The 287,088-nt window shown below is 41.3% G+C and overlaps 6 protein-coding genes and 2 long non-coding RNA genes across 18 annotated transcripts in view; 7 read left to right on the forward strand and 1 right to left on the reverse strand.

The window, feature by feature from the left end:
* The first annotated feature begins 2,689 nt into the window (after nt 1-2,689).
* On the forward strand, nt 2,690-8,212 carry LOC138112863 (uncharacterized). Its single transcript, XR_011151877.1, has 3 exons — nt 2,690-2,938; nt 3,220-3,314; nt 5,920-8,212. It is a non-coding gene; the product is annotated as an uncharacterized lncRNA (long non-coding RNA).
* A 131-nt stretch (nt 8,213-8,343) lies between these two features.
* Nucleotides 8,344-18,296, forward strand: DUSP5 (dual specificity phosphatase 5). The gene is made up of 4 exons (XM_069019996.1): nt 8,344-8,885; nt 13,069-13,211; nt 14,611-14,830; nt 16,657-18,296. Exons 1-4 carry the CDS (start codon nt 8,492-8,494, stop codon nt 17,055-17,057), a joined length of 1,158 nt encoding a protein of 385 aa, XP_068876097.1. The 5' UTR covers nt 8,344-8,491; the 3' UTR covers nt 17,058-18,296.
* A 1,303-nt stretch (nt 18,297-19,599) lies between these two features.
* LOC138112864 (uncharacterized) lies at nt 19,600-28,289 on the forward strand. The gene is made up of 3 exons (XR_011151878.1): nt 19,600-19,711; nt 19,782-20,061; nt 26,138-28,289. It is a non-coding gene; the product is annotated as an uncharacterized lncRNA (long non-coding RNA).
* A 3,488-nt stretch (nt 28,290-31,777) lies between these two features.
* Nucleotides 31,778-56,006, forward strand: SMC3 (structural maintenance of chromosomes 3). 2 transcript variants are annotated; one of them, XM_069019998.1, is made up of 29 exons: nt 31,778-31,917; nt 35,797-35,872; nt 37,461-37,499; nt 38,304-38,371; nt 38,742-38,813; nt 39,000-39,079; nt 39,639-39,717; nt 41,065-41,182; nt 41,738-41,913; nt 42,518-42,598; nt 42,860-43,024; nt 43,182-43,303; nt 43,656-43,869; nt 45,490-45,593; nt 45,809-45,908; nt 46,363-46,523; nt 47,812-47,953; nt 48,260-48,410; nt 49,426-49,578; nt 50,449-50,600; nt 50,813-50,971; nt 51,677-51,784; nt 52,192-52,300; nt 52,807-53,054; nt 53,176-53,388; nt 54,054-54,245; nt 54,407-54,584; nt 55,114-55,220; nt 55,531-56,006. In XM_069019998.1, exons 1-29 carry the CDS (start codon nt 31,903-31,905, stop codon nt 55,600-55,602), a joined length of 3,654 nt encoding a protein of 1,217 aa, XP_068876099.1. In that variant the 5' UTR covers nt 31,778-31,902; the 3' UTR covers nt 55,603-56,006. The 2 variants fall into 2 exon arrangements, with proteins under 2 accessions (XP_068876099.1, XP_068876100.1); XM_069019999.1 differs by lacking the exons at nt 31,778-31,917; nt 35,797-35,872; nt 37,461-37,499; nt 38,304-38,371; nt 38,742-38,813 and having other exon boundaries at nt 39,012-39,083.
* A 25,813-nt stretch (nt 56,007-81,819) lies between these two features.
* On the forward strand, nt 81,820-184,586 carry RBM20 (RNA binding motif protein 20). Of its 6 annotated transcripts, none has more exons than XM_069020000.1 (14): nt 81,820-82,185; nt 157,929-159,108; nt 160,745-160,806; nt 160,963-161,054; nt 161,396-161,487; nt 165,317-165,460; nt 166,367-166,498; nt 168,310-168,389; nt 169,203-169,887; nt 171,738-171,836; nt 173,260-173,929; nt 176,272-176,391; nt 177,040-177,161; nt 181,112-184,586. In XM_069020000.1, exons 1-14 carry the CDS (start codon nt 82,055-82,057, stop codon nt 181,220-181,222), a joined length of 3,720 nt encoding a protein of 1,239 aa, XP_068876101.1. In that variant the 5' UTR covers nt 81,820-82,054; the 3' UTR covers nt 181,223-184,586. The 6 variants fall into 6 exon arrangements, with proteins under 6 accessions (XP_068876101.1, XP_068876102.1, XP_068876103.1 ...); XM_069020001.1 differs by having other exon boundaries at nt 169,206-169,887; XM_069020004.1 differs by lacking the exon at nt 81,820-82,185 and adding an exon at nt 104,930-105,043.
* An 11,311-nt stretch (nt 184,587-195,897) lies between these two features.
* Nucleotides 195,898-214,587, forward strand: PDCD4 (programmed cell death 4). Of its 2 annotated transcripts, none has more exons than XM_069020006.1 (13): nt 195,898-196,035; nt 199,733-199,880; nt 201,052-201,148; nt 204,430-204,726; nt 205,270-205,364; nt 207,018-207,131; nt 207,401-207,622; nt 207,882-207,979; nt 209,484-209,598; nt 210,447-210,554; nt 211,612-211,722; nt 212,498-212,637; nt 213,830-214,587. In XM_069020006.1, exons 3-13 carry the CDS (start codon nt 201,109-201,111, stop codon nt 213,888-213,890), a joined length of 1,401 nt encoding a protein of 466 aa, XP_068876107.1. In that variant the 5' UTR covers nt 195,898-196,035; nt 199,733-199,880; nt 201,052-201,108; the 3' UTR covers nt 213,891-214,587. The 2 variants fall into 2 exon arrangements, with proteins under 2 accessions (XP_068876107.1, XP_068876109.1); XM_069020008.1 differs by lacking the exon at nt 195,898-196,035 and adding an exon at nt 198,528-198,807.
* On the reverse strand, nt 214,305-215,583 carry BBIP1 (BBSome interacting protein 1). The gene is made up of 2 exons (XM_069020009.1): nt 215,505-215,583; nt 214,305-215,423 (listed from the first exon to the last, which is right to left on the reverse strand). The coding sequence occupies exons 1-2, from the start codon at nt 215,548-215,550 to the stop codon at nt 215,248-215,250; spliced, it is 222 nt and encodes a 73-aa protein (XP_068876110.1). The 5' UTR covers nt 215,551-215,583; the 3' UTR covers nt 214,305-215,247.
* A 10,192-nt stretch (nt 215,584-225,775) lies between these two features.
* SHOC2 (SHOC2 leucine rich repeat scaffold protein) overlaps nt 225,776-287,088 on the forward strand; it is a 65,712-nt gene continuing 4,399 nt past the window's right edge. The window contains exons 1-10 of one of the 4 annotated variants that reach the window (XM_069020011.1): nt 225,776-227,574; nt 228,309-228,459; nt 251,550-252,484; nt 265,473-265,610; nt 277,702-277,832; nt 280,571-280,759; nt 282,057-282,179; nt 284,262-284,399; nt 284,889-285,006; nt 286,864-287,088. The exon at nt 286,864-287,088 is cut by the window's right edge and continues 4,399 nt beyond it. In XM_069020011.1, coding sequence (XP_068876112.1) covers nt 251,782-252,484; nt 265,473-265,610; nt 277,702-277,832; nt 280,571-280,759; nt 282,057-282,179; nt 284,262-284,399; nt 284,889-285,006; nt 286,864-287,072 — 1,749 coding nt within the window. In that variant the 5' untranslated portion in view covers nt 225,776-227,574; nt 228,309-228,459; nt 251,550-251,781 and the 3' untranslated portion in view covers nt 287,073-287,088. Of the gene's footprint in view, nt 227,575-227,802; nt 228,004-228,044; nt 228,190-228,308; nt 228,460-251,549; nt 252,485-265,472; nt 265,611-277,701; nt 277,833-280,570; nt 280,760-282,056; nt 282,180-284,261; nt 284,400-284,888; nt 285,007-286,863 lie in introns of those variants that run through there. The other 3 variants (XM_069020010.1, XM_069020013.1, XM_069020012.1) reach the window with 3 other exon arrangements.

Consider the following 287,088-nt stretch of genomic DNA (forward strand, 5'->3'; position numbering starts at 1 on the left):
AGCTCCATTGTTTGAACATCTTTCTGCTTTCCCTCTCTGCTCCTGGAGGTTTGTGCTCAGAGGTGTCACACTGTGTGTGCTTCTTGGTGGGACATGTATATGGGCTAATTGTCTTTCTGGCTAGCTAGAATGTACAGAGGGTGTTGCTCTGATCCATGGGGAATAGGTGTGGAAAAGAGAGTCCCTGTCACCATAAATTCATAGCTCAATGCAGTGCCAGGCACGGCCCCAGGAGCAGACTTGCAATATCATAAATGTGTTTTATTCCTGGAAAAGCTTTAGTTGTTCCTTACGAGTAGGCACTTCCTGGGGTTGTTAGGATAAAAAAAGGAGTGGCAACTTGAGCAGCCTGTTGTCTGTAGGCTCGAGTGGTACGCCAGGAACGCCACCTCTGCACAGTGAACAGTTTCTCTAGGACTGACCTCCCTTGGTGGAATGGTTTCTAAAAGAAAACTTGGGTTTGTGTATCTTTAAGCCCCTTGGGTTCAGGTGCCCAAGATCTTTCTAAATCAGTCCAAATATATATTTTTCCCCTTCCTGGTAGATAAAAGATGTGTTGTAAACAACTGAAACTGTCAGTGATTCAGCCAGGAAGATGTGACAGATGTCCCTATTCCCAAAGCAGCACTGCTGAGGTGGAGGCATGTCCCAGTGACCAGCCTTCCCAACTGGGAAACTGCCCCTCAAGCCACACTCCTGATACAGCACTGCTTCCCAGAGCACTGTCTCTTAAGGGGCTTCTGAGAGATCCCAGGGGTGCAGGAAAGGAAACATTCATGTCTGTGCCATGCTCCTGGAGGAGGAGGTTGGTGGGAAGAGAGATGAGCAACTGGCATGGAGGCTCACTTTGCCACCCACTCCTAAACTGGACTTCCAGTATCATTGCAAGCAACGCTGGACAAATGTTCTGGCAAGTGACAAATTGTTTCCCAGCTCAGCCCCATTCTCTTCCCACCTTTTTTTCCCTGTGAGTCAACTTCTGCCTACACAGATGCTTCCAGAGCAGCCTGAATGCCCTCTTCGTTGTGCTCTGATGGGATGGTGAGTTTGCACTGAGGCACATTTTCTTCCCCTGGATTTCTAGATTTTCCTGCATGTGGGCAGAGAGCAGCATGATGCTGAATGACTTAAGTCCCTGCTCACAGTTCATGAATAATAAAGACTTCCAAAGCTTGCAGCCCCAAAGCCACATTTTTGTGGGACCCCCAGCACACAGTCAGGCAGCAAACAGCTGCAGTGGTATGAAATGTGATGGTTTTGTGCTGATCTTCAGCCAGAGGTTGCACTCCACACCCCAGAGCTGGAGGAAAGGATGGTGATAGATGGTCCAACCCCTCCAGCATGGAGCCCCTTTACTGGCTCTGCTGGGACCTTTCTGCTGATATCTTGGCAAAGGAAAGCAAAGCTGAATCTGCTGGGTGCAGAAGGGATGGAGCAAGCAGCAGTTTACAGGGGGAGCATTTTTCTCATGCTTGGAAGGACTGGCTGTTACTTTCTTTATCAAGATTGTAAGATGGGACCCTCTGCTAGCTGTAGGCTATAAGGTAGCCCTAGAGATCCTTCACTCTGAGCAGTCTCTGTCAGAAGGGTCGTTTCCCAGGAGAAACTCGGGAAGGGCTTGGCTTTGAAGACTTTTATTCTCTTTAATAAACAAGAGACTCTTAATAAACCTGGAAATCCCCCTTTTAAATTTGATACACTGGCCTCTTCCAGACTCCCAAGTCTTCAGGGAGGAAGTAATAGCAAGTGGGATTAAATGGGCTTGAAGCTGAGGCACCAGAGAACTGAGGACCCCAGCCCTGCTTGCTGGGGTGCAGTTTGCACACCGATGGGCAAGGCAGTTTCTGGTACAAGAGTTCCTGTGCAAGAGGCCATTTGCTATAGCTGCAGAGGAAATCAACTGTGTCACCCCACAGGCTCTTTTCTGTCAGTAGGAAACTGTGGTGAAGGCTCATATTATAAGCAGCAGCATTGTATTGGCAAGGGTTTCCAATACAAAGTTGACTTAAAAGAAACCAAGGTGCTGCAGTGGTACAACTGTGTGTTTGATAACACCAGTACAAATCATTACTCATATCCTGCTGGTCTCAGATCATGTTCTTCCTACAGGACAGAGGTGAGAAAAAGCATGGCAGGTATCATCCATTATTTTTAACTCTCCTATTTTTAAATGAATGCCATTGTTGTTGGTATTTACTTCCATTTTACCTTACCTTAAATATAGCTCTGTATTTCAGGGGTTAGTGTATGGTACCCTCTTACTTTCCTTGTGAAATATAGGGGTGGAATGTAGCCCTACTGCACGAAACACTTTGGTGCAAAGAAAACTAAATTGAGCCCAAAGTGATGGGGGAGGTTTATTTCATAAAGATGCTCAAGTGGGCTCTGCCACCAAAAGGATACAAAGTCGAAGCCACATCCTGCTGGCTTAGCTAATCCATAAAAGAGCTTTCAGTGTTTTCCCTTGGAGTAACAGCTTTAAATTTTAATAAGCTGTAGTGTACTTTCACCGGATGTAATAAGCTGATGCAAAGTTTAAATGGGGTTAAGTAAGTAGGAACCTAGGAGAAAGGAACATAAAAGATGTAAACTATTTCCTCTCTTTTACAAGTTTATTTCGCTGGGTTTATTTGGGGAAAAATATATTTCATTCAAATTATTTTTTTTTTGTACTCTGGATGATTCAGTGTCAAGGGAGGGAGACAATACTTGAAGTAACCACAGAGCAACTTGAGCAGAGAGGACACTCAGTAAAAAGAAATAAATTTATCAAGTTATTAACTCGGGTTATTTTGCCATTTAATTTTAGGACGGTTACCAAGTCACAGGCATGTGTGCCTGAACGTGACCCACATAATCCTCTATAACAAGGATTTGTAGGAAGACTCCTTGAAAGGTCATCCAGCCCACCTGTAGCCCAAGGCAGGATCGATTGTGTGTAAGTTTTTGTGGACAGAGATTTGTTGAGCCTGTTCCTGGAGCCCTCAGCCGTGGAGAGCTGCACCCTGCAGCCGCAGGGAGCGACCGCAGCGCCGGCACTCCGTGCCGCCGAGCAGCTTCCCGGCTCCTCCAGCAGCTGTCCTGGCTTCGCTGTAAGCCCATTACCCGTGTTACTGCTGGGAAAGGGGAGCTCTGCTTTATCTGCTTCCCCTCCACAGCTCCAGGTGGCTGCAGCCTCCCCCAGCCCACCGGCTCCAGCCGCTTCCCCTTTCCCCACAGCTGCCTTCTAGACACCCAGAAACACCATCTAAGATGATATCCAGAGGGCATACCAAAGCCAAGATCTACTTTCTGCTTGTTTTCTGTTCGCAAAGGTGGGATAAAGAGCTTTTTTGGGCATGGGATGTGCAATGCCATGCTTGTGCTGGAGTAAGTCAGGTGGTTTGTAGTGTGCACCATGACCCACTGGTTGCCCTGCCCTGACTGCACCATGCCTGGGGACCCCTGAAAACAAGCAGGGGCTGTGAGGTGGGAATTTTTCTTGTTACTGGCAGTGCTATAGATAACAGGGGTGTGTGGGGTTTTACTGAATGTGTTTGTTTGCTTATATCTGTGTAGCCTACTGAAATGGCTCCAAAACATTCTCAGCTAAAAGCATGAGCTGTTCCATTTTGGGCTTAAAAAGTCATTTCTGTACCCAGGAGCTGTACTCATTCTCGGTGGAGTGGGCATAGTAACACACACTGTGCAGTGGATTATACTTATGTGATTATAGCCTCTAGGCAACCTGGTGCTTAAGAAATGAGTCAGTCAGAAAGACCAAGGCAGAGGGAATCAGATTCAATGATGAAAAGATTTGCTTCCAAAAGATCTGGACTGAAGTATACAGCATTTCTTCAAGATACGCTTGTCCTAATAGCCAATTAAACAGCATATGTAGGAATATTTTATGTTACTTGGTGTCTCACAACAGTCTAAAGAAGCAGTAACCACACACAAGGACTTGCAGTATGACAGGTTAGTTGGGTATAGAAAGGCAGGAATAGCTGCGAGACGTGAGTGAAAGCCCAGCCAGGCTGGCGATGGCTGTGTTAGTGCAGGGAGATCTGCCAATGCAGAATAGGAGCAGGTTCCTGGGAAATACATCCAGGAAAAGGGAAGAGACAGGATGAGAAGGCAAGAAATACATGCAGGGAAGCAGTGGCAGGGAAAGAACAAATGAGAACTGGCAAGTTGATAAAAGAACAAAAGGGCTTTGTCTCACATTAAAGGCAGCTAACTACACAAATCATTTTCCCATGTAAGCAATTACTGCAGCTACCCCAGGGACAGTACGTGGTTGTAAATGGGAAGATGGGTTCTTTACATTCATAACTGGGTCTGGCAAGTGCTCCATCAATATGGCTCATGATGCTCTGGGCCATATCAGGCAAGCAGAGAAATTAAAACTTGATTGTGCAGATAGATGGATTCCCTGTTTTAAAAATTATCTTCCATCTGTATGCAGGGTTAAGCCACCAGCTAGTGGAACAGAAAGAATAGAGGCTTCTAAAAAGTGGCAGGAGGTTTAGTTCATTCCTCTTTCACTCCTGACTGTAGCTGTTGACAGCAGCTTACAGCAGTCAGTGCAGTCACAGTCACGTAGGCATGAGTCAGGTAAAAAACAAACTAAGACTGAGATTCCCTTTCAGCCTGATTTTCAGAAATGCTGAGTGCAGGCAACTCCTGTCTGTGTCTGACAGTGCTTTTCACCCTGTAGAATCAGCTTTTGGCAACTGGTGTTCTGTTGAGACTGAGAGAAATTTGTAACGAGACGAATGATCATGATCTGATCTTAGATCCTAGACTTTATCTCATGAATGCCCTAGTCATGACACCAATGAGGTCTCAGCTTGACAATCTCCTATTGCCACTGCTCAGCTGACCTTAGCCCTGGGTATAAATTTAAGTGTCTTGCAGCTCTCCATTTACTGGCACAAACTTATCTCACTGCTTGTCCTGTAAGTGTTTTGACATCAGCCACTCCAAAATTAGAAACTGATGATACGGAAAACTTAATAACATTAAAGGAATGCCAACCCATCTTCTCTGCTGCCTTGTGCTATGCTTTGTTCATCTGAGGAATTTCTTGCATTTCACAGCCAACAGGAGGATTTTGGTTCAGGATTGTGCCCCAGCAGGGATATGATGAAGCTCAAGCCCCAGACTAGGACTTCATGGCACTTATTTACTCTCTGTAACATCTCCCTGACCTATCTCATGTATGATCCTTGGTCTGCTTTCTCCTCGGTCTCCTTTCCAGGAGCTCACTGGCTTTCTCTCACCTTTGGTCTCGCTGAGGTTTGGTCTTAACTCTTTGGAGTTGCAAGCACATTTTTAACACGCAGCACAGGGCGTCCCGGGTCTCAGCTGAGGCAAGTCAAGACCTAGAAACTTGGCTGAGCCTGTCTCTTTTGCATCCCAAGAAATGGTGTTCATTTATTGATGTAAGCCCTCTTTTAAAGCTTCTTTTGAGTTTTATTCTCTCCAAAAGGCAGTTTGGAGAGAATAAAACATCAGGATGTTTTATTCAGATATATAACAGATCCTTCAGGATGCTGTTCCCTGGGGTGGAGGTCCAGCCGCACCCCCCAGGAACTGGGGCCGCCTCTCCCCAGCTGCAGCGAGAAAGTTTCCCTTTGCAGCACTGAGAACGGGCAGAAACAAAGAGCCCGGAGGAGGTGGGGAGGGGAGAAGGGAAGAATGAGCTAGGTTAGGGGAAATACAGCCTAGAAGAAAAGGAAAGGACCAGCTGATCTGAAAGCCCCGATAAAAGCCCAAGACAAAGGCTGAAAGAGCCTGGGAGATTATCAGGGGGAAGCGGGAGGAGGAGCAGAGAGATGCAGCAGAACCTAAGTGGGAATGATGTAAAATGCTGCAGGGAGGAGGAGAGTTTCCTACCTAGAGTGGTTTAATTTACTCAGCCACTTCCATTTACAGAAATCGAGGTCCTTTCCCTCTTCTGACTGGGAGCATCTGACAAATGAAGGAGCTGCTCCAGCAGGAAAGAGTATCCATGTCCATCCCACAGCCCTGACAGCTTCAACTCCGATTGCTCATCTGTTTCCAAGTACAACTGAGACATTTTGCTGGTGGGCAGAGAAGTCAGGGACACTGCATCCAGCACCCTGCAGCAGAGGAAATATTAGTACTGCTGTTGTTATCCTTGTTATTTTCTCCTAATAAAAAGGTGGTCATGACTCACTCCATTAAGAAACAAAGGCAGAGCTGTAATCTACTGAAAGGCAGTTGTTTGGATGCTCAGCATTAGGTGTGTAAAAGGAGGAAGGTCAGCTGCGGGTCAGGTCTGATGATATACACCCTGCCACCAGCACAGGCCAAACTTCAGGTACTCTCCGGAGAACTTATTTTCTGGGCTGGGGTATTTTGCCCTGGCTTCAGAAGTATCACTTCAAGCAGGAGTGTGGAGGGGAAAAAAGCTCTCTTTCTCACCCCTCCACGTTTCAGTTGGGTTTCCTGAGAGGAAATGATACTGTGACTGCGCTGGCCCCCTCCTTCCTCCCAGGAGGGAGGAGCACGCCAGCATCTGCCCACAGCACCTCTTCCCCTCTCTATGCCCCACTGGGACCAATTTTCCAGCTGAGCTGTTACTGGGGTCTGAGTCCCAAGGGAACCAGGCTGCTTCTCAGAGAGGAAGCAGTGGCTCCTGAAGCTGGGGGCTGAGAGGCAGGAAAGGCAGGTTGTGTTCAGGTGGTGTGGAGGTTTCCTGTGTGAGCAGGACTAGGTCACAGCACCCCTGCCCATGCCAGATTTTCCATCTAGTCCATGTGAAGGTTTTTGGCACAGCTGTGGTGACCCAGTTCTGACAGGAACCGTGCTGGCACCTGGGTCTCACCCAGCCATGAGGCTCTGACAATGCCCAGCTGCGTCCCAGGGTGGATGCAGGGAAAGGGAAGGAGCCAGGCTGCCGTGATGGCAGTGGCCAGGTGAAGACAATACCCACGCTAAGATGCGCTGTGAACATCTGCCCCTACCCACAAGCTACTTCTATTTTTGTTCCACCTCATACCCTGGCTGACTCAGAGGAGGGGAGTGGGGGGGGTGTCAGGTTAGAAGGAGCCAGATGAGAGGGCTGTAGGGGGATTGAAAGAGGAAGAGGAGGAGGAGTTGCTTCTAAACCAGTAGTTGCCATTCTTTCAATCAGCTTGAACATTTTCTTTGCACAGTCTCTTTCATGCTTCTCTGTTTCAGCTGCAGGCAATTTGAGGCAGGGATGGCACTTCCTGCCTGCTGTTGAGGTGAGCATTCTTTCAGGGCACCATCAGAATAAATGACACCCTGCTCTTAGATAGCTCCACTGTCATCTGCCCAGGCTGTAATGAGCTTGGCTGAAGCTCATCCTTTTGCTTAACTTCTAGGAATTTCCACTCCTGTTTTTGGTCTCTTTACAAAACTATCTACAAGGAAAGGGCAAGTGCCAAATTTCCTAATTCCTGTGCGTCTTAGTGTCATGACTTCTGGACACAGGCACAGTCAGTGGTCTGTGGTCTAAGTTTTGCAAGTTCTTGAGACACAATCTTGCAGCCCCAAGGAAAGGGACATTAGACCCTCCCCTCAAAAATCCATACCAGCAATTTTTGTGTTGCAGGTGGCCCTCTCATCCTTGTCCCCATTGCTTCAGAGCATTCATTAATTTTGCAGAAATGGCACATCTTGCTTTGTCCCCGTCTGTTACTCCTTGTTTGCTCCTTAGCTGCCAGGCTGTAAACCTTGGGCCAAGTAACTGGATCCTCGGGGTTGTTCCCCAGGAACTGATCACTCACTTACCAAAGCTGCCTTGATGCAAACCATGGCCTAAGCAGGGGACCCAACTCTTTCCGAGGGGATCTAGGAGCGGACAGCTCCCATCCTGCGAGCAGCAGAGCTCTCGCGGGCAGGCCTGCCTGGGCTCAGGCTTTGCTGGGGGTGAGGATACAGAGTGAGGGGGGAATAAGGGGAACTGAAACTCCATTCACAACCTGATGCAAGAAGCCTGCCCCAACGCTGCCGTTCCTTTCTTCCTTCCTTCCTTCCTTCCTTCCTTCCTTCCTTCGCCTCTGCCCCCCCGGCACGCTTCCCTACTCTCCTGACAGTCTGAGGAGGGGGCGGGGGTGATGTCGGGATGAGCCTCAGCCGATGAGTGGAGAATTTTTGCAGCGTTTTTCAGCTTCCTCTGCCTCCGAGCCTGACCTACAGCCGCCAGGGAGGGAGGGGATCCCCGCCAGGGGGCGGTGCGCGGGGCGGGGGATGTCCATGTTTGGGAGGCGGGCGCGTCACTCCCCTTATATGGGCAGTGTCGTCACGGCCCGGCCTCCCATTCATATAAATACCCGGCGGCGCCGGCCGGGATTCCCTACCCGGGTTCGGTGCGGCCCCGCGGTGCCTCCGTTCGTCCCGTCCTATCCCATCCCGTCCCATCCCATCGCCGCCCGCTCCGCGCTAGCACCGGGTACCCTCCTGCCGCTTTCGTCGCTCCTGCCCCGGCTGCGGCGGGGCGCGACCCTCGGCCGGCATGAAAGTCACGTCCCTCGACTGCCGCCAGCTGCGGAAGCTGCTGCGGAAGGAGCCCTCCCGCTGCCTGGTGCTGGACTGCCGGCCCTACCTGTCCTACTCGGCTTCCTGCCTTCGTGGCTCGCTCAATGTCAACCTCAACTCGGTGGTGATGCGGCGGGCCCGCGGCGGGGCCGTGCCGCTCCACTTCGTGGTGCCCGACGCCGCGGCCCGAGCCCGGCTGCTGCTGGGCGGCGAGGGGACGGCGGGGGCCGCCCGCCTGGCGGCCGTGGTGGTGCTGGACCAGAGCACGGGCCACTGGCAGAAGCTGAAGAAGGACAGCACAGCCCAGATCGTCCTCAACGCCCTGCTCTCCAGCCTGCCGGAGGCTGGGGCCAGGGTCTGCTTCCTGAAAGGTGAGAAGGGTTGAGGGCACACGAGGGACGGGGGCTGGGGGGGAGCGGCGCGATCGACCCTCAAAGCTCCCCTGTTTGGTAGCGGCCCGAGGTGCTCCCGTTCCCTCTCCTTCGCCCTGCAGTGAACCTGATTATTGGTGGAGGGCAGGGAGGTAACACCGGGATTTTGTTTCTTTTCCACCTACTGGAAATAAATCCCGGATAGACTCTGCCGGCTGAGCCGAAATGCCTTTCCGCTCACCCCTGCCACGCGTTTGAGAGGCTGAGGGAAAAGCAGAGAATATCAGTAAAGAAAAGTTGCAGATTATCAAAGGGGGAGAGACATTGGCGCTGCGTGTGAAACAAAATCAGCCCCGCGGGTATGAGGGGAGATGAGGCCACCCCTACTCGCTTTCCAACCGGTGATACGGGGAGGCCCGCGTTGGGCACCCAAAACTCTGTGACCGATGCCCTCCCCTCCGCCGAGGGCGGAGAGGTTTCTCTCCATCGGGCACATCGACGCTGGCAGGGGAAACCTAGAGCCGAAACTCCGGGGCTCGTCGGGGGACAGAAATACCTCCTCCCCTCACGTGTATTACAGCCCTTCGATTGCGGTTCTTTGTTTTCGTGCCGTGTAACTCGGGCTAATAAAACGATAAATAGCATAGCGAGCATAGCAGCCCGCCCTTTCCCTGTCCTTCCGCCCCTGCGTCCCCCCCCCCCACTTCTCCTGGCAGCGCCTTTGTCCTTCTGCCCTCTCGGTGTTCTCAGCGCAGCCCCCACCTGCTCTGGGAGCGGGGCCGTGCCCGGGCGGGGCCGCTCCCGCCCGAAGCCCCGCACACGCGGCTGCCGCGGGGCTCCCGCAGTGGCACCACGCCGAGGCAGGAGTTTCTAAGCACCCCCCTTGCCATACCATGAGGCCGTAAACGGAGGGGCAAACCAAGCGATGTTTCTTGAATAAAGCCTGCCTCTGTGTTCTCATGGGCCAGGGTTGATTCACGTTTAATAAGCCTTTTATCACTAGTTTTTGTCCTGATGTACCTAGTCTGTGCCCCCTGTGATGACCTACCCGCTGGGGCAGAGGCATCAGCCGGGGTATTGCCCGGTACCGAGGTAGGGGGATGTTCCCCAGGTTGTTTGCCATCTCCCTGGCTCTGTCCAGCCACTATCAGCCTTTGCTGGGGTCTGACAGTCATCCCACAAGCACAAATTCTGCTACTGGAGAGCAGAGATGCTGGCACTGTGCCAGTCAAATCCTTAGGGACCATGCTAAACTAGAGATGAAGAAGTATCTCCAGGTCACAATGGGAAGTCTGTGGCAAACCAGGGGCTGAATTAAACTCTGCTGACTCTCAGACTGCTTGTTTGGCCACACGATCATCCATTCCTCCTCATGTGCCAGCCCCACACTTTGAAGTGGTGACTGTGGCTGTGGGTAGTTTATCCGGGGTGAGGGATTAGTGTAGGCTCTGCTTTGTACCTCTTATGAGTTGTGAAGTGTCTTATCATGAAAGCCTGTCGATTTGGGGCTAAAGACATTTCCTCTCTGTTTGTGAGAAAGTTTCCTCCTTTTCCTGCTGCAGTTTCCTTTTGCTTTGCTCCGGGCTGCAGGTTCAGGCCCATGACTCAGTGGGCAGCACTGATGATTCACTGGGGTCATGGACCCCCATGAAGCTGTTGTGGCCTGGGGGAAGATCCTTGGAACAGTGGGGATATAAATCACCCTGGAACACTGGATTCTGATCAGGAGAAAGGGTCCTTTGGAAGCCTCCACTACCAAATTTGCAAATAATAGGCTGTAAAACCACCAGGAAAAAATGACATTGAGGTTTCCCCTTATATTCCTGTTCTACCTAGGCATGGAGAGATGGGAGGTGGTGTTGGCTACTTAAGTGCTAAGGGGGTCTCGTTGCAACAAGATATGAGGAGGTCACCCCCACCCCACCAGGTCATCAAGATCCTGGGGATCTGGTCCCAGGGATGGCAGCTGGCACAGTCTTGCATGCCAGGCCCTGTTCCCTCCCTTGCTTTCTGGCTTGCAGGGTCACATCTTTTGTCTGTGTAGGTGCAGTTTCACTCTGGGTGAGCTCAGCACCAGCACGGTGAGAGTGGTTGTGTCTCAGGGAAAAAGAAAGATAAAATAACAGATCCTCCCTTGGTGCTGATAACGATTCTATTACTTATTGATTAAAACGGAAGTGCAGCTCAGCTCTCTGTGATGAGCAACCGAGTATTTGCAGAAATGACCTCAGGGAAGGTAGGTTGAGTGGGGAGGGGGAAGAGGGGAGATTGCTGGAGGACGGGATGAGCAGATGACTCACTGTAAGAATGGTCTGCAAATATCCTGATCCCCAAGGCTTGTAATTAACCATTCACCAGCTGCATGTGTTAGCTGCCCCAGGAGACATGCGTGTCTGTTCAAACACACACGCAGATTTGTCTCGGGCAGATTTCTGTGTTCATTCAAGAGTAAAAACAACAACAGGGGGTGTAAATGGGGATAATGGCTGTTTGTATAAACTGGACATATTTTTCCTATGCGATGGCAATGGCTGGGGTGTTGAGGGAAGGTAAGGTCAGCTATGCAAAACAAGAGGATTTAAAAGTTCACCCCATGAAGGGCAGTTGGAGATCAGGGAACTCTGTAGAGCTTCTTGTGTTTGTTGTTTTCTCACACTGTGAGTTGTTAGGGATATCATTTTTTCAACCCAGTTGTTGTGGATATCATTTTATCAAACACCTCCCACCACCACCATGGTCTCCATGGTCACTTGACTGCTTTGACCACTGCCTCATGCTGTGAGCTCTGGAATGAGCTGGCAGAATGTGGCTGGGGGCAGGAGGAAAGGTGCAGGTGCTGAGTGCCCGTTGACTGTAAAGTCACTCTCCTTCCTTCTGTCATGGAAAACAGACTTTCATCACATTCAGTGGGCTTTGGATCATGCTGGCCACTTGCAACATGAGGACTTCATGGCAGGAATGAGTAGGCGACAGTAGCACGTCATGAATTTGAGCACACATCTGCTCAAACATTGCAAACAGATGAGACACCAGCATTGTGGGGCTGAAATGTCAGAGGTGGCTGTACCAGGCAGCCCTGGCAGCGAGGCTGGTGGGGGTCCTGCAGCTGCTCTGGTCTTCAGCACTTCCCTTATTTCAAAATCCTTCCTTGCACCCGGGCACCCACACCGAAACAGCTTATCAGGGTGAAACAGTTGCAGGTGAACAAATCACAATGGGAGGCTTTGCTTTCCAAGACTTGTTTACTTGAGGGCCACACTCTGAAGGATTATTGAATGTAGCTGTTCATGAGCCATTCATTTCTGCTCTGAAAAAGCACAGGTGGCAGACATGTGGCACACCTCTGACGTTTCCAGGCTGCTTCTGCTACCTGACTGATTCAGGTTAATTTTGGAGATTATGTGCTTCCATGAAGAATTATTCCCAGCCTGGAAACAGGCAACAATTTAGCTGACGACAAACTTTGAGTAACAATGTAATAATAGGATTATTCCTTTTCATTAGCAGTGCACTGAATGAAACGAATGCAGTACTTAACCGTGCAGAATAGCTCATGTGGGGCTATTCAGTTGTCAAATGCTGTCACAGGATTTCATTAAGTTTTATAGCTGTTATTTAATAGATTGGTTTCAGTGGGACCATCTTCATTACTTCCCTGTCTCGTGCATGGTGGTGATTAATGAAATAGATGCAAGCATCCCGCTCTTGTGTTTATGTCAATTTAAAAATGCAAATAAAATATTTTGTGTGTTTTCATAGTGTATATATTAATGACAGGTTTAGAAAAGATGACTTTCGAGTACAGAAGTCTCCTCAAACACTGGAATTTGTGCTCATGTATAAAACCCGGAGGGAGAGAGTTTAGTCCCCGCCGAACTGGAGTTAATGGTTGCTAGACTCAACAGAATTACATTCGCTAACAGCTTTACTCTGGTTTCACTGGCTTTTGGCAAGTTAATAATTGTCAGTGGTATCCGAGGTTTTCCTTGGGTGCCCAAAGCCTTTTAAGCAAACCCATTTTCCCAGAGGAGCACTATCCTTCACTAGCCTTCTCCTGGAGCTCACCGCCGTGCACTGCTATCCCACTGCATTGCAAGTGCTGAAGCTTCATTCGTCCTTCACTTGAATTAAACCAGTCCTTGGGAGGGCAAATATATCTTTCTTTTTGTTGTTGTTTCCCTAGGGGGATATGAAACCTTTAACTCCCAATATCCTGAGTGCTGCGTGGATGGAAAACTCATTTCCCCAGAGAGGACGGAGTCAGAGAGAAACCTTGCCAGCCACTGTGAGAAGCAGAGTGCCAACCACAAACCCGCTTATGACCAGGTGTGTGTCATGGCTGCGGTGGGTGACCCTCCCCTTGGGACTTCTCCCTGCTGCCACCAGGCTCTGTTGGAGGCTGGCAGGGTGTCAGTGGCTGTGGTGCTGCTGTGGTCTGTCAATAAGTTGTCACAGTCCAGGCTGACAGCCTGTGTGCTGAATAAGTTGCCCTTGTGTGCTGCTGGTCAGTATCATCTCTGCCTGGCTTCAAAATTAGGCAACAGAAGGAGGCAAAACACCATATCTAGCCCCAAAACTGTAGTCATGAACTCTCTTATCACACACGCAGGCAGCATGAGCCATCAGCAGCTCAAACCTCCACAGGAGACTGAAAATGGGCAGAGGAGAGGCTGCCACGAGTGTAATTTTTCCAGCAGACAAAGGAGCACAGTTTCTCCATGTTTCCTCTGACATCCCAGGAGGAATTTGAGGCTGGCAAGGGGGCCAGTGCCTCTGAGAAGGGGCAATGGCTCAAGAGCCACCATTGGACAGGGGAAGTGGGGTTTCCACAGGGGAAGTCGTCATGATTATGTGTGCTCCGAGATGTCACCCTGAGGTCAGGATGCTTCCGCCAGGGCGTTTGTTTCCTGTTGCTCAGGGGAGTCCCCTCGTGATGCCTCTCTGCTCTCCTGGGAGCACCTCCCACACCAGGTGTCCTCCCACTGCCTTGGCTGGCTGCCAGCTGTCCCTGATGCATGGGAACCCACCATGTGGGCAGTTCAGGGGGAGTGGAAAGGTAGTTTCTTGCAGCTGGGGGGTGGCAGCAGCTCCTGTGCATCATGGAAAGTTACCTGCCAGCTCAGAAAGCCGTGTCAGATGGTGGCTTTTTTTTTGCCATCTCGTCATCCAGCCTTTGCTTGTGCTGAGGAAGGCGGAACTGAGACGACGTCTCGGGGTGGGTGACGCAGCAGGTGCTATGCTCCAGAGAGGTGTGGGGTGAAGGGGGATGGGGAGCCTAGATCCAGTTTTTTTGTTTTGTTTCACTTCTGGAGATGTGACCAGAGGAGCTAAGCCCTGGCTGAGCTAAAGCAGCCTCTTCCTCTGTCCTCATCTTCCTCCCTGCTGGATATGGCTCCCTGCTTTGCCCCTATTTTGGTAAAGCCTCAGTGGGAATGGGCACCACATATGAAAGCACTTTGGGTGCACTGCAAGGAGCAGCACTTTAAAGAAAGCCACAAACATCCTCCACATGAGTGTAGTAGGTCTGACTTTGTACCTTGCAGATGTGGACAAGAAAATTAAAACATTTTTCCTTTGTGGGCTTTGCCATGGCACTGATTCATTGGCCAGCAGCACTGGGGTCCAAAAAAGCCAGAGAGGGAGGGAGCAGGCACCCACACAGGTTGCTCTTGGGTTGCAGGACTTTTGAAAAAAGAATTACATGTTTCTGCTCCTTCTCTTCCAGGGTGGTCCAGTCGAAATCCTGCCTTTTCTCTACCTTGGTAGTGCCTATCATGCTTCCAAGTGCGAATTTCTCGCCAACCTACACATCACAGCCCTGCTAAATGTCTCCAGGAAAAGCTCAGAGTCCTTCAAAGACCAGTATTGCTACAAGTGGATCCCAGTGGAGGACAGTCACACAGCAGACATCAGCTCTCACTTCCAGGAAGCCATAGACTTCATTGGTAGGTACAAATGAACAAGTTTTCAGATCTTCATGTATTTTAAACTAATTTAAAATGTAAAATCAATTAAAAATTAATTTAATTAATTTTAAAATAAAATACACATCAAAGTCTACTGAATTTTGTGAAGGAAAAAAACCCAGTTCCTTGGGCCTGCATGCCAGACTAACAACCAGGTGAAGCAGTCATCTTATTGCCTTACTGTGCTGAGATATCCCAAAGGCAGGGTCTTAGAAATCCATTGTCCCCCCTTATGTCAGAGCTCTTTCCATTCCTCCTTTTGATCATACTGATATCTCAGCCTTTATCAAACACCCCAATGCAAAAAAATTGAGGCCTTTAGAAAACTTGTCCCATTCCCTTTCAAATCTTCCTGCGTTTGGCTGAGTGGGTGAGTGAACAAGAGCTGTGCCAGGGAGCACAAGAGAGAGGATCCTCCCTGAGAAGCACAAGATGGTTTGGTGGGGTGGAGAAGCCTGCACCTGGGTGGAGAGCACATTGAAATCGGTGCTGTTGCTCTCCAGGAATATTCAAGAGAGAAAGAATAAAACAAGGTTACAGACTCACTAGACTCATTGCTCAGCTGAGTTTGAGTCCTTCAACAGTGCAGGCAGAATTCCAAAAAACTGACTTGAGGGTGCTCTCTAAGTCCTTCTCCTTCCCAGTAAGGGACATCTCACACCTTTCAGGGAAATAATAATTTACAGCACCTTTCTGTCCTATCCTCAACCCCTTCTGATAGATGTCAAGTCACTTGGAAATTTCCCAGATTTTGAGGATGACTTTAATTTTCACTTTCTTTTAAAATTGGGTATGTGGTGTAGATTCTGGGGATGACTCAAACCCATGTCTTCCTTAACTTTGTGCAGTAGCTAAATATAACTGGTCGTGGTGGCACCAGTCCCCTGGCAGACAATTGAAGGCAGGCAAATGATAACTTCCTCAGCTCTGTGTGTTCCACTCACAGTTATCCATAAATTGGAGCTTGAACATGTTGCTCAAGGCAATAGAGCAGAGAAAGGTCTATTTTTTGAACAGCGTTTTTGTGTGGAAAGGGCTTATTTTAAGCACATTCTCTTTAATCTAATAACAATCATTGTGTTGTGTGAGTAACCACAGTGGCTCCTGTTGTGTAAAATGGGTGCTTTGCATAAGCCTTTTATATCCTGACTTAAGTCCAAGCATCCTTTAACCAGGCTGTAATTAGCAACTGCCTACCAGTGCTTGTGTGCTTTGTGGTGAGGCCCCACAGACTGGGCTCAGCCTCTCCACCCAAGGGTACCCACCAAGGGCTCACCTCCTGGTACTGCTGTTTGCTGCCAACTGGCCAAGCAGGGAGTTAGGATTTTGAAGAAAAATCCTCTTTTTCTAGCAAAGATGATGAGAGCCCCTGCAGTTCTTGAGTGACCAGGTAGTGGGAGGGCTGGCCAGGCTGAGCTTGAGACAACATTTTGAGACGCAGGTAGAGAAATGTAGGTACAGCAAACACAAGCATTGCCTGTATCACAATGTTCTGCAGTGTCAGTTGTTCCAAAACAGAAGTAGGCACAGAAAAAGAGAAAGGAAAAGACTTTCCTAAAAAATGCAAAAAAAACCAAATCAGGATCCACAGATTCTGAAACCAAGTGTCATCTTCAGCTCAGGTCCATCACAGGCTGGGTTTTGTCCTCTTTGTCTTTTGATCTCCATGTCACCCTTAGCACACAGCAGAAGAGCAAACCTCTCCTTGCCGGTAGACTGGCTGTGCCCTGCCCCAGCTCTGGGTGTGTCACAGTGTCCTCTCCATCCCAAAAAATAACTGATGTCTGTAATGGCTTTTCCCCCAGATTACGTCAGGCGAACAGGCGGCAAGATCCTGGTGCACTGTGAGGCGGGGATCTCGCGCTCCCCCACCATCTGCATGGCCTATCTCATGAAGACAAAGAAGCTGCGCCTGGATGAAGCCTTCGATTACATTAAGCAGCGCCGCAGCCTGATCTCGCCTAACTTTGGTTTCATGGGCCAGTTGCTACAATATGAGTCAGAGATCTTGTCTTCCACCCCCAGCCCCCCTGTCGCCTCATGCAAAAGAGAAGCTGCATCTTTCTTTGCGGAGGAACTGACTTTGGGCAAAAACTTTGAGGGCTCATGCTTTGCCTTTCCTACCTCAGTGTTGAGTTCTGTGCCCATCCACTCTCCTGTCCACCAGCTGAAGCTCAGCCCAATGACAGCATCTTCGTCCTGCTGAACACCGTGGGGGGCCCAGAGCTGGTGTGGTCCTGATCCAAACTGTGATCCCCAACAAGAACATTTCATGAATGTGCAATAGAGAAGCTTCATCCACTTACTCTGAGATGGAGTGGTTGTCATGGATCGTACTTCCCATATGCTGTGACTGTAAGATGCAAGTGGTCTAAGCATGGCAGGTTTTCTGAACTTTTATTGTCCTTTTTTAAAAAAAATACGAAGTGCTTTTTTAGGGTTTTAACCACACAATGTGCACCCACTACTGTATTTCCAGATTCCTGGAGAACCATGAGAAATCCATTTAGTATGTTCTCAGTTCCCATCTCCTTCCCATCTTATTTTTGAAAAGACCCTTATTTAAAGTTTCAAGCAATAAACAGCAACAGCAGGGAAGAAAGCATAACGAAAAGCACTACCTTTGCAACCACAGAGATGGTGGGAGTGAATATTTGTTCAAATCTTTCTCTGGCTTTCCTCCTCCCCTCTCCTGTGTCATGTTTCAGGGAGCAAAGGGCTGGAGTGGGGAGAGGGAATGCCTTTCCCAGAACACTGTTGCACAACCAGTTGAAAATCCCCTCTCCTGCTCCAGCCTCTGAAGTGTCAGGTATTGTCCACAGTGTAACTGGATACCAACCCCGACCAGTGGATCCATTCAGGTGTGGCATTTCCTGTACTTCTGTATTTGCCTTTGTACTGGATGGGCTTTTAAGTAAAGCAGGGACTTAACATCTATCAACTACCCTGCTGAGCTATTATCCTCCCATCTGTTATTTAAGAACAGCCCTAGAATACTTGAATGTCTCTGCAATCCTCATCGAATCCACTTCCCATCAGGTAAGCTGTAAAACACTGTAACTGCTGGACTTCACACCAAAAAAACCTGACAAGCTTTCAGCTCCAAGACAACTTTTCCTCCATCCCTTCCCAATTGTTCCCATTGTGTATCATGTGTGGTCAAGTGGTCTTTTTCAGTGTTATATGACTTGCTTAGAGTGTGTGGTCACCTCTAGTCAGCCTTTGTCCAGAAAAAATGGTTTGTCTTGCTCACATTGGCTTCTGTGTCCACAGAGAGTTCAGGATGAGTGTCTCTGTCTGTTGGCCTTTTTATTATTTTTAAATATGTAATATGTGTGGGAAATGGCAATAATTTCCAGGAGATCTCGTGAACGTGAAAGATAACTTGCAATGGTTTTTATGGAGTGTAAAAAATAATAAAGGAAAAAAATGCCAGGAAAATAAAGCTGTTTGTTGTACTTGGAGTGAGCCGCGAAAGTACTTTGGGAGATCTCAGTGGCAGGAGAGGTCATCTGAGAAAAACACCATGGTGTAAAAAGAAGGTAGAAGAGATGGGAAAGTATCACTGTGCTCTGTGCTAAAAAGCCACCAAGGTACATCACTACAGAGGGGAGAAGGTGAGGGGGAGGATTGTTTAAAACAGAATGACATGAGTCACGGTGGCGTCACTTCCCAGCAGCCAGGCAGGCACTTCTGTTTTGATTCATGCATGTTTTATATAAGATTTACCATCTTGCTGAAGATGAAAATCTGAACTAGGCATGGCCCCCACTTCCTTCCAACCCATGAAAAGGGATGTTACATGCCTTGGTCCTTGGAGTGACGCTTGTGGGTGACATGTGGCACCTCTGGGTGCCAGGAACCAACCAGATCATGTGGGTAACACTAATTTTTTCACTTCTTTAAATGAAAAAAATTAAATCAGAAGTACCAGCATGTCTGATGCCTTTCATTCCCCTTTTCATCTTGAAGTTTCTAGGCTTTTTCTAGCTCATCACCACAGCACATTTATAATCTGCAATTCCAAACTATCGAGTTGAAAAATTTATGGTAAATATCTGGGTTACACAGCATGTGTGCACATATGCATCCATTTGTAACTTCTTACCCCCAGGAAAGCAAATCTGACAGATGAGAAGGTCTTATTGGGGATGTGCATTGGATTTCTCCTCCAGTGTCAGAGGGATGTGTCAGCAGCCCTGCCTGGGTTCTGGGAAACCTGAACATGGGAACCAGCAGCCAGGGAGGTAAGGCAGATGATCTAGTAAGAGCAGATCAATTAATTTCCTGAAAGACCTGACTAGACCCCTTGGGGAACTCTTGAAAATGTGGAAAATGCTTTCTTCCTCTCAGCTCACACAAGCACCCAAGCAGAAAGGCTGTTGCGCTTAGTGAGAGTGGCTGTGTCCTGAATACTGACACCTACAACCTGGACAGAAACAGAGCAGCCAACAGTTGTCATTAAAACTGCACTAAACCCTTCTGGGTGGACAACCAGCTTTGTTTCTTAAGGATTGGAAAACTGAAACCCTCTGCAGAGCCAATGATGGAACATGGGAACCTGTAGAGCACAAGGCAGTGGGCTGAAGGGGTTAACAGAGGGACTGCTGACCTTGACAGATTTGACCAAGGCAGCTGGAAAAGATCACAGGTCAGGTGGAGGAGCCAGGTATTTAGCAGAGAGGGAAGGCAGCTGCAGTTGTGTTTGGAAGGGAGCTCTTATCCTGGGCTTTAAGCACGGTGTGTTGGTGGACAGACTTATTAGGGGGAGATGCTGGGCTGGGATTCAGCAAGGGTAGAAGGCCACAGCCCCGTGGGAGCCTGAAGAGGACTTGTCATGCCTGGACACAGGAGACCAAGGTTTATGCTCCTGCCCAGGGCAGGGGTCCCCTCTTCTTGTCTGGTCTTAATCCACCTCTCCTTCCAGCAGAAGGAAGTTCCAGAATCCAAGTCAGAGTGGGATGCAAATACTGCCTCTCAGCGGGTTGTGTTCTCATGCTGGTGCCTGCTCTGCTACTTCAGTGCTAGTGTGAGACCTCTGTCCCCAGCTTAGTCCCTTGGCCAGTTTGGCAGACCCCACCTCTTTGAGGGGACATTACAGCCATCTGACTGCAGGGTTTTGGGCTGAGAGTACGTGCCCTTCTCCCTTCCTGGCCGTGCTGCTCCCATGGGAGAGAAGGAGCTGAGGATCTGAGCACTAATATATGAAGGTGAGTGTGTCAAATCGGGATGGCACCTACCTGGGAAAAGGCAATGTGTTTGAACTCACATGTGCAGGGTAGGGCCCCTGGTTCTCTGCTCCCAGACAGCAGCACACAATAGGTGCCTCCATCCTTAGTGAAAGGAACAGTTCCAACAGTGTTTTGTGTACTGAGGAAATTCACCAGATGTGGTAGGATGGAATATTTAGGGGGCTTTTATAGCCCAAATGGGCTTGGGTTTGAGTGGCTCATTGCTAAGGATGGAAGTTCAGATCAGGTAGGTGTGTGGGGAATGTCAAAGCTGAAGGGTGGAGGCTGGTAGTGGTGGGAGCTGAACTAGCTGGTTTGATGGGCCTGTGTCCATCTACCAGCTAAGCTTCAGAGAGGAATAGGGACATCAAAAACAAAATTCTGATGGAAAGTAGAGATCCTTGTAGCTATAACAGCTAGGGGAAGGCTGTTATCAGGATGCTTTCAGACTTCAGAAGAGGCAAATGAGGGAAAGATGGCAGGAATGGTGTACTCTGAGACAAAGCTTCAATTAGCGCTTATCCATTATGATCCATCAAAGAAGATGGAGGAAATGTCAGTGAAAAGGGGATTTTGCAAGTTCTGTTGCCCATGGAAGTGCTAGTTCAGAGCTGTGCTGGGATGTGACATCTCTCCATTCACACTCCTGATGGTCCACCCTTGCATCCTGGACAGCTTGGTGCCACTCAGGACCTGTTTCAGATCCTGGGGTGGGATTGAACAGGGCTTGTGCCATGCAGCTTTTGGTCCCTCGCTTTTAGGCTTGCAAGGAGCAGTCATGTTGCAAGCATGAGTGCAGTTGCTCAGCCTCTGGCTCTGCTTTACACATGCTGCATTTCCTTTTTGTCTCCAAGAGAAACAAGTATTCAAGAATTCAAGACACTGCCACAAAAAATACATATCTCTACACCATTGCAAATCATTGCAAATCAGATTATGAAGAAATCTAGGGTGGAGTTGCATGAGTGGGTGCTGTCCTTAAGTGTCCCTAAGTGTCTTCTTAGTCCATATATTTGCTGGTGTGATTTGCAGTCTATTCTGGTTACAAAGCATAGGCTTTCTCCAGCTTCTTCTGCTTCCTGCCTAAAGAGCTTTCCAAAAGGTAGAAATTGCATCCTTACCACTAAAATCCAGGTAAAATCCATGACCTGCTCCATAGGTACTTGGTACTGAGGTGCCCATCCCCAGTCCCTGAGCAACACAAGGTAGGCAGCTCTTCTTAGCTTCTTGCCTTCTAGTGGGAGCATCTTTTTTTAGGAGACAAAGCATGAATGAAGAAGGTATTCTGCAGGCATTGTCATTTGTATGCTAAAAACAACACCTGCCTTGCAGGGAAGTAAAAGGCCCAAATGTGCCTATAGGATGGAAAAAAAAAAATGTGTGAGGCCCCAGGTATGGTGAATTTGACCCTCCATCTCCACTTTTCACAGCTTCACGTTAATTGGAGAGTAGACACACTGCCAGCTCACTCTCTGGGGAGAAAAAGGCAGGAACCAATTTGCAGAGCCACATAAATATGGAAGTAGGATTTTTTTTTACGTGGGAGGTGTTACCAGTACCACACATTACGGTTTCTTGGCTTTATCACATCGTAGGCTTTTACTGAGACATGAGTAAGTTTGCTAAATAAGGAATATGAAAATAGCTTGTGAAATAGGTTGAGTCATCAGAGAAAATCAAATGGAGTTCTGGCACCAGGGTTTCAGTTGTAAAGTCCTACTTTATTTTACCATTTCATTGGAAACTTTGGGGTAACTTTTGGGGTAACATGGGAAACTTTCAATCTTTTTATTTCAGCTTCAAAATTCAAAGTACTCTGACATCTAAGTAAGGCTTACCAAATCTGTTCATGTTTTCCATCAGCAGTGGTGATACACTCCTATGTGTCCTGCCTATGAACACTTGCAGGGAATATAAAGGTTACTGAGACAAATGGCTTCTGCAGTAACAGCTGAAATGCTCAGCACTTTTTCCAGCCTTGTCTAGCTATTGAAGAGGATTTATGGCCCCTAGATATCCCTTTCATGTACTAGCTTACCCCATTGAAGTCACTGGCTGTTATTTGTAGCTTCTGGGAATCCTAGCAGGACACCAAACAAACCCATAAAGGCAGTAACTCAAGATCAGGAGTGACCATGGTAGATAAAAAGAGAGAAAGAACCTTAAGGAGCCTCAGGGACAGCATTGCCTGAGGACTCCCATATTTCTGTCAGGGATTGTTCTCATATCCCAGAATATGACCTGTGCTGGGGAAATCATGGCTGGAAAGCATTTCTAGGACACAAGCTTGCATGGGATCCATGGGACCCATAAGACATGCCATGCATGAGGAGAAGTGGGAAAGACCTTTAGTACAAATCCTGCCTCAGCCCACGCTTGCTGCAGTCATGACTAGGACTTCAGAACAGGCACCACGTAAAGGTTTCTGATCTGCTGGGACTGTCAGAGGCTTGGAAATGAAAGGCAAACTGATAAAGGCCTCAATTCAAACTTCAAACCCCCTTGGCATAACCATTTCCCCAGATCTGGTTTTCTGAACTAATCATGTTAGTAAAGTTATACACTTGAGTAAATGTTAATTGGACCAGGTTTATGTCTCCCAAGTGAAATGACAATGTAGTTTTTATGGGCTTTTTTTTTTTTTTTTTGGGGTGGGGGGTTGTCTGTGTGTGAATAGTAGTTTATTTCTGTCACTGTGATACTCCATTTCTGAGATTCCTTTGTAAAGCAGATAGTGGGTGAGTCATCTCTCGTTATTAAATTGCCCATACATTGTGAGCTGCCTCTAGGCCCTGAACCAAGGCGTATCGCCTTGGTGGGGAGAAGGGCCCCGAACACAATGGGATTCAGATCAGGGTCTAGATGCATCTTTCCATTAAATCTTTATTTTAAGGAGCTATTTGTTCTAATTGGAACTAAAACTTGCTTCTGCATTGAAATGGCATTTGAAGTCTGCAAGACCCAACTGGAACAACGGGTATATCCTCTCTCCTCTAATGCCTCCAATCACATTAAGTCAGGTAAACTGGAAAATCAATTGACACGAATTCCAGCATGACCATTAACTTCCATCCGGCTGGGCCCCGAGCGGCTGGCCAGGGTGAAGCAGATTCCTAACAGGGATGGAGCAGAACTGTGTTCATCTCCTAGATATGCTTTCAGCCTGAGGTCTCCCTAGCAATGCCCACATTGCCCGGAGTAATTGCTGTGGCTAACAGAGAGCCCCGGGGTCAGGCAGTCTGGGCTCAATTGTGGGCTCTGCCTGTGGATTTCCAGGGCAAGTGATGCAGCTGCTCCTGCTGGCACAGGCACATTTGTCAAAAGCATAAAGGAAGTGAGCGAGACCTGGACTGACCAAGCTGACCAGATGGGTCCCTTGAGTATATAGAAAAGGACTACAGCAGCAAAACTGTGTTTTCCACAGGACAGCTCACTTCTCCAGAGGATATTTCTGCTCTGTTGTTAAAACAGAGCTTTGCTGATGTGGCTTTGCTCATGCAAGAAGCATTTTGGTGCTAGAGTGAACCTGAATTTCTCTCTAAATGTTTCTCACAGGCTTATCTATATGTCTCTGCATCCTGTCTTGCATCAGGGATAATGATATCAATCTCACTCTGAGAAAGGCATAAAGCTTTTATCATATGTTTGCAATGCACATTAGATCCATGACAAAGACTATCCTAAGCACAAAATCTTGTTACCATGATGTATTTGTTGTGCTGTGCTTGTGAGTCCATGTGTTCCTTATTAGAAGAGAGAGTTTGCTGTGGGGTTTTGGTTTGTTGGTTTTTTTTTTTTCTTTTTTTCCCCCCAGGCTATAATGTATTACTTAGTTAAAAACAAAACCAATTGTGGAGCACTTTCAGACAGCCAGCACAGCCACTCTGCCAGGGGATGGGAGCCCCGGGTGGGTGGCAAGAAATCTGTGTGCTACTGAGTGCTAAAGCATTGACATGGTTCAGTTTACTAAATCCAGCTGTGAAGAGCAGCTGGTTTTCTGGCAGTCAGCATGACAGACGCAGGCGGATATGCTCGAGAGAATTGATCGGGGCCACCAGTGGAGAGAAGGGGAGGGTAAGTTGTTTCCTGCGCTACTAAGTGTTAAAGTGGCTCCTGGCACTTCTGATTACTAAACCCACCTGAAAGGAGTTTTCTGGACTTGTCTGTGACATCTGATGGGGATAGGCTTCAGCCATGAAGAAGGGAGAAGCAGAAGACTTCTGCATCGCCAGCTACTACCATACTCAGTGCTGTGGCTTGTGGGATCCTGGGGAAAGGTTGTTGGGACACATAGGGAATGTCTGCAGACAGCAGGGGAGGCTGCCAAGAGGCTTCAGACAGTGTTCCCGTCTTGGTTTCTCTTCTCATTTTCTTCTCCATCCTCCCTCTGTGAGGCAGCTGGGGGTACAAGAAGAGGCAGCAGGCCAGGGCTAAGAGAGATAGTGTAGAATAAACAGCAAGACACTTCCTTGGAGGGCTGGAAAAGATAATAAAGATGCCTGTTATCTGGACCGAACCGTGATAAGTTGCACGGGTGAAGCCTGCCAGCTTGGGTGTGATAGGACAATGTCCTTCTGCCCCTGGGCTCCGGCTGGGAAGAGCCTGAGAAATGCTGAGCGCTAATGGGGAGTGAGGCCCAAGATAGTTCCTGGGGCAGTGGTTTTAGTTTCCATGACAAAACTGAAAGTTATCTTTGCTTTCCTTTGATCTTCAAAGCATGGGGGGAAATTTCACACTTAAAAGGGAGGCCACCAGGTGTCAGGTGAAGTTGCTGCAACTTGTTAAGTCAGTCAGATGCCATAAGGTCAGCGACTCGCCTACCTTAGTGTGAAAATGCCTTGGAGAAAGGAGTCTGCCTTCTCCTGAGGCTGGTTTTGGTGCTCTGGTTAAAAAATCGCATTTGTTTGTGGATCCCGAAGCTGCAGATGGATGGCTTAAAGAGGGAATAAAGCCCAGGCAGAGTGATTCTGATGTGATTCTTCAGTTTAGATATGTATCACTTAGTTGAATGGATGTGGTCAGCCTAAATAACTATTTTTGTTCTAATCTAATTACAAATTTACTGCAGCCACCTCCTGCTAGGGTGCTAATTAGGAGCAGAGGCAAGGGGAAAGGGTTTTTTCCAGAATTTCAGGATGCTCTGTGGAAGTCAGATATCCAGTCTGGTATCTCTGTCAAATGTAATTTGTTTGTACTGGCCACAAAGACTGAAAAAGCTGCCCCAAAATGAGGCAGTCTGGGTCACAGACCTACACAGGCTGTTTCTGCCCCTACCCCACAGTCTGGCTCATCACATGTGCTGAGTGCAGACATTCAGAGACTTCTCTGCATCCATCCCCCAATTTCTCCAAGGAGTCTCCACAGCCCTCAGTCCGTCTGTGTCCTGCCACTGCTGGGAACAGGTTGCAAAATATCCCTTTAGTCAATGATGTCATCAAACCAGCAACACCTCCAGGGCCAAGACAGTCACTACTGCTTCCCGTTGGTCCCTCACCCCCTCTTGTGTAACAGCAAGAATCAGTCTTCCTGCAGACACCTTCAGAGCAAGCAGCCAGTCCTGCACATGGGGGACATGTATTTATGTCTGTGGCTCTCTTACTGGACAGGATTGCATTTACTGCTCACTTGAACATGAGGAGATTCTTTGGAAGTAAAATTGCTTTTAATTCACCTCCTGATTTCCTAGTCTTGCACTGCTGTCTCAGCTGGCGATCTTTCACCTGGAGCTTGAGATTTAACAGATCTTCAGATTTCTATCTTTTTTTATGATTTATTTTGATGAGAACCAGTTGATCCTGTCCTCCATAGGCTGTCCCTGAGCCCTGCTGATGGATGGGCAGGTGCTGGCCTCAGGGATGTCATACAGCCCCTGAAAGAAGCCATCCACTTGCCCTGATGCCCACGAGCTGGTGCCAACCCAGGCTCTCTTCAGGGAAGCCCCTACTGAAGCCAAGAGATGCTGTGGGCTGCCACCCTCACTGCTAGGGCAGCTACTGGGTGCAACAGATCTGTGAGATCCAGGGTCCCTGATTTGCTTCTCCTTCATCCAAAACAGGTCTGTTACTGCAGGTATGGGTGCCCTCCGACACAGCTGACTCCATAAGCATCCCACTGCATGTCCCTTCCCTTCTCCAGAATTTAAAATAGAAAAAACAGAGAGCAATGCTTTCTTTCACAAAATTTCCAAATGCAACGAAGCTTTCTGTTGCATCGCAGCAAAGGAAAGCATCCCTGGTTCGCCCCTCGGGCAGGATGTGACCCTGGTGGCCCCGCGGCCGGAGCCGGCCTGGCCCACGCCACCTGCCGGCAGCGCTCCCCGCACGGCCGCGGGTGCGGCCCTCGCTCCGTGTGTGCACAACGCCTTCATTTATGAAATTGGTGAAGCGAGGGAAATTCATTCAACCCCATTTTATTCACAGAGAGGCTCGTCTGAAAGATGATGAGCACAACAACGGTCTCCCTTAGTAAACCTGCAGCAGCTTAATTCACAATAACACATGCTCTTTTCAAAAAAGAACCTTTCTCTGTTTTTCATGTTAATGTGATGTTTTACCCCACCACTCTCTTCTTGACAAACATGTTAGCTTTCTTAAAATGTTGTTGGATTAAAGCGTTTATGGATGAATACTTAACAGTCAACAATAATTATTCAACTTTACACGTTCAAAGGATCATAGTGATCAAGAGAAACTTTTTTTTATTGTTGAAAAGAGACTTACTGTTTTGAGTCATTTAGAGTGACTAGAATGCATCAGAAAAGGAAAAGCAAAAAAAACCCCTCTGGTGTTTCTCATGTATATTTTTCATATAGATGCCTCCCAGCCAATTCCCCTGTACAGCGCACCACCCTGGCACCCCTTGGCACACACTGCGGTAGGGGCAGGGAGCAGGAGACAAAAAAGTGCAAGAAAAGGGCCTGTGGGTGGTGGGAACAGGTACCCACCATGGAACAGAGATAACACTGGCTAATGCTGTGCAGCTGGCATCTGAACCTGTAATTACATCCACCTTTTATCAAACTGAGATTCTTTTAAGGCTCTTGCAGGCTTGGGGCTCCCTCATCTAAGTTTTGTGGCAAGCAGTTGCTCACTGTCGAAGTTACAGACATTTCTGAAGGTTCTGGTGAGGGGTCAGACTCTGCATTGCAAGGCACAGGTGACTACAGGGTTTGAGAGTAACAGAGCTCAGTAACTTTGTTCAAGACAAAAAGAAACTATTGGAAAGGAAGCCCACGTGTGGTTGGCTTGCATTTTTTTTCAGCATAAATGCTCCTTGTCCCTCAAAAGCCTGGTGGGTTGAGGGCATTGAGATGGATGCACATGCCAGGGTCTGTCAATACAGGACTGGTTTCTCTCACTTTGCCTGCTAGAATCTCCAATGAATCTAAATGTGAGAGAAAGATGCATTGTGGCCTTGCTGCCTTAGGATTCAGGCTTGGATGGTTTAGGAGGAGAGGTATTCTTGGCTGTCCAGCAGTTACGCTGTTTGACCTTGGGCAAGATACTTTTTCACTGCCTTTGTTTCCCAGCCTGGAAGTAGAACATTAGAATATCTGTAAGTTCAAAGTGCCACTGGACACTGGTTTCTGCAGGGTGTAATCAAAGTGTCAACCAAAATCCAAGTTCCCTGGTTTGCTCCTGTGATCCTGCTGCAACACCAGCATTAAGAAGAGCTGTCTCCAGAAGTTCTGCCTCCCCTAATGACTTCGAGCAATGAAGCACAAGGGATTGATGTTGCAGTGAACCTACTGATTTCTACAGTCATTTGAAAAAGGCAGTAAATACCTCGGTGATTGCAGCCATTCATGAATGAAAGCAGTCCATACACGTGTTAGTTCACAACTGAAAGTGGTAATAGAAGAGGTTAATAACAATTAAAGTGCTTTGTCCCTCCCCCGCAATAGGTTTAACATTTTTTTCTGAGAGCAATTCTACTATTTGAGAAGAGAGAAAAAAAATTCTGCAGAACTGAAATCCCATCTATATATTTCCATTAAGTTTCATGAAATAAATGCTTGACGTATTTTTATGCTGATGAAGCCTAGATGAATTAAAGCAGTGTTCCCACTTCCTCCCTTCTGATGCTAATGTCTAATTCTAGCATATTTATACAAAAACACTGCTTATAAAGCAGATCCATGGAAAAAATCTCTGCAGCACCTACTGAAGCAAGGTGAACTCCACGCATAGCAAGCACTGATTATATGTTTGCAGGTTCTGAAAGCTGAGTGCTGTTTTACGAGCTGCCAGCTTTCTGCACACTCCTACAGCGACAGCAGCTTGACAGAATAAAAATGACATGCATCACACTTGAGTTGGAAGCATATTTTCAGCATGTACTACAAAACCAAAAGAATAACAAAAAAGGTAATACCTTCCCCACCACTCCCCTCCCTCGAGTACAATCTCTAAAAGCTATGTGACAAAACCTGTGTGCAGGGGCCTTATTTGAGTATTTGAAACACTCTTTGAACCAGACAATCATTTGCCGCTTAATCCTTAATGAATACAGTTACTATTTTTGCAAGAACGTCACACTGGTGAGAGCGCTTGATGATGGAATATCAGTGGGATATGATTTTACTCTTATGAATAAATATAACCTGTATGTCTGTGCACATTTGTATGCACATGAGCCCTCTTCAAACTGCTGGAGTGAGTTGTATATCCAAAGTCCTCAAGAGAGAATGAATACCTGGGGATAAAAGAGATCCCAGGTCCTTGTTTGTGCCTGTTCATAACAGAGTGATGCACTTCTTGGTACACCTCAACAACAGGGAACCCTCTGGAGCACTAGATGTGCATTGTTTGGCTTGAGACAGGCTTTTCAAGAGGACTTGGTGCATTCAGGCACAACAATGTCAGTATAGCAGTCAAGAGATAGGGCAAATTTTCCTCAGCTGGTTTCTCTGAACCCCTTCTTTAGGGTACTAAGATTAATTCCTTCCTCTGGGAGTCTATGATTAAGTGAAAATAAGCTTCTGAACTACAAAGGAAATCTCTAAAACGTGACTCAAGGCATCCTGTACCTCTAAAAGCAGAAGACAAAGAGGAATGAACTTTAGAACCTGCCAATTTAAGAACATTTGCATATTACTGCCCTGAGAAACAGTGATGGTCCATCCATGACCACCTGAGTCTTTAGCAGGAGAAGACTTTTAGGGAGGAGATATCCTCGCTGTTTGTTGGGACAAAACCCTCATTGGCTTGTTTCAGCAGAGGTCGGACTGCACTGCCCCATGTGGAGTACCAACAGAGTCTCAAATGCATATGCAAAACATATTTCTGTTTTCTCCCATCTGAGTGTTTCAGGTGGTTTTGAAAATTCCAAGTTTATCTAGAATGTGTAAATCTGTGTAATCTAGGTTGTGTAAATGTGTACAATTAATTTACATGCAAACATTAACATAAAAATTGATGTAGGTTATTCTTTTAATCAGGTACAAGATTGTTTAATTGTGTTGTAAGGAAAAGTGGTGAAACTGACTTTTGTTTCTTTTCTTAAACTCTCTTCTCCCCCCTGCCAGGAGTCTCCTCAGATGGGCCAGGCATATGGGACCTGAACTACTGGTATCTCTAACTCACTTCACCCCAGAAAAAGTGAAGAATAAACTTAGTTTCACAAACTCATCCCAGAAAGATGCTGTGAGACTTATTTGAGGATTTAAAATTCCCTGAAATCCTAAGATGAAAGGGATTTTGAAAATGCAAATAGAGAAAATATTGTTCCCCTCAGTCCCATTGAACTGAGTTATTTAAAAGCCAAATAAGACAGACAGGAAATTTTTATTTTGAATTTGTTTGTGGAGCAACCATTAAACGCTTTAGTTTTTTAAGCCCTGTGTTTTCCGAAGAAACAATGGACCATTTCTTTATAGGTGCTGGTAAAATCTCTTACAATAGGCTCTTGAAGGGCTGTTAGTAAAACCATTTAATTACATGGCACTTAAGAATGTCTGGGACTGGGGAGATTTTCCCATTAGGGAAGAAAAGTAATTCATCCATCTATTATTCTAGGAGAGGTAGAAACTAGACCCTTCTGTTTAAATATATTTTTTTATTAGTGTTAAGAGGCTCAGTGGAGGAATTCTATTGCATGCCTCTAAGTGCTGGCTACAGCTGCAGTTTTGAAGGAGCACTCTTGAGGTAAAGAAATTCGGCCAAATTAAATTTAATAAAGAAATAGATTTTATTCCGCGACCGAAAGATCGGTGGCACAGAAAGCCACGACCGAGAAAAGCAGCTCCGAGCCCGGGGGTCGGAGCTGGGTGAACACGCACAGATCTGACCTCTATCGCACCAGACCTCCCAAGTTCACAACTGCTGCTTGGCTGGTCTCTTCTTATACAGTTTTTTGGGCAGAGTCCGAATTAATTCTATTCTTCTCGTAATTTTAGCATATTCATGAAGTTTTCTTGTCCCGGAGTTGGGCTGCACAAAGCCTTTCCTGGGTCTGATGAATTGTCCATCCTGGGTGATGAGTGGGCCATTTCTGGTGATGGAAGGGCCATCTCTGATGATGAATGGGCCATCTCCGGTTCCTGGAACAGTTATTTTTAGTTCCCGGAATGTCCTATTCCTTATGAGATGTAGATATCAGAAGGTGGTAATCAAGTCGTCATGGTGCAAATGTCCTGGTGATCCAACCCCAACTAGGTGGAATCCTCACTTATTGTGAGACAACTTCTTTTAGTGTTGTGAAATTTTTCTCTCAGCAAGGCTGGGAGGGATTTTGAAACTGTCTCTACATGGTCTGATTGCATTCTAATTTTATACATAATAGCACGAATTACATACTTTATTTATAACAACTGTCAAATTGAAAATTGCATTTTGTCTGAGGCGTCACGCCCCGACTGTTGTCACAACAACACCTGAAATTACCGTAACTGGAAGAAAGTACGTGAAAATTAATGTTTCTCTTCCACCATTTTGCTTATTTTTGTTTGACAGCTTCTCTGGGGAGTTGAATAGTGGCTCTGCGAGGTAAAGAACTCCAGCCAATCTGTTTTCCTGAGAATGTTTCACACCATCGCTGTTTGCCCAGCTCACCCCGGGCACCTATTTGGCTTCGCCCAGACTTTTCCCCTGCGGATGCGGAGCTCGGCTCCCAGCCCTACGCAGCCGGGCGGAGATGGCTGAGGGAGCGGGTGCGCTGGGGCAAGGAGCGCGCCAGCGCAGGTCCTAACGCTGCTGCTGCTTATTTTTTATTATGATTTTCATTTAAAAAAATTATTTTTAGATCCTCGAACAGAAGTCGGGACTTCAGACCGAGCCCTTATTTCGCCTCCCGCGCAAGTGGCCCCTCAGGGCGCCCCCGGCGGCGCCCCCTAGAGACGCGCGCCGCCGCTCGCCCCGCTCGCCTCAACTTGCCTTTGGCGCCCAATCCGCCCCTCGACGGGAGAAACCACTTGCCCCAACTCCCCGGGGGTACTCCGGCGGCCTGGAGGCAGGGTGGCCCGCCTTCCCTGCCACGCAGCGCACTCCAAAAGACCACCGAGACACTTTGAAAGATTGTAAAAAGGACATTTCCGAAGTCCCACGTAGTGTGCCTTCTTCGGCGGGACAGGAGCGCGTCCTCTGCTCCGCAGTTCTCCCTCCAAGTGGCGCTGAATGGTTCGTGCCAGGACGGGACGGGGAGGGTCCGCCGCCATTTTGTTTGCGTGAGGGTGAGCGGGGCCCTGTGCGGGAAGCGGGGGGCGGCTGAGGGGGTGGGAAGCGGCGGCGGAGACCCGCGGTCAAGCCGAGCGCTCGGGCCGGAAAGAGACGGCGAGGGCGGGCTGAACGACAGCGTGGCGGGCCTACCCCATCCTCGGCAAACATGTACATCAAGCAGGTGAGCCGGCGGGATTTGCGCCGACCGCAGTGTGCGGTGCGGCCTGGGCCTGGCCGGGGCGGTTGGTCCAGCCCTCCCCGCCCCGGTCCTGGGGGTTCTGCACCTTCATATCTGCCAGGCCCGCAGCAGGGGGTCCGCGGGCTTGCGGCGGGCTCGGCGGCCTTTTCTTCGATCTTTTCTATCCCGGGGGGCGGATCGAGGTCCAGGCTGGGGGAGGTGCCCCCGGCCCGGCCACGGTTCAGGTCTTTCCGCCGGCTGGGCTGGTGGTGCTTTCTCTGTCTCTCTGCTCCCCTTTCATTCATTGCAGGTGTGAAGTGGCGCTGGGGGTTCTCTTTCATGGACCCGAGACTTGTTCGCGGGGCCCCTTTGTACGCCAACCCCGGTGTCCTGGCTGCGGAAGGCTCGTACCCAAACAGAGGGCTCTGCTCAGCTGTCAGAGGCATCTTTCAGCTGTTCAAGTTGTGGGGTCTCTTCTTTGCTTTGGGGTGCTGTCTCAGGCCCCCGGGCATGAACCATTTCACCTGTTATACTTCACCCTTGCCAAAGGATCTATGGCTGGTGCTCAGTTAAAAAGATCCTGGTATGGACTTTTTTAAAACAGTTTTTGAGGTCATCATTATATTACATCTGTAGTATCCCTGCAGCCGCTTTAGCAGCAGATTTTTATTACTGCTTTTGTGCTGCTGTATATGTGTGTTCATACTAAGCCTGCCAGGATTCTGATTTCCTGGTAGACTCAAAATTGACCTGTTTCTGACACCCTGCAGGTGTCTTTCGTAAGAATACTTACTTAACTTTGAAAGTGCATGTTCTCCACAGATACCAGGTTTTCATCTACTGTTTGGCTGACTGGGCAGTGTTTCAAACGCCTTTTGATCGTGTTTTTGTAAATCACTCTTATCATCATAGGTGGGCACATTGCTTTAAAGACTTTGAGTAAGAGTTTCTGTTGTCCAGATTTGAATTCCCAAAAGCAAACAGCAGTGAAGATACATAGAGTAAGAAGTCCAAATTAACTCAGAACAGAGGAAACGTTTCATTTTGAGGAAAATAGAAAGAAGGAAGATTGGGTGGTCAATAACCAATACTGTTACAGGAGCTATAAAAGAAAGTGTAACAATGTGTGAACCTGAGAAAAAAAAATAATGAGAATGAATTTGATTCCACCAGTATCCCTTATTTTGTTGCTTTCCAGACGTTATTCCTGGAGTTTGAACATTAAAAATATGTAAGTCTTAATCTGAGTCTATACAAGGCAACGAAGAAGTCATGAGGTTTCAGAATATGTAGGATGGATGAAGTGATAAACCATCTAGAGAAAAACTTTGGGGAGAAGATGGTGGTGTTCAGAGTGTGCATGTATCACACTCCCGTGATGCCTGAGTAGAAGTTGTGCCCAGTGCCTGGTGGGAAAAGTTTATGCTTCTATAGCAGTATTCAAGAAATAATAATTGGTTGTTTTTATCATTTTATAGAGACTTTCAGGTTCTTATGAGACTCAAGTAAATTAATTATTCCTATCCAGATGTTCTTAAAATATTATGGGAAAAATGTAGTAAAGACCAACTTTTTTGCTCGTTCTTTTAATTTCTCCTCCCCCCCCCTTGAAATCTAGTGAGTTTGTTTCAAAACTTTTGGGTTTTTTAAAATATTTTTTATTTAATATGTAAAATCAAAGTGAATGAACATAGTTGCTGTGGCCTAGGGTGAGTGGCAAGGCCTGAGTAAGATATTCTGTTCCTGCTTTTCCTCTGAAAGCTGCTGGCACAGAGCTTGCTGCAAAAGTCTCCATCTGGTAGATGAGGCAGACTGGTTTTTTTAGGGAGGGTTGGGTGTTTGTATTCACAGCCACAGTGCCTGGGTCTCCAGTCCATACATTGACTTAAACCTGCTTTCTGTAGTTTGGTCCATTAGATTCTGAAATCCTTGATTGCTTCCAGTGTAGCTGATCTGAATACAGTGCAGGTGGTTAGAGAAAACTGTCTGGCCTGAGGAGAGGGAGCACAGACAAATTGCAGTTCAGAAAAGGTTTAGGTGGGCAAAGTATTGAAGGAAGCTGTATTGGAACACTATTCCAAAATAGCTTCTGCTTCAATCTGATGTTTGATGGTCAAGGACTAGCAATTTTCTGCCTACCTGTACTCTTAGCTTCAGATTCCAGTAATGAAATAATTTTGCAAAGAGAATTTGACGAGGGAGCTATAGTGCCTGGGAAGTCTTGAATTCTGACTAAAACTTAATTAATACCTTAAAGTTTTATTTCATTTTGATTTTTATAAACTCCAGTGTTTGAGTTGCTGTCTGACATGGCATTTTCATTCAGTATTAGTGAGATGGTTTTAATCAATTAGTATAAACAAGTGATAAGAGGAATTTTCCACGGTAATATTTAGTAGCAGGCTGTCATATAAGGGGAGAAAGACCGAGGATCAAACTTGACATGAATAAATAGGGGCATTTTCTTCTCTGAGTCAAAACACTGGGACTTTTTTTCCAGTACTTTTTGTGGGCAGGATTTTTCTCCCAACTGTTTGTGTAATGCTACCAGAATATTACAGAATATGAATGCAGTTCTGAAGGTAGTTATTTCTTGAGGTGCTGAGGTGTCCACTTAATAGAGGCTTTTGTAGTAGTGAGGAAAGGCTTGCTTAAATGTTTACAGTACCATTTCTGGACTTTTTCCTGAAGTTTTGTATGTGCTTCTTGAATAAAAAGTATTATGCTCATTTTCTGGAATATGGGCTACTTTAATAATTGAGGGTGTGAGAGAAGGAATGACATGTTCAGAGAAAGAGAAAATGGTGATGGGACCATAGACCTTACAAACAAAATATCTAAATAATTTCGTATCTTAAGCTTCAGCAGTAATAGTATTGAGAAGTATCTTGCAAGATGGTTTTGTGTTTTCTTAACAAGTGATTTTTAGTGTATTGTAGCTGTCACAGTGAAACACTGCCGCTGTTTTAACTGTATCCTGTTTCTCTTGGGGAAGAGCTGGGCAAAGAACACAACTATTAAATGGTAACTGTAGTCCTGTTTCAAGTGTTCTTGCTGTAAGATCTGCAAATGTCAAACCTTCAGGTGGCTGCTGCATTTCTGGTGTCGTACTGAGCAGAGCAAAGCTGCCGTGCTTTCAGCACAGCTTTGATGTATGAATTGTTGGTGTGGGAAGTTGGATCAGTTTTGTTGCTATGCAGAGCTGAAGTTTAAGGATATTGTAACTGTACGTTGTATATTACTAGGCCTGGCAAACCTCAAAATGCTGCTGAAATTAAATAGCTGAAATTTGATGTGCTGCTTCCAGACTATTTTGCTGCATAGCTCCTGAAGTTATTTGTGCACATTTTTATCTTGTTAGGCTGTGAATTGGTAGAACCAAGACAAGCTTGCCTTTTTATGTTTCCCTTTAGATTGTGCAGTAAAATGAGACTATTGCATGTGAAATAGGCAGTCTAGTACAGTTTTTGCAACCTGCAGTTGCACTGCTTGGAGAATTTGCTGTAAGTAGATTGCATTAGAAAAATTAAATATAAGTGCTTGTTATATTGAGTTTTCTTTCCTGTATATGATACTTTAGGCAAACACATATTTTTGTGTGGTTTGTTAAAAAAAAACCTCTTGGAACTCTCTTGTTTGCTATGCTTTGGCCTGCACAAATACCAGCATCTCTTGCTAGGGGAGAAATCTGCCCCTAAATCGATTCTTAGGTGAGGAGCAAGTTTCATGTAAGTTCTCATCTTGAGATGAAAAGCTGAATGTGTGCAGGAAGGGCAGGCAGATTAAACTAAAATTGATGTAAATATTTTGTCAAACCTTACAGTACAAATACTGTTCAAGAACAGAGAGAACTTTGATAAAATAACTTCCTTTTCTCACCAGGTAATCATTCAGGGGTTTCGAAGCTACAGGGACCAAACCATTGTGGACCCGTTCAGCTCCAAACACAATGTCATTGGTAAGTTCTGATACTTGCCTTTTAGCACTAGTTAAAATTGCACGTTTATTTCAGGTGATATTCATGTTAGTCTCCTTTATAGTTTTTAATAGTCGTCTTACATGTGATGGTTGTATTTTCTGTTTTGGAAACTTCTGTACAGCTCTCTGTAATGTACCACAGGGCGTGTTCCACTTCCAGCAAACAACTATTAACGTTGAGTTTTGCTGGGAGAAGAGCTGAATCTTCAGAAACAGAGTGAAGTTCATAAACTCCTTCCTAGGTGCGCATCTCTGTATCAGCCGGACCTCCTTTACAGGTTCTCCTTGCAGGAACAGCAGCACAGAATTTGTATGGGGTTCTTATTTTTTTTAATCTATGCAAGTGTCATAATTTTTATAAATAAGCATGCCAGCAATTATGAACTCGTGCAGAGAAAGAAGATCCTCTTTCTTCCAGTTTTAAAGGAATGAATTTCTGGACTGTAAACTGTCAAAAAGTGTAAGTTTTAAAGGGCAGTTTTATAAATAACACGTATTTTAATAGCACATTGTTGTCCACCATTCTCATACCTCTTCTGTTTCTGCCTATGGATGCCTGGCGCTCCCTTTTTGTTTGCGTTGATTTTAGTGATTGTCCAGCAGCTTTTGAGACTGCTGACCCAACAGCAAACAGTCAGTTTCGGACATGAAATCTTAGTAGCCAGGATTTAACTCTGGTACTAGGAATAAAAACATGCATATAACATGAATAGATGTCTTGCTAAGTAATGTTATTTCCTCAGGAGCTAAAACTTTATCCAGATATTAATGTTTTTAAAATACACTAAAAATTCTGTTTCATTTAGGGTTTTTTGCTTTTTTTAAAAAGAATTCATCGTAATCCCAAGTAGTTTTGGGGATGAGGTGAATCTGGATGGCATGTAGGCAGGCAGGGATGAAAAGCCTGGGGTGTTCATTGCTGCTGGAAGACAAGTGGGTTTGAAACTGATACAGCAGGTGCTGATGCTAAAGAGAAGACTCTGGGCCTTGCTGAAACACTTTGGAATAAACACTGAGATTATGTTGGTGTAGTACTGTGTTCTTACACCTTTATTTTTCTATATAGAAGTAGTACTTATTCCAGTCTTTAAAAAAAAAAAAACACTGCAGGATTAACAAGTGGAGTATTAAGAAGTTAATGTGCTGTGTGAAGTTCATACAGCCAACCTGAATGCACAGGCAAATGGTTTCCTCTGGGTAAATGTTCTGGGGCCAGGAGAATTTGGCTTAGGTCTACTGTTCTTATTAATCAGAATATCAGTATAAGAACCAAAAAGACGGCAATAAATATGATTGGATTAACTATTATTCTCATTGTGGAATAGTATTGGAGTCTGTGAATCAAGGTAATGTGTTTGAGTGGACAAAGGGCTACTGTCCTGTACTCAATGACCAAGTGATCCACCTACCAAGTGATCCACCTACCAATCTCATTCCCTTGAGATTTCATTTGGTTGCATTATATTTGGGTTCTGCTCTTGAATATTTTTATGTAGTGTTTAAGGTACATTGCACTGTTAACCTATGTCAACTATAACCTGTGTTATGCTTTGTGTTTTAATTTTCAGTGGGAAGAAATGGATCTGGAAAAAGCAACTTTTTTTATGGTAAGCATGGATTTCTTATTAGCCAAGGGATGCTGAAGATACCAGGTTTCTTTACTTGTTTGTGCTAGAATTTGGTTTAACAAATTATCCTCCTCAATAAGGAGTGGCATATTGGAAATTACTTGACAGTGATGAAAGGCATATCTCAATGCACTTGTTTAATACTTAGTCCAGGTTTTTCCCTAGAATTCATCTTCTCTTACTAAGGGCCTTCGAAGGCTTTCAGTTGGCAAAAGTATTTACAGGAGGAGAGTGATTCTAAAAGTTGCCCACCATGAAAGATGTTTATGATATTTGCAGTAGTTTTAGACGTCTTCTGTGGCTAAATTCTACTCCATAGCAGTTTAGCACAGCTTAATGTAAGGTTATGAGGGGGATTGTGTGGGGTGGGAGCACTAATGGAAGAGCAAAGATGCTAATTAAAGGTGTTAGTAGTCTTTGTGACAGTTGTGTTTATAAATTGTCGTGTGCTAAGTATTTTAGCAATATTTTTAGCCTAGCCTGTCTGCTGCATATATGTAGAGGAAAGCTCATGAATCCCTACTTGTTCAGCATTGTTAATGATTATGCAGTGAACCAGAAATGTGGCAACAATAACTTCTTCAGATAAATCCTGCTGTACAGCAGGTCGAGTGATAACGATCCAGCAGATTAAGGTTTTTAATGAAGAAATATTGTAAGATTTTAGCAACAGCATGACTGTATTATACAACAGTAAACCAGTGTGTTTTGAGTTAATGAAACTGCTGCATATCTCCCTGAAGGAAAGAATAAATCTTCTGTTTCTTTACTATTTCATTACAGCAATTCAGTTTGTCCTCAGTGATGAGTTTAGTCATCTTCGTCCGGAGCAGAGACTGGCTTTGCTGCATGTAAGTGAAGGTGTATAACAACAAAAACTAAAGAATAAGCTAATGCATTTGAATGGTACGACAAAAATGTTAAAATTGCTGGGCTGTGGATATTTTAAGCTGATTATTTTGAAACCATCTTTCTTTATTTCCATTGGCAAAAGGGAATTTATTACACAGTAATATATTATGTTGATAATGCACACCAGTGAATGTGTAGCCAAGATTTTCAGAAATAAAAATATGCATGCTGGATCTTATGTAGATGCTTTTGCATCTCAAGTCCGTGAAAAGAAGGGGGAAGTGGGGTCATCAGGGAAAAGAGGAGAAGAATGAATTCAGAATCTTTCCTAAGGTGGCAGTTGTCTAACCAAAACATCTCCTTTCTTAGGAAGGTACAGGTCCTCGTGTTATTTCGGCATTTGTGGAGATTATATTTGACAATTCCGACAACAGGTTACCGGTAAGTTCAGTGAACTGCTTTGGACATAGATTAGAATTTCAGACTCAAGTAATCTCAGTGTTATGGAAGACTTCAGTATGGTAACTGCTTTTGAATCATTTCTGGTAAAAAGTGCCATAAACATTCTGGGTTAGTTACAGCTGCTTGCAGTAGATATGTGTATTTACTGGCTTTTGTTTTCTTAAGATTGATAAAGAGGAAGTCTCACTTCGCAGAGTCATTGGAGCCAAGAAGGACCAATATTTCTTAGACAAGAAAATGGTGACGTAGGTACTTCTTTTTCTTATCTGAATGAGAATAGTAGTATTCCTGTAAAATTCTATAGGCAAACCCAACACTTGCATCATTAGCATGAAATAATTTATTTCTGTTGTGTAATACTGGGTGTCAGTAGTTTGACAGCTGGAACATCAGTCCTTGTGCAATAGGCAGCAGACTTTGAATTTGCAGTTTAATCCATCCATTGATGGGGTGTTTAACTGCTTGCATAGTATTTCTTTCAGGGCTTTTTAAAATAAAAGTTACCACACTCTAGGTGGTTTTATATCCTTCCTTGTGATATCTTTGCCTGTATTTCCCTCCTCTGTGTTTCAAGGTCCTTATTTCTTAATCTCTTTCCAATTCTATAGTATTTTAGATATTTTCTATTTTTATTCTCTCATTTCATTTTAGTATAGCCATTTTCAAATAAAGAAGCTTCTTCAAACAGAGCATGCGTTGAGCACGGTGGTTATATTATGTGATGTGTACTTGTGATGCTTTACTGCGTTTTTACAGCTGTCATTTTTATTATAAGTTTTTAATGGCTTCATAATAACATTTCAGGAAAAATGATGTCATGAATCTTCTTGAAAGTGCTGGATTTTCTCGCAGTAATCCCTACTATATTGTCAAACAAGGAAAGGTAAGTCTTTTTCACAAAGTAGAAGGAATCACTGTCAAGGGTATCATGTTTCCTGGATGCCAAACTTAGTTCAATTATTTCAGAAGTAAACCAAAACCTAAATCTACTGTAGTTGAAATAGTTCTTGTACGTAGCTGTTTCTTTGGCAGATGTTACTGTTTTAGTAGTTTATGTTGATTTTAAGAAAAAAAACTTTAACGTCCGTAAATGTTGATATTTAGTAAAGGGTTTGTGTCATGGTCATCTTTACAATGAGGTTTTTTTCCATATAGTTAAAATACAAAGCAGACTTGATTCCTGTGACTATTTCAGTGTAAATTCAAAGATTTCTGGGCCTACAGACAAGGCAGCAAAGTAATGGTAGAGAATTAGAGGTTAAAAATGCTGTCAGTGGACAATGAGTGGAAAATGCAGAAGTACCAAAAGTGCACATCAGGTAAAGGGGCTCATGGCATGGCCTGTCTTAACTGGTCTTGAAGACCCAAGCAGCTTACTAGAGCTTTCAAAGGACACGCACATCTGCAGACAAAGAACAGACTACTTGTAATGGCTCACAGGATGGATCAAGGAGATGCTGGTGTCACCTCCAAAAGGTTACTGGAAGGCATACTTAGAGAGGAATGCAGGACACTTGAGGAGTACTTGACGTCAGGAATGCTAACCCATAGCACAGTCTGCCAGATGTTTATCAGGACATATTTTCCTATAGTTGAATATGTGTATTTGAAAGAAACAGCTTGAGCTGGAAAGTCACTTGTAGTGAGGATTGGTGCACACTACTTAACAGCCAAAATACACATACTGGTTTGAATATAAGACAAATAAGAAACAGTTACCTTCTTACAAAAGCATGCAGCCACTGAAATTCTATTGAAGGGAAATGAGTCTTATGTTGGGTGTAATTGTATGACTGATTTGATGTCATATTAATGAGTGTTTCATGCTGTGAATTATTCTAAGATTTGTAATCCCTACATTTTAGTGTGGTTTTATGGAGGCACTTAAACTCTTTTGATTTAGTACCAGGACTTAAAAGCCCAAGCGTGAGTTTCTCTAAACATAATTTTGAGTGGTTTATGATTTCTTCAGTGTACATAATACTTGCATCCTGAGTTTTAGCAACAAATGGTAACATTTTAAAAGCAATAAATTTCATTACAAGCAGAATACTTGCTGTCCTAAATTAACTGTCTCAAAAAGAAAGCAGTGTGGTGTGTGCTGTGTGTCTGAATCTTCCTGCCAAAACCTCAGGCAAGCAGGCAGAGCAAAAAAGTGCAATCTTTGATCTGTTGTGGTTAGCCATACATCCAGAGCAGGTTATTGAAATCATAGATCTTGAATTTTCAGATCAACCAGATGGCCACAGCTCCTGACTCTCAAAGACTGAAATTACTGAGAGAAGTAGCTGGTACCAGAGTGTACGATGAACGTAAAGAGGAGAGTATTTCATTAATGAAAGAAACAGGTAAAATTTCTAAGAAATTATTGCTTTATGCCACAGTAAGTCAATTAAATCTAAAACTTCAGGCTTTTTCAGTAAAGCTAGATAGATGTTGTTCATGGTATGTTAAACCATGCAGAACTTGTCATATTTCCTCCTTGAATTTCCAATATCTCAAAAGGTTTAGTAAGTTACTTTCTGTGTGCTTTTAGTAATAAAACTTTTTTGCTAAGCTAATACAGATAAATTTACTGTTCAAAACATATGAGTGATGTCAGCTGGCAGTGATCCAAAAATCAGGATACCTACTGCTGTGCAAACACTAAAGTTCGTGTTGTACAGTCTATAATATTTTAAGTGTATGAGCCAAGAGAGTATTTGCTTGTGTTGCATTACATAACAAGTATCAACAGTTCTGCTGTTAGGATGTTTTTTTTGAGAACTTCTGGATATGGGGTGTATGAACATTTCATGTATGTTGACAAATAGTTAATCACTGGAGTAGATTCAGTGGCTGTAAAGATGAGAGATTATATTACAGCATTTAACTGAATTTCAATCTTATCATGTTTTCTAAAGAGGGCAAGAGAGAGAAGATCAACGAGTTGTTGAAATACATTGAAGAGCGACTGCATACTCTAGAAGAGGAGAAAGAAGAACTGGCACAGTACCAGAAATGGGATAAAATGAGGAGAGCATTAGAATACACCATTTATAATCAGGAACTTAATGAAACCCGAGCTAAGCTTGATGAGGTAAAGTATCTTGGCTAGTACAAAATGTGATGAGCTGTTGGTTTGTTTTTGCTACCATCCCCTTTTGTTCCTTGATGGAGTCCTGACAGCGTTAAGGAAACTTTCCTGTCCAGCCACCCAGGAGCCACTCTGGCAGTCACAACCACACCACCTGAGCTAGGACCGGAGCCCCTTCCCAGCACAGGTGCCTGCCTCCTTGACTCCCTGCACACCACACTCGCAGTCAGATCAGATTTCCCATAGCAGAGTCTCACATGTCTCGATCCTTAAAATAATTGCATCTTGATGCAGTAACTAAATAACAAAGGAACAGCTCAAGCTGGTGCCTCCAAGGAGGGACTCCAGCAAAGGAAAATGAGTTTTTATCCCATCACAGTAGAAGCCTGGGGCTTCCCATGCCCTTTGTTATGCAAAGGGCTGTTAGTTCTCTTCCTGTGGCTTCCACCACCCAGAACTCAATCTGCAGCAGTCCTCAGCTGTGCACCGAACTACCTGCACTGTATGTACTCCTCAGCATCACTGTTCTTCACTAAATAATTTCTTTCTGGAACTACTACTAAAACAGAATCTGGCTACTTAAGCTATTGGTGATATTTCCATACAGCTTTCTGCTAAACGAGAGACAAGTGGAGAAAAATCCAGGCAGCTGAGAGATGCACAGCAAGATGCTAGAGATAAAATGGAGGTAAAAATATTTTTAAGGGCTCTCCAGAGGTGTGTTTTGCTTTGTGGTTTTGGGGATTTTTTTGGAGGGAGGGAAAGGGTGAGGGCTGGTGGTGTCTAAAATTATATTAAATTCTGTTGCATGCGTTCATCCTGTTTGGAAGCTTGGGGTTTTTCACATATCTAGTGTATTGTGATCTACAGAATAATGATCTTGTGAGTTTTGATAAATAGTGAAATATTCCTTCAGTGTTTAAGATACTGCATACTTAAATTTGCATAGGAAATAGAACGGCAAGTTCGAGAACTGAAGACAAAGATTTCTGCAATGAAAGAAGAGAAAGAACAACTTAGTGCTGAAAGACAGGAGCAGATCAAACAGAGGACTAAATTAGAGCTGAAGGCTAAAGATCTACAGGATGAATTAGCTGGCAACAGTGAGCAAAGGGTATGTAACAGCAGTAAAGTGTTAAAATGTCACTGGCACAAGGAAGTTTTCTTGTACACTGAGGTTTTGGTTTTAGACTGGAGCCTGTCACTATTTTGTAAGGTTTGGTAGATTAGTTTAAATACTAGCTTTAAATGCTGCTTTGTTTGACTTTCAGAAAAGACTGCTAAAAGAGAGGCAAAAACTTCTTGAGAAAATCGAGGAGAAGCAGAAAGAACTGGCAGAAACAGAGCCAAAATTTAACAGCGTAAAAGAAAAAGAAGAGAGGGGAATTGCTAGGTCTGTGGCATTCTGTACAAATTTTATCAATACTATCCATCTGCAATTAACAAAAGCTTGTACATGTTGCTTCACAGTGGGGTAGCTACATGCACTTGGAGATGGTCTGTAAAAAGCCTGCTTTATTATTGGGATGGGAACAGTATTTGGCAAAATGATTTTCTAAGCTTAACCACTTCTTGTGGATGATTTTATTGTTTATAACATGATCCTTTTTGTTACTGATTTGGTGCTTAAATTTTAGAGCCTGGTTTGACACGTCTTGAAAATTCTAATTGTAATTATTAATGCTTGTTTTTAATAAATTCAAGATTTCTTTATAATACAGCATGTCTTTCCATTCTCAAAACAGACTTGCACAGGCTACACAAGAAAGAACAGATCTTTATGCAAAACAAGGTCGAGGGAGCCAGTTTACTTCCAAAGAGGAAAGGGATAAGTGGATAAAGAAAGAACTGAAGTCTTTAGATCAAGCCATCAATGACAAGAAGCGGCAAATTGCAGCTATACACAAGGATTTAGAGGATACAGAGGCAAACAAGGAGAAAAACTTGGAACAGTACAGTGTGAGTTTTCAGCTTATTCTCAGTCTTTTTGGGTGAAGGGTTAAATACTCAGTCTTGGACAGTCAGACTTCAATGCATATTTATAAGGATGATGTGGTCTGTTTCTGGTTGGATGTGGTCTTTGAAAAATGCTTACTGAAAATCTGCAGATAAGCTTTAAACTCCTTTATCATTGCACTAACTTCACTCTCTATGTTGGCTTTGCCTTCTGGTATTTTCCCCAATGTGTTTGGCCTGAGTTATCAGGAAGAGGCTTCTATCTGCCTTGCTCTTGTCTACATTGAACGTAGCCACGTCATAGATAAGTTCGTTACGTTCTTATAGAAGTCTGTGTTGATTGTTTCCACTTCTCTCATTTTCCCCAAGCAAGAGGATCTTTTTAACTATGCAGCAGGCACTGCACCCTTGTACCATGGTTGCAGCTGGTTAGAAGTTGCATCCCTAGGCATGTTAGAAGATTAATCTGTTACTGTATTACCTGCATAACTTAGATTTTAATTTCCATTCAGAAACAGCTCTTAGAGTGCAAATACAGCAAAATAATCCAAAGATAGCATTCCTGCTAGGAGCTCCAGCTGTGAAAACACTGCTTTTATATTGAGAGAGCATACAGTGCCAATGCTGATGGTGTTCTTGGTCTTTGTGTAATATACCTACTGAAATTGAGGGTCAGTCTGACACCAGGGAGGAGTGTAGTTGTACAAAGATTGTTCTGCTAAAACACTTCTTGATAGGGACCTACATTATCAAAGTCATGATTCTCTGAGTTGGTGAGTGAAGAAAACAGCATTTACCACTGGCTGACTGCAATTTTACTGGACTGCTCAGTGGTAATTCTATAAAATTGAAAGGGTTAAATTTGTTGTGGATTTTGATTCCTTTCTATAAACATGTCTTGGTTTCCTTTTCCTCCTCAAGGCAGGTTGATTTATGCTTAGGTGAAGAGTTGTATAGCTTTTTGTTGTTCAAAGAGAAGGCATCTTGGGTGAATGTGATTGAGAGCTTGCAAGGTTAGTTTGGAGTGAGCTGGCTGTGTTTTTAGAACACAGTTACTTCTCCTTGTACACATATAAATTTGTAAACACTATTGAGTGCTAGCCCTGAGCTGCTTTGAAAATGGCAGGTGTTAAGTGAGCAAAGGGAGGATGTCTGAGCATTGGCTTAAACAGCACACTGTTGACAGCAGCTGTCTTGAAAATCTAGTACTGCTGGAGAGCAGGCTGAGACTTTTGACTAATAGCAGGTTGACATGGTACACAAGATTAGTTGTACTTATCACAAATGTCATTTCAGAGCATGATTACACAGAAGTTATATGTATGTTAGTTACTGTTTTGATTCCAATTCTTGCTGTGACTTACAGGGATCCATTTCACTTTAATGCCCAGAGGCACAGCTGAACTCCGTGCCTGCCTTGCTATCTGTGTGGCACCTACACCTTGTTACTGCTTCTTTACAAAGCTGTCTTTTTTCTTAGTGCTTTTGCAGTTTGTTGTAAACTGGTTAAAATGTTTGTAGGACTTACCTGATTTTTCAGTAGTTCAGTATTGAATAAAATACAGATTTTTTTTTTTTAATATAGAGAGCTGTAGTTTCATACTGTTCTTTTCTTTGTGTTAGAAACTGGACCAGGATCTTAATGAAGTGAAGGCTCGTGTTGAAGAATTGGACAGAAAATACTATGAAGTGAAAAATAAAAAGGATGAACTACAGAGTGAAAGAAAGTTAGTAATTAATTGAAATATATCTCAATCTCACTTAATGTGAAGGACCCCAACTGTGTAGTTTTTAACATGGCATGTAGGTATGTTTTTTAAATATGGCCATGTATGAACTTCTGCACTTTGCCTTCCCATTAGATTAGCAGTCTTTAAGAAAATAATAATAAAACTTACAGATTGCATTCACACTTAAAAATTTTATTGGTTTTGTTCTGTAGTTATCTATGGAGAGAAGAGAATGCAGAACAACAAGCTCTTGCTGCAAAGAGGGAGGATCTAGAAAAGAAACAGCAGCTTCTCAGAGCAGCAACAGGAAAGGTAAGATAACCTTGCTCTTGAGAATCCCTTGTGGAATCTCATTCTTAAAGGACAAGTCAGTTTTATCTGAAAGATACGACAGTTATTTTTGAAATTATTGTCCTTCTGTCATAATTAAGTTCAAAAAATTATATTTTAAGCTGAATTTTTCAAATATTTATAGTTCTAGAGCTACTTGAAAGTGAATTTTGAAAGCTCAAGGTAGTTGATGTAAGGAGACTAGGAAGAAATGGAATGTTTTTAAAATTTCTTCTGATACCTTTTTGCTTAAAAAAGCCCCAAATAAAAAAAAATGAGATGTGATGGATTCTTATTTCGGTATCTTCTGTTAGTGCTGTAGGTTAACAGGAATTTGGCAAAAAAGAAGGTTACACCTGTTACAAAGTTAACGGTAAAATGAATATTATGCCCACACGTTTTAACTGCAATACAGTAATTAGTTGTATTTTAACAGGCCATTTTGAATGGTATAGACAGCATAAACAAAGTTTTGGAGCACTTCCGTCGAAAAGGCATAAACCAGCATGTTCTAAATGGCTATCATGGAATCGTGATGAATAACTTTGAATGTGAACCAGCTTTCTACACCTGTGTTGAAGTCACTGCAGGGAACAGGTAATTATGTGCTCTTTAATGCAGTGTCACAATTTAATTGTTGTTGCAAGCTGCTACTGAAATATTATTCTTTTGAACTTGATGTCTTGCCTTTTTTTGTCAAAGGGCCTTTTATATAGCATGATCAAACTGCTGTTCCTTTGTGAAGGAACTAAGAAGAATTCTGCCTATTTAGATATTAATCCTAGCTGCTCTTGACTTTGTCTAAAAAAATCTAAAACAAAACCAGAGAGAAAAAACAACAAAAGGGCCCCAGACCCACATTCCTGACACTTGCCAGGGGGATTGGTGGTGAGACTGAGATATATTGAATAAAATGGACAGCATCTTCTCGTGTGGAGAATTCTACAGTAAGCAAGGCTGATGTTTCAGTAACAGTAAGAATTATTTCACTTGCACTAGAAAATCTCATGGTTGAGAATGGTCTCTAAACTGTCAAAAACTACAGTTTAAAAGCTGTCTGAAAAGATGTTGAGTGTTAATGAGTCTGTGTAAAATGTTTTCTAGAAGAAGTAAGTGTCTGTTGGGTGATCCACCACTTGCTGCAACATCTAATTAAAATTGTCTTTTTGTGTGATCAGTCCCTGTTCCAACTCATGAGTAGTCATAGAAGTTCTTGTTTTAATGAAATGTAGGTAGTGGTGTAAGAGCTGGAAAGAGGACAGAGGTGACATGATCTTGCAAAGTGTCACATAGAAATATGTGACCACGACTGGAATGCAGTGTCACTTCTGCAACTTCTGTTTCAGTGTGAACAAGGGTGTCTCTTCCAAGCACTTTGCAGTTCTCTCTGAATCCTGTTGTGCCCCATAGTTTGGAAAAAGCTGTAACAAGCAAGCTGTAGTTCAACTTGCAAATTAAAAATTGCTTATTTCAGTCCCTGTGGTGCTAATCCTCATAGTGTGCAGGGAGGTGGGTGAATGTGGTCTCTGTCTCTCTGTGTGGTGTATAGAGGTAGCAGAGACAAATTCTGTAGGTCCATGCAGAGAGGGAGGGCTGAATGTTGTGTATGGAAATGCAGGCCAGAGGTGTGTACACAGTGTCACTGTACATGTATTGAGCTGCTCTTGGCTGGATGGTGGAATGTAAAGGTGTTGGCTGATCCCATTTTAGCAAAAGTGAAAAGAGAATCTCCGCTTGCTTTTTCTAAGGCATAGAATTGAAAACGCAATGCACCTTTATAGTGATGTGTTATTTAATGGTACTTGCACGAATACTGTCTGTATACAAATATGTTTGTCCTTTTAGCATAGTAAAGTTTAGCCTATTTGTTTGGCTTGTTAAATAGGTTGTTTTATCACATTGTGGATTCTGATGAGGTCAGTACAAAAATCCTAATGGAATTTAACAAAATGAACCTTCCTGGAGAAGTTACTTTCCTCCCTCTGAACAAGCTGGATGTTAGAGATACTGCTTATCCTGAGACTAATGTGAGTAAGAATTCCTTTCAAACCTACCTTTGCTTCATAACTACAAAGCCTCATGTTTTGAACTGTGTACATTGCTTATTGCCCACCACTTGCTTTTCTGGTGAATGTCTGCAGTTAAATATTACTTTTAGTGTATGCTTCTCAACATAAAAAAACTCTGTTAGAGAGAAGCACTTTCCTACGAGATATGTGCTCTTTATTAACTGCACTTTGCAAGTGAAAAGGCAATACTAATAAGTAGAGTTTTATTGTAACCTGATAATCAAGAATTACTTAAATTGCTGAATTGTAATTCTGTCACTTCAGGATGCTATTCCTATGATCAGCAAACTGAGATACAATCCAAGATTTGATAAAGCTTTCAAACATGTTTTTGGGAAGACTTTAATTTGTCGTAGCATGGAAGTGTCCACCCAGCTGGCCAGAGCTTTCACAATGGATTGTATCACTCTGGAAGGTAAATACTGCAATTTTATAAATTATTTATTGTAAAAATAGGATTCCTGGGGACATGGGGCTCATTAAACTTGGTCTGTTTAGTGTTGTCGAAATAAGATAATTAAAAATAATAGTATACTTGACTGAGATGTATGTACAAGGTTGCATTTGGTTAAGTACAGTGCTTAAAAATACAGAATTTCTTGACGAGCTGTGGAATTTTCTTAGGATCTAAATGTTAGTAGCTGTTTATCTCCATCCTGAGAATTACAAAGCAGATTAGGTTTGCATTCATCCAGTTTTTTTATCCAATTTAACAGGCGTTTGTTTTCCTGGAGTGTTCATGGTGTTTTCCCAAGGTCAAGCCAGTATTTAGGGTGTGAATGAATGGCCTTAATTCCTGATAAGGGCAAGGTGAATTCTTCTGTGCAACAGATTGTTTACATCTTATGTTCTCTGAAATAATCTATATCTCTTGTTAATTGCCTGTTTTTAAGAGGGCAGATTCCCTGCAGGCTTATTGTTGTCTTTTTGTGTCTTAAAGTCAATCTGAAAAAATTTCTAAGGGTCTCTGAGGAGGAAGTTATTAATTTTTCAGTATCAGCATACTCTATAAGCCACAGATGCTGCTAATTACTTCATCTCTTTATTTCCTCATAGGAAACTTGAGATTTTTTTTTCCAAACTGGTAGTGCTAGGCATTTGCATTTTTCCCTTAATATAAGTTTTTTTTTTTTTCCTTCACGCTGCATGGGTTTCAGAAGTTAATTAAAAACAAACACAAAAGTAAGCCCGTGCTTAAAGGAGATCATAGCAGTCTCTGTTCATCTTGAGGGAGGGAATGCACTTAAAATGAATACAGAGATAAACATTTCCCTAATTACTGTAAACATATGATTGCTGATACAGTCAGTGCTTTTGTAGGCTAGTTGAAATGTTCTAGTTAACCTGCTCAGTTGCGTTGTAGAAATTGTGCTGGACTTTTTGGCAAGCATGTAGTGTGCACTTTATATCTCATTCTGTTCTGCTCTTAGGTGATCAAGTCAGCCATCGAGGTGCTTTGACTGGAGGTTATTATGATACCAGGAAGTCTCGGCTTGAATTGCAAAAAGATGTTAGAAAAGCAGAAGAAGAACTTGGTGAACTCGAAGCAAAGCTCAATGAAAACTTACGCAGGAACATTGAAAATATCCTTTTGTTGTTCGTGGGGAAGGTTGTGTGGCAAAGCTTTTGTTTTGTGGTTACAGTAATAGATGAAAAACAGGAGACAGACTTGTTACATATTAGCTGTGGCATTTCTTTTGACTGTTTTGTGTGCAGCCTAGTTCTCTGTGTTACTGTATTTGATATTGATCTTTAAAACTTAAGAGATGAGGTTAAACCCTAGATTATGAGGCTTTCTATTCCTTTTAGAGTCTGTTGTAGTAACTGCCATAACCAGATATTCTTGTTATCTGTATTAATCTTCTCTGCTTCTTCTGACTCAGGCTGTATTTTTAGTACTTGGGTCCTGAATTGATGTGTTACATAGTCCACTTATGCTCTGGAGGGGAGATGGGGGAGCGCTGTGTTCTAATAAGCTCTGAGTTGCTTGACAGTTTGGTTTTTCCAATCTCTTTGCACAGTGTCCTTTTGAGATCCAGTATTGACAGTTCAGGAGTAAGGGAGATTTATACAGTTTTCTTCTGCATCACCGAGGTCGTTCTGTCCTACAACCTGGACTCCTTTGCTTTTTGACCTGCACCAGTGCATTAGAGACACTTTTGGGACAGCAGATAAGCAGAAACGTTCTTCTAAATGTCATGTAAAATAAGCAAGGAAAGCTTCATTTAGCTTAGTTCTTGATAAGTGACTTGATAAGTTGATAAGCTGCTCAAGTTACTTTTGGTGATGATCCTTGAATTTTCCTCTACAACTGATTACTATGGTTTGGTGGAATTTTGGTTTGTCTCTTATTTTGATGACAGATGAATATGTCAGATAGAAAAAATTGAAGGTACTAGTAGGTATAAAATTATTTTTAAAACAAGGACAGAATTTTCCTTAGCCCACAGTATGGATTAATAACGAGATTGATCAGCTAATGAACCAAATGCAGCAAATTGAAACACAGCAGAGAAAGTTCAAAGCCTCTCGAGACAGTATTTTGTCAGAGATGAAAATGCTGAAGGAGAAGAGGCAGCAGTCTGAAAAGACATTTATGCCTAAGGTTGGTATGGGGATATTGAAAGCTGTTACTGGGTTTATATTGTTTCATTAATGTTACTGATAAACTTGCATTCCTTTCTGGTTAATATTATAATACAAAATATGAAGAGATAACTAGAGATTTTTCACAAAAATATGTTAATATAAAGGTGAAATTCATATAAATCTGAGGATTGCTTTGAGGAGTGATTCTGTCTAATATCTGTTCCACAGCAACGTAGCTTGCAGAGCTTGGAGGCAAGTTTACATGCTATGGAGTCAACTAGAGAATCATTAAAAGCAGAATTGGGGACAGATTTGTTGTCTCAGCTCAGTCTTGAAGATCAGAAGCGCGTGGATGCTCTTAACGATGAAATCCGACAACTACAGCAAGTAAGGAAATGAAAATGTCTTGCCACTAAATGTAGTCCCTTTCTTATCAATAAACTTGTTTTTGTCCTTTTGTATGACAAGTCACTTAGGAATATAGTGTCATTAAAGTAGTTCTTCATTAGTAGTAGGTAGGTGTGTTTGAAGTTCTCTCATTTGCAAAGTGTATTTGCAAGTTTTCTCAAACACTGGGTGAATTTTGCCAGTTGATCATGTGAGAATTAAGGCTATTTGTGTTGGAATCATCATAATTTTCTTGTTCTTGCTATTGACTTTCCAACAATAAATACAAATAGGTATCATCTGAAGGGAGGATGCGCAGTATGGGAAAGGAAAACAATTCCTTTAAGCACGTGGTAGGGGAGACAAAACTAAGCTTTTGGTTGACACACGTTGCTGGAAAAATACTGCTTCTTAAATATACTCTCTAAAGCATTACTGGGTTTAAGAATTGGGTTCATATAGAAATAAAGATTAATAAACTCACTGATCTGTACAGTTGACTTTTACTCTAGACACCTTATTTGTTTTTTCTGTCTGTTAAAATTAGAGGAACAGTCTAGAGAACTGTGATATTTTAATACACAGAATTGTGTGAAGAGTAGGTTTTTATTGTTTTTGTGGTTGTACTAGTTTCTTTTTTTCGTAACAAGGAAAAAATGGTCCTAGTCAGGTAAGGCAACTAATATACTACTTTACTTTCTTCAGGAAAACAGGCAGCTTTTGAATGAGAGGATTAAATTAGAAGGCATTATCACAAGAGTTGAAACATATCTCAATGAGAATCTGAGAAAACGCTTAGACCAAGTGGAACAAGTAAGGATTTCCTCTTAAATGTACTTTTGCAGTCTGGTTTTGGTTTATTTCCAGGGCTAACACGTATTAAATCATTTTATAAATATTCATTTGTTACACTGCATTATCTGTGATGGGTTTGCTTCCATATGTATAAACTGGGATAAACAGTTAAATATTTCTTTGAATTTCAGTACAGTAAGTTTTTGACAAAAACTACTGTGAATACAAGCCTGTGTATAAATAGAACTACCATAATGACAGATTCGTTTGAAAGTCTTAACTATTCTCTGGAACTTTACTAAAATATTGAATGTTGTATGTATGTAATAGTTACATGTAGTTATGTGAAAGGATGGCTTGTTTGTCTGGCTTATACTTATGTTCCCATTCCTGCTGAAGCTTGGTGGCATTTATTTATCCCACAGGAACTGAATGAGCTTCGAGAAACAGAAGGTGGCACAGTTCTTACTGCCACAACATCAGAACTTGAGGCTATCAACAAACGAGTGAAGGATACACTGGCACGGTCAGATGGTTGGTAACATCATGTTTTGGAAAGAAAACTCTCCAGGGTTTTGAAAGTTCACACATACCATATTTGATTGAGAAATAGACCATATTGTAATTAACTTGTGTTGGTGGTAATGGGCTTCTGGCTTCAGGGCATAGTACTTGCAAGGCAACTGTCCTACAAGCAAGATCTTGTATAATTGTTCTGAATTTTGTCTAACCCATTTAAAACTCAGCTGCTGTCAAATAGACTATCACATCTGTATGGCTTGAAACTTCCTTTGCCTCTCTTCCAAGACTTGAACAATATGACTGTAGTACATTTGTTTGGGGGTTTTTTAAGCCATGTTCTCGAGGGGAAGAAAAGAGGGATTTTCAGCCTTTTGCCTGAAATTTAACCTCCTGTTCCTTAATATATCTTCTTTAGTCTATCTTTTTGTTTCATAAATACTTTCTTGGATCACTGCTGATCTTATGCAGGTGTGTAAGAGTTACAACTTTGGGTTTTGTACTCTTGCTCAATATTGCAGATCTGGATAACTCTATTGACAAAACAGAAGCAGGAATTAAGGAACTTCAGAAGAGCATGGAACGCTGGAAGAACATGGAAAAGGAGCATATGGATGCCATTAACCATGATACAAAAGAACTTGAAAAAATGACAAACAGGCAAGGCATGCTCCTCAAGAAGAAAGAGGAATGCATGAAGAAAATCCGAGAGTTGGGTTCACTTCCACAGGAGGCTTTTGAAAAGTATCAGACTTTAAGCTTAAAGCAGGTAAATAGTGTCCTTGGTTTCATGTTTCACAACCTGAGATGTTAGTGTCACCTGCATCTTGGGTGTCAAATGTGGCTAGAATTGCAAGTCACTTTGGTGTGTTAATATTTTCTGTTTTCAGTTATTCCGCAAGCTGGAGCAGTGCAATACTGAACTGAAGAAATACAGTCACGTTAATAAAAAAGCTTTAGATCAGTTTGTGAATTTCTCAGAGCAGAAGGAAAAATTGATAAAAAGACAAGAAGAACTGGACAGGGGTTACAAATCCATCATGGAGCTGATGAATGTCCTTGAGCTCAGGAAATATGAGGCTATTCAGCTGACTTTCAAACAGGTAACAAAATGGGAACAGTTGTAAAGACACTGGTGCTGAAATCAATCAAGCTGTCCCATGGTGTAGCAGCAATATGGGAAGAAGCAGATACTAAATAAATCTATACTGGGAGAAGGCAGTGTCATGTAACTTGAGGTTTGTGGGTTTTTTAAGTACTGAAAAATAAATAGGCTACCATTTTCAATATGTGCCCATCTCCAATACAACTCTAGCTTTGCTTTAAACCTTTTAAATACTTCCTGTCAATTGAGTTCCTATATACTATGTACAACCCTTTCTGGGAACTGTGGCAAAAAACTACACCAAATCCCTTCTTAGATTTAGTGAAAGTAATTCTAATGTTGACAAAGGATCTTCACTACGAAGTCTGTGAATTCTTCTCTAAAGGTTTTTTGCTTCACTGAAGGTCACTAAATAAATCTTGGTTTTGCTACAGTTCTACATTTTAGTTGTACCATTTTCTTGGAAAAAATTTTGAAAATTAGCATACTACAAAAATGGTTGGTTTAGCTCTTTTTTTAAGTCAAGCTTTGTACAGCATACATTTCTTCTGCTTAAGAATGTGGATCTCTGCTTTGAAGCAGATACTTCTTGTGCTCATGCAAAAGCAGCATTTGATTTCACTCTGTAAAAATGAGTTGGTTTATTGACTGTTTCTTTTTCAGGTGTCAAAAAATTTCAGTGAAGTATTCCAAAAGTTAGTACCTGGTGGCAAGGCCACATTAGTGATGAAGAAAGGAGATGTGGAGGGCAGTCAGTCCCAGGATGAAGGTGAAGGCAGCACTGAGAGCGAAAGGGGATCTGGATCTCAGAGCAGTGTTCCATCTGTAGATCAGTTCACTGGAGTTGGCATAAGGGTAAAGAAAACGACTTGTTTTTCAGTCCCCTGCATGTTTGTTTAGGTTGCCTTCGAACTATATTTTAAAAGGCAACAATTAGTTGATCCTGTTTGTTTAATAGCAAGTGGTGCTGTGGTTCAGTGTTACAGAATAATCTTGCTGTTGCATTGTTTTCTTAGGTATCATTCACAGGGAAGCAGGGTGAAATGAGAGAAATGCAGCAACTTTCAGGTGGACAGAAATCTTTAGTGGCCCTGGCCCTAATATTTGCCATCCAGAAATGTGATCCAGCTCCGTTTTACTTGTTTGATGAAATCGACCAAGCCTTGGATGCCCAGCATAGAAAAGCTGTCTCAGGTACTTGTCTACCTTTTATAATCTTCATTGTAGTTGAAGGTAATAGTTTGTATTCTCATCCCTGATGCTTAAGAATAAAGCTTTTAATCATAAAAGCACATTTTTGAGAAGCCCGGGGTGTGTTTGGGGAAGGTTTCATGAACTTGGTTTTAGGTAGAAGCTCCATTTTGTTAACTGCATCTAAAGGGTCTCCTTACTGCACTTAAGTGTGTTGAAAAACAGTCCTGTTTTGAAGTCTAATTTGATATTAAAAATTAATGGAAAAATGCTTATGCTGTTTTTATCATAGAAGTTTAATACCATAGTAGGTTTGCTGAGTGGCTGGACTTATTGGAGTCCATACTGCAATTAATGATAATACTTGTGTGTATTATCTGGGAAGTAAAACTGGTATAAATACTTTCTTGATTTGTGAGTTTTTTGCTTCATTGACCAAAACCTCATTTTGAATAAAGCAGAGTTTTCTATTCCTGTCTCTCACTTTATTGAGAAGATTACATTAATAAAGAATTTTTGTTTTCTTTTTTAGATATGATTATGGAATTAGCTGAACATGCTCAGTTTATTACAACAACTTTTAGGCCTGAACTGCTTGAGTCAGCTGACAAGTTCTATGGTGTAAAATTCAGAAACAAGGTAAATAGTATGATAGGCTTTTCGGTAAACACTGTAATTAAAATAAGTTGTGCATTTGAGACTTAGCAAGAGTTCAAAGTGAATCAGACTCACTTCAGCTGATCAGTTTCTAGTTATGTTGTGGTCTTCTATGAAAAGTTCTCTCCTTCTTGAAATAGAATTTAAATACCTGCAGATGTCCCATGTCTCATTCTTTAAAGGGAGTTATAAATTGGTCATAGACCTGTTGCTGAGTCCTGGAGCCTTTGGAAATGTCTGTCTTATTCTGTAGGAGGTACTGTAATAACTGAATACTTCTTTGTTCCACCAGGTCAGTCATATTGATGTGATCACAGCAGAAATGGCCAAAGACTTTGTAGAAGATGACACCACGCATGGTTAAAGGAACTTGTAATTACTGCTTATTTGGAAGATGTGTATAGTGCTATGTTTATGCCAGGGACCTGTACATTTAAAATATGAAGTATTTAGTCCTTGTTTAAAATAGTTTTTGAACACACATTTTAACCAAGACCCCAGAAGGCTTAGTTTCAAATGAGCTTGAGTATCCGTTTTGTCTCTGTTGCTGTATTTTATAAGATAATTGTTAATGTTACCTTTATACAATACCTGTAGTTTGGAAATTTTATTCTCTTCCTTCAAATCTTTTGTAAAGTGTTTGTTGCTGTTTTAAAGCTTTTCAGAAAGTGCTAGCTATTTCTTCCTAAGTATAGTTTTATCATTTATATTGCCTCACATGGTTTTTTTTAATGGCTTCAATTAAAATGGTTGGTTTTATGGCTGTAACTTGTATATATTAAGTTTTTGGGTTATATTGTCTTTCTGAAGAGGAATCCACTGAGGTGAAGTAAACACTGGGTCATATTAGAGTGGGGTATTTCAGAATATGAGATAAAGCAATTCTCCCAAACCACTCCTTTTTCCCCTTTTCTGCACATTGCCAGTCCCAGAAGAAAACTGCCCCAAATCTATGTTTGTCCAAATCCATAGTGTTCTGGTTATTGATCTGAAAAAAGGGTAAGTATCAGAGAATCCTGGAAAGTCTGACAAAACCCTAGAACTGTATCAAAACAAATCACAGCCCCTTCTTTTTCCTGCTCATTGTCCAGTGTAACAACTCGTCCATTACATCCCTTCAGCCTGAAAGACTTGAGCCAAGTGACAGTCACCAGTCAAAAAGTGAAATCTTTTCCTGCTGTCTAGAGTTTTGGCAAAGCGATACTGAATAATTTGATGTGTTCTCCTGGAACACTTAAGGATTTACCACAAACCATGGATTTCCTAGGTAGCAAAGTGGTTGTAAAAAGGGAATCCATTGGTGTTAAAATAGTACATTTATAAGTACATAATAACTTCAAGAATACCTTATGTGACTTTCATTAGTACAGTGATAAACAGTGAACGTGTGTATTGCATTTATTCTGTAGGGCACGTTCAGCAAAGCAGAAGAATAAAGCTCTCTGGTAGGTTTTGATCTGCAAGTGCCTTTGCTCCCCACTGCCAGCTTTAGGAAGTGCAGGAAAGGAGAGCATGAACTGATGTCTGGTCTCCTGAGCTCAGGAGTGCATATCCTGGCATCACAAAGCAGGGTGAGAGAAGAGCACTGAAGCTGATATGGAGCAACTTCCCCAGGTAGTGATAGATGTGGGAAATCACTACCTGCAGTAAGTCTTAAGCCAGGAGGAGGAGGATGTTGTGACATAAATCTTTCTATAGTTCCAGGGACTCACTAGCTGCATAGAAGACTTTTCTCAGTGAAGAGAGGACAGAGTACAAAACATGAAACAAAGTGTCCCAAATGCCCCCAAAATTTTTAGCATGGGAATAGACTATATTTGAGAACTCCGAATTTGAAATTTGTCATCTTCATACAGAGCTCTGAATATGCATTTAGGGTGGCTGCTGCAGGCCAGAGTGTTCCTGAATTGCTCACAGTTCACTGGTGAAGCCAGTGAGTTTGAAGTCCAGAGAAGGACCCAAAGAATGCAGCCACAAGTTCATACCTCAGGTTACTGATTTCATGCCGTTTGGTCCAGTGTGTGTAAGGACACGTGTTTGTAATCCATGACCACCAGATACATAACATATTGTGGTAGTAGCAGGCTCTGCTCTCAGCTAACTGATGAGGCCTTGCTAGTGCTAGGGTATCAGCATGACAGTTGTTAGTTTGAATTTTGGAAGAGAGAGGTAGTTCACAGGCCATGAAGCTACTTACTGTGCTCATCAAGAAGTGTCATACTATATCTAAGACTGATCATGAATTTTATCACATAATCTCATTAAAGTGGAAGTAGATTAAAGCAAAGGGTTTTGTTTTGGTGATGTTGGGTTTTTTTTACAATGCTCAGCATAGTGAAGCCTAAATACAGCTGAATAACTTGGAACAACTTAAGCTGTGTCAGGAAATCTCTGGGTTGAGTGTAGCATTAAGTTGGGTTACCAAGCACAGTAGGAAAATGGGTAACCAGCAATCTGGTGGAAACAACTGAGCACTACGTTGGTAACAGTGCAGAGGAAGAGTAGACAGGCTTTAGCTATCAGTTTCTCATCTGCTAAAGAACAAGGTTTAGAACTACTTGCACAAATTTTGGGAGATATATTAAGATTTTCAGAATCCCTTTTCAAGGTAAGTTGGGGGGGTGGTTCTTTGTTCAAATTGCTGCTAAACTTTATTCTGTCCTTGAAAAGGTGTTTTTAGAGAGGCTGCTTTCTAAGTTGACACTGTGTTTCTGTGAGGATATTACTTCCCATGTGCTCCTTCTTAATGCTGTGCTGCCTCTCTGTTGTATAGCCAGTGCGAAAAAACATAATAGCCCCAGTTGCTTCATCTGGTGTACTGAGTGTGTTACAATAACGTTGGTACACATGGGACTGGAATGGGAAAGGGTGAAGTAACAGAACCTCCTCGAGATGACAAAGTACAGCCTCTGCAGGGCTGTGAATTCCCTGCAGTGAGCTTGGGTTGCTAAGTTAGAAGCTACGGTTAAAGAGCGCCTCAAACAGGGATGAAGGTTATGTAGCAAAATCCATACCAGCCCACTGTATTGAAAAATGAATTGTATGGGAGAGAACTGCATGAAAGTAGGAAATGTAGAACCTCATTTGTTGCTGAATTTTTTTAAGGAAAGTCCTTATGCAAAGGTGAAAGTATGTTGTGAAAAAAATATCAATATATATAACCTAAAGGAAGTTGTTTTCCCCAGCCTGCTGTTAAAGGGCAGGAGTAGCAGAGAAGTTTTCCTTGCTGTTTGCTTCAGATTGCTACAGAATGGAGTGATTGAGTGTTTCCAAGATCTTGTGTTCTCTTTGTGATGGTTCATATCTGCACCATACAGCACCAGAATTTACAAGTTGCCTTTTTGGTCTATCAGTGCTTTAAATTCTTCTAGAGTTTTAAAAATAAGCTTTGTTGAGAGTTACTCTGTCCTTGAGTTTCTTCAGTGTCCTGTTTTTTCCACCTGAAATTTTTAAGGCAGAGTTCAGTGAAACTACACACTTGCTGTGGAATGTAGGACATCCCAGAAATTGTAGATACCCAGAGAGCCACTGGTTTCACCAATATCAGTGTTCAGTTGTTCTTAATTATCAATACGTGAAACTTAACAGCTGAGTCACTGATCACTCCTAATATCTTAGGATAGTTTTCATCTCTAGCAAACATTCTTCAAGTACTTTGTAAGATTAACAGCTATGAGTTTCATACTTTTAAGCTTATCTAAATGTTACAATATGTAGTTTGTAACTTTGAGCAGGAGATGGAGCCAAACTGGACTAAATGCGAAATCAAAGTTTGCTTTATTGTTAAAGTTGAGGGTTAAATCAAAGCTTTTCTGTGAGGTTTTTTGGAGTTCCAAAGACTCTTACAGTTGTTGTGAGGATCCTGAACAAATGGAGAAATACTAATTATATATAGTTTTACATGGATGTGAATGTAAGTAAATGAGAACAATTCACAGTTTTTGCTTAAAAAATTATAAAAGCCTTTAAGATTTTAATAGTTTGTTAAAATGTTCTCATCGGGTAGAACTTTGCCAATCTTGAAAAATGTATAAATAAATTTGTGTAAACATAAACATTGTACAAGTAAAGTAAAAATTGCAAAAAAGTATCACAAAGGTACATGATTCTGGTTCCTCTATGAGAAATTACTAATAATTCTTTCTAGTGAATGAGGTCCTTGTTCTCTTCGTGCAGATGAACTTGTGGGTGTGGAAGGGGATGGTTCCCAAGGCAGGGACGGTCAGAGGGGATTGGCTGCTCCTGTTAAAGTTCTTCCCTCACGTTGGAGGTATGAAGTGAGTTACCCTGACTGTTGAAGTCAGTAACTGCTGGGATCCTCTCAGCTGCTCCTATTTGAGTGCATTTTTCCATAGGCACACAAGAGCACTGCTCTGTGCTTGGAGCACCAGGTTCTGATGGATAAAAGTTCTTCATCTGGGGGGAAATAGATGCTGATTTTGCAGGCTGAGAGTCTTCAGACATTGATCTTTATTTCCAGCATCTGCTTTCATTCTTCCCTGGACACAATGGATGCTTTTTACTGTCTTCCTAGTAACCAATAAAAGCATTCCCAGTAACAAAATGAAAATCTTTTCACATTTGTGTTGAAGTTCACTTCACCAGTGATAGCATTTTAATTTACAGGAGGGTTATGAAAGAGGAAATTTGGTTTTATAAAAAATATGTAGCACTTCCTTCTAGAGCAATTGTAAATGTATTTGGGGATTATTTTAGTTGGAGGTATTTCTCACCTCAGTCCTAGCATTGCATCTCTCTTCTCCCTCTTACAGTCAGCTGAAGTGTAGAGGGAAGCCAGTCAGACTGAGATCCTTATTTCTAGTTACTCTGCTTTGTTTGTCCTTTAGCATCACTTTTACTCTTTCCTTCTCCATCTCTTTAGTTCCCCATCTTTTGGCTGCACCCACAAGAGAACAGTTCTTGGGTTTGGTCACCTTGATTGCCTCGAGTTCAGCTTTTTGATTTTAGTTTTCTGCCTATGTATTTTGTCTTGGTCAAACATTTCTTACATAATGCAGCAACAGTGATGGACAAAATCATTGTTCATTAGTCCTTGACATTATTTTCTATTTATTTATTAAGTATCTCAAGCTTCTGCTTGCTAATACAGATTAAAGCTTGTAATTTCTTACTGTAGTCATGGCTTGCATTTAGGATAGCTTAATTCTCCTGTGGGGAAATGTAATGATGAGAAATGACATGCATGTTCTCAGGTTCTGATGCCTGACAGTTCCCACCATCCTAGAAATGAGATATACATCGGATGGGATGAGCATTTAGACCTCACTTCTGCAGCTATGCCTGAGAGGATCTATTAGATGTTTGTTGGGTTACGGGATGTCAATGATATAGCATCTGCGTGTACTGGGCTTTAAATAGGAGGCATTCCAGACAGAGCATGTGTTTGAGTCAGAAGTACATCTAATTGCTGTTGATACCATTAAAAGTTGTAGGCAGACGCTGCTGGAGCTTTGAGCACAATGAAAATCTGCCTCTGTTTCTTCACAGGTTTTTCTGCTTACATTTTGAAGGATAAAAATGCATCTGTGACCTTCAGTGTTCAGATCACTCAAACAGCATCTGGACAGCTGGATGCAGGCCCTCACAGTGCAGAGGGAAACACCCCCTTGCTCAAACTGGGGGAAGTCAGTTTGTGAATGAATTTCTGGCCAGTTTTAGAATTCACACTTGTAAATATTGACTAGCTGGAATCTTTCAAGTACAGCTGTAATTTGCAGCACTGGTTACTTGAGAATAAATTGCATTTCCACTGGTTTGTAATTACCTTCAGTCTGACAGTACAGATTCCAAAAACTGTACTAGGATTACTCTATGTTCCTTCCATAACAGCTAAGAGTGATTTCTAAATTTTAGAATATATATTATAAAGCATGTAATATTAAAATGTATAAGTATATAATACATATAAAAATACCTAGAATATATAAAGGCATTAAGGAAATAGTCTTCTTAACTTTAGCCTACAGCTATATTCAAAATTTTCTGAATTGGGACTGAACAGCATAGGGTTTGCTTGCTTAGATGGTAAAAGCACTGTAAAAGAGGAGGCATTCACACACAGTTCTTGCAATGCACAGTGGTGGTATCTATGACCTACTTTAAAAAACACTTTCTATTTAAGAAGGCTCAAAAAGACATGTGCCAATGTCAGTTTTGGGTTTGAACATTTCTTTCCCAGTTGTGCTTGCCTACAATACTGTCACGTATATTTGCCGCTAGATAACAGCTTTGGGGGTATTTGATGAGTTACATGTTGATTATTTATCTTGAAAAGATACCAAGTAACTAATCATTGTTATGGCTACAGCCCCTTTCAAACAGTCTTTTGCCAAGCCTCTTTTTTGTGTGATAATTCTTTGACCACTTTTCAGTCAGTGCTCCAGGATTTTTGGTCGCCATTAATTTTGCATGAGCCATACCAGACACAGGCTGAGGATGAGGTTCAAGCTGATCTTCCTTGATTAGTGCCGGATCCTGGGCATTGTTGGATTTGTCCTCTGGTTCATTCAGAGAACAAATTTCCAACAGGAAAATACTCTGGAGGACCAGGCAGTACTTGTGAGCCCAAGTTGTAACTTACTCAGTCTCATTGCCTTCATGAATCCTCTCTTACCCACAAAGATATTTATGCTGAAGCTTGTAAGATGGCTCTGATGCTAAATAAAGATTCAGATGGGTACCTGGGTAGATGGGTGCACAACTTGGAAGTATGGCAACATTCAAATCCCTTGTTTAATAAGGGACACTCTAAAAGATGTGTTCACAACTGTACTTTCAGAATATATCTCAAAGCTTTTGAACACAATGGTCTGTGCATCTAGATGAAAGGTGTCTTGCAAATCTAGTAAAAGGTCTCTTGCAAATTTGAGGGTGAAAAAGAGAAGGGAGCCCATACAACTGTGCTCCTTCAAAAGACAGAGGGAAAATAAACCAGCTGGGGTTGTATCAGTGTGAGGTACCTGAATCCAGAATGACCCGTTTGGAGTTGTCTCCTGGGAAGACATCTCCATCTGCTACATAAAATATCAAGGGTCCGATCCATAAGAGAACCATTCCTAGGTTAGATGTCAAGGTTGATCTCATAAATACTCCGTCAGTATCCATTGTAAGTGTAAAGCAGAGACCACAAGCTGGATGGAGGAGGAGGATTTTGTTTTCATGAAGAAATATCTGGTGGATAGCTAGAGTAAGAGGGAAAACTGGAGAATATTGGCCTGCTTTCTGTCTTGTAGGTCCTCCTCCCTCTTCCTCAGGAGGCTGGGGTACTTTGTGGATGGAGAGCAGTTTTTCAGTGAATAAAATGTTCCCTGTCAGAATGGGATCAGCTAGTGACATTCAGCACAGCACACTTGTGCTTCATTGTCTAATTCCTCTGATGCAGCTTGGGCTTGTTTCTGGAATGTGCAGTGAGACAAGGGGAAAGCATGGGTAGATACAGCTGGTGTGATAAAAGGAGACAGCGAGGTTTTCACGATGTTGTTTTTATCTTGACTGTGTAACAGCTCAGGTGTGCATGGTGACTCTGAGGTAGTGGAGGGTGTGTTGTGCTGGTTCTCTGACACAGCACCAGCTTCTAGGAGACCAACCCAGAACCACAAACTTGGAGACTGGCAGTCAGATAGGGATACTTGAATTGTCAAACGCCTTTGCTTGTTGAACCTACTTGTACAGAGAGGAGTTCCTTCTCCTGTCTGATCCCTCCAAGGTCACGTGGCAGCAAAAGGAAAGGCTGCTCTGTGGGTTGCAGTTTCAGATTAGTGACAAGAATTTGCAGAGTTATCCATGCCATGCGCTCCTAAGGAACCCCTGAATGGAGCCCTAGGATCTATGTGTGGGTTTTCACACTGGCTGATTGTGGAGGTTGTATTAATAACTCTGTTGTGTAGTGCATAGATGTTGGCCTGTGTAGAAAGAGAGCTAAAGGGCTGGATGAAGGCCATGGTCAAGCTCTCTGGCACTTGCTTTGTGACATTCAGTAGCTCAATGGCTGCTGTTGTCTTTGTAGGGAAGCTTTGCTCACAAAATCACTTTGAGCACTCAACCTGTGCAACAAGCACCATTACTGATGCCACTCTATTTCATTTTTTCTGTGGATTTCTAGATGCCAGAAATTGAAAGGCAGCATCCAGGATTCTCTATTGCTCTTTCTGCAGAGAAACCAAAGTACATGGTCTGGAGAAAGCTCTGTTTGATTTGCATTCCATCTTCCCATAGCAGCATCACCAGCCTTGCCAGTTCCTATGAGGTACTCTGCTTGGTGACAAGAGAACTTTATTTAGCGGGACACCCTCTCAAATAGCTCCAATTGGGAAACTATTAAGAGCAAAATAAAAACATCATTATTGAAAGAAGCTTATTAGGTATAAAATACTTAGTATCGCATCCACAGATAACTGATGCATTGCATAAGTGCATTGGTTATAAATAAACTGTAATATCACATCAGTCCCTAACTTCTGCATGCCATTTTTCCATTAGGGCTTGGATGATCATTTTATGAACCAATTTCCTGAGATCTCAGCACCCTTCATGCTGTGTAGTTTCTCCTGGGTTCACCTTTCAGGAGCTATACCCAGTGACTGCAATATGGGTATGTGTATAATGGCTTGGCAGGTCTCCACAGTTGTGGAATTTACAACCATCACTGTGTGTGTAAAGCTTGGAACAGCTTTTTTTAAAAATTTATTTCTGGTGTATGATGAATTAGGCCATCTGTCTCCGATGTCTGCTGACCCTTCTCCCTCTCTCTCCTCTTGCCTGGTATGTTGGCACTGTCACACAGTCAGCCAAGGTCAAGGTCTGGAGGCTGGGTCTGTGACCTTCACTGCTGAGCCCTTGAGGGCTCAGTCCTCAGTTTCCCAGGGTAATTCTCCAGTATGTTATGCACCCACTGGCCTGAGATGCCATGCAAGGAGGAGGGATCCATTTACAGTCACACTAAGGATGCGATAATAGGAACTTCCTTCATGCACATAGCCAGTACTTGCAGAGTACTTTATTTAAGCCCAAAGTTAACACGAGGACTGAGACACTTCCTGTTTTGCTCCTAAAACAGCAGAGGATGCTTGACCAAATTAACTGAACATAGGTCTGAAAATGTTAAATGCAGATGCACTTAGACATTACTGAGACAGAGGCAAGCTTTGATGAAACAAAAATAGAAAGCCAAGTAAAATTGTCTTGGCTTATTCCATTGTACTCCTTTCCTAAATTAAAAATATATGACAGTGACATAAGTATCAGCAGCCAAACAGGTATGAAGGTCAACCCTTATAAACTGGGATAGCACTAGTAACTCTAGAACTTGATCCAAAGATTTCTGAGATTAATGAGAATTTTTCTATGGAGTTTATTGTGCTTTAGATTAAGTGTGTAGATAGGAAAGACTTTATGTAACAGTGACTACGTCTGCAAGCGCTTGGGGAATCTTTGGGAATCTTTACTGTACATAGCTAGATCTTTAGCATGACTGTAAGACTGGAAAGCTTATTTACTGCTGTTGGCAGCCATCACGGGGATATACAAGTGCCTGGGCAGCTCCTCAGGGAAGTGACTTTTGCAGTATTGCCAGTGCTGTTACAAAATGATGAGTCAAGTATTAAAAAAAGTGAGAGCGTATGGAAATTATGGGGCTTTGTTTTTAAATAGAAGGCTGTAGGTTCTTTTTGTTTGATGCTTCCCTTTTGGCCTTTAAATGTGCCTGCAAACCATATCTCAAAGCAGTTATGGGTACCCAGAAAGGCTAGGAACAACTCTTAATCAAAACCTGAAATTGCCATGCAGTGATATGACTAAAAGATGGTATAGAGCATCATGGATTTACATTAACACCTCTGGAAGAGGTGATACTGAGCTAGCAGAGGGATTGGTGGAATGAGATTTAATGAAGTTGATCAGCAGTGAGGAAGAGGAGGAAATTCCTACATGTAGAAAGTAGATGATGGAGCAGATGTAGCATGCCTGGGAAATAACTCTTGTGTTATTCTAGATCAGGATTACCTCAGACAAGGAAAAATTATGTGTAGTGCTACGCAAATTCTATGCACAATATCATTTAACCCAGCAACTCCAAAGGGTTGTTAATTTTCAGCTCTCTCTTTTTTTTTTTTTTTCACCTTGACTACGTTTTTGCACCTGTTTTGGATGGAGTGTTCAGAGGTTTGTCTTGTGGGTCCAAGCAGTCCTGTCTGGATGTGAAGCAGCTGAGGAGATTGATGGTGAAGGCTGATAACTGTAAATACAAGTAGCTGTTTCCACCCCTGGAGAAGAGTCCAGCCTCATCTAAAGACCAGAGCCTGCCCAGACTCAGCTGTGGTTGTCTATTAGCAGATGAGATTGCTGCTCTGAGATGAGGTCCTGCCCATGCTGCACCAAAAGGCTCGTCTTAGAGCAGTCACAGGTATGTGAGGCCACATAATTGCCTGCCTTGGCACATGAAGCTGGATGCTGTGCCACCCCCTCACACATGGCCCAGAATGTACATTCACAGGCCCTTGTAGGACCACACTATAGAGAATTAGTAGCTCTGCCATGAGGGAACCTTGGCCCTTCTGTAAGAAGCAGCACAGACGTAGCCTCAGTTTTTCCTGCTGGGATTTAGCTTAAAAAAAACCCTTAAGCCTCTCTCTGTGACTTTACTAGGAGTTATTATGGAGTGACCTGGAGGAAGAGAAAATGGATCCACTGCATGTAACCTTGGTGTGAGGAAAAGGGGGCTTGGTGGTGGAGTGACTAATAAAAAGTTTAATGTGTTTTCCTGGTGCTTTTTTTAGTGTTGAAGTGTTAATGAGCCTTTGAGGCAACTTTTGATCAGTTCTCAGTGTATACCACAGCATGAGGGATCACAGTTTCAAGAACAGAGATGGACTTACAAGTTGAAATGAAAATCAAACATTCCCTTCATTGTTGTTACAATAGTTCCTCTATACTAATAATCCCTCAAAGACCAAAGCAAAAAATGGTTTGCTCCTTGTAAGGAAGAAAAATTCAGAACCATAAAATTCAGATTACTTTGCAACTTCTGTCCCTCTGACTTTACCAACTGTCAGAAAATTAGATGACATCAAAGAATTACTGGAAAAGAGCTTATTTAATTTTGAAATTAATTGGAAATCGTCACATGTGGTTGTAATGCTAACAGCTGTTTTCATGTCACTTTACTGCAAAAGAGAGCAGCATTATGCCTGGATAAGGATATAGAAGATGAAGCCGTGAACTGTGATAGAGAGGTAAGTTGAACCTTCTGGCATGCACAGTCAGGTAATTCTGCTGTCTGTACTGCACCTGTTAAGTGTTTTGTTAAGTTTTGTTTTGTTTTGTTTGGGGGTTTTTAAAAGAGTTAAATGTTAAAATGAATTAAATTAATTCTTAAATTTAAATAAATAACTTTACTTCAAAACTGTTCAGATGAAATACACAAATAACAATCCTGTCCTAACAAAGACTTGTAAAAATACCTGGTTTTCCTGGTTGTTTTTATAAGATGATGAAAATACCTCTCTGGGGACTTCAACCCTTCTGTAATTTCTTACACATTGATCTGGGTCCTATGTTTTTAGGGAAGGAACCAAAGAGGGAAGGTAGTTGCAGTAAAAATCAGCTGCAGGTAAACATGGATGAGTTTTGCCACTGAAGTCTACTTCAGAGTAGTTTATTGGTCCTTTGCCCCATCTGATTTGTGTGGCTTACCACACAGCTATTGGCTGCCTTGAAAGATTTTTGGTAAGGGGACTGAGAAAGTATGGTCCTAATGAAGGAACATTTGATACACAGTGTACCTCTGGAGGATTGATTATCAGAGGCCTTGGGTGTACAATGAGACACAAGCCTGTGGGCCAAGTGCTCTCAACCCCTATCAGTATAATAACTCATAAAAAATGTGCCGTCTTACCCATTTAATTGTGGAATTTGCAGGGAAAGGAATAAAATCCAAAATAAAACTGCATAGGGTGTATTAATAACTGGTGTGAAAAGCAAAATTGTTTCCAAATTTTCATATCTACTCTGACCTAAAAGCCTAGCTCCTTAAAAAAACACATTTAAAGCCAAATAAAACTTATGGGGGCCAACAGTTACTACAAGAAGACTTTAACAGTATCCATGGTCCATAAATCATGTTCATTGGTGGGATCCCAATTGCAATTCCTGATATGGCTTTTCGGGGTTTGGGACTTGGGTGTTCTGTTTGTTTTAACCTTTCCACTAAAATTGATATCCTTATAACAGCACCACAAACTATGCCCTTATGAAAAATCTTATCACAGATGATTCAAAAAAGTTTTAAGGCTAGTTATTTGTTGCTCAATTAAAGGAGTCCCATTTATAGCAGCTTAAGTCCTGTCCTGTAGCCCTTGAGCTGGACTGGTGAGAGGAAAAGATCACTCACCCACTGCTTAGGTTGTCAGGAAATTAGTCTGTGTTGTGGGAAGGCAAATACAGATTGACAACAGCCTGGGAGAAGGCTTGCAGCAGCACAGTGTGTTTGTCATCAGTTTGTAGGTCTGCCCATCCCTTGCTGTTGAGCATAGGCTGTTGTTAGTACTACAGTTTCCACTGTAGTGGAATACTCGGTGAAGATGCTGATAAAAACAGCTTTCCTGAGTGTATTATGCAGTCTGTTATGCAGAATTAGAGCTGAAACAGCCCATCCAGTGGGAATGGGTTTGTTTTGTTATCCTTCCAGCAGGGGTTTATCTGTGTACTGGACATTACAATATTAAATGCCCAGCACAGAAATTTTGTGTGAAGATTATCAGACTTAAGTTTTCTCACTGTACTGCAGTCTGGGCTTCCTGTTGGCACAGGAGTTTCCACTGCCAAGGTTTTCAAACACTAATGCCTGGAATTATGAAAGGAGGAATAACAGAAGAGAATGTTTTCGCTGTTTCACTCCTTCCGCATGACAAGGACTATTAAAAACCTTTGCTCTTCTCTCACTTCCCTCAGGGAATTTCTTTTAAGTTTCCCAGCTGAAACAGAGCCATGGCATTTTCCACCTGAGCAAAACTGCTGTTTTCTTAAATGGCCATAAAGACATAAGCCTTGTATACCAAAAATTTATATTTTTAATGCTGCTTTTATTTTTTTTTCTTAAGATTTATGCATAAAATACATGTACACAGAAGAGTTGAGGTGTTTCAGATACTGAGTGTATTAGCTCCCTCCCCTGAGCTGAGTCAAGGATGGTTATCGGCAAATGAAGCTGAGGCATCTCCATAGCTGCTGCATCCTCGAAGTGGAGTTTGAGTTGCTTCTGTTGCTACCTCTCTTTTGCTGGGTAAAGCTCAGCACATTCAAGGTCAGTGTTTCTCATTCTCGCAATGCAGATGTGTGGTTGTGAGCGCTTGCATCTGATTACTGCTGAGACCTGTCCAGGGGTGCTACATGTCTAATCTTAAAATAGATCCACCAGATGTTTAGTATCTGAGTGCAGTGTGATTATTTAGTGAGGGTTATATTTAGGTTTTAAACAGTAATGCAATTGTGCTGTATTTTTAATTATGTGTTCATTTCAATGGGTGCAGCCAGTGCTGCAGTGGTGGAAGGCAGTGTTTTTTAATCCATGTGATGTGATGCGTCACCACCGCGTGCTTGGTGCCTTGATACTGGCCTGATCTTGTGAGGTGTTCATCACAGTCCAAAAATAAAACTTGCTCACAATGTGATGTATGGAATAGTCTTACAGGGGAAGGTAAGGGAGAGTTTTATTGCTTGTATCACTTGACATTGGGACTGAATGAAAACTGGAAAATATTATGCCACAGCAATAGCCTTTCAAAATGCCTCTGAGTTTGCAAGAAGCAATTACAAATCCATTATATAGCTCTCTTCATTCCATTAGCTTAGTTCCATAGAATTTCTTTCTTTTGGTGAATATCAGGTAATCCCAAAGGGTAAAAGGATTTTATTGGAAAAACTGTTGCTCACATTTCTATCTAATTCTGATGTTCTGTAAAAGAGTTACATTAAACAAATGATTGTTATAACAAATGAAATTCCATCACGTAACTACACAGACCCAGCATTTCACTGCAATCAGTTTGAGCTACAGCTACACCTCTTCAGTCTTCCTCGCCTAAGGCTGCAATGCTCCCACTGTAAAGCAATTGGTCACACCTCATTATTGAGGTTATTTGCAATAGTGTGTGAAGAACCAAGTAACAGATGTTTTGAAATGGCTAATCAATTTTTATAGATTTAATTAGGTTGATGCCTGCACATATTTCCAATGTGCTTTTTCACCAAAGCTAGGGAAAGGATCTTAATTACAAATTCAGTCAAGCCTCTGTGAGGCTCAGGCTTCAACATTAGAGCATAAATATTGCTTGCATGCTATTGTGATATTCTATTTTGGCCACTTATGCTGGAGATTCTTGTCTCTGAATTTCACTCTTAGAAAGTTACATTTGGACTTAGATGTATGACACTTGTTGTTTGGACTGACACACACAAATCCCCATATACCAGAATGAAAATTCAGCCCTAATCATCAAAGGGAAGTGAGGACTAAATGAATGTGTCATGCATATCCAATTTCTCCAGTGATCATACAGAGAAAATAAATCACAGTGGATGTCCTTCCATTTCTTCTTTGTTTCAAAATCTAGAAGGAGTTCTCTGTTAAAGTCACCCTGGGTTTCCCCAGGGAATACTAAAATAAATTAGTATTGTCTGATTAAATGTTTTAACCCGTATTTAAGCCCCTGGAAAATGATAGGCCTATTTTATCATGGCAGCAAGCCAGTTTTTTTTGGTGTGCTACTGGAATCGGAGGACAAAACTGGAGGATCCCATCTTAACTGAACTAATAACCAATTTCATCCATTTTTAATAAATTGTTTTTTTGGAACTGTACTTTTTGAGACAGATTTTTCATGCATCAGTCTCTCAGTGATGTCTAGTGTCCATCTATGCTAAGATCTCCTGTCATCTTCCCATTACACATCAGAAAAGACTGCAAAAGTATCCACAGAAAAGAGATAAAAATGGGGAAAGGCATTGCAGGGAGGTCTGTCTTGATTAAGTGGAAAATTTTAAATGGCACACATTGCAGATAGGTATCCGAGTCATGTTGATTTCAATGAGAATAGGATAACTTACAGTCCCTCATCTCTCTGAAATGTTCCCTTGCACCCTAAGGCAATTTAATTTGGAAAGAATTGTTGGAAGAAATATGATAGGTGTATAAAATGAGCAGTATAAAAAGCATGCTGCCACAGCAAGGGCAGTGCCCTGAGACTCAGAATCTGGTCAGAAGTTAATTGAAATCAATTGGAAAGACTTCTGTTGACTTAAATAAGCTCTGGATGAGCCCTTGTGAGAGCTACTTTCAACACCCAGGTCTACCACGAATTTTTTTAATGGCTTAAAGCAAGTCATTCAGAGCCATATCCAGAAAGGGGGCCAGATATTGTAATGGGATTGCTCCAAGTGAGGAGAGTGTGAAAGGTTCTCTGTGCAGCTTCACACTAGGGCTCTTTTCAGAAATGTGCTATGAGCTGCTAACGTAAAACAATTAATGATTTCTGTTTAACCTGTGGTGCTTACAGTCGTAGGATGCTGTCAAGACCATTAAAAAACATTAAAAAATGTAGGATTAGGCATTTATCATTAAAAAACCAGCATCTGTAGTGAGACTAGTTTGGGTAAAATGTCATGGGCCACCAATCCTTGTTTCCGAGCATAAACTCACCAGCAGGAATAATGAAGCTACTTCAAAGGAACAATATATTACTGTTATGCAGTTTATTCTATCATTTACATATTCTGTTATCCAGCCTTTATGGAGATGGAAAGGGGTCTGTTCTCACTGCCTGGGCAATGGCAGAGCTGTCTATAACTTATGTAACTGGGGCCATTCCCTTGAGGTGATGGAGGTTCCTGGTGAGTGCTGCACCCTTCAGATCTGCTGGGCTGGGTCTTTCTTGCTGCCCTAACCCCTCATAAACTCTAGCAGTGGTTTTGGTGCTGTCAAGAAGGGTCTGCAAGCACAGGAGCTGGGCAGCACTTTGTGGGATGATGGAGCCTTAGCCATCTGAAATGAGATCAGCTCAGATGGTCAGAGCATGGTGTTAATAACACCAAGGTTGTGGATTCAATCCCTGTATGAGCCATTCACTTAAGAGCTGGACTCTTAATACATTGTCCTCTAATCATGTCCTAGGAAAGGACAGAGAGTCTAGCTGGAGATATTAAACAAGCCCATCTGGAAGCAAACATTTCAGCCAAAGAACTGCTTCTGGTCCTTGTCCAAATTCCATTTTGTTCAAGCTTGACCCAAACCACAACTTTTATGTCACTGAAGGAATTTGTTTTACATTTACATGCTCAATCCAAAACAAAGAGAAAGAAAAACAATCACTGATCTTGTGAAAGCTTCACCAGAGTCAGACTTAGGGAGAGGTAACTTGCATATGAACTGAGTTCCTGCTGCTTTGACTTATATGTATTTATATTAGCTAAAGTAGTTTCAATACAAAAGGGAGAGATCAGTCCCAGAAACTCAGAAGACTGGAAATTAAAATAACTTTGGAAAGATGGGAATCTGCAGTTCAAATTCATCCTCTGAAAAGGCAGAGGAATTTGAACTGTCCTGAACATTTCCCTTTACTAAGAATTTCTTTTTAATTACCTAGAATTTTATTAAACTGGAACAGGTTTAATTTCCCATTTGGGTTCTGTCTTACCTTCCTCCTGCCTGTCCTTATCACTGGTCTTTTTTTTATCACAGGGTTCCTGAGAAGTTTTCTTGCTTCTTTCCAACATGTGACCTCACTTGTAATGTCTGTAACCACACTTACAGTTTTAGTGTCTCTTGAAACTGAGATGATAAGAACACAAGTGTGCCTGTGAGAAAAATCAAGATGACTGATATCATTCTTTCAGGAGTATTACCTTTCTCCTGGGCTGTGTTCAACGTGAGTTGATTGATAAAGTTTGCCTGAGGCTACATATTTTTTAGCAATTTATCAGCTTATTGGAAAAAACTGTGTGAAATGTCAAGTTCTCTATGAAAAAAACAAGTGGAAAGGGGAAAAAAGGAAGAGGGAAGTTATGATTTTAAAAGCTTCTTTTTCTTTTTTATAGCTTTTTGTCCTGAAGGTGCCCTGTTAAAGAAAAAAAAATTAATTGAATAGTCTATATATTGTAATTACAACATAATTGTTTTCTCTGTGAACTACTAAAGTTAAGGGAGCTTTCACAAATGTATTGTGTGTTCTTTGGTTCAAGGAGACCACTGTGAGGCTTCCCAGTTTCATAATTGAGCATTTCCAGAAATCAGAATTTATTTTATGTGTGATTTTAGGTAGACTTTAGGCTTTAGCCTTTTCCTGGCTGAAGCCTGTTTCTGTTTTTCCTTGTATCCCAAGTGTGAAATAATCAAAAGGCTTTGCTTTGGTCTGCTTGCAGACTGCATGGTAGTCCTTACATTCCAGATTGTATGTGTGTAATGTTTGGAAGATCAGTAATGATGTGCTATCACAGCCAAGGGCAGTCCAAGTAAAAGCTTTGTGGACTGTGACTGATGGGTGGAGTTTGTGTCACTTCTTTCACCCTGGGATTGCTAGCCACAGTCTCACCACACATCTTGTTTAACAGTGGAGGGAAAAGGGGCTGGGTTTAAGAGGGGACTAAAGCTTTGGACTTTTCAGACAGGATACTTTAAATGCAAAGTATTATGATATGACCATATTTATTTTATATTCTGTATGTGGAGACATGTCTTCTTCAAGACTCTTACTTAAACTGCCTATTAGTCAGTCAAAATATTTAATAACTTGGATTTAAACAAGCATCAGTTAAACTAAGATATCCTTAGGCTCTGGTTCAGGGTTTCCTGGATGGGGATGAATTTAAGGCACACTCCACGTGTGAAATCTTATTTTCTGTTCAGGGCCTGTGTTTGCAATGGCTTCTGTGTCTGGGAGAGTGATCCATTTCTTAGAGACACTATGACTTCCCTTCTCACTACATACAAAAACAAACATTCAAAATGTTTGTGTGATCTCTGCTTCTCTCTCCCTAAGAAAACAGCCTTTTCTTCTTCCCTACTTTGACTGTATCATCTTCAAGACCTTCTTTAGATGCACAGTCATGCCTTTTATTAATATAAATTGTTGGTCATCTTCAAGCCACCTGAACAGTCCTATAAGGACTGTGAAGACTTGCTATTAAAATGCTCTAGGGTATATTACCACGTCCTGCAGCCATAGGGAGGAGGAGAGAAGATCCAACAGGAGGAATTGTGCAGCAAGACTGATTTATTTTATTATTTTACATATTTTATAGACTTTTTTCATCATAGTCTAGTTGGACAAGGGATCAGCCACTCCTTGGGGTGATTGACTAAAATCCTAAAACATCCATTGTCAATATATTTTTCTATTATAGTATAAACAAGGCTTCTCAAGGTTGGAGGTGTTTCATTGTTTATGTAACTCTGCTACTATCTTCTGTGAGAGAGAAAAGTCTCTCATGGACTTAGAAAATAGCAAGAAAATTCTTGCTAGCAGCACATTTTTGTATCTACAACTTGCTGGACCTGCAAACTACATAGGTAATATCAACTTTTGCACTTCTTGCTTTCCAATGGATTTTTCAGTTTTTATTGCCATTCCAGAGTTTGCTTCCTCCAATAACCGTGGATAACAGGACACCTCCAAGCATCTAATCCTTCCTCTTGCCCCAAAGTTGGAGTATATTTAACTCATTCCTGACAGATGTTTTGTGCAATCTATTTTTAAAACTGCTAGGCTCAGGTGTTTCAAAATTGGACATATTCTCTCATTTGCTATTAGCAGGTTTAATCTGAACTTCTCTTGCCACTTTCCTCTATCTTCTTCACCATGGGTATCAAAACAAATTTATTCCATTCTCTTTAAAGTTATTTTCTGCTTTCAGTCTTCTCATTTCTAGACTGAACAATGCCCTTTCCATCATCCTTTTTTTTATGGCTCTTCTTTTGTAGGCTTTTGGTTAGTCCTATCCTTTCTTCTGAATTTCTCAATCTACTTCCTAGTGAAAGTACCACTGCTAGACTGGGTGTAGTGTTCTTATTGAGGCCTTATCGCCACCAACAAAAATAAGGGAATTACATCAGACAAAACTCCTATTTATATAGCTTAGGTTGATGGATGCCTTCCTTGCATGATATTGTTGACTCATGTTCAGCTGTGATCCTCTGTAATACTCCCCAAGTTCAGAACAACTGTTTTCTGTCTAGTCATTCCCCATCCTGTCCTTTCCCAGACAATATTTTCCCTTCCTAAGTACAGGACTTAACACCTGTCCTTCCTCGCTGAATCCTGTGTTTTTCACAGTTTCTCTGATCTCTCCAAATCATTCTGAAAACTCTTTCTCTGCTCTAATTTGCCTAGAGCACTTTACCCTACATGCACATTTCAGATGTGTGATCTGTTCTGTTACCCAGACCGCTGAATAACAATATAGGAAAAGGAATTAACCCTTCCAGATTTCCAAATTATACGCCTTTCTAGTTTGACAGCAGACTCCTCACACCAGCTGTGAGTGAAGGTTTCCAAGAAGCAATGCATTCATCTTGTAGTCTCATCTACAGTATGCTACTAGTCCTCTTTTAAGATTATTTTCTGAGATGGTGGAGCTTTTGCTGTCTTACCTGTGACCATGAGTTATTTCTCTTTAATTCATGTTTCTTTTTACCCCAATATTTGTCTTTGCTGTTTGTTTTCTATGCCCTTCCTCACAAGATGCCGATAAAGAAAGAGGTAAACTCACTACTAAAGTGGGAAGTAACAAATGAGAAGCCCTCCAGAGCTCAAGTCAAAATGTTTTTTATTCTTATTATTTCCCTATCCTAGGTGGCACAATTCAAGAAACTAATTTGACATCACAGTAATAACAGTTACATTTTTTCCTCCATGGTTACAATAACATTTTGGGGTTTTTTCCCTCCATAATTGTCTTTCAATACTGCTGTTTCATTTTTCAGTCCCTATGATAATTATTTACAAAATTTATTTTACAATCCTATAGACTGTATATTCTTTAGCTTCTCAATAGGGAAATTACTTTAAAAGTCCTTGTAGATTTTCTAGCGGGAAGGAGCAGGTGAAAGGTTAGCAGCTGTGGTAGTTCAGTGAAACAAGCAAGAGCTGTAGGTTCTAAACAGAAAGGTTAATTTTAGAAGATGAGCTCAACAGGTGAGAGATCATTTCAGGTAACTTCAGAGTCCTTTGCTTCTCTTCATTAAATGTCAGTGTGCGTTTCTCTGTTGACTGTTACCCCGAATATATAGGTTGCAGGAGCTGAGTTAGATTCCAGATCAGCAAGATCATGTTTTCCACTGGAAGTGTTCCAGATGATGATAAACATCATCAAATAACTTTGGGCTGACCATGAATGTTGATGAAAGCATACCTCAAACTTGAGGGACACATAGTCTCACCTACCTTGTCTAAATGCCACAAGAGTTGTTTGAAATCACTGTAGTGTCTATGCAGCAAATGCTACATGGATTTGGCACACTTTAGCAAGACTTCTTTTCTTTCGACTGTAGAGCTGGCCTTGCTGCACTAGACTGCCTCTGGGTTACATGGCTGCAGGTCAGAACGTCAGTGGATTCCCCACTCTTGTTCACTCAGGGCCCATGGTTCCCTCAAGAAGGTTGTCTCAATGTAATGGCTCAGCGCCACTGTCTGGCATGCAGAACATTCCTGGTTTGTCTCCGGAGATCTGCACTGCAAGTGCTGACATGTAACACCACAGCTGTGCAATTTGTCAGCAGACAAGGGGGAAGGAGCCCTGCCTCGCTCCATCAGGAGGCAGTGCAGCTCTGGCCTTGGCTCTGCCTGAGCTCTGCAGCCTCCCAGAGTCAGGGCACCTCGGCAGCTCACGCCAGCACACGGGGCTGGCGCAAGTGGCCTGTCAAAAATTCAGTCCTGCAGAACATCTTTCACAAATGAGAGGTCCCAGGAACGGATCTGTTTGCCAGAGACCAGATCACCATATCCTCACTATAACCAAACATCAGTTATAGGGGTGTAAATTGTGCAGTCTTCGGTGCTGTTCTACTTAAGCAGACTTTCAGAAATCACTTGTCTTCATATAAAATATAAAAAGACCTTACTTTGTAATCTAATTTATGCCCAGTTTGTCCTTGTGTGTCTTTAGTATTTATTGCTATCAAATGGTACTCAGCAGTTATGCAAAAATCAGCGGTTTACCATGGGTAAAGAAACCATTAAGTTTAGACTTTGCATCCAACTATGCATATATCCTTAGAACATGCATGCACATAAAGAACTAATATTTAAAGGCTTGACAAGTTAAGCTTTTTAAGGCCTAGATATTACTTCTAATATAGTATCTTTAAAATTAAAAAATTACTGAAGTAAAATCTGTACTAAATATATTAATTATGGGTATTCTTACTAATAGTGAAGATGTGGTAGTTATTACCTACCACTTTGATGATGAGAGGAAAAATTCCCCATGCATGCATTAGAAAGGAGTGGGGTAAACAAGTAAGTAATTATTGTTAATTCTCTTGTGCTTAGGGGGCCATGAAGGGGGAGAAACAGAAGTGAGGATGACTGGAAGCAGACCAGTTATGCCAAGATATGAATGGAAGTATGTAATAGTGAAGGCATGGAAAGATAAGTCAGGTTATTAACATGCATATTTCAGTTATCTGAAAAGCTGAAAGTAACAGCAAGGATTTTTTAAAAACTCTGTTTTTTCCTCAGAGTAGTTTAACATTCTTTTTTTTACTGTTCCCATTGTTTTCTTTAATTACATTCTGCTGTTCTTTAAGAAGTTGGCTAATATAGTAAAATGGTAAACATTTGCCATTTCTGCAGGTAAAAAAGAGCATGATACAAGTCATTAATATGACTTACATAAGCCAGTATTCTGGGATCAAAGTGTGTGTATGCCTCCTAGGTATGATCGGTTGCACATTCCAATGTTTTCTAAATTTATGTGAATTGAGGATTATATTGTCACTGGCTTGAGGTGCTGAGGGAGTGCACAGCTTCTCACAGTACCTGCAAAAAGACATCATTAGTTTATTCCACACTGTTCTGCATCAGGCTGAAAATTCTGCAGTGTTTGCCTTTCATTAGCTGGCTGTCCCAGCATATTTGAAAGTCTCAGCTATCCATGGTTGAGTGTCTCATAACTTATCTCCAAAGGTTATCCTTTTGCATCTTGATCTGCTTGACTCATGAAAGCACATGATCTGCACACTGCAGTCGTCAGTTCAGCTCCTGAGTTTTGTCATCTTTCAGAGGTCTGGAACCAGACTATATCTCTTGGTAAATCAATCATAAGTTTCATTTTCTGATTGTTCATGGGGCGATTATTTTGCTCTAACCTAATATGTTTAGACAACTTCTTCAGGTCATTCTGTTCTCCTATAAAACATCTGCTCTATAACCAAATAATTCTTAAGGACTAGGACGTCCCCTGTATTTTCCTCTCAAACTGCTAGAAAACTTTCTGGTGCTTTCAAATGTCAGAAAATTTATTTGTTTGCTTATAAAGCAACTTGCAGGCTTGAGCTAAATTTTACCTGGTCCTTTGTAAATGTACCCTGAGTATTTCTGAACACCACTGTTTTAATGACATGCAGTCATGAGCTGAGAGCCCACACAGGTGCAGGAAAATGCAAAGCCAGTGTAACTGCAAAAGAACCTACCAGTTGTAGCCACCTGTTGCCATTCACATCCAGAGAAAAGAAACTCACTGAAAAGAAAAAAGTCAAAAGTAGTGCTGACTGAAATATTTTTCAGGAGAAGCTGATAGAAGTAAATAGAGACTTACCCAGAAGGCAGATTTCCCACACCCAGGCACCAGAAATTTCTGCTTCAGCCTTCAGCTTCTCTATCCAAACAATTATCAGAGAGAACAAGAAAACACGTACAGCGAGCTCCAGAAACAGGGTTCAGTGTAACTTGGGAAAACCTAATATATTAATAACCATAAACTGACTAGACTTAAGTGTATTTAATTTTTTTTCCCCTGAATTTTCCTTCATTAATTTTGGAAGTCGAGTAAGAGAGTGCTTTCCTGCCTCTGTCCACAGTCTGTTGAGGAGTACGATGTTGCCATTCCTCCTAGATGAAGTCTTTTATTCCTGCAACTGGATACTTATGTTACTCCAGTCCTATTTCAGAGATGACATCTCATTCTATATGAAATCATGTTTGTATTTTAATGACTATTGCTGCTGCAGAACCATCACAACACTATCTAGATCACACTTTATAAATATGAATTAAAATACCTGTGCACAGTAGTAACAGTCAAAACCAGAGTTTATTCTCCATTATGTCTGGGTGCCTTGCTCACTTTGGGAATAAACCATGTTAGACATGCAGTGGTACCTAAACTGGTACTGCTCACTGCAGCTTAAGTGAGCAGGACATTTACACCAGGGCACAGCATATACGGCCAGGCCAACCCTGGCCCTGAGGTACTCACATTATCTAGATTTTCCATCTTTCATTTTTTTTCAACTGCTTCTTTTCCCTGATAATGAAGAGTTGATTATATACTAATTTTCAGAAGATTGCAATTCGGGCAATTAATTCTCCAAAGATTAAATTTCAGGTCACAGAATAACAGATTCAGGCACGAACCAATGAAAGGCCTTAGTCCGACTAATAGGCAGAGTGACATCTTTTATTCTTAGATATGTTTCCTTTCTACTGTGTGACTCTATGGTTAAATAAGCTCTTAAAGCAATGAAATCATTGCTGGTTTTGTTATTTGATGCTGAACTGTTTGGGGACACAGTATCCTGTGTGTGCCTGGCTCCATCACTTTTCTACTTTATGATCCCTTTCTTTTTTCTGGGTTCTGCCTGTGCCTTTCTTGATCTGCTCCTAAAAATGGAATATTCTGGGTGTGAGTTCATTTACACCAGAGAGCTGCTTCTGATTTATCCTTATGCAAGTTAGAACAGCAGTTGGATCAGGCTTTCAGTTTTAGCATGCAGACTGCTATAACTGGAAACCCCAAAAAGGCATTGTAAGAGGTGGGGATTGTTTAATTGTATTGCGGGATGCAGTAAGCATATTAATCTCAGCTGAAATTATTAGTCAGGAGTGTTTTTTGCATGAGGTCTCATTAACACCCATGGCGTAGATACTTAAAAAAAAATCAACAGTTTTAATCTAAAATCATAGATATTTAATACATAGGAAGTCACCAACAGGAAAGTCAGTGTTTTGCCAATATTATTAATAAAACCTCTATTAGCAGACAGTTACACAAATATAGGATACGTCTCTAGTCAAGGGAAAAAACCCTACAGCTCTGATTTCTCCATGTGCATAACTATGTTCCATATTAGGAGAATAGGAACTTGTATAGCTGTTAGCACTTGTTCAGTTCTACTGCCAAACCCAGACCCTAAAACTGTGTTGTTTGGACCAGCCACTGCTCTTTCTCTCTTGTGGCAGTGCTCCAGAAATACTGTAAGGCTTGGCCAGAAAACTGCTTATGTTGATTTCTTGAATGAGAGAGTCCCTGAACGTCTGTCAGTCTGTGCTTGCTCACACCCACCCGTTCATATCCCTGTGGGACAGCATCTGAGTGAGCCTGCGCTAGTGCTTTGTGGTAAGGCAGGGACCAGCTGGCGGTGAGGGGTCAGTGCTTCTACCACACCAGACCATGCCAAGCCAAACACTGGAATATGACAGAAAAAGAGAAAAAAAACCTTGACAAGAAACAGACATAGGGATGAGGATTGTTAAAATAAATGGAGAAAATATTTGCAGTTTTAGGACCCCATGCTGAGACTGAATGCCGAGTTGTACACTGGACGTATTAAGGGCAGAAACAGTAGTGTCTAGTAAAACACACTTGATCCATTATTACAAGTGATGTAATATGTCTGTGCGAAGTAACACGTTCTTGTGACTATCCACCTCCTAATCCAGGGCCATGCATTGGTGTCATAGCTGTGCTCCTGCTGCCCTCTGAGCCATGAGTCACCATCTTTCACTTCCTCAAATAATTACAGGCAGCAGTGGCTGTTGCTTAGTCTCAAGGGCTTTCACTGCTGCTCAGGAAATTCACACAAAGACACTTTTCTGTGGATAATCAGTGGACACCTGGGATTTGCTTTAAATCTTGGGCAGAGGTGGTCCCACATCTTAAACGTTTTTTCCCATGAGTTGCCTCACCTGTCTGCCAGACCTTACCTTTCCTTTGCTGGAAGATCAGCTATCGTGTAGCTACACGGTGCTGACCACCCCTTGGCCCTCACTGAACCAAAAAACACATAATTTTCAAAATTCTTTTCCTTGTGGGAAAGGATGCGAAGGTCCATTTTTTGTATTTCTCAGAATATAGTGTGTGTAAGTCAATGTGTCTAAACAAGTACTGATGGCTATTCATTTTTAGAAGATGCATTTGGTGTTACATTACCATTAAGTAACTGTGCAGCTGAAATCCAGCCCAATCCTCTACTCCCCTGCACCTGGTTGGTGCTCTCCATCTGCAAAGTGTAAAGTACGTGATTAATGCAACTAACAAAATTTTCCAGTCACCGGAGGTGGCATTTTGTTCCCATTTAGAAGGCTACATACTTGTAAATGACTATGTCAGGTGCAGGGGAGGAGAACCTGACCCCTTCAAAATTCGTCTTTCCCCTGAATTAGGATTAACTTTTCAAAGGAGCCAGGATGTTTCTGCTTTCCTCGGTACGTGCGTGCTGGGGGGGAGGGCGTGTGGCAAGCAGAGGTAGTGCAGGAGCAAGTACTGAAACGGTCTTTGACTTGTCCCCCTCTAATAAACAGCACGTTACAGAGGAAGCAAGACCTGGAAGAAACATTTTCAGTGTTATTTAATGCAAGAGCGCAACTTCTGCTCCATCGGTCATCCGAAATTTCCTCCCAAAACGTGTGCAGGTAAAACTTTTTTTGTCACATTGTATCACCAGGCAGCAATTCCACTCCTTAGTCCTGAGTTATTACACCAGCAGGTAAAGCCTTCCTGAGTAAGTCTTGATCACTGTTCGGAAGCAGGGAGCCCAGGATCCACATCTTTTATTAAAAGCCCATCTTGGTTGGGCCCAGACGGGGGGGTTGCTACAGAGATAACTTGTTATTCGAAGAGGTTTATTAATTGGCTGGGGTACACTCTCCTCTCCGGTTTTATATCAGCCGACAGAGCCTATTTGTGATACATGACTGATAACATTTCTTCAGAGGTGCTAGCAGCGAGGGATTAGAACAGTACACACACTTTTCCCCTTTGCCCTTGGCGTTTGAGGCTTGTAAACTGTTGCCGGAGTGTGAAGGAGCCAGTGCTGCTCGCTTTTTGCTGTAGAGCCCACTCTTTGCCAAGCGTGGCTCCCGGGACCATCCCGGGCAGGGCCAGGTGCGCCCGAGCCACCCCCGCCCCGGCTAGGACACGGGGCAGAGCCTCCGGGCTGCCGCGGGGCGTGGGTCCCTCCCGTCGGGCAGGTGCGGACGAAGGAGGGAAGGAACGGGGCCGGCGCCCAGGTGGGGCCGGGCCGGGGGCTCCATCCGCCCCTCCCTCCGGCCCCGCCAGCGTCTCTGGGGCTCCGCGCAGCGCCGGCCGCCCCCGCCGGTGGCCGCAGCCCTCCCGCAGGGCGGGCTCAGCCGCAGGGGGTTGCCTGTCCCGCCGTCGCCAGCCCGGCGGGGGGGCGGCGGGGGGAGCGAGGTTGTCTCCAGGGCTGGTCCTCTACCCCCTCCCTCCCTTCTCTCTGCCACCCTCCCTCCCGCCGCCGCGGTCGAAGGCTGCGCGGCCACCCGCGCCTCCCGCCGCAGGGGCCGCCCCGTATGGTCCCCGCCGCTGCCATGAGCCAGGCCCCGGCTCCCCGCGGCGCTGACCCGCCGGAGAGCGATGCCCGCAGCGGGGCCCCCAGCCGAGGGATGCCGCCGCCGCCCAGCCTCCCCCAGCTCCTCCACAAGTAAGAGCCGCCCCGCGTTCCGCTGCGCCGGGAGGGCGGGCGGGCGGGCAGGCGCGGGTCGTTCTCCCTCCCCGGTGGCGGTGCCCCCCTTCCCTCCCCCCGCGCCCAGACTGACAGCCGGGCGGGCGGAGGGTCGGCCCGGCACCGGCCCTGGCCCTGGTCGTGGCCGAGCGGTGCCCCGCGGGGCTGAGCTTCGCTTCGCCGTGCGGGTGGCGGCTGGCCCGTCCCCGCTGTTGGGGGCACGGACTCCCCTAAAGACCGGCAGTAGCCTCGCTTCCCTCAGAAGTTTTCGGCCCGAAAAGCCGCTCGTATCGGTTTCCCGAGGGTTCGCCCTGGCACCGCGTCTTCCGCGCCCGGGAGCTGGGCCGGGGAAGTTTCCTTCGCTTGCCCCGCGGCGGTGTGTGCCGCCTGCCCGGCCGCCGTTCCGCTGCTGCGGTCCCCCCGGCAGGCCTGGAGTGCGGGGCTTGCGGGGTGCCAGAAGAGATCGCATCTCTACAAAAATGTCACGGGAAAAATAACCTGTGCGGGCGTGGAAGGCTTATTAATGAGTGCAATGATGCGAATGGCATTGTGCTGTTTCGTTTTCCACCCAGAAAGAAGGGGAAAAGCACTTCAGCTACATAGATGCAGTGGTGCCAGTGATACTTCTCTGGCTAAATGAGAAGCTTGAAGACAAACCGAATGCTCTGTAGTTAATAGGTGAAGCATGAGTAAGGCCTAAGCTGATGATCTGTGCTGATTCAAGGTGGTTGTGCGCACTGTATCTCATTTTTCCCCAAGTCATAACGTATTAAAAGAGGTAAGGGCTTTTAATCTGCTAACAAATACCCGGCTGTGGAGCCATTAGAATTGCCTTCTATTACTTTAAGATCTGCTGCTTGAGTTGACGAGCAGGACACTGGGTGCTGCGCAGTGGTGAAGGTTGAGAACCGCTTTCGATATCATGTGCCAGACCGCCAAGTGGACTGAGCCCGTGTTCGGCCCTCAAGCAAAGCGCGAGTATGACAAAGCACTGAGGAGCTGTCACGGCCTTGCCGCTGGGCTTGAGCTGCTTTCCTGCAACAACCGCTTCAGCAAAGGCGCTGGCTTAAGCATCTCCATTATCACTTTCTTAATAAAACCCAACAATGTAACAAATGGAGGAAATGCTTTCAATTCTCTCACATTTGCAAAATACACACATGTATAGAAATACTTACGTGCAACGTATGCTTTAACATTTCAGTAAATTTAAAATATGAACATTATTATAAGTTGGGAATCACATCAGCTTTTATAAATATATAAATAATTGAACTTCCAAACTTTCTGCAGATTGTGGTCTGTAAATTTGATGCTTGATTTTCTTTTAATCTGTTTGCTTTTAAATCATGGTCTGTAACTTAATAGTGAAAACATTCAAGGTTCTTGTTACCTACATTTTTATTTCTGATTGGAAATACAGACTTGGAGGTTTGCACTGAAACTGAAACACTAGTGGTCTATTCCTAAGTCCACTGGGTTGTTGCAGTGGTACATATGAATTATTGTGCAACCACAGAGTAATTTACACTTACTCAAAATCAGTCTTAAACTACAGTCTCTAAAGATGACCCTATTTTTTCACAATTACCGAGACTTCATGTGGCTGTGTATTGCAAGTCAGATAGGTAGAGCTGTTGAAAATACTTCGTGATTGTATTTCTGATGTGGTGTGTGTTATGTATGAGGGCATCACATTCTTGCTAGTCATGCTTCCTAGCAAATTATAGGTAGGAAATCTTGAAATAGTTTCCTTTTGACCCTAACTTTATTGGAAAGGTTTGAGAGAGATGCCGTGTTCTGACTGTTCTTTGTCGTGGTAATGTGACGCAGGATGGCAAACATCAAACATCTCCATCTAAGGTCCTGCAACTTGATCCTACAATTTTGTAACCGTGTGGCGTAATTTGGTGTGCGCCTGTTTACCTGATGATTAATAAATGCAATGAATTGGAAATGCAGGCAAATTGTACTTTGTTTTTCTGATAATAACTTGGTATTTTATAGTCTAAATCATTCAGTGAATGATTGGAAGGGAGATGTTGGGGAATATCCAAAATTGCTCTTCCAAATTTATTTTAATATGCTAGAACAGGTATTACGACTGGTAAAATACAATGGAAAGGAAAGCAGTGATTCTTCTGCAAAATGAAGTCATGGTTTCATTATTAAGAAAGAAAACTTTGATCTCATTTTCTAAGCAATTTGTTTTTCTTGACTTTTTAAAAAATAATTGCCATCTTTTTGCTTTGCGAGCTGCAGTAAGCAAATGCGCAGTTGCAGAATGCTAATTCAGAGTCAAGTAGATCAGAATATTCTGCAGTGTGTAACGAAACCTCCCTGTTTCAAGTCTTTCATTATAATATAGTATAAAATATACATTTTTCATTATACCATTTAAACTTTGAAAGCTCTCTGGATTCCTTCTTTCTTCCTCCTCAGTAGTTTTGTTAGGAAGTTTTGCAGATGTTAGGTGAAGAGCAATGTAATTTAAAAAAATTTGCTTCCTACATGGGCAACTGATAAAGCTTCACCGTGAGTGAGCATTGAACAAGGATTAAAATTTAGTGAAACTGGAGATCTGAGATGTCTTTGGTAGCAGCTACATTGGCTGAATTCATGCAACACAGGTAGCAGGTACTACATTCTTTAAATGCCCCTCTGCTTTAACGTTTATAATGTAATTTTAATATAAAAGTATTACTAAACCTCTAGTTTGAAATTCCCTGCTGATAGTACCCAACTACAATAAGGTATAAATTGAAATGTGCTCTCTACATGTTATACTTTTTCCCCGAGTGACAACGTCAATTGAGTTGATAGTAAAGGTCCAATGAAAAGATTTACAGAGCAGTTAAAGCATTCTATCTATGCAGGTTGTTGTGATGTTTGATGGGAAAATACTTCTTATTTTCCAAAACTAAAAGCCTTACTGCAGTCAAAGCCCTCAAGCTGTAGAGCTGAGAATGAGAGATTGCTGGGAAAGGGAAACCTGAACTTACATGCCTCAGAGGATGACTTAGAAAAACATACCCTTGTGTATGCAATAAAGCAGAAGACTGAAAAGAAGAACAGTTGTAATGGTGTTGGCCAGTGTTCATAACTGGTTTTTGCTGCAGTTGTCTGGAAGGAGTGGAAATGCAGGGTAGGGTCTGTAGTGCCAGCAAGTGAAACATATTGGATATCTCTGAAAAGACCAATGTGAGCTTGTAACTGTTGGCTTGGGGCTTTTTCCCCCTCTTTTGGTAAGTCCGCTCTTATGAGAAAATTTTTGTGGTTTGAAGCTTTTGTTTATAATTTGCAATTGCATTGCAAAGTGTAATTTTTAGATGACAGGTCAGTATGTGACAAATTTTAGTACCTGCTGTTAGATTGGCTGGAGTGGCTAAGCAGCATGAGAGAGTGGAGACTCCTATTAATATTTCCAGGTGTGTGACTCATTGCAGTCTGACAGATCAACTAGCTGGAAATAACTGAGAGAAAGGACTGAGTGGTGACTGTGGGTTAGCTATAGAGATGTTGCATGAAGAGTGTTTTCTGTGAGAGTTCTTGCTGAAAACATGCCACAAGTATACTCTGCGGTTACAGGAAACCTCATTGTACTGAAATCCAACTCTTTGTATGCTTTCGTTTCTAATGATTTGTCATGGGTAATATCTGTCTAGTGGAAATGGAGCAGTTTTTAACTCCCTGTGTTGATATAAGAATATATGTTTGGTTTACGAATTGAATAAAAGTCACCTTAAAACAATGGGGAGAAAACCAAAGTTAATATTTTTTTTTTCTAAGGGGTTGTAGTCTGGAGATTTTGAGCTCCCCTGGAAGGAAGATGGAATTTCCAACATCTGCGCCCAAGTTGTCATCAGTTTGTGCCAGTTCTGGGCACAGAAAGGAGTAAGCAGGCTGGTGCTGAGTGCTTTATTTCCTATAGCAGCAAGGGGAAAACTTGTTGGGAAAAATTACCTCCAGTTTATCTTCTATTTTTAAGCTCTAACCCATTATGTTAAATGTGTGGGGTTTTTATTTGCTTCCTTGTCTGTTTTTTTTGTGTAGTGTGGGATTTTCTTTTTCCTTTTTCTTTCTTTTTTTCCCCCCTCCCCAACTCAAAGTCTCTCAAGAGAGATAAAATATGAAATGTACTCCCATTATATACATTAGTCATGGCAAATAGTTTGGCATATATGGCAAAGGCTAAGCTCATACTTAACAAGGGGACATTAGGAGAAACACTGGTTTTACTGTTTCTCTTCTTAATGTTACTGATACAGGCTTTCCATACTTATTTGCCTTTTAAAGTACATCTCCAAAATCTTTGGCTCTTCTCTACCTAATAGGGCTCTGAAAACTCACGGAGTTTGTGTTGAAACAACTCTAACAGCCCTGACTGGAGATGAAAACAAAACAGAGAGGGCTGTAGTTGTCTTAGCTGAGCAGCTTTACCAAAACAAGGGACAGTAGCTGCAAAAGCAGCATGGTGTGGGACTCGCCAGGGAATGTGGGAACTGAACCCACACTGTCAAGCTCTTCCTTGTGTTTCCCATTTATTGTCTCTGTATATTATGAAACACAGTGAGGGAAAATGCAGTTTTCCTGGAATTGTCTGGCTTCTTGCTGTGTAATTATTGGGACTCTTCTTACACCTCACCTGAGATTAAAATCAGAACTTAAAGTACCAAATATGTGTGTGCATGGAGGGGACAGGGACAAAAGGAAGGTGCTTCACTTTTAAGTTTAGTTGTTTTCCAAAAATAGCATCAGTGATTATAATTATCTCCAACTTATGTAACTAAAATTTTTTTTGTTTATTTATTTTAAAATTTATATTCTTTTTTGATGGAAAACAATGACCCCCCCTTTATACCAGCTGTGACCCAAAGCTTAAAGATGACTTAATCATATAGATGTTCTCTGTTTTAAACAAAAATGACTGAAAGTGTGGAGTTTGGGACTTGAGTTTGTTCTGTTTGGTTGATTTTTTTTCTTTAATCTCTGATTTAAAACCCAACAGCTCACTGGCAGAAAGGCATAATAAAAAGATTGAAGAGAGAGCACAGAGGTACAAAAGCAGAAATGGGTTAGAACAAAAGAATTTAGAAGGAATGCGTTGCATGCAAACATTTCCAAGTAACCTGACTTTTATTATCAGTTATGAATCAATTCTTAGTTGCCCAGAAATGTCAAATTTTAGTGGAGAGAGACATAACAGCAGTGATGCCAACTTTAGCAAAAGTTAAATAATGTGTAATTTATAAGAAGCAATATAGTAAGTGACTTCTGGAGTACAACACATGGCGATGGAGTCCCCTTTAGTAAAACCCAGTTGCTTGGATGTTGTATTTTATTGGAAATTTAATATACTGTTCCCATCAATGGGAAGACTGGAAAATATGTTCTTTTAGTTTTCCTCTCAATTCACCACTTGTCCTTTCAGAGCTGTGTGCACCTAACAGTATGAGTTGTGTGTAAGCTGCTGAGCTATTGCTATGCTGTGGTGATGGTGCTAAAATCTTTCTCATCTCATTTGGAGCAAAAGAAAATGGAGATGGGAAAAACCTCAGTAACCAGTTCTGATCCTTTCTGGAGGCTATCAAAATGGGAGGAACTAGATCTTCAAAGATACATTTTTACTTCATAGAGACTGTAGAAATTTATTTAGGAGGGAAAAAGTGGGTTGTTTGCATGAAATAATAATTTTAATCACTTTAAAATACTCCTTCAAACAGAATCTGCTTTCTCAGAAGAGGAAATTGTCTTGATTTTTCTTTTATTTAAATGAATTAATTTCATATGATTTGCAGCTAGACACTTTATCAAACTGACTTTATTCCCCTGAATATACTCCTGCCTTTTTTCTTCCTCTTCATCCTTTGTAACATTTTATAGTTGATTTAAGGATGTAATCGCTCTGTTAGCCTCTGCCCCTCTCTATGTCCAGCTGCTTTCTCTTTGTCACACTAATGACCCGTCATAGTGGAGCTGTCACTTGACACAGAGGGTGAAACCAGAAAATGTCTCCCTTTGGGCCTTAGAAACGTTTAATATCTGTCCTATTCTGACAGCTCAAGCCTAGCCTGTTTTACAAATGCCTCTTGCCTATTTAGAAGAAATGCTCAATAAAAGCATTGCGTATTCTGTTGCAGGAAGGGGGCAAAGGCTTGTTTTCTTAAAGGATCAGTATGTACGAGCACACAAGCAGTTACTTTGTAGCAGGCTAACTGCATTTCTGGGTGTGTGTATGTAAACTTGTGAAATGGGAGTTTAACTGATATTGAATATGCAGATGGTGGTACGATTATCTTGTGCATCTAAGGAACTACAAGGAGGATGCATTTGTTGTTAGTTTTCTTCATGTCTGTGTTGGAAGATGAGCTGAACAGGCAATGAGCAGGACCAGGATAGAGTTGTTCTTTGTGGCTGTTGCATGAATGATGCAGTTCAGATTCGTTCTTCCTCATCTCCGTTTAAAGATGTGTGGATGTCTCACCATCCTTTGCAGAATGCTCCAAAGATGCCATGAGCCCCGCCTGACTCTCAGGGTGACAGGAACCTGTAGCTATGCTGGTTGCGAGGTGTAGTCCATCTCCTGCTCAGTTTTAACTCTAAAGCCTGTGTTATGTGAAATCTTAGTGACTGCTTGGAGAGGGATTTCACTTCTGGATTACTTCTTCCAAAGAAAAGACAGGGACAAGATAAGAAAGGGTTTAATTCCCTTTCCCTTGAGTAATGTCTTCTGCTGGCCAGGATGAACAGAGAATTTTGGGCAAGTTATGAGAGAGCTCCCTGACAGATTTCTGATCACCTGGTCCCTTCTCTGACACCAGCTTTTGAGATAACAAAAGCATCTAGTGTTATCTAATCTTGACTTTCCTCAGCTTGCCATGAAACTTGTGATTTTCTTTCGAGTAGGATGCAGAGTTTTAGAATTCAAGCAATGTCAAATATCTTGAATTTGATAGTGTCAAAAGCTACGGTTTTATGTATCATGGCTTTGCTTTTTTCCTGGATGCACAGAGATGTGTGAGTTGATGGTGTCTGTGAGTTAGGGCCACTTCTTTGGAAATGTGCAGGAGATGCAGTGCATTTTTACTTATATTTTAATATTTGTCTTAAGAAACAGACTTTAAGTACCTCTTCAACAAGTGGCTTGATGGCTGACATTGCCTTTACTGAGATAACAAATACAGTCTGTTTCTGCAGGAAGAAATCTTATTTCTGTCTCTGCTGATTAATATGTTTTCCCCCTAAGGGAAGATGTGCTAAGTAATTTTGTTAGGTTGGTGACGCATACAGCTCCTTACACTGACCAACTTTTATTTTCTGTTTTTGGCCTCATTTTTTAAAAACTTATAAGATAAAATTGCAAAATACTTACTGAGAACAACGTGCCATATAATATTTTAATAATGTCTTTCTCACCCTTCTTTCTGATCTTCTTGGAAATAGAGTGAGAGCAGATTAACTTCTGGTACAGAGAAGGTTGCTCCAGTCCCTGCAGAGCTGGGCACAGCTATGGGTGTTTGCATGGTTTGGAGTTGGGATGCTATTCCAGAGATTGTCAGAGGTTTCCTCTGCTACTCCACATAAAATTCTGTCAGAGATTATGCACAATTCAGACTGAGGATGGCATTTGGAGAAAAGATGACTGTCATCTCCTGAAACCACAGAGAGAAATATTAGCGAACTAGGCTGAGATTTTTTTTTTCAGCCCTAGGCTCCTCTTATCTTTCAAAGTCTTTCATTAACACGTCTTAACATTCACACCCTTGCTATCCATGTACTCTGCAACATCCACTTGTGTCCCTCTCATGGCACATTCTTGTAAGGTCACCTACAGTTTTCCCCCATCCTGGCAACTCACAACCAAACATTGGCCTCTTTTTTTTACTGCTTCATTCAAGGTCACTGTTCTGTTGTGCACCAACACCTTCTCATGGTACAGACAGGGCTGACCCTTTCTTTGGCGTCTTCTGTTGACTCTCTGAGATGAACCAAGAGGTCTGCCTCAGGTTACTTTGCCATGCATTACACTTAGGAAAGTGTCATTATTGCATCTAGAGGTGAACACGTTTTTAAGAGCTACAGAAGAGTAGTGGTTGACAGGGATGGTGATATAGGCACCATCTCTGGGCAGCATGGGCAAACAGGTTCATAGGTAAAGTGTAAGAAAATAATCAAAGTTCTGTGGTGCTTGAATGCAAGTCAACTCTTATTTTCTGCACTTGAATATAGCTTCTCTTTCCCAGTTTCTGGTGAATTAAAAAGTGCTAAATAAATACTCCAAATTTTACAATGAAATTTAAGTTAATCACGTGTCATGTATCTTTGGTAGATCAGACTTCTAAAAGACGTGGGATCATTACTGTTTAATTGAGTCTTTGTAGGTTTTGTGCATTGCAGAGTACTAAAAAAGATTGAATTTCCTTCCAAATAAAAAAAAAGGAGTTAAATTGAAATTTGTAAGGGCTAGAAGTGACTTTGTCATTTTGTGTAGATGGTTAAAGTATATCTGTGCAGAGTAAAGCAACATGTCCTTCTATTGTAAATATGTAACATAATTTATAGCATAACATAAATAATGTTAGGTGGCCAAGAGTTTGCTTGTCAGTGGTAAATAGGACTTGAATTCCTCTTTGGATATAGGGTATATGCTATGATCTTGTAAAGCCTCATTCATACACATGAGGATTATTTATGTGTATAAGGCTTTAAAGGATCAGATCTTATCATCTAAATTTGCAAGGCTTCATGACCCTTTACTGCTTGTTTTTTGGGGTAATTGCTGACAGAAGAGACGTAATGTAGTAGAAGCCAAAGTAAACAATAGAAAGGTACCTTGTGTTCCAGCATTAAAACTTCCCTTTCAAAAAAGAGTATGGATCTGTGCAGGGAGGAGTATGGATCCACGCTCCCTTGTGGTGCTTAATAGCATATTAGTGGTCTGACATGTTTTCAAACCAGTACTCTGGAGTGTTGAAGCCTCACCAGCTGCAGGGATTTGTAGAGTTGGAGGTGGAGAGGCATCTACAAAGAGCCCATCAGCTCCTCTGCACAACGCTGCCCTTACAGGGGGCCATCACTGCTGCCTTCCCATTTGTGCTGAGCATTTGGGGGAAATAAGGCATGGCATGGTCTTATATCTATCATCTAAGCTGGCTACTTGCTTTGCTTTCTGTGTAAATTCTCAGGATTTTTTGTTTGTTATCTTTGCTGCCCTTTTAAATGGAATAACATGAAAATAACAGATACGATTTCCGAGACACTTCTATAAATTTTATAATGATCCCTTTTTATCCCCATCCATATGGCAAGAACAAAAAATATCAGCAAATAATATTATTTTCTGGATGGCTGGCAAAATTTATGGAGGGAATCTGCTCTTAAAATGCAAGAGAGCAGTTTGTAGTCTTTTCTGTACAACATACTGTCTCTTACTGTGTATTTTGGCAGCACTTGTAATCTCCTCCTGCTCTGTAAAAATATAAGACCCTTTTATACAAGGATACAAACACTCAGAAGGGAGCCTCTGCATGCATGTCTTATTGACCTTTTTAGTATGATAGGTTTTTTCCGTGCCCTTTTCTGAAGCATTAAAACCTACTGTTTTGCTTTGACATTTCTGTAATTTCAAACTGTATTATGTAGAAGTTGGTAGCAGTGTTCAAAGCCAAGGACTTGATTGGCAAGTTTTAGCTGTGAGTAAATTTTCACAGCTGATCCATAAATCCCCAACAGACCATTAGGAGCTTCAGAGCGGCTCTGGCAAACTCCCCTACAATAATTGTAGTTTTAAGTTTGTTATATTTAGTTTTCTCACCTCCTAACTGGATGCCAGAGGACCTCACTAGAAGTAAACCAACTCTGTATCTACTTTTTTCCTCCAAGCTAGCAGTTTGCACAAATAGCACAGCGTGGGAGGAAGGCTTGCTGGTTGGCTCCTGGTGGACAAAGCAGAGACTGACCAAGAGTGTGACTTGTGATGAATGGACTCCAGATTTGGAACCAGACATTTTAGTAATTCAAGGAGACTTGGAGTACATAACTTTTAGCCCTCCACCTCCAGCCCCTGTTCTTAAGAAATAACAAAACCACCAAGGGAGCAAGAAAAAAATGCATCTTCAAGCTTGAACATGACAGAGTTGTATATAACTGTGTGAGACAGAGAGGCAGCTCTTAATTTAAGTTCCCTGAGGTAACTGTACTTATTTATCTGTAGTGAAGCTGGCAGAGTGGCCTGCTTTTAGGAGTCAGCCCTACTCTTAAGAACAGAACTGCATGGGTGACAGCAGTGGGAGAAGCAGGCGTTGCTTTTTGGGTGCCAGAGTTTGGTGGTGGGGGTTTTGCTGGACCACCTGGAAGCCTGCCTTGGAGAACACATGCCCCTCACATGCAGGAAAGCCAGTGCTACAGGGACTGCATTGCATCTTCTATAAGTCCTGGAGAATGCTTCTTATACAGTACTGCCAGACAGCCTAATAAAGCCAGAGGAGAGGTTCCTATCGTTCCCCTGCATTTAGATCCTGCTGGCTGGGCTCTGAAGCAAACTCAGACTTGACTGCTCGTTTGAGCAAGCAATGCATACTTTGTATGCTTCCTTCTGAAATCGGAACTGCTTTGTCAAAGATGTACTCGCCCCTTGGTGGAGCCTGGTGTATCACCCTGCTGAAGGGACAAGAGGGCTGTGTACAAGGAAGGGGTGTGTTGGCATGGTAAACTCTTTCAAAGGGTATTCTTCCTTTTCTAGAAGATAGAAAAATAAATTGAATATCTCTGCCCTCTGCCACAGAAAACCAACCTGTCATACCTAGAACCCATGAATGATTTGTTTACACGGGAGGGTGAAAGAGAAGCTTTATATGAATGATTTAGGAAGGGAAATTAAGAAGAATTGGTCTTTGAATTTTTGATTTTTTTTTTTTATCTAGAGCAAGAAAAGCAGACATTTCATTTATATTTAAAACTCCTTCAAACAAAAATGCCTTCATGTTACAATTTTAATTTAGGAGGATCAGAATCTTTGTTGATTAAGGTCTTGTTAGGATAACGATAGAGTAAGCAACTATAAATAGTGATGCAGTGAGTGATGATCTCTTCCTACAAACTTTGTGTTGAACTTAAGCAGGAGAAAGTAAAAATATCAGCCGACAACCCTCTTACAAGGAGGCATGTCTAAAATAGAGGGATGTTCAGTAATACAAAAGGACTTCGTCATCTCTTCAGTCTTTAGTTTCAAGTGCTTTAACTTCATTTGATGCTAGAAGTTGAGTGGAGGTTGTCATTCCAATGGTGGAATAAGAGTGCTCTTGATACCTGGGCCTGTTTTCGTATCTGACACTTAAACTAGAAATGCTAGGAGTGTTAAGAGTTAATGAGCTCATTTCATGTGTATAAAAGAAATGCAGAGCATGCTTCTGCTGGGAGAAAAGACAGTGACCTTCATCTGAGTAGCATAATGGAAAAAAGTTTTCAAAACTATATGGAACTTCTAACATAAATTGGGATTGGGTTAGGTAGGATTGTGGGGAAAAACCCCAGTAATTAAAAATGCAAAACTGTGTTAAAACCAAAAAGTATCAGTTATATGGGTGTAAGCAAACGACACACATCTTCCTAGGCTCACCTGCCTAAGTGTTGTGCTCTGCTTTATTTCCTCAAGAGCTGAATGGATGGGAAGCAGGTCACTAAAAGGGATGGCATGGTTCTTCTGTGCTTTTGGACACAGAGTTTACTGACATAGTGTACTAAAGATCATAATGGCAGGGCATCCTCACCCAGGAAGTACGGACCAGCAGGATATTAATGCAAACTTCGACTGAGTTGCATTTCACTTCCCTGGAAAATAAAGTTTGCAAATGCTTATTCACAGAAGTAGCTGGAGTGAATAAATGACCAGTATTAATGCATGTGGAATTTTACAGGTAGAGCCTCAGATGAATCCATAAATAAATGCTAAACATAAGAGGGGGGATGATGCTAAAGTCTTACTGCTGATTGTTGCTCTAAAATACAAGCAAGGGAATGTAACTGTGGAAGAGAACGGGAGACATTAGCAGGCTTGTTTTCACTGCAGGATTTACTCGGACTCCTGCCTAGGTTTTAACCATTGTCATCTATCAAAAAAATGAGTTTTAGTTAAAAATGTGCTTTTGTGATACCGGAGGATTTGGGGGAGAATCTGACCTTCACTTGCATAGCTGACACTTTGGGAAGAGTATGACAGAAAAATAATCTGCAAGCTGGTTAGCCTTCATTTCCACCATTCCCTGAATGACAGAAAAGTTCTCAATGTGATGCTATTGAACAGGAAGAGTTTCAGTCCTGCCCTGCCGTGAAAATTTGCCAGCCTGTAACAACATTGGATGGGCAGGGACCTGCTGTGGGGAAGCTTTTGCTTGGATTAGGTTAATCAGAGATATGTCAGGAAGGTGAAGCGTGTGAGGGAGCATACCCAGAGGAAGAATCTTTTCTTATGTGGAGAAGTCTATGTACTTCTCCCAGCTTCTTTGGGAGAGCCTAGGCATTATCTCAGCATTAAGTCGAACAACATTTCTTCCCTCCTGCACCCACCCACCTTTCTGGTTGGTGTTGACATTTTTTTTCCCAACTCTTAATTAAAATGAAAGTGAAGTTAAGGTGCAAACTCTGTCATTTGCTTTTCTCTCCTCATGATAGAAAACTACAGCTTTAGTAATTGCTGTAGGTGACTGATGGGAAAACAAAGTGTCTATTCCTTTGTGGATGTTGTTTACCTGTGAAGTGGCCAGAGCAGCTGGGATGTTCTCTAACTTGTGTGTATGTCTTTGAAAGTGAAGTGATTTGAAGAAGCAAACCAGAACTTTTTCCTGTATGAAAGGGTGCCTAAGCTTATCTAGGGCCACAACAGGATATTAATAGAACATACTGCATTTCCTTCACATAAAAATACGAAGGGCACTTTGCAGAGAAAAAATCCTGCTGTCCCTTTCTGTCTTTGGGACCAGCTCATCACCCAGCTAAAATTAAAACATGAAGTCAGGCAGTTCTTGCTCTCTATTTTTAAACTGCTTCAGCATATGAATGTGAGTGTGAAATCTTTCTTTAGGCCTCTCTTAACTTAATTACCTACTTATTCAAAATATTCTCTTCTCAAATTGCTGAGCTATAATTATATTAATCTTTTCTGTAGACACACTTTAGCTAGTTGATGTTTGTTTACTTAGTTTTATGCTTAATTTTTAGTTCTGTTATTATTTACAGTGATGGAAACCTCATGGTAAGTGTTTAAAAATCTATTTTGGTATGTTAAAAAATTAGCAAGTAGATAAGGTTTTTGTGTATCTGTTTCATGTGTTCCTCTGGAAAATATCATGAGGAAGTGCACTTTAAAAAGTATTCAAATTAAGTGAAAACAAATGTCTTTTTATTCTTTCATTTCTTCACATCTTTTGCTTTGTGCAAGGTTATTCCTATTTTATTTTGGTTTCATGTCTTCTCTTTTGTTTGTGTGAAAGGGGCAATGTGATCCCAGAACAGGAGGTGCAGTGGAACTGCTTATCTACTGTAGATTTGTACCGTTTTAATGCTGATTTGGATATACTGAATTCTTCTTCTTGCATTTCAGTGAGTTTGAAAAAAATCCCTACATCTTCCTTTCAAACTGAGCTGCCTTTGCTTGCCTAGAGCTCTCCTGTTTTCCAGTGGCGTAGTCTCAGCCTGCAGAGGGTGTGCTTCCTCCTGCAAACCCTCCTCTCCCAGCTCCGCGCCCATAATCCCCGTCCATGAACACGGTGTCCAGAACCCAGCACTGCACCCAGAGGTACCAAGGGAAAAGGGTGTCTCTGTTCCCTGTGGCATTTGTCCCTTGACTTCTTTGTCTTTCAGCTGTTTGGAGCACAGGCTGTGTGACTTACTCCCAAATGACCCCTTTCACTGGGAAGGACACTCCTGAGAGAACACAGCGCTCCTTTGCGTACTCTGTTGTGACTGGCTCTTGATCCTAACCATAGTACAAATTGGAAATAGAGGCCCTTTCCTTCTCAGTGCTTTCCTGGTTCCTTTGCTTTTGTCAGTGGGGAGTAGCTGTGACACTGGAGATTTTGGGAAGAGTTTTCCCTGCAGTTTCTCATGTCTGATCAAGCAGTGATCAGGCTCCACTGTGCTGGGTCCTTTGTGTCCTGTCAGGTAGATGAAGCTGGGTGAGGTGGTCAGTTTTGAAAGGCATTACCTTCAACATCCACATACTCCTGCAGCATGCATATGGGAGTCTATTTGCAGTCCTACCCTTGACAGCTAAATGGGTAAGTGGCCTGCTGCAAACTGTCTTTAGGATGGCTGGTACCTGGGGATGGCAGTAAGTGTGGTTCCATGTGCCCAGGCAAATCCTACTTGCTGTTCTGACTTCTGGACTTTCACACATCTTCCGCTTACCAGAAACACCGGAGATTTCATAGATTTGGGTGTTGGATGACAGCTAATTTACATCACTGGTGAGAAATGTTGCTATTCACAGTGGTTAGTGTCATTATAGTTAGATAGCTAGACAGTGATGTTAAGTAACACAAACCTGGAGTCAGAGTCTTTTGGACATGTCTTCCCATGCCAATCTTGGTGCTTGGAACAGTTTGCCCATTAATTTGTTCCAAGCTTCCACCCCCTCCCTGCCCTCTCCAGAAAACCCTTGGCAAACCATCTCTTCTGTAAATCCTTCTGCCTTGGCTGGCTGCTGTCCCTCTCTTCATGCTCTCCTGTACTGTTGCCCATTTTTTACTTCAGATTGAAAATTTGTCAGCACAAAGATTTATGTGAGCATATTACATCCTGTAAAGAAATGTACAGACCCTTGTTCTTTGAGAAATGTAAAATTTAGTTTTCAGACTTAAATACAGATGTGATGTTCACCTGGACAATTTTTAAAAATTAGTTTAATTACGTTAATATATTGTCTTTTCTCCAATGGAGAATGCTGTCCAATGTTAGAAATGCCAGACTAACAGTACCTGCAGAACTTCTGCTTCTGTCATCTTTGTCTGCATGTTCTGCTGCTGTTTAGCTTTCAAAACTGATTAGTTTTGTATGTTTATTTTGTAAATTAATTTGTGAAACACATGCTTGACAAAAGCATCTTGGCAAAATCATTGGGTTTTAATGGTGTTCACATACTTCTGTGGTTGAAATGAAGCCTGAAAAATTTGTCCTCTGGAATGTTACATTATGTTTTGGCCACTAGAAATGAAGCACCAGACAACATTAAGCTATCAGAAGGATTTCCAGTCATGGGCAAGCAGCCATTTTTGTATATGTTGATCCACAGTAGGAGATCTGGACAGCTTTTGATTTACTAGTGCTCATCTGTTCAATATGAGCTGGCAATCAGGACAGCAGTTACCCTCAACATTGACTGAAGATTACTGAAAGGGAAAAGAGAATTTCATGCATGCAAGTCTAGTAGAATTGCTGATTGTTCTTCTATATAATCTTAAAAGTACATTTCTCAAGGTGGCAAAGAGAACTATTTTTGTAATGTCAATGCCTGTTTAAAAACATCTTACCAGCTTTATCTTATTTTAAAGCAGACACTTTAAATTCTCTAATGTCCTTTTCAATAGATGGGTTAAATAACTGGAGAATTAGAAACTATATCTGTTTTTTAGCAGCTTGAGCATTATCCATTTGTTTGAATGCTGCCGAGTTCACATGAACAGATTTATTAGCTGAGGTAAATGTGTGGTTTTTAAAAAGACAATAAAAATTCTTACATTTTCTTCATATTGGGGCTTTAAATAGTTGCAATAGTAGACTTTATTTGAAGAATTTGAAGCATCCTTCTTTTTATTTCTAAAAATGGAACATGAAGTTTATTTATCTAAGTGGATAGTAAAGCCAAAGAGCCAGGTCATAAAGCACTTTTCACTGAAATGAATAAAAGTAATGGCAAGATTCCTGTCACATGATCTGATAATGAAATGAGACAAAATAACTTTCTTGTGTAGCATATCATATGGGTAGAATAGAAAACTTCTATCTCAATGTTAGTAATAGAGATGTATGTAATGTATCAGCATTTTTTGTGTGTGTGTGGTTTTTGTGGTGTGTGTGTTTGTGCACTTATATACAGTTTTATTTAGGTAAGGAGCTCCTGTTTTAGAGACTATGTACAATTTTAGCTATTAATATTACTAACCTTTCCCAGTGTATAAATACTCCATTCTGGTCTCCCACACAGCTGCCATGTCATCCAAAAAGGCCTGTGCTCCTTTCACAAGGGAATTGTGTAAAATCAGTTTTAGAATAATCATGTGTATGATAAACTACATTGTCCAAAAGATGTCTTGTTTCTTACCACATTTCTGGGACCACCTGGGTCAAAGCATTGGTATGGTGGAAACTGACTTTATATTTTCAGGGTGCAATTTTTTTTTCTTCAGTTGAGATTTCAGATTATTGCATGACCTGTGACATGACCTAACTTTTACAGTAACTTCTAGAAACTACTCCTTCTATAGGTTTTACCCCATTTGTAATAAATTTGTGACAAGGTTAGCCTGACCTGATTGTTTGGAGAGCTAGAGATCATGGAAGAGTTGAGATTGTTGTAGCAATGTGACTTTGTGTGGAAAGTCTGTGTTTATATATATATATATACACACACACATACATAGATCTATTTTTTTGAACTGTGGATAATCATCCTGTTGCATATCTCCTTAGGGATACCGAAGCCTTGGAAGTAAAATGGGAATGGCTGCCTGGCTGCCTGGGAAAGCTAGTCCGGAGGTTTCATTTACTGAGCTCTCTGCAGGTTGCCCTATTAAGGGCTTGGCTTTGTCTTACTGGAAAAAATATCTTAAGAAGCATGGTGGGATGTATCAGTCCAGGGCTATTTGTAAAGGGGATCCACTGTGAAACTAAACTGCTGCACGTTGTTGACTGTTGTTGGCTTTCAGCTGTGGAACAGGTTTCATGGAAATGGATCTAGGGCGTGTTGTGTAGACTTTGCTTCGCATGTCAGAAGCGGTGCTAGTCCCTTGCTAGAAGGAGCAAGGCTGGCTTTTCTTGTAGTGAGAGCGAGCCCTGCAGCATGTGTATCCTAGGCCAGAAATAAGCTAGGATGCTGGACATTCTTCATGGGAAAAGTGGGTGACTATACAAAACACAGTGTTCGTCTGCTGAGTTGCTGTGTGGTGCATTCATAGGGCAGCATTTCTCTTCAGCAACTGACCATGAGCAGTTTTTTCTGCCCTGTCAGCACAGGAGTAGTGGATAGACCAGGAATAACCTATAGCCCCTGTGACTGCGGTGGCTCTGCCCACTGCCAGCCTGTGCCACCCACTCCCTGAGCTGTGACCCAGCTTTCTGTGGTGTTGTCGAATGTCATCACGCTTTTGAGTGTCTCTGCATACCTAATAGAGGGTGCTAACCAGGCACTGGGGAATGTTCAAATCACCTTGCTGGTCCTGGAAAGCTCTATCCCAGTGTGGTTTCTTTGAGCTAACTAATCCACTGTAAGGATGGATTTAGCAAGAAAACTTACCAGTGGAGATTTGCCTTGGTACATAATTGGTTAAGGATATAAGCTGAAAATCAAGTTTGTACTTAGGTATGGTTTTTATTAAGAACAATATCCTACTTAGGATTTCAGTAATATTTTACAAATCACTCTTCAGATGCTCTTTCTGGAGCTCAAACAGTTGCGTTATAAATGAAGAACGGATTCAGGAGGCTTCACAGTATTAGTGATTATACTGTAATGTTTTCCAGATGGTAGAACATGATGTAACCCATACTGCCCAGTTTGTTTCACTGCACTGGATACTGTTATACTCAGTAAGTAACCAAGAAACTCTAAGAAGCTCATCAGGCTGTTATGAACAATAGCTGGTTAATCCATATGTTCTTTATTACGTTATGAAAACTGCAGATTAACAAATCACTTGGTGAATGCAGGAAGATTGATTGCTACTCAGAGCTCTTCGAAAACTGGATATGCAACTCGGATTAGCTTAGCTCAAGCTACACATTGGTGAATGAATTCCTTTTTCCTCAGGGCTATGAAGGAGTTTACATCTGTTCAATTGCAAATTCCTCTAGCTGCACTGGGTAGTTTTGATTCCTCTTTGGAGAAATGGCAGGAATGTTGATTTGTTGGTGTTTACATTGATCTGGAATAAAATCACAGCATTAGCATCACTGGTTGTGTGGGCATGGTGGCTAAGGTCAAATTAATTGCAGCTTGCAGTTGCTCATAATTCTGCCAGTGTTCATGCAGTAATGTTGTTTACTAACTGGTGCTTTTATTAGGATGACAGACCATCATTTGAATGGAAAACTCATCAAATTTAAGTAGGCACTTTACTCAGGATTTTCTCAGCATTAATTGAAGGCGCCAGGGATACTGTGCTGGGACAGGTGCAGTATTGCTGCAAAGAGGGAGGATTTGAGGAGTACATGGGCAAGGAAAACTCCCTATGTATCCTAACATCCAGCTGTGTAGGGTTTCTCACTTGAACCCACATACAAGAAGTGTTCAAGGGAGATTAGGGCTGGGGTAGGAGGTTTCAGTCTGCTGGCAGTTATCCCATAGAGTGGGTTTTGTAGGCACTTCTTTAGGCTATCCTACCCTTTGGTTAAATCCAGAAAAATGGGATGGAGAGAAGAAGAGCAAAAGAGATATAAATACTTGTTTTTTACTAGCTTCTGGAAATGAGAAAATTTCCTGAGGTGGGTTTAGCATCTTGTGGTTGTCTCATTGTCTATGAACCAGCTGTCCATAGGTTGCCATTGGCAGGTTCAGATCACTGGGTTAGTTGATCTGATCTGTCACAGCACTTTCTACCCTGTCTGTAGGCTTTAAGGCAAGCAGGGTTGGAACAGGAGCTGACACACACTGGAAAGCAGAGCAGATTCCAACAGTTGTTTTTTTAACGGTTGTGTGTTGCTGTTTTACCCAGTGACTTCCTCATCTGGTTTTTATCATGCATGGCATTGATTAACTGGTAGCTGTTTTTATTTTTCCTTTATCATGTCTTTGGGGAATTCCACAGTTCAGTGTCAAAACAGCCCCTTTTAGGGTAGGAGGGAAAGAGGAGAGGTTTGCATGATGCACATGTCTCATTTTACAGTTTCCTGATGATCTTCAGTTTGGCTGTTTGTAAGGAGCATTTGTTGTTTGTAGTCACTCAACCAGGCTTGTTTATTGACTCAAGATGTCTTTGCTCACTGCCGTGTTGCTGGTGATTAATGTGCTTTGCCACTCTGATTGCTACGGCTTGTCCTCTGAAACAAAATTAATGACAGTGGCTTTTGGAAATTGAAGAGTAGCAGAGACCTAATTACATTCTTCATTAACTATTCCTCCAAGCCCAGGGGAAGAGCTGTGTTGCTCAGTTTCTTGTAACCTCTTTTCCTCTTTTTGCAAAGAGTTTGTGGAGAATGGGCTCGCCAGTCTGATTCCCAGGCTGAGGGAAGGGACAGCGGAGGGGAAAATGTCCTGAAAAGAGAATGTTTTCATGTCGTTCTCCCACAGACCTTCTCCCTTTCCTCCTGTGCTCCTCAGCAACTTTTCTTCAGGTTTTCTCCCACACAACATCTTTTTAGTCTTCCTGATGTCCTGCCATGTCCGGATCTGCTGTATTCCTAGTTTCTTCTCCTTTACCAAGCCTTCTTTGATTTTAGATTTTTTTTTTTTTTTTTTTTTTTTTTTTTTGGTATTGTAATTGGCTGCTTCTTCCTCAACAGCTGAACCTTGTGTATAAAGCACAAAGTAGAAATATCCATTGCTTCTTCCCATTTGTAAGAAATGCTATAGAGGATCACAGCAGACTGGACACATGGAAGGGTTTTTGCTCAGAAGTCTAGCCCACTGACTTAAGGTTTAAGATGGTAGGAATAGAAATTCAACATTTGTTTGACTGAGAGAGGCCAGAGATTTTCAGACTTGATAGAAAGCAAAATCTTTATGTTCTGGAAATGTAACATTTATCTAAAGCCTGAAAATACTTTATTAGCAGCAGCTTTCTAGCACTACACTGTCTCTTGATGAAGGAGGGAGCAAATGTAAAAGACTTTACCTTCCTGAGGAGTAGGGAACCTTATGCGATTCTAGGAAGCCTTTCCTGTATTTTAAAGAGGCTATAAACTGAGTGGGGATCCTGTCTGGGAGGATTTTTGGCGTGCAGAGCGCTGCTGTAAGCCTAGATTTTGTGTTGGCTCAGCGCACAGACTGCAGGGCTCGCAGCCGTAAGCGCAAAAGGTCAGGATTGCATTTAGCCCATAACTATCAACTCTGTGATACACTATTAGTCATAGAAACTTGAGAAATTTGTTAGATACCCTGACTTTGATTTGGATATCTCAGGACAGTTTTTTAAATCCCATTGCAGTTTAAAGTGGTACTACCAGTAGGAAAGTCAGTTGATCAAAAGACAGTGTTTTTAAAAGATTTTACTTCTCTTCTGCTTTTTTGTGAATTTACCGTTATCTTCTAATTTTAAAAGAAAAAAGCTATCTGTCAGTGTAAAAACTGTCTGTCTAGAAGTAAATTCTTTAGGCATAATATGGTTAAAATACATTCAGACGTCTATTTAGTTGCAGCAGTAGTACAGGATAATTTTAGCACAAATGGGTTAAAAAATTATTCAGATACAAGTGAGGTATTTTTATGATGCAAATGTTCCTTTAACATTCTTAACTACATTTTTCTTCCCACCTCAGCTCTCAATTTCTAATTAATCTCCATTAGGCAATTTTTGTTAATCAGTAGTGCAGTACCGTATTTTGTTATTTTGTCATTGTTTCTTAGGAGCTGTGTTTATCTAAATATGCCATGTCAAACTGTAATTTTATAGGAAAGCTACAGAGCAAACCATAAACTATTTCTCCTGCATAAATCACCTTAGTCATTAAACATCAGATTGTGTATATTAACCTTGCCCTTTTTAAAGTGGGAAGCTTTTCTGAAGCAGTCACATGGTCTTTTGTTCTACTTCCCGAAAAAAAAATTTGCAGAAATCATACAAGAGGCTATCAAACTGTATTGTTTATTTTTTCCGATTGATAATAGGTAAGATCAAACCAGTAACCATCCAGAAGTCTTGTCCTATTTTGAGTAGGTTAGTGGGAAGTGGTGTGGAGCTGCCATGTGGATGGGCCAAGCAAAATGGAAAATCACTTAAGTTTATCCATCGGTCAACAATAACATGCTGTGGCACATTAGACAATTTTACTGTAATTAAATATTTTCTATTTAGATAGATTTAACAAAATGTCTCATGTTTGTTCATACTGTAGCTCATTGTTGCTTACTCTATCAGTGTATTTCTTCCCTGCAAGTCAGCTGCAGAAATGTCCCATTTTTGTGCTTGTTCTCTGGATATGTTGAGCACAGAAGTTGAAATCATTAGCTCAAGAAGCTGTTACTTTATGAGTAAATTTTGTTTCCCGTTCTTGGATATATATGTAGTACAGAAGGAGAACACATGTTTTTAGTTGTATCCCATCAAGAAGATTGCATGTCACTGAAAAAACCCTCTTCCAAAAGCAGGAGTTAATTTTTCTGGCAAAAGAAATTCCTGTGGCGTTAGAATCTCAGATTGGAGATGGGCAGGTCAAATTCTTTATCACTTCTAAACTAAACATATATAATATTTAGCTTAGAATTTAGTTTAATTTCTATAATGAAAGCTATTTAGGCATGTCTGAATCTCTGTAGTGGTATTTTGAATTGGTTTTTTGGAGCACATACAGGAAAAACCTTGAAATATTTTTTTACATTAAATGACTTTTTTTTTTAGTTTAGGCTTGGAAATAACTCATTAATTTAATTTAGTTCAAATTTGTGAATACAAATCTTTTAAATAAGGAAGTGCACATTCAAGAACAAATGGGATTGAATAATGTTAATTTCATCTGGTTTAGTAGGTGGTTTTGTTCTGTTGTATATGCTAATACTTTGTCAAATGTGATTAGTTAAATACTACTGTATAATACCTGGGCTTTCAATTACTATTTACACATGATTTCCCCCCTTGATTTAATGAAATTTTTGTTCTCTCTGCAACTTTTCAATGCCTTAGAATTCCATTATACCTGAAGATTTTGAAAGGCAAATATTAATTATTTTCTAAAGCTTTCTGATCTTGAATTTAAAACACATTATGAAATTTATATTCTTTTATAGTCTTAGAAAAAAACCTGTCAGTACTCAGTTTATAGAATAGATGGTTTTAGAATAGATGATTTTAAAATAAAAGCAAAGATTTTCCTTAAAAAAGGAAGAAAAAAGTTTCTTACACAAGAGAGTCTTCTACTGGAAATGTTTTTGTTCTGTTGGTTTGCAAGGAAATCTGCATGTCTCAGCTAAAAAGCATCCCACCACCTTTTTATTAATCAAACTGCATATCTCAGAATCCGGTTTGTTTACTTTTATTATGAAATTGTGAAAATCTGAAGTGGAGGAAGTGTGGATCCAAAATCTGCCTATTCGAAATAGAGAAAATTAATTTATTTGTAATTGGGAACACCTAGTGGAACCTGACAGATAATCTTGTTCAATGCATTTACTTGGACCTTAATCTACAAACTCTAGTTTACATTAACTTACAGATTGTCCTGACCTTAAGTTCTGTTTCAAGTACCCTGTTCCCTTTCAGAAGATAAATTTTCCATAGGCCAATGCTTATCTGCCTGGCTTCCTGGCTGACTGGGATTTAAGCTATACTGGCTTGGACAACACAAGCAGTTGAATGTGTGAACTCACATGAGCGCTCAGCAAGAACATGGGGAATTACTGAGTTTTTATCAGAGGAAAGCAGACAAAATTTTATAAGAGGAGAAACGCAAAAGCAAAGATAATGAATCAGAAAAGGTAGTGTTTTCATTTGACTTGATGATATTGGTTTGTTAAAATTGCTTAGAACAACTTTTGGTAGTTAATGTTATTTTTTCTTGGTAGATAAAAAGGAGGAGAAAACAGTGTATTTCACTGCTGTGTGTGGCTATCCAATCTTTTGTTAAGCGTTTGTGCCTCCAATGTGTCATATTATTGTGTTGAGTAAAAAAGGCAGAGGGACGCCTGTGTGTTTTGGTTTTAATTTTTATTGGAACAGGTTGGTGGTGGTTTTGTGAAGACATCTATTGAAAGCATAATGTACAAGAGAAAGGACTTCATGGTAGGATTTAGTTTTCTTAATTGCTCCTATAGCTCTTGAAAAGCATGCTTTTTCTGAAACATCATTCAGAGTTGTTACCGAATGATTCCACAGCACATATGAAGTGCTTAATGTGATTTGCAAAACGACTGAAGATGAGATAACTGTGGAAATGTTCTCTGCTGCTTTCAGATGCAGACAGTCTATTTTTGACCTGGAGACCAGTATCAAGCCCTGGGTTTTTGTTAGGTCAAGGGGGTGGGCACTGAAGGCCTTATCTCTTTTTTGCTTTGTTGACAACATACCCTTATCCTTCCTGGGTCCTGGGGGACTGCTTGATAGTGCTGGCATTTAAAAGACCTAGATAGGAGAAGTCACAAACTTTTCTCTATTTTTAAGGGTGCTCACTAAAGTCACTAGCAAGGCTCAGTGAGCTACAGGGCTGTGGGAGAACACTGCTAGTGAGACCAGGAAGCCATAGGAAACCGTGCTTCCTTAAGCAAAGATCTATTAAAAGCATGAATTAGTGTTACATAAGTGTAAGCAATTTGGAAGTATAAAAAAAATTTATAAACATCTTTATCTATTTGTTTTGTTCAGTAGGTGTACTTTCCAAGTGTATTTTTGTGGTGCATTTGGGATTTTTTTTTTAATTAAACAATTAATTCCTCTGTTTTTAAGAAGGGCCTCTGCAATTACATAGTGTTTTATTGAAGGAGAAGTTATTTATGTGCATTTTTAAAAAAGATTTTTTGTTAGATAAGCAGTACAAACTTAATATAGGCCTTTAAAAAGATAAGGCATTAAAGGAAGCTTTAGAAGGAACACATCAAATTCTGTACAAACTGTTAGAATGCAAAAAAATTGCTTTGTCTGTGCTGTAGTGTGGTAGTGGGCAGGTTCACTCACATTATGTTAAATGATGGATTTTGTTTAACCATTTAGTGTTTTGGCTTGATACTGCCTCCTGCCCCAAATTCTTGGTTCCTGCAGTGTTGAAAGAGCAAAGCAGTTTCAATGCAGTTGCTACTCTGTTTGTGGGTTAATAATAAGGAATAACATAACTGAGAAACTGTATGTTTTAATTGGCTTTATTTATGTTGGTATTTAAAAAATAGAATACAATAATGTAAATAAGCTGTAGCTGTGAAAATTTATGAAATCTGCAGCTATAAATAATGCACAAGTAGAAAATCCCATAAGAGGTTGTGCATTTATCACTATGGATGAATATAGGTGGTTTTGGTAAATTGGTAGTTTTTCCTGTTTTCAGTCTCTTACATATTATAGCAACTTCCTCTACTGCAAGGGAAGGGGCAAAGAGAAGAAACAATTTATTCAATATAGGCATTTAACTGGCAAATGGTTCCCTATCTAAAGAGACGCATTTGCAAACTTTAAGCAGAACTTTGAAGAAGGAAGTGAAAATTCATGAACTTGTGTTAACAGCAAAATGAAATGTTCTTTGTGTGTGTTCAGACTGTATAAAATGTAATTGTTAATAACCGCTAAGTTGCCTCTGTCTCTTCAACTTAATTATACCATGGAAAACACATTACAGGAATATTTTCCTCATGGTAAATACAGAATACTCTTTTCAGGGCTTATGGACATTATTTTATGCCAATTGTTTACATGCCTACCAACATGAGAAACGGTTGTGTAATTGGCAATAATGGTAAATTACACCCAAAAAAGAAAATTAAGGTGGCAAATAATATGTATTTGAACTTGTGTTAGTGAAGCCTTGCAGAAACTTCTATTTAACACCTACATCTATGTAATTTTATTAGGCAATGGATGAAAACCTCTGTGTAAGGGGAAATTACTGCTGTGAACAAAGGAAAACTGAAATTCTTTCAAAATGAATCCTTAATCAGAGAAAACATGGTTGTCATAGAGGCAGTTTACACAGTCCAGTAGCTCACGTATAAGGTCTTCTCTGAACATCTTCAATGTGTTAACTGCTTTATGTCTAAATATTATTTATCTGCGATATTAATCTGATGGACCTGGATAAACTGGTTTAAAATTGTTAGAATGAGTTTTATGAAATCTAATTCAGAGTATTTTTGTACCAAATTAAAAAAAATACTGTAAGTTGATATTGATTAAGTTTAAAAACTAATTAGAGGAGCTGAATAGGTATTTCCTTGATATCTTCTTGCTTTTATCACTATAGATAGCTTCTCAGTATCGGGTGAAAAACAGAAGTTAAGTTGAAACTTAGTAAATTGTAGCCTAATTATGCCTGTTTTTCCTGAAGCAACAAAGATCTTCATATCCTTCAGGAGAAATTTGTTGGTGTATCTTATTAATTACTATTACAATAAATAGTTTCTGTTGCAGTCATCCCCACAAGTGATACTCCTATATTAACTACAAACAGTCCTAGTTATTACCTAAAAAATCTGAGTCAGACAATGTGGTCACTCTTTGTCCTGGGAGTTTGTAATTCTGACTACACAGATTTGTGAAATGCTCTTATAAAAAATTATAAATTTAGCAGCATAGGCTGCTCTGAAACACTCCCTAATCCTATGGATTGTAAATGTAGATTAATCCCCAGTGACTCCTAGGACTGGATGAGTAGACACAAAAGTGTTTACCTGTTAAATAGTGTACTGTGTGCTTTTTCAGTGGATTGTATGTGGTTCCTAAATAGAGATCTGTGGAGTTGCTGAATGGAAGCGTCAATGCTTTTTAGTGTCATTCACCCATTTTAAAACTGTCAAAAAGGAAAAAAAGCTTAGAAGAAAAAAAAAAAAGCAGGAAAAATGAACTGTGCTAAAGAATGAGCTGCTTTGGTCCCAGCCAGGTCCTCTTCACCTCTGCAGTGGGAAAGTTGGGATTATTTCTTTAAGCTTCCTATCTTCAAGGATTTAAACAGTCAAAATATTCTGCTTGAGTAGTAAAAATGGCTTAACATCTGTGACACATTGATGTTTTCTATGTTAAAATTTGTCATGGTGACTTTTTAAATTTTCCAAACCCCAGCTTTCAGGCTCTTCATGTATCAGACAGGTAATACAAGTCAGCAGAGTATCAGAACCATGCTGAATGTAACAGATTCCTTCTGGTGGTATTTTGCTGTCCTTCGCCTGGAGTTTGCTTTCTAAAGCAATGAACCGTGGGTTTTTATTTTAGCTGGAGTGAAAGCTAGAGAGGTTACTTTTTTATCAGATCTTACTGCTGGTCTTTAATATGGTTTGAGTAAAATGTTTCCCAGTAAATGGAGTGGCAAAGGAAACTCATAATGTTGTTGCTGTTGCAGCATTGTGTGACTGAAAACTGGATTTGCTGAACTACAGCAAAACTTTTCAGTACTGGCACTGACCTGCTGTGTACAGCACTGCGAGCAAACCTGCGAAGGAGCTTAAGCTGCAAATTAATAACAACTCATTTGCACAATATATCAAATACCACATTGATGGGACATGAGATTTATTTATCTTTTACAAGTACTCCAAAGCCATTGTTAAAGTACACTTAATACAATCAGAATGGAATTGTATTCCTTAGAAACAATTAGTTCTGGAAGAGTTCTTTATGTGTACCTTTTTACTCAGTGCATTTATATTATAGGCATATAACTAAGCAAATCATGCTGTTTCAGAACTCCAATAAATTACCAAATTATCCAATAAGTTATACCAATAAATATATCCTGTCTTATTACCCTCAAAGAGCAGGAGGCAACATGAACTGTTCCGTTTCAGGAACATGAAAATACATTTTTTATTCCTTTTAGAATCTTCATGATATCTCTCAGTGAGATTTTACCAAAAATTAATATTTTAGAGACTCCTGTTCAACTCTCTCAGAATTTTAATTTTATGCAAAATTTCCAAAGTCATTTGGCTTGAGGTTTTCTCTGTGTTATTCATTAGTCCCCCTGGAGCTTGAAAATTTCTGTTTTAGAATTAGCAGTTCTTTTTCTGAATCTTTGCTTCAGGATACCTCCCAGGGAATCCTCCGCGTGCTCTCTGGTATCTAAGCAAAATAGGTGTTAATACCCAGTATTAAGATATGTTAAAGAACCATCAGGATTAATAAATGCTGTATTTCTGAATAAAAAGGCTAAAGAAAGAATGGGAATGTTGGCTTTGTTGTGCAGGAAAATGATCTCATTGCATTCAGTTAGTGATTTCCAGCACTCCTTTCTGACTAGCTGACATGAGACAATTTCAAGCTCAAGCCCAATTAATTCTCATCAATAGATTTTCAGTCCTAAAGATGTTATTCGTGAAAATTCATTCACTTGTGTTTTTGGGCTTGAGAGAAAAACAAAACAAAAATCACCTTAAAATAAGCCAAGTGTCAAACCTCTGTGGATGTTGGTAACCTTGACCACTCTCATCGAGAAGTGCCCCCCTAAAGACCCAATGGAATTAGTGATTTTCTTTCCTTCATAACACAACTGGGACAGAGAAACCCCATTTTCTTTGCAGGAATGCTTGGACGCCCTCCAGTCAACTGAGAACAAAGAGTTGTCTGTCAGGGTCTGGGGAGCCCCAACATCTGCTTTTTAAACAGGATGTGGGGAAGGCTAAAATCCTTTCCATTTGTGACGCTAACATGGCTTTGAGAACACCTGGAATTACTTGATCCAGCATTTGAATCTTCTCTCTGGAGCTGATTTCTGATAGACTAAATCCGTTTAGGGGCTAAGTTTCTGTGTTGTGTAGAAGATTGGGCAGATTTTCCACTGGAGGTTCTTGAATCCTAAAATCTGAACCCAGCCCTCCCTTGGAAAAGTGTAAAATAATTTCAACAAATAACTTCAGGGAGACTGTTCATTCTGTTTCTAGCTTTTATTAAAAAATCCCCCAAACCCCAAAACAACCTCTAAAACAAAATAATAAACAAACAAGCAAAATCTTTTAGTAGTTTTTACTGCATTTCATTGTCCACTAAGAATTTTGTAAGCAAGCACATCAAATTTTTGCCTTTGCTTTTGTTGATTGCTTTCTGTTTTAGTTGATTTAATTTGTGTGAATGTTCAGTGAAGCAGAGAATATTAAACACATAAACAGGTTTAAGGAAGTTGCTTCTACGCTTAAAAGAGTGCTAAAAAATACCTGTGCATTTTCAGTAGAGCATGAAAGTGTTTCCTCTGATCATTGTGTGGTGAAATGGCCCAAGCAGCCAGCTTTTAGCAGAATGTATTTCAACAGTTTCTAAGATAAATGGCTAGCTAATAAAAGGAAGAAATATTTTGGTAGACAATTTGTGTTTCTATACTTCTTCATATTAATTAATCAGTTTGTTTTCAACTAAATATGCTGTTGGAGAATTCTGTCAAAATTTTACATAAATAGTACTGTTTACTTTTATTACATTTGGGATTGGTTTTTGTGTATCCTGTCAAAAAGATTTGTTGGGTATGTATTATTTTGTTTGTTTCATTTGCAATGAGGAAACCGTAATGGGCTACCATGCCCTGACTCTAACACTGCTAGATTTAAGGAACAGCAGTTACAAAACTTGTCTGGGAAACTTATAAAGCTCTACTTTCTATTTCAAAGTTTTTTTTTTTTTTTTTTTTTTAATTCAGTGGCCTAATTGCCTGCATATTAAGTAGTGTAGAATTTCTTAATATAAAAATAAAGAATATGTTTCAGAATACATATTGTAATAAATTTTACAAAACAGTTGTAATAAAAAAATGGGGTTACAGTCATCTTTATTTCTGGTAATTTAAAGTTGGTAGGAAAGCTCTCAAAGTAAACCGTTAACAACCATACTTGTAATTATATGTTTTTGAAACTAGTAAATAAGTATGTTAATGACTGCTTCTTGTATTCATTCCTCATCATTTATGATAGCACATAATCTTAAAAGTATATCAACTTGTGTTTGATGTTTTTAAAATTGGAAAACCCCTGTAATTAAGGGGGTGATGCAGAACTTATTGAAGAGTAATTGAGTGTGTTTATTCTTGTTTTGTTTTTATGGTAAATCCCAAAATTTGAGGATGCTCATGGATATTTCAGTCAGCTGAGTTTCTGCTGGTTTTCTTGAGTATGAGTCTCAGTGATGTGCTCAGAATATTAAAATCTATTTGTATTCAGCTTTGGTTACTAAAAATGAATGTTCAATTTCATCTGTTGTATAATTCTCATCTTAAAAAAAAAATCTTTAAAAACCCACAAATTACAAAAGAGTTAATGTCTCAGATGGGTTTGTTGCATCCTTAGCAGAGAATACTGAAACTATAGCAAAATACTGAAACTATAGCACTGGGCATAGATATGCCCATATGCCAACTTCATAAGTTCAAATAAAGATAATGATAAGATTATTTGAAGGATTAATTTTAAATCTAAAAAAATAGGGAATATTTTAAATGTAAAAAGTTGGGTGCTGGAAGGAAAATCCTGATGACAGCATTGGTGTTAATCTGGCTGGTTCTGGCTGGCTCTTTCTGCTGGCGGTCTTAATGCCGTGTAATCCTTCATAATCTAAAACCGGCTATGCACTTCCTTTTATTGTGAAATAAAATATCACCTAGAGGTAAAAAGAAAAGAAAGAGTAACAGTTACAAACAAAAACCTCAATGTAAATAACAGATGTTTTTCTAATTACTTGGGAGAAAGTATCATAGTTGCTATAAGTTTTACAATAATTTTCCATTACTATGCTGCTGGCAATCTATTCAACATTTAAGAAATTTGTTTTTCTGTATTTCTGTTCTGAGAGGTTTGAGCTGCACCTACAGCTAGAAGCTGCTGTGCTGTTGGCTTGCTGGAATAAAGTACAATAAATATAATCCTAGATGTTGTCTGTTAAAGTAGGAAAATCTTATTAAAAACATGTCATTCTTTATGAATGCTCTAAAAGTAATTTTTTAATGTTAGAAACATGTTTTTTAAAAATAGTAATACCTGACTTGATGTTTTGTTATCTTTTTCAGTCAAATATTTTCAAACATTTTTTTAGTAAATTTTAAGTAAATTTCTGCATCTTTCTGAAAGGGACAGTATAAGAAAAGTATAGCAAATATGAAAGACCATTTAATGGTGGTAAAGGAAAAAATTAATCTCTTGAACAAGTTATTTCATCAGTATGTGAGAGTAGTTAAAATGTTACATAATTTCTGTTTCTCTGAAGTTCATATATGCGTGTTAATATTGGCAATGAAGAAATTTTCTTGAAATCGTCACTGAGCTCAGAAAGTTCTGTGCTGTCCAGAGCATACAGGGAATAAATGCAAAAGCATTTTGATGTTATAATTAAATGTCAGTGTACTACAAAGATTGAATAATATAAGGTTTTCATGTCAGAAAATTCTTTGACAAGTTTGGCATTAGATTTTTGTGGGAGATATCTATAGTAGATCATTACGTAAGTATTTTTAATTACCACTAGTCCATGTAATAATACAGAAGTCAACTAATAATTATGTTTAACTATTACAGTCAGGTTAACATTGCATTTTAAAGTTTTAAAGGATATAAATTTGTTTTCCTTTGCATGTGTTTAAATATCTTGAAAATAGTTTAGTTTTCTTTCAGTTGCGTAACTGTACTTTTCCGTTATGGAGCCATTTTTATTCTTCTAGTTTAAGGGAAAGTGTTTGCCGAACAAAAAATATCGTAGTGTGTTACCTGCATGCTTGAAAATGAACGGGAAATAAAGAGCAGTCGTGTATATTATGAATTCCCTGTCTAGACACACATAAATATATTGTACAGTGTCTTCTTTCTTTTTTTTTTTTTTTTTGGTTGGAGTTTAGGAGGCTTGAAACTAACTGGATTTTTTTAAAAAATAAAGTTTATGTTAGATTCCTTTCAATTTTTATATCCAAACCAATTATCAGTGCTTTCGTTTCAAGTATTTTTAAGGAACATGCAAAATAAAAATACCTGAGAATTATTTGGTAACTTCTATAAGAGCTGCAAAAAGCAGTGACTGGAATATAGGGCAGATGAAATTACAGACAGCTCAGTAATCTACCATGATACTGCAATAACTAATTAAAAATGTAATAACTAAGTGAAAGCATGAGGATGTTATGTTTCCCACGATGCTTAGGACAGGAGCAGTCTGTCGGTGCTAGAACAAGAGTGGGCAGTTGCAGTAAACCTGCTGAATTACCCACCTGGCCTGAGGCGTGTGGACTGCTCACCCGCAGCTCCACGGTGGCTCTGGTCGCGCGGCCGCCGGTGGGACCCGCGGGTGTCCCACGGCCGCCTTGGAGCCAGAGCTGTCGTCCTCGGTACCACCACGGGACAGAGACCTCCCTGTGCCATTCCCCTGCGCACATCTGACAGCAGCGGGTGCCTCCACCTCAAAGACTTTGTTAAGGATTAGAGGGCTTTAGCCAGGGTTCTGTGGTTTCGTTGCTCCGAGCGTTGGAAAACGCAGTTGCAGCTTACACGGGTAGAGGTTACAATCCGGTTTGAAAAATGAGCTACAAGAGGTCCCCATAACGCCGTGGATTAAATAATGTGAGTCGAAGCACCAAACAGAACAAAATTAACGGTGGAGAGAACAAAGGAGAGGAATAACACTGACAAGTAAACTGGGCACACAGACTACTTCTGGAAGTACTTGGGTTGCCTTGAGACAAAAGTAAACAATTTAAGAGTTATTTGCCAGTATATATTTGGCTAATGGTAAGGCTCTGCAATATCTTGCATACTTTTAAATTTACGTATTAATTAAAAATAGAACATCTCATTCCCATGTGAATGAAGTGGGATACTCCCTGAGTGCAGTTTAAAAGATCAGAATTATAATTTAAGCCATAGAAAACACAGGTGCAGAGAACATAAATAAAATTGCACATGTTTTAGCCATTCCTTATCATGAACTGTTTAATTATCCTTCTTTGCTTGTAATTGAATATAGCCAAACCAGGCTTGTGTTTATGAACAGCAATGCGTGATATTTCTTACAAGATTCCTTTATGAGATTGCCATATTAACTGACACTCTTGACCAAAAGTCGTTTTATTACCTTTAAGCCTGTCAGGATCAGTAGGTGATTCTTTTTTCACAGCTTGATATCAGATGAGACTAGTGTGGCACATGGAAATAGTATTTGTGCTAAGATGTAAAAGATTAAGTTTTATTGCACAGAGTTAAGAAAGCTTGCAGCTTTTTCTTTTTAAATGGGCATGAAGAGCATTGATGTGCATCATCAATGGTAATAGTCATCTCTGAGGAAAAAGCACCTGCCAGGAAATTTCATGGGGCAGGGAAAGACTGTCCATGCCATGGTTTTTAGTGTAAAGCCCAGTTGGAAGTAAATGAGGTTGGATGTTTTTGTTGACTTCTGCACAGCAAACTGATATGTCTGATTTGTATTCCCAGTGAATAAACATCTCTATCACCAAGCCCGCCTATTGTTCTCAGCGAAGGGAGAGTGCATTACTTTAACCTCTGGAAGGAGGCAATGTTACCTTTGTGTGGGAAATATGTGGGTTTACTTTACCAGTTCTGGCTGTGTTGCTGTTGCTTGGTGCATCAGTAGGATGCTGGTGGTCAGGAGGGCTTTATTTTCCAGTAGTCTGAAGACCTCTGGATTTCAACTTTCTTGACAACTGGGATTATATGTGGCTTTCAGTGGCCTTCTCAAGCTGCTAAAATGGCCACATTCTGCTGTGATTTGCCCATCTTGGCCAATTGCAATTGGGAGTTTTCCATAACTTTCATGTGGAAAGTGTTGGACAGAAAGAAAATATGAAAGAGGGGTGAAACCCCCATAGAAGCTGGTGGACCTCTGAAGTCAGTATCAGAATTGGAGTCAACTCATTTATTAGTAATTAAGAATGACACTTCAGAAATAACCATCCCCCAAAACAGACTTGCCATCACAAACAAGAAAAGAAAATATCACTTTTCTTGAGGTTTGCTATGTGGAAGCAAAATATAGGCTTTTATACACATTTTTCAGTTTGGGGAGGAGCTAGGTTTTTTCAGGCTAGTGTTAGGCTGGAGAGAGGTAAGAGGTCACCAAGCTGTTGGAAGAATTACTGTGGCATTGCTGCAGTTAGTGGGTTTGTCATGTTGGGGCACTGGAATGACATTGTGGCTGGTTGATCTCTTCCAGAAACCTCTGAACTCCGAGAATAAGTTTAGAGGTGATTATAGTATGCCGTATCATTTACATAACTTATCTATCAGTAACACTTCCCTTATTGTCAAGTGTGTGTGTTTATATATACGCCTGCTGAAAAGACTGGGTTCAAAGGATAAACTCTGACAGCCATGTGGACTCTATGTGACCTTGTCAAAAGGTAAGTACCTCCTCTTTGGTTGTACTGCTTTTCATAAAAGAAAAACCAAATGCCCGCATTAGCCATTTCTTCTTCCTCTACACAGGCTATGTAGGACCTGTAAGAAAAAGGAGCAGGTGTGATTATAGGCCTTAAGCTTTTGATGACAATCTATTTTAGTGTTTGTTTATAAGCATTTTATGTTGTTAAAGACTTGACTCACATTTAGGATAAAGGGCTGAAATAACAAGGATTTGGGTCACTGTCGATAGTCAGCAATGTCTGTAAGTGTGGCTTTTTCACCAGTTTTCATGCCATATTAATCACAAAGTTTGAGAGCAGTGGTGGGACCTGTCTCCTCGCCATCAGTCCCCAGCCTGTGTGCTGGATGTGTCAGCACAATGCCGCTGGCAGATGGAAGAGTTGCAGTAAATATGCATAGTTATGGTTTAACTGAAAAAGCTGTGGGAAAGGAAATACATTAATCCACTGTGGCTGTTTTTGCTTTTAAATAAGCCTCTGTAGTAAATTGTGAGTTTTTCCTGGACTTACCCTTTAAATTTCTAGATTCCTTTCTTGATTGGAAGAGGGAGTAGAATAAAAATTGAACTGAAGCATTAAAAACCTTTTAAAAACCAGAAGCAACTGAAAGTTGATTAGGTTGTGCACGTGGAAAGAAGTCCTCTTCCATGTGGCCTTTTTCTTGAACATGCTTCAGGAAATCTTGGTGTAGGCAGATCATAAAGTGTGCACTATGTGTACAAGTGCATTATTTGTTTAGGTGGTGTTGTAAAAGTGATGTTTAGGAAGTGCTTTAAGGCCAGAAAAGATCACATCCCTGAATCTGGGAAGAGGTAAACTTGATGAGCAATTGAGTACAAACTTGATATTTGAAAGTATACTAAATGTTTGATCTTTTAACTCTTTTAACTTTCTTCCTACATAATCAGGAATTTCACTGAAAGAGTGAATCTGATTCTCTGTCTTTGCTATTTGCAGTTTTAGGAACATTTAACATATAACTGCTTCAGCCAAAAAGGAGAGGACATTAAAAATTTTTAAAAACTTTTTTTTTTTTAAATTCAAAAGTATTAATATGGTTTTGAAAATGCTTTTGTGTCTCAGACACCTAATTTTTGTTTTGATTCTTATGTCACCATTTTGTTATTTTTTCAGTCACTACAATTTTTATATTCTAAAAGGACCTGATATGCTAAGAAGGAAATTTCATGTGCCATAAAAATTTGGAGGAAAATATCTTTTCCTCTCCCATTTCTCCACCTCCACTTGTTGTAAATCACTTTTGAGGTGCATGAAAGCTTTATTCCTTACTTTTACATTGACCCCTGCCCAGTGTGGCAGCAGTGCAGGATACCACGGTGGTTGTTCCAGTGCAGGGTCTCCAGTGTCTCCATAGGGTTCTGAGGGAGGGGTTTAGGCTCCTGCTCTCTGCAGATGCCACAGCTGCTATGGCATGTGGCAGCTAGTTTGTGTGTTTGATGTTGATGTGGGTGTTGCTGCAAGGGCTGGTGACAAGTAGCTGTGCACTGAGGACATGGGTAGCAGGAGCCTAAACTTTCTCTGTAAGAGTGCTGTTAAAATTGAATAAAATGCCTGCTCAGAATGGGGTAGGAGCGGCAGAGGTGGGCACTGATCCAAGCCTAATGTATCTGCAAGCCGTGCCAGTTGCATTTGGTCCTTGTTGGGATGGATGAAGCTGTGGGCAGAGCTCTGTGTTGTTACATCTCAACCCATTTCTTGTGCTCAAGCCAGTTTATTTTAAGCTATCTTGAAATATCTCTATGCTGCACCATAGTGGGTAATGTATGCAAAGTCGTGCATCTCAGTGCTATCAGTTGCAAATTACTCTCCTGTCAAATGGAAACCTTGCAAGGAAAAAAGATAAATAGATGTAAATAGTGTAAGACTCAAGCTAAACAGTTGCTGACTTTTAAATATTGGTCTCTTGCTTTCCAGAAATTTTTGTGGAAGCTGGAAATACTCTAGGAAAAGGTGGCCATCTAGGGATACTGCTGAATTAAGCCATGGCTTATGTGTGTTCTGTTGTGTCAGTAATTTCATATCCTCCTAAGAGCTTGTCAATCTTCTTACAAGGGTTTGATGTGAACAAAGTCAGGGCAGAAGCTGATGTAAAATATGTATTACACAGCCAAGTCATGCAGAGTGAAATGGGTAAACCCACGTGCATATGTCCTGTGGGCACTTCCTCACTGGTTAAATGTTATTTTTGTCAGGTCTCTCGTGGTACTTATATACATGATCCATTTTGTTCACCTACTTGTGACTTTTCAACACTGAAAGCACACTGAAAAAATGCAAATATTACTAAAACAAGCCAAAACTCAGGAAAACTGTATCAGAGCTGATTAAAAAAAAAATTTACCTGAGTACTTTGTGAGCAGAATAGCTTCAAGTTCAACTCTCAAAGCAGTTTTTGTCCTTAGAGAAAAATCCTTTCCAGAGAAAAATTGCGTGTTAGCCAGCGCTAGCTCTGATGCAGATGGGGCACCTAATTCCCTTCTGAAGCAGACATTGTAGCCATGTAAAAAGGAGAAGATGCAGATGTTTTCCTTGTTCAGGTCGTCTCCTCAGTTAATGCCATACTATGCACCATGTGTGCACCATGTCATGTGGATCCTGCAGTTCTCAGAAAGGCTTTCTTTAAACATACACTGCAGCATTCCAGAGCTGTGGCGACACGGATGCCCATCGCAACCTTTCTCCTTCATGCATCTTTTCTAGTGCTTGACCTATGCCAGATACATAAGTATCTTAGGAATGAAGTTTTACAGGCTGATTTCCCTTGCTGCTTGTTTTCTCATGTAAGACTTCTTTCCTTTCCTGCACGAGTTGCATTTATTTGTTGTTAGATAAAAGGTACAATTTCTTGTTCACAACCACAGGATTGCAATCTGAAGTTTCATTAATGTTTGCACAACTTTCTGCCACCATTGCGTTTTGAGATACAGAATGTGAATCTCTTCTACCCCACAAGCTGATGGATTACTTTTCTTCTTAAGTGTTCAGTTGTTCTGTGACTTGTCAAAGTGAGATACCCCAGATGTTTCCATCCTACCAGAGTAGGGAAGAAGTTTTCTTGACCTCAAGAAAACAGACTCAAGAACAGCCTAATGTTTTGTTGAGGCAGTAAACTGTGATTCCAGCCTCCTGTCTGAGGGCCTTGTAAGCAGTGTCCCTAATGGAAATATCCACTGGCTCATGTGGAGACTGAGAGGAAGGATTATGCCATGTTATTGAGTCTATTTCAGCATCTAGAAAACAAACTCATCAGCTGGGGGAACAAATTCCTCAGTCTGTTGTATTTTGGAAACAACCTTCTACTTAATTATTTTAAAACTTCTTTAAAGTACCTTTTGTTGCATCAGAGGACGAGAACAAAGCAGTCTTATACCAGCTGTCTTTCTGATAAATGTCCCTACACAGACTACCAGAGGCCATGACATTCCTGTTACCCCATCTTGATAATCTGAAAATCATCTGTGCTGGAGCATCTGCTCCAGGGCAGTAACATAGGAATATCAGATAAATTCTGCATTTTATTCCCTGGTGGATACATTCTCCAGCAAGTTATACAATAAGATTGTGTGAGGAAAAGGCATTACACCAAATCCTAATTCCTAGGGATCTCTTCCCTAGGAATCAGAAAATTAGAAATATATTAATGACAGTGCATAAAGGTATTGATGACTAGAAGAAATGGGACTGACTCTCGACATAATTATGTTATCTAAGAAAGAAATCTTACACTAATCTTCAGAAAGGCCACTGCTTAATCCCTGTACATTATATCAAAGCCCTAGGTCTGCTGCACTTCAGCTGGAGAACTTGATTCTGGCAGGTTTATTGCAGCTTCTTGGGCTGTCCTGAAATTTGGGGCCTCATTGCATGATGGGATAAACCTTCTAAATCAGGGGATAATCTGCTGTTTTGCTTCCCAAAATACATCATCCCTCTACCATAGTTTTTCTTTCAAGTTTTACTGCTTTTTTTATATGAACATATGGGAGTAGCACTATTTTTCTGATCCTACCCCAAAGCAGCAGGAGCTGTGTGTGTTTACCTGCATAGCACTGAACCTCCTTTATCTTTAGCTGAGCAAAACTGAAAACTTGAAAATTAGTTTGGGGGGACAAGAGATGCAGGGATCTGATGTGCAGGAGATACAGATTACCCTACACATGCAAAGGTCACACTGCCAAAAGGGCTTTTAGTCTCTCAGAAGTCATGAAAATCTGAGAAGATGTTGTACATTAGCCCGTTGAACACAATCTTTAAACAGCCAATTTCAGTTTCCTAATGTTGGTTATCTTGGTGTATTTTAGCATGTTCATCAGAGGGCTATGAGGCTTTTAGCATTCCTCTGAAGAACTGATTATTGCTGACAAATGCGACAGAAGGTTTGTTCATCAGTAAGTGAATATTCATCGTAATGAATGACATTAAGTATGCTGATTAAATAGTAGTGGCAATCAGTAAGTTCTAATAAAATTAGCACCAAGTGCCCTGTTTTTTCTCTTGATGAATCAGATCTCTGAAAACCTGTTAGAACTCGATCTCTTTCTAAAGAGTTTCCCTGATTGTTTATGAAGACGTACCTCAAGGCATCAGTGACATCTTGTCCTTGTTCACCTCCCCTCTGCTCTGTTAGTTGTCAGAAGCTCTCCAGAGCGCCAAGCATTGCTCTTCAGGGGGTTGTTCAAGCGTGCTGGAATGCAAAGTGACCTTTGCTATTAACTAATGCTATGGAGATCAGTGGAAATGCAGTAGAATATCCCAGTGGTAAATCTGGCATCCTTAATTTCAATTGCCTGTATTTTTCTAAATCTTTTGTGCAACCAGGCAAGTTTGAGCTCCATGTGGCTCAGCAGTGTAAGCTAATTCAAGAATTATGAGCAAGTGTTACTTTCCAAAGTCATCTGCGGTTCAAGGTGCATTGTCAGGAACATGGATTTTGAAGACATTTAACGGCATCAATAGCAATTGAATGAAACAGCCTAAAATTTAATTCACTTCAAAGATTTTTTTAACAAATTTGACATCTCACACAAGAGCTTCATAGCACAAAAGTATGTGACAGTGATGCATAATGAAATGTAATGTTGTTGCACAATCCAAAGTGTTTGCCAAGGAACAGAGAACTATAATCTTCACAGAAGAGAGAGATAATAAGTTGTTAATCTACTTATTGTTCCAGCTACTAATATGAGCAAACATCAGATTATTTTGAGAAGTACTGTGTATGTGAATATTTGTAATAAATAATTTCTCCCGCATTAAGTTCCAGGGCAAGATTATTATAATGTGCTGACTTTGGCACAGAATGTGAAATCATTTAGAAGATAAAGCCAGTACAGAGTGTGTCAGCTTGCTTTTTAAAGCAGTGTCCCTCTACGAAAAAACACAGCAAGTATTGTGTAATCTTAATTAATGGGCTGCTTTGCAAGCATTTAAGATATAAAATTTCTGACTGGTCATTTTTTAACTCTCAAATGAACCAAGCAGGGACTTCCTGCTTGAGAGAGGCACTGGCTCTGAATCTGTTGCTGCATTGCACCTGAGATCTTTGAGTTGCTTTGGCCCTTTGGCTCAGGAGGCTGAGCTGGAGGAGCTCTTTACAGAGACGCAGGAGTTCCTGGTGGTTTCAGCAGCATGTGCCTGAATTCCCAGGGCATCCAGCCTGGGATGGAGCCAGGAGTGGAGCCAGTGCTTCAAGTTCCTGCCTCCACAAATGCAAAACCCGGTCATACATCAGCCCAGCCCAGCACCTTACTAGGATCCAACAGACCAGCCCCAAAAGCCCTGTCCAGAGTCAGCTCTCCCAGGGCTTGCCAGGTTGGTGGTTGATGGTGGAGAAGCAGAAGCCCAGCCTTGCAGACTGTAGTTGTCTGGCAGCAAACCTCAGGAGACCTTCCAGGGTTGTCTTGCCCTGTACTTTTGCAAAGAGTATTTTGATTGCAAATGAATTAAGGACTCAGAGTCAGAGACAACATTTTAAAACCCATGAGTATATAGTTAAAATAATTTTTTTTTTTTTGGAAATAAATATAAATCTTTCTCTTGGCTTCATCAAAGTTTGGAATAACATCAGGAGAGTTGTTTTTAATTGCTCTGAGTATACTAAGGAATGACATTGAGGAGATCATGGTAGTTAATTACATGGTAGATAATAATTCATTGTGTAAAATTATTAGTGTTAGTATTCATCTAGGCATGACAAGTGATACAGAGATACAGACTAAGCTTGGGTTCTCATGGAAATTACTTGCAAGAAGACTTGTGTTCACCCAAATAAAAAATGAGAATTAATCCAGAATAATTTATATGGTGAACTGGAGTTGGTGGGGAATGGAGTGATCATCCGGTTTGTTTTCTGTGCTTAGAAAATGGATTTCAGGTAACACTGTGCACCTGGTTTAGATGCAAGATGATCTATGCATTAATTTTCTTTAATTGATTATAACAAGGAAAAAAAATCTGTTTTTTCTGGGAATCGGTTTTGACTTCAAAAGCTCTATTCTATTCATTAGGCTTATAAAAAGAGTACCAAACTTGTTTTTGTTTAGTGTGGTAATTAGTCATAGAGAAATGTTACATTGTTCCCAATCTAGGCAATCCAAATTATAACCGTCACGTGACTTTATTTGTTGACTATCAGTTTTATCTGTTGACTGTAGAGGAAACCAGGGGTGATAACAAATCTAAGCTTATCATATTTGTATTGCAGTAGGCAAATATAATAATGCAGTATTCCCAGGGAGAACTTCCTTGATTTGAAAAACCATGCAATTCATTCTTCCATCCTTTGTATTATTACGGGGCTGAACTGTAGAGTAGCTTTTCTGGGCTGAGATGCAGTCACTGTTTAATAGAGCAGAAAAGAGCCACCACAGAGCAATTGAGTCCTGATCCTGTAAGTCACTACCTCTGATCAAATTCTTGTATTTGCCCAAACCTGATCAATTAAAATGTTGTTGCCCTTTGCAACTTCCTGCAGCCTCCTACCCTAAGCACTCAGCAAGGGAGAGGTGGGCCGGGAGACTCTTTTAGGAACTTCTTCATGAATTTGTCATAGGGACATAGAGTGATGATGGCAGGCAACAGGAAACGAATACAAACATAATAGGTAATAAAGGCAGTAGAGGAGATAATTGACAATACTGTGCGAAGTAAATGGCTTTGCATTTCATATCTGAATATTTCACAGGGACTTATAATTACCTGCAAGGTTAATTTGAGATGAAATAATACTGAAATTTATAAAATGTGAAGTGATGGATATACAGTAACGTATGCAGTTCTTAGTTCTCATATGCAGGTCTGAGTTCTCAAGTTCTTTTCACTATCTTCTGCAGATGGGTTTATTTTGCTTTCCAGATAATTTGCCTGATGTTTCTGGGAGGTTTCCTGATGAACTTTGGCCCTACATGTCCAATTGGGACTTCACTTTTGATGATCTGAGCAGCATGAAAAGCCTGTAAGTCTGAGGGCAGCAAGTCCCCTGTATGTTTCCATAGGCACAAAGATGGAAAGACACACTTGAGGGACACCACAAAGGTCACTGCTGCAGTGTCCATTCAGAGCTTTATGGCTGATAGAGAAGGGTTAAATGTATTTGCCTGTTGGAGAGTAACACACAGTTGTCACTGATCATAAATTATCTAAACTGCAGGTGGTCTTTGGTAACAACAAATGCAGACTTTATGACCTATGTTCAAGCTAGTAAACACTTCTGTGCATCTCTGTGCTAGCTGGGCTAAAAATAGCCCCTAACCCCAGTGAAATCTACTTTAAGGATTTCTGTGATTGAATAACATTTGTGTTTTACTATCTGCACTGCAAGAGAGAATAAGTAAGAGGCTGTGATCAAAATAAGTAAAATCCTTTTGGAAAATAAGAAAAATTTTGGAGAGGAGTGATTACAGCAGCCATGTGTGAAGGCCGATGGCCAACACTATAAAGATGTGTTTAGATTTGTGTCTTAAAATTATGGCAGTGCTAGAAGCAAGGAAGCAATATCCCTGCAACATCTGTAAAACCTCAATCAGCAAGACTCCCATTTGCTTGGAATTGTTTCTCCATGTTTAGATTAATTTCATGCTGCAGGCTAGTTATTTTTATGTGATCATGATTCCAATTAACTATTAGAAATCTTAGGACTTCTGCATATAGTTATGAATTGTAGCTGCAAGACAAAGAAATGCAACAAATCTTAGAATAGACAAGCAGTCCTCCTTTCCTGGCACATTTCTACAATTTGCAGTTATTTAACCTGTGCATTGTTTCAAACAGTAGCTAAGCTTAAGTGAGCAATGAACCTCTCTGCTGTAGAGCACTATTGATTTAACTTGTGGAAGGCTTACTGAAGTTCTGTGTGTACACCTCCTGCTAGTTAAGCATGTGTGCTAATTTGATATAATTTAGAAAATGCCAGTGTCGTGGTCCTGCTTTAGGTGGATTTGCTCAATTTCTGTCTTCCCTCTCTTTCCTCACCTGTAAAAAGTACATTGCACTCAATAGTCAACAATCCAAAACAGCAAAACATAATTAAGCAGAAGTACTAAAGCACATTGGAGTTCTTGCATAAAGAAAAGACTTTGCATATTGAAATACCAAAGGCTAATTATGGGGAGGCAAGACCCGCAATAGAAATCTTTAATGTGGTAAATCCAGACTGAGGTGTTTTCTCAAGCTCTTAGAGTGTTGCAAGGTAGTGGGGAGCTGAACAGCAAGAATTAGTTCTATATACATTTGCATAGTACATACCAAAACCTCTACATTTTGATCTGGTTGCCAGACAGTAAGATATGATGAAGTATTTTGCCTGGAATCTGTTTAATGTTGCTGGAAAGTACCATCCCCATGCAGGCAAGGATGTTAGGAAGGGGTGGGATTCACTTGCATCTTTCTTCAGCAACATGTCAAGGCTGTTGCTTATCCCCTGCTGGGAGTGGGGAGGAAGAAGGAAAGCCACTAAAGATCAGCATGAAGTGCCAAGAGTATTTCCAAAGAGGTCTCTTGGTTTTGGTTTGTTGTTGTTTTGGGGTTTGGGAGGTTTTTTACATTATTATGAATTAAGATTTATCAAATTGTTTGGCCTGACAGGTAAGTTTCCTTATTCTGAAAACTGTGTAGCTGCTAAATTGACATTGTATTTATTCCAGTGCCAGCAGAACTGAGCCCATGCTGTCCCTTTTAATTAATGGCATAGGATGCCAGTAGTTTTGGACAAGTGTGGTCCAATATCCTGTGGATGTCAGTAATCTATGCCTACCTTCATCCAGGGAGCTAAGTTGTGATTTTATAAAAGCAGAAGAAGCAATAAAAGTTTGTGTAGAATTAATTTAAGTCAGATATGATTCACAATGCCTTTTTCTGGAAGCATGTATCCACTTCTGCTCCAAGAAGTATCTGTAAGACAGGTTGTGATAATAAAATTTTTCCTGTGTTTTTATCTTTGATGGGTCTGGCTGTAGGTGTTGAACTACTCACAAATGGGTTTAAAGTAATCCAAAGGGAAGAAGGGAGGTAGTGTTTCTATTGTATGGTTGGCTACAGACAATTTTTTATAAGGGTTACTCCTACTGAATTGTAGCACTCAGAGTAATTTCTCTTTCTATAACTACTCTGAATGGGGAAATGAAGAGAGAGAAAAAGGTTCCTTACATACATTCTTGGATTTATGCTTTTTCGTTGTACTGAGTTAGGTTCTATGCTATGCTCCGCATCTTGTTAACAATCACCCACTGCCCTTCATGTGGGAATGTGCAGCCCAGTTCTGCCAGGTCTGTCTTGACTCCTGGGAAGCAAAAAGCAATTTGCACATGCACACGTAAATGTTACAAACTGCAAATTGCACAGGGGCAAATGAATCCCTTTTTGCATCTGTTTCTGTGAAAGGTTTGATGTTCATGTTTATTTATATCCCACAGTCATTGCCAAATATATGATGTAATTTCCTAACTTGTGGCCTCATGACTACTTGCTGATGTTATTCCATTTCAGAAATAGCATGAATGAAATACAAACTTTGTACACCTAAAAGAAATCTTGTCTCGTCTGCTTCTCCCACCTGTCGTGTCTCTGTACTTATAGAAGATGCTGCTGCTGTTGCTGGCTTCAGAAATCATGTGGTGAATTGCTGCTCCAAGGACAGTTCCTGTATATATCAGTCCATGAGAAATACAGAATACCTGTTCTCTTTGGTGCATAAATATATATATATATATATAGTAGGTTCAATGTTCACATACATCCGAAGACACTGGTGCATATGGTTTTATCCATTTACATCTGTATTTAAGTTGATGCAATAGCCTCCCATTTCTTCAGTTGAAGGGATTACGCAATTTTAAATCCACTGCTCTTGCAAAAACAATAATTTTATGGTTTATGGCTGTGTGGCGTGTGCACGGTAGGCTAAGCTGATTGGTAACACCAAGGTTTCCCGTGAAGCTGGTGGGATTGACAGCCACAGCTTGATGATGAAGACAGATGGAAATATGCTGTGTCTGCAGGCCGTCGTGCCCAGCAGTTCTTAAGGCTGCAGCTATGTGAACACCAGTCACACAGTGAAGCCAAGGCTCCAAACCTGGAACTGGTGGGACATGGAGGAATGAAAACAGCTTTCCTTAAATGCCTTTTATTTTTAAGCTTCTTGGCTTGCTGCTTTGGAGAGCTAATGCAAGTTGCTGATATTAAGACAAGCCATGATTGGTGCAGCAATCCCATGGAGGTGAGGAGTTAATCTAGATATATTTCTCATGCTTCCCCCAGTGAAGATCTAGGCGACATCTACTTCACTTGCGTTGTTGATGCATTTGCTGCGTATGTGTCAGGTAAAACTGCTGTCATGTGACATTGCTTGTGTGGAATGACTGTTCTCTCCCTCCATGAGCTGGGCCAGGGCAGGCAATGGTCAGGATTAGTCAGTGGTTGGATTTGGTGGTGTCTCATGGTTGTCTCTTCTGAGGCACTGGATCTAAATGCTATTTTTAATCAATATAAAGAAATTTTCCCTTACTTCTCTGTATCTTTTATGACAGATAACCAGAAGTGACACATTTTTTCAACCAAATATAGAAAAATTTTGTTTCATGCCCATCACTCATCTGCAAGAGCATTTAGAAAAATACATCGTTCTCATTTTCCTTTACGTTTCACATATTTTTGTTTTTATTTTTTCCTTTTCACCAGTTTCAAACCCAAGTATTTCCTATGTCAGTAGGAAATATGTGTTTAGTTTCTTTATATTTACATCTCTTTTTTTTTTTAATCATACAGGTGTAGTTATATTGAGTATGAGAGAGTGTGATACAATTAGTACCTTTACACAATAATATCCATGTTTTGGTAGCTGGCTTTAGTCTCTCCATCATAATTTAATTTTAGGTTTGCAGTTTGTACTTAGCTTTTTACTCTTACCTGCACAAGATGTCTTTAGATGTAGTTAAGAAAAACAGTCCTGGTTTTCATCTTAGTTCTGAGCTATAACCAGAAGATAATTGTCAGGAGAAAGGAAGAAAAGTATGCAGCACCTTATGAGCTGTTTCCTTATAAACAAATAAAATTTATCCTAGTAGTAGAGCCCAAGCACAACTCTGGGCTATGTTTCAGGGAGCTGCAGAGCCTATACCTCACAAACTGGAAGGCAAAGGATGTCTGACATTACAAGAAGCAGATATAAAGGCATTGAATTAACATTTAATTTACTGCATTGGGTGCTATTGCTAAGTCAAATGTACAAACTAAGCTCAGTTTGCAGTGAATAGATTGATCCCCTAATACACAATATGTGAGAGAGAAATTGCTCACATAGCTCTGATGTGCTGTGGAGACCAGCAGGAGGGAACTGATATTCTCAGTGATTTTAAGAAATGTGTATTGCTGAACCCTCAGGGAACTATTTGTGTGATGAGGGTCATAAAACTCATGGGATACTTCAGTGGCTGAACCAGTGCCAGGTCAGGCTACTGTGACTGAATGGCAGCTTTGAACACTCAGTGCAACTCTTGCAAGGGAGCTCACCAGCCCCAGTGGAAGGAGGTTTACATGGGCCTAGCCAGAGCTCTGCCATGGTGCTTTCTGGTCCCTGCCTTGCTATATGGTGCCTGTTCACTTCTCATACTTTCAAATGCCCTGGTAGTGCATGTGTGTAGTCCAATGCAGTTTGCTGGGGGTGTACTCTGTGACTTCTCTCTCTGCTTATGTGCTCAGCCAGACTCTTAGAAAAGGATGAGCCCAAAAAAAGAAACGAAGCTGGATGTTATGGTATTAAAGAATTGATGAGTAACTCATATCCACCGAGTTTTGACTGCATAAGGATTAATTTGATAATCAAGGTCTGGAAAAGAATCCATTAAATATAACCAGAGACCAATGGGAACTAGTCTGTTGTATGGCAGTATGTGGGAGGAGAGGGAAAGCAGATATGAAATATTTAAAAATGGGCCATTCAATATGCCAGAGTTCTGATGCAGCTAATAATAACTCACTTAGCATTGCTAAAAACAGATAATAATCTTTTAATGCAAGAAACACAGCACACAATAGCAGCTGAACCCATTTCATACGTCATGAACAGGGATGCAGATGAATTGATCAAGGGAGTGAGATTTGGTGGTTGCCTAGGGACCAGTGAGCCTGACCTACTTCCCAAAGAAGAGGCATATACTGGTTTGGATGGCTAACATGCTGATGTGGCATTTCAGAAATGCTGAATTTCATCACTCTGGGGAAAAATCTTCGGAGCAAACTTGATTGAGAAGAAAAAATTAGAAGTGACTAAATTAAACTGTAAAGAAACCTTGCAGAATATCTACTGCACTCTTCCCACTCAATAACTGAAAAATCAACAGGGACATTCTCTCTGGGAAGTTAAAAACAAAATCCATGGCTGATAGAAGAATTTAGATGTTTCAGGAGAATGACACTAGAAAGGACTGAGACCAGATAAAGACTATAAAGGAGATAGAATTGATGCAAAAAAAGCACAGAACTGTTCAATAAATAATCTTGCTTTCCAATAAATACTTAATTTCTCTTTGGAAAAGACCAGGATAACCTTGTTGAATCAGAATCAGATTGAATCAGAAGGATATAGTACACTGAAGTCAATATTTAGTGAGAATATGGTAATGTTTTTCCTAGTAGAATTGCATTAAAAATCAACCCATCTGGTCACCTGCACCAAAGAATCTGAAGAGCTGGATCCAGAAGTTCCCAGACATTTTTGCCCTGAGAATTTAATTAAAAAATCATGGAATGTGGGAATAAATTTAAACTGGGGAAGAAGGGATAAGCATTGAAAAATGATGACTGGAATGGTCTGTGTAGCTCTGGCGTGGTTAGTCTGATACAAGTAAGGGACAATATTACAGGAATTTTTAAGGTGAATACAATTGATAAAGACTGAAGAGGGTAGAAGCGTGGTTATTTCAGTCAGTGTAATCTTCTGTTAAAAGGAGTTAGCTGACTTTTTTGCCTGGCCCCAAGCTTTTCAGTTTTGTTTGATAAAGGTTTGTGTATAGATGAGATTTCATGTTTGCCATGTATTCTGCTTCGTATCTCCCAGTCTTTTTATTTTTAGGGAAGAAATGCATTATCTGTACAGCAACTTCCTACTGTATTAAAAGCCCCAAACTTAGAAATGTCTGAGAACCACTGGCAGTAGTGAATTTCCTTCAAATAGGGATCTTTTCATAGAGCTTCGGAAAGAGTCTTATTCAGCAATTCCACCAACAGCTTGGAGTAAACCTAGATGCTGTTCACTAAAAGCATAAAAATCGCTGCAGTTTTGAATAACAGTAAGATTGTAACCTCAGTTTGTGCAGCAAGTTGGGCCCTTGTAAACACAACAGGTTTTAAAGCCAAATCCAAAGTAGTAAGTTCAGGAAAGGATATTTAAATTCAGATAAAATTCCATTGCAATGGTAAGGGAAATTAGATCAGAAGCGATGTTTTGCAGAAAGTCTTGCTTCCACGCAAATGCATATTACTGAGTTAACAAGGTGAGGCCTTCCAGGCTGTGGCACACAGGGGTAATGTGGGGTGAGCCAGTGGCATGTCCAGGCTTGATCTTTGCAAACCTGTGATTTCATGCAGCATTATAAGAGGAGGAGTGGACAAGGCAGACGAGGCAGTGTCAGGATTGAACCAAAATTTGCAAAAGGAGAAGATTGAAGAAGTTTTAAGGTAGAGACGGGAACTCAAGTTGCATTTATCCAGCAGGGAGGCAATGAAAGGACTAAAATGGGAGAAGTGGTAAAAAGTAAAATCTCTCATCATTCCCAACTGCTTTGCTTCTTCCTCCACTTTGATTTCTGGCTCATAGGCAAACATTTTTGCTAAAGTCCTCTTTCTGTTCCTATTTTTGTCATGGAAATTACCTGATTACCAGTAGTCAGCTGTGAGTACTGTCTCCTCATACCACGGCATCATATCTTTTTGTGTTGCCCATACCTGTGTCAGAACTAAAACCAAGGCAGGTTGAGGATAACCCTGATTTGTCTGTCTTGCTAGAGCAGACTGAGCACCATGTGAGGAATGCTGAGATATTTGATGGTTCAGGTATGCCGATCTCCAAGCTCTCAGACAAGGGGTAACTTGCAGTGGTTTGATGATGCCATAAATAGGGTTGTCCACACCCTGGTGAGCAGCCTGTGATGGGCTGTGATAAAGGTCACAAGTCTGTGAGTGTCCGGATCTTGTGTGTTTGCTGTGGCAGTATCAGAAGATTGTCTGTAGTTCTCTCTCAGACTGAAGATGTTCAGGTTCTGTAGGGGCATTTCTACTGGACAAATGGACATCCTGTAAATACTGCATGACTCAGCTGTTGTGCGTTGTCTTTGATGTGAAGGAGGCTCATAACTTACTGGAGTGTGAAGAGATGTTTATCTAGCTCATTTTGTTCATACTGAAAGATTATCTTCTCCAAAGTGAGTGTGTACATGTCACCACAAGGATTTTTGCTTTCTCTTTCTGAGCACTTTATCCTACAGTGAGGGTGAAGCAAATGCTTCTTTGCAGTAAATGTGTAAATATAATTCCATACTACAGAGCTTCATTGATGTGTGGTGTTTGTGGCCTAAATTGACCAAAGAATTCCAGTATTGCTTATACTGGAAGCAACAGAAATGGTTAATTGATTTATTCCACTGCCTTAAACCCATCAATAACCCACTGGAAGTTAAACACATGCTTCAGTGGCCTGGAAGAATTAGTGGGTAAGAAAAGAATGACATGATTTAATTTTTTTTTTTTTTTTATCTATAGTGTATTACAGCTTTTTCTTCAGCAAGTTTTCAGCTCTAGTCATGGGTGATAATGCCACTTTGAAGGTATTAGATTATCTGTGAGGGGGTTTTATAAAAATCTGACAAGGAAATCTTAAATTCGTGGCCCTATTAGTTGTCCAGCTCAGCATTTGAGAAGGGAGATAGATGATCATAAGATGTGAATCATCAGATTACAGTCAATAAGGTTCCTCTGTGCTTCACCTAAATCGTGTTACATTGAGCTGAATGAGAATCTTGGGCTGAAATTGCTCTGGTGGTGTAGAGGATCCTGTGCTTTTACTGAGGATGTAGATGGTGTGAAATAGTGTGAAGCCAGTGGGCTTTGCCCTGGGGCTGGGAGGTGAAGCATTTGCTGTTGATAGACCAAAGAGGTGAATTTTAATTCAGAGCTTTGAGACCTTTCACAGGTACAGCCTCCATGTTCTTGTTAAGCTGCTTGAAAACACTGAGATTTTTTGAGAACCCCACTTCTTAATAAGGACTAAATTGGTAGAGCTAAAGCAGGTTCTTCCTCTTACTTCTGACAATGCTGTGAACATCTAAAGGATAATTTCCTCTTAACCTTTTTTCCTCTGTTCAAGCGTTTTCATCTTGAGCAGATACTGCATTGCATCCAGCTCATCTGTGTGATGACTGGTGTTCATAGGCAGCTTTCTCTTTCCCTTCTGTTTCTGCAGTAAATGGCTGCTAGGCCTCCCTGATGGGGTCTTTTAAAAAGAAAAGATCAAATATGTGTACAGAGTACTTAAAAATTACAAGAGAAATGAATCTGCAACATTATTCTGTTGAAGAAAAGTTGTATTGTTGGTAAGCACTTTCCACTCCCTGCAAGGAAGTCCCACGCTGGAACAGAGAGGGTACAAGGGCAGTATTGTTTATGAGTCCTGGCATAAATTTCTGTCCTTGCTGCCCCAGCACACTGGAGCAATGCAGAGGCAATTGCTTTAGTGAAGCAGGCGAATTGCTTTGTGCAAGCAATTCAGCTGCTGCTCATGAGAAACAGAACTGCAGGAGCGGTTTGACTGACTTTCATATAAATGAAGCGTGATCAGAAGATGTTTCTGGTGGAGTTTTGAGTCCCAAAGATTTCACACTTCTGCACTGCCCTGTGCAGATGTCAGGGTACTGATCTTGAATGCTAGCCCAGAATTCCCAGAGAGTCAGTATTCAAGTGCTGGATGCAAGCTAAGAGACCTCTACAGATGGTTGCAAGGTGGTTTTTTAAAACACTTTTGGGAATGTGAGAGCTGGCACCAAAATTATTTTGGAATGTAGTCCGTCAGAAAGATGTGATGTAAACCAGATTTCTGTGCACTGTTACAAGTTAGTACAATATTAACCTGCTTGAATTAGTATAGTCATTAATTTATAAAGAGAGATTGTTTTATGGCTTCTCACTGATTTTTATTAAAGTCTCTGAAACACAGCAAGGCATAGCAGTATTTTTTGGAGATGAGCTGAATTTGTACACTGGAACAGAAGGCACTTAAAGGGTTGCCTTCCTCACCGGTGTGAATTTTACAGTTTTACTGGAAAAATGGCCATTTAACTGACTGAACTTGATCAAAATGCTTGTCTAGCAAATCTTTGTTCATTTTGATGATGTTCCAAGAACGAAGGCAGGGAACTGGAAATATCTCTACCAATTCATGCTCTGGGTAAAACCCTCCATGAAAACCACTTCTTGGCTCAATTTTTATGGCTTTATGTGACCTATAAATTACTAGGGCATACCTGTAGCTGTAAAATTATTTAGCAAACGTATCTTTTGTGAACTGGGACATGGAGTGTTTTAAAACTTGAAATGGCATCTTTGGTAGAAGAGGTTAAATGATGAATGTTTGAGAACTTAGGGGAGATTCAGAACTTTGCAAAGGCTTGGCAGGAAGAGGATGCTTTTCTATGGCAGAAAATTTAAATCGAGATATATTTCTTTGTCCCAAAGTGTCATCCAAACCACATGCTGCAGCTTGTCTCTTTCTGGTAATGCTGTTTGACATATTGTCAGCAACACTGAGTATGTTTCTTCCCTTCCTCACTCTCTGTGTGTCAACACATTTACAGCTGTGATTAAGAATCCTCTGTTTAACGTTTTATAAGTTTTTGGATTACCTTACACTGAAATAAGCCAGTCTTCATCTGAGAGCGCTAAACTGCGTGTACATCCCATTGCTTTTCAAAAATAAAAGAACTCTTGAGAATGAACCATGTGTGAAATAATAGAATCATGTGTGCACACCTAGGGAAAAGGTTGGTGAGAAAGCTGAAGTCGTGTAGCTGAGTGGGAGTTTACTTCTACAGTATGTTGAAAAATGTCATAAATGTATTCACAAATCGTTTAAATTCTTAAGGGAGGCCGGAGGGTTTCTAATACGGCAAGTGAAGATTTACTGCCATCTACTGTGCAGTTCAACACTGATTGTGTCTCACAGATCAAACAAAAGGAATGAATTAGGTTAGTGTGCATTTTTAGGAGGGGGGATATGGGTTAGGATTTAAGTTATTATCGCAAACAGACTGTGGGGTTTGAAGTTCTGCCTGAGCAAGGGCAGCACAATGGTGCAGAGCGGAATGCAGTGCATCAACTTTCGGACTGTGTGTGTGACCAAGTGGCCAGGCACAGCCCTGGGCTCTCCCACCAGGCATTACAGCTACACATCCTGGGGGTTTCTTTAAAGATGCCCTTCAGGTGCCAGAAGAATCTGCAGCTGTTTCCAATGGATCTGACTTTTATTATCTTCACAAGGTAGGTAATTATTCCTAAAAACCCTACTGAAGGTGGTACCTCTTAGCACATTTATACTAAATGGACTCTTAACCAGAGGTAGTGATTTGTTAAACCACAGGTAGGGTGGTTAAATTCCTTCAAATTTCTGCATGTTTTGTTAAGGTAAAAGGCAAAACACTGAGTGAGAAACAGTTGAACTGTCTCAATGCTCTGGCAGGGAGGGGAACCTACTAAGTACATTCTTGTTAGTTACTGCTCTCCCACCTGTAATGAGGAGCCCTTGAACTTCTCTCACAAACGTTTTGCTATGATATGTGACTTTTTACTCCAGTGTAAATCTCTACTTAGTACATAACTGAACGGGCCTCTGAGCATTTGCATCCTGCATCTGGGGCTGTGGGTCCCTTCATGTCGGCTAGGAACGCAGCCCTTCAGTTTACTGAATTCTGTGCCACTCTCAGGCCAGCTGTCTGCCTCCTTAAACCTGCTTCAGGCTCTGCCCTGCCTCCTGTTCATGCAGGCTTGTTATGAAATTTGGAAGATGTTGGTTAGGTGTCTGTGCTGACTGCTGAATCCATACCAGCTTGGCAGTGGAGGGAAGCAAGTGGGTGTTTGGGTGTGGATGCTGCCATTCAGACTTCCCTTTTGGGATCTTTATTGTGCTTCAAACTGTTGTCTAGACAAGTCTTTGTAAGCTAAGAGAGAGACTAAATGGTCCTCCAGCATTAGTGCATCTTTTCCTTACATCAAAACTATGCGGTTTTTTAAAGAATTAATTAAGTCTGCAATTAGAATTGCAATTTAAGGCAGTTCTAGACAATGGGGAAGCTGTACTGAAATGATCAAGGAACTCAGGCTGTTGCTAAATCCTTTTCTCTGCCAAGCAGAAAAGTTCCAGACCTTCTTTTCATGTCTTCACCTATTGAGATTCAATGTTATTTGGGATCAAAATGTAAAACTGAGTTTAATATATAGAAAAAAACACATAGGTTTATATTCCTGAAGTGGAAGGAATAATTTTGGGAAGTATTCAGAAGGCTTTTTCTACCTTTTGCTTCTTGCAAGATTGTAATTTTTTCTGAAAAATTCTTACACATGGGCTTGCGAATGTGCTGTACCTCGGTGCTGTACCTTGTAGCATTTTGGCAGTGTGAGGAGTTTTAATTTGCTGCTGTATAATTTTCTTCTACTGTATAGGATCAGTGGTGCTGGTCTTATTACAGCTGTGTACTACCACAGCTCTATTGCATCTAGTTTTATGTCCTTTACCGTGACAGTGCAGTAAATTCTCATAGTAATAATGCTAATTGTATCAGGAAGGAAAACAAACAGGGCTGGCATTAGTGAGGGCTCCTTTTTCACACTTCCAAGACATAATTACAAAGATCTGAAATTTCTTATTAAAATGTCTGAAAAAAATTACATCTCTCTTCTCTCACTCTTTCTACCATTCTGTGTTATCTATTCATCATAATTTTTCTAGCAGTTTGCTACAATTAGGGAAGATTTCCAGAAGGATAATGTCATCTGATTTCTAACTGAGGCTGTTCCCATCTTCCTATAGAGAGTTGTATGATGTGGGTGTGATCTTGGTAGTCCTGTTGCTGAATCTCTGTTGCATACATGTGCATGTCAGTTGTTAGTTTAATTTCTCTGAACTCACTATTAAATTTCTTGACAGATCACCCCTGAGGCCTGTATGTAAAGCATGTTAAAAAACCCCACTGCTTATAGAAAACAGATCCTGGGAGACTAATGATGTATTCAGATCGTTGTGAAGTATGGTGTGGAAAAATAGATTTTTCTGGATTGCTTTTAAAAGTTCTGCTCAGTTTTATCATAATTAAGGCTTTTCACTGTGGTATTGTAGTTCAGTGTGAAACTACATAATAACTACTATATTGTTAACACTGTTTGCTCTTACTCCATCAAGAGAACACTTCAGGGTGCCTACTATAAACAAGGTCCTAAGATTGTGGTAGGGCTTGTGCATTTTCGTTTATAACCATAAATGAACCAAGTGTACCAGAAGTGCCAGTGTGTATTTTTTTTGCTGGACTACTTAATATTGTGCTACTTCAAAGTGTGCTACTTAAAATTGATGGGTATTTTTAATGGCATTTTGGGTTTTCACATTTGAAGCACAGTAGTGTGGAATTCATTCATTTGTGGGGAGGGATCTACAGCATCTGCTTATCTTTTCACCCTGGCTGTTCACCCTGCTGCTCTAAAACCTGTGATTTCCTGGAGCAAATTTGGGTTGTAAGACCCAGATGTAGAAAAGGGACAAGGATTCTAATCCCAAAGGAATTTGGCTTTTTGGCAGTCACTATAGGCAGACAGGTGTGGATGACTTTGGAGCTGGCTTTAGGTCTGTCACTTGATAGGGCTGCTAATGAGCTGTTTTATGCTTCCTTGCTGTAGTGGATGATGTTGTAATTCCGCGAATAGAATCAGGTTTCCTTTTGGGAGTATTGTCCACAGCTCCTCAAGAGATCTCTGCACAGGATCTTTCATGAAGCTGTAGTTAAAGTCTTTTCTGATGCACACATATAGTTATTCTTTTAGTAAATAGGAGTGCCCACCCAGATACTGGTATGCTCAAACATAATGCAATGAATTACTTTCTTCATGCCTCATGGGAGGGAATTCCACAGCCTAACTGGCTGCACAGAGCACTGATCAGGACCAGAGCATGGGGAAAGCTGTCTTGCAAATGACAAAATGCTCCTTTACAGTCAACTGCAGAGTGTGTCAAAGTCTGTAATGAGCCTTGCTGAACATTTACTAGTGCAAAGGTATGGAAGTTTTAGAAATACATTGAAAAATTTAATTCTGTCCCTGTGGTGTGACAGAATTGCATTGTAAATGCACCGAGGCTCCCATGTGACCATTAACAGCATCTTCTCTGATCTCAGATATGTTACAGCAAATGCCCAGAGGAGGCTGAGTCTGTACTGCTGAGACCAAGAAATATTTTATCTTTGGCTGAAAAGAACGGCAGTCAGGAATACAGCCTGCAGTGCTTTTTGTATTTACCTTTACTTTCCAGTAAGTTTAAAGGTATGACAAAGCATATTGGGCATTAACTATTTTGTTTGTTTACTCAAGAGTTTGAAAGCCTGACCAAATATGTGTCATGTCTGAAACACAGCTGTATAAATAAATCCAAGATTTTGCACATTAAGTTGAAAGAAACCTTTTTAATAACTTTTTTTTAGTTTTGTAGTATTTTTCACTCTTACACAGTGGTGTTTTAAAAGGAGATGCCCAGCTTCTTTCAAAGCGTTAAACAGTTGTGTTTTGTTTGTAACCTTTTACATTGGGACAAGAAAAAGCAATCAGTGAAAAGTTTAAAAGACTGCATGTGTTTTTTTAATGTGAACAAATATCAGTTAGAAAGCTTTTATGTGAGTAAATAGTTTTCAGCTTGTGGAAAAAGGAAGATCCAATTTTTTTGGAATACCCCTAAATCTGTCTCCATTCCTAACAGGATTCCCCAGGTGTCTTCTGTAAAAGAGTCTGACTTCAGAGTGCAACCTTCTCTTGACATATACTGGAATTTTCAAGGGATGTATGAAATGAAATATTTAAGTATCTCTGAGTAATTCCCCCACTGCTCTGCTGCTCTGTGATTGTTTAGCCACTTGCTGGGTAGGAGGGTAATACTAGAAAAGAGGATTTGAAGGTGGAGGGAAAAGGAACTTTGGGTTTTAGTGCAGAAGGCATTGCACTCACAGGGAGAAAGAGGGACAAGTGAACAAGTGGGCCCTAAAGCTGATAAAGTGGTAAAGAAAAAGCATTGACAGTGCTGTGAAGAGTTTGAGGGTGAGGACTAGTAAGAGAGCCTTCATGCCCTGGGACCTACAGAACCACTTGAAGAGCTCTGTCATGGTGGAAGGGGTGAGGCCCACACACATCTTATGAAAGTGTGGATCCCATTAATTTAAACAGGAGATGCATATTGAAGTTCTAGCTGTAACCTGATAAAAAGATATGGATAGAGGAGCAGTAGGACTTGGCCACCAGGTGCTGGAGGGAAGAGGAGAGGATCCGTATGGATAGCAGGGTGGAAAAAAGGACAAGCACGCGAGAGGAGGACAAAGAGCAGGTGGAACTACGAAAGATCCCTTGCCAGAGAAGAGAGATGGTCAGAAGTGGGAGAACCTGCTAGGAGGTCAGGGAGATACACCAGCAGTTTGCTCTTGCCTGGATATCTGTTGAAACTATTTTCAGGTCAGTTTGGAAATACGCACATTGATCTGATACTGTTTTCTACCTGTTTTCTCTTGTACAGTTTATCCCTTGCACAATATGAATCAGTTCACTGGTCTTTCACTCAATCAGCAAAAGACATGGAGAAGGCAAGTGCATGGGTTCTCTGTTCCTCTTTTCCCTTTTTTTTTTTCTTTCCTCTTCTCTTAATACTCTGAAAAAGCTTTATTGCAGAGTTTGTTATACTGTTCTTAACGCTTGGTTCTTTAACGTTCTGAAACCAGACATCCCCATCTAGTGGTTATTCCACCTTCACTGACTGAGTACCACTTTGGGGAGAAGGATGCCCTGCACACACACACACACACAGAGCAGAAAGACCAGCTGTAGCCCCTCTGTTACCTCAGTGCTTTCCTTATGGGTGTCTTAAACTGATGTGAGTCCAGAATAAAGTGCTTTTTTTTTTTTTCCCAAAGGAAATTTTTTTTACTACTTATAATTTGCATGTGGAAAAAATTTGCTGGTATATGGAAGGGAATTATTTTACTACTGCTTATGACACAGCAAATACACATGAAGATGCTTGTCATCATAACTGTGTGCAGAAAATAAAGCAGGATCAGTCTTGTTTTTTATCAAAAAAATGACGAAAAGAACTAGTTACTAGACATTGCTTTGTGAATCAAATTATTGCATTAAAGTAAAATTGTTGGGACCTTGTAGCAGATAAAATGCAGAATAATATTTCTGCTGTATGTAATGCTTTGTAGCCTTTCAGATAAAAACATTATCACTTGTTTTCTTGTTGGAGTCCTGTTCCCTAATGGCTTCACCATAACTCCCTGTTGTGTGGCTGATGGATGTTGGTGGTGGCTGTGAGTCAGGAGTGGTTCAAGGCTGGTCTTTGTCTGAGAGTTGCCCAGGCTGGGGCTGTAGTGCAGCCGTCTGTCCCTCCTTGGCTGTGAGGGAAATGGTGCCAACAAACGTATTTGGGTTCTCACAACCTGGGAAGGGGAGGCATTTTCAGGACCATTTGGGATCAGAGAAAGAAGGGAATCCCCCTGTTATTCAAAGGCAAAGTCAAGGTGTGAACCAGGTGTAAACCCCCATCTTCTTCCTCACAGGAAGCTTCATATTGCTTTCTCCACCATGAGGTCTCCTCCACCTGTGGGCAAAGAAACTTCTCATGGACTTGACTGCTGGCATGGAAGCAGAGTTTTCTATTTCTCCTCAATCTTTTAATTAATTTTGCTTCTCTTCTTGAAGGCCCTTTTACTTTCTCTATATACATGCATACATACTCAGAGATCACAAGATAATTTGTTGGATCCCGTTCCATGCCCTGAATTAAAAACGCTTGAGGGCCAGTAAGATTTGCTTTATGTCAGGAAGGGCTAAAGTGTAGCCAGAGCTAGAAAGCCAGAAAGAAGAAGGAGAAAGAGGCTGTTTATCTGTTCTCCTGCAGAAGGGAAACATCTTCAGAAGTGCCTGGCTGGGGACTGGGTGCAGAAGCTGGTGTCCACATCAGCTGTATCACTCACCCATGTTTATTGCTGGAGATGGTAGTAAGAGTATTCAGCTGAAATTCTGAGAATTGGCTCCATTTCCACCTTCCTCAAATGAGTATTTTTAACGTGTATTTTATATGGTCATTTTTCAGAAGACCTCTTTAGTGGAAGTGTCCTACTACCCAGGCGCTTTCTGTTCCCATAGCAGAAGCAGAACTGGTTCCACATTACATCTGATTTTATTTTTTGTAATCTGTTAATGACTAAAGAGCCATTGGGTGGCAGTATCAGCAAGTGAGCACCTCCAGTAGTTGCTAAGCTCAATGCAAAAGTTTCGGTGGAAAGATGAGAAATGACAAGTTTCTTAAGATGGAAAACACATTTGTTTTTATTTGAAGAGGCTGTGTTTAACTCCACACGATGTATGTTTTGAAAATCTTTTAAAATTAAGTGTAATCTCTTTGCCTATTTTCTTCAAAAGAAGAAGTCTTCATTTGTAATATCAAGATTTTTTTTTTTTTTAAGCACCTATGAATGTAGAATAAAATTAATCCCGTGCTAAGAATAAGGGAAACTGCAGTGCAGGAGTTCTGGTCGATGTGTGCCTTTAGGGTGTGCCTGCCCAGGGGTTTAGGTGCGTTGGAGTTTGGTGTTCCTGAGCTGAGCACACACATCAGGGTAACGGCAACTGGGATTCACGTCATACATTTGGTTTCATTTTCCTTTTCCTCACTTTTTGGTTAATACAAAGGTCATTTTCATGTTCAGCTTCATGATTGGAAAATAACATTTGTGGTGACCTACTGTTTAATTCTACATTTGGAGGCAGCAGACTTTAAATATTAATGTATTTGTAATGATGTAAAACTTGCAAAACTGAATAAGAGTGCCTGCTTTTAGGCTTTATTTCTAGCCAAGCATGTGTTTTCTGTAATAGGAATTGTAGTTACTTTTGCCATGGGGTATGGTGTCAGTTCCATTATAGGGATTTTCACAGAATTACTGTTCTATATGTTCATGCTGTTAGCTCTCAGCACTCTCTCCTAAGTTCAAGGCTGGCAAGACTGTGAAAGCTGCAAGCAAATTTTAACTTGTTCATAACATCCTTCACTTCACAAATCTCATCCTGATCCCAAACAGGAACATTTTGAGTGGTACCAAATAAAGCCTTCATGATCATGTTTTTCACATCTTGCTTTTAAATGCACCAGATAATGCCACTTGTTTAAGCTTAGTCATGTCTGGGAGAATGTCAGGAGTCTGCATCACATGAGCTGCTCCTCAGATTTCCCAGCCTGCATCAGCATGTTTTCCCGGGTAGAAGCAGAGTGGAGATGTTATTAAAATGGCTCATCCTATATGTTAGTATTAAGTCTCAGGCTTATTCCTGTGATTTTCATGCAATATTTCATATTTACATTCAGCTGATTTATGTGAAAATACTTTAGTACCTTTTTTTTTCCTTGAAGGTATATGCCTCAGATGGAGGAACATACATTCTAACCAACCACACTCTTTGTGTCCTTGCTGACAATTTCTTTTTCTGCTCGACCCCCAGATTTACCACCTTAGGGCATCTTTGAGCCAACCTTTAGCTTAGTGTTTAGCTTTTTAAACACTTGTATCCTTTCCATGATCTGTTTATAGACCTCGTGTTGCTTGTCCTTTCCCTCCTTGGAGACCAGGAGGCCAAAAGGACCATTGGCATGTCCTTGCTCATGCTCTGGGTCAACAACCTTCTGAGCAAACACAGCATGTGACAGACAGGGAAAGCACCCGATACAATCTGGGTTTGTTCCCTCCTGCCTTTGTGGCACTGGTGATAAATGCATCATGCCTAGATATGCTCCCAAATGGTGAGATCTTTGAGACTTTCCTCCTGAGCATCACTTTCCGATGCTCAAGGGTGCTGTACTCACCACACCAGCTCTGCAAAACCTGGAGAAGGTGAGGGATGAGGAACCAAGAAGTTTGGCAGCACCAAAACTCTGGGTTGTCTTACGCCTTGCCATCAGGTGACTTGTATTCAGGACAAAATCTGTTCAGTGTGTTCAACTCCACTCCGGGGCTCTGTTCCCGAGGTCTCTGATCCTGTTTCAAGAGTCAGGAGTAGATTGGCATTGCTTCCTAAGGCTTCAAGCCTGTGTTTTGTCTGTCTTATCCCTGCAGTCCCTCCCCTGTGGTGCACATGGAGTTGGATGCCCCACATGTGCCCATATAGGGAAGGGTGTAACTATCTTGTTGACATTGGCTAATCCAGGCAGGCATGTGAAGGGGCAGCAGAGTGTGATGCTCACATGTAGCGTGGCAGATGGCACTTGGGACTGGCTGTCTCCATCACACCCCTTGGGACTGACATATAAGGCAGGGAAAGAGCTTTTTTGCGTACCTCTGCATGCTCCTGACAGAGCTACTGAAGAGCTGAGCTGTCATAGCCCCATGTGCTGAGCCACACTCACTCCTAGAGGAGAAAATTAATGAATCTTTCCTGTGCTGGAAATTAATGGCCGTTCTGCAATAGTTTTAATTTCTATAATATCTGTGCATTGCATTAGGTGAAAATAACTGAGCAGGACCAGATGTCTTGCAGGAAACACCATCCTGTATCGGTGAAAGCCTAGCTGATCATGTCCTATTCCAGATGTATGGCCAAATGGGACAAAACTCAATTAAATTATTTGTTACTGAGTTTTCATCAATGACATCTAGGTAGCCCTCTAAGTTATCTGTATGCTAATGCTGGAGTGGGCAGCAGAGCTGATTGTGTGTATAATTCTCTTTGAAGTTCCAATGATGAACAAAGGCTTTGCTGTCAGTAGACAAACCAGAGAGTGAAAGTGTCTGAAAGTATTTCCAACACAGAGACCACAGGCCAGATCATAGCTAGAGCATCTGACTGTTACTAAATCTGACAAGAGATTTTGAGACTGATCTGTTGTACAGGAGGATTTTAGGTAATCCAATTAAGTAATTGAAAACCAATGCACCTATGAGAACTGCTCAGGATCTCTTTATAACAGTGCTGAGCACTGAACACTATCTTCACCTGCTGTCCCATCCACCAAATTAGTTCCTGTGCAATAATGAACCACTGCATTCACTGTGGACTACAGTACAAAACCTAGTAGGGATAACAGAAAAGTAGGAAATACATCATTCAAGTAGGAACTGTGTTCTGCCCTTAGATGGAAGCAGTCAGCAGGAGTGCAGGAGGCCAGCATTTTCTCTGCTAGACTGTATTTTCTGTGCAGCAAAAATACTTGTGTTAGAGTATTTGATTAGCACAGTACTTGAACCAGGTGCAGAAGAAGCATGAATCCTGGACATGTGAGCAAATCTCAGCTCAGTAAGGGTTTTCTTAGTTAGAAAGGACCACTAAACAGTGGAGTCTGACCTCAGGTGTAACACAGATATTTCATATTGTGTGACCCAGAGGGTCCTTTACCATCCCAAACCCAGGTTTTACAACTCATCCACCCTGATACCAGGGACCAGGATTGACCTGGATCCTGGCAGCCGCCCTACACTGTGATTTCAGTAGTATATATTGGAAGTTAGATTTGATGCTGCCAATCTTTGAATCCTCACTCTCTACAGGCACTTGAGCATCTAAAAAAATTTTTAGAAATATTGCTGTGGGCCTGTTTTAGTATCTAACAGTAGTTGCACTTATAATCCCAGAAGACTGTGTTAAGGTTTGTCATTGTTTCTTGATGTCATGTTAAAAAGTATTTATGAAATTTGAATGGTCTTGCTGGTGGTTCAAAAATGTCAATGTCCAGACACCCAAACATTTTGGAATCACAGTTGTGTGGAGTGTTTTTGGTCTTCAACTTATTAGTTTAGATATAGACATTCAAGACAAATGTTCAATTTTCCTGTCTATCATAAAGAAGCCGTAGATGAAGTTGTCTCATCCCAGTCACAGTAAGGAAGGTGGTTTCCAGGCTGTAATGCTGGCTACAAAAAGAATTGTAGCTTCCCTTTTGTTTGAAGATTGCTATATGGAGCAGCATGAGAGCTCAGGAGGAGTGACTGGCTGTGAGTAAAAGCAGAAAAAATACACGTGAGTTTTCTGCATGCGGTGTGAAGACAACTTTTTAAGTTCTTTCTTGGGTGAAGAAGATAATGCTCTGTTTTACTGTGCATTACATTGTAGAGGTTGAGATGGATGAAACGTACTCCATTTAAAAAAATGCTTGTTATAGAAATATGGGAATTCTTACAGCAGATCCAACCACAATTCTGTCTGCCAGCCTCTCATTTCTTGGGTATTATAGAAGCATGACTCTAAAGTTCATTTTGGTAGAATATGGAGATAAGCTTCTTCCAAACCCCACCCTGTAGACGGTGGTTTATGCCCAGAGGTTTTTAGGCTCATGTTTCATCCAAATATCAGGATGTGTTCTTTACTCAGTAGTCTTCTCTGAGTGGGGATGCTCCCATATCTGAAGATCTTGGTCTAATTCTTTTTCTTAATTCTGCTGATTAAATATTCAAATTGATCCGTCACATTCCTGCTTGGCTTGCATTGATGCATCTGACTTCTCAGGATGTTTTCCAAATGACGTACTGATGTTTTTTGTAACAGTAATACTGTGATCCAGAAGCTCTGGAAATAGGGGCAGAATCTAAATTTTTTTGTGCTTGCTGTAATAAAAAGAGATTTTTAAACATGTGAAGTGATATGAGAGCCCAGAAATTATGCTTAGGTGATTTATATGAAAAGATTGACCTCTGAATTACAAAGTCAAGCCTAAACAATCCCGAAGTAGAGTGTTAGAGAGCAAAATTTCCTGAAAAGCTGCATCACAGGACTTATAGCTCCTCATAAAATATATTATTGCCTTTGACTCAATGATATCTCTCCTTGTGTGCCAACTGCTAGCTAAAATCTCTTCTCAGCTGCATTATTTCATCTATGCTTTTTCATTTTTTTTTCCAAGTGGTCTGAATGGTTTCTTTCCTTACTCTCACTAACGTTTAAAGACTGCCAGTGAGCCTTTCTCATCTCACCAACCCCTGAGAGCATCATATTACCTTTAATATGAGGAGAGGGCATCAGGCAGTCAGGAAACCTTGCATGTGCCAAGAAGGTAGGTATTGAGACTATGTGAAAATGAAGATGCTCCTAGCTGAAATTGAACCAGCTGAGGGACTTCACAGTCTCTCTCTGAAGTGCACCCACTTTCAAAAGTAATGCTTAATTTTGATCCCTTTTGATCACTTTTAAGGTTGCAAAAAAAGCTAGGAAGACACATAACAGTGAATGTTAACTGATTTATTCTGAATGGCAGGTCTTTCCTTCTGGGCAGGTAGGGAAAGGACTAGCTGCTGGTTTCTTTCTCTTTCTTCTTTTCTCCTAGCTCAGCAGATAAATGAGGTGAGGACATGCCACAGGGATGAGACTTGCCAGACTGCCTGGAACACCGTGGTTTTGGGGCACGTTCTTTCCCTGGGTGTGAAGGGAAACTCAAGTATCTGATGACAGATGAAAATGTAAGTTGGGGAAAACCATAGAACTGAGAGAGTGAATTTTTTCCCTCTTCAGAGAGATCAGCAGCCATGCAGCCTGTGTTTTGTGCAGGCAGTGTTTTCTGAAATCAGACTGCCCATGTTACTCTCCTTGCTTTCCTTCACCTCTGGCCTGCTCTGACTCGGTGGAAAAAATGTCAGTCTGCCTGCTGACAGGGTGCAGTTGGCCGGCCCCGCGCCTGGGCCGGCAGCTGCGGGCAGGGAGAACCTGCAGCGCTCAGTCACATGAAGCCATGTGCGGGCAGCGGCGGGGATTAGCTCTGCTCCTGGCCGGAAAGGTCCCCATGCGGTTCCCAGGCTGAGCTCACCATATGTGCTTCACATGATTGTCCTGAGGGGTGACATGAAGTGGAGAGTTCACATTTGAGTGAAAGTTGGTTTGTGTTTCTTCACCCTGTTTAATGTAATGCAGATGCAGAGCAGAACATGAGGGCGCTTGTGCTGGGGGGAGATGTGGCAGGCTGTAGAAAAGCCCTGTAGCTTTTACTAATTCCTTCTTCTTCCCCTGAATTTTACGCTATTTTCTGATGGGAGTTGTCTGTGTGAAGGAACCCCCTTAGACCACCTGTTAGGTGCCTTTCCCCTTTCAGTCACGGTCTTTGCCATCTCTTAAACATTGAGGGTTTTGTATTTGGAGAGAAGCCAAAAACTTGAACAATAGTTTTCTCCCTTTGTGGGGCAGAGAGAGCTCTCTGACATGGCGCAGAAAGGAAGAAAGAAGGCAGGAAAAATTAGAAAATATGGGTGGAGAACTCTCCAGTCTCCACTTTGGGTGAGTGTGAAGTATTGCAGGATTATGATTTTTTTTTTTAAAGGTAAGAGGTGTGTACTCACAGGCTGATTTAGTTTGTGGTTTGCCTTAGTGCAAGGTAATTTTGGAAATGGCATCTTCCATAGAAGGATCATGTCACATACAGAGTGCCAGTGCTATTGCGAAAGGTTTCCAGACTAATGCTGGAAAAAGGAAGTTTAACAAGCTCTTGCTGTGAGGAACATCGTCTGATGGGCTGAAGAGGCTCGTGTCTCTGTGGCAAAATAGGAATATTTTCTTTATTTTGATCTTTGGATATGAGAGAACAGCTCATTTATTTCTTAATAATAGAATTTATTTCTTAATTGACATATATGCTCTGTCAATGTTAGAAGCAGAGACAGGAAAATAGGTTTTGTGTCTACGTTAATTTTTTAATAATGTGAAATCTGGGAAAGATTGTTGATTTTACCACCCACATGTAAGGCACAATATATTTGGGTTTATGAAAGTGCCAAGTTTGTTCTTGGAAAGCTTTGGTTTTCAAGGAAAAGGTGGATCAGCTATAAGAAGAAGCCTGCTTAGATAACTTGCCGAAGGCTGCGTTGCGGGTGTGCAGGCTCCGTGTTACCTCTTGCTCTTGCTTTGGAGTCCCAGCAGAACCTGTGGCACAGGTCAGTGCTCATGCACTTTTGGAGCAGTGGATTAGTGCTGGATGATGACTTTTCCTTTCGCTGAACATTTCCGAGCAGGCAGATACATGATTTGAGCGATAATACTGCTCGAGCTAACAAATATCAACAGTGTCTTTCCAAAAAACCTTCACCATCCTTAGGAAGCAGCCAGCCCGAACATGGACAAATTGCTCAGGGAATAAAATGTGATGTATTTGAGTGCGTGTTTTAAGAAACTGTTAAAACTTCAGCCGGGCAATGCTTGTTGCCTTCCAGAGCAAGAGCTTGCTTTGTAAGTCCGTCTCCCTCAGTTTTCATTAGTGAGCTGTGTTTTTTCCACAGTTTGCCTAATTAGACTGTGACCCTCTTCCCAGTAGGATCCCGTGGCATTACACTGTACAGAAACAGGATTTTGGTGCTGATAAGTGAAGCGATCGAGAACATATGGCATAAACATCAACCGATATTGTTTGCCATCCACACTTGCTGCGTGTAATGCAACGGGACCGGCTCCTGGTGGCCACGTGATCTGCCTTCCAGTCCTCCATTTGGGGTGGGTTTTTTTCGTTCCTAAAGTTGTGACTTTCTGGAAGGAAGCTTGTAAATAATCGGGGTGCAGAGAGCAGGTAGAATGTCAGTGGGATGTTACTGAGAGGCATGTGCGCAACGCTGACATCGGCTCCTGGCCGCGCTCCCTCCGCACCAGCTCGCTGCTCCGGGCAGCCCTTCATGTCACAAGAAGGTAAGATCATGTCGTGTCACCCGTGTCCTCCCACCGCCATGCCGAAATGCCTGTGTCCCCTGTCCCCAGCAAGGAGGGACACTAATTTGCCAAGTGAAGTATCTTAGCGTCTTTAAAATTTAATTTTGAAGTACAGCTCTTTCTGTAACACAGGGAAAAGACAGGCAAGTGCAGCTCTGGCGGCAACAGCTAACTGGGATTTCCGATTAAAGATACAATCTGGTTTGGGCAGTATCTTCTTATCGTGCTTAGCTTTTTGTAATAAAGGGCTTTTAGATTTTAAAAGACATTCCACACCCAATTGTATCCTATTGATTTTCCATGGTTAACCACTCTGTAATAAACCTCATAGTCTGTGTGAATAGGCACAAAGCACAATTATATTAATGTTGTTTACAACCAGTGGGCAAAGAATTATTTGCAAAATGTGAAAGAAGTCAAAATACCAAAATATTTCAAAGACATTTGAGTTTGGAAATGCCTTCATTAGACTATGAATAGAGTTCCTTGGAATAAAAAAAGGAAAAAGATGAATCAGAGTATTATTTTTTTTTTTGTTTTGTCATTTTATTGTTTGGGGTTTTTCTAATAACTGATACTTTATACTTCAAGAGAGTTTTTTAGTTTCAGAAGTAAAGCCTGGTAAATAAATACAATAACATTAAATAAAATAATAATTATTTTTTTATAAAAGCAATAGCGATAATAACTTTCTTAGATGTCTTTTCGCACAAAAAATGAACCTGGGTCCTCGGGTGTTTTGCAGTTAAAAGATACATCAATAACACAAGGTGTAACATCTACTATGCAGGCCAGTGGGATAAATAGAAACTTCTTTTTCCTCCATCATATAAGCTTCTACAACATTCAGACAACTAAGCAGACCGTGTACATTTTAGTGAAAATAGACAAACCTTCAAGCAAAAATTAAGAGGAAATAAGGCAGTGCTTAACCAAAAAGTAGTGGCCGGCCGTCTCCATTGACAGTTCTGTCAGCAGGACTGGGCAAATGCCCAGCTCAGTGTTGTGGATAGGTTAATATCTTCACACTTTTTCCTTCCTCACAGCTGCCACATGCAGTGCTCTGAAACCTGATATTTTTCATCAAAAACGGATTCTTATTTTCTGTCTTAGTATACTAATCAATTTTACCATGCAGAGCTTGGAGCATATTAACTGTCAGTTACTCCTAATTAATACTGAAGGCAGACAGAAAGAGAGAACAAAATAATTGACGTTATTTAATACAAAATGATTCTCCCAATTTTGTTTCCTTTATGGAAAACTCTTTTGGTTCCTGTTCAAGATTTAAGCACCGTCCTGTTTAATGTTTTGTTTCACAAGGTTGCTTGAATGGCAGTTTATTATTGAAGACAATAAATTAAACTTCTCAAAGCTAAAGAGTTGCAGCAGTTCTGGCACAGGCTGTTTTTTCCCCAGAAGAAACATGCTCAGGTCTGATTCATACAACTGTTGCCCTCTAACATAAGAAAATTAAAGAAAACCTCCTATATATCTTTTAAGATTCACATTAAATTTCTTTAGCATAGAAATTGGAATGCATTAAAGAAAACAGAGCAGCATTAATTGCAAAATAGATAATGAAAGCTTCTAGTCTAAAATACACTACGTATTACTTCGGTGTAACAGTATGAATATTATGGCCTAGTATTAAAGGCTGATTTCAAAGAGATCACAGAAAGAGAGCAAACTTCTTTGATGTTTTATGCTTAAATTAAATATAACCAAAAAGGGATACAGGAGCATTGCTCTTGCTACAGTGAAATCAGGAAAGGCTTTGCAGCGTGCTTCAGTAACAGCTGAATTAGATCGGGGCTTCACAAGGTTAATGTATAATAATTTATGTATACCAGTAGTGTGTGTGAGTACCTAAACAATAGGAATTTATAACATTTATGTTGTATAAACTTCGTTTTATATATATATATATAAAAATATATATATGTATATATACACCCCCTAGGAAGTCCACAGAGGTTCTGGTTTTCTAATCATAAATCTGACCAAAAAATAACTGAAGCTTGGGGGGTTTTGGTTGTTTTGTGTTTTTTTAATTTATTACTTTAAATTCCCAACGTTTCAACATTAGCAGCAAAGAGAAAGTAAATCATCTCGGTCACTTCAGATAGGAGCTATTCCAGCATTTCTGCTCATGCACTCATCTGCTGTGTTGGTTAGTAGCACATAGCATGTAAACAGCTTTTAGGAGAGATGGTGTACTAGATTAATTATGAAATGAATGTGATGTTCCTGGGTGACTTGTCGTCACAAGCTGTCACTTTTCGGCTGACCGAGGGTACAAACAGAAGAGCTCAGGTTTGCATGTGATTTCTGTAGCCTGTGTCAGCAGTGTTCTCCCAGAGACTTAGTTTACTAATATGCTTTTTCATTAAACTTTTCAAATTTATCACTTGGACTAATACTTTAAAATAAAAGGAGAGTTTAATTTTTTTTTTCCCACAAATGGCAATCCTTTCTTGGAGCACAAATGAAGCTACTTTAGAAATAAAAATCCTTCTTCGTACTCTACCCTTTCCACAGTTATATGTCATTTTCCTGTCTACAAACTGAAGATATTACTTTGGTAAAAGGGCTTTTATATTTTCTTATGTTACTGTGAAATAGAAGTGGCTTATTCAAATGAGAAATTATCTGCCTACCACATCATGGCTCCTACTTTCAACATACAAATGAAAACAGCTGTGCCTCCAGGCACTGCAAGATATTGATACACTCAAACTTATTCTTATTGTAGTGGTTAACAATGCCATGCAGAGAATACATTAGCAGGAGGTGTGGTGAGATATTACTGTAATTTCTCTTGTAGTAAATACTATATGTCAAGGATTATTTTTCAGCTGGGCATTTGTCTATGTGCCCATGTAAAAACCTTTCAAGGGTTTCTAACTTGTTTTTTTCTTTTTTAAAGTCTGCATTTTCTTTTCTTCATTACATGAAAATAAGCTTTCCAGATCCTTTCCCCCCAGAATTGTATTCTTTCTGAGGGGAGGCTGGGAGCAGCACCGGGAGCACCGAGTCGTGTGGCAGAGCAGCAGCATGCTCCCAGAGCAGAGGTGCATTTGCCTCATTCCCACCAGAGTTACCTGGCTCTGCCAATGCTAATCCTTGTCCCTGCCTTTTTGCTCACCCTGTGGATTTGCATTATGGTCCATACCACCTTTTCTCCTGCTTTTCATGCCCCAAAAGACCTTCTGTGCTCCTTGGCCCCAGGCAAAGAGCTGTTCTCTTGGCAGCTTGGGGCAGGAGCAGGAGGGGTTTGTGACACAGGCACTCAGCACCCTGACACCGCCATCTGCACAGGGCCCATGGCTGTTGGGGTCCCGAGTTATTGGGGACCCCCAACACCCCTCCTTACAGGACCCCTGCTGGGATGCAGGGGATCCTGTTTGCAGGGATCATCCAACCAACCAGGACTTTGGTCAGTAAAGGGTATTTGAAGCCTAGTTGAGAAGAGCTGTCACAGGAAGGGTGCTGGGGAGGCAGGCACAGGCAGCATGGCACTGCCAGACTGTCACAGCATGCCCTGAAATCTCCACAAAACTGTGACACGATTTCTCTGCTAATTTAGAACTTTGCAACATGTTACTGAGGGCACTGATCTGGTGCTATAGCTGTTTCTGACAGGTTTTAGCATACATTTCAAATACACTTTTAAAAATATAGTTCTTTAACTTCAGTAAATAAAGAATTACATTTCATTGGGAAGCAGTTGCAGCTAGATGCTTGCAGTATAGCTAAAGGAATTAGTATGGCTGCCTACTGAAATTTAAAATATAGACCAATGTTCCTATGTGCACACTAGTCCTCAGAGACACCTTTGGCATACTGTGGCACATTATCAAAACCAAACAACATTTAAATATCATGAAACAATATGATAACTTTCCCAGCTTTTGGAAATAATGACATAGAGCCTGGGGTTTAGGTGGTACATTTGCTAGACTATGTACGTTACCTGAAAAGAGCTGAACTTTACCTAACTAAATATTTATGGAGAGAGGCATTGCATGGGGGAAAGCAGAAATAAGCCCAGTATGCAATCTGTGGTTCCATAGAACATAAGAAGCATATTTTCAGGATAAAAGATATACTGAGTAACATACGCAGGAAGTGCGATGGCCAGCACAGACCTCAGTGGTACCTGGTATTACTCTTGTGTTGTAAGTGCCAACTGTTTTTGATAGCACTGGATTCAGCAACTGAAAGCAGCTAGAATGAAATAGAAGCAAATGTTTTTGTAAAGAAGCCAGAACATATAGTTGATTTTAAACAACAATCTGAGACAACTCTCCCAGAAATATAGAGCAAGAGTTGTTAGTAAGAAATCAGTCTCACTAGAGAGGATCTGCCCTTTTATTCTTGCAAGTGCAAATATGAGAATTTTATTTTTTTAGCAGAAGTGACTGTCAGGGAGGAAAAAACATGGTCTCCTAAGCATGCAAAGCAGAGCTTCAAGGTGGATAACATGTCTTGAATTACTGGTGTTTGGAGAGCAAATGGAAAGCACACCACCGTTCTGTTATTGGGAACAGTCCTTAGTGTATTTGATGCTTTCATTGATAACTTGGGTGAGCAAAGTATCCATTAAATTTGCAGCTGGTGCCAAGAGGAGAGGATTTACAAGTTCTCTGGAGGCAGCATGGGAATTCAGAGTAATCCTGACAAACTGGATCTGGCATAACCTGGATGCAATATTGATGAGGATAAAATGAAATGGTAATACAATTAATCCACTGGACAGTCAAAAGAAGCAAGGAAAGCAAAGAAGCTAGTCTTTATTGTGTGGGAAGTCAGGCTAGCTGAGCTCCCGAGATTCCTTCCAACCTGCATCTCTGGGCAATAGCTCTTCAAGAAAGGGGTTGAGTGTAACAGGGAACCACGGGGCTGTGCTGTTATAAAGAAAAGCAGTCCGACTGGGATTGCAAACAAACGCAACACAGAAAATGTGTAGAGAAAGGAGCTGGGATGATCGCAGAGAAGACATGATAGCAGCAGCTACGGGAAGGTAAGAGAAGCCCTTCTATGTGTGCATTGGAAGACGGGTTTATGGTGCCAGCAGACAGCCACCATAGGCTTTAGAGGAGTTTTATAAAATTAAGGGGATTTGAGCAATTAATTATCCCTGGAGGTCATGAAATATCCACCAAAGAAGCTTCCTAAGAGCAGATTAAACAAATACGTCCCGAGTGGTTGAGTTAGCTTGATCCCGCTTCAGGAACTGGTCTAACCCTCCTCCTAAGATCACTTCCAATTTTATTTCTGTGATCCCAACAAAGAACTGTTATCCAAGATAAAGCTACTGCGTTTTGCCCCTTTATCTTGTTCCTTTCTCAGTGAAAATTGCCTGGCAAGAGAGCATTTTGGCTTGAAAGTTTCAAAAGAGCAGAAGGACTCTTGGTAGGAGGCAAGCACTTAACTCCCATTAGCTTTGTAAACATCGGGGTTAGCAGCTCTGTGATAACATTTACATTTCACCTTCCAGCTAACTGTTAGGTTGGATAATTGTCCAGATAGTAGAGTTTAGCATTGCCAAACATGCAAAACTCACTTGGCAAAGCACATGTATACATTGGCTGATGTTTTATTTTCCCCTCTCAGTAGTGTAAAGGAGGGCTTTAGAAATCGTTATTTGGGATAAGAAGGGTTTTACTTTCAGCTTATACATGTATTAAAATAGCTTAAGGTTTTTAGTGCTCCCCATCATTAGCTGAACTTACTGGGAAACATAATCTCTTTTTTTATCATTTGTAACCAGAACTCAGGAAAGAAAAAGTTTGGTGGTAGATGATTTCAGAGCTTAAATTATAAAGGTGAAGGGGTTTCTCCTTTCATCAGTCTTTCCAAGCTTTTCTGACCAAGAAATTCATTTTACTTAAACAAAAAGAAAATACTTCTTGTGGAGCTGAAGGGAAAGTAAACAGTTATTTAGCATCAGCCAGAAACAGTGTCCGGGTATAGGAAAAATTCCTGCGTTCTTTTTTTAACCAATGCTCCAGTCTTTGTTGGCATGTGTGCTGGATTTATTCAACAAGCAAAAGTGAACATAGACAGCATTACATAAAATATAATTATAATTATTATTATAATTAATATAAGTTGTGGAGATTGCTGAACTGTCTTTACTCCTACCAGTGTTTGAAATACGACATTATTATTTCCTTGTATTCATGAGGCTGGACTCTGTCCTCACATACAAACATGTAATTTTAATGAAGTACTGTCAAATGATGCATTTTTATTTGAAAATTAGATCTACCCCTAATACCTTGCCAACTTCATCATCAAACAGTTGATTTGTATATTTTAAGGCATTTTTATTTGCTTTTTTAGTACAGTGGCAATTGTTTTGGATGAGTTAAGAGAAGGCAGCCCCATATGTTTCACATAAACAATACATTACAGGGAAGGGATGTTCACATTTCTGCATAACAGAGTGGTTTTGTGCTTGCATAATTAGGAAATGGTTCTGTGTGGTGTATTCAAGAGTCCTGGATTACAAATTTAAAGTTTGCTAACTGTTAGAAAAATTGATTCAGAAGCAGCTTTAGAAAAACCAGTATGCTAGTTCACATATTCAAATCTAATACTGTAGTAGTGCAGGGTGATGATACGTTTAGGATACTTGGGTATGTTAATGTCCTTGTCATTTTAATTTTGAAATTTTAACACAGACAGCTGTAATACAGACAGCTTGGGGAAAAAATTTCCACATTTTGGAACAAAACTTATTAAAACTTTCTCGTGAAAATCTTTTGACAGGTAGGTGTAATTATATGTAAAGGCAAATGTCTCTGGGGAGGGAATCAAAAATCTTAGAAGATATGCAAGATTCATGGAAGATGTAAGAAAAATTCTGCACTGCTATGAATTAGTCTTTTTTTTTTTTAAGTATTCAAATTCACACTCTATGCAGCATTTCAAATATATATGAGTATATAAATAGTTGCAACTCAGATCATCAATTTATTAGCCCAGATTTTAAAATTTATTTCTTAATTTTGAAAGGTGCTGGGCAGCATTTTGAAACCCTTAGTTTTTCCAGTTGAAAATCAAGCTCCAGGTTGTTGGTCTGTTCTAATAGACATGTTTTGTGGTCAGCCTTTTCATCACTCTTGTAGACAGGATTGCTCAAATAATCCAGACATCTAGATACCTTACCTCTGACACTGTTCCTGGATGCTAAAAGCATAATAAAGATTACAGGGATAGCAGGTGGGCTGAATTGATTTATATATATATGACCTTGCCAGTATTTGCAATCCCATTGTGAGTGCTGAGATATCAATGTACTATGTATCAATGTATCAATTTCAACTCCTGTCTCTCAGAGCGGTGTGAAAACTTGTCTGGACTACAGATTTCTTTGTCGAAACTGTGCGGCAGCACTCCTGCCTGTCATTATTTTAGCAAAGAAAGACCATTTCTGGCGTTCCTAGGGGTGCTGGTGTAGGCCAGCTGTAGAGCGGGTGTTAAATAAATAATTGCAGAGGACAACTTCTGTTTACTTTTACATTGCTGACCTTATAATCAGGAATGTTTTGCACGGGATAGAGCTAACTCTGTCTGACGCAGGCCAATTCCCTGAGCGCTTGATGGAGAATGAGAGCTTCATTCAGCTGCTTTCAATCATCTTGTGGCAGAGACCCCCCACGAGCAGAGGGGGGGCTGCCTTTTGGTAACCTGAGGATGAGCTGAGGGTGGGAGGTGTGTGTGTCCACATGGGGAATGGGCACCCACAAAACACCTTAGCTGAGTGCCATCAGCACCTTGTGTTTGCACTTTCCAGTAGGTTAATAAGTCTGTAGCAGGATTATTTACAAAATTATGTTATCGAATACATGAACATTGTGGTGGTAGAATAGAAAGAAAGAAAGAAACTTTCAAAGCTGTGCACACTGGCCCGGTGTATCTCTTGTGCCATATATTTCACAGCAGAACAGAAATCCTCAGATCTGTGTGTCTCTCTAAAAGATGCTTTATGTACAGCTCTCCAACCTCCCATCTGCATATCTGCTTTTCCCACCGACCCATGAACAACCCCTTCCTTCTTTGCCTTGGTTAGATGACAAAATATTCTGTTTCTGCTGTGGGAGGATAAACTTTGCAACCCGAAACACCCTGAAATCTGGAAATTCATAACAGACATGGATTTTGAAGGTTTGGCCATTCCCAAACCTATAGGTGCATGGGAACAACTGTTCCCACTAACTCTGTCCCTTTATAAGTGGATTGGAGGCTGTGGCTTCTTCATATAAAATCCATTTTTCTACAGGTAAGGTTTCCTGCAGCCCCAGTCTTTCCCTGGTTTGGACTGATGGCTTGAAATCCAGGGATGAAGCCGGCAGGCACAGGGAGCTGGTGCTGCCCTGCTCTGTAGCAGGGTCCAAAGGCTGTTGGTCTGAAGTGGCCAGAGCACTCCCAGTGCAGCTGTGCAGGGCACTCCTGGCCTTGCCTTCCCCATACCCAGCAGCAGAGCCCAGGAGAGAGCGCAGAGCTGGGGAGAGCCAGCGCCCAGGGCATGCTCAACTGGTGGAGTTCTGGCAGGGTGTGTGCTGGGCAGGTTCTTGGAAACAGTGCTCCAAAGTTGGTCAAAATATGAGGAGGCTGAGGCAGCTTCAGGGCTTGTGGCAGTATCAAGTGAGATGGATTTTCTGGAGAGGGAGCCTGTGCCTGTGTCCAGCAGGTAGCCGCCAGATCTGGGAAGTGGCTGCAGCTGTCGGGATATGCACACTGCTGCATAGGCTTGCAGAAGAGTGGAATTAGATTGCTGGGAACAGGAGTAATCTGTGGCTCCTGAGCTGAAAACATTATATGCTGCTGGCTTTTTTTTGGGACCACTAGGCAGATCTTATTTGCATGCTTTGTAAAAGTTTTTAAAAGAGTTTTGCAGCTTACTTAAAGAACAAAAGGTATAGCTAGCTGTAAAATGAAACAGTTGTCAAAACTGTGGTAAATGCCAGAAAACATGCCATGAGTCAGGACACTCCAGATGCCGGTGGCACAATACAGCCTAGGCACGGGGCCAGGCCATGTCTCCTGGTGGCAATGACAGTGTATGTGCCATTGTGGCATGCTGTATTTGTTGAGCCTCTCTCACCACTCAGTGGGCTCCTCAGCAGCTTTTATGGGTCCTCAGGATCTCCCGGGCCGGGGTTTGTGAGGCCCTTCATGTTGTTTTGACTGTACTTGCTCCCTGACTCTCATCCACAATCAAATTTACAGCAAACTGGGTTGTAAATGAAAGTCAGAGAGTAAATGATGGAAACCACATGGGAAAACAAAAGGCACCTCAGCTCTGAAGCTGAGCACTGGTGTCAGCCTGTGCTGGCAGGGAGTCGTGTCATTACATAATGATGCACTTATCCAAATGGTGTTTTGTATTTTGGGAGACAGATGTGCCTTGCAGTTGCTAGTGGAAGTTAAATGTTAAATATGAAACCCATTCATTTTCTCTTAGTCATACTTTGAATTTAAGCAGATGTTTTCCTAATTTGTGGTTTTCAAATGTAGCATGCTGACAAGACATTTATCATTAACTACAGCTTCATCCATGCAGTTTAGCAAATTCGCCAATTATTAACAGTGAGGGTTGCATGGTGGTTGATGCATAGTTCCTGCTACTTTGAAAGGCCTCAATTGAAACTCAATACATTTTTACAATATAAATTAATTGAGCTTTGGACCACATCCCTGTTGTGTGAGTGCTCTCTGCTCTTACTGTCAGAATGAACAACCATTTGTAATGCAATGCAATGAGTAGCTGTGCCGTCTGTGAGCAGAGGTGGTGGGAAGGGAAGGATAACATTTTTCCAGTAGGGGCACGAAAATGACTGATGGTTTGGTAGTGGTGCTGTGAACTGGTGAGATGTCTCAAAGGTGTTTCCCAAAGCAAGGAACCACCATATGCCTGAAAAAGTCGTCTCCTATTTTACCAGCTCTGGAATTGAAGCAGGCAATTCAGTCATTTATTCATCCCATGTATGAGACTTGAAGGACAACACTCAGTGTACCTCTTATTTCTAGGAAGTATAAAGACCTTGATTTTCACCAGCTGGCACTGCAGAAATTTTGCCTTACATTCCAGCTGAACAGGGAAAACTCTTCAAGACAGTCTGTTTGTAGTTGCTTCTGGCAGATCATTCGCTTTTTTCCTGCTCTGTATTTGCCTTTGCTCAACAAGGAAACTATAGACTTTGTTACAGAACAGGCTGCCATGCAGATCAATAACGTGAGAACTGTAAACAATTAAAATAAATGCTTGTGGAATATTTCATCTTACTTTATACAGGCAGATGTGCTAGGTGGGAAATACCTATGGGGCTGGCTTTAAAATCCCATTTGATGTCCTTTTCTTCACATCCCCCTGCTTTGTGGGAAAAGGGAATAATGGTAATATCACAAAGTCACTGTAAGTGATGTCTTAGCAGGGAGGCTGGAAGTTGCAAGAAGTGCAGAAAAGGGGAAAAATTGTTGATTTGGGGATGGTGTGAGAGGGCCTGTGTGGCCTCCGTTCCTGGTCTTCATTAGAAGCATAAATCCTATGGGTACTTAAAATGAGCTGAAGGTCTGATCCAGGGGTTGATGAGGGGTGAAATGAAGGTTTTAAAGCAAGGTCTTTGGCATAGTTGTCTACCAATTTACTTTTTGATTGAAAGAGATGTGGCAGCAGATGTGGAAGGGGAGATGGCTTGCTATGAATACATTCTCAATCACCCCTTTGCTTTCTCTGAGTTTGGATGCACTAAATTTCTGGAAGCGGCTGTGTATCCCATGCCAGGCTTTAACAGGAGGTGAGCATAGGTAGAAGTGGGGCAAATTCGGCTAACCCAGATGCTGATCCTTTGCAGTGCTGCCAAGCTCCTGGAGAAGAGTCCGTTCTCTGTCGGTGCCCCAAGCCCCCTGCTCCCCTCGCCGGCGAGCCTGCAGCTGGCGCAGCTCCAGGCGCAGCTCACGCTCCATAGGCTGAAGTTGGCTCAGACCGCCGTCACCAACAACCCGGCCGCCGCCACCGTCCTCAACCAGGTGCTCTCCAAAGTGGCCATGTCCCAGCCGCTCTTCAACCAGCTGAGGCACCCCACGGTGATGAACGCGCCGCAGGGCCACGCCGCAGGCCCGCCCCAGGGGCCCGGCATTGCCGGCACCAGGTTCCCCTCCGGCGGCATTGCCTTTCCTGCCCAGAGCCCGGCCTTAGCCGCCCCGGGGGGAGGTCTGGGAGCCGTCCAAGCCCAGGCTCCCAACGCAATTGTCATGAATCCCTTTGGAAATGTCATGGCTCCGACCTCCGGCCAGCAACCCGTGGTGGTGGGTCTCACCAAGGCAGGTGCTTCCACATCTACTGCTGCAGGGGGCTTTTATGAGTACAACAAGCAAAACGCCGTCTCTGCCGCCTCTCAGGCGTTCGCCTCTGAGGGGGAACAGTCCAGCCAGCACGGCTTCCTCGCTGGTGGCACCCACACTGCCGCCTCAGCTGCAGGGCCGCGCTACGAGAGTCACTTCGGGGCTCCCGGCCAGATGCAGCATGAGGCGGCAGCAGCATTTCCCAAGGAGTCCTACGGGACGGCGGCACAGCATGGGGCGGCACGGGCCTTCCCTAGCGACCCACACACAGGCTCCCATCCGAAAGGAGATCCCGGACCTGTCCTGCATGGCAGCAGTACAAGCAACCAGTGGGAAAATATCCCTAATTTCCCCAGCCAAAACAAGTCTGACCTCATGCCCGGCGACAGCCTGTGGCCGTCAGCGAGTCAGCAGCAGTATGAAATAAGAAACGAGCTGTACAACCCCGAAGAGCCGACACCTGACACAAAGTTCAGCACGGCCGCCCCCCCCGCCTTCGGCCGCCTCAACCACAGCGCACAGAGCTTCGGCAGCCCTTGCATGAGGCAGAAGGAGGAGCGCAGTGGCGGCACGCCCGATCTGCCCGCCCGCTCCCTGCTGCCGCACCAGCTAGGCGACCTCCGCGGCGTGGCCCCTCTCCACTTCCCCCACGTCTGCGCCCTGTGCGACAAGAAGATCTTCGATCTGAAGGTGAGTGGTTTGAGGGCGTCCCTGGGCAGGGTTGAGACCCTTGAACAGGCTGTCAGGTGACTGATCTGGCCACCAGCTCCTGCCACCCCTGACCGCCAGTGCCCATGACCACAGAGGTGCCCTGAGCGAAGCAGAAACAAAGGGCCATACTTTTGCTGAGGCTATGGTACGTCTGTTTCATGGTAGTTACTGGGGCTTCGAGATCTGGTTTTGTTCCACATCTTGCCGTGGAAGATGGTGAGATTACAGCAGTGATGTGAGAAACGTGAGGTCTGAGCCGAGGTCGTAGCTCACTTCATGGGCCCAGAGCTGGGTGGGGAGGAGCTTGAAGCTGATCCCCCAATACTCAAGCCAGTGTTGCAACCCCACGGCTGTGGTTTCATCTGCTTCTCCCTTTCTGATCCCAAAGGCTTCCCCCTAACAGCCTCATGGAAGCAGCTTGCTTAAACGGACCAGCACATTCTTTTGATAAAATTATTTTAACTATTCCTCTGCAGGAATTTTTTCTTCCTGGTATCTCACAGGAAAATTTAGGGCTCAAGGTCCCCAGGGACTTTGACCTGAAAACAAGAAGCTGCTCAGAACATGTGGTACAGACTGTGCTCTCTCTCACTTCTCTGTTCATACTGCCAAGGGAGCTCCAAATTCAGCCTCACCTTCAAGAAACAGCTTCCCAGTTTCCCAGGCAGTGTGTTGTCGGTCATGTTATATAGGTCAGATCTGGAGAAGGCCACTTAAGTGGCCCTCTGAGCCCCACAGCCATCCATGGTTGTTCTGGCTGCCTGGTGAGCCCTGCTCAACAAGTCCTCATGACCTTTTCTGTCACATCACAGGACCAGCACCTAACCACAAAGGCATGTGTTCTCATCCTGATGGTGGCCTGACAATAAAATTATAACAGCATGTATGTAGGAAGTAAAATGGCTAGCAAATGAAATAGTACCTGATCCCTACACACCCTGGGGATTTGGGATATTTGAATATATTTGCTTTCATATTTACCCTTTACTCTTTTAGCAACTGCTTGCAAAAGGTTTTGCTTTGATTACTGCAGCTTTCAGGGCTGGGCTGAAGTAGCCCCTGTCTAGGGCATGCTGGACATTTCTTTTTTTCATTAAACACTTTAAAAGGGCAGGGGAAATGTCATTGCAATGAGTTTTGGGGGATATGTTAGTTGGTGTTTGATGCACTGGCTCAATTGGATCATAGAAATGTAAATAGCTAGATGTACTTCAACAAATGTTGCTGATCTAGTGAAATAATAAGCACTTCCCTGGCTGCCCTGAACACCTTTATGGGCATTGCAGGAGTTGAGAGTGCTTAGCACCTTGCAGGATGAGGTCTTCAGCAAGAGTGAAATAACTTAATTACTAGAAATATACTGAATTTAAAAGCTAATACAAAGAAGGCTTCTGTATTGGAAGCCTTCCTTTTGTAAAGTAACTGATAATTTAATGTTCAAATAATGAATCAGTAAATGCATTGGATGAAGGTGGCTTGGCTCCAACATCACACAGTTTGATCTTCAGCATCTCAGTATTGGTTTTAGAATAAGGTAAACTGAATGGAGGAATAATCTTTTGTAAATTTCTCTCAGGATTTTTCCTGTTTTCATTGTCTCTTTGTTTCAACATAGGACTGGGATCAGCACATTAAGGGAAGTCTTCACATCCAAAAATGTATGGCTTTTTCAGATAAGTAAGTATTATTTTAGAGTCACTCTTCAAACTGAATTGCTAACAGAGCATCTCTTACTTCAGTGGTTTTCCACCAGGAATTTTCTGCCTAACAATTAAGTTTTAATATTTTTGGCACATTATGTACCTTCCTAAAGTTCTTTTCTTTCTTTTCCAGCACTGGTATCCGGTGTATGTTAAGCTCAGCAGATGGAACATTGCATTTATCACCAAACAATGCAGCAGTTTTCAATCCATCTAGTATCGAAGGTGAATGGTTGTATATGCAATAGTTAAAAATACTTCTTACAATTGGAAGGGAAACCAGTCTCTGTGGAGAACTGGGGTTTTTAAATGAAATGTTATAAAAGTTTCCAAGGAAAAATTTTGAGAAGTTGTGCACAAAAAGGCTAAAAGCCAATACTGTTCCAATACTTTGGAAATACGAATTTATTTTTCTTTCAAACGGTAATTTCTTTTCATAGTACAAATAATTTGGTGTAGAGACTATGAAATTACTTACTATATAAATAGGGCATTGCTTACTGAGCACATTAGTGCAATTAATATGACTCAAGATTTTAATGAAATATGTGTAATCCATTATTTAGATTATCCATCAAATGTTGGCGCATCTTTTATCGCTACAGCAGCAAGATCCTTTGGCCAGCCAGGTCCTACATTTTCTTCTCCTCCATCAGGGGTAAGAGTGAGTTCCTAAGCAAATTGATGTCTGTGTTGAGATTCTTGTTGAAGCCACTTATACTTGAATTTAAACTCTGAAGGCTTTAGTTTAGACAATCTGAACATTCACTGTGTTATTTCAACTTCCCTGCAGTTCTTTTATGCTTTTGATTTTGACCAAATATGAACTTAATTGTAGTTTTTGTTTTGTTTTGTTTTTTTCAGTCCTAAAAGTTGTTCGCTTGTCAGGGTTATTTGGGGAGGTGGGTAAATAGGTTTGTGTGTGTTTTCCATTGACTTTTTTTCCCCCATTGCCTGAGTCTTTTTGACTCAGGAAGGTCAGCTTCAGCTTGGAATGAAGATTTGGATTAGTTTTTAGTTACCTTCAGTATTGACCCCATCAAGCAACCTTCTTTCTCTCTGGTTATTTATTCATAGCAATTGCTCTCTGCCTCTCTCATGCTGAGGTCCTTCTCCCAGGTGGCAAAGATAGTGGCTGCAGCTTCACTGTTACTTGCCTGGAGGTCCCAGATCAGTTCATTATACTGGAATAACTTTTCCTTAGTTTATTTCAGTGTGGTATTTATATCCTCTGCTGTCACTGGTAGCCTTTCAAAAAGTTTGCTTTGATGTGGAGCCTTCCATGCTTTAGGTTTATTAGTCCCTGCCCTGCATCCTGCATTCAACACAGGTCCCCAGTTATATTGCTCTAATGCACACTTGAATTCCTAGCTCTATAATCAAAAAATACCAGAAGAAAGAACCAAAATTAAAAGGGCTTCTTACCCTGACAAAGCAGAAAGATTTTAGAAGGAAAAAAAAGGAAAATAAAAGCAAATCATACTCATAATGAAAAGACAAAGTTGTTAGGGTTAAAATGAAACTGATCACATATCAGAAAGTTACAGCTAGAGCTGGACACACCAAAGACTTATGTTAGGGCATTCATGGAATAGCAGCAGTAATCCAGGGGTTCAAGTTTTCACCTTGTTAACTTTTGTGTATATATCTCTCCTGATGTGATCTCAGACACTCTGGAAGGCCAGGCTGAGTTGTGTCCCTCCAGTTCACATCAGGCACTGCTTGCAGAAAGGTCACCCAGATTTCCTTAATCCAACCAATTTTCTACCATGCAGTTTTACTACGCAAGAGGTCATTTGAAGGGGTTTCAGCTCTGCCTGTCACAGACACTGTGAGTGCAGGCGAGCAAAGAGGAGAGCTGCTCATGACAGCTGCCTCCAAGGTCAAAGGTGGACTAGCAGTGGGTGCAGAGGAATGTTCCTTTTCATCATGTCTGTCAGCTTTACAACAAATGAAATTACTGCTAATACCAGTGTCATTTCTCTTTAGAATCTGTCACTATTTATCATTTAAGCTGCCTGGAGAAATCCTCCTTCTGAATGACCTGCAGTATTTTGAGACATAAAAGAAACAATAACTTTGATTTTCCTGGACACTGTAAATCCCTTTTTTCTTCAGAAGCTCATTGGATGAACAGGGAGCTATATTAGAGGTGTTAAGACTGAGTTTGCCAGCTGTCATTCACTCTGCAACCCAGGTGGCTTGTAATTTATTACACCTTTGCACGGTAGTATTCACTTTCAGCTAAGCTGCTGCCATTTAACTGAGCAGTAGGAGATTACACTTGACCCTCCATGTAATCATAAACAAAGTGTTCAGATTTCTGGAAGAGCTTGCTCTGTGCTGTCCATCTGCAAATAACTCTATCCCTCTTTAAAAGGCAAGTGCTACCAGTCTTCACTCAGGCATGGAGAGCCATTAGCACTGGAGGGATGAGATTGGCAGTTTCTTGCTATCTTTAGAAAAAATTCATGTGATGCTCAAGAATGGGATAAAGACTTTGAAAAGCAAAAAACAACAACAACAACAATTTTTCTTTTAAAAGCTGTAATTAAAAAATCACCAAATTGGATGGATGAAATAATATTGCAAATAATATGAGGTGCATTTTGCTGCTGTGCATATATATTTTTTTTATTTGTTTTTTGTAATAGCCATGCAACTGCATTGGTAACCCATGGTAGACATTGGTTGCAAAGAAAGTTAACTTTGAGTCTTACTGAAAATTACATTCAACACCTGCTATGCAACAGCTCCTCTAACTTCCTGATTGTAGATATGGAAGGTGTATGTTCCTTTTCTGGCCATGATTTACAGCTCTATTTAATGAATGGATCCTGTTTAACTGCAATCAGCTGACAAGATTATTGCTTGGTACAGCCTGTTGACTTCTGGCATGAGTATGTGACCACTTCTTAATCAAGAACTGCAGCAGGTTTATGGCATAGCACTTTAATTTAAGCCATTGCCAATTGTGGGGAAGTGGCAATGTCTTACAGTTGTTTGATTTAATGTACTGAGGGCTGTGTGTGGGAACATGGGCTCTGGAGCCAAGGCAGGGAAGAGCTGAGCCTTTCTAATCCCATAGATTCTTGCATACCATCATTTAACAGATCAAACAAAACAAGAAGAAGGTGACTGATGACCTGGGGTGTTCTTACACTGGTACTGCATTTGATGTTTCCTTTTCCTCTAGCTGTAGTTGTGTTCTTCTGTTCTGTGCTACATGCTGCCTTGCCAGATGCATGCAGACATCACTAGCTTTTCTGTTCAAGTGGAGTTGAGTTGCTTCATCTTTTTTTCAGGATCAGGTCTTTGTCATTTTTCTGCTAAAAAAAAAATCTTACTTCTGGACTTTTGTACTTCTTTCACTTACCTTATGCACCTGGGTGGGCTCTGTGAGATGCAAGCTAATTAGCAGATCACTGTGTAATGCAGGGTCCTAATGCAGCAAAAATACACAAATGGTTAAGTGATGAGTCTGGAGGGAAGGCAACAGGATGGAGGTGTAAATAAGATAACATTAGCTCTCTAACTTGTGAACTTGCTGACAAGCCAAACATTTGTGATGGCTCTGGTGAACTTGATCCCCATCTTCCCTTGAATGGCACAATTTTAACTGAAGGTAGAGTTACTTCTTCAGTAAAATCCTAATGCAGAGGTCATAAACATGGAGGTAGTCTGAAAAGATTTAATCCTGCGTGAGTGATGTTTTGCTTGTCATTAGCTGTGGTAAATTAACTTTTTCTCTGGCTGTACCCTGATGCCTTTTGCACAGGGAGTGTAGAGCCTGCTTTCCATGTCAGGGAGATGGGCAGCTCTTTCAGAACTGCCCCAGCACTCCAAAATACAATTCCACCCTTGGGAAGTGATCACCACTCCAGTGCTCTGTGCCTGTGCCAGCCCAGTTCAGGAGCTCTGCCTCTTTGCATGTCCAGTGCTCACTGTGCCCCCGGGGGGGGAAATGCCTCTTCCTGTGTGCTGTTGCAGTGAGAGGGGAAAGTAGCAGGTTTTCTACCCCCAGGTACAGCTGTGTGTCCTCTCACAAGTTAAGTTAACTTTTACCCCTAGCCTAGTCTGTCACACGAAGAAGGATTTAAATTCAGTCCCTGCTATCCTGAATACCCATGTAGTCACCCAAACTGATTTCTAATATCCATAAATTCAGCAGGGACTGCAGGGAGCAGTTAGTTTTTGCAGGAATATCATTGCTCCTGTCTGAAGGACAGTCTCCCTTCTAGAAATCCTCTCTGGACTTTGCGAAGTCCCGGGATGGAGACTCCATTGCAACCTGAACTGCAGCTAAACATTTCCCTTCCCATTTGCACTTCTAAACCAGGATGTTAAAATGCAAGTTTTTAAAGAATTTTTTTTTAAATAACAGGTACACAGAGCATTTCATTTTTTTTGCAGAAATGTAAGATGTTATCTAGTGTATAGAATATCTAAGATAAAAACATTGGTTTGAGTTGAGCTTTTTTTCCCAGTTTCCCCAGAGGAAATCTACACTGGGTCGAGTTGTTCACATTTGCAATCTCCCCGAGGGAAGCTGCACAGAGAATGATGTCATTAACCTGGGCCTCCCATTTGGAAAGGTCACCAACTATATCCTCATGAAATCTACTAATCAGGTACTGTACATTTGGGGTTACCAGTATTGACATCTATTGGCATAAAGACATAAAGATATGAAGACATATAGACATGAAGACAGAGTCTTTGGGAAAAACCTCTTATTTAGTAATAGAAACTTAAATATATGAAGCCCACTCTCAAAGTTAAAAAAATATTGGTGGTCACTGATTAGATGAGGACATAAACGTGACTATTGCCTTAGAGTTCTTGTTTAAAAATCCCAGAAATCTCAATGACAGTGTTGTAAAACTGTACTTTTGCTAATTTTTTTAAGTGAATTACTTGGCTGCCTTCTCTAAGCCATTTGTTACTTTCAGACTTCTCTTAGTCTTAGCTTAAGTCTATCCTAAGTAGCTTAAGCATACCAGTGGTGTAAGCTGGTAAGAGTAGAATATCTTCTCTCACTTTCCTGCAGCAGACAAAATGGATGGATGTAGAATCCATGCCAGTGGACAATGTTTGAGATTGTAATGTTTAAAAATCACAGAATCATAGAATGGTTTGGGTTGGAAGGGACCTTAAAGACCATCTAGTTCTAACCCCCTGCCATGGGCAGGGACACCTTCCACGAGAACACGTTGCTCAGAGCGCCATCCAGCCTGGCCTTGAACACTGCCAGGCAAGAAAGATTAGATACCAGTCATTTAAACTAAACCAGCTTCTAAGGTGACATATTGTCTTTAATAACTGGTTTGAAATCATTATTTGCAGTTAAAAGAAGACTGAGGAATGGACTCAGTGTTACCATTTCAGCCTCAGGCCTGGAAAGCTACCCAATTTTGTAGTATCAAGACATTTTGCATGAGAAGAATCCAGAGAAAATTTATTGTGCTGCCTTTTCTCTCTTATACTTTGTATTTTTAGTTATGTAATAGATTGTAAAGTTCTCTCCATTGTGCTAGGCCTTTCTGGAAATGGCTTACAGTGAAGCAGCCCAAGCCATGGTACAGTACTACAAAGAAAAACCTGCTATGATAAATGATGACAAGTTACTTATTAGGATGTCTAAAAGATACAAGGAATTGCAGCTGAAGGTAAGATGGACATTCCTGATCAAATTATGTGAGTTTCCATGGCACGTCTGGAGAATTCATTTAAAAAAATTCTTGGTGATTACTCATTTCTAATTAATGCTTTAATATTATAGAAAAAGAAATTAAGAAAGAAATTAGTTAATGTATGTTATCAATCTTTTACAGTTAGTTGCTTGCTCTTATTCTAAATTGTAACTCTTGGAAGAGATCCCATTTTCTCTGATCCTCTCATACCATTATTTCAAAAATCCCTTCTGAGCTTCCTTGTGAGCAGGCTCCCTACATTGCTTGGTCTAACAAAGGCCTAAAACACAGCTATGTGTAAGATACAATATGTCAGTAAAAATAAGATGGTTCTATCCTTTTAGTTAGGCATTAAGCCCAGAACAATGCTTTTTTCACTGCTTCCATGCTTGAGCCATAGCACGATCTTGACACCAAGCAGCAGTAACAGGACTAAAAAGCACACTGATTTCTTTTTATTTCTTGTGAATGATCTAAGTTATAAAGCAAGATTTTTTTCTCTTTTAACATAGAGTCAAACCAGAGCAATATTCTTTAGACTTTCTATAGAGTGTGTGACACTTCTCTTGTGGACACTTGAATGATGTCCAAAGATCACTGCTCTTGTGACCATATTTATAGAGGCTTATATACTGCCATGTAATGCTGAGAGAGTAATTTTATTTCATGGTGACTCGGACCAGAACTGGCAATGCAGAGCTTAAAAGCCCCATATTGTATTACCTAACACAGCACAAAGTTATTTTATAGAACAACTCTGTAATGTTCCAATTTACTGTTAAGGGTCATTTTATGAGCCTTGAGGAAAAAAAGAAAGGAACTTGGATGGTTTGGTTTGATCTTTGAAAAAGCCTCTTTCTCTCCTGTGTGTGTATAATAGTTTAAGGAGACTTAAATGAGTTGCCAAAGGTTCATAAATCAGGGCAGTCTTTCCCAATGTGGCACAGTGAGGGGTTCAGATGTTAGGTGGTGGGGATTGTGCATCTTGACAGAGAGGCAGGAGTTACCCAGGAGAGTGTGATAGTTTGCCTAGATTCCAGGAAGATTTTTCTGCTTTTCCAATGACAGTTTTTCAGGTCATGGAATTATTTTGTTCTGCACAAGAAAGAAAGCAAACAAATAAAAGTACAAAGAGGGAAATATGCGCGAGCTATATACTGTTACAAACTGCTGAGTTCCTGCATGCTTATGTTGCTCATCTCTGTGTGCTCCAAGTGTTTGAGGAATTGAGAGTGCTCCAGCCTGTGTAGTGCAACCTACGCAGAGTAATCAACACTCCAGTACACATCTTGCACTTAGCTTGTCTGAAGCTCTCCTTGTCTGAACATAGTCCTTCACAGCTATACTCCAGAATGAGTAACTCTGAGATCAAGAGAAGGCAGTTCATACCTAGAGGATCAGAGATAGGCTGCTATACATATTTAATTCTGTATATAGAAAATTTTCTGGTTTGTTTCCTCTTAGATCCAGTACCTAGAAAATGCTCTGTAGTGATTGTGTAACAAGGAAGGACAAGCTAGTTTTCAAAGCCTGTTAGAGCAGCCAAGGATGAGGAGAGAGTGCTACAATGTAATGGAGCAAATTTTCCTTTGTATCATTTTACTGCTTCGATCATGCTATTGAGAAGCCAACTGCAGAGAAGAGTGTAACCACAACACTGAAACTAAATATTTCTGGTTATAGTATAATTGAATGAAGCATGGATACTGTTTCTTGAAGGACAAATCACCTGTATCAGCTTGGAGAGTAGAGCAACATGCTAAAAACAGTGTCTTTGTTTTTATTAGAAACCAGGTAAGAATGTGGCTGCTATAATCCAGGACATCCACTCACAAAGAGAGAGGGACCTGCTGCGTGAAGTGGACAGGTAAAATTTCTCCATAGTTTGGAATTGGAAGTCTGTAAACTTACAGATAGAAGAAGTAGTATCTGTGTGCTTCCCTCTCTTATTTCACTGGCTTTCCTAATTCAGATTTCACTTATAAAATAGTATATATTTTTATATCATTCAAAAGTAGGTACAGTATGATATATACCGTATAATGAGATCTGACTGAAACTGTGCATGTTATGAAAATAACTCTTTCCTACTGATTATGTCTCAGAAAATATGTCTGGCATGTGAAGAGTGCAAAAATGAAGCTGTTCCACTCTCGTCCCTGTTGAGTGAAAAGCGTAAAGGCTGCGGGTGCTTTGAGACCAAGTGGGAAGGAGGCAGTTCAGAATAAAATGTATTTGAGTACATTTCTGATCTGTCTGGCTTCTGGAACTTTCAGCAAAATTGGAGAAGAATCACAGTCCTAAAACATTTCCTTTAAACAGATGGCCTTTGTCACTTTTGTGTCAGAGATGCCCTAGCTGAGCGAGTATTAAGGCTACATACATTAGGGTCATTGTAAAGGTATTAACATATTATAAGCTTTTAATGCTAAACCCCTATGAGACGCTTTTAAGAATGAATGAATATATTCTTGACAGTTCTGTGGGGATTTAGTTAAGCTCTGTGGCTATGACACTGCCTTTTCTCCTGTTCACTGTTTGCAGCTGTGCAGTGCATGTCTGTGAAAGGCCTGGGGTCTCAGGTTCGCAGTCCCCAGGGCAGTCCCCATGAGCTTCCAGTGTACAAGAATTGGTAGACAACAGTGGGTCAGCCAGTTACAGCTGCCTTTTCCCCCTGCAGCAGGTATGGCACGGACAGGCCCCGCTCCCGCAGCCCCATAAGCCGCTCACTGTCACCTCGATCCCACACGCCCAGCTTCACTTCCGGCAGTTCACCCCACAGCCCTCTGGGGACCAGCAGGACCGACTGGGGAAATGGGAGAGAGGCTTGGGATCAGTCCCCCTATTCTCGACGGGAAGAGGAAAGAGATAGCAGAGAATGGCGAGAGAATGGGGATGAGAAGAGGGACAGGACTGACACGTGGGTACACGAGAGGAAACATTATTCCCGACAACTGGACAAGTTTGATTTGGATGAAAGGCTTGAAGGAGGCAGAGGACACCGAGAAAAATACTTAAGGACTGGTTCCCCTGGGTCCCTTCACCCTTTATCTGGCTACAAGAACAGGGAAGAGGACTATTACCGAAAATCCTCTAAGTCAAAATCTGACAAGTTTCAGAGGCAGCTGCAGGATTTACCTGGGAGATCTAAGAGAAAGGAAGAGGCAAAGTTAAGGGAACGCAGGCATTCTTACAGCGAGGATACTGCCAGGGAAGAGGCAGCTGAACAGAAGCACAGCAAAGTATCTGAAGGCTCCAGGCAAAAACAAAGTGATAAGAATAAAGTGAAGAAAGCTGAAAAAGACCAAGAAGATGCTACTGCTGAAGGCAGTGATGTGAAGGAAACCAAACCTCCTGAGGACGAGGTAAATAAAAGTGTATGTAAGAAGTGTAAGAAGTGTAAATGCTGAACTAATATATTTTCTGAAATATCTTAGAGCATTTGTTGTGGGCGTGATGCTGGCAACATGAAATGTTTTTACATGACAAAATCAGAGAATGTAGTCACAGAAGAGGTCTTGGGAAGTCATCTCGTCTGTGTTTTTGCCCAGACCATGCAGATCTATTACACTGTTGTGGTGTTGGGTACATGGACATTCTAATTCTGTGTCTAGCACAGAACCTTTGGGTAACAAGTGAAGGGGTGGGGACAGACAGCTGAAAACAAAACCAAGTGACAGTCTGCTATTTGCATGCAGGTTTTGTGGGAAGGAGCAACTGTACTCTTGCTAACTCTGTGCAGAATGCCCCATAACTGCTCTTTCTGCATCCATCACCACCTTCCACTGCCAGTGAGGAGGACTGACTTATCTAGGAATTAAGTGATACTTTACAGAAGTGCACAGTATTTATACAGGGAAGTGGTTGCTATACTATTAAAATGGGGAATGAACTTTTAATGAGGAACATTTCTTTCTGGATAACTCAACAGAGCAATTGTTTCTTTAATCATGTGTCCCTACCCTCAGCTGTGGCAGGGATAATTCCCTTCAGTGTACTGGCAGGAATCTCTTCCCATGGCAAGAACCACTGAATCAGCTCACCTATAAAATTATGGGATCTCAGGAGAGATACTTCCAGTCATAAAGTGGCAATGTTTGTGGGTTTGATTCTCCACTGGGAAAAAGTAGGAGGGGGAACACATCAAGATGCCTCATTTGCTCAGTCCCAGTACAGCCCATACTCATATCCCCACCCCTCAGGGCTCTGGTTACTGGCTCTTGGCCACCTTTCCTCCCCTGGTGTCCCCCAGGGATATGCTGCTGCCATCCACCCCCAGGGCTGTTGGCACGGGAGGCTGGAGAGCTGTTTGGCTGACCAGGGCTCCATCGCTTGCTTGTGCCTTTGTGCTGCCGGGGCCACTGTTGGCTGTTTCCAGTTGACCTTGCATTCATTTTTCTCATGTGGGGCCAAGTTGGTGGAATCTCCTAGATTTGTATCTTGCTAGTCTGTAACCAGCAGCAGCACTACCTCATGCCATAGATATGTGTGTTTGTACCACCTTTTATCATCTTTCTCCTTTGGCTGGTTTTTCACTATGATGTATGGTTCCTTGGGAGGAGATGTCAGAGAGAAATGTCAGACAGCATCCTAAATCACACTCCTCTGCATGTTTTCCAAGTTATTTTACAGTGGCTTTGCTAAAGACATACCTCTCCAGGGACTATTGCTAATAATTTATCTTAAAAGGAAGAAATAGTTTTGTATGTCTTAAGCTCAGTTTTGCTTTGTCCCTCTTTTACTAAATACCAGGTAGTACTGTGGTTTTGTTCTTCCAAAGTATGAACTGTGCAAGCAATTCCGTTTTCAACTGATCCTATGTCAATAAACAAAACATTCGAGGTCTTCTGCAGAGTTTTAACACTGCTGCTCTCCTTACCACATCTGAGCCAACATGACAAATGTGGGTAGAGAACAGAGGAGTGGAGACTGGAAATTTTAATGAATTGACGTTCTCCCCCACCTGTCTTTTAGCCAATTAGGTGATATAAATTACACCGCTAATTTTGTTTAAAATTCTTTTTCTTAATTCTTATTTGTGCAGCTCTGCTAATGGAATTTTTTGTTGAGTCTTTTCCCACAGCCTAGTTGACTTGCATAAACTTTAGAAATAAAGAATGTGACCTTGTGAGTGACTTTGCTTGTCTACACCCAGAATAGAAACATACTAGAGCACCACTGTGTGTTGCTATACATGTATATGTATTTATTTTAGCTTGAAAAAGAGCAGCAAGTTCCAGAGAAGAGCTCACCTTCAGATAATAAACACGGAAAAGAATCCGGAGAGATTCTGGAAAACACAAGGAAAGAGAAGGTTGGTGCCACATTGTTGGTGTAGCTTCTTTGAGAAAATGATTGAAACCCCAGGTTTGGTAGCATGCTCTCCCAAATGAAATATTAACCCCTCGTGAAAAAACACATAAAGGGGTTGGAGAAGGAGGTTGTCTAAATTAACTTGTCTTATTTTGACCTCTGCTTTAAGGGACAGCTTTTCCTGAACCCTCCAGAACTCTTTTTTTAGTTACTCTTTGCCCATGTACATTGCTTCACATACATAGCACTTGGCAGTGGCAGCTGTAAGGAATGTATGCCCAAGTGAACTGGGTAACTTTGCAAACCGTGCCCAAAAATAGGAGATGCGGTCAGTTAGTGGAGAAAGAGGGGAGTATGATGGATACTTTTTAGAACATTGGCCTTATGAACTATAGATAGTAGTCTCCTGATTATTTCTGGTTTTAATTAAATAATGCCTTTACAGCAACCCTACTGCTGCGTTGCAATCGGGGAGAGCAATGTCCCTGGAATTCCTCCAGCTTCATATCTGTAGGGTCATGGGTTGATGGTCAGATATGGAAGATACTGATATCTGTTGCTGCAGAAAACTGATCTCCTGGCAAGAGCAGTGCCAACTCACAGAGTTTTCATGCTGTTTTAGGATTCTAGGAGGGGAAGTGTGGGAATGGCCAAACAGGAGGAGAATACAGATTATTAATAGATTATGTGTACACCAGGAGTCTGAGAGTTGAAATCTAAGCTTCAAGTGTGTCTTAAAAGTAAGATATACCTTTTAATTCTAAGACTTCTAAAGTCCAGGATTAGTGCCTGAGTCCTATAAGTCTGTAACTGCATGTATGAGGTATTTCAGAATATGTACCTTGGAGTATAACTGTAAACCTGCTTTTTCCTAAGGTTTAGACCAGTGGCTACCAGCACAGTCCCTGGCAGAGGGATCTTGCTGGTGGAAGGAAATGACTGCAGAAGGAAGCCATGTCTTCTCAGTCACCGTATGAATTTAAAGGACCTAGTCCAGCAAAGGGAAAGCCACAGTGGCCCAAATGGGGTTCTGTATATTTTCATTGCACTGAGATGGAGGTAGCGGAAGGGGAGAGGTTCATTTCCTTGGGCATCACATAGTAGCACCTGTTGCATAACAAAGTGTAACACATTGTGCCTTGCTCTAATGCTTACAGAAAAGCAAGAAGCAGGGGACTGGAGACACTGTAATCCCCAAGGCAGTTACAGAATCTTCACAAAGGGAATTTTATGTAAAATTCAATAGAGATTTCTTGTCCTTGTGCATAAGGTCTAAAATCACAACACCAAGGCATATCACTGTTTGAAACTAAAACACAAGAGGAATTGGCTATGTCAAGGTTCTTCCTGGTTTCAAGGCCCACTTTTTAACAGTGATGATCTATGATCACCAATCTCTCAAATGTTTTACATCTTTGTGACAGGACCGAGACTGGGAGAGTGGAAGTGAAATAGAAGGTGAGACCTGGTATCCTGCTAACATGGAGGAATTAGTGACAGTAGATGAAGTGGGAGAAGATGATTTAATTATGGAGCCTGATATAACTGAGCTTGAAGAAATAGTCCCACTTGATCGGAAAAATAAAGCTGCTTCCGAAATGTGTCCCTGTATGTCAACTGTGTTAGAACTGAAAAATGATCACAGCCCCTTAACCAGGAGTGAAGACAAATTTGCCCATAAAGCTTTAGAAACAAACTTCAAAACAGCAAAGGGCAGTGCAGCTTCTAGTGGCTGTCAGGAAGATGATGAGGACGATGATAATGATGATGCTGTAACTGAAGCATCAAGCCTAAATCTGGACCCTGAAGACAAGCCAGAAGAATTGAAAGAAGACCAATCTGCTAAGGAGTCTGATTGCCAGCAGAAGGAAGGAAAAATTGATAAGAGCTCTGACACTTGTTTAGAGCCTGAAGATCGCCATATACCTTCTGTTCATCTGAAAGAAGAGATTCTCCAGCTCCCTGATACATTTATAGATGATTACAAACAGATGGGATCACAAGGAGCTGAGAGCAGAGAAGTAACGGAAACGCTCATTAAAAATGCTAGTGAAGAAACAAGACATGGAAGCCAAGAGTGTCCAGAGGCCAAGGGTAACTACTGCTTTTTTTTCCCTTTAGCCTGCAGAGAGCCTTGCATGTTTTCTCTGAGGGCAGACTGAAATTTATTGCTAACGAGAATAAGTGTTGTTAATAGTATCAAGGCTTGTCCTTGGAGCAGCTCAGTAAAAGAACCCCAGTGCCTTTGGCCAAACTAAACCATTAGAGCCTCTTAGATGAATAGTGTAAAGGAAATATGATAAGCAGCTTGCAAGCTTTCTGAAAGGCATAAGCTGCTATAATTGTCATGTCAAGGTTCACATGAGTTTAGCTGAAGTCTTTCAGTGCCTTGCTAAATTTATTTTGAATTGTCAATGAAATGAGTGACAGTCTCTGAAGGTCAGCAGAAAAGTATCTGTAATGTCTGGCTGGCTCCTGGACAAGGTGGGTATTCTTACACACTGTACTGAAACATTAGTAACATGGAGATCATGCATAGATTGTTAATTCTCAGTCCCTGTTCATGCAAATACATGCTTTGTGTCAGGACTTGCCTCATCATGTCCTGTTATCTACTGCATGCTGCCTTTAACGTAACTGATAGGATGTGCTATGAGAGGTCAATAAATGTAATCATATTAATATTTTAGCTGTCAGGAAAAAAGGTATCTTGAGGGTCTGAAAGTCTGTTCAGTTTCTTGTCAAATGATCCTTGAGCAAATGGGCTGTGCATAATGAGATGAAGTGAAAAACAACATTGAGTATGTTGGTCAGAAATGCTCTTTTTTAATTGCTGCCAGAGCCTATGTGATGGGTAAGGGGTTGTGAATGGAAGATTTTTGAGGGTGCAATGCTGGAAACATTTCATGTGAGCATCTCATTAGGAGCTAACTTCTTCCTTCAGGACAGCTTTGAAACTCTTGTTACATGTTGTTAACCTGATTGGCCTGAATACACCTTGCCAGGCTTTGCATATTTGGAGATAACATTGCCATGGGACTGGGCATGGCAAAGTTGGCTCTCCTGTGCTTCCCGGGCAGCCAGCTGATGAAAGAGTTGGGTGTCTCAAGAGCGTATTTACTAGTGTTTCCAGCATCTCAACTTCCAGCTTGTCAGCAGGGAGCCTGGAAGCTCCAGGGCCTCTCATGCTTCCCAGGTTTCTGACATGGACTTGTTATCTGGGATCTGCAGTCTAAGGCTCTAGGCCCTTGGCAAATGCAGCTGCCAGCTCAGAAGCACAGAAGTCAACTTAAATGGGATTTAAGTTGCTGCAAATGCCCTGGGTGTCTTAAGAAAAGCTTACCAGCTTAATGGGGTTCTCTGGTTCTCTGCTGCAGTATTGGAATCCTGGGGTAGGTTTAAAGTTAATTTGAAAGCTGACCAGTTAGGATTTTATATTATTTTCTTTTAAATCATACAATAGACATATTTAAAACAGTGAAGAAAAATTCATCCTCATAGCCAAAAACTGCAGATCTTTGAACTACAGACTTGAAAGACAGGAAGGGTTTGGTTTGGGCAAAATACGTTTGTTTTATAAGAAAGTATATCTCTTATCTAGGTGAAATTTGCAATGCAATAGAAATTTTGTCCGGATAAGTGAGCTAGTTCTTTGATGTAAGGACTGAAGAAGAGGAATCAGACCAGTTTACCTGTAATTCTGTAGCTCTATGATAGCAAATTTCTCTATTTTTAAAGAAAAGTAATTCATATGATTGAAATCATGGGAAGGGAGAGCATCTGTTCTTTTGACTGGCTATATCTGCCTCAGCAAATCAATCCAGTGTTTTCCACACCTTGAATCTCCTGCTGTGTCCATTAATGTCAGTCAGCAGGGACCAACCATCCCATCCCTACTATTCAGAAACCAAAATCTTTTAGTGGCTGGGAGCCATAAAGCAGGAACTGTCCCTTGGAGAGGTGAGGATGGGAGAAGAGTGTCTCCAGGAAGAGGATGCTGCAGCCATCCTATAAAAGACAAGTTTGGGGAGTTGTTCTCATCAGGTCCTGCTGCCCCCACCATCTCAGCAGCCCCTGTGTCAGCCCAGCTGCACCACTGCTCATGCAGTGACATATGTGGTTACAAAGCTGCAGTCAGGCCGTGCTTCTGCCAGAGGTGTGTAATGTTATAGCTCTATTTAGAGATTAAAATACAAAAAGATCATCCAAACATAACATTAAATTAGAAATAGAAAAATGGTCTACTGGGAGAAATTGGAGTGACTGCACACACAGCTGTTAGAGTTGTACTAAACAGGCCTCTGATTTGAATGGAAAAGCACTTTTTTCCCCAGATTTTACTTCATTTATAGATCCACCCAGAAAGTGTCCCAAGAAGTTTACAAACGTCTCTTTAATAAACTGTTTTCATTCAATACATTTATTCATTTGTTAAGCAAATTCTAGGTACTTGGAAATGAGATCTCTGGAATACCCGGAGGTAGAGTCTAAACAAAAGCCCTCTGCACCAGGCTGGGAACAAGAGGACGTCTTCACCGAGCTCAGCATTCCCCTGGGTACGTTGGGCCGCCCCCTGCAATACCCAGGGCTCACAACAAGATGTCACTTTAAGGCTACTTGCTATATTTATTTTTCAGAACAGATGTGAGGCGAGAAGGAATAGGGTATATGACAGATGGGTAGCTGTTGAAAGAAACAGGCTTTTGATTATAGATTATTGCTAATTCATTCCAAATGAATGGCAAAAGGCAGCTGATGAGATGAAATAAGTTCCCTTGGACTATATATGAAATACATATGAAAAAATACTTAGCAATTTAAAAGTCTTTGACATAAAAGTGTAAGCAAAAATATTGGCTTTACTGTGTAAATACTGATTATGAGCAAAACGCCTGGAAGAAGTACATCCTCAAAAGCAATCTGTATAACTTAAACATGAATTTACTGCTAAAAAGTATTATTGCTTTTCTAGCCCTTGAGGTTGCAGAGTGAAGTTTCCAGTCAATATTATGAGAAGGTAGATTTTAAAGTATGTTTATCTAAGAGAGAAGAGAAAATGCGTGTTTTCAATGCACAGGATTTTAAAGTACGGATCAATATTGCAAAAATAGGGAAATCAGAGAAGTGAATCCAGGAAGCAAATCTACTGTGGGAGGGGTAGGGTTTCAACTGACATTTTAAGGTAATTCAGAATTTCTCAACAGGTGTGGAATTTGTGGTGCCTAGAACCGGATTTTACTGCAAGCTCTGTGGACTCTTCTACACAAACGAAGAGACAGCAAAGACAAGTCACTGCAGGAGTACTGTTCACTACAAAAATCTCCAGGTAAAAACACACCTGAAGCTACCTAACAACAAGCTCATGGGGTGGATTTTGTGTAAGGTAGATGATGCAATAAAAAATTAGTTTTTATTCTGTGGACAGAATCCAGATGAAGTGAAATTCAGATAAACAAACTTTTCAGTAGTTCCAAACATTAGCATGCTGATTTCTCACTCCCAGATCCTAGAAATCAACTTCTTGATCGTAGGTAAAACGAGGCCAGATGGTAATTTGATCTTCTCATCTACATTTGGTCCTTGTCACTAGCACAGCATGCAACTCAGATCTTAAATTCCCTGTTCCAGAGGGTCCCAGATGTTTCTGCCACTGGGAGTAACCCCAGCAGCAGCCTTTAGTACATCTTAATGTTGGGAGCATTAAACATGGCACTTGTCTGATAATGTAGCCAGACCCATTTCTGTGTTAGTGTAGCTTTCTCAGCGTGTTTCAGCTCACAGCTCTCTGTGACACACGGGCTCTGTGAGGCATTTCCTGTGACCCACTGAAATCCCCTCCCTGTGTGCAGAGCAGCGCAACGGCTCAGCCACGCAGAGCACCCCTGCTGAGTAATTTCCATGAGGATATGCAGGAACATGTCAGTACTTGTTGCTCCATAAGAATATAACAAAAACACATCAGCAGTTGATAATAGCACATGGAGAACACATGTGCCTGCAGTTCAATCAAAGACCTGCCTTTGTTGTTTTTCAGATGCACCATCAATAGAATCAGTCACAACAGCCTGAGCATTACCTGCCCCATGCTCAGGGCTCCTCAGAGGAGTTGGCCTTGGCTCCCACCCCAGTCCCTGCCCGTGAGCAGCGTGTGTACACTGCACACACACTTGTGTTGGCATTCTCATACTCTTAGCAAAAGTCATGGCAGAGCAAAGCAGAGCTGTTCCTTCTTTCTCTGTTCCTTCTCTCTGCCCACAGTAAATGCAGTAATTCTGCTTCTGTTCAAGTAATAGCTCTCTTTCCTTAGCTGGCTAGTAGGCATTGACTTTTCTAGTAACACTCACAGTCAAATAATTTCTCTGGGAGAATTTTTTTCTTGGCTTTCCTGAAGTTCCATAGCTGTAACCATACAAAGGCCTCTGGCTTCCGAAGGTTTTCTACAGAGCAGCAATGCTTGCTCATAATGGATCTTCCAAGTGCAAGCTTGAAAAACAAGTGCCCAGTTTCAATGCCTTTTTTTGCTTCATACAAAAAATCCAGAAGGATTCACCAGAGGTGGCACCACTCAGTGCAGGCCATGTATCCCATGCAAGTCTGTCACTAAGAAGCTCATATTAAAGAAAGATTGCAGCTCCTGCCCTTGCCCCTGGAAATTGGTTCCATGGGAAGAAGTCAGTTATATTTTTACCTCATTTTCTAAGTTATTTTGTTAAAGTCATAAGAAAAAAGGCCCAACTAAAACTTAGTATGAAATAATCTCTTTTTCTCTCTCTTAAGAGATTTCCCATGAGTACTGTGGTAGATATCTAACACTGGATCGAGATAAAAGAACAAAGACTATAAAAGCTGTTAAAATTAAATCTGTCAAATGCAGTAATAAAAACAGGCTGTTCTGTCGAGCCATACCTCTTATCTTACTAAATACAGGAAGTAAATGTCTCATCCAACTTTTGCCTGCTCAAATGGAAACTTAGCAAATTTCAAATCATTGTTCTGTGTTGCTAGAACACTTTTAGTCACCATAATGCTCATTTATGCATTCTGCAAGAAATATAAGTCTTCTGTGATGATGCAAGTTAACGAGTGTATCCACCAATAAAGGAACTAGGGATTCTGACTATAGTGGAGCTACGGGAGTGCTGCTGCAAGCTGTGTTCCTGTTCTCTGCCTGAATGCCAAATGCCATCATCTAGTGACAACAGCAGTGTCCCAAATTGTGTCATGGCTTTAAGTCTTTTATAGCTGATTTGCTACTTGTTGTCTCTCATGTGACCTCCTTGAGCCACATCCAAAATAGATGTTCGTGTGTTCAGTGTTTGGATTTGAATGCAAAACTAAACAATTTGTTTGCCAATTTTCTTCCAAAAGCCTTGTCTTGAAGTAAAATAGTCAACTTCATCTAAGTATGATGCCCCTTGAATAACATCAATCACTGATAAAAAAATCAACTGTTTCTTTGTCAGCCTTGCAGACTTTCTGTCATTTTTAATTCTCGTCCTCATAACAAGTTATTTTCCCAGGTGATATTTGTATTTACAGATCCACTGCAATTCCCAAGTCCAAAAAAATCCACTATTTTTGCCAACCCTTCCTCCACTACCACAGAAAGCTCTCACCATTCATCTGGTGAAAGCTGCCTTGGAAATTCAGTGCAGTATTTCATCTTGTTTTCCACTGGCTTTATGCAGTATTTGTCAAAACTTGTATTTAAATTTAAAAAACCACACATCTTTTGCTTGACGGCCATTTTGCTATAAACTAATCTGAATCTGCAAACTTCAAAATGGTGTTTGTGATACTCATGATAGCTGACAATATCAACTAAAGGTAGTAGATAAAACTGAGTCTTATTTTGGTTGGTGCTCATTAAAAGCCCCAAAAGCCTGGGTTATCTGATCCAGGGACAAATGTTAGTGATTTATTGCAGTCCATGGTGTACGGAACATGTCTCCCAGCCTTTATGGACCCTGTATCTCTGTGTACTACTGTAACATTTACTCTGGCTTTTTGCCACATGGAATTTTGCACCCAGAGATCAAGACTGAGAGTTGTGTAATTTCCACAGCCAAATCTCTCTATTCAGAGTAACAAGGGTGCAGTTGTCACTTTGTCACGGGTATGTCCATTCATTGCCATTGCTGAGTCCCTTTCAGATGAACCTCTTATATTCAAAACTTGTATTTACGTGAGAGAATGTGGCAATTCTAACACAGCTCTTAGTATTTTTATATCCATTTATCATTTAATCTCTTCCCCATGGATACCAAAAAGTAAACTGTATTCTGGGGAAATCCTGCAAGTAGATGAAATTTTGCGGTGATGTGAAAGGGTCTTTTCAAAATAAATCAGAATGAGCAAATAGCTAGAAAAGGAGTTTTATGATACTAACAATGTGCAGGTCAGTTATTTTTGAGTGGGATGTATGTGAGCTGTGTAAGTCATTAATAGGAATACCTCTACGTTATTATGTGTAAATGTCCCATGTGTCTGCACTAGCTGCTGCTGAAGAAGCTTCTTTCCATCCATTGCTATGTCTGCTGACCTTGAATAAATAGTTTGAGCACTATTTTCACAGCCACACCCGTGGGTCACCATTCATCCATTTTGTGTGCAGCTCTGCCAACTAAGAACACTGCCAAAAGACTGAAAGCCTCACTGGCCATGTCTGTTCTTTTAAATCTCACTGAGTACCTAAAGCAGCAAGAGGCTTTATCTTAGAGAAACACAGTAAATGTAAATACTCTAGCCAAACTGCTAAATTGTATTAATTATTACTGAGAGTGACTATTCCCTTAAAACAAAATGTTCTTGTACAAAAGGTGTCTCTCTGAACTAGGCATGCTGAAAATGTAATATATAAACTTTAAATCATGACTCTGAAATCATGTCTATGTTTAACACACCAGTACTTTCCTAGCAGAATTCAGTTGACTCAGTGGAGTTAGTTCCTGCCTGATAGCACAGGGGAGTAGAGAAAAGGTGAGGTCTAGTTACACAGACTGATGGGGAGTAGAGTCCTCCTGCTTCTGTCACCAGTTCCCCCTGTGGCAAACAGTAAACCACTGAACTTCTGAGGCTCTGCATGTATTCAGGTAGTTTGCCTGACACAGCCATGTTTTCTGGCTTGAGTTTTCACCAAAATGGGGCTTCTATGTGCTTTCTTTCCTTTTGAGATGCTGGAAGAGATAGAGCTCTGAACAGGCATAAAGAATCCCACGTTGAATATTTTCAGTTTTGGTAACAATGCTTTGGTTTATTTTTTTTATGTGATTGCAGAAGTATCTATCCCAGCTTGCAGAAGAAAGCCTGAAAGTGAAGGAAGAAGGCAGCCCTCTGCCTCAGGATGACACTGGCATTGTTCCTCACTTTGCAAAGAAAAAACTGTGATGTAGATGAACTGGAAGAGCTGTAATGAGTGAATGCTGATACTTTTTTTTTTTTTTTCTTAATTTCTATGATATAACTGTCAATTTGCACTGTACAGAGGAGGGGAAATAAAGAGCATGTTCCATGCATCTATGCCCAGAGTGCCATTAAAAACCAAAATGCCTGAAACTGTTTCCCACGGTGAAGCAATGCTGGCATATCTGTTAGAAGTGGAGCAATTCTTTCTCACACTCTGCGTGCTGGGAGTGGTTTCCTAGATTAAATCAGAATTCTCAGGGATTCTTAAAGTTTTAGTTCTGATGTAACACGTCAGGTCAGGTGGAGTACTTAGAAGCACTCAGCATCCTCCAGTGGACGCTGGAAGGAAAGGAGATGTGACTATAAATAGGCTTTAATGTTGCTTAAAATATCTTCAGCCATTTCACTCATTGCCCCAGTGAGAAGTAGGATTTGCATAGGATATCTAAAACCATTGTGCTAAAACTAGTCAGCAGATGGCATAATGTAAACCCCATCAGCACCCACCTCCATGTCTTAGAGCTTGGTGAAATGACAAAATGTTTGTGTTGTCAAGCACTGACTGTTCACTGCCGGTGTTGTGCGAATTCCGAGGGAGCCACAGTCTGTCCCAGGGACCTCACAGCCTGAAGCCAGCACGGCAAGGGCAGTTCAAACGCACGTGCTGACAGCCAGCCTGCTCTGGTTTCAGCATTTTCCATGGTGTGGCCAGGGTGTTCTCCAGGGACCGTTGGGTTTGAAACTCTTCTTTTTGAAAATTCTAGAGGGTGCCAACTTTGAGTCTTACAGACTTGAAACTCTCATGAGAGGCTTTTTAAAGTGCCACATGTTTGGACCATGTCTCTTTCAGACATTTTATTCAAGATCCTTGCTTTTGGGGTCTTTTTGTTTTCTTTAAAGCTTGCTTTTCCTCAGCTTGGCAATGTTGAATTTTCCTGGTTTTTATGGCATGACGCCAGACTTCTAATCTTGTTTTTGTATTTTATTTCCCTGAATTTTTTAAGGTGAATACAACAACTGATGGCTCATGGAGTGCTGCACAGAGAACACAGGATGCACCAGCAGCTCTGGCATTATTATGAGCTATTGTTTCTGCACAGTTGTTCCTTAGTATTTTGCAAAGTCCCTCTGAAATGCACTGTACAAGTTTCTGGTTCATTTTGATAGGGCTTTGTGTACTAAAGTGAATGTGCATGCAAACCATTGCCAGGATTGATCCCAGAGTTTATAAAATGTCTCGTGCAATCTGGGCAGATGGGGATTTGCAGGCATTTCCATTCTTTGCCTGACTCTAATATTCATCACAGTATGTTCTGTAAAAATTGCTGGTACTGGATGTCCTGTTTAGATGTTGTGCAGAGGAAATAGTTTCCCAGAAGGTTCTAGCTATCGTTAAGAATGACAGGGATGTTGCACAATATTGCAAAGTGGCTAAATTGCCAAAACTGTTTCCACCAAAGTATTTGTTCCATAATGTATTGTGCCAGCAGCTGTGGTCATTCGCTGAAGTACCCTGAAGCCAAGCAGTGTCTCAGAGGTGCCTGAAGCCCTATTCCATTTCATGGCCTGTGCTTTCCACTCATTTTTACCAGAGGTAGGTTCAGATTTCATATTTGGAATTCCTGCTTGCTGCAAGTTGAGGGATTCTTTGCATCCCAGATTCAGACAGAGCCTACCAAAACACAAGGGGAAATGAAAAATATTACAGCCTGAATCCACCTTTGTCCAGGCTTGAAGTATGTTAAGACTTGTGTCCATCTGTTATTAAAACAGCTAGTTTTGTTTTGTGGCTTTTTTTTTTGTTGGTGTTGGGTTTTTTTTCCCCTATGGAGACGGAAAAAAACACCAATATTGCAAACCAGGTATTTTTCCTTCAAGGGTTGGGTTTTCCTTTGACTGTTTGTTTTTCACATTGCAGTGAAACTTGAGCACAGGGCTATTAGGACAAGAGCTTGTATTGCAGGCTATAAGATGATGAAAATGGCAGTAAAGATTGTGCAATTGTCTTCTAAAGTGCAGCTCTCAAGCTGGTGATGTATCATCTGAATATGAAGTTCCCTTCATGCCCTTCAGCAGAAACTGAATGCAAGGGAAGGAAATCACTACAAATGCAAGCATCAAATCTTTGAAGCTAACCCTGCTATCAAACTGGGTCTCTCACCAGCCTAATGGGAGCTTGTTAGACCATGTGGTTAAGCTTAATTGGATGTGAGACATAGCTGACTGTATATCAAAGTCATATGCCTCCAGCAACTTTATCCCCAGGTAACCTCAAATGAGAAAAGTATCACAGTTATTACTCTTTATTTGTATTGCAGCAGAAGCTACAGGTCCACTGCCTTTATTATAGGCAAGGCACAAATCCACAACAAAGACTTTCCCAGGCCAAAGAGCTTTAAATCACACTTTCTGAAAGCAGACAACAGGTGGATACAGGCAGGCAGGGAAAGCAGCAGGTAACCATGAGATTTTGACTGGCAGCAGAAGAATAATTAAAATGAGTGTTTACCCAGGGGCTTATTTTTGGATTTATGGGAGATGATTCAAACTACTTTACCCCTCCTCTGGTTCTGAACCAGGTTCACTCCCATTATTCACAGGTTGCATTTAACCTCGTTTTTTTTCCTGGACAGTTGCATTAGGAATGCAAAATCCCCTCTTGATACAGTGGGTTTTGGTATCCTTCAGCCCCCAGCCATTTAAGTTTCAGTCTCAGAGCTGGAGACTTGACCGAGGCTCAGCAGGAAATATCCTGGCTCCAGATATCTTGTTTGGGTCACAGCTACAGGCCCTTGCTTGCCACTGAGAAAGGAGGCTCTAGATGGCATCTCTGCCTTGTGCAGTTTCCTCTTCTGGAGGGAGATGACTCAGGTGAGTGATGCAGGTGCAGAGCCCAACCCCACAGACGTGATCAGAGCCAGACATTTGTAGAGGTGGTTTGGACACCCCATCCCTTTGGGCCCTGCCCTGACAAAACAGCAATCTGCAAAATCCTGGGAACAGCCAAATGGGCACTTCCCCTTCTGAGGAGGTCCTTTTCTCCCCTAAAGCTCAACACTTGAAAGCAATCCCAAGTCTCAAGTAGCTCCTAATGATGCCCATGATCACTTTTCAGCTCGATGCACTTTGAGAACTCAAGATAATCTCTTTCCCTCTCCAACAGGCCATTATGCAATGCTGACAGGCACTCAACTTCTCTCTACTACCTATTCTGCTGAGGAAGAATTCTGCTGTAGGCAGCCCTTTACCTTCCTCAGCTTATGTAAAAATGTGTTGTTTCTCTTGGTTTATTATATTTAAAATCTTGAATTTTTTTAGTTGGCATAATTCATCATCACTATAATCCACGCTGTTTATATATATATATATATATATATATATATATATAGCACAAAGCAGGCTCAGGTCTAGCCAAACAAATATTGATATTTAAAAAGGAGCTTCCTTAATATATCAAAACTATTTCAATACATCTCAACCAAAGATTGCACTTTTAAAATAGGGACTATGTTTTTCATCTCTGTGAAATCTGTATTCATCTCAAATAGTCTTTAATGGCAATCTGCAACCTACTTTCTTTGAAGAAAAAAATGAAAGAATTAAACGTTTTCCACATTAGATCAGACAAAGTTTCACATTGGCTTTAACACTAAATTAGTGTTAGGCTGGTTATATTCAGGGGTTTTTTGTACTCTCTAAGGATTAAGGCTGTGATTAGTTGAATTATACTTGAACTGGACCAGATGTACTATTTATTGAGCTTATATAATCTTGTTAATTTAAGTTTTGGTTTGTAAACAGTTGAAATTTGTTAGTACTTGTTTAATTATGTAGGAACTGTCACCAGTATTAACTGATCTGTGTAACTGATTGCAAAGTGTTTCAATTTGTGTTTCTTAAGAAGAAAGACTTTAATAAAGAGAATTATAAAGCATATACGTTGGTGGGCAATTGTCCCAGAAACAACATGCTTCTAGCTTCCCAGGGGATCTATTAAAAATCAAAATGAATAAAAGATAGTTTAAGGAGTAAAAATGAAGCAGGGGGACAAAAGGTTTGTTTTTTAAATACAATTTCTACAAGTTTTGGTTCATGGTTCTTGCTAGGAAGCTCCCGCTGTACAGATTGTGAGTGATTGCCATCAGCTGGTGGTGAGCACATCTCAGCAGTTCACTCTGTAATTATTATTAATTGTTATTACCCACTCCTGTCCCTCTAGATATGTCCTCACTTCCCGTTTTCTTTTTATTTTCAAATGAACTGGGCAAGCTGTCTGTTCCCAATGGCTTTTTGCTGTCTCCATCTAGGTTGTCTTCTCAGCCTTCTGAAAGCACCACATAAAATCTTCCCCAGCCAGGCACTTTCTCCACATCATCTCAACCTAAGTCTCTTAAGTTTGCCCAATTGCTCTGTTTCCCTTGTGCCCTCCCTCTGCCTTTCCTGATTTTTTTCTTTCCAGCAGTGTCTTCCCCAGTGCCACCCCAGCTATACAAGGACCTTTCCCACTCTGGCCTTCTCCCTGGCTCACCACCACTGCCACCAAGCGGAGCTCCTGGGAGGAAATACTCAGCCTCGGCCAGGGTGACGTAAAAACATTCTTGTACTAAATATTTAAAGAATGCAATGAGGACAAAAGCTGAGGGGGGAATTTACCACCAGATTTGATGAATTCATTCCGTGGAAAACATCGGGAGGAAAATTGAGACAAGGCAATGTGTGGTCCATGTGCAATGCAGGGCATGGGGCACTATCAAAGCATGAGCTACACCTCCCACCCCCCTCTCTGGGAGGGAAATGGGTCCTGTCTGCCCCACTGAATGGCTGGGAAAATGGGCAGAAAGGCTGGCAGTCAGCTTTCTGATTCTGCAGCTTGTTAAATCAGTGTCTTTTAAGTAACTGTTTTGCAGGTGAGGCACACATGTCATGTATTTTAAGCACAAATAGTTTCAGTTCTTCTGTCCTGGATGTATTGAAACCTTTGTTCGTGTGATACCATCTCATTGGAGCTATGAATCTCTCGCTCTAGAAATCAGGCAAATGACATCATATATCCATAACAGAAAAACAAAACAAAAAAAATCCAAACTGTGGTGTTCAAACACAATGTTTCAAGTCCAGGTTTTGTCATGCTTAATATTCTTGGTGGAAAAGGGAACTCAGGTCTGGAAAATTCACAGGTGAACAAAACACCAGCTTGGCCTTTTGACACAAGGCTGTGACTGACCTCACTTGGACAGCCAGGCTGTAAAACTCTGCCCCACAGAGCCAACCAGGTCAAGGCTTCTGAAACGGGAAACAGGAGCCTTCTGTGGGAAGCTGACCAGGAGGGAGGACAGGGGTGTGCAGGGAGCTGGGGATGGTGCTGCCTGCTTTGGGACAGGCTGCTGTGGAGCTTGGCTGGGGGACACTGCCCTGGCACATCAGCTGGGCTGACAGGCGCTGTGTGGAGCAGCCTCCCCCCTCCTGCTTTTTCAGCGCCCTGGGACTCTGCCGTGTTTGTGCAGGTGGCAGCAGAGAACAGGTTTGCCTTGGCTTATTTTCCTACATCCGACTCTACCAGTCTCCACTTACCTGTGTCAATAGGTCAAGCTCTCCTCATGTGCTTCGCTCACCTGATGCAGTGCTGCAATGAGGCCATGGGAGCATGTGGTATGTATTTGTGGAGGGAAAGTTCCCCTGGTTGGGGACAAGAGAGGGACTCAACTAGAGACAGGGATTCTCCCCAAAACATCTTAGTCAACTGGGTAATGCAGCAGTGAAACACAAAATAAATACCCACAAAAGCTTTCAATGCCCTGAACTTGTGTCAGGGGAAGTTCAGGCTGGATATTAGGAAAAGGTTCTTCATCCAGAGGGTGGTTGGGCTCCGGAACAGGCTCCCCAGGGAAGTGGTCACAGCACCAAGAGTTCAAGAAGCATTTAGACAGCACATGGTGTGAATTTTGTGGTTGTCCAGCAGCTGGACTTGATGATCCTTGTGGATCCCTTCCAACTCAGAACACTCTGTGATTCTGTGATTCTCGTTGCAGGGCCTGAGCCAGTGTTACTGACCTGGTGGTCAGGAATCCTTCCCAGCTCTCCTACCATGTCCCACCTCCCCTTTCCTTGCCCTCAGCAGAGTTATGGTGCATTATAGCCTGGCAATCTGGCCCCAATCTTTATGGAATAGGCTTGTACTAACCTGACATATTCATGGCACCATGGGAACCTGACTTCCCAGATGCAGAAGTGAAAGAAGCAGAGGTAGTTTCCGTTTATTCCTTCCTACCTGTCCCCTTTTACTGCCAGCATGAGGGTCAGTAGAGCCCTGGTGGGTGTCATGGGGGCATGGGAGCAGGCAAGGGAGAAGTGGGGCCACCAGAATCCATCTTCCACACTGTGAAGATGGTTTTCTTAGGGCTGATCTGCACACAGTTGCATCAGCCATCTGCAGGGTGAGATTTCTAATCAGATACCCAAAGCCAGCAGCTCTCCCAGTTCACATCAGGCCTGTTCTGGTTAAAGGGCTGCCTGTCAGGAGCAGCACTCAGCTACCTGAACTAGCTTCCTTTAAAGTGAAATAGGAGCATACATCAATTTTTAATTAACTGGATCATCTGAATGAGTGGGCACCTCCAAAAGCTTTTTGTGAATGAGAAAGCTGCATAGGGCATGCTGAATTCAGCCTATTAAATGTTTAAATAATTGCAAGGCAGACTCTTGGACACTATTCCTCAAGGGAACACAGTAAGTATCAGCAGCACAGCCCTGGGTCAGGAGGCAGCTTTCTCAGCCTAATTTCTTCCCTGTGCCTTAGAAACAAAGGCTCTTGTTTAAAAGCTGTCCTCCCCTTGTTCGTGAGCCTTGTTTGAGGACACGCATATTAGTACCACCTTCCTTAAACACTGTCTTGCTGTCTATAGAGAACACAGGAAGCCTGTTTTGTTTGTGGGTTTCTTCTCTGGCTGGGCTGCTTTTGCATTGCAGCTGGTTTATCTTCGGCAGATAGCAACGTGATCTTGGCAGCAAACTTTCACCTTGAGCTCAGGGGGTGTAGCCACACTGTGTTTTGCACACCTGTGGTGGAGAACTAGGAAAATTTTGCCTGTTTGTGTCACTGCTGAGGTGTAACAATCAGTTTCACAGCAGTACTATTAGTGCATTGTAGAGGTCCTGGCTCCCAAGGCGTGGGCACATTGGAGGGTGGGTGTGTGTGTGCATGTGTGTGCATGAGCAAGGCTCGAGCTGCCTTGCATGGACTTTAGCATTGAGCAGCTGGCAATCGGACGTACTTCACCATTACAATCACAAGTAAAGTTGTTTTGGTGTGCCCAAGTTGAGTTTCTAACCTCCTTATCTACCCTGTTCACTGTTACTTCCCACAACACTGTCTGTAGGTGGAAGCTGTGGTGATGAGCTTGCCTAGACATGGCTGCACCAAGACATTCATAGGGACTGGTGCTGGTGCTCCCCAAGATGCCCTTGCCACCATATGCAGGATCTCTGGAAAAAAGGTAGACCTCAAACAGGTATGCTCAATAGCAGAGCGAGAAGAAAGAACACTGAGACCAACAGCAAGAGCAGCCCAGGTCTGTCCTGATGCTAATGGGGATCAGCACCACTCCAGCTGAGCAATTCCAGTGCCTGATTCAAATTGGGAAAGATTAACTCAGGCAGGCAGGATATGCTAGATGTTAGTCTTCCAAGATATCAGCAAGTCACCCAGGATGCTGTAAACGATCCCAGAAACCTTCTCTTTCATTTTCACTCACAAATTAGCCCGGGGGTGGGGGACCCCTGAGGAAGGGAGACAAGGGGTATTTTAGTGAGACAGGGTAGGGATTTGCCATTGGATATTCCCCTCCCGTGCCAGGCATAGAAGGCAGCCCAGCTGCCACAGGGGCACAGAGACCTGGCAGTGCCTTGTGTGACTGATGCCAGGCTGTGTAAGAAATAGATCCAAGACGTCTGAAATAAATGGGTACAACTGTGTTCATGGGTATTTCCCACCAGCAGGCTGATATCCCTGTGACTGCATGTTCACAGGCTGTGAGTTACATGCTCCTCTGCTTTTCTCTTCCTGCAGAGGCAGGTGCTGATTCACGAGCTGCTGCTGTAGTTCAGCCATCAGCACATCTCTTCCCAAACCCCTCCCATGGGGTCTGATCTCAAAACCAGCAGTTGGAGTCTGGTTGAATTGAAAACTACTTGAGCACTTAGGCAAGTTAAAAACCTGTTTGAAACAGCAGCAGATGCAAGCAGTGTGAGGAAGCACTGCATTCTGCCAGCCTGGTGAAAGGAGAAAAAAACTGAAGAAACCCCTCAGAAATACTGTTGGGGTATATTCCTTCCAGGAGCTGCTCCATCTCTCTGCACTTGGGGCATGTTCACACCATAGCAAGGAATGGCATGAGATCACTTTCATTAATCACTTCTTGTCAGCCAGGCAATGTGGGAAGCAAATTCTGTTTGCTGAAAGCACCATGCAGGTGGTCTGAGTGGATGTGGCTCAGCAGGAGCAGCGAGGTGTGAGCAGGGAGTTGGGGTGGGTCAGCTGGTACCCAAACTAGAGCCACTGTGGTGTCTTCATTGCTTGTCATTGTGAATGAGCCTGAAGATGTAGACAGGATAAAGCAGAGTGAAGCTTATGAGGGTTTTGAAGCTCTCATTTTCTCTTATTTGGTCCTGGAGGCTTTCAGCAAAGACCACCCACTGAAACAAAGAAGAATCACTTTCCTAAAATGCATGGGACCAAGCCATGCCTTCAACCTCTTTCAGTGCCCTTCTGTGATCTTGTGGAACCTTTGAATTCCTCTTTACCTACAAAAGGTTTGCTACAGTGCAAAATGAGTTCCCAGAGCAGAAAGATACTCCTTTTCCAAGGGGATATGGGTTGTTGAGGCTTCAGGTAATGCTTCAAGGTGAGTTGTCATACATGTCTAAAATAACCTTTTCCCATCACTTTCCTCATGTCAGCACTTCCAGAGCTCCAGTGCATTGTGGCTGCTGTTGTTATGTAACGATTTATGAATGGCTGCAAAGTTCAAAGGCATATTGGCAACCCCAAGTCCCAAAAAGCCAGGAGTCAGCCCAAGCACTGCCCCATTTCCCAAGACAAAGTTGTTTGCCAACTATTTATTTTCCTGACTTTTTTTTTTATTAGCCCACAAACTTTAGGATCTCTTTATTCACCTCCCAGGTTTTTTGAGCTTTTAGGTTGCACTAGTTTAATGGTTTCAATTCTTTCATCCACAAAACCTTGAGGGCTAGGGCCATACTTTGTTTATAAATGAAAGTTAAAATTCCCTTGTTTCAAGGAGCTGGGATTTTAGGATATAATCCCCAAAGCATCTAAGTTGTGATAAAATCACAGGAGTTGCCAGCAGTGCACAGAGTCTCCTCTGTTTGGAAGAGGAGGTACTGGACTGCAATGAGCTGCAGGTATCACTAGCTACTGTCATTTTAGTGAGTCAAATAAAAATAATACTGTGGTTAAACATGAGCTCTGCAGGCCTAACTAAAGAAGATAACCTCATCTTTTTCTATCTGCAGTGCTTCACAAAAGCCCTGCCTCTGTAATCCTCTGGATTAATGTTCACACTCAAGCACTCTGCCCCAGAAGCCTCTGCATCCCTGACAGAGTGCATTTAAAAGGATAAAGGCTCTCTGGGATGCAGAGGAGGCTGGTGCCAGCCAGGCATCTCCTGGGACACGTGGCTGTGGCTGCTTCCAAACCAGGAGCATTTCAACCCAAGTAATCCTCCTTTCTTCCCTCTCATTGCTCTTGACTGTTGCTTTAATTTCAGTGTCGTGCAGCCTTTCACGTAGCCCCCCTCAGCCTGAATCAGATCCCTATTGTCTGTGTTGTCAACACAGCTGTTTAAATCCCTTCCCCCAAATACCCCTGCTTTCCAGAAAGCTCCTGCCTGCAAGGCCCAGGAGCTGTTCTGAGTTTGCAGCTTTCTGTCAGGTCCTGGGCTGAGCTCAGATTCCTGTTTGGACCAGCATGAGGTCAAAACAGAAACAAACTCAGGAAAACGCTGCACTTGAGCAAAGCTTGATGCTCCCTGGCTGCCTGCTGGAGGCTGCTGCAGCCTGAGACTGTCAGGCAATGCAGAGTGAAGTGAATGATTAGCATTATTAAAAATGCTTTGCAATTATACAGCACCTTTTCATCTAAAGATTTCAAAGCTTCGTAGCACTCACACAAAGTTACTTATTATCCCTGGCATTTAGCAGAGTCAGGAAATGCAGGAAAGCAGCTAAGTGACTTGCCTTAGGTCATACAGTAAGTCGGCGTCAGAGGTGGGAACCCAGCCCCAAAGTGCTGACTCTGTGGTTCATGCCCCAGAGAGAAGACACACCCCACCTTCCCCTGCAGTGAGAGTGCCAGGCCGGCTCCTTGGGGTGGGCAGAGATGGGGGAAAGCACTCAGCCCACCTGGAGTGGCAGCACAGCCTGGGCAGTGCCCTGGAGACACCTGGCTGGGAGCAGCACCCACTGTTCCCAAGCTGTGCTCCGTTCCCCAGGAGCCCTGTGCACATGACTGAGGGGCTGTCGTGGGATCTCTTGTGCCTGAGGCTGCAGTCCAGCTTGCCTTGGCATGGTGTGGGGTGAGGTGGGTGAGTGCAGCCTGTGATCTGGAGGGCAAGGTATGGTGCCCCTGGGCTGAGCACGGCCACTGCAGCCCCATCTTCTGCACGAGCCCTCCAGCCCACTGGCCATACACATATGGGAAGACCATGAGGACCTTCCTCAACAGGGGACGAATCAACCTTGGCACCCAGGGGGGCACTACTGAGGACCAGAGGTGGTTTTCCCTGTATCAACACTGCAGCCAGGCTGCTGCTCTCCTATTAGCTCTGGCTATGGTAAAGGTGCAGCAGCACTGGTTCCCTCCAGACCAGGTGGTCCAAGCCTGCCAAGGAGGCTGGATACACATTCAGACACCTGCCAGGACATCAGGAGATGTTATGCTCTTTGGCCGCCTCAGCAGGCTGGGCTGTGGGAAGCCAAACCTTTGTGCCTTGCAGCAACATAGCTGAAAATGTCAAATCCTTGTATGCTGACACTTCTCTGGCTTCAGTCCAGTGGTGGGACTTAGGGACAGTGTCCTGTTTTCTGGGAGGAAAGCCAGAAGGAGGGAGAGGAGAGGTGGAGAAAAAAGCAGATGTAAAATGGGGTGAAGAGAAGCACGTAGACATTTAGACCTCAATGGTCAGGAGAAGGCCTTGGCTGAGGCTCTTGGCCCCGATGAAGTAAAACATCTTGTTAGTGTTTATCACAAAAGGTGACTGGCACAGTTGTATTTATAAGGTAGAAAAAAATTGGAAAAAGACCAACTAATCTACTTCTGCTCCACCACTGAGCTACTTATTTTTACCCCAGAACTATCACGAAAATCCACTTTGGTCAAATTTTTTCTTGGAGTCTTGAGATGCTTGAGGTTTTTAGGCATAAACAGTATCCTGTTCAAAATATTATATCTCTTGTATGAAGGCAGGTGTGACTGATACAGCTTCAGACTTCCAAGGGGTGTATTTAAATAAATAACAGGAACTAATCCATATAGCCAGATTTCCTTAGGAGCTTGGGGATTTACATGTCTAAATGTCACTGTGATGAGACTCCAGGACAGGGGATAAAATTCTAGTTAACTTCACTGCAGATAAAACCCAGGCAAGGGGAAAAGCTTGAAGACAGACGCTGCAGTTGAATGAATTTATACCTCAGAAATGATACTTAGAATGAAGAGTCATTACAAGGAATCATTCTAAAAAGCAAAAGAACCAATTGGGTATAAAAGCTATGTCTCAAAAGTGAGTCGGAGTTTTGCCTTTTAAAGGACATTAATAAAAAATGGGAAAATGTTTTTTCTTGTTGCATATGGCTGAAGAAAACAGGCAGAAGAACAGATTATAGGGGATAGAGGCTAATATGTGTTGGGCATGGGCAAAACCTGAACTCATACTTTGCTTTAACTTTTGCTGAGGATGTTAATCATGTGGTTGCAGATGTGAGGGATAATAGGATGGGGGTATGGAAATGTTTGTGGACCGGATAGAAGCAAATCTCAGGGCTGCTTCCTGCGCTGAAGGCAGAGGAACGGGCTAATCCACATGCCAGAGCTCTGGAAGAACTGGCCCGATGTCTTTAAGAGGTCCCTCAGTCAGGGACAGGAGCACAGCAAACCTGTACGGAAGAAGTGAACTGATTTGGGCAAGAAGAGGCATGAAGGTTTCAGCTTAACAGTATGTGGACAGATTCAGAAAAAAATGGTGAAGGAAAGGCTAGCAAAAGAGAGGGAGGTAAATGGCATGAGATGAAATGGGTTTATCAAACCCATTTATCTTCCTTGGGTAAGGCAAGCTGCAAGCCATTTGCTTAGTGAAGGAAATGGGGTGAATCTCACCTCTCTGGACTTACACTGCACATTTCATATGAGGTCATGTGGAAAGTTCTTAAGAAAAGGGAGAGGTGATTTTGCACAAGGTATAACCCCCTAAAGACCTGGTATAAGAGCAGCGGGGCTGTCAGGCTGGAGGGCAGTTACCAGGGGAGTGTTAAACATCACTCTGCAGATCTGGCAAAGTGCTTTTGTAAATGAGCTTGGCACTAATGTTACTGGAGAACTGGTAAAATTGCTGATGACAGAAAATGTGAAGCAACCTCAGGACAAAAGAAGCTTGAGATATTATACAGAGAAAGGTAGATAGCAGAAAGTGGTGGTCATAGGCATAAATGACCAAAGCCTTTCCTACAAGCTCCCTGGCAGCTCACGCTTTGATCACCAAGTAGCTGACTTGCCAGTAGTGGAAATAGGAAGTGAGAAATGCAATCCTGGGAGGCACCAGGAGAGGTGCAGCCCAGGCTGCACTGAAGGCTGGGGTGAGCTTGAGGAGAGGCTATCTCACTTCATTTTGCAAAGCAAATACTCAGAGCATGAGGCTTTCTCTGCATAAATACTCTCAGGAAGGGAAGAAAGAAGAGCTGATGGTGCTAAGGGCCAGTGCTGGTACAGAATAAATGATCAAAAGGAGGCATCAGACATTTTGATTAGAAGATCGTTACCAACCATTTGACAGTGTGGTTCTGGAATGGCCTCCCCACTGCAGTCGTGCATGCAAAATATTGAATCACTTTGAGGATGGAACTTGGCAAGGTCACGATAAGGATTGTATCACATGGTGCCGTTGATAGGAGACCTGATAGCACAGAAGTTCCTGCCAGTCCTAAGCACAAAGGTAAATGTTCTGCAACCCTCTGTCCATATAAATATAGAGCATGTGATTATATACACACAAAAAGCAGGCACGTGATTTATTAATCATAGGACCTCAGCTTGTCAAATAATAATTACAAGGCAATAACACACCTTGTTTTAATAAATGGCTCTCTAAGATTTTCTCCCACAGTAAACCAGTAAAAAGGGGCAATTATTCTGAGGTAGAGGTGGCATTTTGTGTTTCTGGTTGTTAGCTTTTAAATGAACTCACAGTCTGGAACTCTTAAATCAAATACTCCCATTTTTCCGAACATTTCACAAGTTCAGCCCTTTCCAGTAAAGCGTCTTTTCAGATGCGTGATTGCCCTTTGTTAAGGCAAGAATGAACAGATGACAACGGCAGCACGGAGGAGACATGCCTGGAACAGTTTTACAGAGCAAACCCGGTGCTGCCGCTGCCAGGAGGGTGTACTCAGAACCCTGAACAGGGGAGGCTTCTTGTGCAATGCGAGGGGCAAGTCCTGGAAAGCCACGATAGAGACAGGAAGGCAGTGGTTCGGAGATGTGTTTATGCAAAGCCATGGCAATGGGTGACACTTCAGTCTCCAAGCTCGGGCAAACGCAACGCGACCCCTCTCCACCTTGCAAGGGCGCCCGGCCCCGACAAGCGCTGCACTCGCAGGTCTGCAGCACAGCCCCGTTCCCAGCCAGCTCTCGGATGGAGCTGCACGAAGATGTTCAAAAGCAGCTCTCATTACTGAGCATTAAAAAAAGTGAAGACGTGTTTTAGTACCCTTTCAACCTGGAGCTGACGCTGCCTGATGAAGAAGAATGGGTTTGCTGTGCTTGCAGTTCATGTTATGAAGGCACCTTTGCCGAAGATGCAAAAATAAAAGTGGTCTGAAGGGAAAGAAAGCAGAAGGCCAAGAGACAGGCAACTGAACAGAGCAGATTGATTTAACAGATAGGATACATTTTTGCTGTCTGCATTATGTGTGGAAATTCTTATTCCAAGTGACACAGTAACAGACTAGACTGTAATCAAACAGCACTGCTGAGGTGTCAGGAGCACAGATGCTGCCTATCGAAAATATTTAAAACAGAAAGTAAAACTTTGAAAAATCCGCAGTGGGGAGCACAAGGGAAACGCTCGGTGATGTTTCTAACCCAAGGCAACTTCTCTCTGCTTTTCACTGCTCTCTCTGGTGCGGGAGGTCGGAAGCCCTGCGTGAGTCACCCCAGCGACAGCTGAGACCGAGCTCGGTGAGAAGCAAAGGCCGGCAGCAGCCTGGCCAGGGCAGCGCGGAGACACGCGGTGTCTATTGTGCACCAGGCATCGGACGGGGGGAAGGGCTGCTCCACGCGTTTTGGGGAACTCCAGCCAATGGATTCCTCCCCTGGGTGTTACGGGAGGGCTTGGCCAGCATGTGAGAAAGGGAGGGGAGAGTTTGAAAACAACCCAGTAGGCTCTAAGGAAGGAAGGCTGCTAGCAAGTGACCTGCTCGCCTCCGTGCAAGCATTTTGCTCCAGGGGATCGGCGACTGTAGGGGTGGAAGCGCAGGAGGGGCCGGGCGGCTGTGGCGCGGCACAGGTAACCCGGGATGCAGGTGTCGGGCAGCGGGGTCCAGCTGAACACCCCTCGCTGGCTGCCTCGAGCTGCAAATCCACCAGAAACGGTCCAAAGAATTTGGTTTGGGTTTTAGTTTGTTTGGTTTTTTGTTTGGGTTGTTTTTTTGGGTTTTTTTTTGTTTTTTTTTTTTTTTTTTTTTTGCTATGGGAGAAGGAATTTTGCTGTTTTGTTTTTATGGGGATTTTGGTGGCATGTTTGCTATTAATATGTCTGGGGGAGGGAGGGCAGGAGGGAGCGAGCAGGTCTCTACAGCTCAGAGGTTAGCATGTGATCAGCTTTCTTCTGGCTGTTGCAGGCAGATTTGGGGTTAGAAAGGCAAAAAGAGGCGATGTCTTTTAGTGGGCTGGTTGATACCATGGAAAAATACAAATGATCTTTCATGCACATCAGCTCTTTTTCAGGTCACAGTGCTTTAGAAATCAGAAAGTATGTGCAGATGAGATTTTCAGTGATTGATAACCCAGCTGCTAATAGAGACATTCAGCAGAAGAAAGAAAAAACTCAGTTTTCTTGTCTGGAGGTGTGCTGGATGGTTTAGGGGTTTTCATCTTGTTTTGACTACTGACCCAGCTTTTAGGCCTCTTGGAAGTGATCCAGTCCTAAACTTCAGCAGAAAATCCTCTAGCAGTTTTCCACGGTGTTTTAAAATGTAAAATTGGTATGATGCAGTCATTTTGTGCCATCTTCTCTTGTGGAGGTTCTGGTTACTGTTTCAGTCTCTCTGTCACCTCTTTCCTCTTTACTGAAAAATCTCTTTAAAGCCCCACTCTCCCTTGCAGGGGAATTTGAATTCCATGATCCATGTTAATCGCTAGAATTTACTTTCCAAATCTCGGTGATGACACTGTGGTGGTTTGCTTGGTACGCACGAGTCAGAAGAGGTGCAAAGAGCAAACTAGGAACTATTTTTTGATTGATGGGGAAACAACATCTTTTAGAGTTGCCTCTAGGTCGCGTGTGAAAAAGGTCGTGTGAGCACGTTGTACTGTTCTGACTTGAAAAATCTGCAATTTAGTGTCTTCATGAGCAAGAAAGGTTTTCTTTCTGTCATTTGGCTGATGGGGAAAGTATCATGAAAACATGGCAATCGTGCTGCACATTCTTTTAACAGATAATTTTGTTTTAAATCTTAAACCTATTTTGGATGATTTATGCAGAGCCAGGCCAGTAAATTAATCAGAGGCTCTTATACAAGGGAATTTTGGCTCTTACTTCAGCCAGAAGTGTACCAATCTGGAGTAGAACTATACTGGCAAAATATGTAACAATATGACAAAAGTCAAGTCATAATCTGGTTAACTGAGGATGTTTCTCTTGCTGGCAGCTGGAAAATTCTGCAATGCACAAGTACCAAAGCAGAAGGGATCTGTATTTGCTTCCCTCATTGCCTGGGCTCTCTGGAGTGACAAATCAGGGAGAGAAAACAAAGGGTGAGCTGAGTTTTGAAGAGAGACCTGAATGGAGGCAGAACACATGACAATGAGAGGAGACTGTCACCTCTAATTAGGTGTGTGCCCTCAGGCAGTTCACATAAACAGGGTAAATGTGAACTAAAACGAGGTGGAAAGTTTGGAAGGCTGTGGACGGACATGCACGGTTTGGCTGTCAATCCTAAACCTGCAGCGTGTTAAGGGTTTCGGCAGGGGAGGAGGTGGCTGCAGCACCTCTTTCCCGTGGACTGCCTGAGCCGCAGGAATCGCGGCCGCCAGCTCTGAGGCGGCAGCGGAGCTCCCGAGCCGCCCTGCCCAAACCCTGTCCCCGTGCTGAGGGAAGGGCTTCTGCGGGAACGCAGCCAAAGGCCGCAACTCCCCTTGTTAGCACAGAGAAACACAGGCAGAGAACAGGTAATACATAATTTTTCTGATGGTTTTGCTTCAGAAAGAAAAAAAAAAGAATTAAAGAAGTAGGACAGCACGTGGAGAAGGAACCAGGCACAGCTGCCGCTTTTCGGCGGCTGCCCCGGTGCAAACAACCAGCACCCGCAGGCGAGATGTGAGGAGCCGTTCTCTCATATCCCGGCGGTTGCCACTGTGAAGCCCCTCCATGGAAGGGCTCAGGCGATGCGATCCCAGTGTAGGCGCTCCGAGCTGTGTCTCACAGGGAAATGGAGGGCGCTTATCAGGCGCGCCTCAGGCCCCCGCTCCCCTCCCCACACCAATGGCTCCTTCCCGCTCCCCCTCCGCCCCACCGACCCACCCGCGATGGTCTCGCCCGAGCTGTTCTCCCCCGCCCTTCCCTCCGAGCAGAACGCGCGCCGGGCCCCGCCCACCGCCATCCCCGCCCGCCGATTGGCTGCGGGGCGGGCGGCAGCCAGCCAATGGCCGCGCCGCGGGTGGCCGTGTCGCTGGGGCAGAAAACACAGGCAGGCAGGGGGCGGGCGCGCGCGCGCGCCGGGGGGCGGGGCTGGGCGGCGGGCGCGCGCGCGCGCGCGCACGGCCGGCAGCGGGAGCGCGCGCGGCGGCGGCTGAGGGGACTCGGCCCGGCCCCGGCGGCCCTGAGCGAGCGGCGGTGCTGCGGGCGCATCCCGGGAGCTGCGGGCGCTCCCGGGCCGCGGCAGCCAGCGCTAGGCCTGTGCTTGTGCGCCAGCCCGGTCCCGGCGGCCTGAGCCCTCGGGCCCGCGCCCAGCGGCCTGCAGCCCTCGGTCCGGCCCCCGGCGGCCTGAGCCGTCAGTCCCGCCCGCTCCTCAGCGCCGGCGCTGCGCCGCCGTTGGTCCCGGCCAGCGGCACGGGTTTGGTAGGAGTACCGGATCTTAACGTGGCTTTTGTATGTGTGGCTGCAGAACAGCAGCTGGTGTTGGCAGGTCTCCAAAGCCTCGGTGATGGGGGTGTTTGCTTAAAGTTAGGGAGGAGGGGGGAAAAAAAGTGTGTGCTATGTGGAAGTTACTCAGGGATGTTTTGCGCCTACGGGAGGTCTTGATAACTTCTGGAAGCTTTGTCCTGCAGCGTGTGTTGTTTCTAAAGGTTAATGTCCCTGCTGAGGTGGAATGCCTGTTTAGATGAAGTGCAGGAAATGGTAGTGGGTGCAGAGCACCGAGTATGTTTTACTGGTGGATTTCAGTGACTTAGAAAAATATCCTTGTCTTATGAATTACTTTAAAAGTATTGTTCATATCACTGATTCTTCTTAAAAACTTCCATCGCATTTGTGTTCTGCCTAAAGTGGCTTCTGTCCATTTTGTTCCCGTATTATCTCTAACACGGATTCTGATGTTTTTAAGGCAGTGTTGGAAATTGTGTTCCCTAGTTGATCGGTAGTGCTGTGTGGTGTAAGTCTGCAAATCAGAAAGTGGTGGGTTTTGGATGCAGTGATAAATACCAGCATCTTGAAGTCCCAGCAATCTGCTGGTTTGAGTTAGTGAGAATGTGCATTGCTAAACTGAGAGTGTATCTCATATCTCCTGATCAGTATGACAGCAGAAGTTGTAAGGCTTGGATATTCCATCATCCTTGTTATAAACAAAGTAGGCTGCTGAATCTCAGAAAGACACCACATGGAAGTTGGATTGTTACTTATTATGTTGCCACAGGTGGAGGATTTAAACTAGGGTCCTGTACAGGAAGAGCATTTCTCCACTTGAAATTTAGAACTTGGTTACGAATGATGAAAGCTGTGATTATTATTTAACACAGGTTTTTTTCCTTTTTTGTCTTTTTCCAAGAGGTGGACAACTGATGGAACATTCCACTAGGAAGAGTAAAACTGTTCTTACAAGGTAGTTTGCGCAGATTAGACTGAGACCCACACGGAAAAATATCTCAACCAGCAGTGACTGGGAACACTTGAGAACTCCTGAATGATTGCTTAAGGTAACTCACAAAAAATGTTTATTTTAAAAAATGTGTGGGGCAGGGAGGACTCTTATTGCACAAGGCTGGGAACTGTTTGGGTTGGCATTAGGAAATACAAGACCATGACAGCTGAATGCTGTGCCCCAAACCAGAGTTTCTTTATTGCCAACGGTCTGTGATGAATCATTGGCCGTTAGTGGGTCTGTGGCAGGCAAGTGGGCATGAAAGGGGAAAACTGGGGAAGAGAAGAAAAGGGGAAGGGAATGCAGTCCTTCCTTGTCACAATCTTACCACCCAACAGTAAACAGTTTTCAGGGCAGCAAAGGATGAGATCGGGGAAAAAAGAGCTACTGAATTCTTATGGCACATACACAAATACCAGTAATATTCCCAGGCCTATGAAGGGATTTGTGAAAATCTTGCAGGTGAAAAAGTGTATGAGGGAATTCTGGGACTGCTTAATTTTTTGTGTACATAAAGGAGAGATGGATGATGCCATCCCATTCACAGTGACATGGGGTGGTTGGGAGAAGAGCAGCTACTAGGGAGGGGGAGAAACAGGAACAGAAAAAGAGAAGTGTTTAAACATGGAGAACTTTATCCCTCGCAGATTGAATGGTGGTTGCCAGGAGCGTTTGAAGGGTGCAGAAGCACAGATGTGAAAGCATGATAGCTGTATGTACACAGACAGTAAAACAAAGACTATGTCCTTGAGGGGCGGATCAGAAATTACCTTGTTTTCTAAGGGCTGGGCTGAACTCGATAAATTGGTACCATTTTATCAGCATCATTCACATGAAGAACGTTTCTCTCGTGGATGCAATTATAACACTGATATTGTATGCTCGTATGGATAACCACTTGGCAGAACAGGACAGTCTAGATTGATAGAGGCGGCTTTTATCAGCTAAAAAAAGCTGCATACATGGGGCTTTTAGCCTTAAAATAACGGCTTTTGTCCCCTTCATAAGCAGCAGAACTGATAGCTGCTAAGGCATCCAGACTTAGATGTTTTGGAGGGTGGTGCTTCTCTCTTGCTACACCATTTACCTTCCCAGGAACTTTTCAGCTGTTACTAATAGTTAATTATAGCTTAACCTCCTCAATTTTTATATTTTGTGAGTGAAACATTTGCATTTTACTTTGGTCTAGTGTTTTTTGTTCTCTAAGCTTTTCTGTTTCTGTTTAGGCCTTGGAGGGAAAGCATTAAGACTTTACATTTCACAGTCAGCTCTGTTAAGCAACTATGGAAATAGAAAAGGAACACATTTATATTACCCCAACAGGTAAGTAATGTATTCAGTTGTTTTGGTTTTTTTTTTACTTAAAATTGCTTAGCTGACCAGAAATGTTCTCTGTAGAACAAGTGTTTCACCAATAATTTTTTAACAATACTATTTAAAAAACAATCATCAAAAACTTACAGAGTAGTTATTTCAATTATATATCATAGATTCCTGCTCTATTACATTTATTTAAAATTTATTAAAATAATAAAGTTAGCATTTCTGTAAGTTACTGAATAGTAGTTGCACTTGCCTCCTTATCATCTGAGTTCAAGTAGTGCTGGTGTGAAGAAAAGAATAAGCTTAGAAGTAAAATGTGTAGGTGTGTTTAAGATGTACAAACTCTGCTTTTATGCAACTATTTACCTTAAAATTAGGGGGAAAAATGTTGAAGAGCTTGACTGGAAATGGGCTGGCATGGGAAAAATTTAGGAAGTACATGTTAAAGACTGCCATGTAATTGACTGTCCATATCACACATTTCTTTTATGATGCTTAGTCAGGGTAACACAGATTCATGTTGTTTTCTGTATCTTCCAAACGTTATGATGGTCTGCACTGACTCTTTCATGTCAAAGAGGTTTTGAATGTTTTTAAGGATAACATGTATTTATGTTAAGATGGCAGTAATGCAGTTGAGGTGGCAACATATTCCATAATCATATGGAGTTGATGTTCTGATATTTAAGCAAAATTAGGTTAATGCAGAAGATACCTTGGTTCTCAACATTTTAGGATTATATTTGGATAATAGGTGGAAAGCTGCAGGAGAGCTGGTTTGAGTGAGTTTGAACAGTTTAAATTGGTAGAAGGCTTTCTTAATGAAGGTAGAACCATAAAAGCACAGATTTTAAGTGAGCCTGCTAGGCTTAATGGCAGGGTAATGAGATAAATTTGGATAACTTCTTAATATATAGTAAATAAAGTATTAAAGTTGATTCAAGACTGCTACTGCCTATATATGTATCTGTTATATGATGTGAAAATGAGAAGCTGGAAAGGAGATCTGCACCATTTTATAGGTTCTTGTTATTTCATTTTATTTTATAAATTTTTGGAAAATATGTGTTTAGCCTGTTTTTTCAAGCCTAACTAGGTAACTAATAGTGGAGGGCCAGTTGGTTACCATATTATGGAGAAAGAGGTTGCAGCTGGAAGTGACAGTGTTATATAAAAAACGGTTTAGTAGTGCAGTGAAAAATACTAATTCTTATGGGTTGGATGTTTCCTGTGGAGGATTTCCTTTAGTCTTGAACCTCAGATCAGGATTGTGTAAGAAGGTTGAACTGTAACCTCCCCTTTAATCCTTAGCTGTTGAAGTCAGGACTCACTTGTGTTAGTTGTTGGCCATTTTCTTTGGAAACTGAGAAAGAAGTAAGGGTCTTCGAAGAGTAGAGTTTCTGGACAGCCAGGTCTCAGGTCTAAACTGGAGAAATTCATGGGAGACTGAGCATGAAGAAGAATTTGCGTGCATTTGACTGAGAAGAGCTGGTTATTGCTGATGGGGTCTCCTGGGGAATGAGAGGAAGGAAACCTGTTTGGGTTTGCTCGTTTTTTCCCCCCTCTGTTAGATTTATGCAAATCTCTCATTGTTTTATTAAAATGTTAGACAAACTGAGAAAGCTGCTTGTGAGAAATTTTTTCCTGGATGTGACGCATGCTTTTCTTTTTTAGCTTGCTGCAAGCGTAAAAGGAATGCTTTTGTGGGAGTAATGAGTGGAAAGACGAAGCTTAGCCTGGAATGGCTGCATTTTTGCTCAGCTGTAGCATTCATATCTGTGAACACCAGTGTCTAAATGTTATTTCTTTGATCACAAAGGAGGCAGTTTCATCAAAGTTTTCTCCGTTTGTAGAGTAATATCCTCTTTGATATAAATGCTTGAAGATTGGCAATATTTCATTAGTGCACTTTGCTTTCAAAACAATTTTTCATTAACCTGTTTTGAAGTGAAAAAAACATACTTCTGAGAGGTATTGCCAAATGTATGTTGCTAATGAGAAAGTATCAGAATGGTGAATTAATATATTAGCTAAGTTCAAATGTAAATATCTTCATATTCTGGGTTTGTAGCAGTGAGCTTTTCTGTAAAGCAGTTTTGGAAAAGCAGCTTCTTCTGAGTGCCCTCCTATTGCCCTGCTAGTGTCCGGGCTATGGGTTGTGTCTTCAGGACTCCACTCAGTTCTCAAGAAACGGAGAACTGTGTAACAGGGAGCTGAGGCTGTTCCCTTAGTGCGTTTGTCTTCTAGTTTGCAAGGACTCCCAGGGTACTCACTGGAATGTAAAGAGGTCCTCAGGTGCTTTTTCTTTTCTTTTTTTTTTTTTTTTTAAACTTGATTAGTTAAGGGGAAGAATAGCTTTTGTTTATAGTGCTCTGAATAAGACATCCTGCTGAACCACACAGCGCAAGTGGGGGACAACTTAACTTTGTAAGACTTTAGACCTAAACATAATATGTGCTTTAGCTTCCTCAGAGAGTGAAGTTACTGCACTTCTCAGTGCTCTAAGACATTTACAGATCCTTAAGTTGTGAGTTTCTTGTTGGGTACAGAACAAGCCTATTATATTTGTGTTGTGTTTAGCGAGTCTCGACAGAAGCTACAGTGAAGGACAATAGAGAAGAGAGATCCCACTGATTCAAAGGACTATGTATTCTATGAGTCTTCATTACCAAGCTCTCCAAGCTTTGTATTGAACAGCATTTTTTCCCCCATAACTTTAAAAACAACAAATAAAAGTAGTGATGTTTTTATATTTTTCTATGGCTAAGTTGTTGCTTTTCTTGCTAGTGAGCTGTGTTTGAAATTCCTTGAATTGAATAAGGGGAATGTTGGTTGATGATTTACGGAGTTAATTTCACTTTGGTGAGGAGTCTTTTAACATCAGTGAGTTCCTACAGAATTTACTCTATTGGCAGTTTTCTTTGTTTCTAAATCAAGAGAAGAGTGGGTGGAGTGAGAACGAGGCACTTAGATCTAATGCACTGAGGAGTTCTGATAGTTTTTGTTTAACAAGGGTGGGGTTTTCTGTGGTTTACATATTTATGTATGGTTTTGTTAATTTGCTTTCCAGTTCTTGACATCTACTCTGTTTAGATTGTGGATATTTTCTGCAGGGGAATAAGAAACTCCTTATTACTGCAATATGTAGATATATCTTAAAAACAACATTTGCCTTAACACTGTTGGAAACAAGAGTTCCATATAATGTTATAATCCTTTCTAAATGCAATGTGTTTTGGTATTCTGACATAAAAGATTTTTTCTTCTGTCTTCTTTTTAAGAACTTGAGAATCTAAATGATGCTCCATTTTCTGGTGATGAAGAAAATGGTGTGTCTGAGGAACGAAAAACTGAAATCAATGGAAATTGGATTCCTGCAACTTCAATTACCGAAGCCAAAATAAATGCTAAAGCAAAGAGACGGCTGAGGAAAAACTCTTCTAGAGATTCTGGGAGAGGAGACTCTGTTAGTGAGAATGGAGAGACACTGAAGATTGGAGTTGTACCAACGAGCCCAAAGGGGAAACTCCTGGACAGGCGATCCCGGTCTGGGAAGGGAAGAGGTCTACCAAAGAAAGGTTTGTGTAGCTTAGTGAAGAGAGTAGAAAGAGAAAGATAAAGATTTGTTCAAAGCACAGTACATTTTTTTCTGCTGGGAATTGTGTTCATAAACCACAGTCTCTGTGCAGGCATTTGGCCCTTTATGTTAGTGGGTGCCAGTAGCAGGTAGCAGCAAATATAATATGTCTGTGATCAATCAACATCTGTCTTTGAGGGAAGTACCTTTCCTTAGCAGACTTAATACACAAATTTGAACTGTTGGTAGTTCACAGGACTATTACTAATGCAAATTTAAATCATGATTATATTTGAAAGTACAGTTTCAACCTTCAGTAATTCTTGTGAAGTTCCATACTGCTTCTAGTGTCTTACTGGAAAGTGATGAAAAGTGGCTGTGGAACTGGGAACTTGTCAGACAAACACACCCTTTTTAGCATATATTGTTAGTCAGGAGATGGGCACAAACAGTGATAGATCACTTTTAAGTTAAAGAATATTGTGTTGAACTCAGAAGTGTTTGTCGACTGGCGGTCCTTACTTACTCTCCCATATTTTGCCAGGTGGAGCAGGTGGTAAAGGAGTTTGGGGGACACCGGGTCAAGTGTATGATGTGGAAGAAGTAGATATTAAGGATCCAAATTATGATGATGACCAGGTATGCAAATAGTTTCTTTGCAGTGTTGGTTTATATTTCCTTTTATCGATTTCAATGGCCTTGTGAGTTAATATGAATGTCAGCCTGGCTACACTAAATGCTCATTTTTATGCTCAAGAATAGATTATTGGCTAGTAAAAAGTCAGCTGGTATAGAAGTCACAGTGGAATATTCACAAACCTTACCCACAAGCCCTCTTTCTATGCCTGAGTAAGCAGCATCGCTTTCCCAGGTGTGTTCTCCACTGCTGATTCCCATGGAGGTGGATGTTGCAGTGATGCTCTGTACTGCACACAGGCACTGTGTTAAAAACGCAACAGGTTGCTCAGGTTGGGAGTTTAGTAGGGACAGTGTCCTTTATAGATTTTTCTCTTCCCTGTATTCCCAGCCCACCCAATGTCTTGTCTGCTTGGTGTAAACAGTTCAAACCAGCGTGAAGTCGATAGCCTGGGTATTTTATTGGCATATGTTTATTTAGAATATGTTATGGAAGATTGTATCTTACAGCCATATTACTGGGGCAAGGGGAAAGAAAGCAAAGCTTATTGGGCAGAGGGGATCTCTGTCACTGAAAGGGAAATGCTGATTACAAACACAGATTGCTGAAGTCTCTGAGATAATACAATTGCAAGACTGACCATAAGTACGTTCTGTATGACATAAGAACAATGGTGGTGTCCTTTTAGTAGAGGCTGTTTGCTGTGGCCATAGCTGCTGAAAGAATGGTATCTGGGAATATCAAAGTCTTCTTCCAGGGAAAATCAGTTTTCCCTAAAATTCGACACTTTACATTAACTGAAACAGCCATTAAAAACGGAGCTGACAAGTGCATAGAACAAAGCTTATTGAAGAAGGAACATTCTGTGTAACTTTGGTATGATGGAAGGATAGGTTTTTTGATTTCTGCTATACTTCTTGACCATGAAAAGTTTCTTTCCATTAAACATTAGTTGAAAAACCTCTTTGTTCAGATGTCTTTGTTCAGCTCTGTAGTATTGCTCTGAATGTTGTTTCTGTAGGTGTGGAGTAGGGAACTGAATTAGAGCAGGGAGATCAGGTGCTGCTGGAGCTCTGCAGGACAGGTGATACATGAGGCAGTTGCTGTGTGACTCTTTTTTCCCTTAGGAAATGTCTTTACTCACAAATATTCTGAAAGTGCCTTTTCTGTGATTTGTGCATGGCACCGCCTGTCTGGTCACACGGTCACTAAGGAAGAGGGAACGAGGCAGGTTTCCTGCCAGGGATGGGAGTGCCACTTGCAGGGGAAGGTGCTGTGGCACAGCCAACTTTGCTGGGCTGGGACAGGAGCTTCTGTTGCTCTCACTTCAGTATGGAGGCATCTGACCTTTGCTCCTGTGGTATCAGTGGAATCCTAGGAACAGAGTTCGGTGTGTTTACCATTATTTAACAGTAAATTCAGCCCTTCAGTTGAATTCAGCTAACAGTAAATTCAAAATATGAAGAAGTATGACAATTAGCCAGCATTGTCTACGCTTTAATAGTAGAGACAGAGGCTAATGTTTTTTGGAAGAATATTGACTACCAAGAACAAAGCATTATGGATTTTAAAAAATCTGTCTTAATGCTATTAGTGGTGCATAAGGTGTAAGAAGAGACAGTAAGGGTATCTGCTTTTGTTGTCTTTTAAAACAGGAGAACTGTGTCTATGAAACAGTAGTTTTACCTCTTGATGAAAGAGCATTTGAAAAAACTTTAACACCAATCATCCAGGAGTATTTTGAACATGGAGATACTAACGAAGTTTCGGTATGTTTTGTACCTTTTTATTTCTTTGTTTTAGGGGGCAAAGCTGTAGCATACAGGGTAATGCAATTGCTAGCTATGAACAAATTTATAGAGAAGTTGGCAAGAAATGTACTATAAGAATACCCAAACAGTTATATTAAGCACATGAGCAGAAGCATATATGTAATTGTATAAATATAAGCACATAAATATTGATTTGAAGTCTCTTTATATATTTAAATAATAAAAACTATGAAATCTCATTGTTTCATTTTTCAAATCTTATCTAGGAGATGCTGAAGAATTTAAACCTTGGTGAAATGAAATACAGTGTGCCAGTGCTGGCTGTTTCCTTGGCATTAGAGGGGAAGGCTAGTCACAGGGAAATGACATCTAAACTTATCTCCGACCTTTGTGGGACAGTAGTAAGCAAAACTGATGTGGAAAAGTCCTTTGATAGACTGCTCAAAGAACTACCTGAATTGGTGTTGGACTCTCCCAGGGCACCACAGGTATATTTGTAAATCTTTATGACAGTAGTCAGAAGCTTTTTGTGGCTAAAATAGGTCAAATAAACTGAAGTAGACTCCGTATTTTGAAAAATATCTATTGATTTTCTTACTGTCTGTAATCCTCTCCTAATTACCCAGGCTGTGTTTTCACTTTGAAACAGCTCATTTAAATAAAATCTGAAAACCAAGCACATTGTAACTAACTTAGAAATTCTTTGAAATTCAGCATTTCATTAAAAATGCTTCTGTTTTATTGCAGTTGGTGGGCCAGTTCATTGCTAGAGCTGTTGGAGATGGGATCCTAAGCAGTACCTACATAGATGGCTACAAAGGCACTGTGGATTGTGTCCAAGCTCGGTAATTTCCTTGCTTTCTGTATAGAGACAGTTTTCTATTCCAAATGTCAAAGATGATGATCAGGAATTTGCAGCTTCAGAATAAATCATGCAGTTCTTTAACTTTTTTTTTTTTTTAATTTAAAATGAAAAAGAAAACCCCTAAAATCTGCAACAAAACCAACAAAATCCAGAATGACTCAAGTCAGAGGAGAAATACTGAGTTCTGAAAAATGTATTAATACATTTGAGTTCAGTTTGTCAGGTTTGTTGTCCAGCTTATGCTTGAGGGTGAAAAAATGAGCTGAAACAAGAAGTGGTTATAGAAGGTTTTGTCTTAGAAAAAGCTTTAATGTGATTAATGGGTAAATATAGCATCAGGACAGCTGCTGTAAATATGTTGTGAAATACACAAGGGATTAACTGTTTTGCCTTACAAAGGTTTGAAGCTTATGCAGTGATTTCTGAGACTTTCTCTGTAATGCTCTATTTGTCAAGAAGTACAATTGTTTCCCATGTCAGTGTGAGAAGTTTGAAGGAGCAATCTCTGACAAAGAGGGATGTTTTAATAATGAGTCATGTTTTATTTTTCTTACCCCCATAAGTGTATGTTTCAGGCTTGGTGTGGAGGTGCTGAACTCCTGTGTCTTCCAGAAGTTGCATTTGCAGTGATTATAGTTGGGCACTTTCAGAAGGAAGAGCAGTGCTTAGCTGCCTACCTTGGGGGCTCAAATTGAGAAAATTGACTGTCACTTATACAAATGTGTCCTGTGATTTGAAGGATTGTGGCCTGCATTCTGCACATCTGGGATGCTTTGCTGCCTTTGTTATTTCTTGGCCAGTCTTTCCTGCTCATTAAATCTTGGTGAATAGAGTTATTGTTATTGGCTTGCCCCCAGCATGAGGACTGGGAGAACTGTTCCTCCTTTACATGGATGGTACATACTGTATCTGAGACTTCTTTTTTTTCACCTTACTTCCCTTTTTATTATTTTTTCAATAAACAGGCATCCCTAGCTTGTGCCATTTTTCCATCTACATATTTACCTTCTGAAGTGTTTCCTTTGGCTTAAATTCTAAAGGTTTCATAATTCTTTAGACCCAAACAGAAAATAGTATTTCAGTAGAAAAACTGTTCTTGAGTGTGGCAGCAACTCAGGCCTTTTTTGTTTGAGTTCCACCTGCCAAGCTGCATTCCTGGAGGAGCCTGGATACAATCCATCTCTGCATAAGAAAATACTCAGCTGTTTTTTGTGAGGATGTTTCAGGTTCTGCATTGGTGATTCAATCTACAGGATTGTTACCTGTCCTTACCCGTGGTATGACCAGGAGTATAAAGGGGACGGAAAGACCATGTGGGGAGCTTATTTGCTGGATTTTTGATCCAGATGGTCCCCATGGAGCTGATAACCCTGACCTCTTCCCAAAGATCTGGTAGCTCTGTCTGAGGAGAAATGGCCATGGGGGAAGTTGCAGATGCATTTGATGTTCTGTAATCACATTTTAAGCACCGACTTTGCCTTTAGAGCTGCGCTGGACCGAGCCACAGTGCTGCTGAGCATGAGCAAGGGAGGAAAGCGCATCGACAGCGTGTGGGGGGCAGGAGGGGGCCAGCAGTCTGTGAAACACCTGGTCAAAGAGGTAATGACAAAACTCCCCTCTCTCCAGTTGGCTGTTGGTCTAAGCTTACCTTGTTTGGGGTAGAGGGAAGAGTGACATGTATTCTGTACTAAAATGATGTCTTATGTTATGAGTGTTGGTTTGGTTTTGTTGTTTGGACTTCCTTTTTCATATAATTGAGTTACGTAATTTTTACAAACTGATGTAGATAATTTTGTTAATTTTGTAGTATTTGTCACTGGTGGGAACATGCTAGTGCCATATTCTGTATTGCAAGTATATGGGGTTTTTTTGCTTTAAGCAAAATTTGTAAGCATTTAGCTTTCTTAGACCTCACATGTAGTGATGAAGTAATTAAAAGAGCCGAGATGAAACTGACTAAACTAGATAAACTATTATTTTTTTGGTGTTGCTGATCAAAAGCACAGTAATAACTGAAAAAAAGAGAGAGGAAGAAACAAGAATATTTAGAGATCCACGCCATGAAGGCAGCAGGTCTAAAGGAAAAAGGCCGTCTTACAGTTTCTAGGTTGGGAGTGTAACAGATGATAGGAGGAGGCATTCAAGGGAGAAGATAAACTTAATCACACCCATATTCACCTTTTAGGGTGATACACAGCTCAAAAAGCACTGGTTTTGGTGCTTGTGTATCAGCACTGTGGATAGGTATTTGGCTTACACTGTGTTTCAGGTTACTGGTAACATCTCCATTTAATTAATACCTGAATTTAATTACATTTATAAAAGCATTGGTAGCAACTTCAAGGAACTGACTGGCTGCTGGGTTGATAGGGGATTATCAAAACAGTTGACAACTTTTAAATTTTGTATCTAATTAGTGTTGGGTTTTTTGTTTTAAAATTCAATAGATTGATATGTTGCTGAAAGAGTATTTGCTTTCTGGAGATGTATTGGAAGCTGAACGCTGCCTTCAGGAACTGGAAGTACCCCATTTTCACCATGAACTTGTATATGAAGTAAGGAGAAATCAGAGTCCCTTTAATAATTACGGGTATTTTGATGTGGGCATGCAAATAATATAACTGGCATCTAAAGCTTAGGTTGCTTGTTCTGTTATTTGAATAACTAAATTGTTCCATGTAAAGTTAATGGTTTGTGTGCTCATTTGTGTATGCATCGTGCAACAAGTAAGCTGCTGCTGGGAAGATCAAAAAGTAATTTTTGGGGGTTAAATAGTTGAATTCAGATTATTACAAAGAAAATAAGAAAATAAGATCTCAGTTTATTTTCTGCTGAGGAATAGCAGCAAAAAAACCCTCCCATGCTTTGTTTTGGTGTTTATTTCCTTCTAGTTTCAGATATCTGGGTATTCTAATGGGTGTTACCTGTTTTGTTAAGTTACAGAGCTTCCTTTTTCGGGGTGGGATTGTTTCACCCAGCACATTTGTAAAAGCTCACATATTTCAGACCCAGCCTATATGGGAGACGGTTCCCATTTGTACTCTTTTATCTGCCAAATTGGAAAATGGTTGTTTACCAATAAAGCTGAACACCCACAATCTCCAAAATTTCCTTTTCAGTAAATTGACTTGGTACAGAAAATTCCTTCACAATAGAACTGCAGAATCATTTCAGTTGATGGAGGTTGTGGAGTATTGTAGATTTTAAGCTTCTGACTCCTTCTAAAATCATAGATAAGAAACCCCCATGGATACAAAATTAAAACCCCATGGATATGAAATTGATTTCACAAAATTAATTAATTGCCATCTGTACATATGGATACAGCTGTGTAGTGCTGAAACCAGAGACAGAAAGGCAATGTTTTTCGCTCTGTCTAGTCCTTTCTGGTTTTTCGTACCTTTTATCTTACCCAATGAACTTCTCATCAGTTTTTCTTTTCAAGTAATAATAATAATATTAAACTGAAATGGTGAGTGCATGTATCAAATGGGCTTTTTTCCCCAGAAAATTCCTAATCATTCACTCCTTTCTGTACCTCATATGTTCACACACCATGTACCTGAGCCACTGTTTTCATTTTAGTCAAAACACTTGCATGATTTGTTTTAGGCCATTGTACTGGTTTTGGAGTCAACTGGAGAAAAGACCTTTAAAATGATACTGGATTTGTTGAAAACTCTGTGGAAGTCTTCTGTCATTACTGTGGACCAAATGAAAAGAGTAAGTATGGCATTTAGAGAACTTTGCATAAGGTCTTCCAAAATTTCCAGCTGCCTTTATGCAGTTAAACGGTTAAAATGATTCATCTAAAATGCTGCAATATTGCTTCATTTTTTTAAATTTGTGTTTTTATCTGGTAGTTCTTTGTAACTGAAATAGTACAATAAAGGCCTGCTAATTACAAATATCAAGTAGAGCCATATAGAAACCAGTATTTTGCACAGCTGGAATCATCTGTGACTTTACTTCTCAGGATGAGTATAGGACGGCAGTTCTGTCCCAGGGCAGACTGGGGACCACAGCAAGACTTACATAAAAATTCACCCAGCTGAGTTGCTGGTGGGAAGTGATGAAGTAATCTCTGGTAGTTTCTTCCCTGCTGCATAAACTGTTGTGTTGGTCATTTGTGGCCACATTTTGTTCATTTACCTGGAAGATATATTAATTTTCTTCCCATGTTACTACCCATGTAGTAACAGGCAGGCTAACATAGAGATTTTGTACTATCTGGATTTCTCACTTCTAAAGAAGTTAAAAGTTCAGATTGTGTTTTTATGTAGATAGGTATTTGTATAATGCCATGGTATTGGCTGATATTATATACCTTATTTCTCTACTGACTTGTAGCTGCTCTGCTTTAGGTTTGTTGAAACTATCCACATATGTGTGAAACCATATAAAAAAAATTAATCCTCTGTAGTGCAGAAGGGTATTTAAAAACATTGTAATAAAATCATGGAATAACCAGATGATTATTTGAATCCTTACACTGCAGGGCTATGAACGGGTTTACTGTGAAATCCCAGACATTAACCTGGATGTGCCACACTCCTATTCTGTGCTCGAGCGCTTTGTAGAGGAATGCTTTCAGGCTGGAATCATCTCCAAACCACTGAGAGACCTGTGCCCTTCAAGGTACTTGTTTCATTGTATATAGGCAAAGGCAGTGCTCTTCATTTCTGTCATAGGTTACAGAAAGCAGCATCTTAGGACAAAAGTGTTACTGATTGGAAGTGGAAACTGGAGGATGGACAAACAGTTGGACTGGTAAAAAGTGTTTTAAGAAGCTGCACTGATGTGAAACCTGTTATGTGGAGGCTGGGATAAATACTTAAGGAAAGGCAGCCTCCTGTGAATCCCAGGCAGGACCCCTCAGTGCTCCCCAGAGGATAAAGGCTGCCTCTCCTCTGCTTTCCTGATTTGCTTGGTAGAAATCAGTGCAGCACCAAGCTGGAAGATCCAGGTGTCACAATGGTCCATGTAGTTACAGTGGAAAACTGTCAGTTATACTGGGGAAATGAGAAAAAAATCCTTCAAAAATGGTTTAAACTTACCAGTATGATTAGAGTTCTAAGATGAGACAACCAGTCCTAATGTTTATATAAAAAGGAACAGAACACTAATATGTGATAAGCTCTACACACCCCATCTCTCCTATCTGTCCTGTGATACATACAGTGCTTTTGGTTTGTTATGGTTTGGTTACTTGTAGCATAAATAATGCTGTTTGAACTGTAGCTAAATCAGTATGCTGTCACCTCCTTACTGGTCACAAAACAGTTAATAAGTTTAATTTCTTCTTTTAAAATAGGATTATTCAGTTTTATGCATTGGGAATACTATTTATTTAACAGGTCTTTTCTATTTTGGGTGTTTTGTTAGAGTTCTTAAACTGTCTTGACAGCTTGTGGTAAATTTGGATCTCAAAATGTTAGCATCTTTATCAAGAACAGCCTCCATTTGTGGATTTTACACTTAAAACTCTGTGTGTGTGTGTGTGTGTTGATGTCAAATGTTTTGCAGGTTTGGGGGTGTGGGAGGGCTGAGAGTCATCACTGCATTAAAAGTTTGATTATACTTTGGTTACCAGTTTTATGTTGAGAGGCAGTTTTGGTTTGTGTACTTCAGTTTTAGGTAGAAACCTGCCATCCCTCGGTTTCCAAACAAGCATTTTTAAGCAGCTGAGCTGACATTGTGATCACTGCTAACCTTGCTGAACTTACACTTTATATTTGACTTCCAAGACCAAGAGAAGATTCTTCTCAGTAAGAAAAAACAAGCAATGCTACTCTGAATTGGTGAAAAGATACTTTCTACTTTCTTACAGGGGCAGGAAGCGCTTTGTGAGTGAAGGAGATGGAGGTCGTCTTAAGCTGGAAAGCTACTGAATGTGAGAACTGCCTCCTGAAGCCTTACAAGCTGAAAGGGAACATGGCTTGCTATCGATATATACAAACACGCATGCTCCTCTGGTGTGTGTATGTATGTATGTATACACATCTAGGACATGCCAAATTTAAGAGTTGCTTAGCACAGTTCATATTTTTTTAAGAGCACATGTTTTGGGTACAAATTGTTTCTTTTTTTTTTTTTTTTTTTTTTTTTAATAGTTTTGTATATTTCAGGAAGAAGTGTTCTTTCTTTGGGCATATAGTAGAACAACTGGCCACTCTGCTGTGGTGGTGCCTTCAAATAAGCTATCTCTGTATGTGCCATGTTTATGACCTAATCATTCCACGTGTGCATCGATGTCTTGACTGCCGCTCGCTATTTCCAGGACAGTGCTGTCATCATAAAATCACTGGTTTATACAAAGCTTTATTATAGAAGGGTCAAGTTAAGCTGCTGTGATCCCATTTCCATTGCTGCTGAAGAAATACTGTGCTTTGGGAGGAAAAAAAAAATAGCAGTTTCTTTGTTTTAAAGAGCCCAAGAAAATACAGTTGGGTCACAAGACAAATTCATCTGTTTCAGGGGAGAACACTGGTTGGTTTCAGCCCCCATGTACCAAACCTGTCTTTTTTTTCTATGTAACTGGAAAAGTGAAAAGTTCTGGTAAAACATATTAAAAATATTTTTTGTGAAGCTCTTGTTTCTGCCTCCTTTTTATTTATTTTACACAGAACAAATTAAGCAGTACATCTAACGCTGCCCTTTGGTATTGCCGTCAGGAGGAGAGCACCGAGTAATTAAGCTCATGGTTAAGTAAGTATTTACGAGATCTGTTTTGGAAAACACAACTGACTTGCGTAGGAGCGTCTAGGCTGGCACAGATACTGTGAACGTGTCTTTGCAGCACAGCTTTGCCAAGCCCTTGCTCAAGAACAAGACGGACCTAAGGGAACTCGCTTACACGGTGGAGCCTCTCCTTTGTTTCTCAGTTTCTTGTCAAGATTTCAGGTGTTCCGAAATGCTGGGAATAGCCTTTCCAGGGCCGGGAATACTCTGTTCTCTAGGAGCCAAGCGCTTCAGTGCTCGAGCAGGTCTGGTAAGCCCGGCTTGGAGCAGTGGGGTTGTGTAACTCGCCTCCTCCCGCGGTCCGAGGGGCTCTGGTACCTCTAAAGACGCGTTTAAAACATCGCCTGGGCAGCAACCAGCGCACCTTCTACAGCAACAGCGCCCGACGCGCGGCCTCCCCTCCCAGCCCGGCAGCACCGCCCGCGTTCAGGCCCCGCTTTCATCCGCAGCCCCGTTACACAGCGGTACCTCCGCTCGCGGGTGCCGCCGGGCGCGACCCTCCCCGCGCTACTGCCGGGGCGGTGCGGCCCCCGCGGACGGCGGCGGGGCCGCCTCGGGCGCCTGGGCCGCCTCCAGCGCCGCCCGCTGCAGCTTCTCCAGCTTCTCCAGCGATACCGACTTGAGGGGCAGGATCTTGGGCTTGCACAGCACCATGGCGGCCGTGTCCTCCACCGACAGCTGCCCTGCAAAGAGAGAAAAGGGCCGTGAGCGAGCGCCGCGCCGGGCCGGGCCGGGCCGGGCCGGGCAGTGCTCGCCGCCGCTACCTTGCTTGGGCAGCACCTCCCGGAGCGCTCCCGTCCCCTCCGGCATGGCGGCTCCGGCACGGCCCCGCCCCCGGGAACAACTACAGCTCCCAGCTTCCACTGCGCGGCGCCCCACCCACGCACTCCGTCATGTCCCCGGTGCATGCTGGGAGTGGTAGGCCGAACGGGGCTCCGGCCACAATGCGCGTTGGGAACTGTAGTCCTTGGCGTGGCGCTGCGCTTGGGCAGCCCTGGACGGGGCGGGAGCGGCTCCCCCGGGACTATCCCGGTCCCGGGATGCCGGGGTGCCGCCCCCCGCCTCGGCTGCGCCGGGCTCTGCGCTGGGGCGGAGCCGTTCCACCTGCGTGGGCCTGCCTGTCCCTGGCGAGCCGCTGCCTGCCCGCCTGCCGGGGCCCGCCGCGGAACTCAGGCTTTGGGGCGCTTTTATGGTTTATTTTCTGCTTCTGTAAATAAAATCCCCAGCAGACACCGTCCAACAGACGGGCGTGGCCAGGGCGTACGCGTCCCGGTTTTCGTTTCCAGGCAGCGCCTCGGGATTCACGATGTGAATCATGCTGCTGTTTGACATGTAAACAGCAGTAAAAGCCGGTGTCTTTTTAAACACTGAGAGCTTAAATGTCGCCGAACCTGATGGGCCAGTGCACCCAGATCCCCCACGCCCCCCACAGGGGTCCGCCTTTTGGAGGATCTTTGCCACCGGGAGCAGCTTCCCTGGGAAACCCCCGCGGGGAGCTGCGTGTGACCCGGGATCGGCGGAGAGGGATTCACCTGTCCTGTGCCTTGGCGATGCCCCAGCAAGCCCCGATTCCGGGATGTGTTGTAATTTTAGAGTTTGCTGATGAGCTTGCCTGTGTGCCCTGCACACCCTGTGTGCCTGGGGATTGGCAGGTCAGGTAATCCTGCTAACCTGGCCTGGGCAGGCGGGGACGGCTCCTGTCCGTGCTCTGGGATTGAGATCTGGCTGCTCGCTTTGCACAGGGACTGGCCGTGGATGAGTAAAATGAGGGAGAAAATGATCTTTGCTGATAATTCTTTTCCATTCTGCCTTGATGGTGGCTGTGTGCTTCCTTCTGCTAGCTCAGGTGGACCTGTCAGCTGTGGGATCCAAGGTTTGTTGGGAGAGCAGTGATAAAACTTTTAGTTTCCAGTAAGTGGCACCTCTGATAGTTATTTAAAGCCTCTGTCTGCATTGTTCCAGAACTATTTCCTTTTTCCTCTAAGCAACCTAGAGTAGGAAGCTGACAGTCCCTCAGGTAGCCCGGTTCCACTTTGCTGGAAGCCTCGCCTGATGCTGGGTTGGAGGCCAGCAGAACCCACGGAGGGTGAGAGCAGGGCTCCTCCTTCCTGCCTTTTGTGGCGCTGGCCAAAGATAACACTCCTGGGCTGGTCCTGGGCAGCACAGAAATGAGCGCTTTTTGTTCTTACTCACATATTCCACGTTCAGGTCAGAAGATTTCTGTTGATGAGGCTGTAAAATGGATGTGCTTGCTGGGGACATCCTTCTCTACCCTTTGAAGTGCTCAGAAGCATTCCCACTGATTTCAGTGGGAAAAGCTCCTTTGTCTGATGTGCTTTTCCATGTGCCAATCAGTAATTTTTGCTGACTGGAAGGGAAAGGATGAGGCACTGCTTTGTGATGGATGTTTGTAGACCAGTGCATTTTAAACTGTACATGCAATTTGCAGATCAGTAATTTGGTAGTTGTTAGTTTGTTTCTAAGAACTGATCCAGCATCTTAGAGATGGCTCTGGCTAAAAAGGAGCATAAAAGATACCCAGTTATGACTGAAATTTTTGCACTGTGAAAGCAAGAGTTATTCCTGTGGTAACAAATATGGCCTGCAGAGCAACAGAAATGAGCCGAAAGCAAGATGTTGAAATCAAATTGCAGGCCAGGTTTCTTTGCCAGTGTCCTTCACAGTGCCAATGGCCACCTGGAGTCCAGCATTATGTGAGCACTGGCATTTGGAGTCCATCTCAGTCGTGCAGGGAATCATTTTCCAATAGCAGTTTTCCTGCCAACGGGGTTTGTTTGCTTGGTGATAAGAAACAATGGTCAACTGAGTTTGTTACTTGAGCATTTTAGTGACTGAGGAGTCTGGCATCCTGTACTAGATCCATTTTCTTAGCTACTCAAATGCCAGCTTGGCAGCCTATCTAGAAAGCTGATAGCACTGGGACAGGCGTGATTGTGAAGGTTGTTTTCAACAGTTTCTAGTAAGTCTGTTTTTAAGATGCCTCCTTCCTTTTTCTCCTTTCCTGGGAAAAAAAATCATAGTTACCACCTTCGTGACTGGGAGATCTGGATGAGAGAGGGGAGGGAGGCATGGGCATGCAGCTTAATATCTTACTTCTCAAAGCGCCTTAAAAACAAGACTGGGTTTAGTTTTGAGTAAGGCTGGTATTTATTCACTAGAACAGTGTTGGCTGTAGTTAAGAGGAGGGAAAAGCATTTAATAGAGGACCTAAGTCCCCTTGTTTAGTTGGAAGAGAAACAAGAAAAGTTGTGAGTTTTCCAGTTACAGATGAGGAATCCAATCTCTTCTGCTAAAGAAAACATAGTTACACTCCATTTTTTTAGCCTTTTTGGCCTTTGGGGTCAACATGTGCTCAAGCACCCATTCATTTCTCTCATGGGCCTTTCCAGTTGCCAGGATATCTAGGAAGTTGTTTGCCAAACCCCTTCTGTCTGGGAAAAGCACCGTGCACTTGCAATGGGACTGTGCTGAGTCAGTGCATTATCTTGGTGCTACTCCACAAGGCTGGAGAAGTCAGAACAAGACTGTCCTTGTGCCCAGGTCTCAAGTTGTGTCCCCATGACACGAAGCTTCCCAGAGTCCTGAGACTCAACCTTGGGATGAAACCCAGTGTTATTTGAGAAAGCGTAATTGTGGTATCCATGGAGAGGACAACGTGCTTTAGGTTGCACATCCTTATTTTACTGATGTCACAAACAAGTTATTCTTGTGCACTGCAGAGAGCCTCACAACCACAAAACCAGCAATAATTTTATAAATGATAAGCTTGTTTTCCTCCTCTTGTTCCCAGATACTCCGAGTGCAGCAGACAGCAGAGATGTGCATTGCTGGAATCCAGAGGGTTTCGTAATTTGGCAGCCACTTACTGAAAGCCCTGCAGATACAAAACAACACTTATTTCAAGTCTTGAGAAACATCTCCTACTAAGTAGAAGAAAAGAGCATTTAGGTGAAGCAATGTTGCCAGTCTCATTTATTTATGAGGCTTGGTTTTTGTCTTTATACGTTTTAAATGCTTTTTACTTTCCTTCTGCTTTTTGAGCCTTTCAAGTTCATGTTTTCCATATGACAAGAAAGTCTGGAATCAAGTCCTTATTTTAAAAAGCAAAAATTTGGTTCAGAGTCCTGTATAATCATGTAGCTCCAGACATGGGGTGTTTAAAAATAAAGCCACTTTGATGAGAACTACCCATCTTGAAGGTGACTTTCTGTTCTGAGTTTAAGTAAATATTTTGTTGACGGTTTAAGAAGCTTTTAACAGCACCTGATCTGTGTTTGCTTTCCACTTGGATCTCCCCCTCTTTTCTTTTTTTCTAAAAATCTAGAGCGTGTTTCACCTCTCTATGTGCTGACAAGATCAGAAATGCAGTGTGGTGGCATTTGTTGAACAATGCATCCCAGTGCTTTCAGAAACACACCTGCAGATTTCATGCAATTGTCCCTGAAGCTGCTGAGTGGTGCCATGGGACACAGAGCCCAGCTTCAGAGACAGGAGGAAGGTGGTTTGGGTTTACTGGGTGGGGTAAGGCGGGGAACAGAAAGCCTGGTGTGGCTCCTGCGGGAGTCCCAAATGCCTTCAGAGCCTGAAGCTTGATAGCTTGGTGTGTAACCCAGTCCTTATTTTGAAAGGGAGTTGACAGACAAATGATTTCTTTTAGTTGAGCTTTCTGAATATACGTATTTTAAATTTGTTGTTTGATGCAGTGGGATCCTCAAGCTGTATGCAAAAGGCAAAGAGACGTGCCTGGTAATGCATTATCCGAGGGACACAGAAACAGCTTTTTGACAGGCCGCTCTTCCTGCTAACACCTGGTAAATGCAGAGACCTGGCTCCATGTAAGTCCCAATCTGGTCTCCTAAGCCAAATGCTCTACACTGGCATTTCTAGGAGGTTACTGCTCTGCTTGTGGGGTTTGAATCGCTCAAGTCTTTGGCCTCGTGCCCTGAAGTGCCAGCAGAGGCTTGCTGTAATTGCCCGTAAGTGCACCGTCTGTCAGATTATTGTTTAATTATTCCAGCTTCTCACTGCCACACACTGCTCAGTGTCTCTCTTGCTATCTTTATTTAATTGAGTGGAAGAAAATCGAGACTTGTGCTTCACTTACATCACTTTGTTTTTACCCATCCTCGCTGCATCCTACTATGAAGTCCCGCCTTTTGTTTGCAGAAGTCAGTCTTCTATATAGAAAAGCTATTGTCACTATCTCAAGCATATGTTAGAAAGAGAATCAATATTTTAACACATGGTAAAGTCAAATCATAAATCTCTCAACACAGTCAAATGACTGTATTATTCTCCCTTGAATCACCACTCCTCCCCCTGAGAAACAAGAGAGGGAAAGAAAACTCTTGGATAACCAAGCCCTTGTCCTCACAATGCAGGACTGTTCTTAGCCCTTCACTCTGTGTCGCTCCTTCCTCTGCAAGATCTGTCTTTCCCTAGCCCATCCCTGTTCATCTGTTCCAGACTAATACTGGGATATCAGCTCTTTTCCCGAGATCAGCTTGTGATGACCAGTTCCACTGCCTACTTGCTGCCATTTCAAACATCTCTGTGCTTCCTCCCAGCCTTGCAAACAGGCTCTTAATAATGTGTGTTGAAAAAATAATCTTTCTGAGCTCTCTCCAACACTCTCCTTGTGCGTATGGCCTATAAAAAAAGCTTGGCAGCACTCTGACTGCTTTTCTCTCCTCATGCTCCCTGTGCCTGTGACAAATATGTGTCATTTTTCTGGTCTTACACTTGGCTTTCTGCCTCTGAATGAGAACACTCTTCTTGTACATCCCCCCCAAAGATCAAGGCTCCTGTGTAATACCACAATAATCATAAATGTTAGTGTTGCTGGCACTCACTCTGCTCTAGTTTTCATGGCTCTGGGCAGAAGGAGTTTCATGATCTCCTTTTGGAAGATCTATCTGCACCTGAATGATTTAGTTTTCAGAGTTTCATTTGGAAATCCTCAGCTGAAACCTCCCTTTATCGGTGTACTCCCTGTAATGCCTGGCTCCCTGACTGATTGTTGGGGTTGTTCTTTTCACTTCCTGTAACTGAACTGTAGGATTACTTATTTCATATTACTTTCTGATTATATTTTTCATCCATCTCTTTTCTTCAGGAAGGAACAATTTATGTAAGAATTTCAATGTGGAATTGACTTTAGGCTTTATTGCTATTTGTCACCCTTCAGGAAATACATCCCTGACTCCAGCACTCAATCTCTGCTGGCACTCTGGAAGAGGAAGAGAAAATAGCAGAGCTGCAGCTATTAAGACCAACAGGCAAATATTTTATTCAAATTCAACTTTTTCTTCCTGGGTCCCTTTTAAAGAATATCTGATTGTGAGGATGCGAACAAGGGTTGTGTTTGTTTGTTTGTTTTCCTGGAGACTCTCCTATTCAGCTGATCTTCATCTCCTTTCACATTTCAGGCAGCAGAGCTTGCGGCAGTGACAAGCTGTAATCCCAAGGAAAACTGCTTGTGCCTGTGGCCTGAGTTAACCTGCTGGCAGAGATACGTGCCTGGGCAGGGGCTGCTGTTTCACAGAGCTCAGCATGGATGTGCTGCCACTCCCAGCCACTTTTAGGACACAGGTGAGTTGTTTACAGCAATCTCAAAAAAACTTGTAATAAAGTTGTTCTGCCTTGCTGGAGCCACCACTCCCAGAGACCTTTCCCCTTTCTTGGCTACTGCGGGAGCCTCCTTCCTTTAGCTTCACACCTTTATCAGCTAGAAATGATAGGGTTCAGAACTGGTTGTGGTCAGGCTCTCTCTCAGAAGGAGAGGCTACACTGTCACTCTGTTGTGGCTGCTGAGAACTGGAAGATCAGAGAGGACAACGGGGAGGTGGAAGCCTGATCCTTCTTTTATGTGGAATGGAGTCAGGATATGCCCTTGTATGAAGTTCAGCAGACAAAAACTTGGGCTGCAGTCGCATTCCTATGCACCGTGCCATTCCAGTCAGCCTGGTACTAATCTCCACGGATCTCTGAAGGCATGAAACAACATGCAGTGTAAATGAAATCTGAGCCACACCATACCACAGTACTGGTGCCAGCCAGTTTTAGAAGACTTCCATGAGAGCCAAAGGAAACAGGTACAATGGTAGGAGATGCCTTGTACCACCTGCAGGCACAGACCTACAGCACTCAAGCAGCTCCCAAGTCCCAGAGCAGCTCCCAAGTCCCAGAGCAACGTGAAGCATGTGAAAAGCTGGTGAACCCAGGGCCACTTAGACTTGAATGCACTTTCCTGGGGAGGAAGTGGCTTTTCCCTTGGAAAGCTCAACTCCCCAGCGTCTGCATGAGGTCAATGGAAAAAGTGATTTCTTCAGAATATGATTCAGAGTGCCTAAGCACAGGCTTATCTTATTGACTACAGAGGAGGCTCAACCTCTGTAGATTTAAACTCACTTTTGAGAGTACTCATCCCCTCTTGCCCCTTAGTTGTGGGAGTTATACTAGACCTGGATGTGGTTAGTCCTTGGTAGGCACACTACCTACTGAAATTCAGGTGCTGCAGACCAAAGCTAAGAGCTTGTCTACCAGGACAGTGTGTCCTGTTGGATCCTGCTTTGTCCTTTTGAGTTATCCTGGGACGTCAGAAATGGATTTGCAAGTACCAGAAAAGAAAATTAAATCAAGAAAGGTTGGTTTCTTCAGGGATGTCCTGACTGGAGCTGGAATAATCAGCATCTGTTTCAGTTTAACTGAGTTTTTCATTCTGGCCTTTCTCCCCTTTCAAAGTACAGGCAACTGAAGCCTTTAATTTGCCCTGTCTTTCACTGCAGAGAAAAACAGGAGTTTCTAACAGCTGTTACTATCCTGCCTAGAATAGCTACACTAAAAAAATACAGTTTATTGTCTGTTGTGAATGAAGAAGCTCTTGCTTGTTTCTGTTGTTTGTTGTGTTGACTTTGAAAGATAAATTGTTTGAACTGGTTGAATCTCCGTTTGTATAATTGAAGATTAGCTTGCTTGATAGCCTGCTGGATTTGCAGTTTTTCCTTGCACTAAACAAACTTAAGAACTGCTGGGGCAGTTGGGACACAGCACATACTGGAAGAAGTTTGTGTGCACACAAGTAAATAAGAAAATAACTTCATGCATGACATTCTGGATGTGCTGTTTCAGTGATTATATGTCCTGTCTTTCCACCTGGAAGAGCTCTTATAAGACCTAGGAAGCCTGTTTAAAAAATTGCTAACAGACATGGATAGGTGGCTAGTGAAAGTAGAAGCTGGCAGGACCAGAATTAGTTTTTACACGGTAGTTCTAAAATCCTAAATTGTGCTGCTAGTTTTTGAGAACACAGGTACTCTGTCCTTTTATCACACATTTGATTTGTAAAAACAATTGGAGAAAAAAGCAAAAATAACTTCTTGTCGCTCAAGTAAGTAGACCTGGCTCTGAATATATAAAAGGAAGAGACAGTAAAAATAGCAACATCTTACTGTACTGTAGTCCTTCAACAGAGAACCACATTTTGAGGTTCCTCCTTCTTTGCATCCTTCTTTGTATTGCAAAGGCATCTTGCCCAGGCAAAAGCTTTTGCTCTGGGGAATCAGAGTCTGATTTCAATGGGACAGAGCTTGGTGTCAGTCACTGCATTGAGTATCAGCTTCTAGACATTGGCAAGGGCTCTGAATCTCCATGTGCATCCTCCAGGTTTGGTTTCTGTGCCCTCCTCTCTCGCCTTCTGCCAAGTGGCCCCAGCCTTCCCAGTTTTTGTCTACTCATAATAAAGGCAGTGGAGCCAAGGTGCCATTCGAGGGGAAGGCAGAAAAGAATGACAAAGGCATACACTAGTTCCATGATGGGTATGGTGCTCACAAAATGAAGTGGGATTCAAGGCCATCAGCCTTCAAAACATGCCTCTCTCCCTCAAAATAACTGAACCCCTTGCAACCCTTGGCCAGGAGACTGAAGCCAAACATCTGGTAAACTGACACTTCAAGAGAAAGGAATAGGATATGGCAGGGAGGTCTGGATAGACTGAGGTGTAGATGAGAGGAAGGTAAGACCTAGGATGGAATTTGGAGATTTGAGACATGATAGTGGGAGATTGAGATACAGAAAGAAAGAAAGAACAACTGGGAATTAAAGGAGTTTTATGTTGAGACTGGTTGGCAAGGAACTGGCAGACAGAAGACACAACAGAATTTTAGTACAAGGAAAGAAGAAGGAAGAAAATGGAAAGTCAGGGGGATAGGCAGTGATGCGAAGAACCAGACAAGAGACTGGACTAGGACCTGGTGTGGGGAACCAAAGTTGGAGGTCCTGTTGGAGATTAAGAAAGGAGGGACAGTCTGGAGAAGGAACAGGTGATCCAAGTCTGAGAATGGAGGTCAGGCACAGGTAGCAGAGAGGGAACAGAGTAGCAAGGGAGAGCTGTGGGAAGCAGCCCCACACAGGGCAGAGCAGAGGGGTATGTGGGTGGGAAGGGGCACAACGGGCTGTGCTTGCTGGGACATCCTGACTTGCAGAGCTGGAAGTGGAACAGAGCTTCCCTGAGGCTGGTCTTCATGTTGGCTCAGTCAGCAAAGAATTTGCCTCTTGTGCTGTCTGCTCCAGCAGCAGCATAGAAACGACTGGAGCTGAGTGTCCTTGGCCGAGGCAGCAGCAGCTGCCTGCCTGGGGGAGGAGAGCAGGTTTTCGGGTAGCTGGATGACAAAAATTTTACAGTTGGGAGGAGGTAGTGAAAAGGCCACATGACCGAGAGAGAAAAGGTCAATTAATTAGTCTGGCAGCCACTAAATTAAGAAAAGGCAAGTGGGACTATATATGAGAGGTATCTGAATTTGGTCAAAGATGATTCTGAAGTTGCTAGATTGATCTTATGGTTGGCTTAAGCAAGCTTAACTAATTAATTGCTTTTTTTTAGTTCATTGTGTAAGAGCTAGCTCCTAATAAATCACACTGTTTTGTAGAAACATGTTTGAACAACTGTGTAAATACTAAATAGCCTTAGGAGTGGTCTTATGAATCCATGGAATAATCCAAATTCCAACACTCATCCCCCTCTGCTGCTGGTCTGGATGGAGGATAACAGTCCACTGCTGCTGTTTCTCTTTCAGTAAAAGGGGCAGGAGTCTGTGCTGGACACACAAAGGTGCCAGCACAGCTGATGGCCCAGGCAGGTGCTGTGATGCAGTGTGGTCCTGCACAAACAGTTGTCCTTTTCAGGAGCACAGGAAATGCTACAGGTGTTACAGGAACATTATGAATGCTGCAAAGCCAAGCCTTTAAAAGTTAGGCAATGTCCAAATGAAATCGCCGCTGAAACCTTAATTCAGAACTATCTAGGTTATGAAATGCTCTTTAATTATATTTCTCCTCCTGCTCATTTCAGTGTGGATGGCAATAATTCAAGGTCCTTGTACAGTCCTGTGGGTTTTCTGGGGCAACAAAGACTGAGGAACCTCTGACTTGCTGTCTGTGGATTTATCTTAAAGAGAGGTGCTCAGTCACAGTACCCACAAGGTTCAAAATACAGGCCTGTCAGCACAGTCACCTGATCCTGAGAGACCCTTAACTAACTAATACTTGCAAGGATTGTGAACTCTTATATTCACCTTCTGCTCTGGGACAGGTCGGTGCCAATGAGATCTGGGGACAAACAGTGCTGGTTGAGACTGGGAGTAGGTTGGAGCTGAGCTTTCCAACATCCAGTAGGAGGGTATAAAATTAACTACTCCATTTGGGCAGATTAAAAACAAATCTTCCATGCATGAATTCTGCCTTTGCAAAAATGTCTGTTAGTTCTGATTGTTGGCACAAGTATTACCATAATATCAGTCTAATCTCATATGACATATTTAAGGATTTGCAGCAGAAGGGTGGAGTTACCAGTGTAAATTTCTTGGCTGATTTATCTTTTGTGGCAATTGTCCTGCTCTGCTTTATATCAGCTTTCCAGAACAAATCAGGGTTTTTGAGTATAGAGTAACATTTCTTTAGATTTCAAATAATATATTTTAAAGCAAAGCGAGTAGAAACAGAAGTAGAATGTCTAACAGAAGCAGAGTACATGTAGCACATATCCTTTGTAAGTCGATGCTAAGGCAACTGGGCAGTGACACTTTGCACAAAGAGCCTGAGAAATGTAAAGGTACACGGTCAACAAAACATTCAGATCCTCCCTAGAGTGCTACAGTTTTTTAAGGCAAATAACTGTGTTCAATTAAGTCACACAAGAAACATTTATTTCAGATTCCAAGCTCTCAAGGCAAAGTGTGTATTTCCATGTCTTATAGAGGATCCTGCACTGTCCACAATGAAGTTTTACTGATTAATAACAGCAAATAAACATCCAGTCATTGTAAGAAATATTGTCACTAGGAAATTTCAACTGGTTTCTGCCTTGTGATCCAATACACCAAAAGGCCAATTCTGCTTTTAATGCTGTCCAGAATTTATTAGTAAAAGCCCACATAACCACATTGAACTGTTTGGTTTGCCACAGATGCACACAAGGCAATTGGTAGAATTTTGGTATTTGATAATTGAATGTGAATAGCTTTGTTTCACTGAAATCAGCCCAGATGATTGCCAATAGTTATAAAAAATCTGATGGAAATAGCAGATACTCAGATTTGACTATCTGATGTAGGAAATGGCTCCCGAATTTACTCATGGTTTTGATTCTGCTGATGTAGCTGCTGAACGTGAGCCCGTGGGACCAGTCCAGACCAGCAAGTACTGAGATCAATTAGTAGACTCCTATTAATTTGAACCTTATTTTAGAAATTATGAAGTTGAGATACTATTGCAGTGCAGAATCCATCTAGGCTTGAAAGGGGAACTGATTGCAACCACCTGAGAACTTAGCATTAAAAAAGTTAAACCTTTCTCAGCAAAATACTGAAAGATCTGTTCTAACAAGTCGTCTAAGAACTTGCTTTTAAAGCCCATCCGAAATGAAAGGGCGACTGATGGCAGGTGCTCTGTCATACTTGAGTGTGTTTGTCTACACAGAGGTGTGGTTGTCACCTTCTGAATCGCTGCTGCCCTTTCTTGCAGCTCCCACGTATCCCTTGCAAGGGCAGCTTGGTTGGGCTCAGCCCGACATATCTACTACAGAAAGAAGAGTCAGCACACTGGTCCGAGGTTACAGCAGTTGCCAGCTGGGAATCGTCCCGATTTTGTCGAGAAACGAGACACGGGAGTGTCGCGGTCCCCATGTCCGTCTCTTTGGCGATGTCTCAGCAGCTAAAGGTGCCTTGCAGCAAGCGCGGGTGGCTGTGCCCTGAGCGTCCAGCACTGCGGAGAGCTGCTCCGCACCCCCCCATCCCCCCAGAATTCCCGGTCCTGGCCGCGCCGGGGGCCAACTCGCCAGTTCAGCGGTTGGAATGGCAGGAAAACACTTCCTGTTTGTTGAAACACTTTAATGAGTTGCAGTGGGTCACCAACGGAGCTACGGGCTGCTCTCCTCACCCGGGGACACCTCGGCAGCGCTGGCACGACGGCAGCTTTCAGCGGGGCGTGCGGGGCCGGGACCCACGCACGGGACCCGCGATCGGCGCTGGGACAGCGCAGGGGAGCCCCGCCTGAGCCCCGCGGGGAGCCGGCCCGGGCGCCGGGAGCGCTCGGCCCCGCACGGCCCCGCTCCCGCCGTCGCCACTGGCAACGCGGCGCTTCCGCCGTAACCTGGAAGCGCTCGGTGTCCGCGCTTGGCGGTCCCGCCCCGAGTGCCGCGGGAGGTCCGTGGGCGGGCGGTCCCGTGACGGCTCGGTGCGCACAGACGGTGGCCGGCAGGGCAGGGCCGGGCGCGGAGCGGGAGCCGAGCGCGCCGCGGGAGGATGGCGGAGCCGCACGGTACGGGGCCGGGCGGGCCGGGGGGGGGGCTCGGCCGGGCGGCGGCTGACAGCGGGCGGCGGCCGGGGGCGGCGGGAGGCCGCGGGCACAAAGGCGGGGAGGGCCGGGGCGCAGGTGGGGGCGGCGGGGCGGCCGGCGGGGAGCCCGTGCCCGTCCCGGTGGGGCTGCTTCGCCCGGCTCCGCGGGGCCCGGCGCAGGTGGGGCGGGCCGGGGGCGGTCATCGCCCCCGCTGGGCTCGGCCGAGGGACTGCCCCGCGCCGCCGGGCGATGGCAGCGACCGCCACAACAACAACAATAACAACAAAAAGAAAGGAGGAAGCTCCGTTTCACAGCCTCACCTCTCCTCCTCCCCGCCAGCTCTCGGTGCCGGGAGCTGGCACAGAGAAATTGAAGCGAGCTGGCGTGTGTGTAGTGGCACTGGCGCTCAGGGTAATGATTACCGGCGTGCGGGTAATGATTACAGCTGCCTCTGCCTGTGTCAGTGCGGTCCCCCACCCTCTCGCATAGGCGTGAGGCTCTTTTCCTGTTTCGCCCGATGTATTTATTGTGGCAGTTCTGATGGAGCCACAGAGACAGAATCTCGTTTCAAAAGTCGTCGCCTTCCTGTCTAGCCAGGTGATTTTCCCGGTATTTAAAACAGAGAGGTGTGACAGAGAAAAGCGGTGTGACAGCTTCCCGCGTGTATTTGTGGCTGTAGAAGGCGTCTTCACCGAGTTGTTCGTGTCTTTCTCTAGGAAGTGCCTCAAAAGCGGTAGTAACCTTAGGAAGGTGAACGGCCGCGTTGACTAAAATTGCGACTGGGTGTGAGCTACACAGAAATTCAACACAACTGAAGTTTGGTGAAACTGTGTTGCTGCTCCACTTGTCCATCCTATTTAGGAGCAGGTATGGACATGGAATAAAAAGTCACAGTGTGTGAGAAAACAATTGCGAAGTGCTGAAATAGTACTGGTAATTTTTAAGTTGTGTTTTTGAGATGGGACTGTGGAAGCATTGAGTTCTGCACATGTGCAGACACTTTTGAGGCAGAATATTCATGATCGAGGAGTTGTAATTGTGTGTATTGTCATTGCTGCAGTACTTGGTGGAGATTTTTTTAAATTATCAAAATAGAATTTAAGATCGTTTTGGTAATTACCTTCAGGGCCTTAATTTTCTACGGTTTCTTGTTTGCCTGTTTGACTTCATATACTGTTCTTTTTACCCTCTAAACTGTGTGTGTATATTTGTTTTTTTTTTAAATCACTAGTCATTATTATGTACTTCTATTTATAAAATCAAGGGCTTAAAGTAGGTGGTGGTCAAATTAAATCACACTTATTTACAGCCATATTTCAGACATATGTTGTATGGTGATCTTGATATAAACCTAGTCTGGTTTTAGGAAAGATTTACAGTGTCTTATGAATTTGTTATTACACTACTGTGCATACATTTTAGTTTTAGTAACACCCTCATCCTCTTAATTCCCCTTGAATGATTTGGATTTGACTGTTTTGTTTTTCTATGTAATTATTCTTTGCTGTGGACGAGTAAAATGGGAGATTATTTTACTAATTTGAAGCCGTATTCCTTTAACTTTAGGTTGTTTGTCAGCCATCAGCCTTTCTGCACATGTGGCAAGGCAAAACATGTATATCAGGCAAAACTAATTTTATATGTAACCTTGTAATACACAAAGATGATTCCAGACAAGGCTCTCCTTGTGTCGACAGCCTTCCTTTGAGGAATACCGAGGAGCCCTCAAAGAGGATGCTGTGTTCTTCCATGTCCCTCTATCTACTCTTTCTAGAAACAATGCCCAGCATTTTTTGTTTGGGCTGATGGCAAGGGAGGGTCGATGAACAGTGCTGGTTGCGAATAGCTGCTGTTCCCGGTGTAGTTTTTCCTTTTCAGCCTGACATATCTGTAAGGCAGGAGGTGCTGGGAGGGGCGTTCCTTTGTTATGTTGACACTTAAATCGCACTGACGAGTGTATTCTCCTCCAGGAATTTCGTGTGATTGAAGGGATTCCTTCAGACGAGGAATATTTTATCCAGCTGTCTTCCTGCGCTGTTAGCCTATGTACAGAGATTAATTGCTTGGAAGATAACTGCTGTGCCTGTGCCCTTTAGGAAACCCTTGGATTGATTGTGACTTGGCCGTGGCTTTCTAGAAAAGCACGTTTCTGCTGGAACAGTGTGTGTGTGGCAGTCCTCGCTTGTCACCACGCGAGGCGGCAGCTGCCGACCTGTGTCCGGCACCCGTGAAATAGGTGGATGCAGGTGCTTGCATGTGGGCATGGTGCTCGTGCGTGGTAATTGAATTACGGCTGTCAAAGCATCTTCTGCATATCCGGCATGGGAAGGATCACATTCTGTGATTCCTTCTTGGCAAGGCTGAGGAAGCCCAGTAAATAACAAAGCTCTGTTTTGGGAAGGTTTAGTATGGTAGTAAGGAAATAAAACTGAGTTAATTAGAGATCTCAGTGGTTCCAAAACACCATTGTGGAGAATTTGGGTGGGTGCTAGGAAGGAGCCGTGTCTCTCTAGGAGCAGGTTCTCCTTCGTGTCTGAGGAAAGATGAAAACTTGTGTGTGCAGGAGGGGAAGGCAGCGTTGCCCCTTCCCATGTCCCACCACAGCCCCCGGGATGGCTGTCCCTGATGCCCACCTTGCCCCTGCCCTCCCCAGTGCCTGGGTTTGTGGTGTCTGTGCTTTTCCTGGGTGCAGGAAAAGCAGGTGCCATGTCCTCATGTCCAGCCCGCCATACCCTCCCGTTCAGCTTGGCCAGTGGCATTTCTCATCCAGAACGCTTCGAGGCTCATTGCTTTTGATTTTATTTTTCAGTGATGCTCTTCTAATTGAAGCGAGGCTTGCTTTCCGCTCTGTCGTTGTAGTACCTTGTATTTATTTTTACTGCATGCAACTGCATCTCAGAGGAGATATTTCTGTCTCTCTTTTTGGTGGGTTTGTGTGTGTGTGAGAGGGCTGAGGAGGATGCAGTAGTGAAGATTAAAAAGCCAGTTACAACTGATTGTACAGATAAAAAGAACTCTCCTTTTCGTGGAAACTGTACTGGCTGATATAGTCTAGTCTGTTTGATAGAGTGGTCTTGCTGTGTTACAAAATGGACCAGGATAAAATGTAACAGGTTGTTACAATAAGCAAGGTAATGTTTGCAGTATTAGCCATTGACCTTAATTTGCTTGTTTATTGTTGCATTGCTTTGCCTTGACTCTGTTGTGAAATACACATCACGTACTATTACAAATCTGGGAATTCTACAACATCAAATTCGGTTCAGTAAAGGCATTTTCAGTATATCCGGGTCTCTGGATGAAAAGGGAATTTTAATGACTAAGAATTTTTTCATCATTAACCTCCAGGTAATGTATCTTTTGTATGGAAATTATGTACAGTTTCTAATTTCTTTAAAAATAAGTTTGTGCCGTGTGGTGATTTTAGATTGTTTTAAGATTGTCGTGGTTTAAGAAGTACTTTATCTGTATTGCTCTACAAGAGAGATACGTGAGAGATCAGAGCCCATCACATAATTGTAGACATGCTGACTGGTGTGAGGATATATTAAGAGGCTGTGAATTCATGTGGATAAATACTGGGGTGCATGGTCAAAGAACATTTTAAAACAATCTGGCTTGCCCATATAAAAAAACCATTTGCCTGTATACTTGGTTCTTTTAGTATTGTTTTACCATTAAGGTGTACGTGCTGGAAAAAAAAAAGGCAATACTTGGGTCTGTTAGTTTGCTTTTTGCTTTCTCTGCAAAAGCATACTCTATTCTCAGAGTGGATGTATGTTAGATTGTGGTTTGCACGCCTGCCTCCCTTTCTGTCACTACAAGTACTGGAGAGCATGTTTTTTTTGCCACAGGAAAGCATGTACCCGTTTTTAATTTATTATTTTTTAGCCTAGTTGAAAGTTTGCTGCTGTTAGTGGTGGTGGGGTTTTGCCGAGAGGAGCAGCCGAGCTGTGCTCCAGCCCAGCTGCTGTCTTGTGAGACATGAGGTTGTTGCTCGCGTTAAATTGGTTGTAGCTTGCTCTCACCTTTGCTGTGCTAATCCCCTATGTGCTTTTGTGCCCAAGGACGCTTCATATTCTAAGTATGAACAAGAGGTATGGTGTGATCCAGCAGACAGTATTTCCATGGAGCCCTGTTGATCCCGTAGATATTGTATCCGGTTCAGTGGACCTGCCTACCCTGTGGTCGGAGTCTTTTTGTTATGCATGCATCCTAATTGTTCTTTCTGTCGGCATTGTGCGCAGACTGAAGGGGCTGTGCACCAATGCAAATAGCCTTTCTAATACCTTCCGCATTTGCATTATAATGGCTGCATAAATATTGCAGCACATCTCAATTCTCTCGGTGCTTTGACTGCTAGGCTTTAAAATAGGTTCTTTCTGTAGCACAGATCTCGTTCGTGGTCGGTATTGCTTTGGAGTGGGGTTCTGAAGTGCATCCTTATTAAATAGTGAGGCTTGTTTGTGATGAGGTGCAATTTTAACTTAGCCATGTTCTAGTCTCCCACTCCTTTCAGCCCACAGGTTGATACATGCACTTGGAGGCAAAAAAATTTCAAGCTTGAACAGTTTTTCACCAACTATTTCTAAACTCACTATATTTGGGGTTGCAAAACATGTTTGCTTGAGATTTCGTTTTGCATTAATTCCAGAAATCCTATGGATGTCTGTGGGAATATTTTCTGCATAAGGAATGTGAAGCCATTGTTTTGGTGCTGAAACATTTGTTGACTTAGTGAAAGCGTTGATACAGGGATGTGACTGAAAGCAGACACTTTTTGGGAATTGATGGCAGATTGCCATCACCTATCTGTCAAAAGTTTACTTTACAGAGTTGTTAAACAGAACAGTGATTAGTATCACGTACTTGACTCCTAGTGATTAATAGATGCATAGAGACTTCTTAATATCAGAGAATGCCAGCTTTTCTTGTGGCTATAGACTTGTTATTAATGTAATGTGTCAAATTTTGGGAAGGGTGGTATGTGAATTATTATTTATATTTTGTGGCTAATCAGTTTTAATCCTAGGGTTCACTCTGTCTTACGTGGTTTAGTGTATGAAAACTGCAGCAAGAAAGGGATGTTTAAATCAAATGTTAGGGTTTTTTTCTTTTAACATATCTAGTATCAGTAGCTTGTCACTCTTCCACTTGTTTGCATGTATTAAAGCAGTGTGAGTTATTCAGGTTAAGGATATGCAGAATGATCTTGTTGTAAGAATTAAAATTACAAACACTGTTTTCTGAAACAGTAAGTGATAGAATTGTGAGAATCCTAAATTTACTTAAGACTTCTGTATGATGATTGATGATTCACGTACATATGAAGTATTCTGCATAGTGCTGCAAACAACATATATATTACTATAATACAGTATTTTAACACTTATCCTGTCAAAAAATTGCGTCTATTAGAAGTTTAGAATAATTATTTATAGTGATGGGTATGAAAATGCAAGATTAAATAATGTTATGTAAAAGAATAAAAATAATCTTGAAACCCCAATACCTGTGAACACTAAACTGTAGTGTATCTATACTTCATGTACAGATATATCTGGATTTTAATTACCTATTAGATATTACAGACAACATTGTTTAGTACTTCAAAAAGTACGGCAAAACTTCTTTAGAATTTACTGTTGTTTTTAGATCTGTGTTTTCAGTGTCTACATCCTAATAGGAATTAGTATTAAATCAGACATTGAAGAGTTTCATGGTGGTTTGAATGGTCACTACAATCCATTGGTCTAGCATATTGTGTTGACTGGGAAGAAAAGTAAGTGTTTTTATTACTTTTATGAAGAAATACTTGACTGGCAGCCAGAACAACCAGGGCCCAATATTTGTTTGTAGCCGAGGTGCAGCAATGATAGAGGGGAGTCAGACTTCTCTCTTTTCCTTTTCCTTTCTCTTGCCTATGCTCCAGCCATCTAAATCTTGGCAAATAGGGGATTTTGCTTTCTCTTTGTTATGAGGCTTCTGTCCTGTGACTGCCAGTAGTGGTAGTCTGTGTAATTGTAGCATGTGAACTGTCCAGTCCCCTATATAATAAGATTTCTGACTGTTGTAAATTTTTTTTATGCTGAAAGTTATGATCTGTTTTGTAATACACAGCATTAATCGTGGTTATTGAGAATTGTCCTGGGAGGAAATACTCATGATGTGTCAAAATACTTAGAGCAAAAAAAAAATGTTCTTTTAAACTGTTTTTTAACTGTTGCATAGGTACTTTTTTTTTAACAAAAGAAAGCTATTCACTGTGTCACAAAGCTTATGTTGCACAATAATGAAGGTTGTAGTAAATCTGTAGATAATTAGGTAAAGCTCTGCATACAGTGCAACTGCAGGTGCTGAGTAAAGTGCGTTGTGCCATGGAAAGGTTCAGACTCTTAGCTTCGGTCTTGTTTGTTTGTTTGTGTTAGACCTAATCTAGCATCATTCCATCCTCATTAGAAAAAAAATTAGAACACCTTATAATCTCTCTTAGTGCTTCTCTCCCAACTCAACACCCCCCCATCAACCTGCAGCTGTCCAGGGCAGAGAAATAATTGAGTGATCGTTATTCTCTTCATTAGATGAACAGTTGTATTTCTGAAATTGTGATGTTAGAGTTTAGTGCTCTGTTATATTCCCCTTCCCCCTCTACTTCAGAAAAGCAGAACTGTGCTGTTGTTTGAATTCCAAGGGATAACTGCACAGCTAGGAGTCTTTTGCAGATTGCTGCAAATACCAACTCCTGTTTAGAAGTGTGTAGTTACACGGAGTCACTGTGTGTAGCAGAGAGAAAATGACTTCACTAGCAAACTGTATGTCTCCTGGAGGCATCAGGTGGCTTAATATGTAAGCAAAAGTCCACTGCAGTCAAAAATAGATCTATATAAAAAGAAATAATGCAAAAAAAGTGACCTCCTAAACAAGGAAGTGAAGGGCTAACAGGGAATCCATCTGTGTAGTCCTGCAAAATGCTTATCACAGCAGAATATGAAGGACTTACCATGAAAACCCATTTTGCTGTTGCTTCTGATGTAGCACATTAGACTACATGACTTTTAATAATGTTTAATGTAGAGAAATGATTGTACAATCAAAGGGTCTAAAGCCAAGAAAAATCCTATATAATATGCATAATTTGGAGTGATTTGCACAAATTTCTTATTGAAGGGATGTATGGGTTAAATGAAGCCTCAGCTCAAATATTCTTGTTAATATGTTAAATCTGTGACAATTACTTTTCTAATAGTTCTTCAAATGTGATGGCTATTGTTCAGTACTTACAAAACCAAAAATATTACTTATTAAAGAGAATTTTATAATACTGGCAGTTGCATAAGCTTTATTGAATTTAAAATTCTAGATTGCTCCTTTTTGTGAAAAGGGAAATTCATATTAATAAATAGCACAAATTAAGATACCTGGGAGCTTGTTTTTGTGCAGCAGATTTTATTTTGGTAAGTCCCTCCAGCTCTTTTGAACTCTGTGACAGTGTGTGGATGATCACAGATTTCAGGTTATCATACTTGTTTTTCACGGTGGACTATATATTTGCTTTTTGGAATACTCAACTGTTTGGCAGCTTTGCTTTTAGCATATTGTGTGTGACAGGTGTAGCTAGGAGGGAGCAGAAGTTTAAATATTATACCTATGAGTTGTAATTCAGAATTTAAATACAACAAGCTGGATTTTTTTTTTTCCCGTGACTTCATCCATAAATTTATTTCCTGTTTGGGTCATCATTAAGGACAGTAGTAATTTCTCTTTTCCCCATAAGAAGTCTTCAAATGAGTGTTGGTAGTTGTTTCTTGCATTTAGACTGTATCCTGTCTTGTCTTTTAAAACTGTCTCTTTGCAGTGCAGCTCTTCGGAGAAGCCCTAAGTCATACCCAGATATCGAGCTTTCAGTTACACACTCTCACTGTAGTATCATGTTTTCTTCTTCTAAACCGAGATGCTGTTTATTGAACCAATTAGCTGCTGGGTGCAAGCCAGAACTTTCTCCTGAAATCAGAATTAATGAATAAACAAATTCCGCTGGAAGGATTCCTGTTCTCACCGGGCAGTGACAGTTAATGCGTGACAAGGACACGGTTCATGTCCTGTCACCTCAGTGCCCATGTGTGTCTTGGGTCTGCAGTCAGCCCTGCCAAAATCCACGGGGTAAAATTCTGAGTGTGGATCACAACGTTCATATTGTATATTTGATGGTATGTCTGTCTTGGGCTGGTTTTGAACCCATTCCAGCTCTTCTGTAGTCAGCAGATGGGATGCATACGCCTTCATTAACAAGCAGTTAACTCCGCTGGTAGGACTGAATTTTCATCACGCTCCGGGTCTCTGACTTGGCTCTTTCTGCATTCCAGCTCCCACTGTTTGTTCTGCTCTCTCTAAGAAGAAATCGACAGGAGCGTTACATGCTCCTGCCCTCCTGTGGTAACGAAAACCCAAATGTTTTTCTCAAAATCAGGTTGTGTAAAAATAAAAAAGAGAGAGAGAGGAGAACAAGGAGCTAGTTTTTCTCTTCTGGAGCAGCTGCTCACATCTCAAGATGTGCGTTTGCCTTTGGTGAAGTGTTCTGCTTCAGAAGCCCTGAGAAAATCATAGTTATTTCTGAATTTGCTGTTGCAGTATCAAAAAGATCTTGTAGCCTTTTATAGTTTTGAATAAACTTTGTTGCCTTTATATGTGATGTGCGCTATCCCTTTTGCATTAGAGTAGAGAAATTAAGACACAAATTACAGGGAAGATTTTCACCAGCAGCAATGGCAGTGGGATAGCTCTGTCTTCCCTCCTGTCAGCCACTGGGACCTGAAACCCAGTCCCAGGACGTGGCTTGGAGATGCCAAGCTCATCATGGTTGAGGAACAGAGGTGGATTCCAACCCCAGACTCCTCACTCCTCCCAGACAAGTGCAAGGTGGAGCAAGGCAAATGGGCACAAAACCAGGACTGCAGTGAGATCTTTGTTGGCAGTGAGAGAGTAGCATGTTGGCCACAGAGAGTAGCGTGTTACATCTTCGAACATGCAGTGTGGTAACAAGTAGTCATGTGACGTGAAAGGATGCTGAAATGGTTGTAGTCTTTATGTGACCTCTTGTTTCTTTAATGATCCTCTGTATTGATAATACTGAAAGAAAGGTGCTCTCATCTTAAGCTTCAAAGCTCATGGTGTATATCAACTATGGGCATACATCCTCAGTCTCTGTAGGCAAGTCTTTGTGTTATTCTCAACATGTAAAGTCTTGGAATGAGAAATCTGTGTTTGTCACAGCTTTCAGTCCTGTGGTTTTCAGTCTCTACTGAAACTGGTTTTGTTTTTTTCCACTTAAACCTGCTTTATGTTAGCAGGGAGACTTTCACAGTTTGCATGCTGTTGGTTCTTTGGGCCAGCTTGCTGTCTGTCTTTCAGAAGTATTTAATATAAATGGATCAGTTGTATACCATGGTAATCTAAAAGTATGCTTGGGTCTTTGAAGTGACATAATTAATAGTTGAAATACCTTCCAACAAAAAGAAGTGGTCCAGAATAAATTTTTGTAATCTTGGCTGTAAATGTCTTATCTTGTGACACAGAAACAAGTTAATGCAAGGCAAAAGGGCGTACAGAGCATGAAAGCTACTCATTGCTACTGCTTGTCTGTATTCCCTTATCCTGAGGTAACGCGAGGCATCCTGCCTCCGTTCATCTTAATGCACACATTCAGGTATGTATGTGTGCCTGAACTTTTTCCAAGTAACTGGTATACTTCCATCACTGAATTACTCTGTTTGGAAGTCTAGAGGTATAAAGTTTTCTAATAAAAGTCAGGGGAGAGAGCCTGGGAAGTTTGTAGGTGAGTGCTACTTTCAAATTGCTGTTTCTAAATAGAAATTAATAATGATTTGAACTTTCTCATGCGCTTTTTCAGTGATAGAGCAGTGACTTGTATGTCATGTGAAGGGCAAAAAATTCTGCTTGGATTGTGTGTGGCTGTAAAAGCTCATGGACTGAATTTCAAATTGTCTAGGTGCAGAGTGTAAAATTAATGCTGAGACTCTTTTAAATCCCTTCCAAGAGCCAGTTTTCTTTCCCGTTTAAGCAACTTTCTCAAGCACTGGAGGGTGAGATGGGCAACAGCCCTGGATATATCTTAGTTTTATGATTTTAATGTAAATTCGGTGTTGTATAGCCTGCTTTATAACTAAATGAAAGAATAAGGAACTAACTAGCAAGTTTTCTTTTGTGGGGTTCCACTCTGATGGATCTTCCCTAAGTACTTCAGGTGTGTGCATATATTCATCCACTACAAATGTGCTGCTCTTCAGTTACCAAAAAATAAATGGGGAGAACCTGATTAATAGAGTAGAATTAATGATGCTGGAAGTGTTCTCTTCACCAGTTTTTGACCACTTTTCAGGTAGCTACTCCAAAATAAAATTTGTATTGATGCATTATAGAGATGATAACTCTAGAATCCCTGCATTTAGGATTCATTTGGATTCTCATTTTCCTTGCTGCCAAAACTCCTTATTAACAGCTAGTGAGCACTGTAAGTTCTCTTATCAGTCAGATGGGGGGAACTTGTTGTATAGTCCTTTTTCTGACCTCATGTGATCATGGGCACTTTACATCCAAGGCTACTGTTTGGTTTTGATTATTAGTGTTATTACTAACCACTGCCTAGTGCTTGCAGCCAAATGTAAATAAAATATCCCAGCTTGAATAGCAGTGACAAAGGAAAGCTTCAACAGGTGATCACAGAGCAGGGTAAGTAGTCAGTGCAAGGAAATGGTTCTTTTAGGTCAAGCTTTTAATTTGCCTTTAAGGGTCACTTTTCAGTATGAGGTGCTCTGATACGCTGACATAGTTGTAATTATGTCATTGTAATTATGTATGTATATACACATACATACATATAGAGGTAGGGGGAGAATTACTTTGCACTTTGTGAAGTTTACCAAACTCACTTGTGGCTCACTTCCAACTTTATTTTGGTACTTCTGGTGATAGCTAGTGGTGCTTGAATAAGTAATGTGGCTTTTGTGCCAACCTCCTAATATTTGAAACAATATCTAGAAATAATTATCTAGAAACAATATCTAGAACCAATTATCTAGAAATAATAAATAACAAATGGAGGGCTCCTGATGATAATACAGATGAGGAAGAAATTTTAACTGGAACAGATGGTATTTTTTCAGCCTAAATTGGATTTGCTGTGTTATCTCCTTTTTTTATTTAACATTCAGTCTTTTGTATCTCTGTTAGCAGCTTGTATATATATTGTATGTGCAGGCATGACTAATATGTTGGAGCATGCAGGGCAGCATGGCTTGGAAGCAGTCCACAGGCCAGAACTGCCTTGCAGGGCAATGATTTGCTTCCTTTTTCTAAAGGACAGGTGGAAGGGCTATTTGGGCAATAAATACTTTGACACTGATTTTTTTCTTAGATAACACATCGTAGTCCCATCTAGACACAGTGGTAGCATGGCTAAAGGATGGAGGACAATTTTCTACCAGGTTCCTACAGTTGTGGTGTGTTTATAAATATGAGAAGTGGACCCATAGAAGCATCTCTTGAAGATACCACATTCTTCTGGAGAGAGATGAAGAGCTCCTGGATCAAAATAGTAGTTTATTGATAAATGCTAGAAGTAGGAACGAGATGGTGCTGTGTAAGATCATGCTGTAATGCAGCCCACAGCGATGAGTCTGAGTGTTGGCAGGGATCATCTGGCCTGGATGTAGTAATAATGTTGTTTGCTCTGTAAAATAAGCTAAAAGTTGGTTGTGAGAAAAGTGAGCAGTGAAATAGTATCATCTGCACAGATCTGACATGAGGAATTTAGGAGTTAGAGGACAGCACACAGTGTGTCAAAAACAGAAGCTGTGGTTCAAACCTTTTTCTCTCAGTTGTGTTTCCAACTGGTAGTCCTCACAAGAACGGATCAAATTTAGCCTTAGCAAGCAAGAATCATTTGAAATTAAAATTTTCTTCTTTGCATCATGTCTGAATTTGATCCCCATAGGATGCTGATCTAATATAAAGTGATTTTATGTGTATATTAGTTTTTAAAAAATTGAAAATTCATGTTTATAGCATTTAAATATAATACTAAGCCAGTACTGACAATTGTCAGACTAGTTATGTTACTCTGTAAGAATTACAGAAGCTTTTGGTTTGGTAGGAATTTGTGCAGTACACTCAGTGATATTCAGCTCTTCAGATTGCAACTTCTTCTCCACCTCCTGTTTGAAGAATTATTGTCAGAGAATGTAAGAAGGGGAGGAAGGAGGAATTGTGGGGGAGAGAAGCTGCCCCTGTTTGCACAGCCTTATGTCCAAGAATCACAGGAGCTGGGGGCTGGCAGAGAGGAGGTTTCCTCATACACGTGCTGATTCTTTAGCCCCATCATGGGAATAAAAGACTGGGTGTAACTGGCCTGTTTCTTGCCTTATAGCAAAGGGAGGGATGGAGCAAGGCTTGGGAGGGGGTGGAGGAATACAGCTCTGGCATATGTTGTGCCTTGCTGGGAGGGTGCCGCTGGCCATGCCCTGTTGCAGGGGTCACAGCAATTTAGGTCCTGCTCCACGCATCCTCCTTACCCAATTCTGATGTCCTGCCCATCTGTCTGCTGCTGCTCTTTGGTTATTCCTGTCCACTGTCATACTTAGAGTTCCTTGCAGCCTGTACCCAGTACTCCTGTCTCACTTCAGGTATCTGCTGGTGGTTTTCATCTCTCTTTTACCTGTACCGGTGTTTGCTCTCTTTTTTTCATCCTTTAGGTTTTCCTTGGAAGTGTCATTCCTGTGATTTTTCTTCCTTTCTCACTATTTTGAGAATGGTTGAGTAAAAAAGGTGCAAGCGGGTAGCAAGTATTAGTAAAAATTAGTTAATCAACTTCTTTGTTAAACTAATTTTTATTGTTTTGTTTTTAGAGTTTCAGGTACCTCTACAGTGTTTCAGTTTCTTCTTTTTCCTTCTGTTCAGGAGCTCTGTTCTCACGTCCTCATATATTTTCCTTGTATCCTCATACTGTTCATATATAAATATAGTACCCTCATTTTGAACATATTGTTCTGGAGCATATTGTCGTACTAAAATTTGTTCAGTCCTTCAAGTCAATTTATGAGGCTGTGTGTTTTTTCTGAGCTCTTTCTGCATATGTCTAATACTTTTTGGATTATACTTGGTTTGAAAAGGACTCACTGTCTTTTCATCTGAGTTGGTTCAGCCTGTGCAACTCATGTGAATGTCACTTAGGTGGTTGAAATCCTCTTCTCCTGCCCTGTGCACCAGTGCAAAAATTGAGGCACCATCACGTTGTTGAGCTGTTTGTTGGAGGTTGGGTGAGTTCAGGGCCACTCTGCAAGGAGCTGAGAACATCCTCACCTCTGTGCAGGTCAGAGAGGAGCAGATGTGGGCAATCCCGATGCAGGGAATCCCCTGTTCTCAGCTTGCACAGTTTAGTGCAGTCCTCTGGTCCATGTATTCAATGCACACAGACTCTGCAAGGCACAAATACCTGGAGACCAGCAGGCCTGGTGAGACACTGTTGTACCTGACCTGCTGTAGAGGTTGCATTTTAAATGCTCATAAACAGTTTCTTGCTGAATTATGTAGACACTTATGACATCTGTTTCTTGCCTAAAACACAGGGCAATGAGATGCAAAAATGTCACTCATTATAAATAGGCATATAGTTCAATTTTGATTTTAATTTTGTTAGGATAATGATATGAACTATAGTGTAGCTCTAAGCTACCCTGCTTTTTCATCAGGTTTTTTTCAGATTTCCGTTACCTTACTTAATTTTTTGGAAAGTTGTGAGGTAAAAGGCATTGTTGTAACATTTATACAATATTGTTTTATTCAGATTGCATCTAAATTTTTTCCATGACAATTTTCTTGTTAGCACTGCTGCTACTTTCTACTTTTGCAATACACAAGCCTTTCAAGTGTGCTAAGAGTCTATCACTGAGTTGATTTTTGACAAGCAGAAATCATGTTTTTCACTGCTTCTAGGAAAAATGTAATTGAAGACCTTTGGGGGTTTTTTTTGGAAGAAAAGAAAAGGATGCCTCATCTGAACAGATTTTGAAGAATCTGCTTGGAAGGGATCATAGTGGTTTTCTTTTTACTTTTTTTTTCCTTTTGAAGGAAAACATCTTGTTCCTGTGAAGAGACCCAATTTATCATGTGTTTTCCAGAATTGTTAGTATATATGAAATAATGTTTTAATCAGGCTCAAAGTTATGAGCAGAATGGTATTCAGTGTTGTGCCAGGCTTTGGTGTTCTGTGCATCAGGGACTGTGACAGTGGGGGTGAGGATGAAGAGTATTCATGGTAGATCCGGACATTTCATGGTTCTTCACAGGAAGGTGAACAGAGCTTTCTTGTCCTTGTTTGTTGCACTTTTATCTTCTATCCTGGAAAAGAAATCTCTGGGATCATCTTGGAAATCTGTAAGAATGGGGATGAACTTGCAATGAATTCAAATGCTGTCATTTTTGGGTTTTTTCGTAATGCTAATACATTCAATGTTGAATGGGGAAGAAAACATGTAGAAAGCTAAATAAAAATAGTCTTAAGAAGTTATGAAAATTAAGTTTGCAATATAAAGCAATCAGAATTAGGTAGGTGTGAAGGAGACAGCTTCAAGTGCTTTAGGTGACCATACTTGTCAGTGTGTTTAATATCTGTCACTACATGCTTTTGCCATCTCTAAGACCCCTCTTTCATGCCTTGTGTAGGTGCAGGAATGGTGCCTGTTGGCTGATTATTTTCTCAGTATTTTTATGTCTGTGATACTCTCTTGTGTAGAATTTCTTATCAGCTGCTTCTTGCCCATCACCGGTGCCTGCCCGCCTCCCATCCTTGTTCTTGCTCCAGCTCCAGCCTGTTTCTCAGCTTGCCTGTGCTCCAGGCAGGAGCTTTTTCCTCTGTGTGGCTGCTGTGACCCAGTGGAAGGTGGGGAGGACAGCAGGAGGGTGTCTCAGCTGAAAGGAAAGGCCTGTTTTGGCCCCTCTGGGTTTGACTTGCTCTGTGGGAATGCCTTGTATCAGAAGCTGTTGGTGTTGAGGAGGTGAAGCAGGCTCAGGGTGTATGAAGTACTCAGAGCTTTGTTACCACAGGAAGTCCTCGTAGTTTTCTTATTAGACTTTGAGTGGCCAGGAGTGGATATATGTGGTGAAATTCACTGTGGCACCAGACATTTTAATAGATTTCAAGTCCCTAATCTAAACTAAAAATGCCATAGTTACAAAATTGGTGTTAAGATTACCTTCAACTTGAACAAAGCAACGTGCTTTTACCAGCTGTTAGTCTTGCAAACAGCTGAACCAAGTAAATTATCTTACCTTTTCCCTCTATTCTTATGTTCCCCCAATGCCCCTCTCTCCAATCCCAAAACAATCCAAAAAACCCTAAGGGCTGGCAGGCAGATGCTGGTAAATGTCAGCTTGAAGGAGTGAAGTCTAATACAGATCAATGTGTTTGAAGAAGCCTTTGCCACAGAGCACTGACTGTATACAGGGCTACCTGTATCACCTATGGAATGCATCTGTTTGTTTCAATAATACTTCACTGCTTTATGTCATTGTGTTTAATTCTGTTATGCTCAATGGGGGAAAACAGTTGAAAGCTTTGAAAGAGGCTTGGGAGCAATTTTGTTCTTCGTCACCTCCTCAGGGTCTGTAATGAGTCTACATTTCCATGGTGCCGTTAATTTGCAAAGTTCCCCAAGGTATTTCTAAGTTACTCTGGCTTCTCCAGCTGTGGCTGAGCATCATTTCAAGCAGTGATCCAGGAACATGGAATCCATTGGGACATGGTGTCCATTGGAACGTGGTAATCTGCTTAACCATGTGCAGTAATGCAGCACAGGAGGATGAAGACAGGGAGGGAATAATGCAAAATCCAGTTGAAACTGAGTGGGCAGAATGCAATTAACCTCAGAAATGTAGCAGTTAAAAATGAGACTCCAGCTGGCGTGGGCACACATAATACAGGAAGAATACAATTTCTCTTTGACAGTTTCTAGTTCTTGCATGTGAGTACTTGGATGGCAGAAGTGGTTGGTCACATCATGTTTAGGCAAATGATTGCTGGAGAAAAGAGATGAGAGTATTTTATCTAGTTAACTGAAACACAGCAATTTCTTTGTACCCATGTTCTACATATATATATATATATATATATATATATATAAACTTGGTCTGAATCAGTTTGTTTTCACCAGGTAAGATGGATTTATCTGAAAGGGTTGGATTACAAAACCAAACAAAAAAAACTTCTCTGGAAAAAAACATTGCTTAAGCAGTAGTGGGGGAAGTTGTGTAGATATTTTTGACTTTTCATTCAGAATATTCTACATTTGTTTTGGTTTCCTGTAATATTTAAATATATAATGTAAACTTGTGGAAAAATATACCATCATAAAGAAAGAACTCTAGCTGATCATTGTGCAATTTAAAAATTAATTTAATTTAGTTTAGTTGTAATGAAGCAGAAATGTACACTTAGAGCAAATTTGATGCTGATTGTGGTTGTTATCTTTTCTCTGGGAAGAATGCTGATCTATTCAAGGAGCTAGTTATTTTCTAAGAACTGGTCAGATCCAAAATGTGTTAATGATTTTGAAGATGAGGAGATGCGTAATTGGAAACTTGTGGGTATTTTTTTGGACTTTGACAGACACTTCTATATCTTCCAAACTCACAATGTTAGTTGAAAAGTAAATGTTACTGCATATTTCCTTTTCAATGCATTAGTTATATTTAAACTAGGTGTTCAATAAAACAAATATGTCCAGGCTTTTGTCATCTTAGCTGAAGATCAAAAGCTGCAAATAATTTTAGCTAAAAAAATAAAAAAATTGAAGAGACCAGATATTGTTCAGTGCTGAGCTGCAGTAATGTAGTTATTGTGGCTTTATCTGCTAGAACATGGAAGATAGTCATCAATTCTTTTTGTGTTCAAGAATAGTGTTAAAAATACATTTTAAGTTGTTTTTTAGATAGTTTTTTTTTTTTCTAGCATAGTGTTCCTCTGCAAAATGATCCAGTGACTTACAGTCACTAATTATGGTCAGAAAATTTGAGGGACTGAGAATCATCCAGCAGTGAACTTTGTGAAATAGTCATAATTATTACAGAAAAGCATGTTGAAGAAGGTGAGCAAACTTACTGCATCAAATTCAGAGGTAAAGAAACAGAGAACTGCTACAATGAACAAGATTTTTTGGTAGATAATTCTGTGTTGCTGTTAGGGACCAGGGTGGGATGCTACCCTAAATAGTAATTGAGCAATTTTTTGTTTAGCTGTGATGGGATTGTGTGTGCTTTGTCCCAATTTCTGTAGGGTCAAAATAACTTAAATTTGTTGATAATGTAGATAATTAGTAGATAATATGTTACTCTGTTGTTGCTTTGTGTGTTTACTTTCTCTTGCTTGTCATTCATGTTTTGTTTCCTTTTTAGTAGGTTTTGTTTTGATAAGCTGTTTTTATTGCTCAGAGGAAATGATGAATGAATGAAAAATATTTGATGCTGGTTTGTAGTTTGTATCATCGCCTTTGGTGGGACCAGTGTCACTTTCTGCCAAATTTGTAACAAAACTGTGTGGCAGGTTGCTTCCCGTGTTTGTAGGAACTGTTGAGGGATCTGAATTGTTGTGTCTGTGTAGTGGTAATAGTGAAATTCATGTTGGAAATTAGGTTTTTGCTACAAGTGGGTGATCTTTATTCAAAGGAGGGTATTGGGTGGGCTGGGAGCACTTGCTCTTGCAGAAGGTTTTATGCCACTATAGATACAGAAGTTGTATGGTCACAAAAATATGAACTGGGTTTTCCTGGGCTAATAAATCCATTTAGAATGACCCCTTTAAGAGATATTAGAACCTGCACTAAATCTGGGAAATTTGTTTCATCTAGCAAGTTAGGATTTTCAAATTTCATGTATTATGCAGGATTACATAGCCTGCTGATACAGCGAGTTGCCATGGAAATGGAGACATGCAGCTCAAAAGGTACATGCTGGGGGGCCACACATGCAGAAAGTACCTTTTTACATGTTAAAATAAGCTGCTGCATGGCGTTAGCAGAATTCTTTGCTCTTGGAGTCTGCTTCTACAAATACACATAATGGTATTTTATAACTTGGCTGAAAAACTAGTGGGTTTTTGTTCCTGCAAAGGAGAAGAAGAGAGAGTGCTTCGTAAAAGTAATGTTGGAGTGCACAGAATGAATCACAGCATGTGTATTTTTGTACTTGCTAGGTGAGTTCAAAGGCAGGGCACAAAAGAATATTTCTACCTCCTAGGAACTTAAGGCATAGACGACTTTCTGTCTGCATAGGTGACTTTCTGTCTGCAAGTGTGGAGCTTTTTTGTCCTGATAGCTCTGGACTTTGGTACGTGACCTGGCACTTAGTGTGGTGAAGTACTTCCACAGACAGCAAAGCTGGTGACCAGTGAGTGAAAAGACGGATTCCAAAACTTCAAACCCAGCAGTGATGTCCATGTGCCTGCCCATTTGCCCTGGAAGGGCATGGCTGTGTCAGAAGCTGGGATGGGATGTCCCGGGAGATCTGCCTGGTTCTGCAAGCACACGATCAACCTCCAAAATCTCTAGAAACTCATTTGCTTATTTATAGTAACTCCAGGTGTAATTGCACATGAGTTTGTAATTAGGTGCCTATAGTTACAGATGTGCTTGCAGATTTAAGATGCCACGAGTGAAGCGTAAGGAAGCCCTTAGAGATGGTCTAAATGGAGTTGTTGCCTCCTTGGACTGATGTTTGTTCAGTTATTCTCTCGACCCCCAGGTTTTGCTCGAATGTGAGACTGGGTTATGCTCGGCTGTTAAGCAGCCGTGGAAGCAGCAAACAGTCAGGGGATGATCTTGGCTGCAGTCCTGAGGCAGATGAAGATGTTCTAAAGGGCTTGGTTGGGCTGTCAGGGCTCAGGCCTCCTCCTTACCCAGCTCCACAGGCTCAGGCTGTGCCTGCAGTGATCAAGCCGCTCCCTCAATGTGAGAGGGGATTAGGGTGAAAGCTGTGCCACATCCTGGGGTGTTGAAATCAGGCTAAATTGGTAGTCTGTGAACTACCATCTGCTGGCCATCCACTTAGAGGACTGAGATGAATTTAATGGTCAGCTTTCTCTACTGAACAAGCCAACCAGGGTATCTGGCATGACAAACCATTACAGTATTGGTGCCTACTGCCATTGAGAACCCTGTACTCTGGAATAACAGGTTTCTTCCCAAAGAAGAGAAGCTGTCTAGCTGGCATATTTCAGGCTTTTGTTGAGATAGATGAGGTGGTTTTTGATCTCTGGTGGAGTGATGGCTGGTTTGTTCCCGTGCTGTCTCCATACCTCTGAATGAGGTTTTGTGTTTAGAGGAGCTGTGCAACCGCCGGTGACTGATTCAGCAGTTTGCTCCCAGCTGGTCCGTGGTGGCTGCAGTGGCAGAAGCTGAAATGCACTTATGCAGATGAAAACTCTGTAGGTCAGATGTTTGAAGCTAGCAAATTGTAGGAGAGAATGTGCTTTGTTTGCAAGTGACTTGTTGGCTTAAGCTATTTGGGTTTCCAAATGAAAGTAGTGACTATGGTGGTTGGGGTTTTTTTGGGTTGGTTTTTTAAATTTTTTTTTGCATATGTGGTATTGAGAATGGAAATTCATTGCAGCCACTTGGTCTAAGCTTTAAATTTCATCCATTGCTTATTGATGTGTTCATCTTTGTGGTGTAGTGGAATATGAAATGTTTTTGATCTGTCCCATGCTGCTCTAATTAAAAGGTAAATACTTTTAACAGGGTAGGATTTTTTTTTTAATGTGTGTTTGTTTGTGAAGAGGTGTTGCTGCAATTACCAGATAGCATTTGAACTCTGCCTTGTCAGTAAGAATCACTTAGGGCTGACTAATCAGAAATACCTAGATCAGAACTGCAATCTCAAAACATTTTATTTTTTATTTTGTAGTAGAATAATTGTCTGCTTACTCCAGAGGGTCAAATATGATCTGATTCTTTATTTCTTCGACATGTTTAATATTCGGAATGATCTTATGCCGTTATTTAGGTTGAGAAGCCCTAGCTGTGGTGTGGGTTAAGTTTATTACAACCACAGAACAAAGAGAAAAATCATTCCTATTGTGATACAAAGTTATACATGTAGTAAAAATTTTCTTTTCAAATGCCGGCCTGTGTGTCTCCAGCTACATTGCTGTTTCAATTGAGTGTAATGTGTTACACTTTAGTGAAATGATGCATTAGATGTTACATGCTTAGAAGATTAGCAATGTTTATGGTTTGAAGTGCCTGGTTTGGCTACTGAAACACAGAAAGGGAACCAGTGAGGGTTTAGGTGGAGCTGTAAAGTGACCATTTTGTAAGATGACGTGCCACGATGATTTTCCTTTGGCAGAGAAGACCACTGTTGGTTAGCCTCATCACTTGAGAGGGAAATGTTTCAGCTGTGGGAGACTCTTTTATTTCATTTAACGATTTCTTTTTCAAGCTGTGTCTGTGTACTCACAGGAAACTTTCATATACTTGCAAGTCACAAGACACTTGAACGATGCTCTGGGAAGTGAGGGACTGCTGGGAGTAATTCAGGGAACAGCCTTTTCTGGGGGGTCCCACTGCTTTGCTGTAGTGGGTAGGAGACAGTTAAGGCTTTTACAGCCTTATTTGAATAGCAGTTGGCTGAAATCCTTTATCTCAAGCCTCATACTGTATTAGATAGTGACCAGGAAACATCAGTATTTATATTCCCAAATTGCAGTGATTAGTGTAGAGTTACTCCTAGAATTGCAGAATGTTCCTATATTACCACACTCCTAATAAAGCATTTATTGCATAAATGTTTTAGGTTATATTTCTCAGAAAAACTAAACTCTTTTCAATTCCTTGTACATATTAAAAAAAAAAAAAAATCATTAAAATATACCAGGTTGATATGTTACTCTTTTCCAGGCAGTAAGGAAGGTGATACAGTTTAGGCTGAAGTTGCTTCTGTTTCTGAATTTTCATCAGAGTTGACAGAAAAAACTAAATACATCTGGGTTATGTTCACCCGACATCAGGAGGAGTGAATCAAAACGCTGAACTTGGTTATTTATAGCTATTTACAAATATTTTACTTAAAAAAAAAAAAATATTCGGAACAGGGAAGAGATTATTTTCCTAAACTTCTCTGAAAGTTTTTTTTCCCTCACATACTGTGCCAAGCAAGAGTCTTATTAAATTTTCCAAGTTCTGCAGGACATAATAGTTAAATGTTTTTATGTCAATTAATACTGACAGGAAGTCGGTTTGAACAGCATTGGAAAATGGAAGTAGTTGGCAGAACTAGCTAATTTCACTGAATTTCCTTTTGCTAAAAATATCTCTAAAAGAAGCTCTCCTTCTGAGATACAATGAATGCTTGTTTGCCTGTAGTTTAGAATTGATGGTGACTCTTGTCCTTTAACTAGAAGGGCTTGAAAAATATGAATAACCTTTTGAAACATATTTAGCTTCCTCTGTAATATATGTAGTTATACTCATGCCCAAAAGTTTACATACATGTTTGACTTGATGTATGTGAGTGACTCCATCAACTTGAATGATCTTCAGTAGAGATCATGTAGAGCAACTTACATGAAGTTGAACGTTTAATTTCTTTTTAGGTACAATTACAGTTATTGCTAACAAAGACAGTGAAATGCGTGCAGATTATTTGGAGCGCTTGCACTGCCGAGCTGCTTTCAGCAGTGCTAATCTCCAGCAGTCTTTCCTTTCTGAGGCTCTTTCTAAACCTCCTCCAGCTGCTGTGTGCATAAGAAATGAAACAAATCTCTTGGTGGGTCCTAAATTTGATTAAAATGAAAGCTCCAGAGAGCAGCAGCCCTTTGAGTATTTCACACTTCAGGGCCTCGATGAGGAGCAGTGGCTGTTCTGGCACTGCTGCCCGTCTGTGTTCTGTGTATTATCAGAATTCAGAAACTCTGTTCCTTCTTCATTCTTTGTGTTACTGTTTCATGATGAAAATGTGTTGTCAAGCGTTTCAGGCTCCCACCCTTTACTCAGCTGTGTTTTTGCATTGGGAGTCATTACATTTCCTGTTACTGGCGGTTTACAAGCATGTGGATTATACATTGCTGAGAAGGTTTAAATATAATCTAGTGAGGTTAGTAATCTTGAGGATAGGTCAAGTTAATGGATGGTGTAAAAGCCATGTGGAAATCTTAAGGATACAGTAAAGAACTGGCTTGTGCTGCTTTAGAAAACTCAACAGTGCAGAAAATTTCCAAGTTAAAAACTGTTTTTGCTTGCTGCTCCTAGCATTCAGCCATGGTCCCTTACAACAAAGTTGTCCAGAACACAGGAACTGGAGGCAGTGTTGGGCTTTTTTTGTGTGGTTTTTTTTTCTTTTGTTTTTCTTTGGTTTTCTTTGATTGTTTGGCATTCATTTTTTGTTTTTTGATATTATGGTGTTTGTAGCACACTTGGTGATGCTGTAGCAGTAATGAATCAGGGTGAAGGACTAGAAGGCGCCTCCTGAGGCAGGTTCTCTTTTGAGCTTGGTACTCAAAAGAAATTGTTACTAAACAGCTTGATTTGCAGCTGGGGTAAAGTGCCTTGTCCTTTGGATCCTCTTTAAATAGATTTTCTTTACCTTTTTTAAAAAATATGAATGAATATATATCTATGGAGCAAAGTGTGCAGCTTTGTGTTCTCCATGTCCATGTTTATATTTGAAGGTAAGCATACACAACATGACCACAATTAAAAATGGTTACTTGGGCTTTGCTAAAAAATGTTTGTATTTATAGTACTTGCTGATGGCTTAAGTATGCAAAATATTATTTAATTGATTTTGATTACAAGCTTTATGAACTTGTGCAGAAGCTGGAATGCAAGGACAGTGACACAGCTCCTGTGGAGGTTTTAAGAGTATTTAAACAAGGTGGCTGGGAAGCCAGGGACCTTTCTTTAGTTATGGATGCTGCATGTCAAAGCTAAAAGGTGGACTAATATGCAGACATGAAATTATTGTTGCCATTGATTGTTTATTTCTCTTCCACAAATTACATTCAAAAACCTCTTCAGAGTATTCAGTCATGAAGTTTTTGAGCATGTCGTGTGTTTTGAATTGAAACATGAAGAAAAGCTACTTTCCATGATGCATGATGATTTTGTAAAAATGGGGCTTTATAGGTTTCAGACATCTGTTCACTTACTTATTAGGCTGCATTTTAGTCATTGAGGGGGAAAATTCAAGATAAGGTAAAGATATATTGTGTCCTACTCCCAAGAGAAATTTGTTGGTAATTTTGCTTTTCTTGAAGCATAATATATTATTTCTTCTGGGCTTTCAGCTAACTTTTTGATAGGTTTATTTTAAAAAGCATGTGAAGCTGGTGAGAATGTTCTGCTCCACATTAAAAGCAGAGACCTGTGGTTCAGAGCTGGCCAGGAGAGAGATCTCAAGGCAAAGTGGTTGTGTTACTGTAGGATATTAGATTTCACTGTAGATCGAGCTGAGATTCTTTTGTGCTGAAAGAATAAGCCTGTACAGGTTTGTTTGACAAGGCAGGCACTTAAAATTATAGCAGATATTTATTGGCTGATTGGGCATTGAGGGAAGAGAGAATATTCATTTTGATGACCAGAGGGTTATGCTAAGAACTAGGTAAGACGTAAGCTGGTGACTCAAATGTAGTACCAAAGGCAGTATTATGTTTAAGAATTGTAATTTTTCTTCCCTAACTATACTAATTAGTACAGTTCTTGTACCACAGTGGGTCTTGTGAGCAATATGTGTAGTATTTTTGGTTTAGTCTTGGGTTTTTCATTGACATTTGAGCCGAAGGACGAATCATTAACCTGAGTTAGCGAGCACAGGCTTGATGTAGAAACACTCAATATTGAACTGGAATTTTTATATTTACACTAACTTTGGCTTCTCTTCTCTCTGTGTTCCAGAAATACTGATACGGAGCATTTGACCCAATCTCTACAGCTGAGTCTCCTGATAGTAGGATTAGGAAAGAGTGCCTTCAGAACCAATATGTAGCAAATGGGTGCCACACCTCTGAAGCTCCTCCCTGGGTTCAACACTTGTGTGTTTTAAGGATCCTTGTTGCCTCAGCATTAAATTGTTCTTGTGGACTTCAGAAACAGATTTCATGCAGTGCTTGCTGAACGTTGAGTCACCATGAGTAGTAATCTAGGAAAAGAAAAGGACTGTAAAGAGAAGGATCCAAAAGTCCAATCATCAAAAGAAAGGGAGAAAGAGGCCAAGGCCTCTGGAGGATTTGGGAAAGAGAGCAAAGAAAAGGAGCCTAAGACCAAAGGGAAAGATGCCAAAGATGGAAAGAAGGACTCCAGTAGCACGCAGCCTGGGGTAGCTTTTTCAGTGGACAATACGATAAAAAGACCTAATCCTGCCACAGGTACTCGCAAAAAATCCAGCAATGCTGAAGTGATCAAAGAGCTAAATAAATGCCGGGAAGAGAATTCTATGCGCTTGGACTTGTCCAAGAGGTCTATACACTTGCTTCCATCAGCTGTCAAAGAGCTAACGCAGTTAACAGAACTTTATTTATACAGTAACAAACTGCAGTGCCTACCTGCAGAGGTGGGCTGTCTTGTGAACCTGGTGACACTGGCTCTGAGTGAGAACTCACTCACCAGTTTGCCTGACTCTCTTGATAACTTGAAGAAACTGCGCATGCTTGACCTGCGGCATAACAAACTGAGAGAAATCCCCTCGGTGGTGTACAGGCTAAACTCCCTCGCCACTCTGTACCTACGCTTTAATCGTATAACTACTGTGGAAAAGGATATCAAAAACTTGTCAAAACTCACCATGCTTAGCATACGAGAGAACAAAATCAAGCAACTACCTGCTGAAATTGGTAAGTGATTGTACTGACTGAAAGTGTGATGCTGTTTTTACGTTCACTTTGCGGTTCAGTTATTTATACATAAACTGTCACTTTTGCGACTGCACTTCTTTAAAACTATATAAAATTCTGCTCTTGATCATATTGTTCCACTGTTAGCTTGAGAACAGTCAATACCTTGTATATATGTGTATTTTTTAAAACAAAAAAAGCCCTTTTTCTTCATCTGTCATCTTAAAATCAGATGTATCTTGTGTTCATCTTTGCTTTGTGCTTTCACATATTGTGCCTTGAGAGCCCAGATGGTTTAAAAAAAAAAAGAGATACAGGGACATTTTTTATTTTAAGATTTTTTATGAATCATTTATGAACTGTTCCAAGTTATAAACACATTATGGGGCATGCTACAGAGGGGTGTGACCACAGTAATACAGGGTGGAATAGGTAGCTACATGCTATTACCATGAGCAAGCTGTTGGGTGCTGTAACAGTTAATAATCTAGGTTAATGATTTGTGCAAGTCTCTGCCTTTTATAAGTCATGAATATATTAATACATGGACTCTGAAGTGACCAAATGTTGTATACATGGCTGAAGATTCTTATGAATTTGTAATGAATAGTGTTTTGTTTTTCCAGACATTGCTACAGAAGTTCAAAAGATGGTGAAATAGTATGAAAGTGCTTTATTAATTTCAATGGTTTATTAAAAAAAATGTGCTGGACTAGCTGTATATCAAAAACTTGTGTTGTTCCTACTACATTCTGCTTCATGGAAAATGTCTTTGTAACACTGTTCTCAAGCAATGTTTGAACGTGTGTGCCCCATAAAAGTGAGATTCTGTTCATCAGTAGTTCTTTTCTATCACCAGTTTTAAAAATGCAAGCATAGTTTAGCCCTTTTTGGAGGTGGGGGAACATAAATGTCACAGAATTAAGAAATTGCTTTGACTTTCTCCAAGTGTGAAAAAAACCTTGTGAAAGCCCTTGTAACACTGTGAGTAATAATTCCATGCCCCGTTTCCAAAAGCTGCTGTGAGACTTTTTCCTGTTGTCTAAGCCAGTGTGTGAGTGTGTTGCTACTGAAGTGGCTACTCTGGTCAATAATTTTGCAAAGCTTGCCTTTGCAAAAGCTTTTGCAAAGTTTGTATACCTGACAGATCTTTCTCAAGCCAGCAGTGTTTGCTCTTTATCTTGCATGTTGATACGAAAGATATGTAAGATAATGTGTTCTTGATGGCGGGGACTACTGGACATGCCTGAAACTGCTAATCCAGTTACCAGCAATGTCCTGTACAGAGAGCTTTGTCCGTGGTAACAGGAGTGAAGAAATGCAGTGGTGCTTCCAGCTATTGGTGTTGCTGGGGATGGATTCTGCTGGAGCCACAGGAATACCTTTTTCTAGGCAGGAATGAAATGGTTGATGTTTTCCGATCCACGTGGTTTTTGAGTTGTCATGAGCATCTCAGCAATCCCTTGAATTTCCCCTGGGAGAATGAAGGAATTACAATTTTCACCTATTTTGACACTTCAGTTTAAGTTCAACAACCTTGTTGAATTTTTTACCAATCAACAAATCACAGTGGAAACCATGGGGCTGGTGTTTACAGAAAACCCAGCATACTGCGTGTTTCTACATTCATTGAAGAAACTGTGGCCAATTTAGCTGGTTGAGCTCTTATACAATTGTCAGTATTGTACCTGGTTCTGTTTGTGGCTCAGTTATTAGGTGTAATCTAGCAAGGAGCAATCTTCTGAGGTTCAGCTGGGGATAGTGCTGCATAAATTTAAGGTAATACTAGTAGTGTGTGAAGAAAATCTTCTGTGAGGTGTTGCATTCTAATGTTTGGTGTCATGCTTTAGAAACTTTTCTTAGGTGTGTTTAACGCTGCAGACATTGCTGTTGCTGGACCCTCTTTGTTTCTTTTGTTTGTTGAATGTGGTTCACATAAAGTATGTAATATCTGTGTTTGTTCACAGTCGTCTTGAAAGAGATCATGTGTAACTGCTTCATGGGAAAATTAGTAGGTACTTGTGTCATGAACATGTGACTTGTTTCTTTCTTCTTTATTTTTTTTATTGTCTTGATAAGTGTACAGGCAGTGTTCTCAGTTCTCTACGAAACCCTAGCTTGAGAACATTAACTACTTTACTTCTGTCTCTGTACCCAGCAGTTAGTCCTCCCTGTATTTGTATTGTGATAATACTCATGTTCCTTGTTATGGGTCAGCACTTCTTTGTGGAAGGCCTTTCAGAAGCACAAATGTAAGACAACTGTCACTCTTACGAAGAATTTCAAAGGGAAATTGTGATGTTCAACAGCATCTTCTTTTATTCAAAGTAAATTTCTCAGACTAGGTTGCCTGAAATTGAATCGGCTGAAAAATAAAATTAATTGGTGTTTAAGTAACACAAATAATTTAAACTGCCAAAAGACATAGAACAAGCATTTGAAAATGTTTTTCATCAGAGTAAAACCAGATAAGATAGTTTAACTTCTGCAACTGATTTCTAGTCACTCACTTTCACGTTACTTTTTTTGATGAAATACTCGAGTTGAAAACACAGCTGAAAAATGAAACTACTGAGAACTGTATTTCTGACTTTCCAATGGAATTTCTCTACATTTCACATGCATGTTAAAAAAACTCTTCCCTTTTAAGTCTCGATTCTTTTAATCCCTTTCATGTTTTATAGTACAGTATCTAAATACTATAAACTAGCAAGCACTTACATTATCACCTTGTAAATAACACAGAAATTTTTGTTGCTGCAGAGAGGGAAGTAAAATGAAGCCATTATCTTTTACAAAGCAATATCATGCAGAGCATTTCAAATTCTTTTTAAAAATGCCCCATTGTTCTAAGGCCTAAGGCTCACAATGGCATGCTAGTGTGCTTGTTCATATTTTTAAAAATTCAAAGCTTATGTAACCCACTGACTTGTCCAGAGAGGAAGAGTCTTGCAGCAGTTAACTACGATGTGCTCATGTCGCTGAGCTGGTGCGCACTGTGCAAAGAATCCGGGGTTTTCTTTACTTTGTCTTTTGGAGGGAGATGTGCTACAAAAGGTTGGCCTGGACAAAAAGAAAATTAAAGATCCAGACTTCAGATTGAAAAATGTTGCTATTGTTCCCTCAAGGAGGGATGGCATTAAAGTCTTACCCTTTTGCTACAGACTTGTGATGGCTTTCACTGTTACTAAACAAAAAATTGCAGTTTTGTATAAGAATAAACGGCTTTCCAACTTTAGGACCTTGCTGCTTTAAAACAAAGGGTCACCTGATTTGTAAGCAATCATGCCATTTAATTACTTTTCTAGGAATCTTTAGTCTCCAGCCTTATAAAATAAAGTTTATTTTCCTTCTACTCTTATTGAAATAAATTGAATGTCGGGACTTTTAAGTGCTCTGATACTTGAGACCTTTTTTCTAACATCCACTATGTTTTTGAGTAGTTGATTTTTGTGCCAGTAATGTTCCATTGTTCTTAGATGCAGCACTTTCCCTCTGTTGCCTACATTTGTTCTCAGGTAGTCCTGGAAACTACTTTATGACTGACCTGTTTAAGGTGTTTGTTGTCTTGAGGAAAACCTGGAAGAGGTGAACCTGCCAGCTCTGAGCTGCTGGGAAATAAGCAAAAGTTTGGTTCCATTTTGGACTTTCAACTGTCTTTAGTAGTTAAACAACACAAAGTAGGTGACTACACTTGAGGAAAAGTTGCTTTGCATTTAAAACAGACATTTTAGTGAGAAAGAGGAAGTGTTACTATCTATAGTTAGTAAACAGACGTGTGTTTCTGGTCTTTTTTTTCCCCCCAGAATTAAGCACCTCTCATTCCATTGCATCAGTTGCTTTATTATAGGTAAGCTTTATTGTAGGTAGGTACATACTAAATAATTTCTGCTAGTCATTTATCAGACTTCTCGTAACACTTTTCTAACAACATCTATATTGCTTCTACATTTTTAATGCAATTTGAAATTATTTCAGTTGACTGCGTAATAAGCTGAGGTCTTGGTATGCATTGTTGTATTTTCAAATATAAACATATTTGTTTGACTAAGACATAAAAATACTCAAATACTTTGTTTTGGTTTGGTTTTTTTCATGTTTAGCCAAAAGCTCTGCAGGTGAAATAGTGGGAGTTTTCATGAAATGGACGTGCTGATGTGTAACAGCTTCATGATATTGAAAGTGGCAGTATCTACTCCCCTCTTGGCAGCTTCCCAGCTGCTGCTTTTGTTGTCTAGTACTTTAGGTGGTTGAAATCAGTGTAGTTTCAGATCAGCCTGGAACTAGTGTGGGAGGAGGAGTGGGAGAGCATGAACTGGAACAGGGAGAGCAGGACCATGCTTGGCCCACACTGAGCTGTGGGATCCGCTGGGCTCGCTGCAGCTCACTGTGAAGCCTCTCAGTGGGATTGCTCTTGTTGTATATAAGCCTGTCAAGTGCACTGCAAGTGCTCTGAGGAAGGGTGGATTACTGTCTGCAGAGAGCCATTGAAAATTCATCAGATTATGTTTTCAGAATATTTTTCGCCGTTTCCCCACTGCCCTCCATGTCTTGTACCACAAAACCTGGTGTAGCTCATTGGAGTCCTGGTCCATTAGCTCAGCCACACCTTCCTGAAACAATTGCATATAGTGGTGAGAATCCACTGACGAAAGTTTCTTGATGGCAAAGCTACTCTGTGTCGTTCTTTGTGAACCCAGACTTTCTTATAAATTGCATCCTACCCAACAGTGGTAATAAGTTGTTTCAGAGTGCATCTTGCCCAGTATCCTGGTTCTGACTCTAGCCCGAGGCAAACATGTGCATAGAAACAGAGTAAGTTTATATATGAGGCTTAACCTGACTCCTTGCCCACATCCAGCTATTTTCGTATCAGGGATTTCCTGAGGCTGGTGCAGCTTGTTTCTTCAGTAAGTCTCAGTACAGCCCTCTTCCAAAGGCTTGGCTGTTTTTTTCCTTTAAACTCCTGTAAAAGCCTTTCATCTTTAGCAAGGTCCACAAGTTTGCTTTGAATGTTGTTCCTGACCATAAAGGTCGCTGTTACGCAGATGTTGAATATATATATATATATATATATATATATATATATATATATATATATATATATATGCACATATATATACACACGCATGCGCACACCAAGTGCAAGACAGCACTTACCTGTTCACCTGGCTATTCAATCTTTGGAGGCATCCATGAAATCAAAACTTAACAGAAAGGTTTCCATGTGAAAACTTTGCCAAAAGACAGTCTGGAGGGATGATTGTGGGGACAAGTTCTCAAGATGGACACCAGCTTCATCTCCTTATCTGGTAAATTGTCCATTCCACTGAGATCAAAAAGTTGAAGATTAGAATGGAAGAATGTGAATGCTTTGGTGAGTCAGGCATTCAGCATGAGAAGGATGAAAACCAGAGGAATTGTTTTGGGATGAGGCCAAGCAACTGTTTCAGTTTTCAGGCTGTTACTTAAGCAAGCCTTTTGCATTTCTTGTATTTGGAGTTTTATTGCATTCCTCCATGTTGTGTTGAAGGAATTGTTTTGCCACAATCAAGTTGATAATATTTTCTTTGTAAAGACAAGGTTGCATCTTATACCGGTTTTGAATATTTTTGTCGTGTTAGCACACACAACTCAAATAGAAATAATGCTGTCAACTTGGTTGAAATTACATTTACATAGTTTCTGCAAGTTTCTTGAGACTCCAAATATTGTGTTTTCTGTCTGTGAATGCAACTCTTTTTCTGGGGAGAATCTGGTCAGAGCTGTTCTGCAAGGGAAATATTTTTAGAATGTAATTCTGGGAATCTGCCTACACCAGACCAGGAATGTCTTTGAGACTCTCTTCTGTTCTTCTCTTCCCCCATCTACCCAATATTTAGATCATTTGTGGTTTCTTCACTGCTACGAAACTCTTTTTCATAACACTTGCACCTGTTTTGTTTTCAGCTGTATAGACAGTGGACCAGATGTGTGCAGCCACGTTAGTTCAGGTCTACTGACTCCATGCTGAATGTGGTGCCTCCTTATTAAACGACTTGTTAGTTACAAAGCTTTTCAGTGATGCTCTGAATTTCATTTCCCTTTTTTTTTAAAGTAGAACTGACAGTATAGAGAAATACTTATTTGCATTATTTGTATCTAAGAACACCTTCCTCTGTTTCATCAATTTGAAGGAAAAAAAGTTGTGTTTCTGGGCTTAATTGGTGTGGTAATGTCTGCAAACAGTGGTTGAGAATATTTTTATACATTTGTATTTTAATGTGATAAAAGCATGAAGTTTTGAACAGGAGTGGAATAAGTATAGGCATGTATGTTGCTCTCTAGAAGTCAGAGATAACTGCTTATCTGAGCTAGTTCTGGTGGTTTTCTTGAGCTGCAGGAAAAGCGTAGAACTCCTTTTGACCAGCTTCAGCTTCAGTATCTGGGTTCTGATTCCTGTGAAAGCTGTTGTGGGGATGCAGTTTTGTCTTGTCAGCTACTCAAATTCCTCCTGATTACATTTTCTTCAGACTGGCTTTAGGATAATGATAAAGTAGTCCTGCCTTTTTCATCTACTTGCAGAGCTTACTAGGATGATGCCCCAAGTGTAATTCCAGTAAATACTGACAGCTTGTTAAAGTCCCCTTTTTTTGATTTTTTTTTTTTTTTTTAAATCAATGCTGCAATTATTTTAACTGTTTGAATACTTTTAAAAGTAATGAACAGAGGGGAAAAAACGGCTTCCCTCAGGCTGCCCTTGCTAATGTAGCCTGGGAGGTGGTTAGCCTTTCTTATTAGAGAGCTTGTTCCACACTCAGAATGGACAGGATCCAGGTGTTACCCCAGGTTCAGCATCACCAGGACCCCTGGTCCTTCCCTGCAGAGCTGTTTCTCACCTCTTGGTGCAAGGTTGTAACTTTTTACAGGGTTATTCCGTGCTAGGTGCAAGGCTTTGCCTTTGTCTTGGCACTCAAATGAGATTCTACTGTCCACCTCAAATCTTGCCTTGAGCCCTTGCTAAGATTTTTTTCTACATTTCTCGTATTTGAGATGTTGTTTGAACATGTTTTTAATTTTATTTATATTTGTTGCTTTCAATATAAGCAATAAATAAAAAGTGCTTGCTGTTGTGTCTTGCTGAAGCTTGTTTTAGAGCAGATTTTGGGTGTTATTTTTCAGCTGAGTGTAACTTCTATGCTTTTGAGTGGTTCCCACAACTAGATCCTGGTATGCATTCTGCAAATTGTGAATAATATTACTGTGCTTATTTCTTACTTATATGAGTATTTTAGCTTTTGTAGATAAGTCACTCGTTACCATATTAAAATTGCATTTTCTCCTCAGTAACTCTTCTGTGTAAGTTACATTGTGCAGTAATAATTCAGAATTGCTCTGACTGTTTACCTGTTCTTTCGGCAATTGGTAATGCAGCACAAAGAGCTCAGACTGTCTGTCACAGTGATGTACTCGGATCTCATAGAGAGGCAAAAGATTCCAAAACCGTAAAATTGTTTAAAATTTTTTTTTTCTAAAATCAGGACACTTGTTCCAAAGAGGTTTTATAGACTTAAACTCTTTTTCCTTTTTTTTTTTTCCTTTGCCAGCAGAGAACCAAGTGAAAGATGAATAACTACGAAAGTTATGGGAACTGTTTCTAGCTTGTTCCCAGCATTGCTGATTTTGGATAATTAATGCTTACAAATTAGCTTATGACCAATGTTCTGACACATCAGCCTGAAGTCCCACTAATATTTGCATTCTCCTCTTCCTTCTACTTTCAATAAGAGTCTTGATCCTCTTGCTGTGTCATCTGGCCTAGCATTTATCATGTTGTGAAGGATTTCATAATTTCCAATCTGCTTAAGCATGGGCAGGCACATTGTTAATCCAGTGGAAAACAGGCTACATTACAAATTGTGTTTGCCATCCAAGAGGGGTGCCCTCTGACTGAATTAGTGATTGGAGACTCTGAAGCCTCTTTGCTATTGACCTATATACTCTCTCCAACTGTTAATTTGTGTGTATTTCAGTATTTTTTGATGAAGATGTATTTTACATTTAAAATGGCCAAAAAGAGCTTCCAGAGTTTTGGAAGTCAGAGCATATTACCTGGCCTTCTTGTCATAACAGGCTTTCAAAGTTGGCCATGAAATAGGACTATAATTCTGTCTCATTATTAGTCATTTCATTGTGCTGGGGTTTTTTTAAGCAGGTATATTTAGCTTTGTCATGCTATAACATTTGTTCTTTGTGTGTATGAGAACAACAGTGAGGTGATTCCTCACCCCACCTTTTTTAAGGATTGTTGAGGTGAATACTTAGATGTATTTTTAAAAATTTTTTAAATGGAAGGTGGTTGGAGTCTTCACAAAGTAACTTCCCTGAAAAATGCATGTGAATTGTGTGATTTTTTTAGAGCCTTTTAAAATACAAATGTTTAAAAACTACCCGCTAGGGTGTAACTGACTGTTTTGTGAAGGTTATTTATAGAGAAGCTGTTTTATGTTTTTCAAATGGGCATTGCTCCTACTTTAAAATCTTTTATTGTCAAGCCAGCTAGTACATGCAATTCCTGTCTGCTTTCTTGGCAGACTTTGAGCTTTAATTGCCTTTTTTTCCTTTGCAATCACAGTGCAATATAGTAAAAAACAAAAAAAAAGGCAAAAAACCTCTTCCCCAAAAAACAGCTAACTCCAAACCCCTAGCACCTTACCAGTTTACTTTTTAATTGTTGTGAGGGTGCTTATCCCTTCAAAGCAGTTGCAAGTAGTCCATAGAGAATCCTTTATTCACTGCTGTGAGCTTAGAACTTGTCTGATTTGGACATTACTTGTGGCAAAAAGAGTTAGTTCATTTTGCCTGTGTTTAGTATTTCCCTAAAGTAGTGCTTGCCTTATTGTAGTGATTTTGGGTGTTTGAACAGTATTTTAGTGAAGTGATGCTGGAGTTGTCCACATGATGAAAAGGAATGGGTTTTTCTTCAGGAAACTGCTTTCTGGTTAAGGTTGATTTTGATCTGCAGCACATTTCTAGCTGACTTCTTTCTGTTAAATCAAGATAAAAATGTGTTTCAGCAAATTTTATGTAGTACACAAAAAAATTGCAAATGTTGATTCTGTTACTATGAATAAGATCATGAGCTCCTTATTCATTAGACATGTTTCTTTTTGTACCTGAAACAAATCTTTCCTTTAGGAAAATTTTCTTTTTGATTTTGACATATCGTTCTTACCCTGGCAAAGCAAAAATGCCAGATTTCAGTTGTATCTTGGTGAAACTTATTTTCTTTTTTTTTCTTTTTTCCTTTTTTTTCTTTTTTTATTCTTTTTTTTGAAAAGCATTTCCTCAGTACAACTGCTGCTTTTCGGACAATAAGAAGGACACTTTCACTCACTGAAACATCAGCTTCTGGGAAGAGCATTATGCAGATGGCCTCCAGTTTGGCCTCTTTGTAGTTACAGATCATTATTTGTTGTGTTGACTGTTTATGCCATGTGTTTGTGCTGGTGTAACTCCTGACAGAGCTGCTGTTGTGAGCAGTGCAGTTCACAGTGTGGCCATTCATGGGTAGTTTAGTGCAGTCACTCAGCAGGGTAAGGAGCTACCCTTGGTGTGTGGCTGCTGCTTGGGTGGCCGCGCTCGCCGTGTCCAGAGCCCTTCTCATCCCATGGCCTGGGATGTGTTCAGCAGTACTGGGCACATTAACTACACTGCTGCTGGTACTCAGAGCTCAGAACAGAGAGCTTCTCACCCAGGAAAATAGAGCTGAAAGAAAAGACAGGGCAGGTGGTGCTGGTTGGCCACAGGACATGACCAGCATTAGTTTGTAAGGGACTGGACCCTTTTATTTTGTTATTCCTCTGTTTTCCTACACTTGTCCTTCTAAGCTACCTTGATTCCTCTCTTTCCCCTTCCCTAAAGATTCCATAGCAACTCTTACCATCCCTAGTTGCTCTTCCTTTTACCTCATTGTAGGTGTTCAAGCCCCACATGCAGTAACAACCTTCAGTCTGTGAGGTGCTCTGAGGAGCTTTTCAATTTACGCACTGTGTCTGGTCTCACACATACTTGAACACCCCATATTTTAGTTCTCATGCCACAGCTGGTCCTCTGTATGCCTTTGCATGTGAAGATGTAAAAAACCATTTAGCTCAGTTGATTAGAGCATGGTGCTCATGGCACCAAGGATGTGGATTCGGTCGCCCTGTGGGCCATTCGCTTAAGAGCTGGACTATATCCTCGTGTGTCCTTTCCCCCTCAGAATATTCTGTGATTATCTCTGATTAATTACATGTTGTTTCTGAGTTAACCTCTTTATATATGTATTGTTAGGGTTATGAAATGATTCTGAGACTTTCTTTCATTTCTATCTCAAATGAAGTGTTTAAGTTAGTAGACTGGGTGCATGCTCTTCACGTCTGTGATCTGAGTCTCTGTCACATCACCCAAATGTTTTTCACCTTGTTAAGCATATTGGGTGTAAGATTTTTTTGCCATAAGTCATGGACAGCAACAGGAGAAATGTACCTTGAGTGTTTTTTGTTGACTTGAGTGCTCTCTGTTGTGTCTCAGCAATTCAAGTTAAAGTACTGAAAAAATTTCAGTGCCAACACCATTTCATCTCCCTCTCCTACCTTAGAGGGAGCAATAAACCCATTTTGGTGAAATACTGTCAAACCATAAGTATCCTTATGTTCAAGAACAAGATTCCTTACTGAGCATTGTGAATTAAAAGCTGAATATTTTGATGTCTCTTGAATTCCTTTCCTTAAATCACTATGCTTCATGATAGGGCTTTAACTTTTGTTTGATTTCTGCTCTAAAGTCTAAAATTTGTTGGGCTGTCCCAAATCTATTTTAACATTCAATATTTTTATTAAATGCTTGCCAGTGTTGCTTTTTAAAATAATGCCTGCATCTTTAATATAACAATATGAAGTATGGCTATCCAAATTAAACTAAAGTGTTAAGTTGCCCTTAATTTTCTAGAGAGACATAGGCATCACTTTTCATTATTTTTCCTCCTCAGAATTATGTAGTAAGATGTTTGTTTCAAACATGTAGCTTGCTGTTGTCAAAGATATCAGCAGGTGCAAAAATGAAGTGCAGCACATGTTGCTGCAAAACCCCCAAGTATTTCTTTGACTTCAGCAGATGTAGAGTGGGAAGAGTCAAGGAAATGATAACTTGGTGCAATGAAATGGAATTTATGCCGTATTTCAAATTTGGCATCATTGGTTAAGGTCTGAAGTGAAAACAAATGAAAACAGCAATCATGAAGTGAAAACTACTGCCCTGAAGTGTGTGAGGGTTCTTGAGTAACCTTAGTAAAGTTTTGTGAGGCTCTTTTTTTGTTTGTTTAAAGGGAGAGATGTTTAAGTCTTCCTCAAGCTTTTCTTCCTCCAATTGCATTCTACACTTTGCCCACTTGTTTCCATGAATAATAAAAAGATGCCATTGCCACAGACCATTAACTCTTGCTCAATTTTTTCTTACATTTGTTTTCTTCTGCATGTTAATGGCATTGAAATGTGTGGCTTATGCAGTGCTGGATACAGCACATTTGATGTTGCCTCTGGTTGTCTGGAATACGCTCGATTGCTGATGTAAGAGAAGGGCCACGCACAGAGGTGGAGTAGCTGCTTGAGCACCAGCTTTACATTTCCATCTGCCTAGCTTCTAGAAAAAAAATCCCATTTTGGGTTAATTAGTGCAGGAAATAAGATATGTTAACATACAAGTTATATGTGAACAATCTAAGAAAAACAGAATAATGAAGCTTTGAGGTTGACTTTTTTCTTGGCCTTTCACAATTGTTCTGTGATACATAGCGAGTATTGTGGCTACATGATGCCTGAACTCAGTACAGAGTCTGAATTCACAGTATTTTATGATTTATTAAATCACCAGTTGTGATTATCTGCTGACCTAATGAGTAGACACTCTACACGTCAGAACTTGCCCAGGATAATCCTGCAGGCCTGTGAGAAAATCCTTGTGTCAAAGATACAGTGCTGAAGCTTAAAATAGATATTTGCTCCTCAAAAGGAATTTGCTACTCTTCCAAATTTGTTACTCACTGAGTCATGCTCTAATATACAAATGCAGTGACCTCATCTTTACTGGAGAGAGTGGAAGGTGTTAAATCATATGCATTAATTTCACCCCCATCAGATGCAAGAAATGTGAATACATACACCTGTATTCACGCACACAGTTGGTTTTTCCTTTTTCTCAAACCCAACAATCTTTTGCTCAGAACACAGTGTGTTTGACATAAAAATAGGTGAAACTACTGTTCAGAGTTGTGCCTAGCTGTGCTTTTAAATTAGTTTATAAATGTCAGGAATTAAGAAGTTCCATGTAAAGTGGCTCTAAACTCCAAGCAAATCCAAACTTTTAAAATGCTTAACAGATAAGCCTTTTATTTCAAACTTTTATTTGCTATAAGTCTGCTTGCATACACTTTACTTATTGTAAGTTGTCTTTTTTGTAATGACTAAAAATGTTTAAAAATAGCACTCAGGACTTTGGATTATCTAGGTTGTCAGCCAGATAATTTTGCTGTCTTTTAACTGTTGATTTTGTGCCTGGAAATAATTCATGATATAGAAACAGATCTTAATTTCTCAAAATTTAATACAGTTCATTTACTTAGTGATGTTTTAAACTTCTGGTCAGCCTGAAACAAATGTAAGATACAAATTTTATACTGGTATTCCACAGCTTGAACTGTCAGAAGAAAATCAGTCAATAAATAACACTTCTGTGGAGAATCTATTAAAGCTTTATCTGAGCTTTTCAGAATTGTTGATCAGGTTTTAGATCTGACTGAGGAAATTATGATCCTGTAATACCTTATTTTATATGTATAACTTTATGGTAGCAGTAGCTTTTTTTCAGCTTATCCCCAAATCCATCTGATTCTGTTAATCTCTGTGTGGAGGTCATTGTCGAGAGCTGTACATTAAAGACCTTTATGTTTGGTTTTCCTGTGTGCTTGTAGGTGAGTTGTGTAACCTCATAACTCTGGATGTAGCGCACAATCAGCTTGAGCATCTTCCAGAAGAGATTGGAAGCTGCACGCAGATCACCAACCTTGACTTGCAGCACAATGAACTCCTGGACCTGCCAGAAACCATAGGTATGTTAAGAGGCTGGAGAAGAGAAAATAAATCACTATTTCAAAATGTTCAGTAAGTGGAACAAATTTAAGGAGTATCTGTTGGTGGCTGTAGAATGACTGATGTTCAGCTCAAGGCAGCTTCATGCTTGAGATTAAAAGCAAGGTGTGCTTGTTACCTTAAATGTTACTTTAAATAATTTAAGAATGAGAGTTGCAGTGAAAAAAATCCAAATCCATTACTTCTAAATCTTAAGGTGTTCTGTGTTTATAAGCAAATGTGTACTGCTTGTTTGTTCATTCTGTAATGAAACTGACCATGTAAAGAAATGAAAGGCTAAAAGACTTGTAGTTGAAATGTAGTACTTTGGCAGATAGTTTTAACTAACATCTTTGACTAAAGAAAAATGGAACTAATGTAATATATGTTCTAAATTAATTATGTATATGTTATGTTCTTTGGTGCAACATCTAAAAAATCTCCCAAGTCCACAGGGTCATCATGCTTTTATGCAATAGAATACAGAGTTTGCAACTTACATTGGAAATAATGGACTAATATAAACACAGTCCTGGTTGGTTTCAGAATCTTGTATGGGATGAAGTAACAAAATTTTTCCTATCTCATTAAATCAGTTTTAAAGAGATGGCAGAAAAAAGATGGCTGCTGTAATTAAAAAAGACTAAAAACAAGGCCATCTTGGTTTTAAGCTCTGTTTGTCACCAGAACATACTCAGAATAATGAATGTTGTAAGTTTAATGGTATTCATTGTTGACCATTTTATTAATGTACTGTAATGCATTGTAACATGAGGAACCATTTAGTGACACTCCAGCTTTTCTTCTAGCAGTAAACTGTTGAGTGTGGAGTTACTGTGGCTTTTGGTTGAGGAAGTTTGACCTGAGCAGAGTTTACATTGATGATGTATCTACTGGAACTTAAACTTCCTTCCTGGATTGATGATATTTTTAAACTCTGGAGATCCCATTCCATCTGGAGTTGCATCTAACTTACACCATTCATAAGTACAGCCTTTATTTTTGTAGCTATTTTGTAAATCTTACTGAATGTTGTTTTACATAACACTTATGTGTAGTGTATGTGTCACATTTAGGGAGTGAGTTCTCTGGATAAACTGTTAATTATGGGAAAAATTCTCTAAGCAAGTGTGAGATTTCCATATTCAAGGCTTATAGACTAATGCTGTTAATTCTTGTGCAGAGTAGTAGTATAATTTACAAAGTTGCTTAGTGCCTGGTAGTCACTGAACTTCTCAAAGAACCAGAAGAATCTCACTTGTAATATGCTGCATGACTGTACTTACAGGGAAAGGTCTTTGAGTAGGAGAGGCACAAATTTATTAGGCAGTTAAGTCACATGTGATAGATAGGAAATTGCTCACTCTGCAGTCAGGATAGTTTGGACTCACCTATTTCTTCTGAAAAGTTTCTGTAAGCTTAGGTGGTTTCTTTTGAGTCAGGTTCATACCTGGCTGGACTGGATTTCTCTCTGTTTACTTTGTTTTGTTTTTCCCTTGCATTGTCTTTATAGTGTTTAGAAGTTAGTCGCTTTTAAATGTAGGTAGCTGTCTCTTTATGTGGTTATCTGAGCCGAATATCAATGTTTTAGAGCTCAAGAAACCACCAAAGACAGCTGAATAATAGTAAGAGGGAGCAGTGAGCTGTCGTGTCGTTAACCTTACTGTAGTTCAGTTTTTGCTCCACTGGAAAATATATTTTGTAAACAGTAAGTTAAAAAAAAAAAAAGTATTTAAATAAGAACTTAAAATCAGAAATCCATGTTTGCACCTCGTGTAGTTTGCAAACAGAATTTAATAGTGAAGAGAAAAACTTTAGGTTCCATCTTAAATGATAATGATCAGCCTACATTTATGCATGTTGCAGAAAAGGCAGCCGTAGCCAGTTCAGCAACATTGGCTTTATTTCTTAGTCATCACAGTTTTGGTTGAACATATTAAAGCAAGTTATGGCATGATTTTTAGATTACAGCTTGCTTTGTGGTTGGGATTGTTCAGCAAGAAACTTTGAGTACTGAGAAAAGCCCGGCAAGTCAATGGCGCGTGGCCACCTGTGTGCGCGCTGGGGGCGGCCCTTCGGCCTCTCTGTCTCTCGCTGCAGTTTCTGCCTCTTCCCTGCTCCTGGCTATCTGCTGGTGTTTGCCACAACTAGCCTTTCTTGCAACATTTACATGCTTCCAGATATCAGGACACTCACTGTATGAGTGCTGTTAATGGTTCTCAGTTCACTCAAACTCTGTGGGTTACAGACCAGGGACAAAACAGACCAAGCACATTTGCTCGTTATAAATATTTGATGTTCTGTGTGCCTATGAGCCTCCTGTTATGGACCAGACTTTCCATTACTGCTGGGTCTGTCCCCTCCTCCCCCACTGACACCCTTTTGATGGAGGCCTCGTTTTTTCTTTAGAAGGATGTTTTTGTCATGCTGCTTTGAAAACCAAACAGCCCCCTTCCTTTTCTATTTCTCCCTCCCCTCAGAAAGGACCCCTTCCCTTCTCTCCATCAAAAAGCCCTCTTAAAGTAACTGCTGGACTATCTGAACAAGTTTGGGTTTTACCACAGAAAGATTTCTAAATCTGCCAATTTTTTAAAAAAAAGCTTGTTTGGTAACTAACAGCATGTACTGAAATGTTCTGGAGCTGTGGGGAAGGGACGTGAGGGTGACATGCAGGGGAGTGGCAGGGAAGGGATTATGCATCAGCAGTGATTACAGAGGTAGCAGAGCCAATATACCCACTCTGTAAAAATACCAAGTTCTTCTCTCAACTAATGCTGTAGAAGCATGCTTTTGTGCAGTAACAAATGTAGATTTTAGATATTAGTTGTCAGGAAGTGACCTAATGCCTTGCTTTATAGATATTGGCTTAATACATTCATATCTGTATTTCTGTTGATTGAAAATTATAGAGTACTTTTTATATTAGATCACTTCCTGTAAGAAAAATGAGCTTTGTGGAATGGCTTAGCACATTCCAAGAGTCTCAAGCCCAGAATCAAAATCATAGTGGGATCATAGCTGTTTAGTATTTTCATTGCAGATTACACCCCTCTACCATGTTAGTTTTGTTTTTTTCTTTTGGGGGGGTGGAATTCTTAGCTACTTTTATTTACACTGTGTCTTATCTCTGTATACTTAGCTGGCACGCTAATATATCCAAAAGTTATATAGAAGAAGGTGAAGAGCATAATATTTATATTAAAATTACTAATTGAACTGTTGAGACTGAAAACAAATTTTGGGTGGAGTAAATTGTTTTTTAGGATTACAAGATATCTTAGATAATTTTGTCCTGCAATTACCACATTGTGAGTGTTCCCTCTTTGAACTTTCTGTACAAATGTGTTCACAATTTCTTATGTAAAAGCATAGAAAAACTTATTTGAGAAAGAAATAGAAGCAGAGTTACAGCTTTTAAAAAAATCAAATTCTTCATCTGCTTTGTAATTTTCTAGTTTTGTGTGCTTATGTGTGCAGTTTGATTTTAGTCAAATGTGCCATATTTACAGACATCTAAGGCAACAGAAATTTTAATAAGAAAAAGAATAGTCAGTTGTAAATGTTCCAAAATTATACTTTGAAAGCACAAAAAATTCTTCAATGGACACACGTTCCAGTGTCTGATACAGCACTGTTCCTAAGAGATGGTTAGGAAAATGGGAGGCATGTTTACAGCTCTGCATTACACTCCTGCCCTTCCTTGTGGCACTATAGCTCAGAAGCTGAAATCACAGCTTTCATGAAATTAAATATTATTTATTTATTGGTTTTGCTGCTTGAAAGTGTGCTCCAAACCAGGCTTCTAACCTGTTTAACCCCAGTGTATGTCTGAGAACACTGTTGTGCCCTTAAAGCCTACAGTTGATAAAATATGAAGTGCTGACCAGAACCAGACATGTGGAATTGGTATGGCTCAGGTTATGCAAAATTGTGGTTGAGAGCTTAAAGTGCCTAGAAGTAAAGATATTTCTGAAGAAATGTGAAACTAACTTAAAATGGTATTTTAAATTTGGCTGGCTTAGCAAAAGCAGAAGTCTTGTTCTGAAATGTCCGAGCACCTGCAGCTCTCTCAGTGATCGGGGCCGATGGGTTTGATGTTATTCGTTACTCACCGTTCTGCTGGAGCAAAGTGTAGAGGCTTCTGCTCCAGCTTTCACAGCAATGTTCATACTCTCATCATTTAAGCATGACCTTGTGCTTTGGTCAGTGAGCATTCTGTGCTTGGTGGCATCAAGCATAGGCTCGCTTATGGGAGATCTGGTCAACATTTGGTGCTTTGTCTAAGGTTTTTTTCTTGGACTACTCTGTTAATGAAACTTCTTTAATTGGATTCTGCTACTGTTGGCCTATTGCAATAAGCTCAGCCTTTTCTTTATCTGATTGAAAGCAGTGGCTCCCACTCTTACATTCTGAATTTGTGTTACTATAAGCCTTGTGTAGTTCTCATGGTGGTCTCATAAAGGCAAAGAAACTTCTGGTTTTTGTTGGCTTCAATTCTAGACTTAGTAAATGTAAAGCAGCGAAATTGACAGGGAAGTGTCAGTGGGAAGTGACTTGCTCCTTTTGTCCTCCAAGTTCGGAAGGGCAGCGATGAGGCTGTGAGGTGTTGCCTCACACTAGTGAAAATCAGACAGTACTGCATGTGATGGGCAGGGGACATTTTGGTCTCAGTGTTTGCATGGTAGGTGTAGATGCTAAAAGCTCATGGGGTGACATGGCAGTTATGTAGAAGGAAAACAGAACAGTTGCTTCTACATTTGGGAAGTCACTGTTAAATCTTCCCTCACTCTTCAGGAAGTTTCAGGGTGTCCTTTCCCCTTTCCTTAGGTTCTTCTCCCAGTATCTGCTGTTGGGCATCATTTAACTGCAGGGAAGATACAAAGTGGAACCCAGACCAGAACTGGTCTGCATAAAATAATTCTTATATTTCTTAATTAGCTAAAATTATAAAGGTATATTCGTATGTTACACATTTTATATGTTTGCTTTGTATAGTAGGGCAGACTTAAAAAATTAAATGTATCTTTCACTTAGGAAAGGTTAATGTTTTTATTGCATTGCCAGTGAGGTATAAACTGCTCATACAATGTGATTTACATTTATATAAGTCTTTAATTTCACAGAAAGGCTTTAAATAGTAATTTGAAAAGGGAAAAAAAGACTACCAATGAAAAATTAAATTAAATAAATTTCAGTTGCTTTGTCTTACTGTATGCAGTGTGAATTGAGTAAAATGCAATGCTTTCATTGGTAGCTCAAAATAAGGTCTAGCTGTTGTTTGTCTCTGTTGCAATGTGAAATATTTTTGTATTTTTGTATCATTTTAGCTAATTATAATTTCGGTTTTATGTTTTAATTAATCCATTTCCAGTGCAAACCCAATATAGTTAAATACATACGTACTGCTTCCATTCAAGGTTAGGATAGCTTCTAGTGGCTAATTAATTCTGAGTTCATTGATTCAATGTATTTATGAAAATATTTTTTATTTTGTATTTTGGTTGGATATTCATCCTGGTAAGACTAGAGTGGGGACAGTTATTTTAGTGAGTGTATGTACCATCACACAGTAATTAGATGCGGAGACCAGTGTGTACGGATGTATTCTAACTGCAGCTCAGCATTTTCAGAATGATTAGTATACTGCAGAAAGAAAAAGGCTATAATATTTTCTTTATGTGAGAAGCAGGCACAAGCAAAGAGTGATTCAAAGGAACACATCAGAATTGAGACGAGCAGGTCTGTGAGTTACATGCATTTTGATGAATGCCTATGAAATGAATTTTAGGTTGAATTTTCATTGCTTAGTTTCAGAAATGTGTCACTAAGAGTTTGTGCTCTCTAGCCTTATGCGGGTGTTGGGTGTGGTGCATGATGGGTACCTGAGCCTCTGTCACTCAGGTTTTGCAAGTATCTTGTGTGCATCTTTCACACATACACAGTCAGCAGTGTTACAGTCTGGAATCGGAGCTGGAAAATAACTGACTGCTGATATGGTCACAATTTAGCCTTTTAATATTGAGATAATGAGGGAGAACCTGTCTTTGGATGATACCGTTAGACTGAAAGTAGAGAGAACTGTCTGCTCTATTCAGATGGCATTTAAACTCCTAGGGGTTATAGAGACTAATTTTAAAATCATGTTAAATAGTTTTCTAATAGGTAGCATCTTCATGAAAATTCCTAGACTCTGCGGGAGGAGGATAATGCACTTTGGTTTGAGCAGGGCAAAAAATGATGCACCCTGCTGACTTTGGTAATTTGTGAATTTGATTTTGTTTCCTACACTGGCCTGCCTGGTATATCAGGAGGTTTTGGTGTCTGAAAAGAAAAATTAAAATACACTAAAAGTCACTTTACTGTTAAACCAGTAAAATGAAGTCAGACTTTGTATTGTGTTTAATTATACTTTTGTATTTACAACAAAATAATTACATTTCATGCTTTGGCAGTTAGTAGCACTAAGCTGGAGGGGTTCTCTTCTTTTCTGCAGTTCTGCTAAGAGTGGTTGCCCTCCCACCCCCATCACCTTTCTGTGCCCGTTCCCTACTTTTCTCAGGCATCAGCTGTTAGCCAGAGCATATTATATATTAGGGATGTAGGGATTGTAGAAAGGATTTGATCTCTCTCAGATGGCAACTGGTGACAAAAGTTTAAATTCATACAAACCTACAGGCTTTGGTTTAGGAAGGAGTTGCCCCCAGACCAGAAGAATAATGATCTAGTTTCCTCTTTTGAGGTGTCTTTTTGGACCAGTCACTTTGTGCTGTTGCTCTCTGCTTGTGGAGTGCAACTGAAGGTTAAAACACTTTATCTGAAGCCTTTCGTTTTACTCTACAGCTATCAGGGGAACCGGTTTGCTTTCTGATAAGAGATTAGATTAAACATGCCAACAGCTCCTTTCACCTAAAAATCTGTTAAACAGTTAAAAAGTTGTCACAGAGTATGGCTGACATCTGGAAAACTAGTATATAGTAAGTACCAAGTGTGGTACAGGCATCTCTGACTCAGGGCTATTTTAAGAGCAGGAGCCACTGTTGAAATATCTGAATGCAGTGTTTAATCTCTATCCACAACTGCCCATCTCTAGCATGTCTACTATCTCCCATACAATTTGAAATTTATTTCATATTGTCACCTTTGTTATTCTCACTGCAAGATTAGTACCATGTGGTGTATTAAATTTAATTCATGTATGGTTTTTTAAAGTGACATCAAGTTTAATTTAAAAAAAAAAATAATTTTGGCTGTACCTCTTGCTTTCAATTTGTAAAAAATGATACCTGGTATCTTTTGTATGCAAAGCAGCAATTTTTCTTTGCTAGGAGAAGATCCCTCAGTGAATTAAGCACGTGGCACTCTATGAAGTAACATGTGGCCATGTAAAACATGTTCTTTAGTAGGTAACTGCTCATTGTGTGCCAAGTTGAGTCAAATCAAAATCTAAGAATATTTATACAAGTTAGACCATCTGAAATACTTAATAGTGCCATGTTGTTTGTAGCAAGTTCCTGCAATTTTTTATTGTATGCTGAAGTTCATGTATATTTTTGATTATGGTCTTACGGGGTTTTGATGTGCACAGCTCTTTATAAGTCCAGTTTGTGTTTTTAATGTTATCAGCAGGAGTTTTCTCTAGTGAACAGATTTTTAAATTGATCTGGTGCTTTTGGTTTATTTAAAAGAAAACAACTGATCCTGATAGCAAATTAGCTCGATGAACTAAGTTTCACATTAATAATGACCCTTCATCTAAGGATAGGGAATTGGAAGGATTATTTTAACTAAGGGAGGGAAAGGAAGAGGTGTGGTAAATCTCAGAAGAAGAGAGCATTTGTCACTCCCTTTAAAAAGCACTGGTAGAATTTTGAATTAGGAATTTGTACTTCTTTATATTATTCAGCTTACCAGTTCTTTTTTCTCTTGATTTTGAAATACTTAAAAAAGAGATGTATTGTTGAACCACTTCAGGTGGTCTTACTAAAAAATACGTTTTTGTTAGCGTAGTTCCCTGCTTTATTTCCTGTCTTCTCTTTATTTTGGGATTGGCAAACACCTGTTTTTCCTTTGATTAATATTCTTGAAGTACTTTTAATAAAGAATTTAATTTAAACCATCTATTTCGCATCCCTTTTATCGTAACAGTTTAATATTTTTGGATTTGCATGCTTCCAAGTATTTTTAATTCACTTCTGTGTAAATGAAGCAGCTAATCCTGAGAGAGACATGCTGTCACTCCAGTGAAGGGATTATGAATTCTGTGCTTAAGTTGCTTCAGCCCTGAGAGCTGGAACCTCCTGATGGGTGTTCATACTCTGCTGGTGAGAAAATGGACCTGAGATAAGGTGTCTGTGAAACCTGATTCCCAAGAGTGACTGTTTCTGACAGAAGTTGAACTAAAGCAATTTTTCAGTTACTTGCTTAGGCCTGGTGTGTGTCTAGGGCTTGGTCTACGATGTTCTTTTTATGAGTACCAATGAATAAGGCAGTTGAGTTTACAAGGGTTTTCATAATTGGCTCTCGAAGAGAACAAGTTGGAAGGGGTTTTACTTGTTGCTTTTCCTGCTAGTATCTGCTTTTTGCTTGTGGTTATCAAACTGTCACGTACGTGAACATCTGAGTCATTACCTGCGAGGGGTTGTTTCAGAGGAGCTGCTGAGGTACAGCTTCAGTGACAAAAGTACATCTGCAAATGGTCCTGATGACAGTCTGACTGAGCTCATCATGATCAGTTGTTACCTTCCTTGCCTTATTTCTTAGACCTAACCTGACAGCCCATCAGCAGATACCTAGTGCTGTTCCATCTGGAAAGCAATAGCTGAGCTGGAAATGATGGAGATGAGTGCAGGTACTGTAAAGCAACTCCAAATATGAGTATCAGCTAGGTAACCCTGAGCTCAGGGAACTGTAAATGGGATTATTTGATGGTTCAGTGCACAAGGTGTGGTCTTTAGCAACTTGTAACAGTATCTGTTGTAAAACAGTTTGTCACTTGGTTTTCACATTAGCCTGCTGGCCCCTGCACCATGGAGGCAAATGTTAACATTGTACTGGTGCATTCCTGTTAAAAAAAAAAGTCAGCTTGAACACACTGAGCAGAGGAAGAGCTGCAAGGGTCATCCTGTTTTGTGAAGGTGAGACTAAGATCTGGCTTGTCCAGCATGTGAAGATAAAAGCTGATAAGGGTTTCACACTTCGATGCACTCACACTGGGGTGTGAGTATGAACTCTGAGGATGAAAAGATTGCTGAAGATTGAGTGGCAGTAAATTGGCTGTAAATAAATTCTGGCTTGAAATGAGAAGGTGGCTCATGTTTCCTGCATCAGCTGGGCTCAGGACAGTCCTTCCAGGAGCAATGGGAGAGGTGCTACTGATGCAGCTCTAGCAGAAATCTTACTGGTTTTGTCCTCAGGAATAATGTATTTAGTGCTGTGGCGTGCAAAACAGTTATAAGGAATGTGGTACACACAGGATGTGTCTTCTGTTATGCCTTTGCATACCTTTTCCATGGAGGAGAAAGATAACTGTAAAGAAACAGTGATAAAGTTCTATTAAGAAATGCTACTTATGATAAGGAAATATTACTGGGAGCTCTATTTATGCCTTCTTTCTGATAATGTCATGCGGATAACCAACGTGTGTCATTCTCTTCTGGAAACGTAGGGTACATTTTGACTCTCTAGTGGCTGCCTTGTTTCATTTTTCTGAAATGCCACATTGCTGGTAGGAAGAGAGCCATATACATACAGCCTGTGCTCACAATCTGGGAACTGGCACAGCAATGTTGTATTGCTAAGCAACAGTTGGCATCATGCTGTCTACCTCCCTGTTTGTCCTTTTCGCCTGGAAAATCCAGATCAGCATCTAGCGCAAGGTTTAGGTAGTGAAAAGAATAGTAGGCTGATGCCTTGTTTTGTGTAAAGTTTGTTGTTCATCCTTTAGTAAAATATTAAATAACAATTTAGAGAAATACAGTCAGGATATGCTCTGTTCGTCCCTAGGATGGCACATCCTAACGATCTTAGAGCCTTGCAGTAGGGTGTTTTTTGTGTGAAGCAAGGCCAGTTTTTTATTCAGCCAGCAATGCCTGATCTCACAAATACAGCATGAAATAGCTAAATTACATACATATGTGTGTCTTTATGCTAGTGGACTCTAGGATCAGAATAGGTCTTAATTATTCTCTTTAGTGTGTAAATGCACTGCAGGATTTAACAGGAAAAGATGAAGATTTGTGCACTGGAGTGCAATATTGATAGGCCTGGATTTTAAATTCCTTTTCCTGATCGAGTGAAGACTTTCTTTGCTGCTTCTACAAAAATTAATTTTATACTTGCTTAGAATCAAGCACTTTAAAAAACAAACTAAAAATCCCAATTGAAGGTACTACTAGTGATACTACTAGTTAAGCAATGGTGTGTAGCTACCTGTTTTGACTTTTGTTTAGTTCTTGATGGTACTAAGTAAAACTTGTTGCCAAGCTTGTTAGATAAATATCAGATACGCACTGAAAACTCATCCTCTTTTTTTCTCGACTTGTAAGATGTAGATAATTTTTGTTCTGTATTAAGGGGTTTGTGGGTTTTGGGTTTTCTTTCAGTTGCAGTTTTATGGGGGAGCTAAGGTTTTTTGTTTTCTGCTTTTTTTTGTTTTGTTTTACTGCTCTGGTGACTTCTCCATTTTAGAAACTAGAGCAAATCATACAACATTGTTGTTCCCAGTTTCAAGTTTTTATTATCTACATTCCCAACTGTTTGGGAATGTAGGGGCATTTTTACAGTATATTTTGACCAGGTTCAGGAAAGAGGTATTTTGCTGCTTGCTTTGTTGAAAGTTTTTCTCTGTCTAGCAGATAAGACTCTACATTTACTTCTTCCTTTGCTGTGCTCCAGTAACCTTTGTATAAGTGCATATGCATTAATACAGCCTTTACTTAATAAGCAGTTAGACTGTCCATATTAAGGCCTCTTCATCTTTTAAAATTACTGCTGGTTATTCATTCTGCAGTTTGTTAAATCCTGTGTTTCTTTTCTAATGTGTCTGTCTGGTACTTCAGTTTGCAGAACAAAGGTGTTGTGCCATGGGTGGTTGTAAAAGTGATTGTAAAACAGCAGTGTTTTGCAAGGAACTGATTGTGTGAACCTGTTCACAAGCTCCCCTGGTGCAACGTCCACACCTGCACAGACACCTCTTCTGACTGTAGGGATGAGCCAGAAGACAAGTTTCTTTGCCAGTTGACCTTTCAGTGAAGTTTAAGGCCTTGGTACCTGCGGAGAGGCTGAATGCCCCTGCACCCTATAGTTCAACAGCATCCTTGAGCTGTTGATTTTGGTCTTTAGTACTTGTTAGATGGTAAAGGTTGGAGCTAAAGGGAGCTTCAGATTGGAAATTTTCAAGTTGTAAGTTTCTCAAAATTTTTATTCCCTGACAGAAAGATATATCAGGTGGGACCATCAGGCTAGCAATATTCAGAAATAATTTTACATGGCTATTATCCAGATTTTTGTAGACTTCCTCCAGACTTTTTCTTCAGTGTCACTCAGAAAATGTGGTAATTTTGGGTTTTTCCTATCACCTGTTAAAGACATTCTTACTGTTGGAGGATGGTAAAGCTTTGGGGTTTTTTCCCTGCAGAGGAAATTGTTTTGCCAGGACGTGAGTTGTATGATGCATGCCCAAGTTCTGGTAATATGAGTCATGGCATTGAATGATACTGTCCGTAATTTTAAAAAGTCATTTTGGGGACTTCTGGAAAATGATAGTATGTTTTGTTGTCAGAAAGATCAGGATAGAAGGACTTTTACAATAGGACATGAGCCTTTTGCTTGCTTATCATATTATGCAGAACTTCAGAATAGTATTTAATATGCACAATCTACTTCTGCATGGTTGACTTCAGCATTGGAAAGCACTGGAATCTGTGTATCTCCCATTTTGGGATGACAGCTCCATTTCACCATTTGAAATTTTGAAGTGTAGAGTGTGAGACAACAGAAGAATCAGAAATCACACCTTGTTCTGTGTGTATGTGTGATTCTCACAGTATATTAACACCTGTTTTCTACCTGTAGGAAATCTGTCCAGTCTAAGTCGTCTTGGCCTGAGGTACAATAGGCTGTCAGCAATTCCCAAGTCTTTAGCAAAATGCAGTGAACTTGATGAGCTGAACTTGGAGAACAACAACATTTCTACTTTACCAGAGGTGAGGAGTAGAGGGAGTGGACTGGGGAGGGAATGCTGCTGGAGGACATCGATGTTTTGTAAAGGAAGTGCAACACGAGAAATGTTTTCATCTTCCATCTTAACTCTGAGGAATAACCTTTATTTTAACCTAAATGTAATGTGAATTATGTCGATTGTGTAAATATTAGGCATATTTAATCAGTGTTGAAGGACTAAATATCATACAACTTGAGTCAAAACTGGGAGCAATACATGTGGTTGTATATGCTGTCCTGTATCTTTAGAAAACCTAAAATAAGGAGTCCAGATTCCCACCCTTCAAGCTAGATAAGTGTTTCTCAATGTTTCTGCTTCATGAAACATTAGTGCCTGGAAATAATTGCTGAGATGTCAGAAAAAAAATCTGATGTGATTGTTTCTTATTTTGGATATTTATTCCATTTCTTTAGAATGTTTTAAGGTGAAGACTTCATGACGCAACATAAATTTTATAGCCTCTTCTGTTTTAATGATGCTCAAACTGCTTTCCTAAGCTGTCATCCCCATGACCCCAAGTTGTCTAAATTACTAGTGTAAAACGAGTTAAAAGGTTATCTAAAGATGTATATTGCAAACTATAAATAGAGGGGGAAAAAATGCACTTGGAATTCAGCAAAGTATTTACAGTAACAAAGGGCAGTAAGTAACTAATTTTCTTCAGATAAATTTCTGAACTCAGCAGTGATAGACTGAAACAGAGAATTTAATAAATGTTTGGGTAAGACTATAATTTAAGAAAATGCTACTGAGTGAAAGCCACCAGGCTGCTTTTAGGATGAGAGCTAAGCTAGCCCACCTCACCCAGACGTGTTACAAAAGCAACTATGGTGTAATTGCAAAAAGCTAATGTGAGGGGTGATTAGTTGCTTTAAAAGATGTTCACCGTAATACAAACTTCTTTGTGACTGTGCTGCCTTCTTCAGGTGTATTTGCCAACAATATGTTAACATTCAAGCTTGCAGAAATGTATAGTTTATACTGTAATCTGTTTAAAATAAAGCATGCTGTGCTATAAGACAAAGAACTGTATTTGTAGAAGAAATTTCAGAATTTCAAAACATAGCTGAAGCTGCTGACACAATGCCTAATAAATATTTTATCTTAAAAGGATGGGCTGGAAGAAGGCAGTACTGCCACAGCTCTCACAGATGTAAGAGCATTGTTCTCTTTGTACTGCCAAAGCTCTCTTTCTTCCCTTCAAATGCATTTAATTACTCCAGGCTATTAGAGTGAATTACCTAACATATTTTAGATATTTTTTTGGTATACAAGCAGACTTCAAAACCAGCTTTTTGAAATGCCAAGATCCATCTGAAGCAATAAAGTGTGTTAGAGCTCAGGGACTGCCTAACCCTAGGACTAATATCTGTTAATTAAAGTATAGGTAGAAGCCATATTTCCTAATCAAAGATTATACTAATTAATTATTAGCTTAGATTAATACTGATTTGAAGGTCCATTATTTTATCTGTAGGGGGAAAAACGCTTCACTGATATTTGCTGAGATATGCCCCCAGTGTCTAAAGTTTTAGCCAGGGCATGAAGATAAGTCCTTGTTTGATCCTGTTTTATTTACAATAATGTTAATAAACTATTTATAAAAGTAGCCAAAGCTCTCCTGGTGAAACAGCAAAGCCATATTCTTAGAGCTTTTACAGTGACTGTAGAGCTCAAATCGCAATCCAGAAATACTGACATTAGGAATATGGTTGGAATCATTATGTTGTTATTGCTCATTCCTGATTGCAGATGTTGCATTATTTATGGTATGTAATGCCATGCATAAATCTCCAATTTCTGTAATACTTAAGCAAATAGGGCTGGATTCAGGTTGGTGTAGTAATAAGCAAAGGTGACACTTCAGCAGTAATTTAGATCTCATTATTCATCTCCACACTTCTAGCAGCGTGCTTGGCACGTAACTAACAGATAAACTGAGATATGGGCTGCTGGGATTTCGGAATCTAATTAGATTGTCAAGAGAAATGAAACTCTGGATTCAATGGACAGCAGCTGCTATCCAGTTTAACTACAGGCTTCTTGTTTCATTTCTTAAGGGGAAAAAATATAGAGCAGTAATAACTTAGGAATATTTTAGAAAAAGGAAAAAACAATGGAATTTTCAAACCCTTCCTATTCTTTTTCTCTGTCTGATTATCTGAAACTATTACAGTATAATTACAAGACACTAACAAGAAACTTCTACCAGTTGTGATCACAATATGGATTTTTATGAAGTTACCAAAGATTTGTACGGGAGTTATCAAATGCCTCTTTTGGGAGCCAGTGTGTGGGGTTGATATTTCACTGGGCCCCATTTGGATGTGGGTGAGATGCTGGAGCCAAAACAGCTACTGGGGATGGACACGCTGCCCCTGCGCTCCTGGAGCAACGTGTCATTAGAAAAATTACTTTCAGAGGAGAAAAGAGTTACCAAACCTCCCAAACCTGTGCTTTTAAATGTGGCATGTTTGCTTTTTTTTTCTCTGTCAGCATGCAGGGAGGAAGGGGGAAATAAGGTAGTGGCTGATGACTGTGAGCAGAGGTTGTTGCTGGTGGAAGTTTTATCAAATATAACACTGGTTTGTGTGTTGCAACACTTCCTCAGGGGATGGACTTGAGGGGGGAAAAACATTTCTAATTAGACCCATAAGGGAAAAGAGATGCATTGAAATAAATCTGTCCTAAGTTCTTGTGTGGTTTTCTTCTTTCTAACAGGGTCTTTTATCCAGCCTTGTCAAACTGACTAGTTTAACATTGGCCAGGAACTGCTTCCAGTCCTATCCTGTGGGTGGCCCGTCCCAATTCTCCACAATCTACTCTCTCAATATGGAGCACAACCGCATCAATAAAATCCCCTTTGGAATTTTCTCTAGGGCGAAAGTATTAAGTAAGCTGAACATGAAGGTGAGGCACAGAAACATGCTACTGTGTAAAATCAATGAGGAGCACTGTTTGCTGCTCCATGAATTCTGGCAGACTTAATAATGTAAGGAATGAATTTATCACGCTGAAGTGGATGCTGCTGCTGTCATATATATAAACAATCCTGTATTAGTCTAAAATTGTGCTATCAAGATGTTACTAATTTATCAAGACGTTACTAGTTAAGGTTTTGTCACATTTGCTTGAGTTTGAACAATGAAAACAAGAAAGCTGCCTGCAAAGTTCTTGAATATTCACATGGGACACAAGCATGTAGATTAGCTTATTTCTCCCTCAGACACTGTTACAGTTTACATTATAAACAAAGTTATGTAACATAATTTTTTTTAATATAGTCTTTCAAAACCTAAGTCTGGAGACTTTTGGCAATAGTTGAAGAGCGCAGCAAAAGAACTTTTTAGTGTGCTAAGGTGGTTTAAGAGAAGTAGGGAAAAGAGATGATATTTTTCTATTAATAGATCTATTTCAAGAAATGCTTGAGGAGTAGCTAAGCTCAGCTACTGTTCTAGAATAGTTTGACACAAATGAATCCTCAATTTACATTAAGTCCGGTTTTTATCACGTACCATTTGTAGCTTTGCTTGTTTACCTGAACTTTGTATGACCATTTTTTAAAAGATTTTGAAGTGTCTGGTATAGATCAAATATTTTAGAAACATTTTGAGCAGTAGCATGTTCAGAGTAATTTCAGATGCTTTTACTCTGAGCCATTAAAGCTTATGTGGGTTTTTTGGTTCTTTTTTTCTTTTTGGTTGTGGGTTTGTTGGTTTTTTTTTTTTTTCCTTAGGGGGTTTGGTGTGTGGGTTCTGGTGGGTTTTTTAGCAGTGGTGTTTATTCTCTTGATTGGTTTGTTTGGACTTTTTTTTTAACTCCATATATTTTTAGGATTCCAATGTTTGTTGATAGCACCTTTGTAAGTTATGGTGAACTTTCTGTTCTTTTTTTTTAACCCACCATCCACTGTATTCAGCAAAAATAGGACAAAAAGTGTTTTAACCACTGTGAGATCTTGAGAATTATGGACTTCTAATTTTTCCATGTCAGTTTGTATTAGTAACAGAGAGTCAATTCTGTAACTCTAGGTTGGTACCAGTAATGTTTGGTGGAATTTGAAAAAAATTGGCCAACATTTTATTCTTCTGATTTCACTGTCGACTATGTTATTATGAAGTTTTTCTGTTAGTTTGTTTAATATGACAGATGCCTTGCCAACTTCTTGCCAGGGCAGACCCTAAATGTTCAATATGTTAAATCATAGGACAATCAGCTGACGTCTCTCCCCTTGGACTTTGGGACTTGGACAAGTATGGTAGAACTGAACTTAGCGACTAACCAGCTAACCAAAATCCCTGAGGATGTATCTGGGCTTGTTTCTCTTGAGGTGAGAAGAGTATAAATTAACAGCTAAGTGAATGCCTGCAACACAGGCATTCTCTACTTCAGGTTTAATATTGCTTTCGGGTCAAATAAAGCTAAATAAGTACGTGTATCTTTGCTGTTTAATGTGATGTTGCATCTGTTTGTGGTTGTTGTCAACAGCTTTTGAATGTTGTTCTTTAGGCCCTTGATGAGTGTGCACAAATGTCTATGTACAGATTAGTGGTGTAGAAAGAAGATTTTTCTCAACAGAGAATTAGTGTTGTAAATGCAATGTTGCTGAACTTGGTTCAATCCTGGAGACCAGCATGGAAGCAGCAGGGATCAGAAAAACATAATGAAACATTCTACAGCCAGGGGTGGCTTGAGTGTAGCTCTGTGAATCTTGTAGGGAGCCAGGTGCGAATTCTGAGCCTTTGAGGGGGAAGAGCTTGTAGGTTAAAAGCACGAACTAAACCTGCTCTGTCCCCTCATCCTGTTTCTCAGAGTACCATCAGCAGAAACAAATTAATGCCTTGGAGGGACAGAAGGATAGAGGTACTTGTTTGGGCAGTTGAGGGAACTTTGTAGGCTCTGTGAGCTGCTGGGAAAAATCTGCTAAAGAAGTGTAACAAAGGGTGTATTTGAAATTGCAAATTTCTAATGTGACTTCTGTGAATATTTAATTATTCCTGCAGTGTGGGCCAAAAATTGTATGACAGAGTAATAGCTATTTAATAGCCCAGTTCCCTTTTAAGTTAAGGCTGTGGTTGATGTGATTGGGAAATTAGTAACCTCTAACAACTGGGTTTGCTGGTGGTCTGTCGGCTGCTGAAGCTCGAGAGCTGCTTGGTCTGCAGACCTGTTACCACTGCGTTTCTCTGTAATTAAAAAATCAAATACAAAGGGCTGTTGGGGCGATGTTTACACAAAAGTGAAGGTTCCCACATCAGTGCTAAGTCAGCTGCATTGCATGTAGGTAATATTGTCTGTTCCTGCCTTTGTTTCTTGATATGTGATTAAAACATTACTGTTCTCACTGCTCTGTGCATGTCGTAGTGCATAAAGGAAGGTCACTGAAATGCTGCTTGTGCTAATCCTCAGGCTTTGGCTTTTTTTTCACTTCAATTTTCACTTTGATTCTCACCATATTTTTATTTTGTTCCTGCCTGGGGTGTTTTCACATTACGTGAAGCCAGTGAGAGCTGGGATTATTGGTAGAAGACAGGCACTTGCAGCCTTGGCTGGTTGTGTGTGGCTGGCACGAGGGTCCACACTGGCTGCTCTTTCACATCCTCATGTTTCAATGTGCCTTCTTAAATAACTAGATCATAGCATTGTTTAATCAGTAATTCTTTACCTTACTACTCACAATGCTGTTATGAGGCTTGGTTACTTCCAAGAACTGCAGGGCTTCTCTGGAGGAAAAATGGTGTATTAGTGTAACCCCTGTTAACTTGCCTGTGGAATAATGAGTAACTCTGTTAACTGACCCTGCAAATAAGGATAGACTTCTTGAACCTGGGGTATTTATAATTCAACTCAGAAAGGAGGAGAAAAACAAGAGGACAGCACTGTAGTAGGCATGGGTGTGCGTGATGGCAGCCCATTTTGGAAAACCAATGTTCTGCTTAGGTGCTCCCATCTGTGTGTTTGTTTGCTCCTAACCAAAGGGACATAGGGAGAAGAGGAAGTACTAAGCTTTTTAAGGAGAACTTGGCAAGCACAGCAAATAATGTAAAACATGATTATGAGATGGCTATAAGGAAGCATAACAAAATGATAGGCAAATTCAGGAAGAAATTGTTTTTCTTTGGTCATTTGAAGAAAGAAGGTTTCTATTGTTTTTGCTTTGCCTTTATTACTACATATAATAATATTTGAAAGAAGTATATCCTAAATGTATATATTTATATCATTAAAGACTTGAAACAAATTATGTTAAATCACTCACTTTTTAAAAAAATTTCCAATTACTTCCTTAATGTAAATGTAGGCTAATACTGGACTTCATTACTTGAAAATATATAAAAAAATTGTATCTTAATCTGTTATTTACTTATTATGTTGCTGAAATTCTGTGTTTGGTTGTTATTTCTTTTTTGAGGTTCTTATCTTGTCAAACAATCTCCTAAAGAAACTTCCCCATGGAATTGGAAATCTACGGAAACTCCGAGAGTTAGATCTAGAGGAAAACAAACTGGAATCCTTGCCAAATGAAATAGCTTACCTCAAGGATCTGCAGGTGAAACAATAATTGGTCGAGATAAACATCTTTACGTCTTTTATTTACACCACGCTGATTTAATTGCAGCTTGTTGGATGAGTGGAAACTATTTGAGCATGGACACAGAGCCAAAAATTCAGAATCTTGTGCCACTTCACCCATAATTAGTCCCCACTAGTTGTTCCCCAGCTTTATTATTCAATACTGAACAAACAAAATTTTGAAGTTTGAATAACTGTTGTACCATGAGTGCAATACCACCCCAGGAATTATTTCAGTCGTGCTCATTCAATCTTCTGTGTTTAGGCTTGTGTTTTATTATGCACTTTTTTATTTTCACATTTAGTGATGCTTAGTAGAGGTTTGAAATGTTGAATCGTTGAAATTTTTCTTGTTCAAATTCAGGAGAGTAGAACCCCTCCATTTGTCAGCTACATATCTTGTTACTTGCTGTCATTCCAAGCAAAAATCATTAAGTTAATTTTTAAAAATGTGTTTTTCCCTTAGAAATTGGTTCTGACTAACAATCAGCTGACCACCCTTCCCAGAGGAATCGGTCACCTTACCAATCTGACGCACCTTGGGCTCGGAGAGAACCTTCTCACACACCTTCCTGAGGAAATTGGTAAGATCCCGTTGTCTGGTTTGATGCAGTGTGGCTGGGCAAAGCACATATCATAGGCATCTATTCTGCTCATCAGTAAAAGCCACAAAATTCATTTGAAACTTCTAAATACGTACAGCCTGATGTGAAGCATGTGCCACAGGAACAGTGCTAGAGTGTACGATCTTTATCTTACTGGAAAGGATGCACTATCTTCTTTCAGTTCTGCTGCAGAAAGCTGCTGAACAGACACCACCTTGTAATGGTGACATTCCTTCTTTCCAGATTGTCCCACAATTTTTGTGTTATCCATGACTCAACTTTATAAATCTGTTCTTGGAGAGAGAAAGGAAGTGCACTGATCCTACTCTAATGCCATGGTGTAGACAAAACCCTTGTGTAAGGTGTAGGCTGCTGAAGCAAATGTTTCTCCTGGTAGTCCTTCTACAGTTTTGTCTATAGGCCCCCATATTGTTTTTCACCTTGATGAGGTTAGAATAGGAAGTGGAAGAGATTTACAGAAAGAAGGAATAGGATTTTTTTTTTTTTTGTCTACCTGAGATGTTCAGACTAGGTGGGTTTCAGAGCATCTGGAACTGAGACCCAATGTTTCTTTTGTAATTGGTCTCCATTATATTAGTCCAGTGCATGATTCTGACCGCTTAAGTTAAAATCTTATAGTTTGAGCTTATTATGGAGGAAAAAATGATGGGACAAGCTACACCAAGCAAAATGTGGTCAGAAACAGTGATGTGCAGTTGAGGAAGATGTGGTCTGTCTCTCGCAGCATCTTTGGTGAGGAGCCATTACAGCTGCTCATCTTGTATGTGCCTCAATCTGAGAAAAGCCTAAAATAATCTAAACCTGGAGTTTTTAAATTTAGTTCATAAGCTAGTGAAGAGTGTTTGGATGCTGTGGAAACAAACTCTGGAATTAAAATCAGTAATAAAATTTAAAATATTATTGTAGGAGTACAGTTTGGTTATTAAAGCTGGTTGTCTTCACAGATGAGAGAATAGTGAATTATGGTCCGTTGTGACTGTTTCATGTATCATGGTATCAACTGTTTCTCATTATTTCTTCTATAGTTTCTTCTTTTGATTGGTTTTCCATGCCATGAGTCCTGCCTACTGCTGTCTCTTGTGAAAGAGTAAATAGTCTCTTAGGTTATAGATGTTTATGGTATAGAAGACTGGAAAATGGGGAATATTTTGGGGAGGACTTCCATGTTTTTGAAAAGAGGAATGGAAGTCTTAAGAAGAATTTACTCTGTTTTCTATCTTCTGGTTAAACCTGTATTGCAGTATCTGTAGGAGAGGAAGTTGTAAAATTTGAATTCAGGAAAAAATTTTCACACTGGTTAGTTCCATTTAATAAATTCATTGCTGTGCAGAGAAGCCACACTCTTCTGCTTTTTTCCTGTGACACATGACAGTTACAGCTTCAGGTGTTTAATGTATGGATTCTAATTACATTAAAGGTATAATATAGATATTTTTAAAGAGATAATAGATGCTCTGTGGTATAAGTATTTTCTAGGTCCTTTTGACTAGATAGCTGTTCAATGTTGCCTGCACTTGCATAGCTCCTGAATGGCTACCGTGAAATCCCTCTCAGTTCTCTTATTCTCTTTATTTGCTGTTCATTTATTACCTAAAGGAGATGTAGTAATGGATGTTTTTAAAACTAAAGAAAATTCGTTCTTTCTTCGGTACTGGTGAACAGAACTTGGCTGTTCTTGGAAATAGGAGTCTGGTCACTGACTCAAGGTTCTGTATAGGAAAGAATCTTCAAGTGGACTCAGAGCCTTTGTCTAAAAGTTATAAACTGCATGAATCAAAAAGATACTACTACTACTTATTATTTTATTTTTACCAGGTACACTGGAGAATCTGGAAGAACTGTATTTGAATGACAACCCCAATCTGCACAGCCTTCCCTTTGAGCTGGCTCTTTGCAGCAAACTGTCAATAATGAGTATTGAGAACTGCCCACTCAGCCACCTTCCACCTCAGATTGTTGCAGGAGGACCCTCCTTCATCATTCAGTTCCTAAAAATGCAGGGACCATATCGTGCCATGGTCTGATGCTCATTGAATTGTC

This window comes from Aphelocoma coerulescens, chromosome 6 (genome assembly GCF_041296385.1).
Source record: "Aphelocoma coerulescens isolate FSJ_1873_10779 chromosome 6, UR_Acoe_1.0, whole genome shotgun sequence".
In the NCBI taxonomy this organism is placed as follows: Eukaryota; Metazoa; Chordata; class Aves; order Passeriformes; family Corvidae; genus Aphelocoma; species Aphelocoma coerulescens.

Coding starts and splice junctions, on each gene's coding strand:
- SMC3 (XM_069019998.1), top strand. Junction 49,579..50,448: donor CTTACGCAGGAACATTGAAA/ATATCCTTTTGT, acceptor AGCCCACAGTAT/GGATTAATAACGAGATTGAT. Junction 53,055..53,175: donor AGACTTTAAGCTTAAAGCAG/GTAAATAGTGTC, acceptor TTCTGTTTTCAG/TTATTCCGCAAGCTGGAGCA.
- PDCD4 (XM_069020006.1), top strand. CDS start 201,109: ATGGAAATAGAAAAGGAACACATTTATATTACCCCAACAG. Junction 207,623..207,881: donor ACTCTCCCAGGGCACCACAG/GTATATTTGTAA, acceptor GTTTTATTGCAG/TTGGTGGGCCAGTTCATTGC. Junction 211,723..212,497: donor CTGTGGACCAAATGAAAAGA/GTAAGTATGGCA, acceptor CTTACACTGCAG/GGCTATGAACGGGTTTACTG.
- DUSP5 (XM_069019996.1), top strand. CDS start 8,492: ATGAAAGTCACGTCCCTCGACTGCCGCCAGCTGCGGAAGCTGCTGCGG. Junction 13,212..14,610: donor ACAAACCCGCTTATGACCAG/GTGTGTGTCATG, acceptor CTTCTCTTCCAG/GGTGGTCCAGTCGAAATCCT. Junction 14,831..16,656: donor GGAAGCCATAGACTTCATTG/GTAGGTACAAAT, acceptor CTTTTCCCCCAG/ATTACGTCAGGCGAACAGGC.
- BBIP1 (XM_069020009.1), bottom strand. CDS start 215,550: ATGCCGGAGGGGACGGGAGCGCTCCGGGAGGTGCTGCCCAAGCAAG. Junction 215,424..215,504: donor GGAGGTGCTGCCCAAGCAAG/GTAGCGGCGGCG, acceptor CTCTCTTTGCAG/GGCAGCTGTCGGTGGAGGAC.
- RBM20 (XM_069020000.1), top strand. CDS start 82,055: ATGGTCCCCGCCGCTGCCATGAGCCAGGCCCCGGCTCCCCGCGGCGCT. Junction 165,461..166,366: donor TCATGAAATCTACTAATCAG/GTACTGTACATT, acceptor CCATTGTGCTAG/GCCTTTCTGGAAATGGCTTA. Junction 169,888..171,737: donor CCAAACCTCCTGAGGACGAG/GTAAATAAAAGT, acceptor TATTTATTTTAG/CTTGAAAAAGAGCAGCAAGT.